Source organism: Eschrichtius robustus, chromosome 2 (genome assembly GCF_028021215.1).
Source record: "Eschrichtius robustus isolate mEscRob2 chromosome 2, mEscRob2.pri, whole genome shotgun sequence".
NCBI classification, from domain to species: Eukaryota; Metazoa; Chordata; class Mammalia; order Artiodactyla; family Eschrichtiidae; genus Eschrichtius; species Eschrichtius robustus.
Genome location: NC_090825.1, coordinates 118,704,481 through 118,941,075, shown reverse-complemented (window position 1 = coordinate 118,941,075; position 236,595 = coordinate 118,704,481). Strand labels below are relative to the sequence as shown.

The window sequence follows — 236,595 nt, the reverse complement described above, 5'->3', positions numbered from 1 at the left end:
TGATTGCTTTTCCAAGTTGGTAGTCCAGAGTTGCCACTAATCTCATTATTGTTTTATCTTCTAATTTTCAAGTTTAGTTAACTACATATTTTAAACCTCAGCTGTACGTTTTGAACCTACCCTGAGGTCTCTGTATGTAGGAGCCAACTGTAATCAACAAAAATTCTATATATTTCTCTTCCTCACTTTGAGTTCTCTACCAGTATCCAAACTCCAACATGTCTGTCCCTATTTCCAAGCACTGGCCTCACATATGTCCACTGTGGGAGAGTGAACAAACCCAGCAACATGCCAATCCGAGAGTTTCCAGGTGGTCTGCTCCTTAGTCTGTCCCACAATTGTTCTTTTTAATCTGGAAAAACAACCTTCAAATGTAATGATGTACAGTGAGTCATTCCAAACATAATCTCCTACCTTGTGGTTTTATATAAGGGAAAAAAAGTCTAATTTGAAATTTTATGAAATCTCATCCTTGGAAAGTAGAAATCCAGACTTCTTTGCTCAGATTTTCTAAATTTACGGGTAAGAAGGAATAAAAAAAGATGTCTGTGCTGAAACATATGGCTATTGGAGCAACTGCTGCCACCTTCATGCGTGTCTGCAGCACTTTTGTGGCTTCTGTGGAAAAGAAGTTGCTGTCCTTCTCATCTACTTCTTTCCTAAATTACTTTCTCCCTCAATAGCTATACACTCCCTGCATGTGGACATACATATTTATCATAATATAAACACTGGGCTTTCTCACAGGAATATTTTCTCTCAAAAGAAAAAAAAAAAGTTGATCTCCAGCTTCCAATCTCCGTTTCCTACTCCTTTTCTGATGTCCTGAACCAGTATGTTTTCTGTTAACGGTGAGGACTTGTTCTTTTTTTTTTTTCTCTGAGTTCCCACAAAGCCTTTTGTAAGTAAATTGGGAGTTCCCTGGTGGTCCAGTGGTTAGGACTCCATGTTCTCACTGCCGAGGACACAGGTTCGATCCCTGGTTGGAGAACTAAAATCCCATAAGCTGCACGGAGTGCCCCCCCCAAAAAAAGCCTTTTGTAAGTAAATTGAGGTGATGTGTGTTGATTCAATGGCTGCGTGAACTGGGGAATTGAGAAATTGAGTCACTGCTGTATAAGGTCTCCAGTTGGCGAGCCAACTGCACAGTGAAGGGGCAAACTCTGAATTTCTGACTCACGGATCCGTGCCTGCTGCAAGCCAAGCAGACAGAGAAGATAATCCAAGGCTGTAAAAATTGCACTCTTTGGCTTCATCTTGAGATGTTGTCAAGAGAGTTTCCACAGAGAAAGTTATTAATTTCAGATTGCTGTACTTAGAAGCTTATTTCCCCACAGAATAGCAGTAATACTTTCCATGTGCAATTCTTTTTATGTGAATTGCTGGCTCTGAATCATCCATCCTGAGAGAGAAGAGAAAAATTACGGACAAGTAAGAACATAGCTCATGTCTGTTTCCCCACTCCTACCCCAATTTAGACAAAAATCTCCTCCAGGACAGATGTGGTCTTCTGTCTTTCACATCACCTGAGGCCTGTCCAAGGCAGTACTGAGCTCAGTAAGTAACCAAGAAAGGTTTGTTAAATTTTAAACCAAGTCTCATTGGTCTAATATCTCATTTCAGGCCTTGAATGTCTCCAGCTAATTTTTACAGGGCTCCAGCTGAACCATGAAGCTCCATTTCTACTGACTTACTACTTCTTTGAATTCTCACTCCATCACTATGAGTTTCATTAAGAGCAAAGGTAATGTCTTGCTATTGCAAATAAAGAAATTATCCACTGATAATTACTACTGTTTGTGGAGCACCTCCTGGGTCTTGGACCCTTTCATAATCATCTCCTTATTCTTCATAACAAAACCCTTCTGCAGATGAAGAGATTCAGGAAAGGTACATCACTTGCTCAGCTAGTGAGTGGTGGAACCAAAATGCGAACCTGTCTGACAACAAAACTTGGGCACTGCCCTGTGTGTGGAGGGAAATATAGGACATAGAAGAACCTTGGAGTCTTCACAATGAAGTAGAGAAGATAGGAAACACATATGCAAGACATATTTTTAAATAGAAAAATTGCAAGTTAATTATATTTGTGTTGGCCTATATTAAGTAGTGCCAAGAGGTGGTGAAGAGAATTATGTGACCAGGTGTGATAATCAGGTAAGGACTGAGGAGAAAGGGTTTGGAATGAGAAAAAAGGTTTGTCATGATGGAAAGAGGGAAAGGCATAGCAAGTCATGAATATGGTTGTACAAGCTTAGAACAGGAGTCCACAAACTTTTATGTAAAGGGACAGATAGTAAATATTTTGGGCTTTGTGGACCACAAAAGCTTTGTGACAAGCTTTCTGTCACAGTTACTGCACTTTGCCATTGTATCATGAACACAGCCATAGAAAATAGTAGACAGATTGGCGTGGCTGTGTTCCAATAAAGCTTTATTTATGGACAATGAAATTTGAATTTCCTATCATTTTCACGTCATGAAATATTATTCTTCTTTTGATTTTTTTTAACTATTGAGAAATGTAAAAACTATTCTTAATGCAGGTCATACGAAAACAGGTGGTGGGCTGGATTCGGCCCCCAGGCAGTAGTTTGCCAATCCCTAGCTTCACAGTAGAACAAAAAAAGTTTATGTGCTAAGAGCTTGAGTACGTAGTTTAAACCACAGACTGATGCAGAGGCCTAATGGAGAAGAAAGGGAAAGAGTGAAGAGGATGGGAATTTATAAAAACTCTTAAAACGTAAATGGCTTGTGCAAAAAAGTAAGAGGAAAAGGGTTAGTCAAGTAGGAATCCAACATGAGACTCCTGATTCCTTAGTTGACCTTCTTGCCACTGGAACGCAACTGATTCATTCATTCAACAAATATTAATTTAGCACCAATATGGGCAAGTACTGAGGCTTTCTGCCTAGAACCTGAAACTATAAAAGAATAGTTTCTCATTTATTCTCTGAAATGAAATTAAGTAATGCTAAGAGTGGTTATTTACTTATTTTAGTTAACAGATAATAAGTTTTGGTATGTTATGGCTTTATTTTCATTCATCTCTAAGGATTTTCTAATTTCCCTTGTGATTTCTTGGACTCATTGATTATGTAGCAGTGTGTGGTTTAATTTCCTTATATTTGTGCATTTCCCAAATTTCTTTCTATTATCGACTGCTAATTTCATTCCATTGTAGTTGAAGAACATACTTTGCATTATTTCAATCCTTTTAAATTTATTGAGGTTTGCTTTTTGCTATAGCATGTGGTCTATCCTGGAGAATGTTCCATGTTTACTTGAAAAGAATGTATATTCTGCTGCTGTTGGGTAGAGTGTTCTACAGGTGTCTATTAGGTCTAGCTGGCTTATAATTAACTCAGGTCCTCTATTTCCTTGTTAATCTTCTGCCTAGTTGTTCTAGCTATTATTCAAAGTGGATTGTTGAAATCTCCAACTATTATTGCTGAATTGTCTATTTCTCTTTTCAGTTGTGTCAGTTTTGCTTCATATATTTTAGAGCTTTATTGTTAGGTACATATGTATTTATAGCATTTACTTATTTTTTACACTTTCTTGATCCAAAAAGCATATAAGTGGTTACAGTATAGCAAGAAATCATAGATTAGAGTAGATGAGAAAGAAAAAGCAAAACAAGAGTAGGAACATGAAATAGACTTTGTCTTCTTGTTCACTGTTGTCTCTATGTGAACAGAGCCTGACACATAGTAGGCCCCTGTAGGATTGAAATAACATCAGGCATGAGGTTAACACAAAAATGAAGTTATACATATTACAGGCACACCATAAATTTGGCAGCCAATCATAGTGAAGACTTCATTGGTTATACAATTGATAGTGAACCTGAGCTAAATAAAACGAGAAGGACTTCCCTGGTGGCACAGTGGTTAAGAATCCGCCTGCTAATGCAGGGGACACGGGTTCGAGCCCTGGTCCGGAAAGATCCTACATGCCACAGAGCAACTAAGCCTGTGTGCCACAACTACTGAGCCTGCGCTCTGGAGCCCGGGAGCCACAACTAATGAGCCTGCGTGCCACAACTACTGAAGCCCACAGGCCTAGAGCCCATGCTCCACAACAAGAGAAGCCACCGCAATGAGAAGCCTGTGCACCGCAACGAAGAGTAGCCCCGCTCGCCGCAACTAGAGGAAGTCTGTGAGCAGCAACAAAGACCCAGCGCAGCCAAAAATAAAAAGATAATTAAATAAATAAATTTACTAAAAAATAATAATAATAAAATAAATAATTAAAACGAGAAGATACCGAAAACAATGGAGAAATTTCTTCCAAGAGTCTTCACTAACATTTAATTATAAAGATGCTAAACTGACCCCTCTGTCCTGAACAGAATATATGCCTTAAGTTTTGGGAATCCTCCCTGCCAGGAATGATGCTACGGCTTGTCCACGTATTTACTGCCATATATGATTGTGCAAATTGTGCACTGCCCCACTGCAGGAATGGCCATCCCACTGTAGTCTATGCAAATGACACCCACCACCCTGAATTTGGGCAATATACAATCTGTGCAACCATAGGAGGTGAACCCACAAAATCTTTGATTGATCCCTCCCCTGACAAATGGCTCCCAGTTTATTTAGGGGCATTGTGGGTGACAAAGGAATGAGGAACAGCAAAGCGTCCACAAGGAAATCAAGTGACTGATCCTCATCTTTGGACACAGCATACAGACCAATTGTATTAAATAGTTCTTTGAAAAATAGAACAAGGTGATTAGGGATATGCTTAAATCTCCAACCCTCAGGCTGACTGGAAGGGTAAGAAAAGGGTTTGTCACATTTCCCAGGCTAGTAGTTTTCTTCCTGTGTTTAGGGAGTGTACTAAGTAACACAATTACACAAGGGAAATACTAAAGCTCATATTTATGCCTGTGGTGTGTCAGGGGAGAAACGATGTGCTCTAATTATGACACAAAAGAGAAGCGACCCGCAGGGGGCCCCCACTGGAAGAAGCTGAGGTTGGCTTAAACTGAGCAGCAGCTTGTGGGCATGTGTGCTGGTTCCTACAGGTCTTCAGGGAACTCTTCCCAGGTGACTTAGAGCAGGCCTCAGGCAAAGTACAAGAGAGAATCTCGAGTTCTAAATGAGATTACATACGGACCTGGAAATTACTTACATACGGACCTGGAAATTACACCTTAGTTTTTAAGCAGTGTTGACATCCCGGCCAAATTATTCAGGAACTCCTCTCTAACATTATTCCTGTGTGGGTCTCGCCATCCTCACCACATCTTCAGTAACTAAAGCCCGTAGATGGAACAAAGAGAAGCCCCCTTGTATGCCAAATTCCTCGCCTTGAGTCAGCAGTGCTCTACTAGGGTAGTGGTACAAGGTGGGATGGCACCCTGGGAATGCAGCCTTTCCAGAGTTGATTGTGACAAAACAGGTCACAAAATCTCACATTTCAATTTTAAGTGGTATAATTGGCTACCCTCTTGGTGGCGGGAATGGAAGCTGTTAGCTCTTGAAACACCCAACATCCTCTTGCCTTGTCTTTCCTTTACCTGTTAAGCCAGTGTCATTCCAGTGGCAAACATGGTCAGTATACTCATCTGTAGGTCATCCAGAATACCAGCTTAATTCCCACTGATGTTTGTCACGCTTTTTATTGTCCACCGCCCTAACAAAGCTGCCTCTGATGTCACTGGCCACATGAACATTGCTTTAATAACTCACATGTATTGAGCACTTACTTTACGCTGGGGACTGTGCCAAGCAGTTTACATTTATTATCTTTTTACCACTCACAGTAAATACATGGGGTAGAGTCTATTTCTATCTCTGTTCTATGGATGAGGAAACAAGTTGCATGAAAGTTAGTTATCTTGCGTGTGTGTGTGTGTTTGTGTGTGTGTGTGTCATCGAAGACTGGGGCTATAAGGACCTTAGAAATCATTTGATTTGATCCTTCACTTTACAGATGAGGAAAGTGAGCTCAGAGAGGTTAAGTCACGTGCCCATGATCACACAGCCAGGAAGTGGCAGAGCTGATCCCCAGCACAAGGTTCCTTCCACCTCGGAACTATACCATCTACCATTTTAGGTTAACACACATCACCCTGGCCTCCTCTCTGTGAGTCTGGGGCCCAGTCTTTTATGATTTGAGAATTTGTGCCATCCCCAAGTGTGCTGTCATCATGCAACCAAATGTGATTCAAAACAAGGCCGGGGCGGGGTGCGTGGGGGGCGTTTTGTGCTCTCTCTGCATCAGACTGATGATGAAGTCAAACTTCATGACTCAGAATACGCAGAAGCTCTCCAGCCCTTAACAACTTTCCCCACAGGAAACCTTGTGCCAGGTGCTTGGTTACCTTTTGAGTTCTTCGTGGGTGGCAGAGAACGCTTCCAAAAATAGATCTGTCCTCAGCGCTGTCAGAAGAGGCTTGCAGCCTAAAAATGTCACTCCCTTCTCCCTTCCAAAACACAGACATCACTGCCCAGGGCGTAGCCCTTCCTTACTAACCCAGCAGGTGCCTAAAGATAAGCTTTCCTCCCACCTGGAGTCTAGACTTCCTTTATTGGGGAAGGTAGAAAAGTGTCTCTTGCCAGTAGGAAAAAAACACCTTTCATATGAATTTTGGCAAAAGTTGCTCTTCTAAAGCAAATAGATTTCAAGGAAAAAGGTGTGGGTCTCTGACTTAGTCTTACCTCCTGAAGATCAACTAAAATGGATAATGTATGTAAAAGTACTTTGTAAACTGCAAATACCAGGAACTATCACGTGCTTCTGCCTGTGGTCCCTGCATCTCCAAAATTGCAGTGAGCGGAAGGGATGACTTCTCTAGCGAGACCTCTGGTGACACAGATTTTCCAGCCACAGAGACCCAGGGAGTTTTCGTGGCCTGGGCTTTCTGTGGGTAACTCCTTATGTGCTGAGATGAGATTAGGACCACTGCAAAAAGCAGTCCTGAGGCTGGACTGATGCCGGCTAAAACGGGGTGCAGGGCGCTAGAATGAGCAGAAATGAATTCAACCAGACAGCAGAATTGAGGAGACTGGGAGAGAGCATTGTTCAGCCGTGGGCGGACCTTCCAGTTGAGTCTCTTCTGCTGTGTTAACCTGGAGTTGGTCTTAATACAAAGACCTGTTTGCTAGCTTCTTGCCAGGGGCATGCGATGCTTGAGCTCCGTGGAACACCTTGTCATGTCAGAGCTGTTTTCAGTTCTTTTATTTTATTCATGTATTCATTCATTCAGTAAATAGATTGTTAATTCTTACTCCATGGGCAGCTTTCTCTGTTTCAACAAACCCTTCCATTTTCTGCCCACATACAAAGCCCACATGCAGTGAGTATAGTTCGAAGGTAAACAGGTTTTGTTTGAATAAAAAAGTAAAGATGTGCCTCTTTCTAGTGTACCCAGCCCCTGCCACCCTCCTGCCTCCACACCATAAACCAGAGGTCACTTAGGGGATATTTTCTGGGTTTGGGAACCATTCGGCTCCTGGAAAGCACTAGTTTCAGAAGGCCAGCGTACTCTTTTCATAGTATTTTTTATAACATTATTACAGTATTTATTGGGCACCCTTATACATAGCTCCACGAGAGATTCTGAGGGAATATAAAAAGCAATAACAACAGTAGCAACACAAAGATATATCATTAAGAACAAGAAGTGTAAGATGTGGTCCCTGGGCTTTAGGTACTTAGAATGGGATGCCCAAAGGCAGAGGAAACGCATGTGACTCATGCAACCTATCCCAGGCCCCAGATAGATACCAATAATTGATCACAACACTCCCACCGAGGTCAAGGCAGCTCAGAATCCTTCTCAACACAGTGCTCTGAATCACCACTGCCAGTTGTCTGGAGTTGGCAGGTAAAATACAATCCGTCCACCTCCTCTTTCCATCCCTGTATTTTTGACCAAGTTCAACAGAAGTTCAGGAAAGGAAGAAATGATCATATGTGCTACAGTGGCTGGGAAAGATGCCACAGGGGAGGGCAATTTTAGATCTACCCTGAAGGACCGATCAAATTTGAGTAGAGTGAGTAACTAGTAAAGAGGAGAGAGGAAGGCTATTTGCGGTACTGAAGTTTTTTGCATTTTTTTAAAAAGGTAGTCAAATCTATGTCTCCTTTTTTTTTAAACTTCTTGCTTTAATTTAGGAAGATCTTTCTCATCCCCAAGATCATGAAAGCATTCACCTATATTTTCTTCCAATACTTTTATGGTTTTCTTTTTTACATGGACATATTTGATCCAGTTCAATTTATTTGGGGACAAGGAATATGATAGGAATCCATTTTTTTTTTAATGGCTAGCTAGATCTCATACCATTTGTTGAACAATCATTTAAAAAGTCTCCTTTATTATATACAAAATCTCCTTATATACATGTGCTTATTTCTGAACCCCTGATTCTTTTTTCAGTCATCTGTTCATAAGTTTATTGTGAGTCCTGAATTTTAGAAAACTCAATTCACAAACTCAGCATACAAATTAGATAAACTAAGGAGATGGGATTCTTCAGGCTGCAGGTAGTAAGCTACCCTAACCACCCCTGAAATGATTCAGTTTTTCAAAAGCTTAAGTGTATACATCTCTTTTATTATGTAACAGCTTTATTGACATACAACTCTCATACCATACACTTCTTCCATTTAATATGTACAATTCAATGGTTTTAAGGATATTTGCAGTGTGGAACAATTTTAGAACATTCCCATTCCCCCCAGATCTCCAGGTCTATGCAACCATTATATATTTTCTGTCTCTATGGATTTGCCTATTCTGGATATTTCATTACCAATGGAATCATATAATATGTGGCCCTTTGTGTCTGGCATCTTTCACTTAGCATGATGTTTTCAAAGTTCATCCATATTTTAGCATGTATCTGTACTTAATTTCTTTTTTTTAAATTGAGATATGATCTATATAACATGAAATTAACTCTTAAAATGTACATCTAGTACCCTCATTATGTTGTGCAACCATCACCTCTATCTAGTTCCAAAACAATTTCGTGACCCCAAAAGGAAACCCTGCACTCATTAAGCTGTCACTCCTCACTTGTCCCCCTCCCCCGACAGCCTCTGGCAACCACTGATCAACTTTCTGTCTCTATGGATTTGCCTAGTCTGGACATTTCATATAAATAGAATCATACAGCATGTGACATTTTGTGACTGGCTTCTTTCACTTAGCATAATGTTTTTGAAGTTCATCCATGTTATAGCATGTGTATCCATACTTCTTTTATTGTTATTGTTGAATATACCACACTTGGTTTATCCATTCATCAGTTGATGGACATCTTTGTCATCTCCACTTTTTGGCTCTTACGAATAATGTTGCTATGAACATTCGTGTACGTGTTTTTGGGTGAACTCTGCACTTCCTTTAAAAGGGGCGTTATCTTTTGCATAAAGTCATATAATTCCTTGTAATACCAATCCTGTGAGTCATCTTTTCAGGATATCAAAAAGTTCATTTCGGGAATTCCTTGGTGGTCCAGTGGGTAAGACTCCGTGCTCCCACTGCAGGGGGCCCGGGTTCGATCCCTGGTCGGGGAACTAGATCCCACATGCATGCCACAACTAAGAGTCCGCGTGCTGCAAGCAACGAAGATCCCGCATGCCACAACTAAGACCCGGCACAACCTAAATAAATAAATAAATATTAAAAAAAAAAAAAAAAGTTTATTTGCTCCTAGCTTTGTTTCTTTTCTTTTTCTTTCTTTCTCTCTCTTTTTTTTTTTTTTGGTTGTGTGGCTTACGGGATCTTAGTTCCCTGACCAAGGATTGAACCCGGCCCCCCTGCAGTGGTAGTGCAGAGTCCTAACCATTAGACCGCCAGGGAATTCCCTAGCCTTATTTCTTTAAAGCCAAATGTAATTTCATTTGCAGAGGCCTTGATCCTGTCACTCTATGCTAATTTGAACCACCACTAAGTAAAGTAAATTAAGAAATTAATTAAGAAAACTGCAGTCTGGTGAAGGACACAGCTAGGTGGGTGTACAAAAAGATCTGGTGATAAAGATGAGGGTGACACTGAAGTACAGTGTCCAGACTCACTAACGCTACCCCTTTTAAGTCCTTTTCTTTGCAGGAACAGGATCCAGGTAACTTCATTCATTTATTTATGTACCAGAGGTTCAAATTTTAAACTAGCTTAAACATTTAACAGGTTTTGCCCGTTAATCCTGCCATGAACAGGATTGCCGCAGAAAGGTTCAGTGAAATAAATTAAAGAAGCAAAACAAAGTCAGACTCAGTTTTTTTACAGACCCAACTCCCCCACCAGACTCTAAGTTCTTGAAAACAAGGCCTGCATCTTTGTGGTGGGAGTACCATAAAAGTACTCTATTTGTTAAATGAGAGAATGAGGGAAGGCGTGTCTAGAATCAGATTTCTAGCCTTTGCCCCACTCACCTACTCCCACCCTGTTGTTTATGTTCCCCTGGAGACCCCGGTTTCACCCAGTTCTAAGGGACAAATCATGGTCTATCTGAGGCAGGGGAGCTGGAAGACTGTCTTTAGCATTTTGGGGAAGGGAGGGGGCATCCACAGTAGAAAACCAAACAAACCTGTTCGGTCATAATCCTTCATCTGCCAATTTTGAGAGGAAAGTGATTTTTTTTTTTTTTTTATCCTTTGCAGTTTGTACTGAGAAACAAAAACGAAAACAAAAGCAAATGAAAAAGTCTTTAAATACTAAATCAAAGCGACTTGACCAAACCCCAAGGGTGCCTGTGGAGGTGAACAGACCTAGCATTGTAAGCCCCCAGCCTTCCTCCCAGGGCTCCCTGACCCCTCAGTTCTGGCTAATTGCAGCTCTGGGAGAAACAGAATAAACAGATGGTTCAATGCTGCTATTTTAAGCAGCACCAAGTCCGGTTAGTCAATGCTGGCAGCAGACAGTGCAAGAAGCACCTTCATGGCCCAGACGGCCATGTACTCTGCCATACATACTGAAGACAAGTTGCAGGGAAGCCCAAAAAGTCCCTTTCAGGAAAACACCTCTTTGCCCTTTGTTAGTGAAACCTTGGCAGACATGCCAGGCCAGAGGTGACATGTCTATCTGGAAGTGCCTAAAAAATCCCACAGTGCCTTGACTTGAAGCAGCAGTCTCGATGTGCCAGTGGCTGGCTCTTTTGTATTACTTGGCGATCAGTTCAGATGTCACCTCCTCGGGCGGGGGGGGGGGGGGCTACCCTGGTGCCTCACACAGCCCTTGAGACCGTAGAGATGAAATCGCTCTTCTCAGCCCGCACAGTGCCCTAGTTCTTTCTCCTTGGCCACAGGAGCTCACTAACGGTGAGGGGTGGCAAGGCCACCATCTGAAAGGGGGGTGGCGGCCCTTTTGATTAGTTGGTACTCAGTTTTTCTCTGGCTTTAGCTTCTATTCAGATGAAATAATGATGAGTTTTTTCCGCCTGTCCCAGAACAAACAGAGCTGTGACTTAACGTTTGTTTCCCAGTGTTCACTGCTAATTTCCTGCACCATCAGGTTTCGTGTTCTCTCGTGTTTCCATTAAACCTAGACCCCCCCGCCCCGGGGATGTTGGCACATTGTGGGGAGCACATTGTGATGGGCTGGCTTGCTGGGGGTTGGGAAGAGGCTGGAAATAACTTGAGGAGAACCTGTCCCTCGGCGACACCCACCCATGGGAAACTTGTTCTTCTGACTCTCACCCTCAACCCCCAACGGCGGCCACGGCTCACCAATCACAGCCAAGCCTGGAAACAGCCTCTGGGTTCCTCCGCATAGCACTCCAGGCAGTCACCACCACTGAACGTAACTGGCGGTATTTGGCTGGATTTATTACAATAATTGGAAAAGAAAAAATACATCTGTCCCCCAAACTGGATTCAGTTACACTGTTGCTCAGATCGTGTTCTCTTGCACTGTTTCATGAATTTTCCCATCACCAAAGTCTGTAAGGTGAGAGGGCCCCTTGTTCTTTTAGGGAGGAAGGAAAATCTCTCTGAAAACTTCTTTTAAAAATAAGTTTGAATATTTTTTAAGCATGGAGAAGTATAGAGGAGAAAACATTGAATGGCCCCTGTTCTCACTGCCCAGATCACTCCTGTTGATATTAGATAATTATTATAATGTTAGAATAGTAATACATGTATAAGTTTTGAAATTTTAAGCATTAAAGTATAAAATAATATAAAAGTATGAAAATATAAAATAAAGTATAGAGTAACAAGTGATAACTTCTGTTCCTGTCCTTCTTATGGTAACAACTATTATTTATTAATAATTTTTTATGAGTCCTTCCAGAAAAAGTGGATGTATATATATACACATTTTTTAAAAAATTTACCAAAAACAGGAGAGAGATAATGCTCTACATTATGTTCTGTACCTTGTTTTTTTTTTCCTTCTTATTAAATAATACATCTTGGCATTCTTTCCTGATTCACCTCATTCATTTTATCAGCATATGGTTTTCTAACATATGGATGTGTCATAATTTAATCAGTACCGTATTAATGGCAAAACATCTTTTAAAGACTTCATTGGGCCCCTTGGCAGTTGATACACTATTCGTCAAAAAGACAGGAGGGACCCCTATTTCATTCATTTACTCAAACTCCTATAGCTCCAAAGATTATTCAGCTTGGTCCAGAACATCTGGCAAATACAACTACAAAGCAAAGCATCAGCAGAACTGGGGTGGGGGAGTTGTATGAAAAAAGCCATTTGTAATGCACCAGAGTGAAGATCACTTGCAAAGATCATAAGCAGTAAACGTCGACAGTCCTAGAAGGCTCAGTCACATGATGGGGTCAGGTGGTATTATTCTGGGTGACATCAGTGCAGCGTTGCTTCACACAGACTTTGGATTAACAATATCTCAGAAGCCTTCCGGCACTGAAAATGCTTTATTTTATTCCTAATGGGTTATTTACTACAGCTGCTGAGTCCACTGAGCCAGCTGTGCTTTCCTATCACCAAGGTACCTTGAGATCGATCGATCGATCAATTGATCGATCTGTTTATCTATCTATCTATCTTTATTATTTAAATTCTCCAGGGAAGAGATCTTTACTTTGTAATTCTAATTCTGCCAAGGATTTGGGGTGATCGGTTCAGGTGAAACTGAAACTAGCCTCACTTTACCACTTGTTAACTGTGTGCCCTGGGGCACGTCACCTAACCATCCTAAGCCTATAAAATGGAGATGATAATACCTACCCCATAGGGTTGTTGGGATGATCAGCTGGGACAATTTATGTCTATTCCTATAGACACATGGTATGCTCCCACTCGTGTATTTAAACACATATCTAATACGTGAATCTGCAAAGAGAGATGTCTAGGAAGATGTTTACCAAAATGCTAACCTTGGTTTTCTCTGGGGGTGGGATTTCTTAAGATATTTTTCCTTCATTTTTTTCCATACTGCTTGGGCTTCTTTGTTTTGGGGATTTAAGTTTTGGGGTTTTTTTGTGTGTGTGTGGTTTTTTTTTACAATGATTAGGAATGATATTTATAAAAACCATAAAGCCATTTTCAAAATGAGATAATGCATTTAAAAGATCACATACAGTAAGTGCTTAATCAATGGTAGATTTTGTTTTGTTTTGTTTATTTATTCATTTTATTTAGGCTGAGCTGGGTCTTAGTTGTGGCAATGCAAACTCTTAGTTGCAGCATACAGGATTTAGTTTCCCAACCAGGGATCAAACCTGCATTGGGCCCCCTGCATTGGGAGCGTGGAGTCTTACCCACTGGACCACCAGGGAAGTCCCAATGGTAGATGTTATTACTGTGAAAAGCTATCTTGAAAAGATGGCTCGTTCAATTCCAGAAAATCACAATTTATATTTAAGTCTCAGAAAGCCCAATTTTTAAGAAATTAGGCTTTGGAATCAGACAGTCCTGGGTTTAAATCTCAGTTCTATATCTCTTTTTTCCCCTCTCAATCTTTTTAGATGCTACGTCTTAAGCAAAACATTTCACCACTTATAGCCTTGGTTTCTCCATCTGTAAAATAAAATGCTTTTCCCCTTATCCAATCACCCAAAATCCTACATAACCTTCAGACCACTTGGTGTTTCCAGTTACCTTGAACACACAGAATACCTAGAATACTTGTGACTTTGTAGTGGGTCCTGGATACAATAATAGAACCTAGTCATGCCAACACAACTAATTTCCTACACAATATCTACTTCCTTTTCTCTTTACCAACAGAACCTGGATTTTATGCAGGGCAGCAATGTGCCCAAATAAAAATGCTTACCTCCCAGACTTCCTTGCAGTTAGGGGTAGCCATGTGACCCAGTTTGACCAATGAGATATAAGCAGTACTCATATGTTTCTTATATATCACAAGGAGCTTACAAGAAAATTGGTGCATACCTGATCGAAAGGGAGATACTCATCTGATATATATTCTCTGCCCTTAAGTCTTCCCCCTGTTCCCGCCTGAAGCAAGAAAATGACATTTAGAGGAGCAGTAGCCATCTTTGCAACTATAGGAGCCACACACTAAGAATGACAGAGAAGGAAAGCAGAAGAAACCAGGTCCTGATGAATTCATGAAAATGCTGTCCAAATCCTGGACCACATACTCTAGATTTCATGTTGCATAAGAAAAACAAACATTTAGTGGGTTAAGCCACTGTTGTCAGGATTCAGTTACATGCAACCAAATGTAGTTCCAAGCGAATACACTACATTACAGGGTTTCTATGAGGAGTCAAATAAGATAATGTTTGTCAAGTACTTAGCCCAGTGCCTGAAACATGGGTATAACTTAATACATATTTGTTGATGAGTTCCAATCTTGTCCTAGTAAGAGGGAATTAGGAATTGGAAATCTTTTACAGAACATGATTTCCTAATAGAAAGTTAGGAACTTTATTTGTTCATTTGTAAAGTTCTTAGAATGATGCCTGGCATACAAGAAGCACTTTATAAATATTCGATAAATAAATACAATCCTAACAAATGCTTATTAAATGCCTACAATGTGCCAGGCACTGTTCTAGATGCTTGCAAATACAGAAATGAAGAAGACAGACAGTGTTCCTGCCCTTATGGTACCTTCATTTTAGAAGGAGCAGCAGGAGAGGAACGGTAAGCAAATAAACAAATAAACAAGAAACTGTCATGAAAATAAAAGGATGGTGTGATAGAGATACGAGATCTCCCCGGGTTGGGTACACAGGGAAGGCCTCTTGCAGGTGGTGACCTTGAAAGTAAAACCTGATCTGTAAGAAGGAGCCAACTCTGTAAAGATCTGGGGTAAAAACATTGTAGGCAGAGAAAGGCTTGTCAAAGGCCGTAAGGTAGTTATGAGTCTGGAGTTACAGAGGAAGAGTCTTCCTGTAATCACCCAAGGTTTGCATTTGCAACCACAGAGAGGAATGCAAATGCAGGGCAAATCCACATTTTATGCAGTCTGAAACTTACAACTTGGGGGGCCCCTCTTTAAGAAAAAGAATACAAAAGTACAGATACAAAATAGGGCTTTGGAAGGGGCCTTTGCAAGTGAGTGGCTCTAAAGCTTAAGCTTTCATGAGCTTCATGGAAAATCTATTTCTGTTTAGACCTGAGGTGATAAAAGTAGATTTTCGTACCAATGTTTTCTTAGGTCAGTCTCCCAAGGCAATAGAAATAAAAGCAAATATAAACAAATGGGACTTAAACAAACTTACAAGCTTTTGCACAGCAAAGGAAACCATAAACAAAATGAAAAGACAACCTACGGGCTGGGAGAAAATATTTGCAAATTATGTGACCGACAAGGGCTTAATTTCCAAAATATACAAATAGCTCAGACAACTCAATAACAAAAAAACAAACAACCCAATTGAAAAATGGGCAGAAGATCTAAATAAACAGACATTTCTCCAAAGAAGACATACAGATGACCAACAGCCACATGAAAAGATGCTCATGATTGCTAATTATTAGACAAATGTAAATCAAAACTACAATGAGGTACCACCTCACACCAGTCAGAATGGCCATCATTAAAACGTCTACAAAGGGAATTCCCTGGCAGTCCAGTGGTTAGGACTTGGCGCTTCCACTGCCATGGCCAGGGTTCGATCCCTAGTTGGGGAACTAAGATCCTGTAAGCAGCACAGTGCAGCCAAAAAACGAAAAAAAAAAAAAGCCTACAAATAATAAAATGCTGGAGAGGGTGTGGAGAAAAGGAAACCCTCCTACACTGTTGGTGTGAATGTAAGTTGGTGCAGCCACTATGGAAAGCAGTATGGAGGTTCCTCAGAAAACTAAAGATAGAGTTGCCAGATGATCCAGCAATCCCACTCCTGGGCAAATACCCAGACAAAACTCTAATTAGAAAAGATACATGCACCCCTATATTCATAGCAGCTATTCACAATATCCAAGACATGGAAACAACCTAAATGTCTATCAACAGATGAACAGATAAAGAAGATGTGGCACATATATACAATGGAATATTACTCAGCCATGAAAAAGAATGAAATAATGCCATTTGCAGCAACATGGATGGAACTAGAGATTATCATACTAAGTGAAGTAAGTCAGACAGAGAAAGACAAATACCATATGATATCACTTATATACGGAATCTAAAATATGACACAAATGAACTTATCTATGAAATAGAGATGGACTCACACAGAGAATAGACCTGTGGTTGCCAAGGAAGGGGGTGGGGGAGGGATGGAGTTGGAGGTTGGTATTAGCAGATACAAACTATTATATATAGAATGGAGAGACAAGAAGGTCCTACTGTATAGCACAGGCAACTATATTCACTATCCTGCAATAAACCATAATGGAAAAGGATATGAAAGAAAAGAATGTGCCTGTATGTATAACTGGATCACTCTGCTGCAGAGCAACAACATGGTAAATCAACTATACTTCAATAAAAAATAATAAAATTACATTAAATTTTAAGAAAAAGTAGATTTGAAGTACAACTTATTCAGACTCTTTTGGTACTCAGAAACCCACTGAGTTAGATGGAGTGAAAAAAGTTGACATTTATGATAAGGATCCAGGATGACAGGACCCAAGAATGAGCATCTAGCTGGGCCAAATTTGTACTGCACCTGGAGACTCAAACACCAAACAGGACTCCTCGTGCTTCATCCACCTCCCTAACCTATACATGTGCTTCATTCTTATCTTCCTCTTGCAAGATCAGCTCTATCTGCCTTCTGACCCATGGGACAGAAAACCACGACCACTCATGTTACATGGTACAGCTCCAACCACTAGCTCCTAGCCCGCCCTCCCAGGGAAGCTCTCTGACTGACAGACTTGAGTCAGGTGTCCATCCTTGGTCAAAAAACGGCACCAGGGCTCCTGGAGGCCACTCAACCCTGAGATCAAGACAAAGGTAGTCACCTGAAAAAGGGGAGTGATTGTGAGCCAGGGGGCAAACCCAAGATGTGTCTGCCTCATCTGTAGAGCAGCATTGTCCAAGAGAAATATAATGCCAGACACAAATGTAAACCACATATGTTATTTAAAATTTTCTAGCAGGGACTTCCCTGGTGGTGCAGTGGTTAAGAATCCACCTGCCAATGCAGGGGACACGGGTTCGAGCCCTGGTCCAGTAAGATCCCACATGCTGTGGAGCAACTAAGCCCATGCACCACAACTACTGAGCCTGTGCTCTAGGGCCCGCGAGCCACAACTACTGAGTCCGCGTGCTACAACCACAGAAGTCCGCGCACCTAGAGCCCATGCCCTGCAATGAGAGGCCTGCGCACTGCAACAAAGAGTAGCCTCCGCTCGACGCAACTAAAGAAAGCCCGCGCGCAGCAACGAACACCCAACGCAGCCAAAAATAAAATTAAAAAAATAATAAATAAAAACTTCTAGTGGACACACTAAAGGAGTACAAAGAAGCAGATGAAATTAATTTTAATAATAAATTTGCTATAACCCAAATATGATTACTTTAACATAGACAACACAAAGATACTTACATTCTTTTTTACGTACTAAGTCTTCGAAATCCGGTGCCTTTTTTACACTTCTGGCACATCTCAATTCAGATCAGCCACAGTTCAAGTGCTCAATAGCCACACCTGGCTGATGGCTACCACGGTGGACATACAGGTCCAGATTTCGTGGCTGAGATCTGGTGGATGCTGCTACTTCTGTCCATCACAGCAGGCCCAAGGCTGTAGTGGTCAAGCCCAACCTTCTCTTGCCTTCTGCAGATGTCATGATTGCGTGTCTGCTCTAGGGCTCAGATAAATGTGCAGGATTAATCATCACTGGCTTTCAGAGTACACACAGCACAAGCACAGTTGCTGCCAAATTGCAATTACAGAGTTCTTTCTTTGCTGGACTCAGAGTTAATGTCTTTGCACTTCCTTTATTCCAGAAATGAAATTAAAGCCACTCAAACACACACACATAAAAGGCCCACAGCAACCCGCAGCTCCATCAGCAAACTGTTCAGCCTTGGTAGGAAGGTCATTAGACTGGTTTTAGATAGAGCCCATAAAGCATCAGGAAAACAGATACATTTCAAAATACTGGTTGCTCAGCTGTACTTCAGCTCAGCCTCCCAAAGGTAATAAATGCATCTCTCCAAAGTGTGTCTGCTTTCTCTTCAATTTGCTACATCCAGGTACTATAAGGTATACTCCTTTTTCATTACATACATATTTGCCCCAAGTTTTAGCAAACACATATGTATATAGGTCAGATCTGCTCCATGTCACTTTGGCAGGTTGGTTTCTCTTCTGTCTATAGATTTTTCAGGTGCATTTTGTTGAAAAGACCAGATGCGGCTGATTTAGAAGTCTTTTAGTTCTCCGTCTGGAAGCAATTTGTAACGGTGGCCTAATAATTTGATAGCTACTATACATCGAGCACTTGTTATACACCAGGCAGTGTGCTAAGTGCTTACAGACACGATGTCATTTAATTTTTGCAATGTCACCATACGTACGCACGTTCTATGATTAACATACCCCCACTTTACAGAGGAGGAAAGTGAGGTTTGCGAAAGGTTAAGCACCTTGTCTGAAGTCATCCACCTACAAAGCAACGAAGCCAAGATTTGAACCCCAGTTGCCTGACTCCAAAGCTTTAGCTGTTGATGTCTGCACAGCAATTCGGCATGATTTTTGAAACAGAAAGCCATCAAGTCTCACTTTCAAGGGCCAGCGCTTTCACCAAAAGGCATCTTTGAGGCAGGGTGTCTGAGAAGAGAGGACAGTCGGAATGAGGTTACCAATTGGCAGGGCTGGAAGGTAGCAAAATGAAGCTCCTCGTCCGTGGGAAAAATAAAGACAGATGTGCAAATGCCTGGGGAGAGGTCAGTTGACCAATCCTGGCAAAGAAGGGCTGGACTCCAGTCCTCCACTGTTGTAAACCAGCTCTAACCTTACTCTGGGCGGCCTAGAGCAAAGCCACCTGGCTCCCAGAGGTGCAAAGATGATGGCTCTGCCAGGCCTCCCTGAGGGCCGATTTGGATTAGCTAGTTAATGGTTATACACTAGTTTGAATAGGCGAAGGGCCCAATAAAATCTCTACTCAGGTCTTTTTAGCACAGTACTGAGCCCCTGTTGATGACAAATATTAAAGGAAGATTAATCTCTCTTTAGTTTTATGGCTTGAATTGAACCATTTGGCAGTACTAGGCCAGACAAGCAAAAAACAGCATGCCGATGTTAATTAGCTAACTCGACTCTAAGAGACGGCACCAGTAATGTTCTCAGAACCTGAACTTAATGTTGGTAACTTCAGGTGGAGGGCAGGCATTGGAGCAACATTTGTCGAAAGACTGAATGCATAGATTTGATGCTTACTCAGGCACCTACTATGTGCTGGACAGTGGATTACAAATATCAGGCTCTAAAAAGCCACCTCTCTGATGTCAAGATTTTGCCTGGCGATTGGGAATGTTACCACATCGGTCTGAACGTGGATTTCTCCATCAGTAAGTGCACAAATAGCAGTAAAGCAAACCAGCAAACTGTTGAACAATCTTGTTTGATAGCAAACTATCAAACGATTTCTCGGAGCAAAGAGAAATTGAAAAATCCAACAGTAGCTCTCTTGGAAGGATGACCCTAGAAGACGGAAATCTTCATTTGCCAAACACAGGGTAAATAACAGGATTTTCAGGAGCTATTTTGATAACAAATATAAACTGAAAAATATGCAGAATATTTTCATCCTTTAAAGGTCCGCATCTACTCAGATTTCCACAAGGCAAGAGTAAGTAAATTCCCAGTTAGAGGTGGAAGTCACATGTCAGTCACATAACACCTCTCCCGCCCACAACTCTTTTTTTTTAAGTGAAAGCAAGTTTATTTAGGGAGAGACACATTCCATAGGCAGATGCAGTCTGTCTCAGAAGATGGGAGCAGCCCCTCAACTCTTAGCTGTTTGAAAAAATGTGAAATGTGCAAGTTTCCATACAAATAACCAGGCAATTGTCCAGCTGGTCTCAAAAGTAGCTAGATCCTGTTAATCATTTAACACCTTACCTAATGTGATATAAACACAGGAGAAGTCATTGCCAGGCTACAGTATTTTCTGGAACCATTATTTATGTATTCATTCATTCATTCCTTTATTCATTCAACTAAAATAAATTGAGGGCCTACTATATGCCAGGTGCTGTTCTAGACATCAGTGAAGCATGAACAAAACAAAGATCACCTGTCTTCCTGGAATTTACATTTTTGCGACTACTTTCAATTCACCAGCAGAGCCCAGGGACGCTTCAGTTTGTAGTTTAACAAAACGAAATAGCCTTTTGGGCTAGCATTCAGATTTTCTTAGGTTGATTCGTTCCTTCAGCAAATATTTACCGAGTAACTACTGGGCTACTCTGGAGCAATACAAACGTGTATGAAGACGGAGCTCACTGTCTAGATGGAAACATAAAGCATTTACAGAAAAAACCAATACAACAAGGAATTAAATGCCATGAATGAAGCAGACAGAATGCTGTGGAATAGTCAGAGAAGAAAATTCAGCTTCATGGAGGAGTAACTAGGTGGCATTTGAATTAGGATTTAAAGGATGAGTATGGGGACTTCCCTGGTGGTCCAGTGGCTAAGACTCCTTGCTCCCAATGCAGTGGGCTCGGGTTCAATCCCTGGTCAGGGAACTAGATCCCACATGCCGCAACTAAGACTTCGCATGCCGCAACTAAATATTCTGCATGCCGCAACGAAGTTCCCACGTGCTGCAACTGAGACCCGTCATAGCCAAATAAATAAATAAATATTACAAAAAAAAAAAAGGATGGGTATGATTTGCATATGTAAAACGAGAGGAGGGTGGGACATACTAGGATGAAGGGCAGTCTGTAGCTGACCAAAAATAACTGATCTTGTTTTCTAATATACATGTTGGTAAAACAAGGTTTGAATGCTGCTACAGACTGAATGTTCGTGTCCCCCCCAAATTCATGTTGAAGCTCTAATCCCCAGTGGGATAGTAGTTGGAGGTGGGAGTTTTGGGAAATAATTAGGTCATGTGGGTGGAGCCCTCATGACGGGATTAGTGCCCCTAGAAGAAGAATCATGAGAGAGAGATCATTCTCTGCCATATGAGAATATAGAAAGACGGCGCCATCTGTAAACCAAGACGAGAGCCCTCACCAGAACCAAGCCATTCTGGCACCCTGGTCTCAGACTTGCAGCCTCCAGAACTGTGAGAAATCTTTGTTGTTTAAGCCACCCAGCCTATGGTCTCTTGGTCAGTTTGACTTAGCAGCTATATAGCAGCCCAAAGTACCTAAGACAAAAGCAAAGATTTCAAATAAGTTTTAAACTTCTTTATCCAAATGAAGTTTTAGAGCAGCTGTTGTCCGCATTTCAACTGAACACTCAAGGTCTACCTAAAATGAAGTCAAAAGAGTGGAAAACTGATTTCATCTCATATGCCCACAGTGGAACTGGCTGCTAGAAGTGTTATGTTACAAATAATTCTGAGGCTTTATTAAGGTTCAGCAGGAAAGGGCCTGTGATTGATTAGCGATGTCTGCCACAGGCACAGGATTCAGATATGGTAGTTGATTCGTTTGCCGTCCCTGGGTTCAGGTCACATACCTGAATTACCCAGTGAGGAAAGCTCTGTAATAGAGGTTTTGAAACTGTTTTAGCAGCAGAACCTTTTGTGCAGATGAAATCTTACTCAACATTCCAATATTTTAAAGAGTGGGGCTGCCCTCCTTGAAACAGGGAAGGGAGAGGTCTAGAGCCCCACCCACTCACCCTCCTCCTCACCCATCAGAGGGGCACCTGGAGCACAGCCTGAACCATCACCACCTTATGAGACTGTGGCTTTCTGTGTCACAAGAACAGCATTTAGTAATTTGTTCATATTAAATTCCACAAGAGGGATGATAATCACCATTTTACAGATGCAGAAACTGAGGTCCAAAGAGGTTAAGTGCTAAACCCCAGGCTCCTCCTTCTTACTCAGGCTGGGGTCTCACACGTCTCTAGCTCTGCAGCTTCATCAGAGCTTGTCTTCCAGAGAAGAGAGCTGAGTTGAATAGAAATAAATGCAAGGAAAAGGGGGATGTTCCTGCCCCTCTGTGTGAAATTCTGTCTCACTCCGCCTTCGCCTGCAGAGCACTTCCACAAGCCCCTTTGTCAGTGACACATTAGAGGTCTGCAATCCTGAGCCACTCAGGGCTCCAGCAGGACTGAAGTTTCCCCCTCACTTCATGAGCTGAGGCAACCTGAGCGTGCCCTTCCTCCTCTCTTCTCGGCTGTTCCTAAGGAGAGCCTGTCATCTCTGCTTGGACTGGAGCGTGGGGTGGAGCTGCAAAGGCCGGACACAGGGTGGTCACGGTGAGTCCCCACATAAGGTGTTTACAAATGACAAAGCGCGTTTGTTATCTCACCACGCTCACCCCGCTCATCATCACCACCATCCCTTCCAGCCTGGACCACAGCGGCAGCCTCCCCTCCCACCTCTTCTCCCCTCACCCACTCTGGTCTCACCGCAACCCCTTCCATTTTCTGCACTGCAGGCAGAGATTTTTTTAATAATGCAAATCTGACTGGGTCACTCCTTTGCTCAAAACACTTTAACAGCTTCCCGCTGTCCTCGGTACCCTGTGGGAAGAGCACTTGCTTGTGAGAGAGTGTGTGTGCACATGTGTGTGTGTGCGTGTATGCACGTACACTCTTGCAAGGGAGGGTGGTTTATGATACTGGGACATTTGATACACAGCAGGGTATGTGTTCTTATTCATGTACATTTATGTAGGTCCTGCCTCAGTCCACAGAGGTACTGGAGTGGCTGCGTATACTATATACTTCCTGGGCAGGCAACAACAGGAAGCATTTCCAGCTATGTTTTGGAAACTTCATTCATGTGGTATAAACCAACTGCAGTGTAAAATAATAATAAATGAGCGTTTTATTATTCTAAAAACTCCGATAGGAAACTAAGAAACAACATAGCTGCGGAGGTGCTCTATCACAGCCCCACGTGATTTCTGGATCAACAAAAGGGCATTCCAAGGTGCATTAGGAGAAACTGAGTCATTACCTAAGACAGTCGGTGCCAGCCCTCCTCTGCATGTCACTCAGGGACACTTGTTTATTTTTAGAGATTTTCCTCATTTTTAATAACACAGGAATTACACTGTTGGGGAGGGGGAAATTCCTCTTCTACTCCTCTTGAGTTCTTGTGGCTGGACTAATAATAAAATTGACACAAGACAGGAGAAAAAGAAACAAATTTCAATTCATGCACATGGAGGTCCCATAGAAATGGGACCTAAGAAGTGGCCAAAGCAGGCACCTTTAACCTTTTTAGACAAGAAGCAATAAATTTGTGAGGAATTGACTGGATAAAGAAACATAGGTTTGGGGTGATGGATTAGTGAAGACGTTAAACAGAGTTTGGGCTTGGGGCAGTACATTAAAGAAGGAACAAGGTTTGTTTATATAGGCTTCTTGGCCTGACTTCCTATCTTTGGTGATAAGGACATCCTTCTACCTCCAGATGCAGGGAGTGCATCTGTCACGTGAGAGATTGATTTCCTGCTTTCAGGGAGACAGAGAGTCAGGGTGTCCCTCTTGCTTTGGCTGCTTCTTTTAATGATTTTATTTATTTATTTATTTATTTATTTATTTATTTATTTTTGGCTGCATTGGGTCTTCGTTGCTGCGTGCGGGCTTTCTCTAGTTGCAGAGAGTGGGGGCTACTCTTGGTTGCAGTGTGCGGGCTTCTCACTGCGGTGGCTTCTCTTGTTGCAGAGCACGGGCTCTAGGCACGTGGGCTTCGGTAGTTGTGGCACGTGGGCTCAGTAGTTGTGGTGCACAGGCTTAGTTGCTCTGCGGCATGTGGGATCTTCCCGGACCAGGGCTCGAACCCGTGTCCCCTGCATTGGCAGGCGGATTCTTAACCACTGCGCCACCAGGGAAGCCCTGGCTGTTTCTTTTTTTTTTTTAAACATCTTTATTGGAGTATAATTGCTTTACAATGGTGTGTTAGTTTCTGCTTTATAACAATGGCTGTTTCTTAAGTCACTTTAATTCAAAAGAATCAATATGCCATTGAGGCACATTTGGGGGTGGCTGACTCTGGGCCCCACAACATGAATATATTTCTGCTGGAAAAATGTCAAACAATATCCACTCTCTACTCAGAAGTATCCACTGTAGCCAATTTGGTATCTTGTGTATTTTGAGCCTTTTGTTTTGTGGGGAAGGTTGTTTTTGTTGTTTTCCTACACAGGATCATATTCTATGTATTACTCTATAACATGCTTTTCTCTTTTAACATTTTGTCTTGGCCTTATTTCTCCTTCTGGGTATGCAGATCTACTTTGTTCTCTGTAACCACCACATTCTAATTCCACTGTATGGGTATATCATAGTTTATGGAAGGATTTTCCTCTGAATAAACATGTAGGTTGTTTCTGACTTTTTGTTATTACACCCAGTGCTGTATATGAAAACTATGCACAGGTTAAAAAATAATTTCTCTAAAATAGAGAAGAGGAATTTTTGAGGTAAAGCATATACACATTTAAAATTTTAAGAGATACTCCCGAATTACCCTCCAAAAAGAAAGTTCAGGGATCTCCAATAAGCAGTGACATGGTTGTACAGGTCTACTGTGTATGTACCTTTGGAGATTGCGGCCTAAAACTGATATAGTGTTCACAAGCAAAAAGAGGCATGCAAATCCATAGGATAATACAAACTCTAAAAAACAAATAAAGCACCATTTGCACTGTCATCGGGGATTGGGGGTAGAGAGAGAATGGTGAGCATAGAGGACTTCTCAGGAGAGCAGCCCCCTCCTCACCCTTCTCTCCTCCAGGCCTCGCCCCTCTTCCTTCCCATCCTCTGGCTGAATAAAGCAACGCTGAAGGGAGAGAGAGAGGACTTCAGATGGAGCAATGGAGAAGAAAAATTGGTATGTGCTCTAACACAGACTTCAGGAGGCTGCCATCACCAGACCCCGTGAACAAAGTGCCGACGGCTAATTGTACTGACCCCAGTGGAAGTTTGCATTCCACCGGGCTTCTCTCTGGAGATGCTCTGCTCCTCAGCTTGTGAGGGAATAAAATCATGAGCAGCCTATTTCCCCAAGTCTTCCAGCCTTCAGACAGTACCTTTCCCTTCAATAACAAAATAAAATGGCTGCTTTTCCTATTTCACAACCTATGGCAAGGCCATCTCCCCCCACAGGATTACTGTGGATTCCAGAGTTGCTTATGTGTCCCTGGTCACTTCCTGTCCCTGTCTTGTTCTTGAATCTGCTACTGGCCTCTCTGTTCTCACACCTCTCTCCACACTCATCATCGCTGCTATTCCTTCTTTAGTTCTCCCAAACATCAGTGTTCTTCTGCGGTTTGTGGGTAAAGGAGAGGGGTCACAACACAGTGCCCAACAGGAAGCATTACAGCGAATAGCAGCCGTCCCTCTTCTCAACAACTCCTTGACTACGTACCCTGCGAGGAGCCACTGGCTGAACTTCTCAGGCCCTGGACTCATGGCAACCTGCCAGGTCACCTCCTCTCTCCCAGGGGCCCTCTGCCATCTCCCCAGATTCCTTCCAATTTCACTGTCCAGGGAACAGCTCCTCGATCCCCATTGCTTTCTTCTTATTCAGCCCAGCAGTTGACCTCTCTTGGTCTTGTGGAGTGGCTGATAGGCCCCATCTGTTCACATCGGGGCTCCGCTACTGCTGCCTGCGTGTCCTTCGGCATGGTACTCATCCTCTCTCAGCTCCAGTTTCTTAATATGTGACAGGGGTTACACCGGAATGTATTTAAAGGGGTTAGCACAGTCCCTCGCACATTTGTGCTAGGCATCCGTGATAATACCACCTCTCACGCCAGGAAATGACCCATCGAGTCCCTTACTGCTCAAAAGGGCTGTTATGGTCCTAAGTTTTGCCACCACCCTAGGACATCTGGCGGTTGGCTTTTTAAATATGACTTTCTTCCCTGTTAGTGTGTTGTAGGAAAGCTTCCTTTCAGCTTAGCTCCTTAGAGATGTTGCTTGTGAAATGTACTAGTTCTCAGGGGTTTCATGGTGAATATGGGAAAAGAGGTGCTTGGGCAACTTAAACTCCCTTCCTCCAGGCCACAAGGTGGAGATTCAGTGCAACTCCTCCCCTTGGCCCTCTGCTACCCCTCCCTTCACGGATGGCACCTGCACCCAGCCGGGGGCTCAAGGCAGATACTTGGAGTCATCGTGAAGCCGCCTTTCCCTTATCTCCGCCTGTCAGTCCCCCAGCAAGCCCTTGCTGGGGTTACCTACAAATTCTCTATACACTGCCCCCCCGAGCCAGGCCCATGCACCTGGGCCACTGCAGCCATCTCCCTGCTGGAACCCCTGCTTCCACTCTTGCCTTCCTACAGTCCATTGTCCAGCAGGAGAGCAGAGCCATTTAAAAACATGTCAGGGACTTCTCTGGTGGTGCAGTGGATAAGAACCTGCTAATGCAGGGGATACAGGTTCGATCCCTGGTCTGGGAAGATCCCACATGCCGCGGAGCAACTAAGCCCGTGCGCCACAACTACGGAGCCTGTGCTCTAGAGCTGGCGAGCCACAACTACTGAAGGCTGTGTGCCACGACTACTGAAGCTCACGCGCCCTAGAGCCCGTGCTCTGCAACAAGAAAAGCCACCGCAATGAGAAGCCCGTGCACCGCAACAAAGAGTAGCCCCTGCTGGCCGCATCTAGAGAAAGCCCGCGCGCAGCAACAAAGACCCAAAACAGCCAAAAATAAATAAGTAAATACATACATACATAAATAAATTTTTTTTTTTAAAGTAAAAAATAATAACATAAGTGAGATCACTTCCCTCTCTTGCTTAAAACCCATCAGCACTTCCTGTTGCCTTCAGAGCAAAATCCAGGCTCCACGGCAAGGCCTGAGGCCGTAATCCCACTGCTGCCTCTCCAGCTCCATCCCCTGCTGCCCTCACAACTTGCTTCCTTCCTCCTCCTCTAAATCCACATCCCTGGAACACTCCTCACACCCGGGCAACTCCATGGCTCCTTCTCAGCTTGCCAATTTCGGCACAGAAAGACCTACACTGACCACCCACTCTAGATCGGCCCACCCACTCCAATTTCTCTGTATCATCTTGCCCCGTGTACCAACTTCCGAGTCTCCCTCTACTCAGTTGTTACTGTCTTCTCCCCACAAAACTGCGAGCTCCCTGAGGGCAGGCGCTCTGTCTGTCTTGTTTGCTGTTTTGCCCCCAGCCCCTGGCACAGCAGGCACACAGTATGCACTGACTGAATGAATGAGCAAACAGATCAACCAGGAAAATGAAGGAGGAAACCTCCAGGAGAATGTGTGGTGTGAGGAGGCACTCCAAGGGAGGGGTCCCCAGGCAGCTCTCTCTCCACACAGGAGCCTGCTTCCCCACTGGGACACAGGTGTAGATTGGAGCCAGGAGCGACAGCCCTGAAGTCTCAGGGGCCTCCTGAGGCTTCCTGAGATGGGAGAGGGAACGGCTCTCCATCACATGGAAACGCCTTGACTGCCGCAGCGAAAGGGCAGAGCTGCTGCCTCCAATGCTGATTTCCACACAGCGGCTGCCTTCCTCCACCCACCAGCGAGCCCACTGAGTTGCCGTAGCAACAGAGGACGGCGCCAGAGTCCAAATAGGGATGTCTGCATCTCCCAGCACATCTTCTGGGGAGGGCGAGAAGTTGGGGGGGGGCGGGTGCCGGCCCACAGTCGTGCCCTGGCTCTGTCTGCCTCTGGTCTGTCCTGGTGTCTAAGCAAAGCACCTCCTCTGCCCCTCACCCCCACATCCCTTGAACATCGGAGGAAGACCTCGCTTCAGAGCCTTCTCCTCTGTGTTCTCTCTCCTGCTGTGGAAGGCAAGGGGAGGGATGGCCTCATCTTTGTATCCTGTTCAGGCCCGTAAACTGGCCAGAAGAACAAAGGACAAGGGCTCTCTGATGGCTCACGGCTCTCAAGACGGCCTTAAGAATGTTTTCTTTTTGGGGCTTCCCTGGTGGCACAGTGGTTGAGAATCAGCCTGCCAGTGCAGGGGACAGGGGTTCGAGCCCTGGTCCGGGAAGATCCCACATGCCACGGAACAACTAAGCCCATGCGCCACAACTACTGAGCCCATGAGCCACAACTACTGAAGCCCACACGCCTAGAGCCCATGCTCTGCAACATGAGAAGACACCGCAATGAGAAGGCTGTGCACTGCAACGAAGAGTAGCCTCCGCTCGCCACAACCAGAGAAAGCCCGCACGCAGCAACGAAGACCCAACATAGACAAAAATTAAATAAATAAAAAAATTAAATTAATAAAAAAAGAATGTTTTCTTTTTAAATACCACTTTTTTAGTCTAACTGGTCACGTCCTGGAGCTTTTGAGGCTCTGTTGGCTGCCTTTTTGGTATCCCTAAAGAAGCAAAACCTGGCTTTTACTCCCCAGAAGCTAAATGCCCTTTGGGGAAGCTGCTGAGAAGCAGTTTGTGTCATTTGTCAAAAGAATGACAATAGTATCTACCACTCACTGAGCGTGTGACATGCATCACTTCTCTCAATCCTCACAACTGCCCTGGAGAAAAGGAATTATAGTCCCTCTTTACATGTAAGGAAACTCAGGCTCCCTCGTTTCTGGGGTCACACAGCTGCTAAGGGGCCAACCTGCGATCCAAACACTGCACTCTCAGATGCTGAAACCCAAGCCATTGGCCACTGCTCTATACTGGGAGGTGCCAGCAGCTATAGAACATGACTACAGTGAGCTTCCCCAGCCCCAGCCAGCCCTCTTGGGTCCTCACGTGGCCGCATCCCGGCCACAGTGGCCAGCACTTGTTGGCTCAGGCCCCAAGCAGCATCACCCCCACAGGGATCTGACAGCAACTCGCTCAGAGTGGGAACAAAGGCAGCTTTTTCAGCCCCTTCTTTAGAAACCTTCACTCCACGCCGCAGAAGCAGCCCCTCGGATTGGCTGTTACCATGGCAACTGGCTGCTGATCTCTGTCCAATTATGTCAGCCCAGAACTGCAGTGCCTCCGTGTCCATTTCCTGCCCAAGCTTCCCAGTCCGCCAGCCCAGCCCCTCTGACCTCCAGGCAGCTTTGAATGCCTAGGCCTTTCTAATTACAGCTGCCTTTCAGTTCGCTAGTCCTGTCAGAAAACCTTTGTAATCTGCATTGAACTTCTCCTCCCAAGAGCCCATTTATCATACCCAGCCTCTGGCTCTTTATCTGGGGTTTATGAAGCACTGATTGTGTTATCCAGCCTTGCCCCCAGCATAGGTACTCAGCCGACTTGCAGAGAGCTTGGACACACAAATTTCAAACATCTGGGACTTAGTGTCTGGCACCAAGATCTTTCCACTGCAACCGTGACTTTGTATGCGGTCTACAGTGGCCTGATTTCAAGCCTGATTTCTTCATTCATTCATTCATTTATTCATTCAATGACTCATGAGCACCTACTATGTTCCAAGCACTAGGGACACCATGTTAAACAAGACAGAACGGAACTTTACATTTCCCCAGGGGAGAGGGGTGATAAAGTAAACAGGTAAACAAACAAATAAATATAATTTGCGGTATCTGTAAGTGTGGTGCAGATGAAGGAGCTGAGGGGCTCCAATCCTAGGCTAGACATTTTCCTCTGTCCTCATCTAAGTTCCCCACTTGCAGAGGGAGGGGCACACCAGATGAGGGGTGAGTAGATGGTGCTTGGTGTCCAGTGGGCACTTTTGGATGCAAGTGGCAAAGACCAAACTTAGGGAGAAGTGTTCTTTAGGCAGTGATGCAGCTGGGGATCTGAGGTCTGAAAGTCATCAGGACTCCATCCCCATCTCTTGTCCCTCTCAGGACATCAGCAACCTTCCTTCCCCTTGCAGTGGCTTTTCCCACAAGACGGGAAGCGTGGCTGCTGACAGATCCTATGAGTTTTACTTTTCACAGCCTCAGTCATGGAAGACAGCCTGACCTCAAGCGCTCTCCCATTCCCAGACCAAAACACCAAGGGGAGAGACTCATTGCCCCAGGTTGGAGGTTCCCAGGCCTGGGCTAACCAGTGAAGGCCAAGGATGGGATCAGAGTACCAATAAGGAGACTCCCAAGTTCCCAGTTAGTGCTCTGTGCTCTGGGGGAAGGCAGACCATCCCAGGGTCTAGACCACCCCTACAAAGTGAGACCCATCGTGGTGTGTGCCCCTTGCCACTCCCCCACCCTCACCTCACCCCGCCCCTACTCCTGCTTTCATACCTTAATGGTCTAACTTCTGTTTCAGAGAGGCAGCTTTGTGGCCTGTGCCCCAGTTCAGTCCCAGTTCTTAAGGTCACCCTCTGCTCTGGGGTCTTCTCTGCCCACCTCAACTGTGTCACCCTCATGGGGAATCCTAACCACTCCATGCATGGGTCCAGGTCACCATCAACACTGGGCAGCTACAGCAGGTTTTACTGAAGGTCTGGAGGTGACAGAGGGCGAACACCCCCTAGCTCAGAACAAGACCAACTTGTGGTCGGATTCTCACCATCTTCTATCCTTAGAGCTGAGACCCGAGGGTCTTATCTGGTTTCCCTCCCTCCTGACCTCACACCCCACCCCCAACTCACAGCAGGCGCCTGGAAATTCCTTATTACATTCTACTGCAGAGGTATTCACCTGTCTGTCTCCACTCAAATCAGGTTCCCGTGCCAACACTGGCATATCCTAAAAACACATTAAGGTGCTTTGCTCAACTAAAGAATCTTCATGCTGAGCCTACAAAGGACAGGAGAAGCTTTGCAACTGTAGTCATTGGTTTAACTTATCCACTCTCAAATGCTTAGGGCTCCCATTCCCAAGGACCAGAGCCAGGACAGGAGGTGGGGGCAGAGGAGTTCATGCACAGACTCTGATTTGGGCCCAGGATAAAGCGGTGTCTTCCTCGATGCGGAACTCTTGTAAGGCTGACCGGGAAAACTTACACACAGTGTATTCCACCACGCCTACTTTGAGGTTAGATGGGGTTGTGTTTTTGGATCCCTGAGACTTCTTCCGAGGGATAGGCTAGCAGGTCACACACTAACCAACACCCAGAAGGTGACACAGAGGAAGAACAAGTGGCTCCCAGACTGCAGAGGTCGGGGATGCTTCAGCAAGGGACACAAGATCCCATTCAGGGAAAAGAAATAGTAATATGGCTCTGTTACCAAGCCTATTGCCCCAGAATCATACCTCTGTCCCTTCCTCGAACAGAAACCAATTACTCTTATCTAAGTTTCAGGAGGAAGCTACAAAGAGAAAAAAACAACTGGTTAGAACCAACTAGGCCCAAGATGGTGGAAGATTTGACTTCCAATAGACCTTGAGCCTCTGTTATAGTCTCATTGTAATACATTAGTATGCTAAATGATACACCCGCCAGCGCCATGACAGTCGACAATTGCCATGACAACAACTGGAAAAGCCCATACAAGGACTGAAAAGGAGAGCTGGATTTCTGGGTCCAAACCACACCCCTGTTCTTGGATAACTCACGAATATTCCTCCCATTCTTTCCAATTTCCTCCCTTTTACCTCGACCCTCCTATATATTTGATGTCTCCACCCGAATTGGGCTGAGAAGTTGATTTGTGAACTAGGTTCCTGCTTCTCCATTCTTTGGCTGTTGAATAAAGCTTGTGCTTTTCCAGTCTCAGCATCAGTTTTGTATTGGCTGTGCGAATCTGATCGGAAAAAGAACCTCCCTGGCAGAGACAGGGGTCTTGGTCTGGGCTAGGACCCCAGCACGAGTGCAGTCAACCAATTCAGTAACAGATCCTCTCTCCCATGGTCAGTTACATTACTTTCCAGCTGAAAAAGTTCAAGTCCATGCCTGCATTTCCAGTGCCTGCTCTTTTCACTCAGTGCCGTGGGGCTCAGCAAATGCTAGACTCCTAATGGGGTGCCTCCTCCACAGCTCCCTACTGGATTTGTGAAGATTCAAAGATGACAGTCATCTGGGAAGCTGTGCCCTGACATGTTTCCAGCTGCCTGAAGCTATCTCTGTGAACAATCAGAGCCCTCCCTGAGACCTCAGAAAAACCTGTGCAGAGGTAGACTGCCCACAAAGGGCACTCATGCCTTCTAGTGCCTTGACTTAGAGGCTATTTTTAATCTTCTGGAAGGATGAGGGACAGGGATGGGGAAACCAGCTGCCCGTTCTACTTCTGTCCTCTTCTCCCCCGGAGAGTTCATATGAGGAGAGTTACCAAGATCTTGGTGCTCCTTCTTTAGAAGGCTGGTTCCTTCTCATTAATTCAGATTTCCTGAAGCCTGGTCCTATTATGGACTCCTCCTGACTTCGTAGTCTGAGCAAACTGCAGGTGGTTTCTGCAAATGCATTTGACTTTGAATCTAGGGGCTACGCTACATGGCCTTGAGATCACTTTCCCTCCTTACAGGAGGGAAGAGCACGTTAGTGACATGGCCAGGAACCAGGTAACTTGGGTGATCTGGTCCTGGCTCTGAGGAAGTCTGACTGTGAGCAGGTCACTTGCATCTTGGCACCTTGGTTTGCTCATGTCAAACGCATAGCTTGATAGTTTTCTGAACCACAGTCACTCATCTCCACCTTCACATCTTTTGTCACACCTGTGTATTACCTGTCTTATTATATACTTAATCTTTTTCTGAAAATTCATTAATCTTTATAACTTGGCTCCATGCTAAGCAATACATCCGTGAAATCACATATTTACGGTGCTAGTTTTATTTTTTCGACTATGTGCTAAAACAAATATTTATTTTTAATCACACTCATCTGTATAATCCCTGAAACCATCCTGAGTACCATACACATGGACCACCCTTTGGAAATGCTGGATTAGAGCATCACTTCAGCTCCCAATGTCTTCACCCCTACTGTGAAATTCTAATAATCCCAAAAAGGAGAAACAATTTCAGAAAAAAAAATACTATTCCCCAGCCAACAGCCAGCATGACCCTTGAAACAAAATTGCTGTGTTTTGACAGCTTTTCCTCTCCCATCACAGTTTACAGCACCCAACACTGACTCCAATTTCCTGAGCTTGAGGAGTCTACTGGGCCCTGGCCACTGCACTTCTCTTGGAGTTCCATGTGGTCACTGAAGGCCTCAGTCCCAAACTGCCCCAGACCTGGCCCTGTGTCAGGTGGTGGGATTGCTGTGGCCCAGAGGGAAATGGCCTTCCCTTCCCACCCCAAGTGACTGCAGGGTTGGCCTTTCATCCTAAGCAAGCGATCCCAAGATTAAAGCAAGTCTTTGTTGGGTTGGCAGCCTCATCTGATGCCCTTCACACCCTCAGTGCTTCCTGGAACTCTTTGAATGACACATCGAGAAACTCACGGGGATCCTTGGCTTGGAACTCTCTTCTCTGGTAAGAAATTGGCAAGCGGGGGAAAGAAGAGCTGGGTAGCCAAGAGAGGGGCAACACAAGATGTTTCCCTGGTGAAAGAAGTCGTTCCTGACACCTGCACAGCGAGACAAAAGCTGAACAAATCATCAGCTGAATCATCAAGGCTGATGTTTCTCTACCTTAGGGGTTCCCAAATCTGGCTGATCATCAGAATCATTTGAAGGGCTTTTAAAAATCAAGTAAAAATAAAGTTAAACGCTCTTACGCAGCAATTATCCTCCTAGGTATTTACCTATGATAAATGAAAGCATATTTATAGCAGCTTTATACATAATAGTCAAAAACAATCCTAAAAGTCCTCTCAGTAGGTGAAGAGAGAAACAAATTGAGGTACAGCCAATATGGTGGATACCACTCAGCAATAAAAAGGAATGAACTGTTGATGTGATCCATGCAACAACATGGATGGATCTGGAAAACACTATGAGAAGCAAAAGAAACCAGATCCAAAAAAGTGAATCCTGTATGACTCTGCTGATATTCAAGAATGGGCAAAACTCACCTATGGTGACAGGAATCAGGACATTGGTGGTCTATGCAGGGTGGGGATTGATTTAACTTTCTGGGGCCATGGAAATGTTCTATATACATTTGTCAAAACTCATCCAATTATACTCTGAAGATCTGTGTAATTCGCTGTAGATAAATTTTACCTTAATTTCAAAACAAAACTAAAAAATATATCCTCTGACCCCATCCCATTCCTACTGAATCAGAATCTCCAGAGGCAGAATCTGGAAATTTATATTTTAAAAAACTCCCCAGGTGATTCTGCTACACAGCCAGATTTGGGAACCTGCGGCTCTAGAAGCTTTGGCTGACTCTCTCATTGTTTACCAGATTTGAGGAAGTTCTAGGGCTGTTACTAGAAAGAAAGACTAGCTATGATAATAGCTATTGCTTACGGAGCACTTATTATGTTCTCAAATTCTTCCAATAACCCAGCAAAGCAGGTATCATTTTACAGATTAAAAAAAACTGAGAGCAAGAAACTTGCTCAAATCACACAGCTGGTAAGTAGCAAAACCACTTAGCCCAAAGTCTTCTTTACTACAAGTACCTCATTCTTTCCACCATTCATTCATTCATTCATTCATTCAAACAATCAAAAACAAATAAGTATTGTGTACCTTCCCAGAGCCAGCCCATCTGCTGGGCACGATGTTGTACCGACCTCCCTGAGAAGACTCTAAGGAGGAGTAATGGGTGAGCGAGATGGAGTCTGTAAGGCAGCACTTCTCTTTGCTTTGAGGAACTTGAGGAGGAAAAGGGATCCCAGGCCTCTTTTGATTTTAATTATTCAGGTGGTTTGGGGAAAGGCAGGAGGTTTATGGTTATATAAGCATTGCTAAAGGAAGCCTCTCTGTTGCTTACTTTGGGAACTTTCCAGAAGCTAACACCAATAGCAGGTCATGATAAAAATGGGTTAAAATCATTATCGGATTATGAATAATTCACAAGGTACCCCCTGTTCCCCATTACATTTTGTTCTACTTAATTGCCTTCTGGAAATCTGCTCCCAGTGAAGGGAATTGGGAGTATGCATGAAATTGAATATTTCTGCCTTTGACAAATAAATTTAAACAAAATTGTGAATTAGTTTCAGTCCACTGCTGCCTATCCCCTTTGAGTTGATAAGACTGGTCTTGTACCCCAGCAAAACAACTGAGCAAGGAGAAAAGGGTCTAGCTTCTTTGAAGGGGAAGTCAGCCCCAGCTCCTATGCATGGCAGGCAGTGTCCCAAGGGTTCTAAATATTGTGGAGGATTCAGGGTGGGATGGGGAGCTCTAGGTCTGGGGAGAATCAGAGCCAAACCACAAAATGAACTCTGGATGGTATGATGCAAAGATGGGAATGACCAGAATAATAAGAGTAATCTTTTTTTAAAAATTGAGATGTAATTCATCCTTTTAAAGTATACAAGTCACTGTACACCAGCCTCTGGCAACCATTAATCTACTTTCTATCTCTATAGATTTGCCTGTTCCAGACATTTCATATAGATGGAATCACGTAACATGTGGCCTTTAGCGATAAGTTCCTTTAACTTAGCATAATATTTTCAAAGTTCATCCATGTTGTAGCATGTATCAGTACTTCATTCCTTTTTATTGCTGAATAATATTCCATTGTACAGATATGCTATATTTTGCTTATCCATTCATCACTTAATGGAAATTGGTTTGTTTCTCCTTTTTGGCTATTATGAATAATGCTACTATGAACATTCACGTACAGGATTTTGTGCGAACGTATGTTTTCAGTTCTCTTCGGTATATACATAGGAGTAGAATTGCTGGGTCATAAGGTAACATATGTTCAATTTTTTGAGGAAGTGTCAAACTGTTTTCCACTGCGGCTGCACCATTTTACGTTATTCCCCCCAGCAGTGTACAAGGGTTCTGCCCTTTTCTAGCACTACCTTTCTTTCTCTAGCAATACCCTTACTTTATCTTCCTGGTCAAAATGTTATCTATTCTATGTACCAGTCACAGCTTATCTGAAAACCTAATCTACATTACTGGCTTCGTGTGTCATCCCTCTGGACAACACATTCACAGTTTAAGAAAAGCTTCCCGGAGATACAATAATACATTATTCAGGACACGTCCAAATTCAAAACCTCTGAAGCAGAAAGAGGATTTATTTGCTTATGTAGCTGGGAAGATAGCAGAGCAGCTTACAGACTCTAAGGGGGAGTTACAGGAACCAAAGCTTCAGCTTCATGGTGAATCAGTAAATCTCTCTCTCTCTGTTTCATCACCCCCACCTTTCTGAACCTCCCTTTTGTTTCTTTGGTTCCCTCCTTCCATGATACTCTCTCCATATCTCATCTCTGTAGCCTCAGCTTGGCCTCATTCTACATCAGGTTCTTTCCATGTACAAGAATGATGACTGCCAGCAGTTCAGACTTACATCCTCCCAGCTTAGTAGCCCCCAGGGATAGTTTTAGATCTGGGGACAGGGACCCTCTCTCTCCCAGCATCGTGTGTCATGCCCATCTGGATCAATCATGTGTCTAGGAAAATGAAGGCTAATGTTTGGCATACACTAGCTACCACACCTACATCTGTGGCCAGATCAGAAGAAGGGGCATAGGTGGACTAGGGTAGGTGGTGAGAGGGACATGCTGAGCAACCAAAAATAATCACTGCCAAAGACCTTAATTCAAAGGGGAGGAGCTAGTGTTAGAAATTTCTGACATCATGGACATTCCAAAATCATAGGCAAATAGAAGGCCATTGTGGGGCAGGACAACAACCTCAGAGCTTATTCTGTCTGTGTCTGGAGCCAGCCCTGGTCTGGACAGTCTCCTGGGGTAACAGAGGACACTGAGTCCCTGGAAAGCCAACAGGCACTTTTCAAATTATAGGGCAACACACATCACCGCAGCACACATGGGGACTGGGGCAGACCCACCACCTAACCTGATTACTGCCTCCTTAGTTATTTAATTCTGTTGCAATTTTACTTTTTCCAAATGAGTGGAATGGAATCTTTTTTAGAAAATGGAGGAACAACTTCAGTAATTGAAAGCATTTTCTATTTTACTCTTGGTGGGTTCCAAAATCTGAAAAGGACTCTCAAGGGACTTCCAAAACTTCTCAAATAAGGTTAAATGGCTATTAGGACCCACACATTCAAGAGACAAAATGAGCTGAATCCTTAGATGTTAGAACTGGAAGACCCTGTGGGGACCACCTAGTCCCCCCACTCGTTTTACACAGGGAGCAATTGAGCCCCAAGGATGGAAGAGGCCTGTCTGGTCACGCAGATAAGAAGTGGCAGAGCTACTAAATCCAGATTTCCCAGTCCATGCCCATTCTTCTTGACCAGGCCTCTTCTTGTCTGTACTCTCCCTTATGAGCACAGACTTAAATTAAAAAAAAAAAAAAAAAGGTAAATACGGCTCCAGATACATAGTAAGGGCATAAGAAAGAGGTGCTGAATGGTTGCAAAGACTTTCCAGTTTAATTCACTCTTTGGGCATTGCAGGAACCCAACCTATGCCTGGGGGAGGATTTCTTGCTGAAATCAGCACTGCGGGTACCATAATCCAGCTGTGAGTCACAAACTGCACAGGAAGCATTTTAATGAGATTTTTCTGAGTGAGAGAGGAGAGTCTTTAAGTGTGAGGAAGGGAAAGAGGTGCAGACATTTTGGAAACTGCAATAAACAGCTGAAATCTACAGAGTCCACCTGAGTACTTACCATGTATAATGTCCCGTGGGCAGAACAAAGACATTTCAGACACAATTCTCTCCTTGCACATTTAGAGTCCAGTCTCCCAGGAGAGAAGACATGCTTCTGGGACATGTTTCGGAGTGTGTGTGTGTGTGTGTGTGTGTGTGCGCGCGCACACGCTCACGCACATGAATTTGTAAGAGCTCTTAGTTCCTGTCTGTCTCAGAAGTTGCAAATATTTCTCTCCTGCTTTCATTTGTCTTTTAACTTGTTTTTCTCTTCTGAAGTATTTCACTTTCATACGTGATCATATCCATCAATCATTTCTTTTGTGTTGCCTAAGCTTTTGTGTCATGACTCAATATCCTTCTCTACTTCAGTGTTCTTCTAATTTTTTTAAATAAATTTATTTATTTATTTATTTATTTATTTATTTATTTATTTTTAAAATTTATTTATTTATGTATTTATTTTTGGCTGTGTTGGGTCTTCGTTTCTGTGCGAGGGCTTTCTCCAGTTGCGGCAAGCGGGGGCCACTCTTCATCGCGGTGCGTGGGCCTTTCACTGTCGCGGCCTCTCTTGTTGCGGAGCACAGGCTCCAGACACGCAGGCTCAGTAGTTGTGGCTCACGGGCGTAGTTGCTCCGCGGCATGTGGGATCTTCCCAGACCAGGGCTCGAACCCATGTCCCCTGCATTGGCAGGCAGATTCTCAACCACTGCGCCACCAGGGAAGCCCTATTTATTTATTTTTAATTTTGGCTGTGTTGGGTCTTCGTGGCTGCACACAGGCTTTCTCTAGTTGCGGCGAGCGGGGGCTACTCTTCTCCCTTCACAGAGCAAACATCCCACATAAATGGATGGAGACCAATGGGGGGCGACTGGGGATGTGGATTATCTGCATTAACAGCAGCTAAGCATGATGCTCTGCTAGCTCCATCCCTTTTTCTAGACCTAACCTGAGAGCATGTCTGGTCTCTCTAACTCACCCAGTTAGCATTTGCCTTCTCACAGATATAGCTTTCCCATCCTTGTTCCAAGTATCTCCTCCTTGGGAACCCAACAGCTCTCCCTCTGCCCCAGAGGAATGAGACCTGCTTGTGCTTTTTTTTTTTTTTTTTTTTTTTTTTAATGAGGCTATTGAATGTTTTCTGAGGGGTGAGGTCTCCTGATTTAAATATTTCTCTCAGGACATTTTTTAAAAAAATATTCATTTATTTATTTATTATTTATTTGGTTGCGCCGGGTCTTAGTTGCGACAGGCAGGCTCCTTAGTTGCGGCTTGCTGGCTTCTTAGTTGTGGTGTGTGGGCTCTTTAGTTGCAGCAGGCAAACTCATAGTTGCAGCACGCATGTGGGATTTAGTTCCCAGACCAGGGATTGAACCCGGGCCCCCTGCATTGGGAGCGCAGAGTCCTAACCACTGCGCCACCAAGGAAGTCCCAACCTGCCTGTGCTTTTGCATTATAGATGACCTAGTATTCTTAGGGAAGCAGTGCCTTCTGCACTTTAGATCTAGGAAGGAGTGAGTCTGTGTTCTAGAGAGGATTCTTTTCCCTCTAACCTTCAAACTGGCATTCACCAGTAAGAGGTTTTTGTTGTCAAAAGGTGGGGAGGGGGACAATCTGGCAGCCTTCAAATCACGCATCTCAGTCTTTTAACAAGCAACTCCATGGTTAGAAAAAATTTAAGGACATAGCAAAGATGTAATGGCAAGGGTGTGCATTATTTTTTTTTAATTGAAATATAGTTGATTTACAATATTGTGTTAGTTTCAGGTCTACAGCATAGTGATTCATTGTTGCTGTTGTTGTTGTTTTGCAGATTATATTGCATTATAGGTTATTACAAGATTTTGGGTATAATTCCCTGTGCTGTACAGCAGGGGTCCCCAAACCCTGGGCCATGGAGTGGTAGCGGTCCGTGGTCTGTTAGGAACCGGGCTGCACAACAGGCGGTGAGTGGCGGGCAAGCGAGTGAAGCTTCATCTGCCGCTCCCCACCGCTCCCCGTCGCTTGCATTACTGCCTGAACCATTGCTTGCATTACTGCCTGAACCATCCCCCCACCCCGTCCATGGAAAAATTGTCTTCCACGAAACCCATCCCTGCTGCCAAAAAGGTTGGGGACTGCTGCTATACAGTAAATCCTTGTTGCTTATTTATTTTATGTATAGTAGTTTTTATCTGTTAATCCCATACTAATAATTTGTCCCACCCCAACCCCCCTCTTCCCTTTGGTAACTATAAGTTTGCTTTCTATGTCTGTGAGTCTATTTCTGTTTTGTATATAGATTCATTTGGACATAGATCTATTTTTTAGATTCCACATATAAGTGATATTATATAGTATTTGTCTTTCTCTGTCTGACTTATTTCACCAAGCATAGTATTCTCTAGGTCAAGGATGCCCATTATAACATAGTTTATAATAGTGAAAAATTGGCAAGAGCCTAAAGGCTCAAGAGTAAGGGGATTCACACACCTATGGTCAATTAATCTTCAACAAAGGAGGCAAGAATATACAATGGGGAAAAGATAGTCTCCTCAGCAAGTGGTGTTGGGAAAGCTGAACAGCTGCATGCAAATCAATGAAGTTAGAACACACCCTCACACCGTACACAAAAATAAACTCAAAATGGCTTAAAGACTTAAATATAAGATATAACAACATAAAACTCCTAGAAGAGAACATAGGCAAAACATTCTCTGACATAAATCGTACCAATGTTTTCTTAGGTCAGTCTCCCAAGGCAATAGAAATAAAAGCAAAAATAAACAAATGGGACCTAATAAAACTTTATAAGCTTTTGCATAGCAAAGGAAACCATAAATAAAGTGAAAAGATAACCCATAGAATGGGAGAAAATACTTGCAAACGATGCGACTGACAAGGGTTTAATTTCCAAAATATACAAACAGCTCATACACTCAATGACAAAAAAACAAACAACCCAATCGAAAAATGGGCAGAAGACCTAAATAGACATTTCTGCAAAGAAGACATACAGATGGCCAACAGACATATGAAAAGATGCTCATCATTGCTAATTATTAGAGAAATGCAAATTAAAACTACAATGAGTTACCACCTCACACCGGTCAGAACGGCCATCATTAAAAACTCTACAAATAATAAATGCTGGAGAGGGTGTGGAGGAAAGGGAACCCTCCTACCCTGTTGGTGGGAATGTAAGTTGGTGCAGCCACTATGGAAAACAGTATGGCGGTTCCTCAAAAAACTAAAAACAGAGCTACCATATGATCCAGCAATCCCATTCCTGGACATACATCCGGAGAAAATATACGTGCACCCCTGTGCTCATAGCAGCACTATTTACAATAGCCAAGACATGGAAGCAACCTAAATGTCCATCGCCAGAGGAATGGATAAAGAAGATGTGGCACATATATACAATGGAATATTACTCAGCCATAAAAAGAACAAAATAATGCCATTTGCAGCAACATAGATGCAACTAGAGATTATCATACTAAGTGAAGTGAGTCAGAAAGAGAAAGACAAATCCATATGATACTACTTATATGTGGAATCTAAAATACAACACAGATGAACATATCTATGAAACAGAAACAGACTCACAGATATAGAGAACAGACTGTTAATTTAACTGTTAATTTAACTACTGTTAACTACTGTTAAGGTGGTGGTGGAGGGAGAGGCGGGGGAGGGATGGATTGGGAGTTTGGGATTAGCAGATGCAAACTATTATATATAGGATGGATAAATGATAAAGTCCTACTGTATAGCACAGGGGACTATATTCAATATCCTGTGATAAACCATAATGGAAAAGAATATGGAAAAGAGTACATATATATGTATAACTGAAGCACTTTGCTGTACAGCAGAAATGAACACAACATTGTAAATCAGCTATACCTCAAATTTTTTTAAAAAAAGAATAAGGGGATTTATTAAATTATGGCACATCCATAAAATAGAACATTATTTACCTTGTAAAACTATGCTGTAGATGAATACTCATAGACATGAACAGATGGGTACGGTACAATAAACTGTTAGAAAAAAATATAATTGTAGTATGATGCCATTTTTGCCAGTATACATACAGATAAATGTACAGATATATGTATTTCAAGTGTTAACAGCAGTTGACTTGAAATGGTGGGTATGTTTATTATCTTCATTTTGCCTAAGTGTAGGTTCTACATATCTTCTAGGGGTTACCTTTAGGGATGGTATTGAAGAAAAAGGAACATGAGGAAGATTTCTGGGGTGCTGGGAATGTTCTAAATCAGTGCTGTCCAAAAGAAATATAATGTAAGCTGCATATGTAAATTAAAATTTACAGGTGAAATTAATTTTAAGGATATATTTTTACTTAATATAATATATCCAAAATATTCTCATTTGGGTATTTAATCACTATAAACAAACTACCAGTGACATATGTTCCCTTTTATTGTACTAAGTTGTTGGAAGTGTATTTTACACTCACAGCACATCTCAATTCCAACTAGCCAGACCTGAACTGCTTAGTAGACACAGTGGCTAGTAGTTACTGTATCGAATAGCCCAAGACTGTATCTTGATTTGAGTGGTGGCTTCATGGATATTTATATAAAAATTCATCATGCTGTACATTTAAGATATAAGCGTTGGGGACTTCCCTGGTGGTGCCGTGGTTAAGAATCCGCCTGCCAATGCAGGAGAGCCGGGTTCCAGCCCTGGTTCGGGAAGATCCCACATGCCGCGGAGCAACTAAGCCCGTGCACCACAACTACAGAGCCTGCGGTCTAGAGTCCGCGAGCCACGACTACTGAAGCCCGCGCGCCTAGAGCCCGTGCTCCGCAACAAAAGAAGCCACTGCAATGAGAAGCCTGCGCACCGAAACGAAGAGTAGCCCCCCTCTCCGCAACTAGAGAAAGCCCGCGCGCAGCAACAAAGAGCCAATGCAGCCAAAAATAAATAAAATAAAGACTTGACCTTTAAAAAAGAAATCTTTAAAAAAAGGTATAAGCGTTGTATCAATACTTCAATAAAATAAAATTTTAAAAATTTAAGTGAACCTTTAAAAAAAGAGGGTTAGGAGACATATCAAGCAAAGAAAAGCAGCCTCTGGAGACTCAGCAGAGCTGAGCAGCCCTCTCTGGGACCGAGGACACCATTCAGAGTTCCAGGGGCAACCCCCTCAAGTCAGCTGATTTGCCTACACAACAGAGGCTCAGCCCAGGGCCAGGCAGAGCAGGGCGAATCAGCTCCACTAAAAGAAGGAAGAACAGAAACTTGGGAAGAATGCCCTAATGCTAGTAGGAGTGTGGAGTGAGTCTAAAGGTTTACACACAGCACCTACTAGCTGTGTTTGCCCCCAGAGATGAAGAGAATGTTCTGGGACTCATGTAGAGAAGAGGCGGGTGAGATCCCAACCCACTGGCCAGGAAGGCTCCCACGGCCACAGCTGACCCCTGCTGCACGCAAGCCTGAGAGAATCTACTTCCATTCTGCTCTGAGCACTGCAGGTCAGGCCAGTGTTCCTGAGGTAGGGTACATGCACCCAATAATTTTAGTGGTATATCAGAAAATTTTTTTAATAGTTATGTATTTATTTAAAATTGTGTGTGTGTGTAAGTACATGTGTATATAATGGAACATAAAATCCATAACTTCATAGATAACAATGGTTAGGGTAATGCTAAAGTTAAAAAAATGACCATAGGGAGTCCCCTGGTGGTCCAGCAGTTAGGACTCTGCGCTTCCACTGCAGGGGGCCCAGGTTCAATCCCTGGTCAGGGAACTGAGATCGCACAAGCTGCACGGAGCAGCCAAGAAATAAAAAAATAAAATAAATAAATAAAATAAAAGATGACTGTAAATAAAAATATTAAGTATGTAACAACACAGATGGTACATGGATATAGCAGCAACAGCAACAAATCGTGAAGCGGTAGGCAAATCTTTGAATTTCTGATAAACCACTGTCCCTCCATGAAATGATCCTGGAGACCCAGGCTTTTTGGGGTGGGGAAGGGGGAGGTACTTAAGGGACTGGTCCATGCAGGTGAATCAGGAGGAAAAGAAGAGCAACAGTTGGTTCAGAATCTCTTCAAGAGGCATCAGAAATTGGCTGGTTGGAAGTCAAGAGACCATTTGCTAGAAAAACCAAGACCTTGAAGGAAACACAGTGCAGGTTTCTCCAAAGGGACTTATATTGTGGTCACAATAGAGATTCTTCTTCTTTGTTCCCCTGGGGCAAAGGGGAAAGGCCCCCACTCCTCACCCAGGTGGCATCCCAGAGCGATGCACTCCTGGGTCAGCAGATCTCCCAAGGGGGCACTTCCTGTCTGTGGGGTTCACAAGCAAGTGGCTGCCTGCAGGGCTGACCAAGGGCCGGGACAGCTGCCAGGATGAAGGACTGACAGAGAGGAAAGCCGTGGGGAAGTGCACATCCGTGAATACTGAATTTGTTGAACAAAAAAAGATAACGGACCAGTTCCCTAACTCTGGGTGGCACTCTCTTTCTTAGGTCTATGAGTAGATCTGTTTTGGGAATTTGTCTTTCCTATTAATATCCCCAAAGTCCTATCTTTCTTTTCTTTTTACCTGTTTCTGACCAGAATGCTTCCCAACTTGGATAGAACTACCTTTGGATGCCAGAGCTAAGGGTCAGGGTCCTGCCAGCAGAGCAGGAAGTAAGGGCTTTGTCTGCCCTTGAGTTCCTGGGGGCTGCAGGGCCCACTGAAAAGAAGCCACACACACACCCAGTCAGCAAGCATGTGGGTTTCCCACTATTTCTTTTGGGTCCTTTGAGCCGAAAGCCTTGTGTGTGACACCTGTGGAGCGGACACAACGATGTCACCACCTTGTTCTTAATGTACTCAGTCCATCTGGGAGTAGAGAGGAGCAAAAGCATTAAAAAGGCAGAAGGAAGCCAAGAAGGCGGGATGCCTAGGAGTGCGCTGAGGAAGGAACAAGCCAGGCTCACAGAACAGGGTGGCAGTGAATTATAACCCTCCTCAGCGCTCCCAGCCATATGGATGGGCCCATGATGGTAATAATTGTTTCTATTTATGGACAGTTGACAACGTGCCAGGACTGTGCTGAGCTCTCTCCATGTGTTACCCCACTGAGCAGAGCGGCTGAGAGCACAGGCTCTGGAGTTATTCAGTCAGCACATTTTATTAAGAGCCTACTACGTGCCAGGTGCTGTTCTAGGTACTGGAGAAACAGCAGTGCCAAGTCCAAGTCCCTACTCTAAGAAGTTACCTAAGCCAGAGGCTTCACTTGGACCAGATTTGGGTTTTAAACCTACCTTTCGCTAGATGATTGACCAATAGCCCCTGTGGGCCTTAGTTTCTCCAGCTACGAAATTTAAAAAGAATTTACCTTAAAGGTTTGTGTGAGGATTAAATGAAACAAAACGTGTCAAGTTCTTAGAGCAGTGCACAGGACCCAGTAAAGGCTCAATAAATACTGGCTGTTATTTGTAATGCTTCAGGTAGGTACCCTTATTGTCCTCATTCTTTTTTTTTGCTGTGGTGGTAAAATATACATAACATAAAATTTATCATTTTTACCATTTTAGAGTATATAGTTCAATGGCATTAAGTACATTCACATTGGTGGGCAACCATCACCACCATCCATATCCAGAATTTTTTCCACCTTCCCAAACTGAAATTTCATACTCATTAAAAATAACTCTCCATTTCTCCCTTCCTCTGGTCCCTGGCAACCACCATACTACTTTCTATGAATTTAACTACTGTTAAGTACCTAACATAAATGGAACCATACAATATTTATCCTTTTGTGACTGGCTTATTTCACTTAGCATAATATCCTCAAGGATCATACATGTTGTAGCATGTGTCAGAATTTCCTTCCCTTTTTTTTTCTATTTCTATTTTTTTTAACATCTTTATTGGAGTATAATTGCTTTACATTGTTGTGTTAGTTTCTGCTGTATAACAAAGTGAATCACCTATACATATACACATATCCCCATATCCCCTCCCTCTTGCCTCTCCCTCCCACCCTCCCTATCCCACCCCTCTAGGTGGTCACAAAGCACCGAGCTGATCTCCCTGTGCTATGCAGCTGCTTCCCAGTAGCTGTCTATTTTACATTTGGTAGTGTATGTATGTCAATGCCACTCTCTCACTTCATCCCAGCTTACCCTTCCCCCTCACCGTGTCCTCAAGTCCTTTCTCTACATCTGCGTCTTTATTCCTGTCCTGCCTCCAGGTTCTTCATGACCTTTTTTTTTTTTCTTCTTAGATTCCATATATATGTGTTAGCATACGGTATTTGTTTTTCTCTTTCTGACTTACTTCACTCTGTATGACAGACTCTAGGTCCATCCACCTCACTACAAATAACTCAATTTCATTTCCTTTTATGGTTGAGTAATATTCCATTGTATATATGTGCCACATCTTCTTTATCCATTCATCTGTCAATGGACACTTAGGTTGCTTCCATGTCCTGGTTATTGTAAATAGTGCTGCAATGAACATTGTGGTACATGACTCTTTTTGAATTATGGTTTTCTCAGGGTATATGCCCAGTAGTGGGATTGCTGGGTCATATGGTAGTTCTATTTTTAGTGTTTTAAGGAACCTCCATACTGTTCTCCATAGTGGCTGTATCAATTTACATTCCCACCAACAGTGCAAGAGGGTTCCCTTTTCTCCACACCCTCTCCAGCATTTACTGTTTGTAGATTTTTTGATGATGGCCATTCTGACTGGTGTGAGGTGATACCTCATTGTAGTTTTGATTTGCATTTCTCTAATGATTAGTGATGTTGAGCATCCTTTTATGTGTTTGTTGGCAACCTGTGTATCTTCTTTGGAGAAATGTCTATTTAGGTCTTCTGCCCATTTTTGGATTGGGTTGTTTGTTTTTTTGATATTGAGCTGCATGAGCTGCTTGTATATTTCAGAGATTAATCCTTTGTCAGTTGCTTCATTTGCAAATATTTTCTCCCATTCTGAGGGTTGTCTTTTCGTCTTGCTTATGGTTTCCTTTGCTGTGCAAAAGCTTTTAAGTTTCATTATGTCCCATTTATTTATTTTTGTTATTTCCATTTCTCTAGGAGGTGGGCCAAACAGGATCTTGCTGTGATTTATGTCATAGAGTGTTCTGCCTATATTTTCCTCTAAGACTTTTATGGTGTCTGGCCTTACATTTAGGTCCTTAATCCATTTGGAGTTTATTTTTGTGTATGGTGTTAGGGAGTGTTCTAACTTCCTTCTTTTACATGTAGCTGTCCAGTTTTCCCAGCACCACTTATTGAAGAGGCTGTCTTCCCTCCATTGTATACTCTTGCCTCCTTTATCAAAGATAAGGTGACCATATGTGCATGGGTTTATCTCTTGGCTTTCTATCCTGTTCCATTGATCTATATTTCTGTTTTTGTGCCAGTACCATACTGTCTTGATTACTGTAACTTTGTAGTCTAAAGTCAGGGAGCCTGATTCCTCCAACTCTGTTTTTCTTTCTCAAGATTGCTTTGGCTATTCGGGGTCTTTTGTGTTTCCATACAAATTGTGAAATTTTTTTGTTCTAGTTCTGTGAAAAATGCCATTGGTAGTTTGATAGGGATTGCACTGACTGCTTTGGGTAGTATAGTCATTTTCACAATGCTGATTCTTCCAATCCAAGAACATGGTATATCTCTCCATCTGTTTGTATCATCTTTAATTTCTTTCATCAGTGTCTTATAGTTTTCTGCATACAGGTCTTTTTCTCCTTAGGTAGGTTTATTCCTAGCTGTTTTATTCTTTTTGTTGCAATGGTAAATGGGAGTGTTTCCTTAATTTCCTTTTCAGATTTTTCATCATTAGTGTATAGAAATGCAAGACATTTCTGTGCATTAATTTTGTATCCTGCTACTTTACCAAATTCATTGATTAGCTCTTGTAGTTTTCTGGTAGCATCTTTAGGATTTTCTATGTATAGCATCATGTCATCTGCAAACACTGACAATTTTACTTCTTCTTTTCCAATTTGGATTCCTTTTATTTCTTTTTTTCCTCTGATTGCTGTGGCTAAAACTTCCACTATGTTGAATAATAGTGGTAAGAGTGGGCAACCTTGTCTTGTTCCTGATCTTAGTGGAAATGGTTTCAGTTTTTCACCGTTGAGAATGATGTTGGCTGTGGGTTTGTCATATATGGCCTTTATTATGTTGAGGTAAGTTCCCTCTATGCACACTTTCTGGAGGGTTTTTATCATAAATGGGTGTTGAATTTTGTCAGAAGCTTTTTCTGCATCTATTGAAATGATCATATGGTTTTTCTCCTTCAGTTTGTTAATATGGTTTATCACATTGATTGATTTGCATATATTGAAGAGTCTTTGCATTCCTGGGATAAACTCCACTTGATCATGGTGTATGATCCTTTTAATGTGCTGTTGGATTCTGTTTGCTAGTATTTTGTTGAGGATTTTTGCATCTATGTTCATCGGTGGTATTGGCCTGTAGTTTTCTTTTTTTGTGACATCTTTGTCTGGTTTTGTTATCCGGGTGATGGTAGCCTCGTAGAATGAGTTTGGGAGTGTTCCTTCCTCTGCTATATTTTGGAAGAGTTTGAGAAGGATAGGTGTTAGCTCTTCTCTAAATGTTTGATAGAATTTGCCTGTGAAGCCATCTGGTCCTGGGCTTTTATTTGTTGGAAGAGTTTTAATCACAGTTTCAATTTCAGTGCTTGTGATTCGTCTGTTTATATTTTCTACTTCTTCCTGGTTCAGTCTTGGAAGGTTGTGCTTTTTAAGAATTTGTCCATTTCTTCCAGGTTGTCCATTTTATCGGCATATAGTTGCTTGTAGTAATCTCTCATGATCCTTTGTATTCCTGCAGGGTCAGTTGTTACTTCTCCTTTTTCATTTCTAATTCTGTTGATTTGAGTCTTCTCCCTTTTCTTCTTGATGAGTCTGGCTAATGGTTTATCAATTTTGTTTATCTTCTCAAAGAACCAGCTTTTAATTTATTGATCTTTGCTATAGTTTCCTTCATTTCTTTTTCATTTATTTCTGATATGATCTTTATGATTTCTTTCCTTCTGCTAACTTTGGGGGTTTTTTTGTTCTTCTTTCTCTAATTGCTTTAGGTGTAAGTTTAGGTTGTTTATTTGAGATTTTTCTTGTTTCTTGAGGTAGGATTGTATTGCTATAAACTTCCCTCTTAGAACTGCTTTTGCTGCATCCCATAGGTTTTGGGTCGTCGTGTTTTCATTGTCATTTGTTTCCAGGTATTTTTTGATTTCCTCTTTGATTTCTTCAGTGATCTCTTGGTTATTTAGTAGTGTATTGTTTAGCCTCCATGTGTTTGTATTTTTTACAGTTTTTTTCCTGTAATTGATATCTAGTCTCATAGTGTTGTCGTAGGAAAAGATACTTGATACGATTTCAATTTTCTTAAATTTACCAAGGCTTGATTTGTGACCCAAGGTATGATCTATCCTGGAGAATGTTCCATGACCACTTGAGAAGAAAGTGTATTCTGTTGTTTTTGGATGGAATGTCCTATAAATATCAATCAAGTCCATCTTGTTTAATGTGTCATTTAAAGCTTGTGTTTCCTTATTTATTTTCATTTTGGTTGATCTGTCCATTGGTGAAAGTGGGGTGTTAAAGTCCCCTACTATTTTTGTGTTACTGTCGATTTTCGATTTCATGGCTGTTAGCATTTGCCTTATGTATTGAGGTGCTCCTATGTTGGGGTCATAAATGTTTACAGTTGTTATATCTTCTTCTTGGATTGATCCCTTGATCATTATGTAGTGTCCTTCTTTGTCTCTTGTAATAGTCTTTATTTTAAAGTCTATTTTGTCTGATATGAGAATTGCTACTCCAGCTTTCTTTTGATTTCCATTTGCATGGAATATCTTTTTCCATCCCCTCACTTCCGGTCTGTATGTGTCCCTAGGTCTGAAATGTGTCTCTTGTAGACAGCATATGTACGGGTCTTGTTTTTGTATCCATTCAGCCAGTCTATGTCTTTTGGTTGGAGCACTTAATCCCTTTACATTTAAGGTAATTATCGATATGTATGTTCCTGTTATCATTTTCTTAATTGTTTTGGGTTTGCTATTGTAGGTCTTTTCCTTCTCTTGTGTTTCCTGCCTAGAGAAGTTCCTTTAGCATTTGTTGTAAAGCTGGTTTGGTGGTGATGAATTCTCTTAGCTTTTGCTTGTCTGTAAAGGTTTTAATTTCTCTGTCAAATCTGAATGAGATCCTTGCTGGGTAGAGTAATCTTGGTTGTAGGTTTTTGCCTTTCATCACTTTAAATATGTCCTGCCACTCCCTTCTGGCTTGCAGAGTTTCTGTTGAAAGATCAGCTGTTAACCTTATGGGGATTCCCTTGTTTTTTTGTTTTTTTTTTTTACCTTGTATGTTATTTGTTGCTTTTCCCTTGCTGCTTTTAATATTTTTTCTTTATATTTAATTTTTGATTGTTTGATTAACATGTTTTGGCGTGTTTCTCCTTGGATTTATCCTGTATGGGACTCTCTGAGCTTCCTGGACTTGATTGACTATTTCCTTTCCCATAGTAGGGAAGTTTTCAACTATAATCTCTTCAAATATTTTCTCAGTCCCTTTTTTTTTTCCCCTTCTTCTTCTGGGACCCCTATCATTTGAATGTTGTTGTGCTTAATGTTGTCCCAGAGGTCTCTGAGACTGTCCTCAATTCTTTTCATTCTTTTTTCTTTATTCTGCTCTACGGTAGTTATTTCCACTATTTTATCTTCCAGGTCACTTATCCGTTCTTCTGCCTCAGTTATTCTGCTATTGATTCCTTCTAGAGAATTTAAAATTTCATTTATTGTGTTGTTCATCATTGTTTGTTTGCTCTTTAGTCTTCTAGGTCCTTGTTAAATGTTTCTTGTATTTTCTCCCTTCTATTTCCAAGATTTTGGATCATCCTTTACTATCATTACTCTGAATTCTTTTTCAGGTAGACTGCCTATTTCCTCTTCATTTGTTTGGTCTGGTGGGTTTTTACCTTGCTCCTTCATCTGCTGCGTATTTCTCTGTCTTCTCATTTTGCTTAACTTACTGTGTTTGGGGTCTCCTTTTTGCATGCTGCAGGTTCGTAGTTCCCATTGTTTTTGGTGTCTGCCCCCAGTGGGTAAGGTTGGTTCAGTGGGTTGTATAGGCTTCCTGGTAGAGGGGACTGGTGCCTGTGTTCTGGTGGATGAAGCTGGATCTTGTCTTTCTGGTGGGCAGGACTGTGTCCGGTGGTGTGTTTTGGGATGTCTGTGAACTTATTATGATTTTAGGCAGCCTCTCTGCTAATGAGTGGGGTTGTGTTCCTGTCTTGCTAGTTGTTTGGCATGGGGTGTCCAGCACTGGAGCTTGCTGGTCGTTGAGTGCAGCTGGGTCTTAGCGTTGAGACGGAGATCTCTGGGAGAGCTCTCACCGATTGACATTACGTTGGGCCGGGAGGCCTCTGGTGGTCCAATGTCCTGAACTCGGCTCTCCCACCTCAGAGGCTCAGTCCTGACACCTGGCCGGAGCACCAAGACCCCGTCAGCCACACAGCCAGGTACGTGGGGAGTTTCTTGCCTATTGGGAAGTCTGAGGTCTTCTGCCAATGTTCAGTAGGTGTTCTGTAGGAGTTGTTCCACATGTAGATGTATTTTTGATGTATTTGTGGGGAGGAAGGTGATCTCCACATCTTACTCCTCCGCCATCTTGAATGTCCTCTTCCTCCTTCCTTTTTAAGGTTGAATAATATGCCATTATATGTATATACCATATTTTGTTTATCCATGGACACTTGGGTAGTTTCTACCTTTTGACCACTGTGAATAATGCTGCTATGAACATGGGTGAACAAGTACCATTTCAAGTCCTTGCGTTTGGATATACACCCAGAAGTGGAATTGCTAGTTCATACAGTAATTCCATTTTTAATTTTTTGAGGAACTGCCATACTGCATTTCCACAGCAATGCGCCATTTTACATTCCCACCACAAGAGTTCTAATTTCTCCACATCCTCACCAACACTTATTATCAGTTTTCTTTTTTTTATAATAGCCATCCTAATGGGTGTGAGGTGGTATCTCATTGTAGTATTTATTTATTTATTTATTTACTTATTTATTTAGCTGCACTGGGTCTTAGTTGCAGCACGCAGGATCTTCATTGTGGCATGTGGGCTCTTTAGTTGCGGCATGTGGGCTCTTTAGTTGCGGCATGCGGGCTCTTTAGTTGCGGCATGCGGGCTCTTAGTTGTGGCACGCAGGATATAGTTTCCTGACCAGGGATTGAAGCTGGGGCCCCTGCATTGGGAGCACAGAGTCTTAACCACTGGACCACCAGGGAAGTCCCCTCATTGTGGTTTTGATTTGCATTTTCCTACTGGTCAGTGATGTTGAACATCTTTTCAGGTACTTCTTGGCTATTTGCCTACCTTCCTTGGAGAAATGTGTATCTAAGTCATTTTTGAATTTGAGCTGTTTGTGTTGTTGTTGAGTACAGCAAGGTGTTTTACACGAGTTTAGTCCTTTCTTCCCAAAATGCTCCCAGAGTCTCCTCTTAATGCCCCTGCCAGGCACAGACTCAGGCCCCGCCTCCTCTGCTGGCATCCCAAGGCACCTCAGACTGATAAATGAAACCTGCAACAGTAGCTAGACAAGAAATAACCAAATGCAGAAAGGAGGGAGGGGAAGGCCAACTACGAGGATAAACAAACAGGCTCCAATTCTCTCAATCCAGTCCTTACTAAATTGGGCACAAAATATCAGTGCCTCAAATCCAAATGTGAAGTGATTCATATGAATTTCACCTTTGAACTTCACAAAGGGAATGTGTCTTTGCACATTCTAGGAGCATCCTCCCTGCATCCCCTCACAATGGAACAGCAGCAGCAAGGACCAGAAGACATAAGAAAAAGAGGGGCCTGGAAGGATGGTAGGTCCTGTGCAAGCAGCCTTTGGGGAGCAGAAACGTGTCTGGGGGAAGAAGCAGGAAGAGTGATTGCTCCCCCAGCACATTCTCCAGAGGTGGAATTTTAGAACAATAGTGTAATAAGTAAGTTGATGTTAACAAGGCAATTGCAGCCATGATGAAAAGTTGTGTAGGGAAGAAACGTGAGAGCAAAATCAGGAGACCTCCTAAAATGGCAGCCATCCATGAGCCACTTTTTAAGCATACTTGCTCCTCTGACAGTGACCCCAGCCCCATCCCAGGTTCCTTCCCCTAGACATTAGAATAAGACTATAGCTCTTCACCAGGAAACACTACATGCAGGTTCCCAGGCACCATCTCTGGAGATGTACCCTCAGTGGGTCTGGGGCAGGGCCTGGGAACCTGAATTTTGGCCCCGCTGCCCAAGATGATGGCAACGCTAATGGCTAGAGCCCATACCTTGAACCCCGCTGGCTACTCTCAGTGGCAAGAGACTCCCCTGGGCTGTCCCCAGTCTGCGAGACAGCCACCATAGTCTCTATTCCCCCTTTCCCTTCCCCAATACTGGGAATGATTCCTGAGATGATGAACAGAAAAATTAGGGGTCAATGACTTATTACCCCAAGACAACAGGATTCTTCCCTCCCCAAAAGAATTTGCTAAGGGATGCTTTCACTTTTCAGGTGCTTGCTCTTAGGTGTTTGCCAGATTAAGAGTGTGAGAAGTTTGGCAGATGGCATTCAGGGGAGAGGCGGAGAGCATTTAAGATCCATGGCAAACTGGACATCACTGAGCAACGAAGATAAAATGAGAATCACAAGCTAAAGTTACAGAGAGATAGGATTTGGTTTATACACTTGTCAAGAACACATCCATTTGTAACCATAATAATAATGGCTCATGAGCCAGGCCCTGTGCTAAGTGTTTTATTCATTAATTCATTTAAAAATATATTTACATAAGTAAACGTGTACAAAAATATAAACAGAGGCTGTATTTACAGATGGTTCCAAGTCAGTCAAGCAGTGTAGCCTTCTGTTTTGGCACTTGAGTTCTAGACAGCCTCAGGTTCAAGTCCTGGCTCGGACATTCATTAACTGTGTGACCTTAGCAGGAAGGATATCCAGACCTCAGTGTGCTCATCTGAGAAATAAGGCAGCACGTACCTCACAGGACTGTTCATCTGATTAAAGGAGATGGTACATGCAAAGCTCTTAGCACAGTCCCCAGCATGTGGTAAAACAGCTTATGAGTGTATCCAATGGTTGTTATTATCGTTGTTGCTGCCAGAGTAGAGTTTGAGTCCCCCATCCTAAAGCAGGGCAAGAGTTGGGTCTACAGCCACTTCTGACTTCACACATTCCCACCAAGATACAGAGGAAATCCAGGGGATGCTTTCAGGCTAGTGTAGTTGCCGAGGTGGTACCAGAGCTGGAAACAACCTGCCACCAGCATTCATACTGGATAACTCCTCCTGCACAGACAGTATGTCCTAGAAACTGCAGAGATCTGTAAGATAGATGTGAGGTCACTCTAAGAATTAAATGAGGTAGTAGAGAGCCTAGCACACAGCAAATATTCCATCATTATTAGGCATTGTTATTATCTATCATTTTGTAAGATATTTGCTATAGTGTCTCTAAAAACATGACTTCATTAATAATAATTCACATTAATTGAGCAGTACTCCAAGAGCCATCTCTTGGGGCTGCATGCCCAATACCTTCACCTTTTCCTGATGACAGCATCTCATTTACCTCTGGGGAACTTCCTCCCTCCATCACAGTCCTCTATTCCAGCTCCTGACAGTCAGTAATCAATCGTTCCAGCCTAATCAGCCAGAGGTGACCAAGAACAAGCCTGTGGTCTGATGGAATCAGATCTCTTGGCTCCAAGCAGTGAGGTGGGGCACTCCAGAGGACCCACAGAAGGATGGCAGCTCTTTTGTAAGTTTTGGGCTCCAGCTGAAGGATTCCAAGGAGGGTCAAAGAGAAGTGGGAATCAGTTCTGGACTGGTTGCTGTCTTGGACTCAGGACTGAGAAAAGCAGAGATTAACTAGGGATGGAGTGCTGTCATGAGGTGAGGCCACAGAGCAGTTGGTTATCCGTGCAGTAAGAGATGAGAATAGCAAACCAGGCTTTTGCTTTTGTCTTTTGTCAAAAGTCAGAAAGCAGCAGTCACCCAAAGAGAGGTCCTTGTGGCATTTCACAGCTGCTGCCTGACTGTGGGAGAAACACAAAGCTGTGGCTTTGCAGCTGGCTTTATCTCCTCTGTCCTCCCAGCCGGCTTTTTTTCTTTTTCAGTCCAAGCTGATTTTCACTTTCAGCCCCAACTGTGACTTTGTACAGAGACACCCTTCCTCAAGACACTTGACTGTCATTTGCTAGAAAATTGTCCTAATGAGAATTCAATCCTCTGACGACTGTGACGTGAAGGAACCCCCTGGAGCGTGCAAAGCCCAACCTGCAGTGATAGGCAGAACCCTGCCACACCAACAGAGGTTGGAGCTGGGTCATCCAAGACAGAGCCCCAGGGGAGGCCGAGCTACAAGCCTCTGGTGCTGAGATGCCCATCACTTCCTGGCCTCTTTCCAGCCTCCCAGAGGACTGATTGTTTAGCTATTCTTTGCATTCTGGGAGCTATCCCAATATTTATCCAGTAATCCTTGTTAAACCAAGCCACTGAGTTTCTGTTGCTTGCTACTCCAGAATGCTAAATGACCCATCTCTGTAAGCCCTGTGTTGGCTGCTGGGGATAGAGGAATAAGATGCAGGCCCACCTGGATGTGCTCACTGACTACTTGTGACTAAAGGGAGTGATTATTCTCATGACAAAAAAATTCTTCCTTTTGTAAAATAATTCACTCCTGGGTCCTCCCTTCCTCCCCCCATCCCTCATTTTGTAAACTTCACGATGGCTTACTCTATCCCCAGTGCCAGACCTGCAACAAGCCCTCAGTGGATTCATTGAATGAATTAATGAATGGACGGTGTGATCATCTCCATTTCTACAGATAAGGAAAAAGACAATGGATGGTGTGATCATCTCCATTTCTGCTGATAACGTATTAGCAGATGCTTTCAATAAGTGGTAGAGCAGAGATTCAAAACCAGGTCAGCTTGTGTCTTCCCTGCACTACACCACACTGTGTTTCTCTTATTCACCTGAAAAATGAGCTCTCCTTTTCTTGGATAGGAGAAAGCCAAGGTGCCAAGGAGAGATTCTAATATCAAAACGTCACATTCTGATTTGGCAGGTCCTCTAAAAGTTAAACAGAATTCCCATATGACCCAGCAATCCATTCCTAGGTATACACCCAAAAAACTGAAAACAGGTACTCAGACAAGCACACATACACTTATGTTCACAGCTGTACTACAGCCACAAGGTGGAAACAGCCCAAAAGTCCATCAATGAATGGATGGATAAACAAATTGTGGCAGATGCATACAATGGAATGTTATTCAGCCATAACAAGAAATGAAGCACTGATGCATATTATAACGTAGATAAACCTCAAACACATATGCTATGGGAAAGAAGCCACACACAAAAGGTCACATATAGTATGATTCGATTTATATGAAACACCCAGAATACATAAATCCACAGAGACAGAACACATATTTGGTGGTTATCAGAGGTTGGGGGGAGGGGGAAATGGAGAGAAACTGCTTAACGGGTAGAGGGTTTCCTTTTGGGGTGATGAAAATGTTTTGGAACTAAATAGAGGTGATGATTATAAAACACTGTGAGTGCACTAAATGCCACTGAATTGTTCACTTTAACATGGTTAATTTTATGTTAGGTGAATTTCACCTCAAATTTTTTTTTTTTTTTTTTTTTTTTTTTTTTTTTGCCGCACCATATGGCATGCGGGATCTCAGTTCCCCCACCAGGGATTGAACCCATGCCCCCTACAGTGGAAGCGTGGAGTCTTAACCACTGGACGGCCAGGGAAGTCCCTCACCTCAATTTTTAAAAAATCACATTCCAGGGGCTGTGCTGGCACTCAGAACACCAAATGTTTCCCATGGCACCTATGCTTAATGCTGTTAATTGGTTTTTAGGTTGTGCCAGAGAAGCCCTCTTTTGGAGGCAGTATGGTCAAATGGCTGGAGTACAGACAGCCTTGGTTCAAACCCCAGATCAACTACTTATGTGACCTTGGGTGAATTTCTAAACCTCTGGTTACCAGGTTTCTCATCAGTGAAACTGGAATAAGGGTATCTACCTCATAGGGTTGTTTTAAGGACTAAGTGAGATTATAATGCATGCAAAGTACTTGGAACAGTCCCTAGGACACGATAAATGCTCAGTGAATATTAGCTGCTATAATTATGATGATGATCCCCTATAGCGGGTTCACTGTTTCCAACTCCTCCATTTTCAAAAGTTTTTGTCATACTCTCTCTGTTATACATTTTATCCCGCAGAGATCTGTTTCTGCCAGGAAAGGAGCTGTTCTCCTCAAAGCAGACTGACTCCCCAATGAGGAGACCTCCAGCAATGAAATTCCAAGGATGTTCCAGAGGGACCCTTTCTGGTTTTTATCTCCATCAGCAGTAGAGAGCTCCCAGGAAGTGAACTCGAGACAGGATCATTAGAGCGATCCCTGTTCCCTGTGGCTGCCTGTGCAATTTAGTGCACTTATTGTGAGCTCTGTTTCTTGGTCATTTGCTACGTGGGATGACATTGTTCCCCTCCCAGCCCCAGGCTAGTTCCTGTGCTCTCTGGTGTGGAGACTTGGAGATGTGGGAAACATCCCACACAGCTGGTTGGCCAGCCTCAGAGGTCCACCCTTGTGCAGACGGGTCACTAGGCTCAAAAAACATCCTGTCCACACCCTTAGCCTATCAAACCTGTGCCTCTCACCCATGCCCAGGTCACACATTTGATTTTTTAAAAATCATTGTTTTAAAAATAATTAAAAGCGTTCCGTTTGCAAAAGGATATGCCCTGAAAAGGAAGCCTCTTCTGCTCCCTGCCCTTCAGCCTCCCAGCCTTTCAGTTCCCCTCCCCCAAGATCATCATGACTGTTTCTTGAATATCCTTCCAGAGACAGTCGACACATACAGGAACATATATTTATTCCTCTCTCCATGACCCCCACGCATATTCTAGCACAAATGATACCATACATGGAATTTGCATCTTGTTTTTTTTTTAATTAACTATCTATCATGGTAGTATTCATATTAGTTCACAGAACTCCATCTCATATTTAATGGTTGCATTGTATTCCATTTTACAGGTACCCAAAGCTTTATCCAACCAGTTCCCGACTGATGGACATTTAGGTTGTTTCCAGTATTTGCCTTTAACAAGCAGGCTACAATGAATGCCCTTCTAGAAGGAAATGAGAATTCAATTTCCTTCTGTTGAGGTGAGGCTTCCTTCTCTTCCCTTAGCACTTTGCTCATAGAGTTGCCTGTACATACAGGACATGTCCTGTATTTTGTCCTGCGTCCTGTATTGACTGTCAGGACACCCTGAATGTCCTGTATTCATCTTTTTTCAATAAATTACTAAAATGCGTCTGAGCTATTTTTCCTCCACAGTAACTGGTGCTTAAATCACTTAAATGGCAACACCAGCTGAAAAGCATATCTCCACAAATAAAAATTCAACCTCTTATGATCTCCTGCAGGTTTAGCTGAGGGAAATAAAAGGGGAGACTGAGAATTAAAGGTACTTATTTTCATATGCAGGAAAGGAGAACACCGTTCTTTGGCCAAAGTCCCAAGCTGTGACCAGTAACCGCGTTGATGAGAAATCACTTACGATTTTTGTTCTGAAAATCAGCCAATCAGCGATACTCTCACTTCAGTAACTATGCTTCTGGATGTGAACAAATCCACGACCAACCCTCTGAAAGCCAGCCAGTCAGTGACAGGCCCCACGCTCCTAGACGACGGCCAATCAGCAAGCGTCTCACTCCCAGGGCCATGCTCGAAAGCCAGCCAGTCAAAGGCAGCCTTGCTCCAGGGATACAGTAACGCAGCTGAAAGTCCTTACATCCTTAAATCCTTTCTCTTTTTAAAGTCCACCAGCCCCTTCGCCCAGGCTCCCCAAAGCCTTCCATAAAATCAGCTCTGGCTTTGCTGGGGAGACTTTGCCTTAAAAGTGCAGTCTCACTTTCAGGCAAACAGGAAGTTCACCTTTTTTTTTTTTTTTTTTTTTTTTAAATCAGATGTTAAATTCAATTTGTTAGCTTGCAGTTTCGCAGCCCTTTCAACAGTTGGACCCAGTCTATAGTAAGTCAAGAGTTTGAACCTGTAAATGACAAATGCACTCTCACAGCTGTGAGATTATCAAATTTAATCTCTTTGATTCTTGAAGTGGTTTCTATTACTTTTTTTTAAACCTTCCTGCAATTTTTTTTTTTATTGAAGTGTAACAGACATAATGCTGTGTTAGTTTCAGGTGAACAAAATATTTGATATTTGTAAATACTGCAAAATGATCAACACAATAAGCCTAGTTAACATGTCACCATACAGTTACAAAAATATTTTTTTTGTGATGAGGACTTTTCAGATCTATTCTCTTAGCAGCTTTAAAATCTGCAGTAAAGTTGAACTGTAGTCACCATTACATTATACCATTACATTACAGTCACATTCCATCCCCATGATTTATTTACTTTATTGCTGGAAGCTTGTACCTTTTGGTCCTCTTCACCAATTTCTCCCACTCCTTACCCCCTCACCTGTGGCAACCACCAATCTGTTCTCTGTATCTGTGAGCTTGGTTTTTTGATGTTGTTTTAAATTTCACATATAAGTGTAATCATAGGCTATTCTGTCTTTGTCTTACTTTGCTTAGCATAATGCCCTCGAGGCCCATCCATTTTGTTGCCAATGGCAAGATTTCATTCTTTTTGATGGCTGAATAGTATTCCATTGTGTAATATATACTGCATCTTCTTTTTTTAAAAATATTTATTTATTTACTTACTTGGCTGCGCCTCATCTTAGTTGTGGCAGGCGGACTCCTTAGTTGTGGCATGCAAACTCTTAGTTGTGGCATGCATGTGGGATCTAGTTCCCTGATCAGGGATCGAACCCGGGCCCCCTGCATTGGGAACATGGGGTCCTATCCACTGCGCCACCAGGGAAGTCCCTATACTGCATCTTCTTTATCTATTCATCCATTGATGGACACGTGGGTTGTTTCCATATCTTGGCTATTGTAAGTAATGCTGCAGTGAACACAGGGTTGCATATATCTTTTTAAAAAAACATTTCTTTATTTATTTGGCTGCACCGGGTCTTAGTTGCAGCATGTGGGATCTTCGTTGCAGCATGCGGGAATCTTTTAGTTGCAGCATGTGAACTCTTAGTTGCAGCATGCATGTGGGATCTAGTTCCCTGACCAGGGATCGAACCCAGGGCCCCTGCTTTGGGAGCTCAGAGTCTTAGCCACTGGACCACCAGGGAAGTCCTAACATATATCTTTTCGAATTAGTGTTTTCGTTTTCTTCAGATAAATACCTAGGAGTGGAATTGCTGGATCGTATGGTAGTTCTATTTTTAATTTTTTAGGAACTTCCATACTGTTTTCCATAGTGGCTGCACCAATTTGCATTCCCACCAACAGTGCACGAGGGTTCCCTTTTCTCCACATTCTCGCCAACACTTGTTATTTGTTGTCTTTTTGGTAACAGCCATCCTGACAAGTGTGAGATGATACCTCATTGTGGTTTTGATTTGCATTTCCTCATGATTAGTGATGTTGAGTATCCTTTCATGTACCTATTGGCCATCTGTATATCTTCCTTGGAAAATGTCTATTCAGATCCTCTACCTATTTTTAATTGGGATTGTTTGTTTGTTTTTTGCTACTCAGTTGTATGAGTTCCTCATATATTTTGGATATTAACACTTTATCAGAAATCTATTTTTCTGTACATATGAACCCCCAAATATAAAAGGGCAAGCATAAATTTTGTGCTGAACTTTCTGAGCAGTGAACATTTATTAAACAAGACAGAAATCCTTTTTGAAAGTTTCTGCAGTATGCAGTTGTTCATTTAATATAAAAAAGATGAAAAATCAGACATAAGCCAGCATATATTAACAACTAACCATAAGAGATGTATGATTTCCTTAACTAACACTAAGGAAAGTGATAAACAATTTTTTATTAGGAAAAATTCAGATTAAGAAGATAATATAATCACAGCAGAAATGTGATGGACTTCCACACCTGTATATCATCATCAGTCTTTCAACTCAAGTAAGTGTTTGGATGTGTTTTCAGGTTCCAAAATTGTAAACAAATTTTCAAATGCTAGGATGAAATCTACTGCCATAATAATAATATAATAGCTCCATTTATTACTACAGAGATTATCAAAGATCTAAATGTCTCACCCTTTTATGGCATAGCCAAAATGCAAATAATCACAGTGCAGAAACAAATTTTCCTTTGTGCAATATTTTTCTTGTGAAAAAGCCTTGCATATAAGGCTATTGCAAGTAGAATGCCTTTCAGATGAGACTTCAGAAACCGTAAAAATTTTTGCAGACACTCTCTTATTGAGTTAAGAGTTAATCACACACACATACACACACACACACACCCGAAAACCAAAAACAAAGGGACACGGGAAACTTTTGGAGGTGATGGATAAATCTATTACCTTGATTATGGTGATTGTTCCCCAGGGAATGCATATGCCCATACTCATCAACTTATACACATTAAATATATGTAGTATTTTGTATATATTTTTAAAAGTTAGTAGTGAAAATCAAAACCACAATGAGGGACTTCCCTGGTGGTCCAGTGGTTAAGACTCCACCTTCCAATGCAGGGGACACAGGTTCGATCCCTGATCAGGGAACTAAGATCCCACAAGCCATGGGGCGACTAAGCCCATGCGCCACAACTACTGAGCCCGCACACTCTGGAGCCTGCGCCGCAACTGGAGAGAAGACCACACGCCACAACAAAGAGCCCGAGTGCCGCTATGAAAGATCCCGTGTGCCGCAACTAAGACCAACGCAGCCAAATACATTAATTAATTTTAAAAAACCCACCACAATGAGATATCACCTCACACCTGTCAGAATGGCTATTACCAAAAAGACAACAAATAACAAGTGTTGGCGACAATGTGGAGAAAAGGGAACCCTTGTGCACTGTTGGTGGGAATGTAAATTGTAGCAGCCACTATGGAAAATAGTGGCTCAAAAAATTAAAAACCGAACTACCATACGATCCAGCAATCCCACTCCTAGGTATTTATCTGAAGAAAAGAAAAACACTAATTCAAAAAGATGCACCCCGGGCTTCCCTGGTGGTGCAGTGGTTAAGAATCCTCCTGCCAATGCAGGGGACACAGGTTCGAGGCCTGGTCCGGGAAGATCCCACATGCCGTGGAGCAACTAAGCCCATGTGCCACAACTACTGAGCCTGCGCTCTAGAGCCCACGAGCCACAACTACTGAGCCTGTGCGCCTAGAGCCCGTGCTCCACAACAAGAGACACCACCGCAGTGAGAAGCCCAAGCACTGCAACGAAGAGTAGCCCCCGCTCGCCGCAGCTGGAGAAAGCCCACATGCAGCAACGAAGACCCAACACAGCCAAAAATAAATAAATAAATAAATAATTTAAAAAAAGATGCACCCCTATGTTCATTGCAGCATTATTTCCAAGATATGAAGCAACCTAACTGCCCACTGATAGATGAATGGATAAAGAAGATGTGGTACATATAATGGAATATTATTCAGCCATAAAAAATGAATGAAATCTTGCCATTGGTGACAACATGGATGGACCTGGAGGGCATTATGCTAAGTCAGATGGACAAAGACAAATACTGTATGATTTCACTTATATGTGGAATCTAAAAGCAAAACAAATGAACAAACATAACAAAACAAACACAGAGAACAACAGGTGGTTGCCAGAGGGGAGAGGGGTGGGGGAATGAGAGAAATAGGTGAGGGAGATTAAGAGGTATAAACTTCCAGTTACAAAATAAGAGTCATGGGTATGAAATGTATAGCGTGAGGAATATAGTCAATAATAATGTAATATTTTTATATGGTGACAGACGGTAACTAGATTTATTCTGGTGATCATTTTGTAACATATAGAAATATCAAATCACTATGTTGTATACCAGGAGCTAACACAGTGTTGTAGGTCAATTATACTTCAAAACCAAACAAACTCAACATATACACACTACTATGTATAAAATAGATAATCAACAAGGACCTACTGTATAGCACAGGGAACTCTACTCAATATTCTCTAATAACCTATATGGGAAAAGAATCTGAAAAAGAATAAATATATGTAGGGACTTCCCTGGCAGTCCAGTGGTTAAGACCCGCACTTCTACTGCAGGGGTGTGGGTTCGGTCCCTGGTCGGGGAACTAAGATCTCACATGCAGCACAGCCAAAAAATAAATAAATAGAATAAAAATTAAATTAAAAAAAATTTTAAAAACCCAAACTATCTTCCCTCCTAAAAAAAAAAAAAAAATTACATGTGCATCACAACCAATTCTAAGGTCATTGCTAATATCCTAATATGGTAAAAACATTTTTATCATGAAGCTGTGATTCACCAAAATATATATTTGTATTGAGACCACAGAAACAATTTTATCTTGAATGCTGGATATTTTAACTCAATTTATAATTGTGTTTACATTAATTTTGGATGTTTTACCTTTGGCAGAATGAACTTCTTAAAGCTTTATTTTGATTCCATGAATTGGTTGAAAAAAAATCAAATTCCCATTGGAGTTAACTGATATACTTAAAACACTGGATGACACTGATATCAAACTGGCATCATTTAGCTGTTTGTAAGGTTGTTCTTTTGCCCATGGAGCCCACACATTAACAGTTATCACTTCTCTTTGGATATGTACAAGGAAACTTGGAATAAAAAATGAACAAGATTAAAACAAACTCACAGAAAAAGAGATGAGATTTGCAGTTACCAGAGGCAGGGGGTGGAGGGAGAGGGAGTTGGATGAAGGTGGTCAAAAGGTACAAACTTCCTTTTAAAAGATAAATAAGTACTAGGTATGTAGTGTACAACATGATTAATATAATTAACACTGCTGTACATTATGAATGAAAGATGTTGAGTAAATCCTAGGAGTTCTTATCATAGGTAAAAACATTTTTTTCTTTTATTTTGTATCTATGAGATGAAGGATGCTCACTAAACTTATTGTGATAATCATTTCATGATGAATGTAAGTCAGATCATTATGCTGTACACCTTAAACTGGTACAGTGCTGTATGCCAATTATATCTTAATAAAACTGGAAGGAAAAAAATTTCCCAAATAAGTGCCCCAAATACACATTTTGGCTGAATAACTGAATGTTTATATCAGTATTTGGCCAAAGTCAAGGTCAAAACGCAATACTACAATCACAGAATGAACTTCTTGGATATCAGAATAAAGTCGAAATTTTATTTTAAAAATAAAGAGTTAATGAGAAATTTTTACTACTTTTGTTGGAGATAATACAAATACAACTTTTGGTGGATGTTTCCATAAAGGCACAAACAACGTTTATTCAAAGTTGAAGCAAAGCATGAATAATTCTATGGAAGGTGTTGGTGGTCCTGCCTGTGCTCTGCATAATGTGCTCAAGAGTACCTGATGTTGGGACTTCCCTGGTGGCCCGGTGGTTAAGACTCTGTGCTCCTAATGCAGGGAGCCTGGGTTTGATCCCTGGTCAGGGAACTAGATCCCGCATGCCGCAACAAAGATCCTGCAGTCCGCAACGAAGATCCCGCGTGCTGCAACTAAGACCCGGTGCAGTCAAATAAATAAATAATTTATTTTTTTTTAAAAAAAGAGTACCTGATGTCTTTTCTTTTGAGATTGAAGTAACTGTCATGCAATGTTGTCCTACTTCAGCATTTACACTATTCTAACTAAGCGATTTAAAGCTTTTTGTGATTTTTTTGGCATTCAGTATTCTTTACTTCTCTCACATTCAAAAACCACTGGCTCTCTAACAACTGCAGTTGAGAGAATCCTCCATTTATTTGAAGCACTGACATTATGCTTCAGTTCTGAAGAAAAGGACCCCAAAATTCTTGTTGGCTTTTTAAATAATACACTGAATGAAGTTTGTTCCTAGTTTTCAGTATCAATTTAGCAATAGGATTATGCCAACAGTGTTACTGCAGTACTCCATTGCTTAAAGGAACTTGTTGAATTGTTAATGTGTAAAAGAAGAATTGATGGAAAATGTATACCTTTTATTACCAAAGCTGTTCTTAAAAGGGACATTATGTGAGCAGGAAAATAAATTTCAGCCCAAAGTGGAAAATTACTGCAGCACTTGCTATGATTATCTTTTGAAATGGATTTCATCCATTGACAAATTCAATTCTTTTACATGGATGTTACTAAATACGCTTTTAGCGTGGAAACAGGTGGAATCATCAGGTGCAGTGTTGAAGAAAAAAAGAATAAACACTGACGACAATGCTCCTTTTTGTTTGTGCACATTTTAAAAAGTTGTTGATCAAAAGGTACAATGTAATCCTGAAGAGTGGAAAAGCAAGTTATGCTGTGGAAGACTGTATTATGGGCTTCAACCAATGAAATTTGAAGAGTAATTCTCAGAGTTGTTAACTTTATGACAGTACGTGTTCTATATACTGGCTCATAATGCTAACGCTGAGCATGATTTCTCATTAGTGAATGTTCAATGGCCAAGAACATAATAAGTTAGATGTGACCACTAAAGAAATCATACCAAAATGTAAATGAAACACAGACTGTAACTTTGAGGAATTTTATAAGCAAATCCTGCAAAACAAAGATTAAGAGCTTCAGTAGTTGTGGCGCGTGGGCTCATTAGTGGCTCGCGGGCTCTAGAGCGCAGGCTCAGTAGTTGTGGCGCATGGGCTTAGTTGCTCCGCGGCATGTGGGATCTTCTTGGACCAGGGATCGAACCCATGTCCCCTACACTGGCAGGCAGATTCTTTTTTTTTTTTTTTTTCCCTACATTTCTTCCAACTCAACTTCAGCAGATTCCAACACTCTCGGAGGCCTGTAAGGACCTACATCTTTGCATGGGCATCTCAAGGCACTAGAGTTCCTACACATTTTAATGATCAGGTCCTCAGTACCTTTCTTTCTTTCCTTTTTTTTTTTTTTGCCTGGCAGGCAGATTCTTAACCACTGCGCCACCAGGTAATTCCCCAAAATATGCTTCTAGAATAAGTATGTATCATGTGATATTTTTCTTTTATCTCAAAGTACATATGCACAGGCAAGTAGCCATAATTCAAATTTAGCTCGATATCCTGTGTTTTTGTTTCTTAACTCTGGAAACACTACTCCCCCAGCCTCAGTGCCTTCCTGCCTCTGATCATCCCTGTCTGTAATGCCACCCTCCTCCTCTTCAGCGACCAAACCCTGATTCCCTATCAAGGCCCATCTCAAAACCCTAGTAATAATAATGATCCCTCAGTGACAGCTAACTCAGTGCCAGGCACTGTTCTAAGTGCCTTACATGTATTAAATCATTTATTCCTCCCCTAAGGTAACTACTCTTGGCAATAATAGTCCACACAATAAGGTAGGTGTTATTTTTCCTATTTCATGGATGAAGCAATTAGTCAGAAAGAAATTGACTTCCCAGAAGTTAACCAATCGGTAAGTGGTAGAGCTGGAATTCAAAGCCAAACAGTGTGGCTCTGGCATCCATTCCTGGATACGCCACCCAAGTCTGTCCGGCTCTGACCGATGTGGCTCTCTTGGGGCCCTGACCTGCTTCCCCATTTAATATTTGAACAACACAATCATGCAGTTTACTACATTGTCTTCCCCTTGTGAAGGAGCCTGAGATTACTAAATTTGTTCATATTTCCCCATTTAAAAGGAATTCTGCAATAGCCAAGAGGTAGAAGCAACCTTAGTATCCATGGACAGATGAATGGATAAAATAATATAGTATGTACGTATGTATGTGTGTGTGTATGTATGTATGTATGTGAGGACACTGTGCTAACTGAAGTCAGTTGCAAAAGTCAAATACCACATGATTCCATGTATATGAGGGAACTAGAGTAATTGAATTCATAGAGACAGAAAGTAGAACAGTGGCTGCAGGGACTCAGGGCAGGAGGAAATGGGGAAGTTGTTGTCTAATGGGTATAGAGTTTCAGTTTGCCAAGAGGAAAGAGTCGTGGAGATTGGTTGTACAACATGAATGTACTTAACACTATTGAGCTGGATGCTTAAAAATGGTTAGGATGGTAAACTTTGTATGTTTTTACCATAATTAAAATTTTTTTAGAAGAAAGAAGGAATTTCACCTTTGCCTTCTCAGCCTCTCCCCTCTCTTCTGCTCTCTAGGAAGCCAGTTTTGGGCAGTACCATGTCTAGGTTTTTGCAATGAGAGAGAGGAAAAGAGAGACACCTGGGAAGCCAAACCCACGTGTCTGCATCAAAAAAGACAGAGAAATTTACTGCGAGGAAGAGAATGGACGTAAGTTGAAGGATGGGCAAGGTAGTCACCTACTTTGGCTGGTTATGTGGGATGGGGTGTTGGGGCAGAGATTTTTTTAGTTAGGAGTTTAGAATGAGCAGTGGAAAAGGTTTCCTGGTAACAGTAAAAAGAATGAGGCAAGGAGAATTTTAAGAGGTGCTCTGAGTTCTGATTTGGATTGTCTTTAACATTCTTCTAGAGACATTACCAACAATTGTAATTGTTTTGGGTTGCCGGACTGTTTCTTTGAATATAACTCTGGTGAAAGGATAAAAATAATAATATGAGATTAAACTATGTGAAATTGCCAATATTTAGATTTTTGACCCAGAAAAATGACAATTTTTGCATGATTCAATCTAATAAGTGATATTTATGGAGCGGCTGCCATGTGTCAGGCGTAGTTCCAAATGCTTTCCACGTGACAATGTATTTTAATGCTCAAAACAACCCTATGAAGTAGGTACCATTACTCTCCCTATTTTACAGTTGAGGAAACTGAGGCACAGAGATTAAGAAAGTGCCCCAGCTAATAAGTGGTTGATCTAGCATCTGAACCCAATGGGCTCCAGAGCCAATGCTCTGAAACATGTGGGGCTTTGGCTTTTATGTGCAAGGTAGTGAGCTAGGTGGTATGGGAAATGCAAAGATCAGTGAGAAACAGCTACAGGGAATGAAGGTAAGACATGGCCTCAGATAATTAGAAAACAGCAAGTAACAGGAAGAAAGGCTGAGCAGAAGCCTTGGCAGGGGATTCCACAAACATGGCGGAGGGCAGCACAACGTGGGAATGTGTGGTCTGAGGAATGGAGTCTCTGGTGGGTCAGATGACGCACCTCCAGGCACAGGGGAGAGAAACAGGGGTTGAATCCCCTGCTTAACACCTACCCCACCTATGGAATTTTCCTGAGTGTGTTAAATATCTATTGCAGCATAACGAATGACTTTATAATTTAGCAGCTTAAAACAACAAATGTTTATTATCTCACAGCTTCTGTGGGTCAGGAATTCAGGACTGACTTAGCTGAGTGATTCTGGGTCAGGGTCTCTCATGAGATTTCACTCAATATACTGATCAGAGTGGCACACTTGTTACAAGTGACAAACCTACACATTATAATCACCCAAAGTCCATAGTTTACATCAGAGTTTACTCTTGTACATTCCAGGGTTTAGACAAAAGTATAACCACATGTATCCACCACTACAGAGTGAGAAGGCCTACCTGATAACCTATAAGTCACTACCCTATAACCTCCGTGCTCTACCTATTCATCCCACCCTCCCTGCTAACTCCTGGCAACCATCTTTTTATTGTCTCCATAGTTTTGCCTTTTCCAGAACGTCATAGGGTTGGAATATTACAATATATAGCCTTTTCAGTAACACACATTTATGTTTCCTCCAGGTCTTTTCATGGCTTGACAGCACATTTCTTTTTAGCCCTTATTGTAATTATTGCTTTCAGCCATTAAGTTTTGGGGTAATCTGTTATGCAGCAATAGATAACTCAATATTCTTCCAGAGTTTCCCCTAACTAGCCTCAGGGAAAAAAAGATATTTATTTTTGTACTCCCTCATTCATTCACCCAACTTAAACCCAATAGAGTATATTTGGCTTTGGACATAGCTAGATCTAGGCAGCTCAAATGATGTCACAGGGCTTTGTATCTCTTTTCTATTGTTTCTACTTTTCTCACTGGCAGCTCTAAGCTTTCCTGGATTTCACAGCTCAAAATTCCTGTAGAAGAAAGGTATCTCCCCACAATACCAACATAAACCCCAAGGAAGACCTGAGTCATCTGCTGTAACAGTGAGTCATGTTTTTAATCTCAAGACACAGAAAACTCTACCAGCAGTGGCTTAAATAAATACCCCACAGATATTCGTTATTTCCTTAGAGGAAGTCCAGAAGTAGAGGCCTAGCACTTGTCAAACATCAAAGACTTAAGTTCCTTCTATCCTCCACTCTACCTTCATGCTTATTGCCTCATAGTTATAATATGGCTTCCACAGCTCCAGGCATCACATCTGCCTTCACCACAGGAAGGAAGGAAAAGGAACACAGACTGCATAGACGAACTCACAAGCAAAAAATCTGGGGTGGGAAGGGACTCACAATTCTTTTAGTTAGCCAACTTTAGTTCCAAAACAAGAGGATGGAAGGATGGGTATGGGTAACAGTTTAAACCCAGGCATGGAGTGGGAGGAGCCTGAGGAGGGCAGAAGGTTAGGGTAGAGAGTATTTCAGGGTTAGAGAGAGAGAGCTGTAAGGAGGGTAGGAGGAAATAAGGGGTATCGGTAACATGGCTAGCCATGCTATGCTATGCTAACACAGTCAGCCATCAGTTTCCCCAGGAAATTGGTTCCAGGACCCCCACAAATACCAAAATCCATGCATGCTCAAATCTCTTACATAAAATGACACAGTATTTGCATATAACCTACATACATCTTCCCATACACTTTAAATCACCTCTAGACTACTTATAACACCTAATATAACGTAAATGCTATGTAAACAGTTGCCAGGCACAGAGCAAATTCAAGTTTTGCTTTTTGAGAACTTTCAGGAATTATTTTTTGAATATTTTCCAGCTGAGGTTGGTTGAATCTGTGCATTTGGAACCACAGATATGCAGGGCCCACTGGTTTTCATTTAATGCTTACAACAGCTACATGAGGCCACTATTGCATAATTTCCACTCAATTCCCAAGTTCCAGATAAGAAAATGAAGAGTTGGAGAAGCTGAGTCACTGGCTTGAGTCACTCACTCAAGAAGTGGATATTGGCAAGACCAGAATTTAAACCCAGGCCTTCCTGATTAGTCCGTATGCACAATCAAGAGCCTCCAGACTTAACAGACACCTGCACTGGTTCCCTACAGAAAGGGTAACTCTGGGGAAACAGGCCCAGTTAAAGTCACATGAAGTCACTTCCTGTACCATCTGAGGGCAACTGCTGCAGACCTGGAGGTATCATCTGAAGTGTTTGGAGACTGGGGTGGGAACCTCACTGTGAAACATCTGCAATCCTCAGGCTGAGATGAGATTTCTAACTGAATTTAAAAAAAACAAAAAAACAAAAGACACCCACACCAACACTGAGGCCAAAGAACAAGTCCCTCAAACTGTGTTAGCTCCACCGCCCGGGCTCATCAGGGCCTCACCATTAGAAGCCCACTCTCTCAAGCTGCTCCGCAGCCGCAGCGAAGCCCAAGGAAGAGGCGAGCCGAGTCACGGGAACTGCAGGATGTGGTCGCCCAGCTGACTGTGGACCACACGTGTGGTGTGTTCTCATTTCTGTAAAATACAATGTAAGGATATTCACGAAAAATCACTGAGGATGTAGTCTAACCTGTTAGCAATGATTACCTTAGGGTGGGGAGCAGAGGAGACCAGGGACCTACATTTTTCTCTAGTTCATACTGCTGCAAAGATAGATTTTTTTTTTTTAAGGTAGAAAAATCCAATTATATTTAAAACAAAAAAGCAGTAATATCTAGGTAAATAAATGATATCTAAAAAAATAAACTGAAGGCAGAGCCAAGCCCAGCCCTAGAGGAAGCGATTCTGCTCTTCCTCCCGCGCCCCACCCCTAGCACTGAAAACCCTGCCCCAGCCCCCGGCCTTGGGGACTGCATCCCTGGGAGCGACCTGGGACCCCCCAAGTCTCCCTCCTCCACCAAACCAGTCTCCAAGCCCCGCCCCCCACGGCTTTTCCGGGGCCTGCACAGCCTCTGGCCCGCCGGGCAGAGTCCTCCTTGGAGCCGCGGCCCCAGAAGTCAGCCCCGCGGGCGGAGCGCGGCACCGCGTGACCTGCAGCCACATGACCCACGCGGGGCGGGGCCGCCAGCGCAGTCGCTGCATCAGCCGCGGGAGGCGTCCGCGTAAGTGGGGAGTGGGGTCCGCGGGGACTCTCCTCGCGGGCGGGCGTCCGGGCGCTGCCCAGCCTCCGGCAACCTGGGGCCGGGACCCCCAGCGATCCGCTCGGGTCCCCTCCCCGGGAGGGGCGATGGGATCGCCACTGGGGTGGGGGAAAAACTCCTGTACCCCACGGACCGCGGATCCGGCCGCCTCAGCCTTGGCCTTCCCACTCTGATTTGACCGCAGTGCGGCGGGGAGGACTAAACGCCCTCCTTCCAGAGCGATTACCTTTGCCGCGTGTTCTTTGGGGGAAACAGGATCTGCAAAGCAAGGCAGGCCGGTGGGAGCGCCCCTCTCTGGTACTGAAAGAGAACACACCTTTCCAGGCCTCCACCTGCTCTAGTGATCCAAGATGATCCCATGACCTTCCCAACCCCCATCCAAGATGATCCCATGACTCTTCCTATTGAGGAAGAGTTCAACAGTAGAGTAACTAGCCAGGTGGGGGTTGTCGAGGGGTGGCGAAGAGGGGCCTGGGTCGAGCTGCAAGATAATAGCCAACATGTTATATTGAATACTATGTGGTTTACATGCATCTTCTTTCATATTCACCATCATGAAATTTGTCAGGTAGGTGCTGTTGTCCCCATTTTCCCGTAAGAGAAAACAGGCTCAAAGAACTTGGGTCCTTCACCAAGGTCCTGCAGTTGATCAATGGAGGAACCGAGATTAGAACCCAGGTCTGTCCCACAGCAGCGCCTCCCGGTGGGTAGTGGAGGCACTTGGCCCAGCTTGTCAATGCTCTGTGAACTTCCCCTTCCAGGCTCAGACAGCATGGAGAGAAGGGCTTCTCCCCTCCACCCCTTTCTCCTTACCCCTTACCACTGATTCCTTTTGTCACCTACCCCTGCAGGACAAGATGAAGCTCATCATCCTGGACCACTATTCTCAGGCCAGTGAGTGGGCAGCCAAATACATCAGGAACCGCATCATCCAGTTTAACCCAGGGCCAGACAAGTACTTCACTCTGGGGCTCCCTACTGGTGCGTTGTGGGATGGGGAGGGTGGGCGAGGGCATTATGGGCTTTGAAGGGGCCAGGTAGGTAGGCTCATTCAGCCAAGGGACTGCAAGGAGGGCTCTGAGGTACTGGCCCTATGAGTGAACAACTCCCCTGCCCCCGGACATACGAAACAGAGGACCCAGCTTCCTCTGGGTTGGTTTGTTGCTGCCTGCTCCTGAAGAGTCCTGGAGTAGAAGGGATCTTGGTTAGGCAGGAAAAACTTTGATTTTTAGGCTATATCCTAAGCCAGCCCTGTCAGTCAAGTTTCCTTAACAGAATTAAGTCCTAATACCCTAAGGCATACGTTTTATGTGATGAATTAATTTCTCTTCTCTGCGTCTAGAGCGCTACTAACTAAGCGCCATCCTTGGGAGAGTTGAGAAGATAGTCACTCAACGCATTTTCTGTAAGGCTTAATTAAACACAGGACCTAAGTGAAAAACAGTCCTAGTTTCTTTAGGGAAAAAATCAGAATGTTGCCTTTATGGGAGGATATTTTGAACCCAGTTTTTCAAGGCAAATGTTCTGATTATTTCTTTCAGAAGTGGGGTGGATTTGCCTCAGTGACCAATCCACTATTGCAGGAGTCTTCAAGCCTTTTCTGTATACGGCCAAATAATAAATATTTTACACTTCACTGGCCATACAGTTTCTGTTGCAGCTACTTAACTCTGCCCTTGTAGCTCAAAAGGAGCCATAGACAATCCAGAGATGAGCATGGATGTCTGCCAGCACTGACATTTGAGTTTATATAATTTTCATATATCATAATATTCTTTTGGTTTTTAAAAACTTTTAAAATGTAAAAACTACTCTTAATTTATGAGCTCTACAAAAACAGGCAGCAGGCCAGATCTGGCCTGTGGGCTGAAGTTTTCTGACCTCTGCTCTGGAGGTTTGTGGGAACACTATACTCAGGTAGGTATCTGTGAAACCACCAGCGTCTCAGGCTGTGTCGGGGCTGTGCTAACATCCTGTTTTCTAACTGTGGAGCCACCCTGGGTCAGAGTCTGGGCTTCTGCTGAAACCCCTCCCCATTTCCCCATCGTCTGCAAAATTAGATCCAAGCCCCTCAGAGTGTTGTTCAGGGCCCTCCAAGACCTGGCCCCTTCCTGACTGTCACACTTGAACCAGCACAGCATTTCCATACGGGTTCCTTGGAACATTCCTACTGTTAGTTGAAGCACCCTCAGGGTTCTGGGTGGAAGCCACAGAAACCGACTCTGGCTAACTTAAGCAGAAAAGGAATTTATTGGCTAGATATTGGAAGCTCACAGAATTGATGGGAAGGCTAGAAGTTTGGAAAATGGACATGATGAAGCTCAGGGGGAGGACAGGGAAGCTGTGTGGCTCAGCCATGGCTAAGACCATGTCACAGGGATAGGCTGATGATTATGTGTGGATGGGGCTGCCACTGTCATTCATTCAGTAGATATTTATTGAATACCTGCTGTATGCCAAGTTGTTCTAGGTGCCAGGGATGCAGCAGTGAATAAAAAGAACACAAATTCCTGCCCTCCTAAAGCCTGAATTATGGTGGGAGAGACAGATAATAAACGAGTGAATTAGCAAAATATAGAATATGTTAGATGGTGATAAGAGGGAAGGAGAAAAATGAAGCAGGGAAAGGAGCTAGAGAGTGTTTAGGCAGAGGTGGGAGTTACAGTGTTGGATATGGGGGCAGGGGAGGTCTCTCTGAGAAAGTGACACTTGAGTAAAGGCCTAAAGAGGTGAGTTAGCTGTGCAGATACCTGAAGGAGAGCATTGCTGGCAAAGGAAACAAACACCATGTGCAAAGGCCCTGAGGTGGAATTGCTTGAAGCAGGATTCCTAGCTGGGGAGAGAGTTAGCCAGGGGCCAAATTATATAGAGCCTTTGTTAGGACTGATTATAACTCAGAGTGAAATGAAAAGCCATTAGTGGGTTATGAAAAGAATGATCTGATTTGGGTGGGGCTTTTTTCTTTCCATCTTTTTATTTTTAAAAGTTTCATGCATTCAGAAAAGCTGAAAGAATAGTACAGTACCATCTACTTAGATTCAGCAACTGTTAACCTTTTGCCACATTTGCTTTCATCTCTTGTGGCTCACACATACACACACACATTTCTTATGAGCCACTGGAAAGTAAGGTCCAGAGATCCTGACACTTCACCTCTAAATCCTTTAGTACATATCTCCTCAGAATAAGGACATTCTCTTACATAACCACAATACTATTATAATACCTAAGAAAATTAAAAATCATTTCATAATATCATCTAATATACAGACCATATTAAATTTTTCCCCCTAATTGTCCACATTTATTTTTTATAGTTTTTTTAAAAAAATTAATCCCAGTGTCCAGTCAGGCTTCGTGCATATTTAGTTTCTTAATCGACAGCAGTCCTCTTGCCTTTTTATGGGTTTTATGACTGACTTTCTAATGAGACTCAACTCGGGTTTGCTGCTCCGAGGGGAAGTCTTCCCCAAACCCACAGGCTAGCCTGTACCACAGCCGACATTACTGCTTCGGGTCCCCACACCTAGACAGTGAGCTCTTCCAGGGTGTCTGCTCACTTCTCTGTGTCCCCATCACGTACCTCTCATGTACTGGTTGCTCAGGGAATGTCATGTCAGTAATTAAGCCTGACATTCACTCAGGTGCTAATCACAGTCATTTCAATCATCAGTGTGCTGAGTGCTAGGGATTCAGCCGTGAACAAGACAGACACAGCCCTTCCCTCCTGGAGCTTACGGTCTAGGGGGGAAATAGGCATTAAACCAGCACTTAACGGGTGGCAGTTGGGATTGAGCATTGGGTAGGACTTCAGATCTGATTTGTTTCTGTCAGATCTGACAGGTTCTCCTGGTGGAGTATCCCTGATTCATTCCCGGGCGCCCTCTGGGCTTCCAGGAGCTGGGGGCTGAAGGGGGTTCATGGCTGTGGCCTCTCTTGCAGGGAGCACCCCACTTGGCTGCTACAAGAAGCTGATTGAATACTACAAGAACGGAGACCTGTCCTTCAAATATGTGAAGACTTTCAACATGGACGAGTATGTGGGTGAGTCTTGGGAGAATCGTACTCCTCCCCTCACAGGATCGGCCCAGGAGAGGACTGGGGAGGTCTCAGGGAACCAGTGGCATTTGGGGGTAGGCTCAGTTGGTGATACTATATCTTCCAGGCCTTGGTTCACTCAGCTATGACATGAGGCTAATAAAGCTGACCTCATGGGCCGTAAGCATTAAGTGATATACCACGTGTGGAAGCTTCTTGATCAGAGCAAGCACTTAATGAATTCCAGCATATCGCCTCCTCTGCCTCCTCCCCAACTCCATGCCATTTCTTTCTGGAACAAATGGCTGCAAATGGGATCTGGGGTCCCATGGCTGGGGTGTGTGACCCCCACCCCCCACACCAGTGTCTGTGTCTGGACTTTCTCTCTACTGTTCATCTTCCCGTCCCCTTCCTGCCAAGTATACTGGGAAGGGAGCTGAGACTGGTGTCCTTTCCACTGATGAAAAGTGGCACCTTGGGCTTCTGTCACCCTCTCCACCCCCACCATCATTTTGTAATGGTTTCGCCTTAAAGATTCTTTTTTTTTTTTTAATTGTGGTAAACTACACGTAACATAAAATTTACCATTTTAACCATTTTTATGTGTACAGTTCTGTGTTATGTACATTCACACTGTTGTGCAACCAATCTCCAGAACTCTTTTCATCTTGCAAAACTGAAACTATCCATTAAAAATCAACTGCCCATTTCCCCACTCCTCAGCCCCCTGAAACATGCACTTTAAACATTGTTTTTCTTCTTGACTGAAAAAAATCTTTTTTGGGAAGCTCTGAGATAATTCTCTCCAACCACTTGGGTGTTCCAGTTGGGGTTCAGGCTGAGCAGGGTGTAACGGGGGGATGAACGGTGAGGTGGGAGGCACAGGGTAAGGGGTGTTCTTGCTTCCTTTCCTGATGGGCCCAGCCCTACCCCCCAGAGGCTAGCCCACCTCCAGAGGTCCAGACTGATCCTCGCCTCCAGCCATTCTCTTGTGAAAAGATCAGAATGAGGGCCCAGGCCCACGGTCATGGGCACAAGGACACCAGCTCAGCTTACTCCGAGTGGCTGGGGGTGAGAGGGCTAGTGCCCAAGGCTCCCTGATGGGCTCTTCCCTGAAAGTGTCTCTGGGGGTCTGGGGGTATCCTGGCATCCTTGGGAGGGCGCTCTTGCTCAGCCTGGCATGACTGAGTGCAGCCATGGCCCCACAGGCCTTCCTCGAGACCACCCGGAGAGCTACCACTCCTTCATGTGGAACAACTTCTTCAAGCACATTGACATCCACCCAGAAAACACCCACATTCTGGATGGGAATGCAGCTGACCTGCAGGCTGAGTGTGATGCCTTTGAAGAGAAGATCAAGGCTGCGGGTGGGATTGAGCTGTTTGTCGGAGGTGAGCGCGACACCGCAGCAGGTGTCCAGGGCAAACCCAGGGTGGCTGGAACATATGAGGAGGACAAGACCCATGCCTGTCTGCAAACAGCTCCCTCGCTCTGCACCAGTGACAGTGGGGTCGCTTATTAGCCTGAGGCAGCAGGGAAGGCACAGAGTGGGAGCCCTGGTGCCCTGCCCTGCCTCTGCCGCTCAGAAACTTTGTGACCTGGGGCATCTCCTCTTTCTGCAATTCGATGCCTTGTCTGTAAATTGAGGTATTTGGATTTGGACTCTGAGATTCTCTCTATTCCTTAGACAAGGTTTTATGGATCAGTCATGCGACTTAGTTAAACATAATCACAGACTCATGTAGTTCCGGAAGATTCTACCATCAGCCCCTGCATGCTAAAAATAGCAATTGAACCCCAGAGAAGTTTTGTGACTTGCCCGGGGTCAGCCAGCCAGAGCAGTGGAGAGAGGGTGGGGACCTAGGGTATCCCGCTCTCAGGCTTATGCGTGTTCCTGCCCTGAGTTGCCCTCTTACACTTCCGTCTGTCACGGCCTCTGGAGTCCCCCATGGGGGGTGGGGGTGGGAGGCTGAAGTTGAACAGTCTTTGACTGCTCCAGATTTAACCCTTCTTTACTTCAAGGTGGGGAGGAAATGGCTAGGAGTGCTCATGTTCTGAGATTTTATAAACTTGGCAGCCCCTTTCCAGGCCCTGTGTATGTTTTCTTCGGTGTGACTCCAGCCCAGCAGGGATAGAGAAGTGGCAGGAGAGAGAGAAGTTACACTTGGATGATCTGGGGGGGCAGAAGCTTTTGGGATTGCTCCCTACTTAGCTTTCTGAGGGTGGTAGCAAGTTAACAATGTCTGTGTGTGCCTCAGCTAGAAATGAGAGGGGAAGATCATATGCTTAAAGTGTACCTTTAAATGAATGAGGTGAGAGACACGGTTTTCAAGGATTTTTTTCAGACCCCAGGTGGGGAAGGAGAGATTGTCCATTCTTGATATCTTGGATCCCTGGGACTGACAGGGCTGCCCTGTCTCTTCTGGGCAGGCATCGGCCCTGACGGACACATTGCCTTCAACGAGCCGGGGTCCAGTCTGGTGTCCAGGACCCGTGTGAAGACGCTGGCCATGGACACCATCCTGGCCAATGCTAGGTTCTTCGATGGAGATCTCGCCAAGGTGCCCACCATGGCCCTGACGGTGGGTGTGGGCACTGTCATGGATGCTAGAGAGGTAAGGGTGCAAGGGATCCACAGGCCTTCATTGGGGGCCTGGACTTGGCTTTTTGCTGTTAATTTCAACTATACAGGTACCACCTGAATCCATTTTATTAAAAATGAAGACATTGTAAATAAGGCTAAAATCCCAACTGACCCTATCACTGCTCTCCTTCCTCTCTGGAAGTAACCATTCTTCCCAGTGTGAGGTGAAACCTTTTCAGCACTGACTGCCCAGGAGGCCACAGGCTCCTGGTCTCTGCTTACCCAGCACCACTAATATCAGAATATGAGTTTGTACCTGTCCAGGTACTGAGAGGGGCCCTCTGGTTCCCTGCAGTTGGTGGAGGCCACTGCTTGAAGGGAGCTCCCCCTGCAACCGCAGGATGCTTGTGGTTATAGCCCTGTGCTCAGGGATTCATAAATGTGGAGAAGTGTGATTGAAATAGTGTCTTGAACTGAATTGAGTCTTTCTATAGAAATTTGGGTATCATTTGAATTTTTTGTAGTTCCAATTTCCTTACTTTCATTAGAAGCATTTTCTCTTCCTGATATATTCAGTGGGAAGCAGCTACAGACATTTTAGCTTTAAGTTTCTTTGCCCAAGTCTGTAAACAAACATGTAAATCATTGAAAAAGTTTCCCTGTCTAAAGTGAATTTTTGTGAAATGAGCGATGGCAGCAGATTTCTGTTGGGTAACCTTGAATCCGTACCTAGGCAGGTCATTCTGCTGTTTTTGGCCTTGCAGCTTATAAACACTACAGTTTGAGGGCTCTTCCTGTGGTGTGCGGAAAGGACCTGGGGCTGGAAATCTGGAAATTCTCTTTTTTAAAATGAGTTCTGGGGTCCTGAACAAAGAGTCACATTCTCTCTATGCCTCTGTCTTCTCATTTCAAGAAAGGAACAGTAAATCCTGCTCACAACTCCATGGCACAAGTGAATTACAATGAAAGGATATCTGGAATGCTGAGTTCTTTATAATCACTTTCTGGCACTTAACATTCTTTTTTTTTTTTTTTTTTAATTAAAAAAATTATTTTATTTTATTTGTTTATTTTTTGGCCGTGCCTCACGGCTTGCAGGATCTTAGTACCCTGACCAGGGATTGAACCCAGGCCCTCGGCAGTGAAAGCAAGGAGTCCTAACCACCAGACTGCCAGGGAATTCCCACACTGAACATTCTCGATATTTTAAGTGTTGAGGGGAGTATGTGCCTGTTTTACTTAAACAAAAGGCATTACTCCAAGTCACATGAGCAGGTCTCATACTCTGAACTGGAAGTGACCAGATTAAGGGGCAGCTTTATTGGGATTCAACCTTAGCAGCCACACAGATAACTCTCACCATTGCTTCCAAGGCCTCCCTGGAGGCGCAAATCAGGACCCCTCTTTTTCCGGTTTGTCACCGTGAAAACTCACCCAACCTAGGGGCCCGGGGACCCAGCGTCAGAACTGTTGGGATCAGGCGTGGGCCTCTGTATGTATGGCACATCCGTTCACAGGGCACTTTCACGGTCATCATCAAAGGTGCCAGGAGGCACTATCATGTGGTGGTCAAGAGCATGGCCTCTGGGTTAGAAATGACCTGGGGCAAGTTACTTAAACCCCCATCACAGAGTCCACTTCCTCATCCGAGCATGTAGGGATGACAGTGCTCCCCATCTCAGGCTCCTGGTGTGATAAAAGCACGCAGAGCGTGGAGCAGTGTGCCACGCGCTGACGACTTACAACGACAGATAAACACAACAGTCCTTACAGTCGTTTTGGGCGGCCGCTGGAATTCAGGCGTCTAGACTCCCAGCTCCGCTGCTCCTTCTCCTCCATCACAGGCCTGTTTTCTGATCCCCAGGTGATGATCCTCATCACGGGCGCTCACAAGGCGTTTGCTCTGTACAAGGCCATCGAGGAGGGAGTGAACCACATGTGGACCGTGTCTGCCTTCCAGCAGCATCCCCGCACGGTGTTTGTGTGCGACGAGGATGCCACCCTGGAGTTGAAAGTGAAGACCGTCAAGTATTTCAAAGGTGAGGGTGGGGTGGGTCAGGGAGTAGGTGGCCAAGTTCAGGTGCGCCAGGAGTGAGGAATGGATCTAGCTTGCAGGCTCTGGCCACTTTGACAACTATGATTTTAATCAAATCAAACCCTCCTCTCAGAATACAGTTTTCTCTTCCATCCGTGACTCTTTAAGGGTCCATTTCTAGAGACCTGTTTGCTCTGAGGAGGAGGAAAGAAAATGAAATGAAAGTTGTAGTTCAAGGGCAGTTTGGTAATCACCTTGCAGTGATATTGAGCCTCAGGTTTTTTTTATCTTTCCAGATCTTATACAGGCCTTTTCCTTCTAGTCAAGGCACTGAACTGTCATGCACATCTTTCTTTCTTCTACTTAAAGCGGACACTCACTGCTTTAAATAAACTTATGTGAAAATCCTCATTTACTGAGCAGGCAAATTAGGAATTTGTTTTTTTTTTTTTTTAAAGATTTATTGATTGATTGATCGGTTAATTGATTGATTGATTGCTATGTTGGGTCTTCGTTTCTGTGCTAGGGCTTTCTCTAGTTGCGGCAAGCGGGGGCCACTCTCCATCGTGGTGCGCGGGCCTCTCACTATCGTGGCCTCTCGTTGTGGAGCACAGGCTCAAGACGCACAGGCTCAGTAGTTGTGGCTCACGGGCCTAGTTGCTCCACGGCATGTGGGATCTTCCCAGACCAGGGCTTGAACCCGTGTGCCCTGCATCAGCAGGCAGATTCTCAACCACTGCGCCACCAGGGAAGCCCTAGGAATTTGTTCTTTGATGAAAAGATTAACCTTTTAATGGCCAACTCTCCTAGAGATTGAATTTATAACAGTCCCATGGATTGTAGCATTCATTAGGAATAACAAATTCTTTTCCTATTCTTAGGGTGTTTATCATTTGGGCCCACAGAGAAAAGATGATGAGTATCAGTTCTAGGACAAAATTTGAGAGCCCCTGGATGTTACTGTTGATAATCATGGAACTCTGCCTCTACCTGCATTAATGACTTTTGTTTTTCATTTTTTGTAGGTTTAATGCTTGTTCATAACAAGTTGGTGGACCCCTTGTACAGTATCAAAGAGAAAGAAACAGGGAAAAGCCAGTCTTCTAAGAAACCATACAGTGATTAGCCTGTGCTAATCCTAGTGTCAAGTACCTCATTGGGACAGGCAGGTCTTTCTGGAAACTGTCTTTAGGAGGACAGAATTGTATTTCTTTAATCTAGTACGGTTACTCCAGATAAGTGGGTGAACTTATTATTCTTGGCTATGCAGTGTGGAGTCTAGTCATGGAGTTTAGCTACTTGTTTGTAACTTACTGTTAATCAGAAAAAAAAAAAAATCTCTCCATAATTTTGATGTCGGCCCAACTAGGGGTTTTTAGCTTTTTGTTCTGTCTCTGACACTGTTCACATGTACAATACACTCCTGCCAGTAAGTTCTATCATTATGTGCACTGATTCGCAATTGGGAGGGAGTTAGGGGCTTATGTATATGGGACAGAACCTCTTTGGAGAGTCCTGAGAGCCCCTCTTGAGCAGGCCTGCCCCTTATTTGGGAATCACTGTTTTAGATTAAGGAACAAACACTCTCAATGTCTAAAATCAGTATAAGGAAGTGGTCCCTCTGGTCAGTAACAAGTGCCATGGGAAGGAAACTATCCCTTATTTTCTTTCCCCAGTTTTTACTGCTCTTTCAGTTGGCCTTTCCGAGAACTCAGAGGACTCCTTGAGGGAGGATTTGGGTGGGTAGGACTAAGAAGAAGGCTTTTGCTGATAAACTCAGAGCCTCAAGGGGCCCAGCCACGTTAAACTCCCCTCCATCAGAGACCTTCCAGCACCAGGAGGAAGGCGGAAACCCTTTTCCCACCAGAGCCCTGTGTTTTGTTCCAAGGTCTCACTGTGGCACCTCTCATACATGCTCTTTCATAAGTCCACAAGGCCAGCAGATACTGTCAAGTTCAGCGTTGTGTTCAGTCAAGGTGATGGAGCCAGGGCAAGCAGCTTAGTTGAGTTAGAAACAACACACGAGTGACATGTTCTACATCCCTAAGAGCTGAGTGCCAAGAAACATCATACCAACTGTTTCTAAAGTTGCCTAATGTCCTTTCCCCACTGAAAATACCCTGCCCTTCTAACCCTGCCAGGTTCATGTGGCATGGTCTGATGTGCCCAGAACATCAGGAAATACAATGCTTTTGCTCCTTTATCCTTCACCCCTTGTTCACAAGCTGTCCACTGCTCTGCCTTCCTTTTACTCCTATGCCTTGATGGTTTGGATGCTGCCTCCTCCTCCCTATTTTTGTGCCCATTTGAAGCTGCTGCCGCCTCTATTTCTGGGAAAGATCTTTCAGAGCCTGGCTCAGGCCTCTCTTTAAGTGCTGTGTTTGGTACCAGCATTTCATCTTTAGCTTTTATACGTGATTGTGCTGTCATTCTGTTTTAAGCTAATGGATCAATGGACTTGTTTACAATATTTTCTATTAAATCCAGTATTTTCAAGTAAAATGTGTTGTTTGTGGACTTCCACCCCCAAAGGTCAGAAGCTGGTTTGGGTTGATATTTATATATTTTGAGAATAGCTAGCAAGCAAAGCTTCATACTCACTCCTCACAGCAGCTCGGCAGGAAGTCACAATCATAGCAACTGTTGATCTTCTTCAATCACCAGAGGGGAAAATAATCAAAATATCTCATAAAAATGAAGTGCCTGTGTGAAAAAATGGTAGGAATGAACAGATGAGCAATAAATTGTCCGATTCTGTCTCTACTTGGCATCCAAATGAAGATATGACTGTTAAATAGAATAAGGCAGATTTGTGACCAGGAGGGATATATCAACTGCAAGGTATGGAAAACAGGTTTAATTTTTTTTTTTTTAGTTAAAAAAGTCAATATAATGGAACATCTTGGGTCAACATAACCAACTGAGGTACAAGTAGAAGTTGAAAGAAGGGTTTACTTTTTTAAGAACTGTATTAAGATAATTTACATTCCCATAGAATTCACCTGTTTTAAATATAAATTCAATGATTTTTATTAAATTTATGGAGTTGTACAATTCCTCACCACAATCCCTCTCTGTTATCCCCCAAAGCTCCCTACTTCTACCCCAGCCCAGGTGACCACTCATCTACTTTGTCTCTATAGATTTACCTTTGCTGGACATTTCATATATAAATGGAATCATACAGCAGACATCTTTTGGATCTGGCTTCTTTCACTAAGCATAATGTTTTTGAGGTTTACCCATATGACATGTAGCAAGCAGTCCATTCCGTCTTATTGCTGAAGAATATTCCATTGTATGGATATACCACATTTTGTTTATCCAGTAAAGAAGGGATTACATTTTAAGTACATATGTTAATAGGAAAAAAATCATATTAGAATGAAATGAGAAAGGATTTACTGATGACAGCTAAACTGGAGATGTCGTATGAACTCAGGACCTTAAAAAGATCTGTCATGGGAAAAGAATCTTAAAAAGAGTGGCTATATGTATATAACTGATTCACTTCACTGTACAGCAGAAAGTAACAACATTAAATCACCTATACGCCAATAAAAATTAAAATAATAATAATGATTTAAAAAAAAAAAAAAAAGATCTGTCTTTCCCAGGCCAGTTTCCCTGGTGGCCCAACAGCCGTGTCGTCCTGCTACAACCAGCTCTTATGCAGATCAAGTGGGATGTATACTCCTGGGCCAGACTGGGCCTCTGATACCACTCAGGTCTTGGAGAGGAGAAATTATATGTTTTGGGGCAGGGATCACAGTGGGCCTGGAATATCTTGTTCCCAGAAAACAAGGATGCTTTAAAAAATGTCCGAGGTAGTACTGAGAGGACAAAGCAGCCCGTTTAATGAGACTCCTATTGGCCAGGTTGTGACAGTTTGATCAATAAAGAAATATTAAATACAGCTAAGTGGAAGAAGACATGCAGATGGCCAAAAAAGCACATGTGAAGATGCTCACCACCACTAATTATCAGAGAAATGCAAATCAAAACTACAATATCACCTCACACCAGTCAGAATGGTCATCATCAAAAAGTCTACAAGCAGGACTTCCCTGGTGGCGCAGTGGTTAAGAATCTGCCTGCCAATGCAGGGGACACGGGTTCAAGCTCTGGTCCGGGAAGATCCCACATGCCGCAGAGCAACTAAGCCCGTGCGCCACAACTACTGAGCCTGAGCTCTAGAGCCTGTGAGCCACAACTACTGAGCCCACGAGCCACAACTACTGAAGCCCGCGCCCCTAGAGCCCGTGCTCCGCAACAAGAGAAGCCACCGCAATGAGAAGCCCGCGCACCACACGAAGAGTAGCCCCCGCTCGCCGCGACTAGAGAAAGCCCGCGCGCAGCAACGAAGACCCAACGCAGCCAAAAATAAAATTAATTAAAAAAAAAAAAAGTACAAACAATAAATGCTGGAGATGGTGTGGAGAAAAGAGAACCCTCCTACACTGTTGGTGGGAATGTCAATTGGTACAACCACTATAAAGAACAGTATGGAGTTTCCTTAAACTAAAAATAGAACTACCATATGATCCAGCAGTCCCACTCCTGGGCATAATATCTGGAGAAAACCATAATTTGAAAAGATACATGCTCCCCAGTGTTCATTGCAGCACTGTTTACAATGGCCAAGACATGGAAGCAACCTAAATGTCCATCGATAGGAATGGATAAAGAAGATGTGTTACATATATACAATGGAATATTACTCAGCCATAAAAAAAAGAACAAAATAATGCCATTTTGCAGCAACATGGATGGACCTAGAGATTATCATACTAAGTGAAGTAAGTCAGATAGAGAAAGACAAATATCAGGATATCACTCATATGTGGAATCTAATTTTAAAAAATGATATAAATGAACTTATTTACAAAACAGAAACAGACTCACAGATTTCAAAACCAAACATGATTATCAAAGAAGAAATGTTGGGGGGAGGGATAAATTAGGAGCTTGGGATTAACATACACACACTACTATATATAAAATAGATAACTAACAAGGACCTACTACATAGCACAGGGAACTCTACTCAATATTCTGTAATAACCTATATGGGAAAAGAATCTGAAGAAGAACGAATATATGTATATGTATTGATATAACTGAGTCACTTCGCTACACACCTGAAACTAACACAACATTGTAAATAAATCAACTATACTCCAACAAAATTTTTAAAAAATAAATAAATACAGCTAAGTGGAACAAGTTGAATCTATCTGTAAAACCCCAAGTGTGACACTCAAAAAGGAAATGGTAATATTAAGTATACATGGAGTTGTATTTCAGGAAGGGTGGATGGAATGTGCTTAAATTTTCATTACATTTAGTAAAAACAAGCAGCATGTTGACATAAGTGGGTGTCACCTCTCCTATTAAATACGTCTATTTATAAAGAACAGATGGATACAAGAGTCTAGCCCACTATCTACCCGCCCCTATCTATGGCTTACTCCCTTACTTCCTCAGGTCTTTGCTCAAATGTCATCTATCAGAGAGATCTTCCCTGACCCCCTGATATAAAATAGCAATCCTGATTCTCTGTCCCTCTCTGGGATAGTTTCTGATGCCTCCTTCCTGGGAACTAAAATCCTTACTGTGATGAGATGCTAGTGAAGCATGCATAAGTTTCCAGTAAGACATGTTGTGATAGAATCCTGGGTTATGAAATAATGGGTAAATAAAACAACATAGTAATTTGGATCTCAAGGGTGCCCTTAACACCAACTATTTTTCCCTAGTCCATTCGGTCTACTTAGAGAGCCCTAATTCATAATGTCTCAAGACTCTAATCCCTTTTCCTCCAGTTCTTCTCTGAGCTGATGACCTTGAAAATAGAAGCAATCAGGAAAGAACTTCCACAAGTTCCCACCATCACACACACCCGCCTGCCAGCCCTGCCCTCACTGTTTGCCCTCTTCCTGTCACTTGTTCCTTGGCCAGTCCCTCTGTGCACCAGATCCCATCTTCTCTTCCCTTCTTGAGGGCATTGCTCCAGCAAGACTCTCCTCTCGCACCTACAGCATCAAACTCCTTCTTTCCTGGATCACCCCTATCAGAATACAAAACAAGCTTTAAAAACAAAACTCTTTACCCTGTTTGTCCCCTCCTATCATAGCTTCATTCTCTGATACCCTTTTCAATAAGCAAAATTTCTGGAATTACCTATACTCTGGCTCCAATCTCTCTCCCCCAGTTCTCTCTCTTTATTCTGGTATTCCCATTATGCACGTTACACACCTTCTGCAATTCTCACAGTTCTTAGATATTCTGTACCTTTTCTGTACCTATTTTTCTTTCATTCCTTTTTCTCTTTAAATTTCAGTTTGGGACATTTCAAGATATTGACATATCTTCAAGTGCAAGATTCTTTTCTCAGCTGCGTTCAGTCTACTGATGAGCCCATCAAAAGCATTCATTTCTGTTAAAATGTTTTTATTTCTAGCATTTCTTTCCATTCTTAGAGTTTCTTTTGCTTACTCATCTGTTCTTGCATGTTGTCCACTTTTTCTGAGACCTTAGCGTATTAATCTGGGTTATTTTAAATTCCCATTCTGATAACTCGAAAATCTCTGCCATGTCTGAGTTCGGTTCTGATGCTTGCTTTATCTCCTCAGATTATTTTTTTCCGCCTCTTAGCATCCTTGTAATTTTTTATTGAAAGTTGGACACGAGGTACTGGGTAATAGGAACTGAGATAACTAGGCCATTAATGTGAGGTTTTATGTTTATCTGGCTAGCAGCTAGGCTGTGTTTTAATGTCTCCTGTAGGTGTCAGAGGCTTCAATTTTCTTCAGTGTCTTTTGTTTTTGTCTACCCTGTTGTCTTCGGGTTTCCCTAGAAACTCCTTCTTAAAATAGAGGCTGTGTCTTGCAACTCTTTCAAGAGCTGTAATCCACTGTTATAATACTGGAGCCCTATAGATGGTATAGTATTAGGGAGAAGCATTCTATAATCTTATGGTTGAATCTGCTTTATTTTACTGGGCTAGAATCTCTGGGCTGAGACCTACAGAAGTTCCTTAGCCTTTTTTTTCTCCCCACTTATGTGAGCAAGGAAGGCTAGAGAGGGCTCAAACCATCCAAATGCCCTTCCCCTAGATCACAGAAGACTCCAGCAAAGTAATTTTCCTTGAGGGCAGGCTTCTGCCCTGGAAGCAAAGCTCTGGATATATTTCCAAATGGTTACTCCTCTCACCCCCCACCCCCCCACCGCCCCCACACCCCCAAACCCACCCCCCTACCCCCCCCACCCCCCGGCCGCCCGGTTCCCCCAACAAGAGGGGATTCCTCTGCCATCTTCACAGTGGGAACATGATCGAGCTCCTGGAGGTAAAACCCACAGAAGCATGGGGGCCCCCTCAGGAAAGCTCCCAGGAGTTGTTGTTGTTCTTAAATTGTAATAACTTATTTGATACTTGTTACAAATTGCTCCCCAGAGTTTTAAACTCTCAAATGAATCCACACTCAGCCCCCTCCCCCTAGCAATTCATTTAAATCCTAATTATTGCCTCAAGCAACTTCGACTTTGGGTGAGCTAATCTGTATTTTCTGCATTTTTCTGTCTTTATAGTTTTTCTGGAACTTTGCCCTGTGACCTCAGTTCTCTGATGGATTGAAGAAAAGTTGATTCTCAGTTTGTTCAGCTTTTTTTTATTGTGAAGATACCCCATTATTTCTCAAACACACCCCAGATTTTCACCTCCCCTCCAGGGAAACAGCACTCATCAAGGCCACCGATGACCTCTACATTGATTGCCAAGTCAGTTCTTAGAGCGCATATTACTTGATCCATTTGCAGTACCTGAGAAAGCCGACCCCTCCTTCCTTCAAATTTGGCATGGCTTTCCAGGACATCACACTGTGCTGGTTTTCTTACCTTACTGGCCACTCTCAGTCTCCTTTGCTGGTTCCTCCTCATCACCCTGAATTCTTAGCATTTGCAGTGTCCCAAGACTCAGTCTTTGGACCTCTTCTCTTAAAACTCACTCTCTTGGTAATTTCATCCAGTCTCATGGCTTTAAGTACAATCTATACATTGACTCCCATATTTATATCTCCAGCCCGAATCTCTCCCTTGAACCCTGGACTAGAATATCCAACTGCCTACCGAACATCTCCACTGAAATAACTATCAGACATCTCAAACTCATCTGTCCACAACTCAAGTCCTGATCTTCACTGGCAAACCTCTGCTACCTATAGGTTTCTCCATCTCAGCTCTTCAAAAAGACCTAGAAATCGACTCTGATGCCTCACCTTCTCACATTGTATATCCAATCTATCAGCAAATCCTATTAGTTTTACCTTCAAGGAAGTACAGAATCTGAACATTTGTCAAGATTCCAAGTGCTGGTACACTTGTCCAAGCCATCTGTACTTCTCACCTGAGTCACTGCAGTAGTCTCCTAATTGGTCTGTTTCTGTCCTTGCTCACCCTGCTCCCCTAAAACGTAAGTCAGACCCTATCACACTTTGCTCAAAGTCCTCCAAAGGCTCCCATCGCAGAGTAGAAGCCAAAGTTCACCCAAGGCCCTATGCAGTCTGTAGCACCACCCACTCCCATCCCACCTCTTAAAATTCTCCCTTCCTCAGTCTGCTTAAGTTCTTACTGGCTACCACACTGTTCCTGGAGCCCTCTATCATGCTCCTATCCCCTCTTTGCCCCTGTTCCCTCTGCCTCGACTCTCTTCTCACAGGTGCCCACAAGGTTCACTCCCACACTGCCAAGCCTTTGTTCAAGTGCTATGTTGATGAACTCCTCTCCACTCTTTAAGATTCCAACATCACTCGGCTTCCCTTAACACCCTATTCCTTCTCCCAACTTCTCTCTGTGGTGCTTATTTTCTGATAAACCATATGATTTGCTTAGCGTCTGTCTCCTTCCGCCAGAATTTAAGTTCTACAAGGGCAGGGAGATTTATACCTGCTTTAATCACTGTTACATTCTCAGCACCTAGAAAAATAGTAAGGCCCATTGTGAGGTGTTCAATAAATATTCGTTAAATGAGTGAATGAATACTAGAAAACACAATAGGTTACAAGAAGTGGAACGGGATTAAAAATAAGATACACAATCACCTTTTAAATTTATATGCATTAAGGTTATATTAATATTAGTTTAGTTTGTTGATTCAATGAAAAAAATAAAAAAGAGCCAAGGAAAAGAAATAACCGTGCTGACTTTATACTTACCAACTTTGGCATCAGAATCTCACTAAATTTTCAATGTGTACAATATTCTCCAAAGCAACCCCTGGCTCTGAGAAATATGGGACTACTTGGAGTGGTAAATCTTTGGACTACCTGAATAATTGTGCAAAGACTAGACTATGGGTGCTGAAAGTTGATATTACCATAAACAGCTTTCTGACCACAAACTCTCAACCTGTTCTGCAGGCCGATGTTTTTTTTAGTGAGCCAAAGTTCAGGGAACAGACTATTTGGCTACTCTTACCAGTATGAGAGGGCACCACAGTTGTTACAATTCCTTGGTCTTACTTAGCAGCTTCAGCTATAACTTAATTTCTTTACTTCAGTGGTGGCAGGCAAGTGCTACTATCAGGAGTGACACTTTAATGTCACATCACAGTTGGATGTCAACTATGGTTCAAATAGTTTTAAGTGGCCTTACAGTTTTTGGTAATACTGCTATTCCTGCCTTGCTTGTCTCATTAGGTGTGTAACAGACTATAATGAAACACAGTGAGGAAAATTAAAATCCCAGAAATACACCTGCTTCTATAACAAAGTACTACTCCTGTCATAAGCAGTTACTGCGTTTATAACATGGGAACTGTTGCCACCTGCTGGTGCTGCTTATGATAAAATTAATACTTGGTGGGCTCTCCAAAATTCCAGTCAAAATTTTAAAATTCCCTTCTAAAGCAGGCAACCACATGAATGGCTTTATGATTATCATATTTGATTAACTCTAATTTTTTTCTCTGAACTAAAAAGTAGTAAGTATATTAATGAAATTCTAATGTAAACGAGAACCCTCTACTACCAAAAAATGACTTCGCTGACAATGCTATAGGTCTGGGAATACGGCTGCCAAGTATTTTCTGCCTTACCCATCTCCTCAACAGGAAGGGATGTAGCCACTAGATGCTCACTCGTTGGATTCGGTATTTAGCTGAGGTGGCAGGCTAATCCTCTCAAACTAGTGCAGAGCCTCCATGAGTCCAGATGACCCACAAGTCTGATCAACTTGTCCAGTGTTTAATGATTTCCTCATGAAGCTGAGCAGAAAAATGACCATAACAGGCACACAGCCTAAAACTCCAGAGACAGCCAGTGTTCTCAAAAAAAAACTGATTCAAAGCTACAAAAAGACCTCAATCAAAAAAGAATTTCAGGGACTTCCCTGGTGGTACAGTGGTTAAGAATCCAACTGCCAATGCAGGGGAAACGGGTTCGAGCCCTGGTGCAGGAAGATCTCACATGCCACGTAGCAGCTAAGCCCGTGCACCACAACTACTGAGCCTGCACTCTAGAGCCCGCAAGTCACAACTACTGAGCCCACGTGCCACAACTACTGAAGCCTGCGCGCCTAGAGCCTGTGCTCCACAACAAGAGAAGCCACCGCAATGAGAAGCCCACGCACCGCAACGAAGAGTAGCCCCCGCTCGCCACAACTAGAGAAAGCCCACGCGCAGCAACGAAGACCCAACGCAGCCAAAAATAAATAAATAAATAAATTACTTAAAAAAAAATTCAAAGGAAATTAACAGCAATTCATAGAATGAAATTTCAAATTTCCAAAAATTATACTCATTAGTAATTAATGAGTGTGCAAAAAATTTTTTAATTGTGTGCCATTTTGCCCTATCAGATTGGCAAAAATAAGTTAATTTTAAAATAAAACAATAATCTTAAATGCTGGGGAAAAAAAAAGGCCTTCATGAAATGAAGCTAGATACACAAAACTCTTTGTTCTCTCATAAACTTTCTTGATATACCAACATTCCACAAACCTATTTATTTCACAGGTCATATGAGGGGTTACCTCAATCTTCCATTTTACTCAGAGACAGAAGTACTCTACCCAAAACTATACCATCTTAAAATTAGCTCGTGACTCATGCCTCAAAACTAAGCCCTACTGTCTTTGTGAAAATTAAGGGGTGAAGATTTTGTACCTAAGGAAGAAACACTCAGTTAAACAAACAAATCTTTGAGACTAACGACCTGTTGTGTTATTTATTTATTTAATTTATTTATTTTTGGCTACGTTGGGTCTTCGTTGCTGCACGCAGGCTTTCTCTAGTTGCGGCGAGCGGGGGCTACTCCTCGTTGCGGTGCGCGGGCTTCTCATTGCGGTGGCTTCTCTTGTTGCAGAGCATGGGCTCTAGGCGCACGGGCTTCAGTAGTTGTGGTGCGTGGGCTCAGCAGTTGTGGCTCGCGGGCTCTAGACTGCAGGCTCAGTAGTTGTGGCTCATGGGCTTAGTTGCTCCATGGCATGTGGGATCTTCCCGGACCAAGGCTCAAACCCATGTCCCGTGCATTGGCAGGCAGATTCTTAACCACTGCGCCACCAGGGAAGCCCACGTTGTTTTTTAAAATCATGGAGAAAAACCCTGCCATTTGTTTCACGAAACTAAGGCTTCTTTCCTACTTCCAATACATCATCAACATAATGTACAACAGCCTAAAATAAAATAATCTCTAGCAACATCAACTAGCCCATGAACTAAAGAGCTTCTGAGTGGCTAGTAGTGAAAGATGAATTGAACTCCTATCCAGTCACTGAGAAGAAGCACTCTTCTCAAGTATGTACTGTATAATTAGTTGTTTTAATTTCCATTTCTTATCTTCAACTTATTCTTTAAGTTAACTTTCGTTCTTATATTAAATGTGCTGAATCGAAGTCCATGTAGTTCAAACAAAATATGGGTCCTAAAATCTAAGTTCAGTCACAAGCGGAGGTGCTGTACTATGACTTTCTTCTGCTCATTTTAAGAATATGTGTTATATACCATATAGTTTTTAAATGTGATCAGTTGCCTTGGTGACAGAACACAGAGCAGCAACTCTGCTTTAATTATAAGACAATTTTTAAATAATTTTTATTTTTAAGATTAAGCATCCTCATTGACAATCCAGAAACAGTCCGTGCTCTTTGGATACACACACTTAAAATGGTTAAAAGTGATTCCCCAATTTTCAATGACAAGGCATGAAAAAAGAACATGTTCACAGCTGCAGCTGAATTCCTCTGTCCTTTTTTTCCAAAAATCTTATTTTGCTACCAAGCCACTCACCAAACCACAAGAAAAGACAATTTTTCAAAAAGCCAGCAAAACCCAGAAACAAGGATCTAGGTATCAAGCCAAAATTATCCCCTGAAACAGTGCTGTTGCAAAAAAAAAAAAAAAAGGATAGGAAGACAAATTTCCATAGCTCATTAGAGAAGCCCTTTAAAAAGAATTCAGAAAGTTAGGACTGGAACTATGGTGGTGCAGTGTTCAAAACGCAGATAATTAAAGTTCAGCTTGTTCGGCTTGGGAACGTATTAGGCTTTCTCCTATCCCAGCAGAGGAAATAGAAATATGAGCTGCTGGAGCTAATATTAAAATTGTCCTTACCAATGAAAAGCAGGGCAAGAGTCAACAGAAAGAATGGAGAACAGAAGACAAGTCATTCTGAATCTAGGCTCTACTGCCTAGAAGGAACAGGAAAGTTGAATAGGGCTGAAATTCTTCTGAGCCAGTATCAATAAATTCTAGACTGGGCTCAAAACCAGTGGACTATAGACCACTAATAAATATATCAGGTGACCCACAGTGTTTGTGGTATCAAAAAATATTTTTAAAATTATCTATAAATTTCTATTCTGAAAATCAGATCAAAATGACACTGGGCCATCCAATCAGCTAGAGTAAAGGGCTTCCTCCAAAGAAAATTAATTTAGCAGAAATTCTAGACTTGGCTCAAAAACAGTGGACTATAGACCACTAATAAATATAGCAGGTGACCCACAGTGTTTGTGGTATCAAAAAATATTTTTAAAATTATCTATAAATTTCTAACCTGAAAATCAGATCAAAATGACACTGGGCCATCCAATCAGTTATAGAGTAAAGGGCTTCCTCCAAAGAAAATTAATTTAGCAGAAATTCAGGTTGGAAAGAATGTAACATGGAGTAAATAACATCAGGCTCTCGGTACAATTTTAATAAGGCTTCTACCCACCTCAGCTGTAAGCAGTACTACTGAGGGAGCTCCCACAGAATGTCTTAGAGGGATGCTTCTCAAGAGATAAAAAGGACTATAAGTTTAACTCTTGACCCCTCTCTCTCCTTACCTAAAGCTTGGAGAAGAAAATAAATATTTAATTTTTAACTACTCAAAGCTTTGGGCACATTGTAATACTAATATTTTCTAGTTTTCATTTTCGGAACCTTTGGCTTAATATTTCCTCAATCATGTTGCAATGAAAAATGTCTGAATGTGCCTTAATCAGTAGTACCACATGAAAATATCAACCTTGTTCTCCCATATCTTCTACATAGGAAGAGGGAATCAATGGTACCCTAAATATCCTGCAAAGTTACTCTGTATACTTGACAAAAGATTAGGGCAAGCCACTCCACTTCCATATCTTGAGCAGCAGAAGTTAACTAGTCTTCAACCTCATCTTCCCAAATATCTCCATTAACATCCACAGCATGGAACAACCTGGAAGCATAAAATAAGGTACATTTTAATACACCTGATAGAAACTGAATATAATTTCTTTCCTTTTCTCAAATATACTTTCTGCACTCTTCTGATAACATCTTTGTATATCTTTTCCTCTCCTTTAATCATTCCACTGGGGAGGGCTGAAATATGGGTCCCTTAAAGTTTATAGAAACAGCCCTTTTAAGGATCCAGACAACTCTCTAGGACCAAGCATAAACAATAATGGGAGATGGGTATCACAAAACTGATACTAAATGTGTACAATACGTGGAATAAGCCAAGACTGGAAAATTCAGGCAGTCTAGAAGCTGAACTCCTTCAAAACACTGTAACTTTATTACACGCTAATCACTCCATCCTCTCCATCTTCACTGTCCTTGCACTCTCCATCTATAGAATATTTTTCAGTTGCCAATTTGTTTTCCTCCCCTTATGTTACTTAAAATTTATGCAATTTTCTACACTATATTTCCAATGGTTCATGGGAAGAGCCTGTATCTTCAACTTATCTTACAGTTTCATAACACCAATGATTGATTGTAGGTACTCCACAGATGTCTATTAACAAAGATTATCAGCTGATGCTGAAATTGGAGCTGGTGGAGAACAAGATATTCACATTGTGCCAAGGAATCACCCCACAGATCACTTACTAATAACAAAAAGAGAAACCTTTCCTTTACAATGGAACAAATGATAGAACTGAGCATCATACTAACAGTGAGACAGCCTGACATTATGGATCTGATGTGGTACAACATGAAGTACGTCACCCCTTATTAAGTATTCTTGCCAAAAATGTTACTCTAAATCTAGTCAAACTCCAGTCTAGAGCTAACTTCCACTTTACAGGAAATAGAGAGGATAGAGAAACAAACTCAGAGGTACCATGGAGAAACAAAACTCCAAAAGGTAAGAGGTTATACAGGACAACAGCCGGGACTCTTCAAAAAGTCAATGTTCCCCTCAACACAAACAAACAAACAAAAAAAAGGTGGGCAAAACATTTCTCCATTAAGAAACTAAAGAGACAGAACCAAATAAAGTGATTGAACTTGATTAGATCCTGGTATAATAAAACAGCTTCAAGAGGTATTTTTAGGGATAGTTGATAAGTCTTAAATATTTTACTAGATGATAGTAAGCCATTGTTGTTAAATTTTTTGCGTTATTGTTGTTATGTAGAAGACTTTTCTTATCTTAGGAAAGACGTGTGAAAGCATATAGAGGGACTTCCCTGGTGGCGCAGCGGTTAAGAATCCACCTGCTGATGCAGGGGACACGGGTTCGAGCCTTGATCCGGGAAGATCCCACATGCCACGGAGCAACTAAGCCTGTGTGCCACATCTACTGGGCCTGAGCTCTAGAGCCCGCGAGCCACAACAACTGAAGCATATGCGCCTAGAGCCCGTGCTCCGCAACAAGAGAAGCCACCGCAATGAGGAGCCCACGCACCGCAACCAAGAGTAGCCCCCGCTCGCCGCAACTAGAGAAAGCCCGCGCGCAGCAACGAAGACCCAACGCAGCCAAAAATAAATAAATTAATTAATTAAAGAAAAAAAAGCATATAGAGATGAAGCATCATATTTCCAACTTAGGGTCAAGTAGTTCAGCAATAAATTTAGAAAACAAATATGGCAAAATATTACCAATTGTTCATTTTCGTGGAAGGTATCCTATTAATCATAGTCCTATCCTTTCTGTATGTTTGAAAATTTTCATGAAAAAAATTGAGGAGGATAATAAATAAAAGAAAATCCCCAGATAGTATATTTTCATCATAAAACTCATTTTCAAGAAAATTCATACATGGGGGAAAATATATGAGAATTCTCTAAATAAGCAAAGTACTGAAGTAAAACTTTCTGGGCTTATGGTCCACAAACCAAGTACCCAAAACTGCTGAGACTAGGAGTTCTGTGTGTACGTACCGGTTAAAACATGGGGAAGCAGTATCAGTGAAATGTTTATAAGGGTTTGCTCTGGATAGAGAACCCATGCAAATCCAGCAGAAATATTGCATACAGCCGGTACATGTCATCTTGTTACATCCATCTAATTTCTGGTGGGAAAGACAGAGAAAAATATCAAGGCTACAAAAGCAAAAGAGAAATGCACATGCCAAAATGATTTGGTACAACATTCTCCTTGTCTTCCCCTTTCCAATGATAACTATGAATGCCTAACTCTTTTGCATTACAAGTAAAATACAGAAAATACTTAGCAGGTGTTCCTACAATTAGATACTTAGCAAAACCTCTTCTGATAAACAGTAAATACAAACCAAACATGTATAAGTGAAACATATAGTTAGATTAATATTAAGATGTTTGGATTTAATATGTGGGATTTAAACTTTTTACATAAATCTAAGTAAACATTTGGTACCAAGTCCCCCATTCTATAAGAGCTGAGGCATGTTAGAAGTGGTTAAATAGAAGGGCAGTTTTCCTTAATGGAGTAACTGGGGCATCACTACCAGGGTCAGCTCAGATATGATGGATTGGAACAACAGAGTCAAATGCAAAGACATATTTCAATTTTGAAACATATTAAGATTTTGTCAAGAAGCAGTAGATGTATCTATCTATCTTGACTCAGATGTCTCCATTTCATAAGCAGGCACTTGTAAAACAGCTATTAAATTCCAGGGTAAATAGTTCGGAGGAGAAGTCAGGCTTGATTCTTTTTTAGTCACGTAGATGAGTTAAGAGTTGACTGTAGCTCGAGTATGGCCTCTTTATAACCCACTCAATTTTGAGGTGGATATAATGTGAGAACAACTGTCACCGTATGAAAGCACTTTGAAATGGGAAGTCTACATACATTTTAGGTCAATAACAATATTTAGTAGTAAATTTACATCTTCCAAGTTAAGAAAGTTTAATAAATACCAAAATGTGTTTTCTTAATTAGTCACAAAATTAAAAGGCTTCTTGAGGAAATCGTAACATGCTTGCAATTAGGTTTGCCTCCATGTCTGTCCCCAAACCTTTACCTCGATGGGAGTCCCACAACATGGGCAGCTCTTTGAGTTCTTTTCTAGCCACTCCTTACTTTCCATCTCTTCCAGTGCCTTCTGAATCACCCTCTTACCATACCTCTGTTCCAAAAATCTTTTATTGGCCTCATCTGCTTGCAGGTACTCATTTCTTAAGTCCATTAATTTCTCTAGAAAGTGAAATGGAAAATTAACTTTTATACAACTTGTAATGCTGATTAAAAACCATTGAAATTGGCCATAACCTTTGACTACTCAATAATGCTATTCCTGGGATTTTATCATAAGGAATTAATCCAAAGTAAAGTTACATATAAAAATGGCAAACAAATTAAATGTCCAAGGGAATAATTACGTGTGGAACCACTTAAGATATAATATTTAGTTATTAAAACTTATAATTAGGATGGCTACAACTCAGTTAAAATACTCATTATGGAATTCAGAAAAAAGCATATTTAGGTTGTAACTAGGTAAAAATTACACATGCATGAAAGACAAAGAACAGACAGGAATCCTCCAAGTAAAAAAGCTGGACTTGTTAATGGTGACAGAATAACAGCTTATCTTTTTCCTTTGATTTTAACTTATTAATGTTGATATTTTTGTGCAACTAGCACAACTAGTAGTACAGTTTAAGACTGACTTATCTAAATGACACAAAGGTTGTAACAGACGCTGATTTTCTACTAAATCAGCATCATTCACCATTTGATAACAACAGGCCTACCAAATTAAACAAAAGCACCTAAGGGCAAAGACCAGCTGTTCAATTCTGTATATAAAAAGAAGCCAGTGAATAAAGTTTACCACCCACAGGAAATGAAAAGTCCCTCCTGTCAACTTTTCCCCTTAATACTCTTCAATCTGGTTTCTACTGCTTTATCACTTAATTCAAATGGAATGGGCAGCCATTCCCAAAGGCTTTAGTTGTAGACAAAGCTTTTTGCTCACAATTCTATTACCTTAATTTTTCAACACAATTAATTAAAAACCTCTCTCAACAATGTTCTAGCTATTTTATTAATTTACTTTCCTCACATTATTTAGAGGTGGACATCTTCCCTCTAAATGCAGTGTACATCTTCAGGGGCGGAATTCTATCTGCACTTTTGCTTCACCTGTGAATCCTTTCTCTGCGTTGTTCATTCCCATGACTCCATCACTTCTACTTAGATGTAGCAGACATGTAGTTTTTTATCCTGTCACTTTTATCTCCTCTACTAATTCAAAGCGTTTTTATGTTCCTAGACATCTTAAGGACAAAAGTTACTGCTCTAATGTTCTCAAAATAATAAAATTATTAGTATTTCATATATTTTGTATGGTAATATGGAATATATAGATACAGAGACTGAGAAAGAGATTCCTAATTTTGCTGAAGCCCCTAAGCCTATCTTTGATTTCTTCCCCAAACACTGTGAAACACCTGAAATGTACTTCAGCCTCTCAGTGATAAGGATACAGAAGTCTAAAGTAAAGGCTAACATTATATTCTGGTGAGTTCTCCATCCCATCTGCCTATAACCACTACAAGACTCTGCAATAGGCAACTGGAAGTACTGTATTTACTCATTCTCCTCTCAGGGTCCTTTCTTAGAGATAATGACACTCTGCTAACAATTAATAACTATAGTAATACTGGCATTACTAGTTACCATTTTGTGGTTTAAGACTTAAATATAAGACATAACACCATAAAACCTCTAGAAGAGAACATAGGCAAAACACTTCCTGACCAAGGCAATAGAAGTAAAAGCAAAAATAAACAAATGTGACCTAACCTAACTTACAAGCTTCTGTACAGCAAAGGAAACCGTAAACAAAATGAAAAGACAACCTACAGGCTGGGAGAAAACATTTGCAAATGATGTAACCGACAAGGTCTTAATTTCCAAAATATACAAACAGCTCATACAACTCAACAAAAAACAAACAAACAACTCAATGGAAAAACGGGCAAAACAACTAAATAGACATTTCTCCAAAGAAGACATCCAGATAACCGAAAGACATATAAAAAGAGGCTCATCACTGCTAACTATTAAAGAAATGCAAATCAAAACTATGATGAGGTACCACTTCACACCAGTCAGAATGGCCATCATTAAAAAGTCTACAGGGGAGGACTTCCCTGGTGGCGCAGTGGTTAAGAATCAGCCTGGGGGCTTCCCTGGTGGCGCAGTGGTTGGGAGTCTGCCTGCCAGTGCAGGGGACATGGGTTCGAGCCCTGGTCTGGGAGGATCCCACATGCCGCGGAGCGGCTGGGCCCGTGAGCCACAACTACTGAGCCTGCGTGTCTGGCCTGTGCTCTGCAACAAGAGAGGCCGTGACAGTGAGAGGCCCGCGCACCGCGATGAAGAGTGGCCCCCGCTTGCCACAAGTAGAGAAAGCCCTCGTGCAGCAGCGAAGACCCAACACAGCCAAAAAAAAAAAAAAAGAATCAGCCTGCCAATGCAGGGGACACAGGTTCAAGCCCTGGTCTGGGAAGATCCCACATGACACAGAGCAACTAAGCCCATGTGCCACAACTACTGAGCCTTCACTCTAGCGCCCGCGAGCCACAACTACTGAAGCCCACGCGCCCTAGAGCCCGTGCTCTGCAACAGGAGAAGCCACCGCAATGAGAAGCCCGTGCACCGCGACGAAGAGTAGCCCCCGCTCACCACAACTAGAGAAAGCCCGTGCGCAGCAACAAAGACCCAACACAGCCAAAAATAAATAAATTTATAAATATAAAAATAAAAACTAAACTTTAAAAGAAAAAAAGAGTCTACAGGGGACTTCCCTGGCAGTCCAGTGGTTAGTTAAGGCTCCACGCTCCCAATGCAGGGGGCACGGGATCAATCCCTGGCCAGGGAACCAAGATCCCACATGTCACACATCAAGGCCAAAAAAAAAAAAACCAAAAAAACAAACAAGTCTACAAATAACCAGTGCTGGAGCGGGTGTGGAGAAAAGGGAACCCTACTACATTGTTGGTGGGAATGTAAATTGGTGCAGCCACTATGGAAATCTGTATGGAGATTCCTCAAAAAACTAAAAATAAGAGTTGCCATATGATCTAGCAATCCCACTCCTGGGCATGTATCCAGACAAAACTATAATTCAAAAAGATACCTATGTTCATAGCAGCACTATTTACAATAGCCAAGACATGGAAACAACCTAAATGTCCATCGCCAGAGGAATGGATAAAGAAGATGTGGTATGTATATAGATACAACAGAATATTAGTCAGCCATAAAAAAGAATGAAATAAGGCCATTTGCGGCAACATGGATGGACTTAGAGATTATCATACTAAGTGAACTAAGTCATAAAGACAAATACCATATAATATCACTTATATGTGGAATCTAAAATATGACACAAATGAACCTATCTACAAAACAAAAACAGACTCACAGACATACAAAACAGACTTGTGGTTGCCAAGGGGGAGGGGGGCTGGGGGAGGGATGGATTGGGAGGTTGGGGTTAGCAGATGCAAACTATTATATTTATATAGAATGGATAAACGACAAGGTCCTACTGTATAGCACAGGGAACTATATTCAATATCCTGTGATAAACCATAATGGAAAAGAATATAAAAAAGAATGTATATATATGTATAACTTAATCACTTTGCTGTACAGCAGAAATTAACACATTTTAAATCAACTATATTTCAATAATTTAAATAAATAAATAAATACACAAACGAAAAAAAAAAAATAGTTACCATTTTGCATTTTACATACATTAGCCCATTCTCAAACTATGGTTAAGTACCAGTTTTTTCCCCTCACTCTGTCAAGGACCAGTACTTTTGCAAAATATAATCAAATGAATTATTAGAAAAATGAGGGTAAAAAGACAAAAAATATAAGCCTAAATTTTTACTAGATTTGACTGCCATAAAATTTAGTCAGTGAATAGCGATAGCAAAAATGTTATTAAACTTTCAAACACTGACTCTCAATTTCTGTATTTACCTTGTCACAGACCAGTATAACAACTATAACAACTTTAAGTAGCACTACAATAGGTCATTTCAAACTTACAATAACCTTATGAAGTAGCTATTATCATCAGCCCTTTTAGTTTGAGAAACACTAAGCCACCAAAGTCTAGTCAAATTGATGTCCAGGGCCTGATTCCTCAAACCTTAATCTAGATCAGAAATGGCTAACAGGTTTTACCTCCTGTGACTACCTCAATAGAGGGTGGCCTTCTGAAGCACTGTGTTGAGGAAGATTCTGAGGCCTCCCTGGGCTCATTGAGAAAGCACTTGATGACTGATCAAACATGTGTACCGTGGAAACAAGAGTGATAGCTTAGATGCTCTGCATGTGCCGACCAGGATCTACATTATTGCATATTCATAGACAGAAATTACTCTGTCATTCCTTCCCTGGAATGCTCCCCCCGATATCTGCGTGGCTTGTTTCCTTACTTCCTTCAAGTCTTCACTCAAACCACTTTGCCAGCGAGGCCTCCCCTGGTTTTTCTAAATAAAATCCGAAGCCCCTTCCCCTTCAGAACACTTCATAGCCTGTCCCTGCTTTATTTTTTTTTCCCTCTTCAGCATTTACCACCATCGAATATTCTTATTTATTTTGTTTGCCTATCTCCCCCATTAGAATGTAAGTTCCATGAGGGCATTTGGTCAGTGCTATATCCCCAGAACCTAGGACAGTAACTGACTCAAAAATATCTGTTGAACAAACACAGAAGAACACAATTCTTCCAAACTGAAGAATTGAAGTGATGTCTCTTTTTATTTGTGGGGGGGTGCGGGTAGAGCACTGGGATACTGAGTTCACACAGTTACAACCTACCTGCAGTCACCTTACATGGAGAAACCCCATGGTAGGTCAATCTGCATAAAGTACAGAAGGCAAAATTGCAGCTGGAACAGATGCCCATTGTGCAGCCAGGCTCCTGCATCACAGGCAGCTGGCAGGATGGGCGGGGGCAGTACACCACATCTGCCATCAGGTCCAAGGTAGACTGGAGGAGAAGGCGGTCATAACGGGCAAATAACTCTGCTTCCACTAGCTCTTTGACCTGGAGGGAAACATAAAACATCATAGGTTTGATGATTTCCCAACCAGTTCTGATCCTGAGTAGATCCTTAGGAAGCTAGTGTAAACCAGAGGCACATAAACTAAAACTCTATCTCCCTTCAAAATCAAACCAAGTATGGGAGGTCTACATCTTAAGTGAGATGGTGGTTACATGGGTCTACACATTTGTCAAAACTAAGCAGACGGTACACTTTAAATGAGTACATTTATGCCTTAATGGAGTTGACTGAAAAAAAAGGAAACCAAGCAGGCTGTCTTTAAAGTCTGTAAAACATTTGGTTAACTATTCTAAGAGATAACCCCTCCGGATCCCAACCTCACATAGAGACAGGGTAGTAGTTCCCCCACCTATCAGATATACAGAGTAAATCACCAGAATTACTTTACTTTTTTAACGCTCATCCCTGCGGAGGACCACTCATTCCAAAGCCAGCAAAGGAAGCATTTACATTTGCTTAAACTAAGATCATGGCATTCTTGATGGATACAATGAAACAACTTGTGGGCTGGCTCCCAGGCCTCAGACTGCCCTGATGAGCCCTATCAAGAAGTCCCAGGGTCGCAGCTGTGGGCACCTGTGGTTCACCCCCTGGCACAGGAGGTGGGAGGCTGAGCACCACCGGGATGTGTGTCATCCTTTCTCACTGTCAAGATACACGTGGGGCATTTTGCTCAAGTCACAAGTTATTTCAGCAGGTGACCCTTAGAGAAAGCAGTTGGTACCATCACAGAAATCTTTTCTGGGACAACAATTAAATCATGTTGTTTTTTTTTTTAAGTTTATGAATGGATTGCACAACAATGTAAAAATAAAGTTCATCCTAATAAAAAAAAAAAAAAAAGAAGTTCCTGAGAAAATGTCTCCCTTTGTGAGAGAGAATTAGGGGGCAGCTGTCAGCAGAGTAAAAGAGTTACCTGACCAGGAGTGGCCACTGAAGGGCACTTGGGTTCTGGGCAGTTGAGGCACTGAACTTGGCCATCTCTGATCTGGATTTCAAAGTAGTCCTTGAGACAGGCTTTGCAGTACACATGCCTGCACTCCAAGAAGTACATGCAATCACTACCCAGCTTCTCACAGAAGCAGATATTGCACAGGAACAATTTACTATTAAAGCATTTTATCTGTTGAGCCTGATCGAAGTCCAAGATTTCCTGGATCAGACTGGACAACGATTCCACATCCTGCACGGCTCTCTCGTCCACAACTTCCTCTTGGTCTACATCAGATCCAGCAGCTCCTCCAAAATCTAGCTCTGTGTTGGAAGACGCTTGAGCCATCCTCCTCTGAACTTTTTTCTGAGAACCCATCTTGAGTTCAAAAGGAGAGACAATATTCAGGTACGCTAAGGTCTCTTCTTTAAGAAACTGCATCCAGGCAAACAGGACCACGCTGCCGCGGTGTTCTTCCCACAGGTTGTCTAAGTGCTTGCACAGAGCAGACAGCTAGGGGAAAACACATGAGGATGCTGGTGAGTTTGGAAAGATGACGATGCTGTCAACTCCTGATTTCCCTTGAAATCTTTTTAAGTCAGGCCTTTCTACTTCCTAACATGATTTTTCACTTCTGTGATAAACTGTGCTGCACAACAGCATCAGTGTTCTTATCAAAGCACTTCTTAAACTATTCAGCAACACGAGCCACAGTGGAACACAAGGTCAGAAGCTAAAAGAAGTATCATTAAGACAAGAGAAACAGCAAGACTCTACCAGATGTAGAACTAGGTTTACATATGAGCCACTGCAATGGAGGACTTTTTCTGTTCTTTATTTTTTTTCACGTTAGTATTGCTACCTCATGCAGAAGAGATCTAGTTCTAAAATGAACTATTTCTATTCCTTGGAGTCCTAGCCCTGTAGGTACCCTACAATAATGATTAGGAAAAGAACAGTTTAAAAATACCATCCGAACCTTAAAATTAATTCTTTCAGTCGTATCAAGAAGCCACCTCGTGCGAAAGAATCACTAACAGAATCTAACCTCAGAGTCCTTGGTATTCAGATTTACAAGCTGATTTTAACTAAGCAATCTGGGCTTACACCAGATCCTGGCTAATAGAGGGAGGCAGGCTGATATTGAACCCAGACATGATTATAAGCCCTTAACATGGTTTGGCTGCCATAGGCAAAGCTCACATTTCCTAACCTAAGCAACCAAAGTTTAAACTACTTTGACTTTTCCTCCTTAAAACTGGTCTGTTCAATTTGAAAGGCAAATGTAAGAAGATTTTCCATTAGAAATGTAAAATATTTTTAAGTAGAGCTCAGGAATCATAAGCAGCTTTTCTTTTTAAGGTAAACATCAAAAAATAAGCCTTCCAGATGTAAATAAATTTTGTAAATTTGAATACCAACCGAAAAAGGACCACATTCTCTCTTCCTTACGCTGCGTAGTGCTATTCACTAAACCCTATACAGGCACAAAATTAAACACTTACTGACTACTTCAAGATTGGACAACTAATGCTTTTATACATTTGCATGAATATGCTTATATGATCAACCAGAAACCTGATGAAATCTTTAAAATGTAATAAATACTAAAAGGGAAGCCTTGTTCGTGAGTATTGTTTGAGCTACCAAGTCCAGTGAAGAAGCCATTCTCCTCCATCCTCTTTTCTTCTCTAGTCCCTTCTCAAGAGGCATCTGGGATGTACATAAATGTGAGGAATAAGGGAGGTAGAAAGAGAAAAGCATGCGAGAGACTGTGTATATATATTGGAAGAGGAATAATGGAAAATACTAGAAAACTAAACCCACTTCTATCTACCAACCAAATTCAGTGAGGGACAGGTCCATGAATCAACTTCACTATCAACAGGTGAAATTCATAATGCCAAGGAATCAGGGCCCAGTAACAAACAAGAATTGAAGGAAGAAGGAACATAGAACAATTAAAATGTCAATTATATGGACAAAAATTTATTTGATAGAAGAACCCTACTGTAATTTTAGCTGTGTAACATAAAATAATGAATAACCCTCTTCTCCCCACACCCTAAAAGCCAGCATTAAGTAGATGCTATTTGGCTGGAATCTGAAACTGTATATGTGCAAACATGCATGGACATAAAGTATCAAGAGCTCTCTGGAGAAATGGGACTATAAATATCTAGATAATTCAGTCAACTCTCAGTGATCTAAATGTCAAACATCTTTGATATTCTTGGGCAAATCATCCACTGCCTTGCATGTGTTGCCTCTGACACAGATATTAAAATGTAAGGTAAAATTCCTTTTTATTCTATATGTATTATTCTTTTTTAAAGTTTAATTTTGTTTTTAAACTGTAAGTTCAATTTTACAAAAGCACTCTCATCTAAAGATTAGACTGGTGATGAGCACGGGTGGGAATGAAAATTACACGATCAAAAAGGAAAAACTGACAGCTGTTCCTTGAGGTCAAGTAACTCTGACAGCTTTTGTCTTAATACATCAGCCTATCAATCTTCATCATGACTTCTAGAAAAATAACTGCTACTGATCCATTATCTATCCCAGAATACATTATATTAGCTTCAAGCCATATTTATGTCTCAATCAAGAGTTGAGGTTGTTACTAGAAAAAGATATATAACCCAGAGGAAATGAAGATCATAATATAAGATCTCAAGCCTTAATGAGATATCTACAGGAATCATACACATTTCTATTTGTGTGCATTCACACCTATGTGAGAGTAGTCAACAACTCTGTTATTAACATACAGACTTTTAAAAATAAAAGCACTCTTATGTTTTCTTAGGAAATATTTATTATAACTACATTAGCTCAATTTTAGTCCTCCTAATTACAATTAAATCTTTCATTTAAGGAATGGATAAGAAACTAAAAAAAATAAAAAGCAATACCAACATCTAAGGAAAATGGGAGGACCTTAGAGTATCCATTACAATACAGGTTAAATAGGAAAATAGCAAGACAAAGAGAGAAACAATATACTTGATTAAAAATTACTCCTACTGCAATTCAAAATGATTAATTGTTCTAATTACGCCATTCTTTTCTAAAACACCAAACATTTTCAATTTATTAACATTACAATTCATGAAGGCAAGGGAAAAAAAAATTACAAAATCAAACCCATTTGTTCTTCATGCACTGAATTCAAGATCATCAAGGTAGTGTTCAATTAAAGATGATTTTTAAGTTTCTAAAAATGGATAGGAGAAATTAAGTTTCGGGTCTAACCTGAGTTGGTGACAGCCATTTGCCACTAAGTGTGAATGAAGGTGGGGCGGAGGATGGATAATCTGGTGGCAGTTCAAAGTTCAGCACAAGTGGAGGCAGAAAGCAAATGGTGTATTCAAAGCCACTATTCTGGAGACACTCATTTGAATTGCCTGAACCAAAAACAAAGATTAGAAAGGATCAGTTGGTCAACACTTGAGTGTCCGTTACTGTTGAGCAGTGCTCAAGAAAAACGTAATGCTTTAGCTGAGGGGATAAAAACCCTCCCCCAAAGCAACTTCTATTCCCTAATGTACTTCGTAGCTGCCACCTTAAAAAAAAAAAATCTTGTAAGCCCTTAAAAAAATCTACTAAGCATCATGAAATTTAAAATGAAGATACACAACTTATTCTTGTATACACTTTTGAGTATAATTCCTAACACTAATGACAAGTAATACACAATGTTTTCTTTTGTTGTTGTTTTATAGTAGATGATTAAAGACACAATCTAGAGAAAAGGACGTTTATTTCTATCAAAGAGCCATGACCTACTTAGACCAGCATGTGCCAACTACCCATGAATCATAGTTGGGAGAATTTGTGCCAATACAACGATCTCTTGAGGGCAAGATACAACACACAACACTCTCACAATCAAAGTTTCATTTTCAGTTATCACACTTACTTTGTTTACTCAAAGCCTTTATAGTAGAAACATTTTGAGAAAGTGTTCACAGATGACATCTGGTACATTAGTATCAAAAGTACCAGTTTTCAACTTTTTTCTAAAGCAGAAGGTCACAGAGTAGCAGCAAGTGTCATGTGTTTATGGTGGTTGAAAAGATTCTGGAAACCAAATAGTATTAACAACCGCCATGGTACTTTAAATCTTTCCAAGTGTTTTCACATATATTATTTCATTTTCTCTTTTATTATCCCTATTTAACAGCCAATGACTCATGGCTAATGAACTGCTAGTTAGACGACTAGGATGCATGAAATATGCAGGATAATATCCTAATTCAGTGATCAAAAACGCAGAATCAAATTGAAAATTGTTCACCCCCAGCTCAATTTTCAATTAAAAGAGAAACAGGCATTAAATCTGTAATACTACCATATATCACTAATGCCTATAAACACAAGATGATAAATAATTTAGGGTACACTGAGAAACTGAGAATAACCTTTATTTAGAAAAATCTGTTTAAGAGAATATTAACTAACCGCTCACAAATATCTTGAAATTTTGTGGTAAGTCCAAATAGATCCTGGTTTCTCCACCTTGGACAGACTCTGCTTTTCTAAATTCATCTCCATCATAAATACTCGCCAGGGCCAGCAATTCATCCTCCTGAGCTTCTCGGTCTTCTGACGACATCTAATTTTCTGAGGAGCTGAAGACAATCATTCAAGTCAGTTAAGAACAGAAAAGGCACAGAGTTTGGAAAAGTCTAGTGGCACTGTCCACGCCCCCCCCACACACCCCCCAAAAAGAAAGTTCCTCAAAAACAACTGCAAAGAATTAATCAATATTCTCACTTTTCTGTCAAACTAAAAATGACAGGCATATCTAATATTCCAGTAGCTCTGCAACAGTAACAGCCTTTTCCAAAAAGGACAGTTGTGGTTCTTTTAATTGCTGACTTTATCAGTTAGGTATGATTTAAGAAAAAAAGCACAATCAAAAAAATCACAAGTTAGTTTGACTTGCCCACTGAACTTAGGAAAATGCCTTGCTCATAAAAGTAGTCAAAGTATACTTGATATGCTTCTTAAAAATAAATGAATTTTTTAAATCCACAGCAATCTCTAGGACAGGTTTTCTCAATCTCAGCGCTACTGACATTTTGGAACAAACAATTGTTGTGGGAGGTTATCCTGTGCATTAGAGGATGTGTATCAGCATCCCTGGCTTCAACCTACTAGATACCAATAGCATCTCTTTTCCTCAAGAGCTGTGACAGTCACAAAATATCGCCAGACACAGCCAAATATCCCCCCCTTGCATGGGGGAGGCGGAAGAAAATTGCTCCCAGTTGAGACCACCCTACTCTAGAGAATGCTACAGGGACAGGTACTATGTAAGACAGATAACTGAGGAAGTAGCAAAATAACATTAAATTTTTGAAACAATGATGAATTTTGTCAAATCAATTTTAACATTTATCATTTTTTAAGGTAACACCAACAGTGAAAATATGCTACAATTAAACTGTACAATGCTTTTTTTTTTCTTTCATTTTCTTCAAGCCTGTTGGGAACCCGCAACAGTTTGTGTGTAACAGACGTTACAGTGGGGAGAAGCCAGGGCCCAGACAATGCTTTTTTAATCGCAGCAACTGAAAGATACACCACACCATCAGATAATTTAAATGTGCAAAAAATATGTAGTGAGACTCTATGAAAATTACTTTAATAAAACAACCACCAAAAATTACCATTCTATCAATTAAAATATTGGACTATAACTGCATTTGCAAATATGCTCCCTCTTGGCTGAAATATTTTTCTAAATTGAAATGCACAGAATTGAAAAGTTAGGACATGGTTTTTCACATTATACAAGGTGACACTACAAAACTTAGACAAGTTCATTTAAAATGATTCCATTTTCAAAAAGTACGTTTTTCCAGCAGATGATAACGGTTCTGCTTAAACTGTGTCCCTAAGACACAGTGACATATTCTATTCGAGGTCAGTTAGTACCTGTTAATAACAACCAGAAGAAAAGGATATTAGCACTGCAGTCCGTATTTCAGCTCAGTTTGGAACTCATGCAAATCTCATTTATTCTCCAGATGATGGAGATGAGACTGCTGAAGCTGGATAAGAGGCCAAGATGTGGAACTCATACTAGGTATACTACAGAAATCCTGCCAACTGCAGAAAAAAAATACAAAAGATGGTGTTAGGACCCTCTTCAAATTTAAATTCTGAATTTCCGTTACCATCACTTAAATCAAACACATCCTAACACACAGTCAATCCTAATCTACAGCTGCATATTACTCTCCTAGGTCAGCCTAACTGAGGCACGTGGTTGAACGGACATTTGCATGTCCCCAGTAATAAGAGTGCCCTTCTTATCTGACTGCCTTCAGCCCCAGGAGGAGCTGAGGAGAAACACCGAGGTCATACGAGAGGACAGTACAGCATGCTCCCATAACAAACGACTTCCTGCGGTTTTCTTGATTTTGTCTTTCCTTTCCTCTTCTGCTTCCTCTATTCCTTCACTTCCTGTCCCCCTCCAGTTTGTCCTCTTGCCTGCTAATGAATTAATCCTGCCAGGGACACTCAACATTAGGTTAATTTAAGCAAGACAGCAGGATATTTAAAAACAAAACAATAAAAGCGCACACGCACACACACACACACACATACACACTTTTAACTCCTATTCTAAAGGCTTTACCAGGCTTCTTAACTGGGAATGAAGGAGAAGGGGAGAGTGGTCCATAGATAGGTTTTAGAGAATCCTATGAACATCCTAATATAATATGCAAAAAATATGATATAAAACCATAATTTTAAAACCAGATTCTCAGATGTGTGACTCCCAAATAAGCTAAGAATGAAATTCAGGATTAATTTACATTTACTGAGTAGTATTACTATGTACTATACTGTCTTTTCACATTACTTAATTGTAAACAATTTTACCAGGTGTAGTACATGGTGATAATGTAATTAAGCTTTTTGTTTCTTCCTGTTCAAACATTATAAATGGGGTGAGATGAATTTATAGTTTCTGGTTTTAGATTAGTGTTCTCTACCTTGTCTGCATGGTAGAATCACCTGAGAAGCTACTTTTAAAATCCCAATACCCAGGCTATACCCCAGAGCAATTCAATCAGGCATCAGTAGCTATCCAAGCTCTCCACGTGATTCTAATGAGCAACCAGGATTAAGCTCTACTCCAAGCTGTTTCCCATCGGCAGCTCCTCATGACCTACCCCACCAGACCCCAGCTTCTGAAGCTGCCACTGGGTCCCAGTCCCTTAATTCAGATCGCTGACCTAGATTTTCTTCTGATTCTATCCATTCAGCTTTCAAGACCCATGTCCAAAGCCCCTAATCCACGTAAAAATTTCCAATTAGATATCATGTCTTTCTTTAAAAATCCAGCAAACTTTTCTACTGTAACTTTCCTATGACATTGTCACAATCCACCTTGCGTTACAGTTCTTCCTCTTAATTTGCACTTCCTCTCCTACCAGACCGCATTAGCTCCTTAAGGGTGAGGATCAAGTCTTTTGCATCTGTGTATATTGTTCTCAGCATCTAGCAGTGCCTTACATTAGACACTGGAAAAAGTGAGAACTGAATTGGGGTGAGATGCAGTGTGCTCTAATGGGGGACTAGAATCAAGGTTCAGTGACAGCGTTGCCACATCCCACTAGGAGCAGGTTGGGTCGGTCGTCACAATAACAGTAAGAACAGTCACTTAGGGAGCTCTTACCGTGTGTCAGGCATTGTGCTAAGTCCTTTAAATGCATTAGCTCGTTACATTCCCACAGCCCCATGGAGCAAGTCCTGGCCCTACCTCCATTATACAGAGAAAAATGACATTTTAAGTCCTTGCTGGCCCAAAGTCACACAGCTAATACATAACTAAACCTGGATTCAGACCACCCTGTTTCTTCAGCTGTAACACGGGAACGCGAATAAACCCCGGTGCCAGGACACAAGAGAGAATTCAAATTTAATATTACTTTTGGCAAACCGGAAACCTCTACACCAGTGAGGGAAGGCCCCTCCTCCGCCGGGTTTCCCTTGGGCCTGGGAAAATCCTACTCATACTCCCAGGCCACATCGTGCGGGCTCCAGCCCTGGGGTCTGCCCTGGCTCCGGGGTCAGCACGCCGCTGCCGGTGTCTCCACCGCTCACCGCGGGGTGTGGAGTCCTTGTTTGTGAGACTCACCTACAACTTGGGGGCAGGCCCGAGCCCTGCTACCTGCCCCGGCGCTTGGACACGGCGGGCGCTGCACGGGTGTGGGCCGGCCCGGGGCGTCCCAAAGGAGCAGGGCCTGGACCTTCCCCTTCCTCCTCTAAGCGCCCCGGGGGTCTCAGCCGGGCCGGGCTGTGGGCGCCCCGTCCCGGGTCTGGGGAGCTGAAGCCCGCTGAGCAGTCCCGGCCCGGCAGCCCTTCTCTGCCTCGCGCGCCCGGAGCGCAGTCCCCACCGTACCTTCCGGCTGCCCCGCCGTGCCGGGCCCGACAGTCCCGCCCTCCACCCTAACTCCGGGTCCCCTCACCTCCACTCGCCGGCTCCGCCTGGAGACGCCCGGCTCAACCAGCGTACCGCCTCTTCAGTCTTCGGAGCTGTCAGCTGAGCGGCGCGGATCTGCCTGAGAGGCCCCAGCGTGAGAAGGGCTCTGCGCAGCCGCCTTGACCGCCCCGGCCCCTCGGCCGCCCCCCGCAGGTCAAAGGCGGCGCTGCAGGAGCGACCACCGTCACCCGTACCGCAGCCTGCACACTTAAGTATGCCTCTGGAGAAGTTGACACAAATGCAGATTCTGGGGCCCCCTACCCAGGGGGGTCCTTTCAGTACTTCTGTGACAGTGTCCGGGAATTAGAATTTTTACCAATCCCTACAGGTGATCATGAGGCAGCGATCTACCGGGGGCAGACATTCCTGTAACAATCCCAGACCTGCTCCCCCAGATAGACTAAGCAAGCCTCTTCCCCCTCCTCGGATCCCGGTCTCAGAAATGCTGCCCATCTTTCTGGCACCTCCACTATGAAGGCATTCACTCATTGTTCATAACAGTAATAACTACCACGTTTATTAAGCATAGGATGCTTCAGGCCCTGTGCTACGTGCTTTATGTAAATTTTCTCTTTATCGTCACTATAACCTTATGATTTCGGTACCATCTGTTATTCCCACTTTACGAGTGAGAAAACTGAAACTTAGAGAGGTTCAAGAATTTACCAAAGGGTACACGATTATTAACAGGCTGAGTGGGAGTTAAAATTACATGTCCCCTACCTCAAGCCATAAGCAAAAATTAATTCAAAATGGATCAAAGACCTAAATGTAAAAGGTAAAACTAAAAAACTCTTAAAAGAAAATGTTGGAGTAAATCATGAACTTGGATTATGCAATAGGTTCTTAGATATGAAAAAAAGCACAAGAAACGAAAGAAAAAGTAGATAAATTGGGTTCATCAAAATTAAAAACGTATGTGCTTCAAAGGACATTATCAAGAAAGTGAAAAGACAACCCACAGAATAGGAGAACATATCTGAAAATCATATATCTGATAAAGGTTTAATAACCAGAACATATAAAGAACTCCTACAACTCAACAATAGAAAGACGAGTAACTCAATTTAAAAATGGGCAAAGGATCTGAATAGACATTTCTTGAAAGAAGATATACAAGTGGTCAGCAAGCATGTGAAAAATGCTCAATATCATTAGTCATCAGGGAAATCAAAACCCCAATGAGAAGCTACTTCATACTCACTAGGACTGCTATAATAAAAAGAAAAATTAAAAAAAAAAAAAAAACAAGCTCATAGATACAGAGAACCATTTGGTGGTTGCCAGAGGTAGGGGGTGGGCAAATTGGGTGAAGATACAGCTTCCAATTATAAAATAAATAGGTCATTGGGATGTTATGTACACCGTGGTGACTATAGTACATAATACTGTATTGTACACGGTATTTGAAAGTTGCTGAGAGAATAAATCTTAAAAGTTTTCCTCACAAGAAAAAAAATCTGTATGTATGGTGACGGATGTTAACTAGACTTATTGTGGAAATCATTTCTCAATACATACACATATTGAATCATTGTTATATACCTGAAACTAACATAACATTTTATGTAAATTACACCTCAATAACAATTTTAAAAAAGAAGACAGATAATAACAAGTGTTGGTGGGAATGTGCAGAAATTGGAACCCTCATATATTGCTTTTGGGAATGTAAAATGGTGTAGCCACTCTGGAAAACAGAGGGTCTGCATTTTCATTTTGTGCTGGGCTTCACAAATTACGATGCTGGTCCTGCACCCAGGAGAGAAGAAAAGCCAAGTGGGAAAAAAAATCGGGCACTGGAGGGGCTTACCTGACTGCCACAGAAGGGAAATTTTTGAAATGCAAATAATCAGCCCTAATTTTCTGTACTGTAAATCTTGACCGTTACAGAACAGAAACCTAACTACCCCTGTAATGGACACCCAAACCAGAAATATACTCCTTAAAAACGTAAAGGAAGGAAGAAGACTCTCTGAAGCCATTCACTAATACCATTGTTCATGTTTAGCCAAAGGAAATAAAATCAAGAGAGAAATGCATGGCAACCCTACCTCAGAGTGCTTGGAGGTGAGACCACGAACACAGACAGAGACCTCCCAGATGCAAAAAGTGAGGGAGCCGAAGAACCAGGTCGGGAAATTCTCACAAAGTCGGAGTAGGAGGTGAATTGTGACACCACATCATGACTTCATGCCAGAGGTCACAGGATGGAGGGAATAGAAGGGAGAATTTCAAAGCAGTGTTAATAAATTGGATGAATGTTTAAAGTGGACTAAGCATTCAGAGTCCAGTTTGGAGGTCAGGATTGGATAAAGAGAGTTTTCTACTTAATTTTCTTTTTAGACTCCATAAAAATAACATTTTTGTATCTTTGATTTTATGTGACTGGCTTTATGTCGTTTGGTTTTAAATTGAGCTATACCCACGTGCCCAGCCCTTCACTGTGCTAAGCATTTTACACGCATTGTCCCATTTAAACACCCAGGACCCCATGACCAAGGTAATTTTATCTCCCCATTTCACAAATCAGGAACTTGAGGTGCTAAAGGGTGAAGTGATTTTACCGGTGTCATTCAGTGGTGACATATAGTATTAGGACCAATTCTGCATCAGTTTGACCCTCTCTTAGAGCCTGTGAAAGAATTAGGGTTTGTTGAAACAGAAATACAGAATAAAATCATTCTGGCTTTAAGAATTAAGAGGGAAGGCCCTAGGAAAGTCAGGATTACAGTTTATGACTTCATGATAGGTAAGAATGAAGATACAAAGAGAGAGAGAAAGAGACCCAACTCCATCCCCCGTCCCCAGGGACACTAGATGATGATGGAGTCTAGGGCTAGGAGAGGATGGGGTGTGTGACCTAGGCCAGAGGTCAAGACCCAGGCCATTGGGTAGAGATGCAGGAGTAAGTCACAAAATATGTCTGGTCTTGTAGGGACCAGCAGGGCTTCCATCAGGACCTGCACTGGTTCCCGTCCATCACTGGCATCCAAATGGTGTCCAGAGACTTTGCTGAGCTCATCCCACCTGCCCAGAGGGGACAGCCTCCTTTTCAATGGCCACCACTCACAAGCACCCCTGAAACAAGCCTTGACGTATAGAGGGGCAGCAGTGTGGAAGCCCTGCCCCAACTCTGGGACAGGACTGGACAGTGGTGAGCCCCACCCCAGTACAGAAGTATCACTGCTGGTCTCCTGTCATTATGTATTTGCTCACTCTGTAGATCTCAAAAAATTTACCATTATCACCTGGGAATCTGAAAAATTGGTGTTTCTTTAAAATGGCGGCTTCACCCTCAAAAAAAAATTGAGAGCTACCACACTAAAAGCAATTATAAATAATTAACAACTAGAGCGCTACTCAAGTCCCATGCCCCACTCTAAATGTTCTGTATTGACTAACCTAAACCTGACAGTAACCCTGTAACATATTACCATCATCGTCATCCCTATTTTAAGGCTAAAGAGACTGATCACAGAGAAGTTAAGTGGCTTGCCACTGTCACACAGATAGGAAATTACAAAGCCAGGCTTTGAGCCCAGGCAATTGGAGTCCTGAGCCCACATTATTAACCCTAATGCTATGCTTAGATCAAGTTTACACTTTGCTCAAGCAAAGTGCTCAGGTCTGTAAGGAGAAATAGCCAGACTACCTGTGTGGCCAGCTTCCCTGGTCAGCGTAGCTCAAACAATACCTCAGGTCATCCCAGGGTTATATAAAAACAGACTCCTAGAAAGGCTTGCAGTGGCTAACAGTATAAAAATGTTTTCTGTGCTTCTGATGCAAAAGGTAAAATTTGATTTACACTAATAGGCACGGAATGAGCATGTTTATACTTGCAACCCGGGACTTTATTAATATTCCCCTGAATAACAGTGGAAAGAGTTTTGTAACCCCAAGGTGACATGGCACTGTAAGAAGGAAAGAGGGGTGAGATTTAGCAGCAGCTGCCATCATAAATCAGTGCATGGCTGTTTCTCTCGGAGCTCCAGGCTCAACTCCTGGCTGTCATAAACTTATAAAGGGCAGCCCCATGAGAATTTATGTAATGATGGCAGGACTCATTTTCCTTCCTGCAAGAATCTTTCTGAAGCAAGGTGAGAATTAGGCTGATTAGATTCTATGTGAAGAAAGAAAACCAAACCAATGGGAAGGGAAAATGTGGGTCAGCTTTAGCTATTTACCACTTCCCTTGCCAAAAAAAACTGACCTTGTAAATGGAGAAGAACATGCTGAATTCCACCAAATAAATGAGTGACTGGATGACCGAATAAATTAATGAATGAGTGTGATCCAGGCTTTCTCTGGGGTGGTTCTTTCAGTGTGAGAACAGTTCCATCCTAGAGTCACCGAGAAACGCTGAGTACATAACAAGGCCAATCAACAGAGTCAGCCTCTGAATATTCATGCACAGATGATGCTCCCAGTCAATATGTTTGATTTCTGTGTTTACTGATAGATTTTTAAATTCACTGTGTAAACCAAAATTCTAAAAATAAAAAGAAGAAGAGGAAAAATGAAAACAGAAAAGAACTTGTGGTAAGATCATACATTACTTCTGGATAGGATTGCCAGATAAAAATACTTATACTAAAAATTTTTCATTGTTTATCTGAAATTCAAATTTAACGGGGCACAGTATATTTTTATTTGTTAAATCTGGCAAACGATTTCTGGGCTAATAACCCTATGTAGAAGAGAGGGCTGGAGAGAGTTAGCTGGTGGACATGCCCACACCTGGGAGTCAGAAGGAAGGCAAACCGAAGGAGGAATCGGAGAAGCAGACAGAAGAGCCTGCAGAAATACGGAAGAAGAACCAGCTGTGCACAGAGCTTCTGCTGAGCGTTGACACAAGCACAGGGGAGAGGTGGGGACCAGGAGGACGCTCAGTGAGAAAGGCCTGATGGCTGTAGAGTTCGGCCCTTACAAGGTTGTTGGTGCTTCTAAGAAGTTCTATGTCAGTGGTTCTCAGTGAGGTTGGGGTGGAGAACGGGTGCATGGCAGAATGACCTACAGCATATCAGAACGGAAATCTACGTGCTGGAAGTAGCCCTCTCCCCCTCTGAGGACTGGGGAGAGAGACATAAGTGTAACCCTTATCAACTCAGAATTTATGTGGTCCGTCTGGGGGGCCGTGTTGTGGTTACTAAAGCACAAAATAAATTATAAATCTTTTCTTGCATTTATCTTGAAAACCACGAAGGTGATCCATAGTTTACAACTATCTGTTGGAAAGTCCTTATCTTCAATCTACTTTCTTCACAGCCTCTGCTGTTCTGTAGGGTACCTCCCTCCACAATATCCTCAAGCTTCAGCAATCCCCCACCCCCTCATCTATTTTTCCTTTTATTATGTAGCTCAATTAGGCCTCTCTTGCCAGCAAAAAAAGTCCAATCAACTGTCTCAATCCAGTCCCAGATGATCTGAAAGATGAAGCATTTTCAGAGAGGGGGTAATAGAGCTGGCAATTACAAAATTCTCTTTGGCAGGCTGGGAAAGAGAAAAGGATGAATTTTCTTGCCCTGTTCCTGGTATTTTGAAAAGCTTTTCAAGTGATCGTGATATGTGGACGCTTTTGAGAGATACCACTCTTAATCAAGACACAAAGCCTTTTCATTTCTTGAAAAGTCTTATTTCTTGGCAAATTTCTCCCTGCAAAGTGCATTCTTCTCTCTGCTCTTTGCCCAGAAAGAGGTGCCATTGCGTGGGAATGGACATCTGTGGTCTGTCCCGATAGAGATCACAAAGTGCAGGCCAGAACCAGGTGACCCAGAACAGCTACTTGAGTCTCCCAGTCAATGGCCCTGGCTAGACTGCCTTCAATTTCAACAAGGTCTTGCTGAAAAAAAGAGGCAGACCTTAGGTGGTCCAGTCACCTCCCCAACCAGAATGATCCTGAGGATGAAGCTTCCCAGCTTCGTCAACACTGCCTTGGTGGGTGGTGATGACTATGGCCAGCGACTGGGCAGATTCACAGGGAGCCCTGGGGGTGAGCAGCCAACCCCGCAGAACATTCATAGGTGGGGCATGACCTTAGCCTTCCTCCAACTGGTCTTCAAGTCCCCCAAGGGTCAGAGTCCCACCCTGCTGGTCTGACCCCTCAAGGTTCCTCAAGAGACCAGGGATCCTCTGACCCCCACCCCTCTCACTTCACTCCCCAACCCCTCCCAAACAATGGACCCAAGTGTGAACAACCCCAAGGCTGGTGGTGAACAAGGCCTCCAAGCACCAAGCCCAAGCCTGCCCTCTTTTCAAAAATATTTCAGACTTAGGGAGGCTGTCCTCAGCTATTTCAGACCTATTTAAGAGGACTTCTGCTCCTTCAAACCTATTTTCAAAACTCAGGATGATAAAGGCCCTCCAGATAAACTCCAATTTCACCCCCTGATATGTGGCGGCTAGAGATCAACTGACCCTGTAGCCAGAAAGGAGGAGGAAATATTACTAAAAGGGGACCTCGTTCCCAGAGGTAATAGCCTTTAAAAGGTCTGGTTTGCCGACTTTGGATTCTTAAAGGGTTGTCTTAGCTTCCTGCCCCCAACGTGAGTAAAACAGAGAACAATAATAAAACCACCTACGAAATCCGAATTCAAAGTTTTTCTTGACCTGTGAGTCCATTTTTTACGTCCACGAATCCCAGTCAAGGCAACACACACACATACACACACCACACACACACACACACGCACACACACACACACACACACACACACACATCAATGCCCTTTCCTAAATATAAATGTTAACACATGTAAAATCATGAATTCCATAATTCCTCCCGTGGGCATTGGGTCACATTAGGTTTCCCACTAAGTGAAATGATTGTCACCTGGGTATAGCTCCTTCCATTGTGTTGTACGCAGCACAGGAACACGGGTCTGGAGCTGTGGACATTTGTGAACTCCAGCCACCCACCTCCCTGCCTCTGTGGTTTTCCTGCCTTTGGCCACCAGATGGCATTCTGGAAACGTTCTCAGCACCAGAGCTTCCAGCACTAAAGCTCCCCTGCATTACTCCCAGCTGGCCTTCTTCCTTCCCTCTTCTCTGTTCCCTTTCAATCCATGTCCCAGAGTACAGTTGAAGGGGCTTTGTGGAGGGCAAATGTGCGTGATCTTGGGCAAGTTACCCAACCCTCCATGCTCAGCTTCTTTACCCCGATGGCCTGGTTGTGAGGGTGACATGGGACGATGCAGGTAAAACACTCAGGACAAGGCTTGGCAGGTAGCTGCTGTTCTCATCAGTCTGCTCAGACCCCTTCCAAAGCTCTCCATGGCCTTCAGGACAAGGTCCAAGTCCTTAGCATGGGGTCCCAGGCCCTCCATCATCTGGCGGCCCCTGCTGACATCCCCAGCCCACCTTCCTCCTCCCCACTCGCACAGGCCCTCGTGTGGGGCTTCAAGGAGCCAGCTCGCCCACCTCCAGCCTCTTCCATTCTGCTCCCTCCACCTGTTCGCACCTGCCCCCCTCTGGCTCACTCCTCCCTGTCCTTCAGGGTGTGTCGGAGGGTCCTCCAGGAGGAGCCTCCCCTGATCCCTAAGCCTGAATCTAGAGCCATCCACTGGACCCACTTCTTTCATTTTCCCCACCCTGACTTGAGACTGCAAGCCCCTTGGGGGTCACTTTGTCTTGCTCACTGCCTTGCACATAGTAGGATGAGTGAGGGCCAGACAGTGAGGCCGCCATGCAGGCTGACTGTCACCAGAGGGCCTGGGGCCCACGCTGGTTCCCCTTGCAGGGCAGGTAGCACTGGGCCCTCGCCTGAGCTGAGGAAGCCCTGGGAAATGAGCCTTCCTGGCCAAGAAGGCAGAGGAAAAAAAGTGAAGGGACAAATGCAAGACCATTTTTACCATTTGCATTCGAGGTATAAAGCCTGGCAAATAGTACAAGGTAAACTAGTCCCATGTAATGAGTGCTTTCTCTGTACCAGGCATTGCACCAAGCCCTCACTTGTATTATCTCATCAAATCCTTACCACAAACTCGGGAGATGGGTGACAGCCACACTCTACAGAGAAGGAAACTGAGGCCCAAAGAGGTTACGTGACTTGTGCCATGTCTCCGAGCTAGTGAGCGTTCTGTCTGTCTTCAGAGCCAGACTGTAGGAAACACCCCATTGGATTCAGGCCCCTTGCTATTGGGAAACCTCCAGGAGTAGAATATGAAAGGATAGGGTGTGGAAAAGAGAATACAGAGGGGAAGGGGGGTGCAAGGTGAGGCTTAGGCCAGAGAGGTCCTTAGTCGCCCCATCCTAATGGCCACAAGCCCCTTGGCCAATGGGCCTGATTGGAGTCACTTGTATCCCAACAGGCACCTCCAGCCCCAAGGACTGAGCTGCCAACACCCATCGAGGGGAAGCTGGCCCTTAACTCCCATCACTTCAAAATCTTTACAAACCTCTGGACTCAACCTCAAGGTAAAGTGCAAGACTGGACAATGGTGGGGGCAGTGGATGCAGGAGGAAATGAGAAGCAGCAAGCCACCTCAAGGCTACCCAAGCCAACTGCCCACTCGGCCCCCTCCTGGGCCTCACCTCTGTGACGGGACTCTTGGACATGAACAGCAGTGGGAAGAGAAGAATTGGAGGAAGGGAGGGAAAGGGAGAGGAAGGTGTGGGAGAGGGAAAGGTATAAAAACCTCCAAGACCAAGGAGCAGGAGGCTGGGGGATTCCCCCGCACAGGGCCTCAGGCTGGACCAGATGTGGAGAACAATGGGCCCGGAGGCTGGGGAGCCGGAAGGGAAGGGGGAGGGAGGCCACACCGTCGGGTCAGAGAGGTCATTGTGCTTCAGGAGCCAAGGACACGGGCACCTTTACGGGTCCATGTGGGCAGGGACCGACCCAGGGCCAGTTCAAGAGCCAGAGGCAGCCACAAGGTAGGCCAAGCTGGCAGATCACGCCACCCACCACTAATAACAACGTCATTGCCTATGACTCCGTGCTCTCCATGCACGTTTCATTTCATCCCCACGATTTCCTGCTGAGAGGGCTACTGTTGTTATTCCCATCTGCACTCTTAAGATGAGGCCCAGAGAGGTTGAGTGACTTGTCCCACATGACCCAGCTGGGAAGTTGCAGAGTCAGGATTTGAACCCAGGCAGTTTGGCTCTGATGGCCACTCTCTTAATCAGCTCTGCTTCCCATGAGACAAAAACAGGTGATGAGGGCAGAATCAAGACTGAGAGGTAGACAAGTGTGGGAAAAAGGGGGATGGGAGAAGAATAACGGGAGATGACGGAAACAAAGAGAGACAAGGAAGGGAAGAGAGGCCAGGGTGTGACTTGCCCAGGAGGGGCTCAGGCTCTCTGCTCACTTGGCCACAGCAGGGGCTCCCCTCCCCTCAGTGGCCGCCTTGCCGCATGGACAGCACCTTCCCATCCGGCCTGTCCCCAGCCGCATCCTCCTCAGCGGCGGGCCACTCAGCTTCACGGAAACTCTCTTTCTCTAATTGGCATAGAAACTCATAGCCCTCCCTTTTCCTGTAGGTGGGGTTTCCATAGGAAAAAGCTGCTTCTCTGTTTCCCCAGCCTAGCAACTGTTTGGAAGTCAGATCCCCACATCCTGCTCTACTGGGTCAAGTCCCTCCTGGACCAGCTCTTGTCCATCATTTGCTAACGGGGACCAACAGTGCCCCTGGACAATTTTACTTCATTGGTCCTTGGACCCCTCAAATCTCTTCTGATGAAGATGGCCTTGCCTGGGAATTCTGCTGGCTCCATCAACTAATTATGGGACAAGGCTGTGCCAGCAGGTCTGGGGGCAGGAGAACAGGGCTAATCAAGCGCCCCAGGAAACACTGGAGGACTTGCCCAGCCTTTGAAGAAGTCTAGCGGTTTTTGGATCTAGCCCACTCTGGCGGTAAGCATGATGCGACTTCTGCCACTTCTGCTGGGACTTTTGGGGCCAGGTGGCTACTTGTTCCTTTCAGGGGATTGTCAGGAGGTCACCACTCTCACTGTGAAATATCAAGTGTCAGAGGAAGTACCGTCCGGCACAGTGATAGGGAAGCTGTCTCAGGAACTGGGCCGGGAGGAGAGGTCTGGGCGAGCAGGGGCTGCCTTCCAGGTCTTGCAGTTGCCTCAGGCGCTCCCCATCCAGGTAGACTCCAAGGACGGCCTGCTCAGCACAGGGAGGCGGCTGGACCGGGAGCAGCTTTGCCGGCAGCAGGATCCCTGCCTGGTTTCCTTTGACGTGCTTGCCACAGGGGATTTGGCTCTCATCCACGTGGAGATCCAGGTGCTGGACATCAATGACCACCAGCCACGGTTTCCCAAAGGTGAGCAGGAGCTGGAAATCTCTGAGAGCGCCTCCCTGCGCACCCGGATCCCCCTGGACAGAGCTCTGGACCCAGACACTGGCCCCAACACCCTGCACTCCTACACCCTGTCTCCCAGTGAGCATTTTGCCCTGGATGTCATTGTGGGGCCCGATGAGACCAAACACGCAGAACTCGTGGTGGTGAAGGAGCTGGACCGGGAAATCCACTCATTTTTTGATCTGGTGTTAACTGCCTATGACAGTGGGAACCCCCCCAAGTCAGGCACCAGCTTGGTCAAGGTCAATGTCCTGGATTCCAATGACAATAGCCCTGTGTTTGCTGAGAGCTCGCTGGCACTAGAAATCCAAGAAGACGCTTCCCCTGGTACTCTCCTCATAAACTTGACTGCCACAGACCCTGATCAAGGCCCCAACGGGGAGGTGGAATACTTCCTCAGTAAGCATGTGCCTCCAGAGGTGCTGGACACCTTCAGTATTGATGCCAAGACAGGCCAGGTGATTCTGCGTCAACCCCTAGACTATGAGAAAAATCCTGCCTACGAGGTGGACGTCCAGGCAAGGGACCTGGGTCCCAATCCCATCCCAGCCCACTGCAAAATTCTCATTAAGGTTCTGGATGTCAATGACAACACCCCAAGCATCCACGTCACATGGGCCTCCCAACCATCACTGGTGTCCGAAGCTCTTCCCAAGGACAGTTTCATTGCTCTCATCATGGCAAAAGACCTAGACTCAGGAAACAATGGTCTGGTCCACTGTTGGCTGAGCCAAGAGCTGGGTCACTTTAGGCTGAAAAGGACCAATGGCAACACATACATGCTGCTAACCAATGCCACGCTGGACAGAGAGCAGTGGCCGCAATATACCCTCACTCTTTTGGCCCAAGACCAAGGACCCCAGCCCTTATCAGTCAAGAAACAGCTCAGCATTCAGATCAGTGATGCCAACGACAACGCACCTGTGTTTGAGAAAAGCAGGTACCAGGTCTCCACTCGGGAAAACAACCTACCCTCTCTTCACCTCATTACCATCAAGGCCCATGATGCAGATCTGGGCGTTAATGGGAAAATCTCATACCACATCCAGGACTCCCCAGTTTCTCACTTGGTAGCTATTGACTCAGACACAGGCGAGGTCATCGCTCAGAGGTCACTGGACTATGAACAGATGGCCGGCTTTGAGTTCCTGGTGATCGCAGAGGACAGGGGCCAGCCCCAGCTTGCATCCAGTGTCTCTGTGTGGGTCAGCCTCCTGGATGCCAATGATAATGCCCCAGAGGTGATTCACCCCATACTCAGCGATGGGAAAGCCAGCCTCTCGGTGCTTGTAAATGCCTCCACAGGTCACCTGCTGGTGCCCATTGAAACTCCCAATGGCGTGGGTCCAGCAGGCACTGACATGCCACCACAGGCCACCCCCAGCTCCCGGCCATTCCTTTTGGTGACCATTGTAGCAAGAGATGCAGACTCGGGGGCAAATGGAGAGCTCCTCTACAGCATTCAGAGTGGGAACGAAGCCGGTCTCTTCGTCCTCAGCCCCCACCTGGGGCAGCTGTTCATCAACATCACCAATGCCAGTAGCCTCACTGGGAGTGAGTGGGAGCTGGAGATCGTGGTGGAAGACCGAGGCAGCCCCTCCTTACAGACCCGAGCCCTGTTGAGGGTCTTCTTCGTCACCAGTGTGGACCACTTGAGGGACTCAGCCCGTGAGCCTGGGGCTCTGAGCACATCGGTGCTCACAGTGATTTGCCTGGTCGTACTGCTGGCCATCTCCGGGTTGATCTTGGCTCTGATTATGTCCATTTGCCGGACGGAGAAGAAGGACAACAGGGCCTACAACTGTCGGGAGGCCGAGTCCACCTACCGTCACCAGCCCAAGAGGCCCCAGAAACACATCCAGAAGGCGGACATCCACCTCGTGCCTGTGCTCAGGGGCCAGGTGGATGAGCCTGGCGAAGCTGGGCAGCCCCCCAAGCACGTGGGCAAGGAAGCGATGATGGAAGCAGGCTGGGACCCCTGCCTGCAGGCCCCCTTTCATCTCACACCCACCCTGTACAGGACTCTGCGTAACCAAGGTAACCAGGGAACGCTGGCCGAGAGCCGAGAGGTGCTGCAGGACACTGTCAACCTCCTTTTCAACCATCCCAGGCAGAGGAATGCCTCCCGGGAGAACCTGAACCTTCCCGAGCCCCAACCTGCGACGGGCCAGCCCCGCTCAAGGCCCCTGAAGGTTGCGGGCAGCCCCACAGGGAGGGTGCCTGGGGACCAGGGCAGTAAGGAGGCCCCGCTGAGCCCCCCAGCCTCCTCTGCAACCCTGAGGCGGCAGCGGAATCTCCATGGCAAAGTAGCCCCTGAGAAAGAGTCAGGCCCCCGTCAGATCCTGCGGAGCCTGGTCCGGCTGTCTGTGGCTGCCTTTGCGGAGCGGAACCCCGTAGAGGAGCTCACTGTGGATTCGCCTCCTGTTCAGGTACCTCGGTGTGGGCAGCTCCCTCTCTTGTCACCACCCCCTCACCCGCCCGCAACAGCATCAGACCCCATTACCCTCACATTCTTCACATTCATTCCTCAGGCTCACCACGCACTTTAGGACGCATTGGGTGCAGTGGTTCAGGGCACAGCTCTGGGGTCAACAGAATTTAGCTGTGTGATCCCGGACAAATGACTTACTGTCTCTGAGCCTTAGTTTCCTTATCTATAAAATAGGGATGACAGTAAGAGCATCTGCCTTGCAGAATTGTCCTAAGGATTTGGTCAGTTAATTCCTATATGAGCACTTACTTAGAGTGCCTTGTGCAAGTAGACACATAGCAAAGGTAGTGATTAAGAGTACAAGCTTTGGAGCAAGGCTGCCCAGGTTCAAATTCTGGCTCCACCTCTTCCAAGCTGTGAACCACAGGGAAGTCACTCAGCTCTTCTGTTGAAGTTGCCCAAGTTAACAGCACCCATCTCCCAAGTTTGCTTGAAGATAATAAAGTGAATGTACTTAAAGCCTCTAGAATAGCGTCTGGCGTGTAGTCAGCACTCAGAAAATGATTATGATGATTTCTGCAAAGCTCTTCTCCATTTCACCTGCCCTCATCTCATCTGGGCAACCTCCGGGTGAAGCAAGCCGGCATACGCATCGCTGCCCCCAGGCTCAGGGGCGCATTTGACCTGCCTGAGACCCCAGAGCTTGCCAGCTAGGCCTATGGGATAGGACAGTGGAAACAACCTTGGAACTTGGGAGTTAGGCAGATCTAGGTTCCAGTTTCAGCACAGCCACTTTAGGAGCTGGGCAACATTAACATCTGAGCCTTATTTTCTTCATCTATAAAATGGGGATTGTGATGCCAAATTTAGCTGTATCTACCTCCCAGGGGGTTGAGAATTAAATGGGATGATGAATGGCTGTGTCCAATGACCTAGGATTTACTGGACACACCTGGGAAAGCTTTTTCCGGGATGGTGCCTGATCTCACACCTGTATCAACTCCTCTGAACCCCAGATCATTTTCCCTGTGCCAGGCTGCCCGCCCAAGGCACACTTCTGTCATGAGCCAGGCTATCAGCTCACGTTTCCTGCGGAGCAAGGACACAGCTTCCTTCCCCCACCCCTTCCCCAGGAAGCCACCTCGAGAGGGCCCAGCTGCTCTCTCAGGAGTCCTGCCCTGGGCTCTGTGCAGCCCCAGAAGTCGCCCAGAGCCAGTCATTCATTCATTTGTTCATTCATTCATTCATTCACCCATGCATTCATCAAATGCTTATTGAATGAGCTCTTTGTGCCAAACACTGTGCTGGTGGTTGGCAAACAGAGACAGCAGATAGCAAGCCCTGTGGGTGACCCCATTGGGGTGAAAGAGAGAAGGGTACCAAGTTGGGACCAAGTTGAGGGTAAGAGGCAGCTTGCCTAATGCTTGTCTTTCCAGTAGCACAGTGCCACAGTGGAGTCAGATCCCGTTTCAAAGTCCAACCCTGCCTCTAATCGCTGTGTAGACCCTGTGAGCCTCAGGTGCCACATCTGTAAAGTGGGTATAATGGTATCTCTTTCCTTGGGTTACTGAAGAATGACATGAGATTATATACCACTGGACAGTTATTAAGTGCTTATCATAAGATCTATTACTAAGTAATTTATAGACTTTCACTCATTTAATCCTCATAGCCACAACCAACACATGACCTGGGTCTCATTATTATTCCCTTTTTTTTTTTTATTGCTGAGGAAACTGAGGCTCAGAATGCTTAAGTAATTCCTCAAGGCCACACAGATGGGAAGTGGAACAGGGGCAGATTTAGGACTTGAACCCAAGTCTGACTCCAGAGTCTGGACTCTTAACTGTGGAATGACAGCATACAACTTAGGGTTTGGCACTCAGGGAGTTTCCCTGAAGTATCACCTGTCACCCGAAAAAAGGATGGCAGGTGCTTGTAGGAGGGTTTCTGGGCCTGAGCCAGGAGGTGGGAACTTCCCTGAGGCAGGCAATGGAACCCTGACCCTCCCACATCACAGTGAAACCCCAGTCCTGGCCACCTCCCCTTCCAACTCTCCTCTGAGGTTGGCACTTTCTGTCTTGAGCTGCCCAGAGGGCAGAGGGGCCCGCTCAGGGAAGAGAGGGGCTGGGCCCAGGAGGGAGGCAGAGGCAGCATTTCTAGCAGGAACAACCCAAACCCCTCGACTCTGCAGAGCATTTCAAACTTTCAAACCACCTAATTAATCCTGACAACCCTGTAAAGAAGTCTGGGTGGTATTTTTAGATCCACCTTAGAGATGAGGAAACTGAGGTCTGAGTTTGTCTAAAAACCTGCCTAACATCACACAACAAGCTAGAAACGACCTTGACTTGGTCTGTTGCTTCTCCCTCACAAGGGCCTGTGGGGCCTGGCCCTGACATCTCACCCACCCCTGCCCCATTCACCAGCCTTTCTGAAACGCCACCGTTTCCTCTGGCCTTTCAGCTTGAGCGCCTTCTGACCGAAACTCCCTTCCTCCCTCACCCTGGCCCTCACTCTCTCTCCACTTGCCAAGCCCCTGTGGAACCTCCAGGTCTCAGCAGAGGCGCCTGGCATGTAGTATGAACTCAGAAAACATTTGTTGAAATAAGTGAATTACTTCCCCCTGTATCCACAGCCCCACCCCGTAACTCCCTCCTTGCTGCAAGCTGGGTGAGGGGCCTTCCTCTGCTCCACTTGACCTCCACCCTTTCTCATCCCTGGTGCAACCCCCCGTAGCAGCTGCTGTGTCCCGTCTCCCCTGACTGTCCTCCCTGGCAGACTGGGAACTCCCTGAGGGCAGAGACTGGGCCTTGTTCTCATTCTTAGCCCCCCAGCAAGCACTCGGCCTGGCACAAACAAGCTCTCATTAAATACTTGTCGAGCGAATGAAAGGATGAATAAACGAATGATTCAAAGACACCCTTCTGCCTTCTGTACAACATAGTCTTACATCTGGCCCGCCAACAATGGCTTAGTCTTTGAACATCACTGAAGCGGGGGAAATAACACTTTACAATAATCCTTATCGAGGTTATAATACATTTATAGTCAGGACATGCCCTTTTCACCCCCGTCCCACAGCTTCCACCGGGAGCAGGTCTCCTGGGGGAATGAGAGTTGGGGGACAGGCCCAGAGGGTCCTCATTCTCTCTCTCAGACTCCCAGGTCCCGGGAATTTGTAGTTGACACATGGCCAGGCAGGGAACCTGTCTGCATATATCCCTGCCTCCCTCACCATCACCGTTCACCATCCCCCATCCGATCCACAAACATCTGAAGCTGGAGGAAAGACTATAAAAAGAAAGCGCCGGCATTGAGGGAAACATCCGGTGAGGAAGTGTGCTGGGTCGGAATTGTGTGGAGTCAACAGATTTTTCCTGTCTTGTAGCAAATCTCCCAGCTGCTGTCCTTGCTGCATCAGGGCCAATTCCAGCCCAAACCAAACCACCGGGGAAATAAGTACTTGGCCAAGCCCGGCGGCAGCAGGTAAGCTGCACGTAGCCCCCACTGGCTTCTCAAGCCCCCCACCAGCCTGCCCTCACCCTTGCAGCCTCTGTGCCTTGAGGAAGGGTGAGCACATCCCAGACGCTGCTCCCCTGGGAGACTGCAGCAAACAGCATCCATCCCCCAACCCAGGCATCCTGGTCCTGGAGCAACTGTATTAATAGTATTTACAGGACCCGAGTCACTAAGGAAGTGACTTCATCCCTGAGGCTCTGATTATCTGTTCCCTGATTGCAGAGGTGCTGGGCTATGAACTTTAAATCTGTAACGTTTAGCTCTTTCTCTTGACCCTTAAACATAATATGAAGGCTCCTGGCTAAGGATGTGGGTGTGTGGGTGTGTTCCTTTGGGCGGTCCTAGAATTAAAGAGACCTCAAGAGTACATCTAATTTAACTCCCTCTTGCTACAGATGGAGAAACTGAGGCTCTAAGTAGTTTGATCCAACCCAGCTACGTAAACTTGAGCAAGTCAGATCGAGCCTCAGGGCCGCAGTTTCTCATCCATGAAACAGAGGTCACCACACTTCCTTGTAGTGATGGGGTAAGGATTTAATGATCAATGCGTTCTAAGCCCATGGCCCAGTGCCTGGCACATAGGAGGTACACAAACAATGCTAAATCCTTTCCCCTTAAAGTGACTTTGCTCAAGGTCAAACAGCCAGTGAGTGGCAAAGCTGGGACCAGCTCTCAGGACACTGACTTCTGGTTCAGTGCTCTTGCTGTGACAACTTACAGTCTTTTTGTTGTCGTTTTTTTTGCAAACATAGCTAGCAATAGTGTAGAATAGGGGTGAGCACACACATTCCAGAGTCATATCAGCCTGGATTTGAATTCTTACTTAATTTGTGGGGACCTTGGGCAAGCTACCTAATCTTTACAAATCTTGGTTTTCTCATTTGTAAAATGAGGACAACAAGAGAACCCCTTACAGAAGTGAAAGGTTTGATGAGAAGGTAAATATACCTTGCAAAGTTTATGTCTGACTCAGAGTAATTGCTCAATAAACATTAGTTGTTGCCATTACTTGCAAACTTGCTACCCCTGCATAGGAGCAGAAATGGCCACAGAAAAAAAGCAGCAAGGACCCCCAGGCCTTAAAGGGAGCCTTTCCAGATGCTGGGATGAGGGGCCAGGCCTGTCCCCACCATGCTGAGGTAGTCCCAGGAACTGGCCTCCCCCAGGTGATAGGGAGGGTCTTTGGGAGGGAGGGGTCAGGGAGACAGCAAGAGACACCATAGTAGATTCTGAGTAGCTTTTGGATGCCTCACCTCAGCTGCATCCTCTATTGACCTGCTCTTCCGGTCTGGGATTTAGCCTCAAATAGGGAGGAAGGAACATTCAGTCACTCAGTCCACAAAGTATTTATTAAGCACCTACTCTGTGCCAAGTCCTATTCTGAGCACTGGTGAGAGAGCAGGGGATAAGACAGACAAATATCCCTGCCCTCACTGGAGCTCATACTCAGATAGAGGGATGGAGGGGTGGAAGGATGACTGCATTAGATCACCCAAAGTTTACTAAACTCCTATTCCATGCCAGGTAATGAGAAGCAATGGAGGGACAATGGTGAGTAATACCAGGGCATTCATAGTCACTTCTGTTTGCTGACTGCTTACAACACTGTGCTAAGCTCTTTACATGCAACACCTCATTTTACCCCCATAATGCCCCATGAGGTGGGTGTTATTTATTACTCCCATTTTACAGATGAAGAAGCAGACTCAGAGTAAGCAGGAGGGCTGGGATCAAGTAACCCAGGTTGGTCTGACTCTGAAGGCTGGGCTGTGGACCCACTTCCCTCTGTGGATGAATGAATGCTGGCATGAATAGAAGACTATTCATGAGCAGGAATGAATGAATCTATGTGTGAATTTCCTCACTCGTGGACTGGGTCGGCTTCCTTTGCAGGAGTGCAATCCCAGACACAGATGGCCCAGGTGCCAGGGCTGGTGGCCAGGCAGAACTGGATCAGGAGGAAGGGCCCTTGGACCCTGAGGAGGACCTCTCTGTGAAGCAGCTGCTAGAAGAAGAGCTGTCGAACCTGCTGGACCCTTACACAGGTAGGGACTCCCCAGGGTCACCATGACCCCGCTTCTGCCCCCACGGTACCCTCCTGTGCCCAGGCTTCAGAGTTCTGCTCCAATCCACTGCAGGAAAACAGCCATTCTATTTCTGGAGAAGACTATCAGCAACATTTTTTTACTTCCCCTGGAGCTTCAGATCTTCATTTGTTTAAAGATCAGATTCTACTTTGATTATTCATTTTAAAAAAATCATCATAAGAATAGTGAACAGTTACTGAGTTCTTGGTGTGTGCCAGGTACCAAGGAAGCATCTTATACACATCATCTCAGTTAAGCTTCCAAACAGTATTTTCAGGTAGATATTATGAGCTCCAATTTAGAGATCAGCAAACTCAGGCTCAGAGAAGTAATACAGCCTGCCCTGAGTCACCTTCAATGATTGAAGGGAAGCCATCCTGAGCCCACCTACCATCAGGGGACCTCTCTTTACCTCCTAAACCACTCATCTGCATTTCTTTGAAGTCTTTAAATACCCTTTTACCCTGAGAATTCAAGAATCTGCCAGCTCCCTCCACCCCTGCACCAGTCAGCCTCCTCCAGGTAACACACAGTAAGTCCAACCTACGCTGTGATTTTCTGTTTCTGTAGTTAATAATCTGCTCCTCATCTGGACATATTCTGTGCACTGAAGGCATGACAGCCTTGGTTAAAAAAATATATAGCTAACTTTTATTGAGTGCTTTCTGTGTGCTAGTCCCTGTTCTAATTGCCTCATGAGAAAATCTTCTGAGATAGGGACTATTCGTTATCCCCATTTCATAAAGGAAAAAAACTGAGGGGCCAGGGTGTTTAATAATTTTCCCAAGGTTGTGCAGCCAATGGTTATTAACCCAGGCAGTGTGGCTCTAAATTAAAATTAAGTAAAATGAAATCTTATTAAAATCAAGTAAAATGAAAAATTCAGTTCCTCAGTCATATCAGCCACATTTCCGGAGCTCAGTAGCTACGTGTGGCTAATGGATATTGCTTGGGACAGCACAAATCTACAGAGTTTTATAGGACAGCATTGTCTAGAATGCAGAGCTGTGAGGTCCAATAGAGTAGCCACTGGCCACATGTGAAAATGGCTAGCACGAATTGAGATGTGATAGAAGTATAAAACACGCTCCAGATTTTGAAGCCTTAGTATGAAAAAAGAATGTAAAACATCTCATTAATAATTTTAATATTGATTATGTGATAAAATGATGATATTAAATATAAAAATACTTCTACAAATTAATTTCACCTTTTCTTTTCTTTTCTACTTTTTAAATGTGGCTACTAGAAAATTTCAGATGACCTCACTGCCTTGCATTATATCTCTGTGCACCAGCTCTGCGCTGGAACCTGTGGGCTCTGTTCCCATGTGGTCCTGCTTCCCCATAGCACAGAGGGCAAAGAACACAGGGGGATGGTAACAAGTGGTGTGACAAAGAGCGCAGCAGGGGTAGAAGTGCCTGCACTGCTCACAGGTCTGGACTGTGATGGGGCTACTGGTGAATGTGCCTGACACTGGGGTCTTGGCTGCATCAGCTAACAGCCCCACCTGAGGATGTGATGATGACCATATTTGACCGTTGCATGAGCTCATTGAATGCTTACAGCCACCTGACAAGATAAGTGCTACTATTTCACCACTTTATCAGCGAAAAAGGAGGCTCAGAGAGGTTGAGCAAGTTTTTCAAGGTCACACTGCTCATAAGCTGCAAAGTTAGGAAATCAAACCCAGGTCTGCCCAGTGCCCGCCTGCCGCGGAGTGAATTCATCATCACATTTCAGCCATTCTCCTACACTCCACTGATTTTCTCATTCCAAGCTTCATTCCTTCCAAAGCTCTCTGACCCTTGTGCAAGGAAAAGGCTGATTCTGTAACAGCAAAAGAGTTCTAACCTTATTACCCCAGAGTCTCAGGGAACTTAGGTTTACATTTCCCAAATGTCCAGGGTTAATATTTATGTCCATTCAATCATTCAATAAACGTTCACTAAGCCCCAGGGATGGGCTGGACCAGTCAGGAAGGGGCCTGACCCTGCCTCACAGCCTGCCCAGCCCCACCCTGTGAAGGCAAGACCGAGACTCATTTATCAATAGAAACAGCATTTACTGTATTTTGGAATAACTTTTCAAAATCACAAAAGTAATATTTGGTTAATATAGACAAATCTAGATAAACAAAAAGAGAATAAATCATTTCTGCACAGGGGTAATTTCAGTTAACACTATGATGCGTCCCCTTCCAGTCTTTCATTCTACACACAGATTTTAAAGCAGGTTACCTTAAGCAAATATTAAATACATGTTAAAGCAGATGTTGTATCTTTTTTTTTTTTAAGGACACACATTCTTAACCACAAGGCCTATACTTTCTTCCCTCTGGCTTGGCCTCTATCATTGGGCCTGGGACTAGTTTTCTGAGACAGGATTTTCTGTTGAAGAGATGGGAAAAGGAGAAGTGTGATGGTGGGATTTGGGGCCTGGGGGACACTTTTTCACTGCCCCGGCCCTTTCCTGGGACAGCTCTTAGGCAGCCAGCCCCTTCACACGGTTTCCTGCAGCTTGAGAGGGGAAGGTTAAGGAGTTGAGAGCATGGGGCCGGGAGGCAACAGTACAGACCTTAGTAGGCCTGGGAAACCAGAACCACCTAGCATCCAGGGGGAGGAAGGGCCAGCTCTTCAGAGAGTGGGTGGGGTGGTGCAGTGACAGGGGGCTTCCAAGTCATCAGACCTGGGGGTCAAATCTGGGCTTGGTTGCCTAGTAGCTGTGTGACAACTTCTTGGAACCTCAGTTTCCTCATCCATAAAATACTCTTGACTTCAAAGGTTTGTGTGGAGGTTAAATGAGATAATTATGTAAATTGCTCAGCACAGAAGTACTTAATGAGTGGTCACTATTATTATGAATAGGAACCGAAGGCAGCACCAAGCCAGGAACTCCAGCATTGGCTAAAAACGGGGATTCCCCCCCCACCTATCCTCAGCTAGTGGTGTCCTGAGGGAGTGAAAATCCTGGCTGTACAGGGATGGATGAAGGTCACCTAAACCTGAAACACCCCTACGGACCGGGAGATGCTTTAGAACCGGGCCATTTCTCATTCTAGGCCTTCCTCCTCCCCCTGCCGCGTCCTCACTTAGCTCACGCGCGGACCTCAGTCGCTGCCTTCCTGCCCGGCGCGCTTCCCTGTCAGGGCCTCTTCCTTCCCGCCCACCTCCGGCCGTCCCATCGGTCCCCTCCATTTCCCTTTCCTCCTTTGTCCGGCGCCCCGCCCTGCCCACGACCCCACCCCCACCCGCCATGGGCTCCGCCCTCACCGCGTCCCTTCCGCCCCCTGCAGGCCTGGCCCTGGACCGGCTGAGCGTCCCCGACCCGGCCTGGATGGCAAGACTCTCTTTGCCCCTCGCCACCAACTACCGTGACAACGTGTTCTCCCCGGACGCTGCGACCTCGGAGGAGCCCAGGACCTTCCAGACGTTCGGCAAGGCGCCGGGGCCCGAGCTGAGCCCGACGGGCACGCGGCTGGCCAGCACCTTCCTGTCGGAGATGAGCTCACTGCTGGAGATGCTGCTGGAGCAGCGCCCCGCCGTGCCGGTGGAGGCCGCCTCCGAGGTGCTGCGGCGGCTCTCAGTCTGCGGAAGGACCCTGAGTCTAGACCTAGCCACCAGCGGGGCCTCGGGCTCCGAAGGCCCTGGGGTCCGAGCTGGAAAGCAGGGGGCCGAGGGCAGGACCAGCAGCGGCAGCAGCAGCAGGGGCCTGTGGATCCAGGAACCAGGGGCCCCGGGAGATGTTAGGAAGCCCAGGCCCTGAGGATTCTGGGACAGGAGGTGGTTTCTCTAATCTTTGAACTCACTGACCAGAGGCGGCCTGAGAACTTAAGGTGACCAGTGCTGCCCCACAGAGGAGTCAGGAGCCCCAGGACAAACAGCGGGCTGACCAAAGCAACCCCTTGTTAGGGGCTGGCTCTGCCTGTGGATTTTTTGGAGGAGGAAGACAGTTGGCCGCTGAGATAAGTGTTTGCTGGCAAAACACATGTAAGAGCACAGAGGGTTCATCCTCCTGCAGAACGGATGCCAAGGAGTGTCACAAGCAGGAAAGGATGGCCTGGGTGCACACTGGAGGGTGTGGGGGGCTGGATCCTGGGGCACCAGGCAAAGCTCTCTGACCTATTAATAAAGGAAAAGCAGTGGCTTGTTATCCTGTTTGCACCTGTCGAGAGGGAGGACGGAAGAATAAGAGTGAAGGTTCTTTGTCATCCAGTCCCTGGCCAGAGGGTCATGCGGGGCCTGGGCGGGAGGGTGCACAGTGTTAGGTTGGCAATGATGGACATGGGTACTCTTGACCCCTGCTCCTCTGCTGCTGCTACATTATCAAATAATCCGATTCTCAGCTGGAAAATTAAGGCTAAGAAAAGCATGACTATAGAGCATTAACACGAGCCAGGCAAAAGTCTTTACAATAGGATTTAATTTCATTTCTCCACAACCCTAGGAGGAGAGGTGTTATTATCCCCTTTTCACAGACAAGGCCATGAGACTTGGAGAGGCTGAGGGTCTTGCCCAAGATCAAGCAGAGAGAGGAGGCAGAGCCAGGAATTGGAACTAGGCTTGTCCAACACCAAAACCCATGCCCTCGACCTTGACACTAGACTGCCAGCCAAGGAAAGGAAAAGCCCCCATAGGTGAGCTTTTGCCAGTAGCAGACTTGCCTGAGATCCCCGCAAGAAACACTGTTGAAAAGAACATTTCCAGAGCCACTCAGGCCTTCACATCTCTGCTCTTCCAAGCACATAGTGAGAGGGACTTGGAACTGACCTGATGCAGGGTAGGCGTCTGCAGACTCCTGTCCTTTCCCAGCAAGCAGCCCTTCAGGTACAGAAGTCATCTTTCCAGACCCACCAATCGTGAGTAAATCTTCCTCTGTCACAGCAGTGAATTCAGGCCCTAGAGGACAGTGTGTGAACCGGGTCTATGAAATTGACACTGACAGCAGCAAACCTTCCAGGAGAGGAAGGAGTGAAAAAAATAGCAAATATTTTCCCAAGGCTCAGCCTTATGATTTCCCTGGAAATTTCCAAGCAGTCTATTCAGCTTCTCAGTAACGTGGGGCTTTCTTGGATACTAAAGGGAAAAATTCCTTTCTGTGCCTGTCCTTTTGCCCTTTTTCTGGAGCTCAGTACACATGTTCACTGTCCACAGAAATGGGCCAATCATACTCCCAACTAGGGATAATGAAAACCATCCACACTTGGAATGCAATGAGGCATCATTATTCCATTACCCCGTTTTACAGATGAGGAAAATGAGGCCCTCATAGTGCTTCAGGAGCTCCAGGAATGCTTCTGGAGCAGGGTCTCTAGGTCTCTGATCATCTCACTCCGAGGCAGAGTAAACTCTTTACAAGGTCTGTGATTTGCAAGCTGTTGGGTTCCCCAAGTCAATGAAAGAGGCTGGGGGACACCAAGCAGGTAGGGTCTCCAACCTGACCAGCCGGGTACCTGGCACAAGGCAACACTTGATGAATACTTGTTGAATGGAAGAATAAATGAATAAATGGGTAAATAAATGCTACAGGAGTCCCTTTTCTCTATATTGGAGCTCCAGGTAAGACTTCCTTAGAAAAGAGAAAAAAAATGTTCCATTATGTGAAGACAAAGTCTGAAAACCACAGCACTGGAGTAGACAGTGCTGACCCCCAGTTACTAGTGGATTTTCAGTGCAGAGCTGATGTTGGGAGGTGGAGAGAAGAGATGGGGAGAGGAGGTGACCTAGGGAAACTGGAACCAGGGCTCGCAACTGGATCACTGCCTCACTCTAGTTCAAAAGTCCTAAATCTTGGGCCCCCTGAATGCCAGGCAAGACTGTGTACAGGCATTTTTCTAGGCAGAAGATACGGAGTTATCAGATTTGCAAAGGAACATGTGACCTATAAAAAGATAAGCAGCACCGCTCTCAGTCACTATCTAAACCTCCACAGACATGGGCAACTTTAGTCACAAGGAGTCTGAACACTTTATAGCCAAGGAAATGGCAAGACAGAAAGGGCTGACTGGCCCAGAGCCACACGGCAGGCTTGTGACAGGGCTAGCAGCTGCATCTGAGATCCAGGATGATGTTCTTTCTAATATATCAAGGGCTCTTAACCTGGGGTTCTTGGTTGGGCTTTAGGATCTAAGAACCTGCTGAACTGCATGCAAAATTGGGAAGATGTGCATTTTTCTATGGGAAGGAGTCAGTGCTTTCATCTGATTCTCAAAGGGGTCTGTGACCTAAATAAGATTAAGGCCCACTGTGATCCTCTATTCCCCGCAGAACCTGGAGAACTCATGGTAGAGCCGTTCCTGTTCTGAGGCAACCGACCTTTGATCAGGGCGGGGGTGTATGTACGTGAGGGTTAGTGCTGTCACCCGAACGTTGCAACCCCTCCAAGTAGGCTGATACCAGCCCTTTCCCCGATAACCGGCTGAGAGTGAGACGGTGTGTATGCTGACAGAACCAAGTGTGCTGAACAGAAAGGTTACAGAAACTTCTTGACATCAGCCGAGATGTCAGAGCTGAGACCTTGGACGTGCTCAAAACTGTTTCCACCAAGATGGGCTCTGTCCCCCGGGAGACTGAAGGAGCTGGCGAGCCAGCGAGCACTCAGTTAAATGTCGTCTTAATTTGGAAAGCGCAGAGGGACATTTTTTATCAATAGTCAGCCGTTCTCCAGCACCAGGAGTGCAATGCAGTGCTCACTCAGAGCCTGGGGGCAGTTCTGAGATTGACAGGAAGCCTCCTTGTCTGTCACCCAACTTCAGCTTGGCAGCTCACTGACCCTACCTCTCCTCTGACTGAAATGAGTGAGATGGCAACTACCACTCTTGGGACTCTGGAGAGAACCAAATCTCCAACACGAGAAGAGAGGACAGGGGAGGGGAGGGAGGAGTTTTAGCACAGGCTCAGCCTGGCACATAGTGTGTACCTAGAAAATAGGTCAGTGTTTTCCAGTCCCTACTGAGTACTGGGCACAATATAATGGGTCCGGGGTCGAGGGCACGATCAGAAACGCTCATTCAACAAACATTTTATGTTTGCTGAGCAATTACTACAGGTCAGAAGTAGCACTAGGAATGGCAGTCAGGGGAGGGGTATACAGAATCATACATTCAACAGATATTTTAAAGCACCTCCTATGTTGCTGGGTAGGCTTGGTGGTGGTGTCCGCTGGAGAAAAGACAATGCATGCAATCACTCATTCACTGAATGAATATTTACTGAACATTTACTAAGTGCCCTGCCCTGTATTAGCACTGAAGATATAATGAACCAAACAGCCTCATTCCCTCCACAGTGTCAGGGCTCCCTGAAAACAGCATCTCCAGATGAGGAAACTGAGGCAGCAGAGCCTTGCGCAAAGGGCTCATTGCTGAGGGCATCAGGGCTCGAACCTGGGGTCATCCTGACCCAGGCTGGCCCTGCTAACAAAGGCCACCTCCCTAGCCTCCCCTCACATTTCCTTTCAGGGCACTGACAATGAGTCATTAATAACGGAATTTTAATGGCAAAAGCACAGCAGTTCCAGGGTCTGCGAGGAAGCCCATCCCCTGGGGCTGTACAGAGACCGTAGGGACTGAACAGCAAGGATTCTTGGCCCCTTGACAGCATTTCTCTCACGACTCTTCCATCCTTCCTGCTCCACAAGGAGAGCTTAAAAATATCCTCCCTCCACATTTGGTACCCTGAATTGGATCAGCACTTAACTTATAACGACAGAGAGGGAGGGAGAGCCCTATCTGGCCATCAACACAGAAGGCCCTGGGTCCCCGGACTGTGTGAACTGCCCCTCTGCCCCAGGCATGGCCAGAGGAGCCCATAATCAGAGAACCCCAAGTGACAACAGGAGGGAAAGAGGCTGGCAAGTGGAGCTCCACGGGAAGGCAGGAAGTGACACTTTACACAGAGGGTGCCCCAGGAAGGTTCATCGGCGATCTGCAGGGAGCCGGGCTCTGCGCCCGACTCTGTGAGGGAAGCATTGGGTTAACCAAGTTCTTTACTGCAGGACTTCTTGGAACCTTGAATATGCTGATGTGCATCGTGCATCTATAAAAAGGGGATGTCTAGTGCAGTGTTTCCCAAACTTATTTGACCACAGAAATCTTTTATTTATTTATTTTTTTTTGCAGAGAGATTAGTGCACTGCACAGCTTAAAAACCGGAGCTTTAACCAATGTGTGTATTGAGCCCTTACCTGCACGACGGGACCTTGTGCTAAGTGCTGAGGATACTGGAATCCAAAGACAAAGTCCCTGCTTCCAAGGAGCCATCTGTGGGAGAAAGCCACATGAGGGGACCAGTGGGGGTGAGGCCAGTGTGCAGGGCAGCCCCGGAAAGGGAGCAGAGGGCCGGAGAGGCGCTCAAGCTGGAGGAAGCTTAGGGCTCCAGCAGTGAGAGGAAGTTGCTGGGAAAAGTGTGACGAGACCACTAGAGGCTGGGGAGGGGGGTGGGCAGCAGAGAGGGAAATGTGGACAACTCCCCTCCTCAAATCCTCCCCGCTTTGAGCTGGCCATGCTGGGTGGTCTTTCACATTTGGACGGTTCCTAGGGGGTTTGGGCCTCAGTCCCTCCCATGCCCCGTCCTCAACCACATCTCTGCTATTGGACTTGGGCTAACATCCAGAAGCCGGGGAACAGCTACCCACAAATTCAGTAATTGGAGTCATTAGCGTTGACTCAGAAATCATTTTTTGCTATGTCTCTCTCTTGGAGAAGCTTTTAAGACCCTTTAAATTGGTTAATGGAGAGTTTAGAGATGAGGATGGAGCCTCGGCTTTCTGCTTCCCCTGCCCGTCTCCCTGGCTTTCCCCAACATACTCAAGGGCGAGAGTGATGAGATAATCCAGTATCTGTTTTATTAAACTCCCGTCCATTTCTGGCACAAACCTTTCACAAAAGAGGATCTCAAAATCTACACTCTCCTGCTCCAAGACTCCAAGGGCCCAACTGCCATTTACCACCCCCATATCGGCAGGACGATAATAACGCTTTCACCTAAAATTACCGTGAGAACTGTGCAAAAGAGCCCTGGGCCAGGAGTCAGGAGGCTGGGGTCCTTGTCCTGGCCTGGTGACTCATAAAGCCATGTAACCATGGGCATCACTCTGCCTCCTCAGGCCTAAGTGAGCACCAACGTCCTTTCCATAGTGAAATGCCCTATGTCAGCCCTGGAGGGTAGGAGGGCAGACACCGCTGCCCTTGGTCTACAATTGAGGAAACAACACAGCAAGTCAGGCCACTGCTTCAAGGTGATGTGGCCAGAACCTGGGTCTTTACACACTTTCTTCTTCTTTACTGTGCTGGGCAGGTACTTAAGGTTCTTTGGGAAGGCGGGTGAATATCTGGCCTCTTCTCTGGGATTCAAGTTGTGGTATCTCTCTGAGAACTCGCAGGCTTCATCTTTAGGGCTGAGTGAAGTGTGAAGGTCTGAAAAAGTCAAGCAGTTACATCAGGCATTTAGACACTATGCTCCTTCCTTCCAAATCAAAGGTGAAATGGAGACAGTCAGGAATCCATTGGGGATGAACAAAAGCGGACGTCATTCAGTGTTTCCTGAGTTTTAGGCATTCATGAAACCACCCCATGACTTTTGCCACCTCTCGATCTGTGCTCCCCTTTACGCAATGTCACAAGGTTTTTTCTCTACTTGATTCATTATTTTTAATATCTGTGACATTATGATATGCTAATCGCATTTTTATAATATATATTAATATACAAACACTAAAAGTAAACAATATTACTTTGAATACTACCTAAAATCCCCTTGTGAAGCACTGGAGGCACACACACATCAGACGCTGGCAAAAAATGATGTGGTCCAAGCCTGAGGAAATTGAAGACTGGCAAAGGGGAAGGGAAGGGATTTGCTCAAAGGCAAAGGCTAAGGCGAGGACCAGGGTCTCTGGACCCTTCAGTAAAGTTTTTCACAGGTCACTGAACGAATCTTTTTTATGCACAGAACAGAAATGACTGTGAATGGGGAATTCCCTGGCAGTCCAGTGGTTAGGACTCGGCGCTTTCACTACTGAGGCCGCGGGTTCAATCCCTGGTTGGGGAACTAAGATCCTCACAAGCCGTGTGGCATGGCCGAAAAATGAATGTGTCCACTGCCCAGTTGTGAGGCTACCAACTAGGGGAAATGGTCAAAGTCATTTATTAGCCATGCACTTGAAATTGCTTGGGAACCTGAGCCCCCATGGAATTTCTACCCTGTAAAGGGATACTGACACCCTGCTTTTGTTGCCATTCCATCTCCTCCCTGCCCGCCCCTCCCCCCAGCACCAGTGAGAGGTACCAGTGACTGCATTTTATCTCACCTTAGCCAAAACCCAGTCTGACGAGACTCCTTTCCAAGGGGTAGGGGTGTGGGAGAACAGCCCTGCTGGGGGCTCCGGGGCTGGCTCTGAGACGAGCGCTTCTATAGAGCAGGCCAAGGTTCCCTGTGCTCGAGGCATGTGGCAGGCGTGAGGCTCCTGCTAGCAAGGTGTTCAGGCTGCAGAGGGAGGGGCTGGAAAACGACTTCAGTCCTCTCACTGCCAGGTCGCCGGGCCCCGGGGCTGCGAGGAGAGGCGAGAGCAACTCTTACTCAGGCTGTGTTCTTAGACTCCTACTTTGGAGCAAGGGCTTCTTAAAGGACTTGGTTCCCCTGGCACTACTAACCCAGGTCAGCCTGAGTGAGTCAGGAGTGAGCAGGGCTCCCAGAGCCCTAGACGGTAAGTCAGGGCACGGAGGCAGCCTTGGGATAGTGTCTCTCCTGACAAGTCATTGGAGTGACTACCATTTATTCAACACCTACCGTGCGCCAGGCTGTGCTAAGCCCTTTGCTGTCATCTCATTTAATCTTTTTTTTAAAAATTTGTTTACTTATTTATTTTTGGCTGCGTTGGGTCTTCATTGCTGCACGCGGGCTTGCTCTAATTGTGGCGAGTGGGGGCTACTCTTTGTTGTGGTGTGCAGGCTTCTCATTGTGGTGGCTTCTCTTGTTGTGGAGCACAGGCTCTAGGCACGTGGGCTCAGTAGTTGTGGCTCGTGGGCTCTAGAGCGCAGGCTCAGTAGTTGTGGCACACGGGCTTAGCTGCTCTGCGGCATGTGGGATCTTCCCGGACCAGGGCTCAAACCCGTGTCCCCTGCACTGGCAGGCAGATTCTTAACCACTGCGCCACCAGGGAAGTCCCATCTCATTTAATCTTTACAACCTAATGAGTTTTCAGAGGTGAAGAAACAGAGGTGCAAAGACATACAGGCCAAGTTCAGGAATAGAGCAGGGGTTAAAACTCAGGTTTGATTTGTCTGACTCAGAAAGCTGTGCTCGTTCCCACCAATGGAGCAGAAGTAACAAAGAGACCAAAGGCTACTGCCACCCCCTTCTCTGTCACAGGGTACTGAGCTCGGGGAGGCACCTGCTGGCTTTGACTCTCATCTGTACCTGCTGCCTCCATGGAAAAGAGGGTCCGCAGCCTCTCCTGGGCGGGCGCATTCCCCAGAGCTGCTGACTGCTGGTAGCATCTCACAGCCTCTCCCAGATTCCTCTGCACACCAAGGCCCTTCTCATAGCAAATTCCCAAGTGGTACCTGCTCTGTGAGTCCTAAAGGAGAAGACGGACAGACACACAGATGCCCACGCATGCAGGACTGAAGAACTGAAACGCTGGGGCAGGAGGAAGGTGCAGCAGTCAGCAGGCTGGTGCTTCACCCCTGCAGGGTCAGGCCCAGCCGCAACCCTCCCTGGACCAAGGGATCTCAACTGTGAAGAGCCAGAGGCCCAGAACAGAGGACACGGGGATCCCTCCACCCAGGGAGCTTCCGGCCAGAGCAGCGTGGAGGCTTCTCGTGCTGAGGATGGTGCAGAAAGTGTGCAGAAGTGAAGGCTGTGGGAAGCACTTGGCCCTGCTCTGGGAGCCCAGGTAGTCAGGCTCCTACGTTATCCTGAAAGAGCCAGGAGCAAGGGTGGAGACTGGGCTTCCAAGGCCCTGAATGCCTTCCTGATCTCTACCCAGAGGGCTACAAAGCATACATTACAGAGAACATGTTTCTCCTCCTTTGAAAGGTTAAAAGGCTAATCCCTTTGTCCCTGGCTCCGGATCCTCTCTCCCCTCTCACTGAGAATTAGGCTCCTGAGAGAGGCAGTATCAGGTAGGGAGTAGGAGCCCAATCTCTACAGCCAGACGCCTGGGTTCCAATCTTGGCTCCACCACTTACCAGCTGTGTAACCTCAGGCATCATATTCTGTGTCTCTGTGCCTCAGTTTCCTCATCTGTAAAGTAGGCATAATAATAGCACCTACCATATTACCCTGTCGTGAGGATTAAATGTGTCAATATGTGGAAAGTGCTTAGATTAGTGTTATTATTTCCACACCTTTAGTTGCCCACATCATTCATCTCTCTCTCTCTGTAATGAATATTTTCATTATATTCAATCTCCCAACCATGGTTCTATTTCTCTTCTACCCTCTAAAGAGTTTCTGTAACATGTAGGTCAAAGTCTATGTAATAAATATGGTGGACTCATGGCTACAGGCCAGCTTAGGACACAGTCAGGCCAAAACACACATGCTGTTACGTATGTGTTACACAACATCCCTTTGTGCACTTCCCCTGGTGCGCTGAGTGACTAATGCCAGCCAGGGTGCCCCCAGGCTTGTCCCACACATGGTCACACAACCCACTGAGCCCAAGGAAGACTCTGGGGCTCTTTCATAGAAAGTCAGGCACAGAGGCAGGTACTGTTTGATGACATTGGTCCCCTTTTGACGGCTACTGCAGATACTTTGGACAACACAGAGTGAAAAAGGAGAAGTATTCTGATGCCCAAGAGTTCAATGACGCTATCACTGTGTTGGCCAGGAAGTAAAGAGAAGCAGCAGCCCCTAAGCAGGGAAATTCTAGTACGTGGCCACTGTTGGCTTTAACCCAGGGCTCCTGGTCCTTCAAGATACAACTCAAAAAATATACTGGTCAAAGACACTTGAGGATACAGCAAACCCACAGATGCCTTTTCAGTAATTCACAGTGACATAAAGCTCTGAGATTTCCTGCATTAAAGATACCTGTTTAACGAAGTATTTCCCAAACCCATCTGACCATTTTTCCCTCGTATTATTTATAAACGTTCCATGGAACTAATGCTCTGTGGAACAAACTCCATGCTGCCTGGATGCCAACCCCTAGTTGACAGACAACCAGACATCCTCTACCGCCCAAACTGCTCAATGTCTTCACCTCACGTGCCTTCTGACTTCCCTGGACTAAGCCACTTGTGATGATGCACCTTCCACGTGTACACTTTACAAAGCACTTTCACACTTACTATCTCAGTTAGATTTTGATCCTCACGACAACCCTGTGAAGTGGCAGACAGGTCAGGCAGGCATTATTATCCCAATCTTAGAGACGAGGAAAACAAGAAGTGACCAGCCCGGTAGTATGCTAGTAAATGTTTAACAACCAGCTCTCCAGGGGAAAAAGCCCTGTTTTGTAGCATTTGGCAATTCTGTGCTACTAATGCTCTCCCCGTAGCTGATTTCAAGCTAACAACAATTCTCGCAGGCTGGTACAAGCCAGTGCCAGCACACCGCTGGACGTGTCCAAGGGGCACACAGTAAGTCAGCAAGAGTTAAGGCTTGAAGCCAGCCCGATGCTCTTATCAACCGTCTCCTAGGCACGGTACCAGTTCCAAAATCCCTTCCTTTATCAGACTTGATCCCCATCATGCCTGGATATGGACACCTCATACCCCATTGTTGGCTGCAAGCCAAAGATATTTCACGGCTCTCTGCTCGTCCAGGTATGCCTCCTTGGTGAAGAGCACCCCGAGGAAAGCCTGGGCCTGTGGTCAAGGAGGAAGGAAAAAGGTATCTTGGTCACTGCCAGGCCCCACATGCCCCAAGTGCCCAGGAGTGACCCCACCAATGGCACTCACCTCTCTCAAGCCTGAGTCTGCAGCCTGCTTCAGCATGGACACTGCCCTCTGCTGCTCAGGGTCCCACGAGGAGGCTGGATCTTGCAGCAGGCACCTGGCATAGCGGTACTGAGCCAGGTTGTGGCCCTGGCTGGCAGCCAGCTGGTAATAAGAGGCTGCCTGGGGCAAAGGGAAAAACATCCAGTCAACTGATAACTCTGTAAGCTGCCTTTTTTTGGAGTGAAGTTTTTAAAAATTATTTTAATTAAATAACACATAATCATTACAGATTAGTCAGAAAATACAGATAAGCCAAAAATAGAAACAAAATTCCAAGAAATCCTGCCTCCTAAAGATCATTCTCTGTTAACATTTTAGTGTAAAATCTTGCAAATTTCTTCCCCCCTGTACTGTATGTATTAACATATATACACAAATATGTTCATATACAGTCACACACATATATAAATGTGTGTGCGTGTGTGTATATGTGTGTGTAGGAAGAAAGGGAGAGAGAGAGAACTACACTCACTATTTTTTGTAACCTATTTTTTTTCATTTAACAATACACCATGAATATCTTCCCCTGCAAATAAATATAGATCTAGCATATCATTTTTAAGGCCCACATAGATGTTATTAACCAATTCTCTGTTGAAGGAACTTCAAGTTTCTTCCCTTTTTTTGGCCATTGTATCTAATTCTAAGAAACTGTTATATATAAATTCTTATATATAACATCTATGCATACTTATCCTACTTTTTAGAATTAATTGATCCATTCATCAAGGTAATGTTCTAGGTCGTGAGGATACAGCTGCAAAGAAGAAAGACAAGGTCCCTGGCCTTCCTGTGTTTTGAGTCTAAATTCCTAGAAGCTGGAGACTTCTTTCTTAGTTTTCCCTCCGGGCTGGAAGAGAGAAGCTGGACTTTCCCAAGCCCTGCCCACTGCTCATTTCTGGAGGTCACTCTGGGCGGTGCGGCCCAGGCCACAGGCCTGGGGGCAGGGAGGAGGTGTAGTACCTTGCCGAGGTCCCTGGGGGTGCCTCTGCCGTGCTCGTGACACAAGCCCACATTGTACTGCGCTTTGCTGTAGCCACGGTCTGCTGCTTTCTGGAAGCAAGAGAAGGCTGCCATGTAGTCTCCATCCCTCATGTTCTCTGTCCCTGTAAGAAAGCACTAGGCGTAAACATAGCTTCCTCTGTGAACTTCCCCACATTCTTAGTCAGATACCCACATGCTCCTTCCTTTCTTTTTTGTGCTAGACACTTCGCATGCACTTCCATCCTCTGAATATTTCACTGGTTTGCCATAGGTATCAGCGGGTTCTGCCCTCCTGTACACCATCCTCCTCTTGGTAATAACATCCTAATTTCCATTTGGGAACAGCCCTCCCCCCAGTGCTGTCAATCAATGTGCCTGCCCTCTTCCCAACGAATGAGACCCTCTCTCAGGAATCTGAATCTTGGTCTGGCTGCAACAGGAGAGAAAACAGCTTCTGCAGGTTTATTCTGATGGCAGCACTCTGAAGACACTGTTTCTCAGTTACTGCCGCATGCATCCCTGGAGCCTCTCTAATTCCTGTCCTTTCTGAGGCTTGGCAGGTCAACAGATCCCAATAGATTCCTTTTGTGCTTAGGTTAGCCAAAGTGGTTTTAGGCTGCTTGTAACCAACATAACGTAACTGATACAGCTGACACTGTCGATCTTGCTTTATGAGGAAACTGTGAGAGAATATAAGAAAGAGAGCCCAGCTCCAAAGCCCATGTTCTCTTTATCATCCAAACGAACAGGAAAACAGGGAAGGGGCTGAGCACAGCCTACTCTCAACTCTAAGCTTTTGCTCAAGCTGTTTCTCCTGCCTGGGATACCTTTTTCTAACTCTTATCATCAGGCCTTCCCAACCTGTTTCTGCTCTAGAATCTTCAGACCACACTCAGGCTTTAAACACTCTTTCGGCACTTACTTCATACACAAGCCTTTTTCTAGGAACTAAACTGTTTCAAGAGTACAAGCCCTGTCTCCTCAATTAGACTGTAAAATCCTGGAGGCAGAAGCAGAAAAAGAACGTAGAAGAAATAACTTTGCATAGGGTGAAAGCTCTATACAAATGCAAAATATGATTATGGCTTATGCTCCCTTTGTGTTCTGCCACAGTGCTTAGCACTTGCTGAATAAATGAATATGCATATGAAGGAAGGAATGGGCAAGAAAATTCTCAGAAGACTGTCTGCCCATGAAAAATCACAAAAAGCTAATGAGGCAGAAACCGGGTTCCATTCGGCCAGCAGTGAATGAGTCACCTCCTGGCTGCCTGAAAACTCACTGTCGAGGGTTCACAGAGCCCTCTGTCCTTGAGGAGAAGGCTCAAGAGGGCACAGGATCCCACCCTGTCCCCATCCCCCACACTGGATCTTCTGCCTCTAATCTAGACCAAGTCACCATCATGTTTCGCTTAGCCATCAGTAACAGCTCCAATCTAGTCTCCTGTTTCCCCTCTGGCATTCCTACGACCCGCGTCTGTCTACAGAGCAGGCAGGCAGAGAGATCTTTGGAAAAGTAAATCAGATCACATGACTACCCCCACTTCCTGCTCCAGCGTAAAACACTCCAATGGCTTCCTGTCTCACTTAGAAGAACCATACGCCACCATGGCTCAGCAGGCCTGATCTGATCTGGCCCCTGCCTGCTTCTCTGACTTCATCTCTTTCTACTCTCCTGGTGATCGCTAAACTACAACCACGCTCACCCTTTTCTTTGTTCCTTTAACAAACAAAACTCAATCCTGCCTCAGGACCTTTGCACTTGCTGTTCCCTTTACTTGGAAAGCTTTCTCCACGAGACTGTTCCCTTTACTTGGAAAGCTTTCTTCACAAGACTGGCTTGTTTTTGTCAGTCAGGTCAAGGATCTTTCCATCCGCGAGGCCTTCCAAATCAAAGCTGCTCCTTGCCCAAGTCACTAATGCATCCCCCTGTTTAATTTTCTCCATAACATTTATCACTATCTGAAATTCTCTTTTGTATTTGTTTACCAATTTGTTGTTTTTCTCTCCCTCAACTCACATGGCAGCTCCATGAGAGTAAGGACTTTGTCTTGTGAATCACTGTATCCCCAACACCTAAACTAAGGCCTAACAAAAGGTGAATGCTTAATACATTTGTACTGAATGAATTCTAGCCTCTCACTCACTTGCCCACTAGAGTCCAGGAGATGCTGCTGGCAGTCTGGGTCTCCACATGAGAAGGCCTGAAAGAAGCCAAGTCACTGCGGAGAATAGGACAAATGGTGGAGCGGAATCTGGAGTCTCCAGATGTGGGTAAGAAAGGGCACTTGAGGGCCTGCTCCAAACCTCAGGAGCCTGTTCTTGCCTAAGTGCGGCAGAAAATTCAAGGTGTCATTCAAGATTTATTTTCTCCTTCTTACACAGTAACCGAATTTTCAGGTAAGCACATGGTCATTCAGCTAAGGACTATATTTCCCAGGCTCCTCTGTGACTAGGTAAGGCCGCGAGCCTTCATTCTGGACAATGATTTGTGCAACTTCTAGGTTGGGGAGGAGTGGTCCTTCAGTTTTCCCACCTTTCCCTTCTAGCTAGCTAGAATTTGGATATGAGGCAAACTGAACCTTGAGATGGGAGCCCATTTTAAGAATGGCAGAACCATTTGACTGAGAATAGGTCCCTGATACCACTGTGCCACCATGCCAGATTTGGTCGACCTACCTGGGAGAAAATAAACTCTGTCTTGTGCACTCCCTGCCCTGACTCTACTTGACCTACCGCATACCCTTTCCATTTTCCCATCTGCCCTCCTTGAGACAGGGTCCACCCAGTTACCCAGGAAGTTGAAAGCGATGGAAACACTGAGCTGGAAGAGCTGCTGAATGGAAGTCATGGCCTCCTCGAGGGAAAGACTTTTTGATTTATCTTGTTCCTGGGGAAGAAATATAAAGACTCATCATGGGGCAGTTCACTGGGATTGCCACCTGTCTAGGGGAATGTTACGGGGATCCAGGTGGCCAAATCTGGACAATACCTGCTTTTCGCCAGCGGGCTGAGGTTGGGCTGGCTTCGTCTTGGACTTGAAGCTACTGCTGGCATGCAGGAAGCCGGCGTCACTGGGATCTGCAAGGGAAAAGGCAAAGGAGGAAGGTGCTAGTTCTCCTTTTCTCTCACTCTCCCAGTCCACAGAGCCCTCCATCCAGCACCACTGCCAGGAACCAGAATCATTCCAAATTGCCCCAGAAAGCAAGGGGGCTCACAGGAATGACAATTCCCCAATGTGGCATATGCAGCAACAAACGTCCATCTGCCCAACTCCCCACCCCGCCACCGCCTTCTGCTGATTTTAGGAGGTGGGACCATACCTTCCTCAGAGGCACCCTGAAGACCAGCTGCTCTCAAGGAACTGGGTGAAGAGAGGCTCTCGGGCCGAGTGGAGGGTTCTTCCTGGCCCAGCCTGAGTTCCCTGAGGCCAGTGTGCCTGGGAGCCGGGCTATCAGGGCTGGGCAGAATGTGTCTCCGCAGTGCTGGAAAGAGCCAGTGAGAGCGGTCACATCAGAAGGGGATAGGTTCAGCCTGCCGGGGCTGACTGAGCCCTCCCTGAGGCTTCGCGGACCAAAGGAAGAATCTGGAAACTCCTGAGACACGTCCTTCACATGCCTCCTCCTCCATTTCCTTGGCTGGCTTCCCTCCGCAGGGGTGGAGAGGGGCCCACATTTATGCTGATCCCCACATCCCAAGCATAAATCGCTCCTTGGCTTGAATTCTTCCAGTAGCAGGGAGGGATCTACTTTATTCACTGTTCTAGCCCCAGCACTTAGCACTTTGTTTGATGGTTAATACTGATTATGATTATAATCATAATACTAAGGGCAAGAACTTAAACCGCTACTTACTGAGCACATACTACATGCCAGGCACTGTTCTAAGTCCTCGACATGTATTAGCTCATCTGGTCCTTCCAAGAAACCTGTGGGGGTGGGTTTTATTATTTCCCCATTCTATAGGTGAAGAAACTGAGGCACAGGGAAGTTAAAAGTGACTCATCCAGGGACACCAAACTAGTATCAGCAGTTCTGGGCTTGAACCCTGAAAATGTGACTCCAGAGCCTTAATCACTATGCTGCATTGCCTCTGTACCATGGCACATGATAGCCATTCAATAAAGATTCACTTATTGATGAATGACTGACCAGAGAATGACCTAACTGGCTGAGGAGTGGGCAGGAAGCCACTCCTAGGATCTAAAATAACCTGGACCCCTGCGGGGCTCCGTCAATGGAAGGGGAGGGGAGGACATGGGAGGACCCTGGAGGGCAGGCGTGGCCCACACGCCGGGTGGACAGACCTTCCTCCCATTCCTCTTCCTCTGACTGCAGATAGGAGAGGCAAGGAGCTGCTGACGGCTCTTTTCCTGAGGTGTGTCCAGAGATGCTTCCTGGCCCAGAGAAACTCCCAGCCCAGCTCTCCTGTCCCCGGGAGTGAGAACTCACAGGAGCGCGGGTGCCTCAAGGGAGATGAGAGGAAACGGTCCAGAGGACTGCGCCAAAAGCAGCGCTCCGCTCGCCAAGGTCCTGCTGGCAGGGATGCCTGGAAGTGGATCTGCCTTGCCAGCTGCAGGGCCAGCACGGCCAGGGTGCCCTGAGGAAGACAGCACATCAGGGGACACAGCTCTCCACCAGTCAACTCCTTCAGTCTCCGCCTACATCTCCAACATCACTTCCTCGAGAAGTCCTTCCTGACTCCTGGCTGTAGCCGCTCCCCCACTGCACACTCTCGTAAGCACCCGAACTTCCCCCATGGAGCCCTGATCACACTGGTACTTAAACAGCCATCTCTACAATTATTCATCAAGGTCTGTCTCTCCTGTTAGTCTCTAAGCACCACGAGGGAGGAACCATGTCTGTTTTGCTCACCTATGTATCCCCGGCGCCTAGCAGAGCACTAAGATACAGCACTAATAAATACACGCTGAATAAACGCCTGAGCGAGTGACTGAATAAACAAAGTCTAAGCAGGCAAAAAGATAACGTGGAAAGTTTGGGCTTGGCCACACATGCAGCCAAATGCAGGCAGGTCAGAGTTCTCCATCAGGCTCCCTCTTTCTCTAGCCTGGCACAACTCCTCCCCCACCCCCAAGGCACCCCACCACACACATTCACAGCTACAGGCTTGTTGTGGGTGTCTCTTCTCCAACAGGTCTGCAGAACACCTAAGCTAGCTCCTAGCCCGGTGACTGCTTGGTTTTCCCTGTCCCTTCCTGTGTTATGCACGAGAAAGGACACCCAAATACTTATTTGTTGCAACAGGCACTGTATACAATGGCAAACAAGACAGACCCAGTCTCTGCCCTCATGGAATTCATATCTTCATTGAGGGAGAAAGACAAAATCCAAGTACACAGAGAAATAATATAATAACTACAAATTATGCTAAAGGCCGCTAAGGAAACAAATCAAGAGTTTACACAGGGCATAAGAGGGACCCCAGACAAGACAGGGAGTAGAGGAAAGCCTCTCTGTAGAAGTGATGTGTGTGCTGAGACCAGAAGGAAGAGAAGGTCCCAGCAATGTCAGTAACAGGGACACGTATCCATATCACTGGAGATAAGCTTGTGCTCAGGCCCTTTCACATAGGCAGTAGTGACAGAGCTGAGGGATGGCATCAGGACCCTTGAGATGCAGACCCAGTTTCTAGAAGAACTCACTATAGGATTGCCCTAGGGTTCTTATCTTTGACAAAATGGGAAAACATATCCCTCTCCAGGGTGTGTTATGCCCCTAGGCCACAGCTCCCCAGACAGAAGTGTCCCTGGCATGGAGACATTCCAGTCTCAGCTCTGCTGATGACACCAAGTTACAGATGAGACAACTGAGGCTCAGAAAGGTCAAACCACTTGCCCAAAGTACGCAGCATGAAAGTGAGACGGATGAGAAGTGATGGAGACAAGTGTGACGTGAGTGCCAACTTCCTTTAGAATATCTTATAAGCAGAACCTAAGAGGCAAAGAGTCTGCCTTGTTAGACCTCGTGTTAGCTCGTATTACCGAGCCTCTGCCTTTATAGATCAGATTTAACAAATATTTATTGAGCGACGATCATGGGTCAGGATATGTACTATGTGCTTTTACAAGCCATACTAGGTATAACAACCAAGCTGTAGAGCATAGTAGCTAAGAGCACGAGCTCCAGAGTAAAATCTGGTTCCTCTCCTGAATAGCTGTGTGACCTTAAGAGTGTTACCTAAAGTTTCAGAGCCTGAGTTTTCTCATCTATAAAATAGAGATTATATTTCCTCTGCAAGATTTTGTAAGGATTAAATAAGATGATATACATAGATACAATAATAAATTAAAAGTTAGCTATTTAGTATTATTTAATTGTAAGATTCAGGAAGGCAAGAATCATATCTACCTTGTTCTCTGCTATGTCCCTAGTACTTAGCAAAAAATGCCTGGCTCAAAGAAAGTGTTAAATGTTTACTGAATGAAAGGAGGAATATATACATGGAGAGCAGGGGGAAAGGGAGCAGCAATATCTCCCCAAATATGCTCCAATGCCATGAGTTACTCAAATTTTGAGTGTGGCCACAATGATGCCCTAGCTCTTGTTTCTAGGCTATACTTCCATACAGGATCATTCTCATCCACACTGAAGGTCAAGGACAGGACTGGGGAAGCCTTACCCATGATATGGCATCCCACAATGTGTTCCGGGAGTCACGGGCAGACATCCACTGGAAGGCATCCTTCCATCCATGGGACCTTGGGCCCCTGCTTGTGCCTGGGCCATGGTGGCCAGACCTAGAAGATGTAACAGAGGCTATCAAGTTCTGTCCTAAGTGGGAGTAGAGGGAGGTTAGGGGAGCACATGGGGGATGGAATGGCAGTATTTCACCTGTTGAAACTGGGCACAGGGACCAGCAGGTTGGAGGAGGTAGCCTGAGGTCCATCTGGACTGGTGGACTTGGAGGTCACCCCACGGAGGCCAGGTCCCAGCAGACGGGGAAGAGCTGTGCAGAGCAAGGATCAGTCACTTTGACATGAGTGGGATTGAGGCAACAGTGGCCCCACCAATCTTCCCTCTGACCCTTGACAGAGCCCCACCCCAGGAACCCAGGAAACACTGGCACCTGCTTCTGCAGGTTCTTAAACAAGGATACATACACGTGGGGATCTTTTGCTTAGTACAGATTCCAGCGTGCCACCCCAGAACCAAATAAACTAGGATCATTCAGGGTTGAGCATCAATATTTTGAAAAAGCTCCCCGGGTGATCTGACGCCCTCCTAGGGCTGACAACCACTGTTCTAAAATGACCAGACATTCATACACAAACTCTCGCTCAATGTTTGTAGCTCTTTGTCTCTAAATCGCGCCTCTTTTCATTGGCCCCGCCTACTGCACTGGCCTCTACTCATCTTTCATGAACTCCGCCCACCATCTCCGGCTACTTGGCTCCTCCCCCTTCCAATAGCTCCTCCCATCTCCTTGGCTCTAAGTTCCACCCTCTTCCTACTAGCCACGCCCACACCTAAAATTCGAACGGCCCCTTGACTCAGGGTGCAGCGCGGCTCCTAACGACCCCGCCTCTCTTCCGCTCTAACACCGCCTACTATTGCTTTGGCTCAGTCCTCCGGCCCGCCCCCTCCTCAGTTCCAAGTCTCAGCTGCCGCAAGACCCGCGGCCGAAGGTCCTTACCTCGGCCCAGGAGTCCCGGGAGCCGCCACATGTCGTCGCCAACACCATAGAGCTCGCAGCCGAAAGAGCGCGGCCAAACCCCGGGACGGCGGCTAGAGTGGCCGGTGTGGCGCCCTCGAAGTGGCCGAGTCCCCAAGGAAGCTCACCGCCAGCCAATTAGAAGGGGGCCCAGCCGGAAGGACGGCGCTCAGCGAAAGGAAGTGGGGGGTGTAGGCGTATTGGGGCTAGCGGGGAGGTGAGCTGCGACAAGGGCACGGGGACATGGGCCCGGCCTCCGGTGGAAGAGATGTCATTTGCTGCCCGCATAAGAAGGTGGGGGGGGGGTCGCGCAGAGGAGTGGGGTCGCAGGTGGCGAAGCTGAACCGCCTCAGAAGAAGGACCATTGAGACGCGGAGCGAGAGCGGCCTCGGTGGTGCCAGACGACCTTGCAGACACCGTGGAGACTCGAGGGGGAACAATCTTCCCCAGGCCCCGAGGCTAGAGGAGGTGGGAGACACCAGGCCCAGTGGGTGGAGGAGAGGAACCTTAGGGTCCGACGGAGGAAACCAGTATTCCGAGCTTTCCGCCCAAGGCCATCTGCTTGGAGTTGCCCGACTGGGTAGGCTTTGAAAACTGCGAGTGGGGTTCCGATTCCGGGGGGATCCAGCTCTGGCTCCAGCTTTGGCTCACCGTGTAGCCTCGCGCCGAGCCCTTCCCTTGTCTGGGCCTCAGTCTGCCCAGTGATAGGGTCAGATGGAGTGAGCTCGACTGGTCCTTCCTGATTTGACAAGAACAACTTGAATTGCTGCTTTCAAAATACCTAAGAGGAGACTGGCCCCCTCCCCGCCCCCACGCATGTTAATCAGAGCTCTCATCTTCAGACACAGCCAGAGTTATCTGTGTATTCTTTTGTTGGGCAAAGCCTCGGTCCTCTTTCCCCACACCTGAATCCGTGAAATAAAGGAGCTCAAAATCAAATGTAAGTTGCTTACACTTTCTGCCTCCTCCTTTCTCCCAGGTAGTGACTTCTGGTTTGATGGAAGTCTCTATCTGGGGTAAAAGAGTACTGGAGGTACCTACTTTTAGACCCAGGCATGTGTATGACAGTGGTATTAATTTGTTCAGCAATTTTTGAGCCATATGTCAGCCACCATCCTAGAATCTGAGAAGACCGAGGAGTAAAGAGCATTTGTAGCCTCCAGGAAGACATGGTCCAGTGTTTTAAGAGTGGCCTCTGGAGTCCCACAAATGGTTTGAATGGTTTCTTACTTCCTGTTATGTATTCTTGGTCAGTTTACTTAACCACTTTTTTTTTTTTTTAAATTTATTTATTTATTTATTTATGGCTGTGCTGTGTCTTCGTTTCTGTGCGAGGGCTTTCTTTTAGTTGTGGCAAGCGGGGGCCATTCTTCATCGCGGTGCGCGGGCCTCTCACTATCGCGGCCTCTCTTGTTGCGGAGCACAGGCTCCAGACGCGCAGGCTCAGTAATTGTGGCTCACGGGCCCAGCCGTTCCTAGGCATGTGGGATCCTCCCAGACCAGGGCCCGAACCCGTGTCCCCTGCATTGGCAGGCAGATTCTCAACCACTGCGCCACCAGGGAAGCCCCTACTTAACCACTTTAAGCCTCAAGTTCTTGATCTGTAAAATAGGAAAAAGGATACCTCATGCAATTGTTGTGAAGCTTAAACAACACATTTAAACCGTTTAGCATAGTTCCCGGCACATAGTAAGAGCCTAATGAATGTAAGTTGCTATTAATGGCAGTGGTAGAGGAGGTGAGTAGGCAAAAGGCGTAGATGTGTTCCAATAGAAGCAAGAGCACTGGGTTATGGGATACCATGGAATGATTCAGAAAAGTAGTTGCATTTGAGTTGGACCTTTAAATATGAGTAAGAATTTACCAGGTGGAGAAGGGAGAAAGGTATTGCAAGCAGAAGAGGCAATAAACAAAGGCCCAGAAATGTGAATATTGGGAAACTTCAGAAATACCCTTGGCTTTGGGATTTGGGGCAGCCACCTTTCACATTCGTTGTGTTATTGTGTCAAAATAAAATAACAAGCATCCTGGTTCAGCTCTCTTCCTCCTCCCAGCACTTCTGCATCCTTCTTCCTTTCAGCCTGTCTGCAGTTGGTTTCATTCCTCAAGGCTCAGCCAGCTCATCCAGCTCTTCAGTGACAACTTCCCAACTGTTTGAGCCCTCACTGCTCTCCACTTTTCCCAATTCCTGTAGCACTTAATTTCTTACCACACAATTTAGCAGTAATTATATGTTGTCCTGTTATTTAATTATCTCATTTGTGTAAGTCTAGTCTCCCCAGTTCTCTCCCTCAGGGCAGGGATGGCATTTTCCCATTTTGCATCCCACGTAAGGCTTGATACAGAAGATATTCAAACAATACACGTTGACTTGACACTTTGTACTGATGATTATTACAGACAAGACCACCAGACCTCAATCCTGGGATTTACCGATTTGAGCAGAAATGTATTCATTCCGCATACATTGAAGGCCCTCCGTGTTTAAAGCGAGTTAAAAATTTTTGACAATGATGTCTGTTCCTGTGTGTAAAATGGCATTTCGATGTCTCTTATCCCTAGAAGCCTGTGAATGCTAAAGACCATTTGAGTGAGGGGTACTTGGCTAGGGCAGCTGGAGTCCTCACTGACTGACACACCAGATCACCTGTTCAGTGCTGCCCAGAGAGCACCATCGGGGATAACAACTTTGTTCCCTTGCCTTTAGCTTCTGAACTTGCAGGCCCGAACCATTAGCCATTCTCTTCTGCTCCCAACGTTGCTCTGTGTTGTTGGCTTGCGGCCCAAAGTCAGTCTGACTCAGTCCCTCTACAAAGGTAAGCTGTCTTACATTGGGAACTTACTGCCCAGATGTCCAGTTAATCACCTTTTGTTGATGCCATTGTATACTCAACACAGTGAGTGGTCTAGACATTTGTTGTTGGCTTCGCTTTGTAGACATTCTTAATTTGCATTCATCAAATGTATGAGAGCTTATTCTGTGCTGGAGAATGTCCTGAGTATACAACAATTTTTAAGAATGGAATGGTCCCTGCCTTCATGGAGAAAATAGTCTAGCAGGACAAACAAATTTAGTAGACGATTGAAATCCAGAATGGTCCTTTAGTTATGTATTGCAGCATAGCAAACTCTCCAAAATTTAGTGGCTTAAAACAATCATTTTATTATCTCTTGCAGTTCTGTGAACTGACTGGGCTCAGCTGGGCAATTCTGCTGGTCTCACTTGGGGTCTGTCATGAGGTGGCAGTCAGATGGCAGCTGGGGCTGGAGTCATATGAAGGCTCAACTAGGCCTCTTTCTTTCTCCATGTAGTCCCAGGGCCTCTCCATCTGGGTAGCTGAACTTCTTAAATAGTGGCTCAGAGCTTCTAAAAGTACAAAAGCGGAAACTACCAGGCTTCTTCAGCCTTAGGCCTGGAACCTGCACAGGGTCACTTCTCCCACACTCTGTTGGTTAAAGCAATTCACAGGGTCATCCCAGCATCAGTGTGGGAGGGGAAGACACACAGGCACGAATACAGGGGAATGTGGGTTTTTTTGTGGGGAAAGAACAGGGTGCTGTTGGAACACCCAGGGGAGGCTCATAACCTAGGTATGGAAGTCAGGAAGACTTCCTGGAGGCAGTGACTTCTAAACCAATGAACCTGAATGAGGAGGCCTGGGAACTAGCCAGATGAAGAAGGGAAGGGAAAAACAATTCAGGCAGGGGAAACAGCTGGTACAAAGTCCCAGGGAGGCAAAGAGAGCACAATTTAAGATCAGTGCAACTGTAGCTAGGGTAGGGGATGGTGGAGGGGGTGGTATAGGATAGCCATAGCCCTTTAGTCTGGAGAGGTAAATGGGGCCAGATCATAAAGTCTTTTTTTTTTTAACTTTTTATTTTATATTGGAGTATAGTTGATTAATAATGTCGTGATAGTTTCAGGTGTGCAGCAAAGTGATTCAGTTATATATATATATACATGTATCTATTCTTTTTCCAACTGTTCCCATTTAGGTTGTTACGTATTATTGAGTAGAGTTCCCTGTGCTCTACAGTAGGTCCTTGTTGGTTCATAGTCTTATATAGCGCCCACCCCCCACCCCCACCCCATGTCTGGACTCTGTCCTGAGGGCATGAAACATCAAAGAAGGAAGGAGGGGCGTGATCAGGCCCAAGGGATGCTAAAAGGCTCTTGGCTGCTGTGTGAGGGATGGTTTGGAGAGGGTCAAGCCCTCATTTTCACCCTGTCCCTTCTAGCCAGTGGCCTCACCTTCATCACTGAGAAGGCTGAGTCATTATCGCAGCACTGATACCAGTTCCTTTTGCTTTTTGTTAGTGGGAATTTGTATCATTAAAAAATGCAGACTCCTTTGTGCAAGTTTTTTATTTTTTTTTGTTTTGTATTAGGGAAAAAAACCAAAAACATGTCATAGAAAGCCTGCTATTTCTGGTAGCATCTGGACATGAGGTTGGCCAGGTGGTCAAACAGTTTATACTTAAGTGTGAACTGTGTTAAGGAAGAGCCTGCCTGCAAAAAGCAGGGACCGTGCCAGGCTCAGTGGATTCTACCCCTCACTTAAAAAATGGTCTGCCTGCCGGGACTTCCCTGGTGGCGCAGTGGTTAAGAATCCGCCCGCCAATGCAGGGGACACGGGTTCGAGCCCTGGTCCGGGAAGATCCCACATGCCGTGGAGCAACTAAGCCCGTGAGCCACAACTACTGAGCCCACGAGCCACAACTACTGAGGCCCGCGTGCCCAGAGCCTGTGCTCTGCAACAAGAGAAGCCACCGCAATGAGAAGCCCACGCACAGCAACAAAGACCCAACACAGCCAAAAATAAATAAGTAAATTAAAAAAAAAAAAAGGTCTGTTAAAGGAGAGCCTACTCTAGTAAAAACGGTACTAAACGGCTTATAACAAAACCCAGCAGACCCCTGCCACACACAGCTCTCTACCCTCTAGTCCTACTCCCTAGAGGCAACAATTTTCAACTCTTTAAAATTTTGAGAAGCAGCACAGAAGAGCACTGGAATGGGACTATCTGGCATCCAACCCAGCTCTCCCGCTTACCGGCTGGGTGACCTTGGTCAAGTGAATTATATTATCTTTTACCTTGGTTTCCACATCTGTAAGATGGGAATGATAATTGTACACATCTCATGAGATAACACATAATTGCCTGGCACGTGGTCAACAAACAGTGATGTGAAGAAGGATCTAACTTGAAAGCAGCTGTGAGCACAGCTGTGGATGTTTAGCTGCACACTGTACAAATAAATGTAAGCCATGAATGTGAGTTGGAGGAAATGACAAGAACACAGAAGAGGTCTGTCTCTTTCCTTTGTTCTAAGGCCAAACTCTGTATTTGCTCCTTGTCCCATTCCCTTCCTGTCTCTTCTAGAACCTTGTCTCTATAATTATCCTGACCCTCAAGACAAGCATACATCTATTAGTTTTTTTCTTTCTATGAAATATACACAGGCCTTTCCCATCTTGGGGGGAAAATCCTTTGTTTCATCCTCCTGCCCTTTACAGCTACCATTCTGTTTCGTTCTCTCTACTGCTGGATTTCTTAATTAAATAACACACACACTGCCTCCCATTCCTTCACGACTCCCTCACTTTTCCGCTGTCTCCCAGCTTCCATCACTATTCTTCTGACACAGCTGTCACCAGGGTCATCAAAGACCACCTCATTAACCACCAGTGGGCCTTCGCTCAATCATTCTTGACCCAGAGCACTTGACTCAGTTGACCGTCCACTCCTTAACTCTCACATACCAAACCACTTCGTCATCCAACCCTTCCTTACGGCCGTCAATTGTATCATTTCCGCAAACCATTCAGGAATAAACCTTAAACTCAGGGTTGACTCAACTCCTTTCTCTGCCCACCCCCATGTTACTTTTGACTCTTACTGCAAATGTGAGAAACTCATTGAAGATAGCTTTTTAGAAAAGTTTTTATCAGGATATGGAGGAGTGGGGGACAGCTAATGGACCCCAAAGGTAGAATGCATCTGGAACCCAGGAAAGCCCAGGACTGCAGACTCGGAGCCAATGATGTGAGTCCTCTCTCTCTAGCTTGCCTCCTGGATTTCTCGTGATCGGCACCCCAAAGGTGTCAGACACTCCCACACCCAGCTAGTCACCAGGTCCTGTAAAAGTCGCCGTCTTTTGTGTCAGCCCCTTGAATCTGTCTCCTCTCCAGCTTCCCTTGTACTGCCTCTCCCATGCTTGTTTACCTCCTGATCACTGTTTCTGCCATTGCCTCTTCCTCCTGATGCTGAGTACAGCATTGCCCACATTTCAGTTGTCTGCCCGCCACTCTTTTCTTGACCTTCCTTCTGGGCGGCTGACTCCTAAACAGGAGTAGAGTGGTTAAGAGCTTGAATTCTGGAGTCCTAATGGCCTGGGTTTGAATCCCCCACCACTTTGTTTTTGTTTTTGTTTTTGTTTTTGGCTGCGCCGTGCAGCATGTGGGATCTTAGTTCCCTGACCAGGGATCGAACCCGTGCCCCCTGCAGTGGGAGCATGGAGTCTTAACCACTGGACTGCCAGGGAAGTCCCCACCACCACTTTCTAGCTGAGTGAACTTGGGAAAGTTACTTGAATTTTTTGAGCCTCAATTCCTCATCTGTGAAATGGGGATAATACTGGTCCCTTCCTGACAGGGTTGATGTGAGCATTCACTGGGCAACCACACATGAGGTGCTTAGCACAGCTCCCTGCACACAGAAAGGACTCGATAAATGGCAGCGCTTATCAGCCTTACCCTTGTTCTCTTTCCTGAGTTCTAACATCACCTGCTAGTCTCTTCCATTAGATGTCCTGCTGTGACCTCAGATCCACCTGTCAGAATACTCCAGCCACTGCTGGAAGATGCAGCTTTCTGAGAACTGGAGTGGGGGCGTGGTGCTGAAAAAGAGGGGTGGTCTCATCAAATCCTCGAAGGAACCCCAACCTAACCTCAGCCACGCCCCAGCAGAGAAGACTCTGAAGAGCAGTTCCCCTGTAAGCCTCCAAAAGCTTTGCTGGCTGAGTCTTGGAATCCAGGAGAGCAGGCAGGGCCGCTGTTAAGAGCAAATGAAGGATGTGAATCCAACCTTTAAAAAAAAGCCCCGGGGGTGTGGTGAAAGGAGATGTAGCAGGATCAGTGGAGCTTCGAGGTGGGTGTGAAAGGTGAGAGCAACACCCTCAGGGTGCTGAGCCGGCTTAGGCTGGGGCCTCCCTCCAGTGCTGGGGTTTGGCAGCACAGAAGCCAGAGGTGCTCCTGTTTTCAGCTGAGCTGTTGCAGGTCCCCTTTGCCGCCCTGTGAACATTCCTCATTAAGCTCCTGTGCGGAGCAGGGCGTAGGGCTTTCACCTGCCCCTCAGCCCTGTGCGCCCACCTCCCTCTCTGCCGCTGGGTGGCGGGATTTCTACTGGCAAGAACGTGGTGAGGGGCAGTGCCCCACTCTCAGTGCAGAACCAGAACTGGGGTCGTGGGCAGGGAGGGTAACCTCACTGAGAGCCCTCTGCTCTGAGGCAGAGTGGCCAAGTAGTTGAGAGCTCTGGCTTTGAAGCAGAATGTGCCCTCTTTGAATGCCACTTCTGCCATGGCTATCTTTGTGATCCTAAGCAATTTGTTTAACCTCTATGCTTCATCTATGCAATGGGGATAGTAATAGGCCTATCTAATAGTTGTGAGTTTTAGTAAGATAATGCAGGAAAAGCACGAAGCTTAGTCCACCTAGACCACCCCCCACACACCCTGTCTGCTGTCTCCACCCCATCTGTGTGTTGTGTTGTCCTCTATTTACATGTCTGTCTCTGCCATTGGACTATGAGCTCCAGTAGGTCAGCAATGGAATTATACGGATCTGTGTCCTTGGTGCCCAGCTTAGTAAATACATTTATTATTGGAAGGAACTGGTAAAACAATAGAGAAGATTCAAGATTCCCTCTGGCCTCAGAGTCCCACCATTTCACCACAAATAGTGGGCCTAGGTCAGTCACTGTCCTGGGGGCTGGGGATACCACAGTGAATGCAATAGGATGGGCTCCTGGCCTCAAGAAGTGAACTGTCTAGGGAGTGATGGACATCAAACATATAACAAAACTGATGATACATTACAACTGAGAGCGTTGCTAGTAAGAAGCCAAGGCTGCTATGAGAGTATAGAGCGGAGACTACGTTTGGGGGAGGGGAGAATCAGGAAATTTCCTGGAGGCAAGTAAACTGAGGCCCCAAGAACGGGCAGCCTGGGTCGAAGTGGAAGGTGTAAAATAGCCTTCCAAGCAGAGGAAACAGCATGTGCAAAGGTCCTGAGGTAGAAGGGAGCTAGGCTGCTGGGTGGAAGACAAGGTTAATGACTGGAGCCTAGTGATGGAGAGGGTCAGTGGCTTCTCCAAGGCCACAGAGCTGGAAGCATAGGTTATACAGAGCCTTGTAGGTTATGATGAGAATCTGAGCCTTTATCCTGATGACAATAGCTAACATTTATTCAATTTCATGTATATTTGTACTGAGCTGAGTACTTTATGTGGGTTTTCTCATTCTCTTTGCACAATCCCCCAGGAGGCTGGTGGTATTATTCCCATTTTACAGATGATGAAACCCTGGCTCAGGGAGGTTAACGTGTTCAAGGTCACCCAGTTGGCTGTGGCAGATCTGGGATTTGAACCCAGACATCAGGATCCCAACGCCTGCCCTCTTAACCCCTGCGTGGCCCAGCCTACGAGCTAAGTGCGATCTTTGATCCGTGCTGCATCATCCTCGAAGCCTGCGTTCTAATTTCGCCATACGTCCCCGATCCTTCCCCTCGGAACTGGGGGAACCCACGCAGAGGCCCGCTCTGGTGAGATGAGCTCCCTGGCGGCCGGCCGGACTACCGAACCGCCTCAACGCAGGCCTCCAGCCACGTGACGGGTCTGGGCGCCGGCGCCGGGAGCGCGGAACGCGGCCGCAGTGCGGTGGGTGCTGGCGTACGAGCTCGCGCTGCCGCGGCAGCTGTGAAATCTGGAGTACCGGACCCCAGAGAGCCTTGCGGGTGTGGGGAACGAGGGGCGCCGCTCCGCGTCCGGCAGGGGGCTCTCTCTCCCGGAGATCTCGGCGCCCAGGCAGCCCGGATCAAGTTCTCTCCAGCCTTGAGGGGGAAAACAGCGTTCGTTTCTGATTTAAAAAATGACTGTTTTTTAAATAGGCTTCATTCCTTCTCTCTGGCCTCTCCCAGGGCCAGAAAGAGGCAGAAAGCGACACGGAGAATCCATTCCAAACGAGCAGCCAAGAGGAGACACGGCAGCTCCCAGATGTTGATGTTTCGTTTTTTGACATAAATCTTTGCACTCATATGGGAGTCTTCATTGATTCATGTTTCCATCTGCTGAATTTCCTTTTATTTACTTAATACGGCTTTTGGGGGAAATCCTGCTCCGAAGCTCTGGAGAAGCATAAACGGTGGCAACCGCTGTACCCCTCCGCGCTCCTCCAAACCTTGACTGTTGGGGGAAGGGAGTGAGTGGCACCCTGCGGATAAGGCTGCTGCATGTCCTCCGCTTGGGGAGCAGGCGCCCTAGGCCCCCGTTAACGTGGCTGTTCCCCTGCTAGGTGCCTGCCAGAGGCTGTAAACCCGACAAAGAAATGGCAGGAGTCACACGGAGTCTCTGTTCCTTCTCCTTCCAGCCCACCCACAGTACCTCACTGCCTTCACGCTAGAACACTCTACGTCTGACAGTGGATGTCTGCATCAAATGTATTAAAGAGTATCTCTTCCTTCCCCGGCTCCTCTGCACACCCCACCCCAGGAGTGATTCTTAGTAATTAATAAGAGCTTCACCTCTAGAGTCAGACAGCCTGAGTCTGAATACCTGACTCCACTCTGTATAGTGAATTCTTGAACACCTTAACTTCTCTGAACCTCAGATTCCTCATCTGTAAAATGGGGATGATTATTCTTTCTTTCTCATTTTACAAATGAGACACTGAGTTACATTTTACAATGTAAACACTGTTTACAATGTAAACAATGTAGACACTGAGGCTGAAGGTAGTTTAGAGATTTTCCCAACTAGGACAGAGCCCGGACATACTCCTATGTCTTTCTGATCCTCACCCTATTTATTCACCCCCAATCTTGCCCAGCTGCTCCTCCAGGTTTCCCAGAATAGTCCATCTGTGGCAGAAAGGGGGTGCCCTCTTTTCCATGAGGCAGAAGAGAAAACTAGAAGTTATGGTTCAGGAAGTCTGACACCTTAGAACAATATCCATCTAACCTTAGAACATAGGCCCAGATTTGGGAAGGACCTACAGGTCATCTCATCGGGTCTCCTACCTAATCCATGCAGACTTCCCCGACAGGTACAGAAAACTCACCTCCTTACAGCCCCTCCTATCTGAGGGTGCCTCTAGGTATCAGGAGACTCACAGACCCTTGAATGGGACCATTTGAATGTAAGAAACATGATTTCCACAGACCAAGCCCCTTAAGACCCCTTGTTGCTAAGGCCCAAGGCTGTATCTCCAGTCCTGAGTAGAGGGGAGGGATTGCTCAAAGTGTGAGATTATTCCATAGTACATCCTTTGTGAAGCACATTCCTTCCTTATGTATATCCCATCCAGTCCAAGCTCCTCTGCATGTGCTACGTGGGGCTCTCCCTGCAGGGCAGGACATGGCTACATATCTGGGACTCTATGATTTGGTTCTAAGCTCACTCTGTAGGAGTACATGTCCTTAACTCTTCATTCACACATGCTGTTTTCTGGAGCTCCCATGTATGGTAAACCGACATTTATGATGTCTCTGTATGTGCTCAGTGCCTTAAAGGAAGTAAGCCTCAAAATATGATTATTAAAGAGAATCAGGGGCTTCCCTGGTGGCGCAGTGGTTAAGAATCTGCCTGCCAATGCATGGGACACGGGTTCGAGCCCTGGTCTGGGAAGATCTCACATGCTGCAGAGCAACTAAGCCCGTGCACCACAACTACTGAGCCTGCGCTCTAGAGCCCATGAGCCACAACTACCGAGCCCGCGTGCCACAACTACTGAAGCCTGAGCGCCTAGAGCCCGTGCTCTGCAACAAGAGAAGCCACCGCAATGAGAAGTCCACGCACTGCAACAAAGAGTAGCCCCTGCTCACAGCAACTAGAGAAAGCCCGCACACAGCAACGAAGACCCAATGCAGCCAAAAATAAAATAAATTAAATAAAAAAAAAAAAAAGTTTGTGAGGTCCAAAAAGGAGAAACAACCCCAATACCCAACTATAATGAATGGAAATATAAATTGTTGTATTTCATACAGTGGAATATACAGCAATGAATATTAGTTAACTTCAGATACATGAAACAACATAAATGAATTCCACATAGATTCATGATAAGAAAAAACCTCAAAAGAATATATGTTGTATTATTCCATTCATATATAGTTTAAAAATAAAACTATATGATTTAGGAATGCATACATGGGTAATAAAACTATAAAGAAAAACAAGGGAATGTTTATCACAGATATATGTAATAACACATAATCTATTGATATTATAATATTAATTATAAGTATGTTAATATATTATAGGGGACCAGTATGGGTTAAATGGTTCATATACATGTTTTAGACATCTTCTGTATATGTTGTATTCACAATTAAATTTCTAAAGCATCACATACCTGGTAGGGTCCTGTGAGAACTGAATGAGGTAATACAAGAAAGCGTTAAGTTCCATTGCCTGGTGCATAGTATGTGCTCAACGGAAGTGACTTTTTTCATGTTGAGGGAAATATTGGGGGCCTTGGAGAAATGCCACATAATTAGCCAATAATAAAAATTTTAAAAGGCCCTGGTTCTTCCTTTGAGACACACTGTCTTCCTATTTTGGTGGTATCTGGTATGTAAGCATAAGTCTGTCGTGGGGCGGGGGCGGTGGTTGGTGATTTAGGGTTAATTGACTGTCCTAAGCTTAGTGCAGAGCTGGAAAACCTCACTCTCCTCCTCAGAGAAGACACAGAGGTGAGGGTGACTCTAGGGAGCCTGGACGGGAGGGGTAACAGCAGTGAGGAGAAAACTGCATTTTGCAAGCCTCATATGAGAGGTCCAGCCTGTCCCCGGGATGTCTCACCTACACCCTCTCGGCTGCATTGTGCTTCCTGCACAATGAGGTTGAGGCCTTCCTGTGAGGTTGAGGCCTCAGAAATCAGCACAGGCGACAGTAGGATGGCTCAGGCCCAGCTCAGTGACAGTGAGGGAAGCCATTCTGCCGACTGTGTGCTCTAAGGCAATGTGCAAGCAGCCAAGAGCAAGAGCAGTCGCCCAGCCTAAAGGTGCTGGGATCAGCCAGGAGGCTGGGAAAACCTGGCAGAGTCTTCCAGCCAGGAGATGCCAACAGAGGTGTACACCTCTAGATGCCAAGTCTGAGGGTCCCAGAACGGAAACTGCTGTGCCCAGTCTCGGCCAGGAGCTCCCTAGCTGTGCCTCCCCATGGGGAGCCCAGTCTGGGGTCCTAGGGAAGGCCTTTCCCAACCAGAGTGTGCTGGTTTCCACACCAGGGATGGATACACTGCATCATGTGGTGGAACTCATGGAGAGAGGTGAGTTTAAACCTTGGACGCATTACATAGACTGTGGGTTCTTGAGCTAGAGACTCCTTAGGATTTCCCCCTTTTATTCTGACCCCTTCTAGTTAATCCAGTTCAGTAATTCCACTCACCTGATATCAGTTAAGCACATGTACTGTCCAGGTGATTTTTCTAAATGCTGGGAGTATTATGATAAATAAAGAAGACAGGGGTTCTGCCGTCAGGGAGTTTGCAGACTCGCGGGGGTGGTGGGGTGCAGAAGAGCTGCGGGAAAAGTAATTCCAGTTATGAGGTGTATTACAAAAGGAGAAGCTCGGGTCCTATGGGAGAGGATCAACAGGAGGTTTAAGACAGTTTAGTGATATTTCTCAAAATCGGTACCTGTACCTGCATCAGGTATCTGATGCAGAAAATTCAGATTCCTGGGCCTCACGGCAGATGCACTGAGTCTAAGGCTCTGAAGGTGGGGCCAGGGATCTGCTTTTTTTCTTTTTTTAATCGAAGTAAAATTTACATAACATACAAATAGCCTTAAAAGTATACATTTCAGTGGCATTTAGTACATTCACAATGTTGTGCAATCATAACCTCTATCTAGTTCTAAAACATTTTCATCACCCATCAAGCAGTCACTCCCCATGCTCCCCTCCCCCATCTCTTTGCAACCACTAACCTACTTTCAACGGATTTACCTATCTTGCATATTTTAAATGAATGAAATTATACTCTATATGACATTTTGTGTCTGCTTTCTTTCACTTGTCATAATGTTTCTGAGGTTCATCCATGTTATATCATATGTCAGTACTTCATTTCCTCTTATTGCTGAATAACATTCCATTATATGAATATACCATATTTTGTTTATCCATTCATCCATCGATGGACATTTTGGTTGTTTCCACCTTTTGGCTATTGTGAATGTTGCTGCTATGAACATTCACGTATAAGTATTTGTCTGAGTACCTGTTTTCAGTTTTCTTGGGTATATACCTAGGAGTGGCATTGCTGGGTTACATGCTAATTCTATGTTTAGCTTTTTAAGGAACCACCAAACCATTTTCCACAGTGGCTGCACCATTTTACATGCCCACCAGAAATGTACAAGGGCTCCGAAGTCCTCACATCCTTGCCAACACCCGTTTTTGTTTAGGTGTTTTATTTTTTGTTTTGTTTTGTTTTACTATAGCCATCCTAGTGGACGTGAAGGGGTATCTCATTGTGGTTTTGATTTCCATTTCCCCAATGACTAATGGTGTTGAGCATCTTTTCGTGTACTTATTGGCCACTTGTATAATCTTCTTTGGAGAAATGTCTATTCAAGCCCTTTACTCATTTTTACATTGGGTTATTTGTCTTTTTGTCATTGAGTTGTAATGAGTTTCTTCTATATTCTGGATACTAGAACCTTACTGGATATATAACTTGCAAAATGTGTTTTCACTTTCTTGATGGTGTCCTTTGATGCACAAACGTTTTAAATTTAATGATGTGCAATATATCCATTTGTTCTTTTGTTACTTGTGTTTTTGGTGTCATGTTTAAGACCATTGCCAAATCCAGGTCATGAAGATTTACCGTTATATTTTCTTCTAAGAGTGTAATAGTTTTAGCTCTTATATTTAGCCTTTTGAACCATATTGAGTTAAATTTTGTGTATAGTGTAAGGTAGGGATCCAACTTCTCTTCCTCCTCCTCCTCCTTGTCCTCCTCCTTCTTTTTGCATGCGGATATCCAGTTGTCCCTGCACCAACTGTTGAAGAGACTATTCTTTCACCATTGAATAGTCTTGGCACCCTTGCTGAAAATCAACTGACCATAGATATATGAGTTTATTTCTGAACTCCCAGTTCTATTCCATCAATCTATATGTCTATCCTTATGCCAGTACCACACTATTTTAATTACTGTAGCTTTGTAGTAAGTTTTGAAATCAGGAAATGTGAATCCTCCAACTTTGTTCTTCTTTTTCAAGATTGTTTTGGCTATTCGAGGTCCCTTATAATTCCATATGAATTTTAGAATCAGTTTTTCCATTTCTTCACTGAGTCAAAAGCTCTGAAGGCGGGGCCCAGGAATCTGCTATTTGAATTTTTGGAAATTGTGGTAAAATAACATAAAATTTATCATCTTAACCATTTTAAGTGTACAGTTCGATAGTGTTGAGTATACTCACATTGTTGTGCGACCAATTTCCAAAATTTTTTCATCTTGCAAAACAAACTCTATATACATTAAAAAAACAAACAAACAAAAAACTCCACTGTTTCCTCTCCTCCCAGCCCCTAGAAACCCTATTATATTTTCCACCTGTATAAATTTGACTGCTCTAAATACCTCATATAAGTGGAATCATACAGTATTCATTGTTTTGTCACTGACTTATTTCACTTAACATAATGTCCCCGAGTTTCATCCATGTTGTAGCATGTGTCAAAATTTCCTTCCTTTTTAAGGTTGGATAATATTCCATAGTATGTATATACCACATTTTGTTTAGTCATTCATCCATCAATGAACATTTGGATTGCTTCCACCTTTTGGCTATTGTGAATAGTGCTGCTGTGAACATGGGTGTATAAATACCTCTTTGAGACCCTGTTTTGAATTCTTTTGGGATTATACCCAGAAGTACAATTGGTGGAACATGGTAATTCTATTTTTAAGTTTTTGAGGAACTGTCATACTATTTTCCAAAGTGGCTGTACCAGTTTACATTCCTACCAACAGTGCACAAGTGTTCCAATTTCTCCACAACCTAGCCAACACTTGTTATTCTCTCTCTCTCTCTCTTTTTTTTTTTTTAATAGTATGAGGTGATATCTCATTGTGGTTGATGACTTGCATAGGAATCTGCTTTTTAAAAAAATAAACTTTCTATTTTGGAATAATCTTAGATTTATAGAAAAGTTGCAGATAGTAGAGCTCCTGTATATCTCCCATTCAGTTTCAGTTTCCCATGATGTTTCATCTTATGTTACCATGATACTTTGTCAAAACTGGGAATCTGCTTTGTAATAAGCACACACTGACACACACACACAGTGACTCTTACATGCACTAAAGTTTGAGAGCCATCGATCTAGGGGTCAGGAAAGTCCTTCCAGGGAAATACATTTCAGCTGTTACTTGACAGATGAGTATAAGTGAGTAAAGAGAATGGGGTGTGATCCAGGCAGAGGGAAAAAATTGTGCCAAAGCCTGGGGGTAATAAATAACTTGGAGCATTTGAGGATAATCATAATAGCAATAGTAGTAATTTATTGACACTTACCATATGCCAAGCACTGGTAAGCACTTTAGAACATTATTTTACTTAATTTTTCACCACAATCCTATAAAGTGGGAAATGTTATCATCTCCATTTTATAGATGAGGTGCGAAAGAGATAAGTAGCTTGAGACGTGAAAGAGATAAGTAGCTTGCCCAAGACCACCCAACTATAAAGTGGCAAAGGCAGAATTTGAACTCAGGTCTTTCTCTTCCAGTTCCTTCTCTCCCACCAGGCCCCAGGAAAGCTTAATCATCTGCTTGCGGCAAGAAGCAAGGCATTGAACACGTGCTTTTCCCTCCCCTGGTTTACTCTTCCCACTCTCTTCCCTAGGCTACTCATCCTTCAGGGCTCAGAGAGACCTTTCTGTTCCAAAGCTGTTCCTTACTATTATTCTCCCTCATTGTATTGGTGTTTGAATGAGTGAATGAATAGAAATAAGTAGCATTAGCAACAATTTGCACTTACATACTTATTCATGTGTTTAAGGCTTCTCTCTCCTGCTATCCTATTGACCCATGAAGGCGAGGATCCAGACTCTTTGGTTCACCTAGTACCTGTAGGTGCTTATTAAGCATTGATTGACTAAATGAAGAAAGATAGGAACTCAACAGACATTTTTTGGAGGTTGAATGAGTGACTTTTATTTTTGAGAAAGAAGAAAATCAGATGGGTTGTCGGATGTCATTTAAGACATTAACCATGTGAAGGATTCCCTCTCTCTCCAGCAGAAACCTCAACCTCACTCCTTCAAAACCCGTCACACCCTACAGAAAGTGCCAGTGGTTTTGATTCCTCAGAAAGAGATACAGAAGAGACCTTGGTCTGACCTAAGAAACATCTCCATCACTGTTGGGAAGTTCAAGTCCTGAGATGGGGGTGGGAAGTCTCTATTCAAGAATATTATCAAGAAGAAAATAGAACATCATCTTAACAGCCTCAGAAAGTCGACTGCCTGCAAGGAGGGAAAGGGACAAGCGACTTCCCCAACCTTTTTCCCACCGTGGGATTCTGCTTTCCAACGTAGCATCAGAGAGCTAGCAGAGTGACCATGCTGCAGGTGAGGGCATGATTGCTCCTTACCTCCCCTGGCTCCCACAGTGTTAAATTAGCTTTGTGTCAATACCACACCCGCAGCTGGGATGAATTATTGAAGCTCATTCACTGCAACGGGCCCAGGCTCCACTTGCTTTATGGGATGGAGGTGAATGTGAGCATATTATTTCTGTTTGCCTTGTGGTCGGTACATTTTTGGTCCATTGTTAATATGAAGGGACTCAGCCCTGACCAGCAGATAATCCCAGCCTCTGCGTCTCATGAGATCAGTGGAGACAGGCATAGTAGGAGGGGAGGAGCACACAAACAGGTCTGCTGGCCCCAAACTCACAGGGGCTCTTAGTTATCACAGTTGACACTGTAGTCCCCAAACACCTATTCATATACACATAAGCACGTACAGTCAGCATTCACACACCTATAGATGCATACATACATTCAAACTCTCACTAAAGGTACACTCATTCACCAGGGGCCTAGGAACAAAAATATGCAGGATGCCAACGTTTTAAATAATGATTTTTCTAAAAGATTGTGCAAATTTTAAAGCCTCTCCTCCCCCACCTTCAACACCAATGCTTCGCTAGCAGGGCTGCCTAGTTTGCCCCTGATACTTGGCAGAGATGGATGATCTGGGATGTCCAAGGTCAAGGGTGGGGGATCTAACTGCTGGGGGCTCCTATGTGCATGCGGGCAAACAGTTTTCCTTCTCTGTTCTCCTGCAACTCCCCCATGAGTTGGTGTATACCTGGATTTAAAGATATGTTTCTGTTGCTTGGCCCAGATGTCAAAGTTATTAGCTATAGCTCTGCATTTATTCATAGACACCTGCACCTACATTCACAGTCACAAACATGCATTTACATTCCTACACACACACACACACACACACACACACACACACACTGCATACCCAGAGATAGGTCTCCTGGTCACATGGTTTGGTTAGAATGCTGCTGATGAGAAGGCCTCCTGACCCTATCAGCTGGTCACATGTCTCTCAAAAATCCCACCATTAAATATTTATCCCTTTGGGAGTCCCTAGTTAAGAATCAAATACCTCTGGTCAAGGCAACACATCATAAAGTTATCATCTAACATTTTGGCAGGAATTCACTTTGCCCAGGGCACTTCCCCCTCCTTGGGTGGCTGACTCTTATTCATTCTGCAGGTCTGATCTGGCCTTGCCTGCCCACTCCCTTTTCCCCCAGACTAACAAGGGAGGTTAAGTTCCTCCATTATCCACTCTCATTACTCTCTGTCATTTTCCTTAGATGCATCCACTATAACTGTAATTAAATGATTATTTGTGTCATTATAGTTGTACAGTTTGTGGCCACAGTGAACTAAGAGCTCCAGTTGGTTAGCGGCTGCCTTTCTCCCTGTTCTTCACTGCACCCCCAGTACCTAATATGGTGCCTGCCTGTGCTTGGTACACAGTAGATGTTCAATAAAATTTAAATGAATTTGGAGGGTTTGAGGAAAGGAGAGGAAAGGAGAAAAGGGGCCACAAAAGGTTAGAGCAGATGGTTCCAAACTTTTTTGATCTTGGGCCTGTGAATATCACTAGCCTTGTCTTTCCTCACCTGCCAGAGTGACATCACGGCCCCTTCCTTGGGTGATGTTAAGAAGCCCTAATGGATCCACACAGGGACAGCACTAGGATTCAAGGGGACAGAGACTTCTCAGGTGGAAGAAACAGGCTTGAGGGGCATCCTGACCTGGTCTGGCTCCCCACTTTTCCAAATTGTGACTAAGAGCTCATACTTCCAGAGCAAGCCTTGTGTGAGGAACCCCCTCTTCTAGATGTTTCCAGGTAATTAAGATGGAAGATGTTTGTTGCTGAGAAAGTACGGTATCAATAATAATAACAAAAATACTAACAGCTGCCATTTACTGAAAGCTTACTATGTGCCAAGAACTGAACCAAGCACTTTGTACATGGTTATCCATAATTATTTCAGTTAGTTCTCCAACCTTCTTGGGAGGCAAGTATGTATTATTCCCCTTTTACGGATTGGGAACAAGCTCAGAGAGATTATGTCATTGGCCCAAGGTCACACTAGGGCCAAACTAGGAAGCAGTTGAGTCAGGACGGGACTCTGGAAACCAAGATTTTACCCACCGGGATATACTACCTTCCATTTTAAGCCTGTGAGGAGATGCCAGCCCACCCCTTATCCCTACACTTTCATACTCGCTCAGCAGATATAAACTGATACCATTTATAAACTTGGGATTTATTTGGGATCTTGGAAGCTGCCATTATTTCCTTGTTCTAGAAGCACCTAGACTCAGCTCCTGATTCCTAGAGTCAGAGAAGAGAAGAGATGCCAAAACACCTGGAATTGCAGGAGGAAGCAGAGATAGACAGCTGGAAGGTGCCAGTTTCTGGATATTCCCCAGCAAAACACCCCTGGATTCAGACTCCTGCTTGAGAGATGGGCCCACTTAGCCTTCCCTCTGCACTTCTCTTCTCCCAGTGGTGATCCTGAGGGCTCATTTTAGAATGATGGTCTGAGGCAGGTGACAGGTGAGCCCCATAGGGCCACATAAACCAAAACCAGTCAGTGTGAGGGAGGATCTGCTACCGAGCGTGGGCCCTGTTTTCTTGGGACCTCACTCGGGGTCCTGGATTATTGTGTATAGCCCCTTCCAGGAAGTGAGAACTATTGTGGACATTGGGTCATGGTCTCTTCTTTCCCCACCTCTCCCTAGTGCACTGACTTCAGCTTTATTCCTCCAGTGATTCGCAGGGCCTGAGCTCCATAGCTACAAATTAGGTCTCGACTCCCTTTAAGACCACTAAGGTCCCAGGCCTCATGGGGCTGAAATTTGGTCTGTCACAGATACTTTCTGGCTCATCCTTTTAACCTGCATTGATCCTGGTGTTTTGTCCTCTAGTCTGTGAACTCCTAAAGGGCAAGGTCCAAATTAGTGTTGAATGTGGTCAGTTGGCATGCATCCTCTATTGCTACTTTCTTCTACTGTGTTACAGAGACTAGAAAGCTACAATACAGTTCCTCTGACCCCCTTACAATTAAGTGCACTTGTGTGACTGGCAAGCAGAAAAGTGGAAGAGGCCTTCTTTCTGCTATTTTGGGCTTTCTGCTGGCAAGCAGGATCCTGGAGATGTGGGGTTCTCCTGTAACAGTTATTCCAGCTTCCTGGTCTCTTCTTCCTAATTCCTAGATGACAAAGCTTTGGCAGTGTGTTCTTTAATTCAATAGTTCCAGTGGTGGCCTTTTGAGTCCCCATCTTTCTGATTATGGCATATGTATTAGCTCTCTTGGTACAGCTTCTAGGAGTCCTTTCCACAAGTCTTTTTAATGTCTTTATAAGCACTCAATTCCCATATAAGCACTCAATTCCCATATTAAATTCCCTTCAGTTTAAAATACCTAGAGTAGTTTCTGTTTCCTGCACTGAATCAAGCCCTCAAAGAGTTGTGAAATGACTTCTTGGAAAAATTGGTCAGTATGGTGAAGGGTAGGAAGCCAGCTGAGAAGAAACAATAATACACTATCATAAATCAGCTTCTGTTATTGACAACCACTAGGCTTTCCCATTTAGAGTAGAGTATAACAAAGATGGAGGTAGGGGCAGAGTAGGTAGGTAGGTAGGCAAAGAAATAGACTTATATTTCAAGGGTTGTAAGGCTTATTATACATAGGGGATAGAAGGCAAACAAGTATACAGTTCAAATGTGTGAGTTCAGAAGTCTGTTACAGATCCACCATTGAATTCAGATTAATGTGTGTGACCCTTAGATACACACACACACACACACACACACACACACACACACACACGGCATGACTCAGGATTCTCTCTCCTAGTCTGAAAACTCAACCCCTTTATTCACTATGTTGGCCCCAAATGGGATGGAGAATGATGTAGAAGGTAAAAGACGTGTGTGTGTTAGGAGGATAAGAATCAAGGTGAAGTGATAAGACTGCAGAGAAAGAAGGAAGAATGAAGTAGGAATAATGAAGGAAGAGCTGGAAGTAGGTGGGAGGGTAAAATGGGAGTGAACTTAAATTGAAAGGAGGAAAGGAGGCAAATAAAGAGGTGTTTAAGGGCAGATAAGCAAGAAAACCAACTTCCTCACTCCTGAATAACTTAATTTCTACTGCATAGTGCCTGGAAAAATAGCAGGCATTAGATGTATATTTACTGAACCGAAGAACAAAGTTAGGAAGTATGGGGGAGGCAGGATCACACAGGATGGGGTACGTGTGTACTAATAACCACTAACATTGACCAGGTTTTACCGTGAGCCAGGCACTCCGCTAGGCACTTTACATGCATTATCATTTTAAATCCACAAAGCTCTCTATGAGGCCATTGTTAAATTATCCCCATTTTACAGATGAAGAAACTGAGGCTCAGACAGTTTAAGTAACTCATCCAAGGTCACACAGATAGTAAGTGGCAGAGTTAGGATTTGAATTCTGACTTGCCTGACTTCAAAACCAGTGTTTCTCACCACACGTTATGTGTAGTCCCGCCTGAGTCAAAGGTGGGTCCGCCCACCCCCCCCCACACTCCCCGCATAAGTTCAGAGGGGACACCAAGGGACATGTTCCCAGACCTGGCCTATCAGAGGGGAGAGGTCCAGCAGAGGAGGGATGCGGCAAGCAGCTGGGGCCAGGCCAGGCTCCCTATCTGGGGAGGGACCATATTAAAACCTCATCTTCAACAACACACAGAAAAACAATCTGAAACTTAATCATCTCCCAGAATTATGATCCCTCCCTGCAGCAGGGAGCACATTAGCAGAGCTGGGAAGTGATAATTCAGCAGCCCCCAACCCAGCAGGGAGGGAAAGAGAAGAGGAGGGTGGAGAGAGCTAGGAAGACAGAAACAGAGGCACGGCAGAGATGGCGGGGGAGGGGGAGGCAGGGCCTGACCTCTCCTGGTTTTTTCTGTAACTCTGTCAGAGACTGAATTTCAGGGGAGTGGCCTGGTGGCACTTGACCCTTCAATTCTCCTCAGATAGGGCAGGGGTCAAGTTGTTCCTCGGGTCAGTTCTCAGCACCCATGGATCCCCATGTCCAGAGCTGCACCCATGCCCACCCAGGTCAGGTGTGGTTTGCAGTGTTAGCCTGGGTAGAGGAGAGCTCCCGAGCCCCCAGCCAGCTTAGGCTGGCCCTGACCCCCTCTTGTCTGATGGCGCCTAGGCGTATCTTTGGTCCGTCAGAACCCGAGGCGCTGGACAGCTCCCAGCCCCAGAAAGGGTTCTGCCGAGAGAGCCAGAGGGTTGGGGCGAGGCTTCTCCCCCAAACCACGGCAGTCCCCACCCTCAAGAGAAGCATGAAGGCTGCTGGGAGCTAGTGGGGGAAAGGGCTTGGGGTCATGTAGGGGTCCCGATGGAGAGCTGGTGGGGACCTGGAGACTGAAGCCCTGCGGGCAACTTCTCCAGACACATTCCTTCCTTCTGAGTCGAGACCCCCCACTGCCCCCACCACCCCCCGCCAGGGACAATGGTCCCTTCAGCCCCCGGAGATGAATGGGGCCTTTGAGAGCCGCACGCCACGGGGTCAGCAGTGGTCACCGGGTCCCAGGGCGGCCCAGCCTCCAGAGCACAGAGCCACTGGTCTGGGGTGAGTGCATAGCTCTTGGGGGAGGGAAGGTATCCTATGGTCCCTGTCTTAGACTAAGGCTGATGGCTCCTGGGAAAGAGATTCACCCCAGGTCAGGCAGTTCCTGGTAAAGAAGGATCTTAGGGGCATGGGGAGAGAGGAATCCCCTTCTCCGCGCCAGGGGAAGAGACAGTCGTGGGTCTCCTCAGGAGGCAGCAGGATAAGCTGTGGCACAGGGACGGGGTGGGGGGGGGGCGGTGAATAGAACCTACCAAGCTTTAGCTACCTCCTCTCTCCCCTCCCCAGATCAAGGTCCCACCCTCCCTTTGGATGCGGCAGCTTCCTCCTTCTCTCATTGCCCATGTCCCTTCTTCTGGGGCTGCCCCTGAGGTCTGGTCCCTCCTCCCTGCTCCTGTCTCCCCTCCCCTTCTCACACTGCACAGACTATCTGGTTTCCATGGAAACAGGCCCAGGAAGGCTCTGCCAGGAGGCCAAGGCCACTGCTGCTCTTGGTGGGGAGGGGGTTATAGGAGCTGAATGTAAGGAGCAGGAGGTGAGTCCTAGCTCCCAGAAAGGGACGAAGACCTGTTGGGAGTGAGATTTTCACTGCTGGAGGGGCACCGAGAAGAGGAGCCAGAGATATAATTTTGTGATGTGACTGAGGCAGAGTTGAAGAGCTCCTTCTTGTTCCTCCGGTTCTTAGCGCTCCAGAAGTCTAGACAAGCCCCCTCGGAGGGGAAATTAGTAGGTAAAGAAGGGAGACAAGGTAGTACCAAGAGCTTTGCCCCTTCCTATTTCACATGAGGCTCTACTGTTTTACCCCTCCTGGGGACATGCCCACTTGAGAGAAGGAGGTCCCCAGGAAACTAGAATGCTATTGGGGGGAAAGTGGAGCGGGTGTGAGTGTTCAGGCTGTTCAGGAATCTTCCGTAGGCAGCTGGAGCTAGAGGTGGCCAGAGGCCCAGGAGTGTCAGGTGCTTTTGTGGCATCTCTCCTAGCACCTCCACTGGAGTTGTGGGAGAGACTGCAGCTTCCTCCCCTCCATCCATCCTGTCAGGATGCTGGGGTATGAAAAGAAGAGAGTGGAGGTGGCCAAGTAGGGGTTGGCAGCAGAGAAAGTGGAAGAAGCCTGAGGAAGGAGGGGTCAGGAGAGGGGTGGGTGGGGTGATGCAGATGTGTATGGTGAGGGCAGGTAGGGAGCTTCTTAGAGGCTTGACTGTCAGCTCCTGGGAAGTGAACCCCAGCCTTCACACCCTCCCAGTGCTCCCACCTCAGGCAAAACTGCCTCTCGGGCAGGGACCGTTGGAAATCTCAGAGTCCTGGGAGATCTGTGTGTGTGTGTGTGGTGGTGGGGGGGGTTCCCTTGGGAAGGGGCCTCCCAGGTTATCAGAAGGTTCAGCAAAGCTTCCCTGGGGAAGAAAAAGGGGTCCCTTGGGAACCTAGAGTTTCCTGGACTTGAGCCATCGGCTCTCCCTCGGCCAGAGCCGCCAGCACAGTCGTTTCGGTGTTTGCTTATTTTGGTTATTTTTTGATCAGATATTTTGGCGCTGTGCACACTGTCTCCTGTTGCCATGGCAGCCGTGACAGGGGCTGAGGCACCGTGAGAAAAATACCAAAATTAATGAGTGAGCGAAAGTGCAGCCGAGAGAAAAACAAGGTTAAAAAAAGAGTTAAAACAGTAATGAAAACAGGCTTCCCAGCTCCACAGCAGAGCAACTGCTGAAGCCTCCCCAGAGCAGCAGCCCCCGCCCAGCCTTGGGCTCCTGGCATCTCCCAGACCTCAAGGCAGAACTCACTCGCCTTCCCCCACCCAGCCAGCCACAGACGCAGCAATGGCCACTCGGGAACCGTCCCAAGTACAACAGTAGATCAGCTCCAACAGCAGATCAGCTCCCATCTTAGGTAGCATCCTGCCTTCCAGAACAGCTTCCCAGGGAACAGCTTCTCATCTCCTAGGAAACAGAGTGTGGCCTCCGTCCCCCACACAACAGTGGTCCCGCTATATTATCAGGAAATGGCCTCTCAGCTACACTTGAGCTTCAGAGCTATGGCTGCAGGCATAACAGCATCCCAGCTAGAGTCCTGCACACAGTAACAGCCCAGCCACAAGCCTGGGCAACAGCATCTTAGCTGTAGCCAATCCCTAGTACGCTGTCATCACAGCTATAGCTTCAGGACCAATAGCATCCCAGCTACAGTCCTATACACAACAGTAGCTCTGCTCTTATCCCAGGTAACAGCCTTCCTCTCAGGTACAGGCTCCTAGCAACGGCCTCTCATCTCCTAGTACCTAAGCCATGGATCCAGCTACAGTTCTACCTACATCATATTAACAGAGAACAGCTTCTCAGCTATAGCCAGTCTCAGGTATGCCAGCCTCACACTTTTAGCTTCAAGCCTTACAGCATTTCAGTTACAGCCCTCCTCTCAACATGCACACATGAAAACACACACACACACATACACACACAGCTTGGCAACAGCCTCTCTGATAATCTGATTGTTCTGGCTATACCCTAGGCACACCAGCATAATAGCATCACAACAGTGTCCCAGCTGCAATCAGAAACAACAATTTTTTCTGTTACAGTGCAAGGCTCTACAGCATCCTAACTCTCTCTTAGCCAGGGCCCATCCCAGGCACATACATATCACAGCAAGAGCCTTAGGCCACAAGCAACCCAACCACTCCCACACCTAGCATCCCCCAATCCCTGGCCACAGTCTCAGCTGGAATCTCAGGCATCATCAGTTTAGAAGGCCCCGATATTCCCTACTTGCCAACCAGGTCCTCCTCCCAGTTTGGTATGGGGCCAGGAGCCTGGCTTCTCTCCTCTTCAGATGCAACCTCCCAGTCTCAGCCCTTTGCCTGCCCTTCTGCTTGGGGAAGACAGCCCCATCCTCATTTCTACCTTGTCCCAGGCTCAGGTCCCCCACAGAGCCCAGCCTGGCAGCTGGGGTAGGAGGGGATGGGGAGCAGGGAGAAGAGTAGACACACCCTGGTGTTGCACTGGCCCAGTTCTGCTCCTACCACTTGGTGCAGGATTTGGGTTTGACGGTGGTGGAGCAGGGAGGACAGAGAACATCTGGGAGATTAGCATTTCCTGCCCAGCTCTGCGGCTGCCTATCTTGCTCAGCCCTGAGCAAGGGAGGAGAACAGAGGAGCCTTTGAATGGCTCCCAGCAAGCAGACTGGGGAGGGTTTGCTGCAGTGGGCAGCGGGCACACGCTGGGGGCAGGGAAGCTGGGCAGCTCCTCTGTGGAAGATTTTTTGTCTCTGGGCCACTGATTCCTCCCTTGGAGCTGTGCTCAGTGATGCGGAGCATATGAGTTTTGCAGGGGACAGGGAGAAACCACCTATCGGACAGATCCTCCTCTCACTAGCTCACCCCATCTCCCATCCAGAGAACCCCATCTGGGATTCCGGGGCTGAGGTCTGGGAGTGCAGACTAGAGCAGGGCCCAGGCCAGAAAGGGAGTTCAAGGGGGGCTGCTCTCGGAGAGATCTTGGGCAGCCCTCAGCTGGCCCGAGAGCCCACCCTTACCCTGCAGAGTGTTCCACAGAGAATACAGGTATCAGAAGGGGAGGAAGCAGAGGAAAGAGACAAGGGATAGAGGAGTGGTAGGGATGGGAAAATGCCGGTGGATAGGGGAGGAGTAGTCAGAGGCTATGGCAAATAGAGGCCCAGCAATCAGTCATCCCATATTAGGCCTTTGCACACCCAGTGCCAGGCCTTACCAGGGACAGTCTCTCTCATTCTTCTGGCCTGGAACCCACTGCGTTGGCTTATAAGTGGCAAAAGCTGGAGGTCGTATTAGACTGGGGCACTTGAGAGCCTGGGGTACCAAACCCTGAGCGAAGGAAAAGGAGTTCCCAGGCTGCTCAGACACCTCTAGATGGCGCCAGAGAGCCAAAACTGAGTGGGAGAAACTGAGTATCGAGTGTGTGAGACACTGCGTGTGACACAGTGTGTGACTCGGTGAGTGTGATTGTGACAGGGAGCGTGTGGCACTGCGAGGGCGTGTGACACAGGCCGTGACACTGCTCGGCTTCGCGGGGTAGGGACCCATGTGACTGTGTGAATGTGTGTATGTCACTGGTAAATGTGTCGGGGTCACAGCTCCATGCCGCCCAGAGGGCAGGTGATTGAGGGACCCTCTAATAGCCCGAGCTTAGGCGCATCACCTCACCCTCACACTTGTATATCTCCCCAATCCTCATTCTAGAGGAGCCCCCTTGGTCCCGTTACCCTCCCCCTCCCACGGTCCCCTCCATAGCCCCATCCCCAAGACTTGCTGCGGCCACCGACGCTGACCGCTCTGCGGCTTCGGCCAGAGGGGGAGGGGTGGACTTCCCCTGAGCGCAGTGAGAAGGGAGGGCCATTCGGGGTGATCTGGGGGTCTGGGCGGGAAGAAGGTGGATCTGGAGGAGCAGATGCCCAGAAAAGAAGGCACCGGGGGAGACATTTCCCGTGCCTCCACTTCCCAGGGGGGCAGGGTAGGGGACAGGTGTTTGAGTGAGGTTAGGAAAGGAATTCGGGAGGGGTCCCAGATGGGGGCACGGGTGGGATAAGTGTAAACTGAAGAGCCAGGGAAGGGGACGATCTGTGTATACGGGCCTCGGGTAGGGGAGAGATAGCCAAACGGGTCCTGGCTTTGGGGAGCGGTGCTGGGGTCCCCTCCCAGCAGGACCAGAGCGGTCCCGAGCTCCACCTCCCGGCCGTGTTGGGCGGGGGAGGGGGCAGGGAGGCGGGAGGGAGGCAGGCGGGCGGGCCAGGAGGGGGGGGGCAGGGAGGGGGCGGGCCCGGCTGTGCTCTCCGTTCGCCGTTGGCTCCGCCACCGCTGCCGCCACCACCGCCGCCTCACACACTCGGGGAGCGGGAGCGCGGCGCGGACGCGAAGCCGCCGGGGCTGCTGTGCCCAAAGCCAGCCGGAGCCGAGCCTGAACCGCAGCGCCAGCCAGAGCCGTGCCGTGCCGAGCCGCAGCCCGGGCCGGGGCCGGTGGCGGCTCATGGACTGCAGGGCCCGCGGCCTGCGCTGCCCAGAGGCAGGTAAGGATCGGTGGCGGTGGAGGCGGTGGTGGCTCCCGGCCGGGAGCGGCCATGGCCGGCGGGAGCCGAGGGAGGGGCGCTCGGCCGAGCGAGGCCAGGGGGCCCGGTCGGTGCTCAGCGCGCCGGGGCTGAGGTGGGGGCGGTTGGGGTTGCGGCTGGGGCACCCTGGCCTCCAAGGTCCGCCGCAAAAAGCCGAGAGAGGAGAGCGGGTGCTGGACTGGGCTCCAGCCTGGGCGCCCTGCACCCTGGCGCGCTTGGAGCTGCGGGGATAAGGGGGCTCCAGCCGCGCGAGGGATGGAGATGGCCTGGGGCAAGCCCGCAGCCCCCAGTTGGAGGGGGGGGGCCGTCTCCGAGGATGTAGCAAGCAAGGACCCTCATTCACAACGCGCACACACACACACACACACACACTTGTTGGGCGACCAGCTCGGATTACTCAGGCGCTTCCAGCTCCCCGCGGGCACCCGGAGGGCCAGACCACGGACATATGTGCACACATACATACATATGTGCACACAGGCATACCTCCCGCACACCAGCGCCCACTGGGGCACCGTCAGTAGCTCAGAATCTGCTTCCGCTTCTGCATGCTCAGCAGCACGGACACAGAACCCGTGGCCATACAGAACAACAAAACACAACCGGGTGTGACATTCGGCGACATGGACACACAAACGCAATCTCATGCCCTCACATACGAGTGTCACGGCCACAGTTCGCTAGATGAACACTCAAAACCCAGCCCCGCACACACATATTCCTTTAAGGCACACACCCTAACATAAATTATGTTACACTCCTTGGCCAGAACACAGGTACACAACACATGTCTCGCTTGCACCCCTCGACTGCACCCATAAACACAGAACCCAGTGTTTCAGCACACTCCTTGACGGCACACGCCCTAACACAGCAAGTGGCACCCACAGCAGCGCCTCACGGGCACAAACACAGAATCTACTGCTTCACACATCTTAACACTGGGTGTCACACACACCTTCCACCAACAGTGTCACATTACACCTTGCAGCGTATACACACAAACATACACGCTCTGTCCCTCTCCCTCGGAGGCCAGATTCCGTCAGGGGAAGCCGCCGGGCCACCCGGAGAGCCCCTAGCGCCCCTTTCCCCTTAGCGCCGGACAGTGAGTGTAAGTTTCGGCCCAGCGGGAACCCTAGGGGCTGGCCGGACCTGCTTCCCTGCCGGCGCCTCCCCACCCCCACTCCGGGGCCAGCCGGCCGGCCGGGTATTCCCGGAACGAGCTGGACCTGGCAGGCCGCGCCAACCCGCCTCCCCGGAGCTCCAGGGCCCTAGGTCCCTTTGCAGAGGGTGCAAGCCTTGGGCGGTGTTTGCGACCCTCTTCGGACCATTTAGCTGCGTTCTCCGAACCACCTGGATCCCCAGCACACCTGGGGCCCACACACCTGTGTCCCTCTCACACCCGGGCGTCCTCTCCGCCGGGTCCCAGCTGCAGGCCAGAGTCGTGTGTGCGGGCAAGGCCCTGGGACCAGGAGGGCACGCGCGCGGCACGCGCAGGATCACAACTGGCAGGCGAGAAGGACTCGCACCCCTTCCCCCCTCTACCCTCGGGAGCCCAGACTTCTGGCCTCAGTTTTTCAGCAGTGGTCGGAGACCATTCCTCTAGCAGGAAATATTCGGGGCTGCTTTGAGGTCTTTGACGATTGAGAGTGGGGCAAAGCCCCCTTTTCCGCCGTCCGCTAGAGGGTCCGTTTTACGAGTATTTCTCCTCCGGGCCGGGCTCTCTGCTTTGTGATTCCGGCGCTGGCTCCCTCCCCGCCCCCTCCCTGCGCCCGCTGAGCGGCTCCAGCCGACGCCGGCTTGCGGGGGTCCCTAGGCTGAGGCCCGAGAGGCGGAGGAGGAGGGAGTCCCCGCGGCGGCCCCTGGGGCGGGGGGCACCAGGGGCCCGCCGGTGAGGCGCGTTCTCACCGCGCCGCGCTCGCGCCTCGCCCTGAGCTCGGGAAGGCCCGGCGTCGCCCTGCTGAGGGTGGGGGTGGGGTGGGGCCGGCCGAGCCGGAGGCTGGCGGAGAACAGCCGCCGTCCCACCTCCCCCGACACACTGTCCCGCGTCCTTTGGGAGGAGATGCCCCGCGCGCAGGAGGTGTACGGGGAGCGCCCGCTGACCGCGGCGGTGTAGGCTGGGGTCTGCCCCGGCCGGCAGAGTCCAGGATGTCGTGCCGGAAAACGCCGAGAGCCTTCCATTACCTGCTCTGGGCCAACCCTTGGTAGCTGCCAGTAAGGAGAGCGCGCAGAAGGTGTTTGTGACAGCCCAGAGGTGTAGGTGTGTGTGGGGTGGGGGTGTGTTACTTTCTTGACGTGGCGGTCTGGGAGGATTGAAATATGTAATTACGACCAGACCAGGGGATGGAGTGGAATCGAGGAGAGAGCGATGAGAGGGGCCTCCAGAGACTGCCAGGGGCGGGGTGGTAGGGGAGCAGGTCTGGTTTCAGTTCTGGCTGCATTTAGTTTCTTCCGTTCCCTCCCACCCAATCCCCAATTCCAAAAGGGATTTCAGCTGGAAAGGGGGGTCTTGCTGGTAAGGCGTTCTCCTGGCAGACGGGCTGCTGCTGTGGCTACTTGGTCAGGGGAGCTGGGCTAGGTAGAGATAGTGAGCTAACTGCTGCGGAGAGTGGGTGGAAGGGTCAGGAGAAGGTCTGCAAGGGTGGGGGGAGGAGCTGAGCAGGAGTCAAGGCTGGGGGCAGAGGAGATGGGAAAGGAGGAGGCCCTTCTAATACGGGTGAGGTCTGCCCCTACCATGAGAGAGGATAGTTGGTGCTGCAGAGAGAGATTCTTTCAACCATGTATTGAGCACCTACTGTCTGCTAGGGCCCATGGTGGGTGATGAGGATGCAGTACTGTAGTAAGATAGACACCATCCTTGCCGTCATAGGTCTTCCCAACTGGCAGGGGATTGGCTCACTTATTTATTGAACCAATAAGCACCTACTGTTTGCCTGATGTTGGAAATAAAGTGCTCTATTCGGTGATGGAAAGCTATCTGTCTTTTACAATGTAATAGACCTTAATGCATCAGCTCTCATTTAATCCTCCCAAATAACTTCAAGAGGCAGGATTATTTCCATTTCACAATATGGAAATATGTTCAGAGAGGTGAAGTCACTTGGCCAAGGTCACACAGCTAGGAAGTGGTGGAACCAGGGTTTGAACCCCGACAATCTGACTCAGAATGCAGGTGCCTGGAAACCCTGCAGAGGCTAACAGAGGGTTGTGAAAAAGAAGGGAGAGGAGCTGAGGGCTGTGCACTTATTCACTGTGGGAAGCCTCTGAACAGCTCCACCCCACACAGCCCAGCTTGCTTACCCTCCTCTCCCAGATGTTTGCTATGTCCCTTGGTGTTTTGTGCCCACAGTGGTGGTGACTGTTGTGTAACAGTGCGGGAGTGAGAGTCAGGGCTGACCTGGCCTCTGGGACAGTGATGTCTGCCCCCGTGTGTTTCCTCTCTGGCCACAGCATTCAGCAGGAAATGGCCCCTGATCCCCGAAGTGGGCTGTCAATGAAGGTTCCAGGTGAAGCCTCACCACTGTTCTCCTTCCTCCCCAGATGTTGACACAGATGGCGTTTTCCTTGGCCTTCCCTGGACTCTGCCCCCTCACACCTCACTGTGCTCCTCTGGCCTGAGAAGAATGAGTCACTGTCCCTACTGAGGCTCTGGCTTCTCAGGGTCCTGGGTGCCCAATGTCGCTAGGTGGAGGTGGGGACACCCCTGCCGGGAAGGCAGCCAATGCCTAGGGAAGGGCAGATAAGGCACTAATCGCTTCAAAGGCTGCCGTCTGGGACTAATGACTCCCAACAACCAACCACCAGGACAAAGTTCAGAGATGGTGGGAGCAGGGGGTAGGAAAGGCCACCTCACTGCTACTCCTGGCTGTTCTGTCTCTCTCTCTGCATCCTGGGAGGCCTGGGTTCCTTCGGACCTTGAACCCTAGGCTCTCTTATTTCTCTTTCACTCCTTGCCCTGCAGGTGTGGCAGCCCAGGGATTGCGTGTGTGTGTGTGTGTGTGTGTGTGTGTGTGTGTGTGTTGGGGGTCGGGGGGGGGGGCGGCAGGGGTGGTACATAGCAACCACTGATTTCCATTGATTTCCCTTCCCTCATCCAGCCTTTTCCCAACTCACGTGAGGAGGCATTCTTATTTCTCAAATCCCAACTCTTCTGCTTACTACTTCTGTGACCTAAGGCAATTATTATTTCTGAGCCTCAGTTTTATCATCTGTACTATGGGGAGCCATAAATTAATAATAAATAGTACCCATTTCAGTGGGCTGGGAGGATTAGATGGGAAATGGATGTAAATGTAGTAAAATCTCTGGGGGAGTGTTAGTTGGGTTGATGATGATAGTGAGGAGAGTGATGATGATAATAAAGGTGATGATAATAGAATTTATACTTCTTTCTTAACTCCAAAGACCTAGAGTACCTCAAAGTTGTTCCCAGAAGGTTCCTGACCCTTGCTGCCTCCACCTTGCTGCCTGGGGGTTTCTCCAGGTCCCTCTTCCAGAATCAGAATTCCTAAGGGTGGAGCCAGATAATACTCATTTTAAAGGAACTCTCCAGGTGCTTAAAGAGCCTAAACCCTCTTCAGCTCTTATTGGGCAACCTACTCTGGGCAACCCTCCCCCAAACCCATTTCCCCCCCAAATTCCTCCTTCCTCCCAGGAAACCGCCCCCCCCCCACCGCCCCCAACCTTCCTTGCCTTGGATATTCCCTTTTGGTTTTCTTCCCAACTCAGAAGTTAGATGCCACAATCCTTTCCTGACCCCTAAGGGTGACAGGGTGAGTGAGAGAATGTGTATGAGAGTTAGGGGGCAGGCGTGGGGAGGGGGGATGTGGGGGGAATGTGTCACAAGCATGCTATGTTTGTGCTGCCTGGAAGGCCTGAGGGGTTAGAGCCCCTGGTTGTGACCCAAGATGGGGAAGGAAGCCCCCAAGTTCAGTGCTTAATCTGTGGCTCTTAGAGCGGCTACAAATCAAAGAATTTGTAGCCAAAATTTGTGAGTGTTCATTTTTCTTGGAAGAATCTGCTGTGTGGTTTCATAAAATTCATAAAGGGGAATGTGACCCAAAAAGGTTACCAACCGTTGATCTGGAGGGAGTGAGTGGAGGCAGGCCGGCACTGCTTTATTTCTCCTCTTTGTCATGTTTAGGGTAACTCCCAAGTAACCCCCACCCTGCCAAGACTTCTGCACGGAATTGGTGCTCACAATGATCCCATGCTGTGTGTGTGCTGTGCACGGGAGGGCAGGATAAGGCGCCCAGAAGGGAATGAGGTTCTTTGGAGACACGTGTGTTTGGGTTGAGGCTTGATGGTAAGATGAGCCCAGTGCCAGGTCCATGCAGAGAGAGGGGAAATGGCTGGAGGGTGGATCCAAATAGAGCATCAGATAAATTCCTCCCTCCTTTAAAGAGATTAAGATTGCTGCTGGGAACAAACACACACACTAATCTGATAACAGCCTCACAGGCGTTGAGCCTGTTAGTGCGAGGAGTGACCAGGGAGGGGGCTGTGTTTGTGTAAGGAATCTGCATTCAATGAACATTTGCTGAGAGTCTGCTAGGGACCTACACAGAGAAGGATTAAATCAGACCCCAGGGAGTTCTCAGTGGAGTAGGGAAATTGGGCAAGAAAACAAGCAGTGACCATACAGAAAGTTCCAGGATAGGCTAAGCCTGAGAGGTAAAATAATCACAGTCATTCCTGAGCTGTTACTGAGTACCTACAGTGTGCAGGGTCCAGGGCAAGGCCCTGAGGATGTAGGAGTAAACAAAGCAGAGGCTCTCCCAGTCTCCGCTCACAGTCTTATAGGAAAGAGAAACAATTCACAAGTTATTTCCCAAACAGCTACTTAACTACAATTGTGAGTGCTTTGAGGGAGCATTTGTTGAATACTCACTGTGCTAGGCATTTAGCCCACATGATCTCAAACTCCCTAGGAAAGAGGTAGTATTATCCCCATTTTACAGATAAGGAAACTGAGGCTGTAAGTCAATTGCTCCAGCTCACGCAGTCAGAAAGTGGGCAGCTGGGGTTTGCCTCAGACTGTCTGATGTCACAGTCCCTGCTCTTCTCCACCCTGCTGCCTTACATCTGTCAAATGGGTACAGCCCAACAAAAATGACAAATAGTCCTTGAGTTAGAACCATTGTCAGCTCCACAATGACAGATTGCATCTGTCTTGTTCGCTGCTGTGTCCCACTGCCCAGGATAGAGCCTGGAATGTTGTAAGTGCCCAATAAACGTTCACTGAATGCATGAATGAGCACCTATAGTACGCCCAGCTCTGTGAAGGTGAATGGGTGGGGGCTGGGGGATGACTGTAGGGAGCCCCGTCCCTTCCTTCGGGATGCTTGGAGAGGAATAAGTGCAGAAAACACAGGAATAAGTGCACAATAACTGGGATTGAACAACACGGGCGGGCGGTGTCCCAGGCTGCACAGTGATTCATTGCCACGGGATTGGGACACACAATAAGTGGCTGTGAGTTGGAGGAAGGAGAGGTCACCGAGGGCTGAAGAGGCCTGGGAAGGCTTCCTGGGTGACCAGAACCTGCCTTCAGTGGGGTGGGTGTGGCCTGTGACAGGGCCTGGGGTGGGATTTCCAGGAGTGTGTGTGAGGCACATACTCCAGGAGCTAGGGAAGGGAGATTGAGCCTGAGCCTCTGCTGAAAGTACTGGGCTGAAGACTTTGGATTTGAATAGAAGGGCTGCCCGTGGTCGTGGTAGTGCTGGAGAGGAGGAGGGAGTCAAGACTGGGACTTAGCTGGAGGGTCTGGCTGGGGTCTGCTGATGCACAGCTCAAAGCTGGGGGAGATGGGCAGAAGAAGCAGGCTCTTGTGGTGATGGCGGTGCAGCTTGTGGTTGGCTGGGGCATACAGGCCTCTAACTGGAAGGATGTGGGGGTGGGCGGGGAGAGGCAGGTGTGAGATGGGACTGGACCGATTAAGCAGGGGAGGGGCCAGATGTTCACTGAGAGACTGAGCAGGGGTATGGGGAGTGGTCAGGGCAAGGCTGCTGGTGTTATTGGCAGCTCTGTCCCAGTTAGACCTGCTGCGCTCCTAGTTGCTAAGGATAGGCTGGGGCAGCTCCCAATGCCAATTCCAGGGCTAGTCAGCTCTGACCACAGTCCTGACTCCAGTCTTGACGTCTACTCTCTCCTTCCACATACCTGCCCGTGTCTCTCCTCCCCCCCACCCCCAACCCCGGTGGAGAGGGAGGGTAGAGGAGCCCCGGGAACTGTGTGTGTACACACAGGTGTGAGTGCCCAGGGGCATGTGTGTTCGGAAGGGAGTCGGGAAGGGCTAACACCTACTCCACAACCCTAACCGTTTCCAAGCCTTGATCGGTGCCCAGTCCAAGCTGGCCCTTCATGAGGGTGGGGACATTGGGCACTAGGGTGATTACTGTCAGGAGAAGGGGATTTGAGATGTCCTACCTCCTGTGCGTACACTGACTTGGCATCTCAGAAGGGAGAGGAACGTGACGTCATCCCTTCTCCCTGCAGCCAACGTGAGTGGCCCTCAGGGTGGGCGGCAATGATCCGGGGTCTGGGGAATGTGAGGGTATGTGACGCGTCTCTCTCCTACCTTGTAATGTGGCGGTGGGGTGGGTTGGGGGTTGCTCCTGGTCTCACCCTTCCGCTTGCTGTCTCTCCCTATCTCAGTATCAGGGTAATTAGCATGGGTGACTATGGCAGGCAGGATGCTGGTGAGAAGGAGGTGTTGGGCAAAGCACAGAGTAGAGAGCAGGGAGGGAGGGAGGGAGGGAGTGTCAGGTGGGTCAGGGCGTTCCATGGGCAGGAACTGCTCTAGACCTGCTCCTCCAGCTGGGGCAGACACCACTGCTACACCAGCTGTGGGTGAGACTCAGGATTCTGGGTCCTGGAATCAGCGTTCTGTACTGGGGCAGAGCTCTCTCCTGGGAGATCAGTGTGTAGGTGGCAGAGGGGGAGTCGGGGGCTGGCTCTGGGCAGCCCTCAGGGCCTGGGCTCTCCTCCCAGCTGACCCCCTGTTTTGTCTCCCTCGCTTACAGCCCTCCTGATTCTGGAGCCTGCCCGGATGGGGTCCCTGAGGCACAGCCCAGGCCCTGGGGGGCAACGGTTGCTGCTGCCCGCCTTGCTGCTGGCACTTCTGCTGCTGCTGGCTCCATCCCCAGGCCATGCCACTCGGGTGGTGTACAAGGTGCCAGAGGAACAACCGCCCAACACCCTCATTGGGAGCCTCGCAGCCGATTATGGTTTTCCAGACGTGGGCCACCTATACAAACTAGAAGTAGGCGCCCCGTACCTGCGGGTGGATGGCAAGACGGGCGACATCTTTACCACGGAGACCTCTATCGACCGCGAGGGGCTCCGTGAATGCCAGAACCAGCTCCCTGGTGAGCCCTGCATCCTGGAGTTTGAGGTGTCTATCACGGACCTTGTGCAGAATGGCAGCCCCCGGCTGCTAGAGGGCCAGATAGAGGTCCAGGACATCAATGACAACACGCCCAACTTCGCCTCACCAGTCATCACGCTGCCCATCCCCGAGAACACCAACATTGGCTCACTCTTCCCCATCCCGGTGGCTTCGGACCGCGATGCTGGCCCCAACGGTGTGGCATCCTATGAGCTGCAGTTGGGGCCCGAGGCCCAGGAGCTATTTGGGCTGCAGGTGGCAGAGGACCAGGACGGAAAGCAGCCGCAGCTCATCGTGATGGGCAACCTGGACCGGGAGCGCTTGGACTCGTATGACCTCACTATCAAGGTGCAGGATGGTGGCAACCCCCCACGCGCCAGCAGCGCCCTGCTGCGAGTCACCGTGCTCGACACCAATGACAATGCCCCCAAGTTCGAGCGGCCATCCTACGAGGCTGAGCTGTCTGAGAACAGCCCCATAGGACACTCGGTCATCCAGGTGAGAGGCCCCTCCATCTAACTGTCAGGGTGACCCACATTTAGAAATGGGAGCCCACCCCAACCTCGTGAGAGTTTCCTTCACTTAAGGGCAAGATGGCCAAGATATTGTGGTGAGATCTCTTTTCCCCAGCGCCCGCCTGGTGAGACCTTCCCACAAGTCCACCACACCCCAGCAGGGGATTTACTTTCCTCTGTCAAGCTATTCAGGTGACAGTGACATAGCATATGAACAGTGATCCCCCCATCCCCGAGGCAGACTCAAGCTGGAGAAACCTCTGCAAAGTGAAACCCCCTCCCACGTCAAATGATATCCTCCTCCCCAGCCAAGTGAGCTGAGCTGGAACAAGTGAACCGCCTTTTGTCCAAGTAGAATCTCTCCAGAGATGAGAATGTCTTCCCAACCAGGGGCCCTTTAGCCACATACGAGTTTCCTGAGGCTGGAGGACAGAGCCTTGCTTTGCCCATCCCTGACAGTCAAATGAGATCATTTTAGCCAGGTGAGTCCTCAGAATTCTAGAAAACTGTACACAGATGTCTATACACCCACCTCCTCCCCTAGGCACTGTGTGCCCATGGGTGTGGGGTGCTGGGCACAGTAGGGGGGGTCGGTGGCCTCTGCTGAAGCTCTCAACACCCCTCTCGATGGGAACTGCCCCAGGGGCTGGGCAGCTTGGTGGGGTCAGGGCCTGGGAGAGAGCAAAGAAAGCGTCCCTGCAGACAGGTGGGCGTATCTCCCACTGTCATCTCAGCCCTGGCCTCCTGCCAGCCCCAGCTCCTTTCTCCTTCCCCATGGGCTGAAGCTGTCTGTCTTTGATATGAGGGAGCTGAGGAGGGCTCAGCCTGCCCTGCACACCGTTACCCATCCTGGGAAACCCTTCGTCCCAAGTCCTCAAGCTGAAGCAGGGCACGGGGAGGAGTTTTGGCCTTTTTTTAGAGGCTGATGGACTGGAACCTGTAGAAGAGAGACTGAGAAAGAAAAGGGAGACACTCGGGGATGGCGAATAATAATAGCCTAGGTGCCAGGCACTGTTCTGAATACATTATGTGTATTATATCATTTAATCTCCACAGTACAATGTAAGCATTATCCCCATTTTGCAGATGGGGAACTGAGCCCACAGAGATTAGGAAACTTGCCTGGTAACACCCACCTGATGTGTTCAGATTCCGCCTTGGCCACATCCAACATTTTGGCTTCAGAGCCCATGTGTGTAAGAGCTGGGAAGTGGGATGAAGCAGGAGAATGGGGCAGAGATGAGGCTACGGGTAGACAGAGCAGAAAAGGGAGGATGGGAGAGAGCCAGCAGTGGGAAAGAGGCAGAAGGAGAACTGAGCAAGATGGGAGGGAAAGAGAGACAGAAGTCAAGAGTCAGAGACAGAGACAAAGAGAGGTAAGATGGCAAGAGAGGCAGATAGGGAGGTGGGTGACCAATCTAGAGACAGGGAGACAGTGGGAATCATAATGAAAAAGTTGGTGACAGACTGGGGGAACAGGGGGATGGAGGGGCGAGGAGAAACCATTAGAGGGGTGAGCAGGGACCAGGTAGCTCACCAGTGTTTTCACTGTCAAAAAAATCCTGATGGGAAGGAAAGGAGACTAGCAGTGGCCTGAGGGCCTGCTAGGTGCAATGCCCAATACTGTGTCAGCACCGATTTTCAGAGATGGATGGACAAAAAGAGGGATAAAGGCTATTTAGGGAGCACTTGCCATGTGCCAGGCAGTGTTACGCATTTTTACACTTATCATCCCATTTAATCCTCACCACAACCCCATTAAATAGGTTCTATTATTATCCCCATTTTACACATTTGTAGACTGAGGCTTGAGGATGTTAAATAATTGGCCCAAGGCCTCATAGTTGGGAAGTGGCGGAGCTGGGATTTGAACCTAGGACTCTTGCTCCGCTCCCCAGAGACTCTGCCAAGTTGCGCCTATCCTGTCTACCCCCTCCCCCCTCCTCCCCCGCCCCCGCCCATACTGCCATCACATTCTGTTGGGCTGTGACCTAACTCCAACCCTCTTGTTTCTCCCTGACCAGTGCTACCTCATGACCATTCCCACCTGGCTCCTGTTGCCCCATTACCACCCATGTTTGTATAGACTTGGGCCGAGTGTGTGTCGGCCTTGGCGTGGGAGGACGTGCCCACTGCAAAGGGACAGACAGTTCATTGTGTGATGCTGGGAGCCCAGCCCGCTGCCAGCAGGCTCTGTGGCCTGCACCAGCCCCTCCCTCCTGGCCGCAGGCTCGGCTGGATTCCTCAAGTTGATGCCTAGCCAGCACCAGCCCTGGGAGGGGAAGAGAGATGAAACAGGTTTCCCCGGTTTTGACAGAGTAGTGACCTGGTCTGGCCCTGGCGGGCTCCCTCTGACCCACATCCCTACCTGGCTCCTTTCAAAAAAGAAAGCCCCTCACCTGTGGCCTCCAGAGGGGCACGTGGGTCTCCATTCGTGTGCCAATAGACACGTGCATAAACACATACCTTCTCACATAATCACAACACGTGTGTGTGCATGCATGCATGTTGCACACTTATGTCATGCATACACACCATCTCTACTACTCACACCTTTCCAGCTCTTCAGAAGGGTTTGAAGGCCAGTTGAATTGGGTGGAAGGGCTGCCCTAGTTGCTAATTGGATCCTCATCCCCATGTTTGGGCGGACTAGTATAGGAGTGATAAGTAGAGTTCACTTCTGCCCTGTCCCATCTCTAGTAGTAGCTTGTAGCACCACTGAGGATTTGTGGGCTGTATCTGTGCTCTTCAGGGAAAAAGATCAGTAATATATGCCAAAGTGTCAGGATTGGGAAAAGGGCAGGGCATGCGTGTGCTGCTTTTGGAAAGGGTGCCTTGTTAGATTAGTTGCGTCTGCCATGTTCGTTGGAAAGGCAGCAATGTGTCCCTTAATTTGTTATCCCCAAACTAACCCAGCCCTGTTTTCCTTGTTTATTCCCCGTGCCCTGTAGGTGAAGGCCAATGACTCCGACCAAGGTGCCAACGCAGAGATCGACTACACGTTCCACCAGGTGCCCGAAGTTGTGAGGCGTCTTCTGAGACTGGACAGGAACACGGGACTTATCACTGTGCAGGGCCCCGTGGACCGCGAGGACCTAAGCACCCTGCGCTTCTCGGTGCTTGCCAAGGACCGAGGCACCAACCCCAAGAGTGCCCGAGCCCAAGTGGTGGTGACCGTGAAGGACATGAACGACAATGCCCCCACCATTGAAATCCGGGGCATAGGGCTGGTGACTCACCAAGACGGGATGGCTAACATCTCAGAGGACGTGGCAGAAGAAACAGCTGTGGCCCTGGTGCAGGTATCTGACCGAGATGAGGGAGAAAATGCAGCTGTCACCTGTGTGGTGGCAGGTGACGTGCCCTTCCAGCTCCGCCAGGCCAGTGACACGGGAAGTGACAGCAAGAAGAAGTACTTCCTGCAGACGACCACCCCGCTCGACTATGAGAAGGTCAAAGACTACACCATTGAGATTGTGGCCGTGGACTCTGGCAACCCCCCACTCTCGAGCACCAATTCCCTCAAGGTGCAGGTGGTGGATGTCAATGACAATGCACCTGTCTTCACCCAGAGCGTCACTGAGGTTGCCTTCCCAGAAAACAACAAGCCAGGTGAAGTGGTCGCTGAGGTCACTGCCAGTGATGCCGACTCGGGCTCCAATGCTGAGCTGGTTTACTCTCTGGAGCCTGAGCCAGCTGCCAAGGGCCTCTTCACCATCTCACCTGAAACTGGAGAGATCCGGGTGAAGACATCCCTTGATAGGGAACAGAGGGAAAGCTATGAGTTGAAGGTGGTGGCAGCCGACCGGGGCAGCCCCAGCCTCCAAGGCACAGCCACCGTCCTTGTCAACGTGCTGGACTGCAATGACAATGACCCCAAGTTTATGCTGAGTGGCTACAACTTCTCAGTGATGGAGAACATGCCGGCGCTGAGTCCAGTGGGCATGGTGACGGTCATTGATGGGGACAAGGGGGAGAACGCCCGGGTGCAGCTCACGGTGGAGCAGGACAATGGTGATTTTGTTATCCAGAACGGCACGGGCACCATCCTCTCCAGCCTGAGCTTCGATCGGGAGCAGCAAAGCACCTATACCTTCCAGCTGAAGGCGGTGGACGGCGGCGTCCCACCTCGCTCGGCTTACGTTGGCGTCACCATCAACGTGCTGGATGAGAATGACAATGCACCCTTTATCACCGCCCCTTCCAACACCTCCCACCGGCTGCTGACCCCGCAGACCCGTCTGGGTGAGACGGTCAGCCAGGTGACAGCTGAGGACATTGACTCTGGTGTCAACGCCGAGCTGACCTACAGCATCGCCGGTGGCAACCCTTACGGACTCTTCCAGATTGGGTCACATTCCGGTGCCATCACCCTGGAAAAGGAGATTGAGCGGCGCCACCACGGGCTGCACCGCTTAGTGGTGAAGGTCAGTGACCGTGGCAAGCCCCCTCGCTATGGCACAGCCTTGGTCCACTTGTATGTCAATGACACCCTGGCCAACCGCACCCTGCTGGAGACCCTGCTGGGCCACAGCCTGGACACGCCGCTGGACATCGACATTGCTGGGGATCCGGAATACGAGCGCTCCAAGCAGCGCAGCAACATCCTATTTGGCGTGGTGGCGGGTGTCGTGGCCGTGGCCTTGCTCATCGCCCTGGCCGTGCTCGTGCGCTACTGCCGGCAACGGGAGGCCAAGAGTGGCTACCAGGCTGGCAAGAAGGAGACCAAGGACCTGTATGCTCCCAAGCCCAGCAGCAAAGTTTCCAAGGGAAACAAAAGCAAGGGCAAGAAGAGCAAGTCTCCTAAGCCCGTGAAGCCGGTGGAGGACGAGGATGAGGCCGGGCTGCAGAAATCCCTCAAGTTCAACCTGATGAGCGATGCCCCTGGGGACAGCCCCCGCATCCACCTGCCCCTCAACTACCCACCAGGCAGCCCTGACCTCGGCCGCCACTATCGCTCTAATTCCCCGCTGCCTTCCATCCAGCTGCAGCCCCAGTCACCCTCCGCCTCCAAGAAGCACCAGGTGGTGCAGGACCTGCCGCCAGCCAACACTTTCGTAGGCACTGGGGACACGACGTCCACGGGCTCTGAGCAGTACTCCGACTACAGCTACCGCACCAACCCCCCCAAATACCCCAGCAAGCAGGTAGGCCAGCCCTTGCGGCTCAGCATGCCCCGGCCCCCACCCCACCCCTACCACGGGGCCATCTGGACCGAGGTGTGGGAGTGACAGAGCTGGTGTCTCGGGCCTGCCGTGCTCACCAGCCGAAGTCAGTGGTGGGAGGTGGAACCAAAGATCGGGGGACGCTGGGACCGCTGATGGCCCTGCTGCCTCACCCAGGCTTGGAGGGTCGGGCCGAATGAAAACTGAGGGTGTGCTCCGTGTCCCCCCCGCCCCCTCCGCACTGAGAGAGGCCTGTGACTTGTCACATCCTGGGACACTGGACCAGCTGCTGGGTCCTGCAGGTGGGGACTGATGGGTAGGTGAGCAGAAGGGTTTGGAGGCAGAAGCGGGGAGGGAAATGGAGAAGAAGTCTTCTCCAAACGTGGGTCTCTGTCTGAGACCAGCCATGGGTGCTTCTCTAGAGGGGAAAGGGGGAGACCTGGGGTCCTGGTGGGTAACCAGGTGGACGCTCTTGTCAGGGAGGGGGGCCTCCCCATTTGTGCCTTCTCTGTGTACTGTGTGTCACCCTCTTCCCCACCCCAGACTCCTGGGGCTGGGCCCCAGTTCCCCTCCCCCAGCCCCAAACACTTTGCCCTGATAATAAAGTTCTCTATTTTTGGAGTTTTGGCTTCTTATTTTCCTGGAACTGAGAGAAGGAGCGAGAGAGACTGGAAACAGCCCTTTGTCTGATGTCCTGCCTCAGTTTCCCCATCCCTGCTCTTTGTCCCTTCCCACGTCCCAGACCTGCCCCTCTGCCCCAACCCTATCTTAATTGACCAGGCCCCTCCCCACCATGACCATGTCCATGTTTGGGGGAAGTGCCTTTCTGAGCAGGCTTCAAATGGAGCTGTCCAGCAGTGTGTCCCCTTCCCTCATGTTTGTGAGGCCTCCCTGGGAATGGCACCCTTTACCGAGAAAGCGGATGGAGATGCACCCAAGTCCTGCCCTTTCTCCGCTGGCTGAGACTTGACCTTTCCCATTTGTGCACATCGAGCATCTCCCAACAGAGCTCAGACCAGAGCAGCTGGTGGGGGTGGAGTGCAGCCTGGCTGCCTCAGGTGAAGGCAGAGAACCTCTTAATTATACCAGGCACCTTCCCTCCAGGCAAGATCTTCCCAAGTCCTTTTCCCAGCCTCTTCATCCCAGTACCGCTCAACACCCAGCAATTAGCCTGCTCTGCCCTGTGTCTCCCCACCATGGTCACCAGTCTGGGCTGCCGGGAGGGAGGGCCCAGGGAGAGGGGAGGATATCCCCCAGTGCTATGGACTGACCTGCTCTGTATCCCCACTGCTGACCAGGGCTGAGGTGCCCTATCCGGCCCCCTCCCTTCCCTTCCTTCAGCTCCTTGCTCTGGCCACCCTGAGCTGCTAGCTCTCACTCACTCTCTCTCTCTCCGTCTCTCACTTCTTGCTCTCCTGGGTCTGCCCTGTCTCTGGCTGTGCCTGAGGAGGAGGCTAAAGTCTGGGTGAGGGGCCTCAGGTCCTGGGGGAGTCTCTGAGGCCAGAGGCAACCTGTCTCCATGGCGACTGAAGAGGCTTGAGACACTCCCAGAAGATCCAGGGCGCCAGCTCTCTGCTCTGATTCCGTCCACAAACTCCCCAATGCCCCGGAGTACCCCCAAAGTAAAAACTCCTAGGGGCTTTGGAGGAGTGGGGCATGGGGAAGTGAAATCTGGTTTCATCTCATTTCCCTTGGACACATAAGCATCTCTAGGGTGACCTCCAGCAGCTCCTGACCAATCATTCTTTCTCTTTTGTTCCTCTCCTTGCTGCCACTGCCTCTCTCTTTCTTCTGTTCCTTTAGCTCCTTAATCTTTTTCTTTCCCAAGGTCTGAGGGATTATCCCTTACTCGGCTCCAGTCCAACCCATCCATGGAGCCACACTGAACATTCAAACACAACCAAACCACACCACCACTGTCATCATTAAAACACATAGGCTGAATCCCTACTGTGTGCTCAGCATAGTACTAGACCTTGAGGAAAAAATGGTCATATTTCTACAAGACATACAAGTAACAAGATGAGGCAGTTGAGAATCGTGGTGTCGATTCTCACCAGCGAGCAGTGCCATATATTAAAGCTTTTCCCAACTTGTTCTACCACTTCTGCCACTACTTGCTTCCATTTTTTTGAGTCCTTACAAGGTGCAACGTACCATGCTGAGCATTTTATGTGAATTAGCTCATCCACTGCTCATAACTCTTTGTGATGCAGGTCATTTTACAGAAGTGAAAGCTAGTTAGCGATGGAGTCAAATTCAAACACAAATCATCAGGAAATCTGATTGCCAGAGTCTGCTGTTTTCCGTTATGCTATATAAAAAAGGGGTTCCAAGATTAAGTTCACATTAACCTATTAAAGGCTCTGCAAAGCCTGCAAGAAGGGAAAAACCTGTTAAACTTTGTATAACTCTGGGTTTTCCAAATTTATTTGACCATGGTGCCCCCTCCCTTTCTTTGAGGCACATAGTATGAGAAAACGTGCATAGGACATGGTGCATAGGACATGGGGGTGGGCTTCCGGGGGGGGTGGAATGAGAACCTTGAGCCGGCTCTTCGTAAAGTGAGGAACAGGAGTTGAATGGGAGGCTGAGCCAACTCCCAAGGTGGGAGTGAGCGTGACCAAGCTGGAGGCAGGGAGAGGGCAGAAAGGGGATTCTGGCTGGAGTGGGGGGTATAGGAGGGAGCTGAGACAGGAGACCTGAAGACTGTAGGTTGTAGAGGACATAGATGCTTTGCCAAAAGTTCCTTAAGAAGAAGTGGGAGGCCCTGAAAGCTCATGAGTTTTGGATGAACTGAGTTTTAGAGAGTTTACTGGAGTGTATGGTGGATTTAAAGTGGGTAGAGGTGAAGGTTCAGGACTGCACCTCTAAGGTCTGAGCAAGGGTGGTGGAAAAGGGCATGATGGATGGATGGATCAGGCTGACCTTCTGGAGGAATGACCCACAGGACTCAAGGGATAATTGGATATGGGATAGGGATGGGGAGTGAGTGGAGAGCTACCAGGATCCCCAGATAGATATCATCCTTCTGAGTCTGGGTGGTAGGATGATGAGATCATTGCCCATGCAGAAGCTGATTAAAGAAAAAGAATTTGGTTTCAGGCATGTTGAATCTGAAGGGTCCATAGGGACGGCCGACTGGAAATAACCAGCAAGGGTCTAGAACTTCTGGACTAGGGTCTGAGAGAGATTTTGGATCTAGGCTTTTTAAGATTTGATAGTCATAGAATTATAGGGAATATTTAGTGTTGAGTATGACCCAACCCTCCATTTTACAGAAAAGAATCATAGGAAAAAGACCAAGTGATGTGCCTAGGAGGCAGGACTGAAGCCTTGGATTACCAGGGACAGGTTCTGCAGGGAGGGAGGGCTGCTGGCTAATGTCTTAAAGAAAACTGGAAAGAAAAACACCCAACAGCCAGACTGCCCTGTGCCTCCCAGACCCTCCTGGAACCTATTCACTCCATCACCAGGTGGACGTGCTCCTTTACATCCTCCCAGCCCCAAATATCAGGTCAGTTTTGGGGATCTTGTCTATCATCACCCAGACCTTTCAGTGTTTTGGATCCCAACGTGGATCTCGAGAAGTGTTGCCTATGCCTGAAGGTGGGGTGGGAGCCAAGGTGGGAAGGCAGCTCCAAAGCTCCCTGTGCTGACAACCTCCCCTACCCCAGCTGCCTTGGATGGCACAGAAATTGTGTAGGGTATCAGGAGGGTGGGTCTGCAAACCTGGTACACCCTCCTCTGGCCATCTTGAGAACCTCCTATTGAGAGTTTTAAAGACAAAGCACCACAAAGTCTTAGAGGATTAGAAGGAGCCTGGAGACTCATCAGCAGGGCCCTGGGCCTGGGCCGCTCCCACCCCTAGCCTCCAGGGGCCCTGGGTCTGCGCCCTCCACAACTTCTAATTTCCGGTTGGCAGGAGAACCAGTGGTGGTCCCAGGTGGGTGTTTGGGGGATGGGCTGGTTGTACCGAGTGCCAAGCTGAGGTTGCCAGGTTCCTGGGATGATCGTTAACCCGTGGCAGGCAGGCAGGGCTGCTGTCTGGGAGCAGCCTGTCACTGTTGCCCTCCCCCCACCCCAGTCCCCGCTCCAAGCTCCTAAATCCTGGCTCTACCAAGCCAGCGGCCCCTCCTGGAAGCTCCTTCCTATTTCCTAGAAGGAGCGTCCATTCGAAGAAGCCAGCCTTCCGAATCCCTGATGGATGCTGGGCCCCTCCCCCTATGCCCAGGTCCTCCTGGGCCCTGCCCTCTCCAGTTAATACTGTTTCCTGATCTGGAGGACTGGGGAGTTTCCACTGTTCTGCTACCCGACCCCCAGGGTGCCCTGGTTTGTTATCAGGCTCCCTTTCCCTCTTCCCTCCCGCCTTTTTCCACTCCCAGGCCTCTCTGAAGGGGAACGCAGTGGGCACCTGGGTGGGTGGGGACTCAGCAGGGAGTCCTGCCTATGGCATTACAGACCAGGGGTGAGGAACAGAAGATCAGAAAGAGGTTAGCACCCCGCTGGATGGAGGCAATGAGAAGTTAACAGAGCAATGAGACAGGTGAGGAGCTGGAGTCTGGAGGGTGCTATTTGGAAATCAGGGAACTGTTCTGGTACTGGTGAGCTGTTTTGGAATTAGGAGTCTGTCCTGCTTTCAGAGAGCTGTTCTAAAAACTGGAGGCTTGCTGGTGTTTAGAGGCTATGCTGGAATTAGGGGAGTTGGCTGGTATTGTGCTGTTTTGGTGTTGGCTGTCTGGAATTAAACAGAGGCTGTGCCAGTACTGGGAAGCTGTGCTCTAACAAGCGGTTGTACTGGATTAAGCTTATTGTGCTGGCCTGGGGGCTGTCATAACACTGGGGCCTGTGCTGTGTTGGGACTTCCAGTGCGTGGTCCTGGCTGTCCTGGGAGCTGACCTAGAATCAAGGGGCAGTCCTCTGTTAAAGTCTCTGCTTTCTGGGGGGTTCTGCTGCGCTAGGGGCCTGGGCCTCTTCCTGGTTGCTGTTGAGGCCTAGAGGGCTAGGAGCTCTGGGGGTGGGCTTGGCTGGGGCTGTAGCCTGGTGCGGTGGTGGGCCCCGTGGCACAGGCTGGCCGGCCGGCAGTGACACTCCCTCTCCCTGCAGTTACCTCACCGGCGCGTCACCTTCTCCGCCACCAGCCAGGCGCAGGAGCTGCAGGACCCGTCCCAGCACAGTTACTACGACAGTGGCCTGGAGGAGTCTGAGACGCCGTCCAGCAAGTCATCCTCGGGGCCCCGACTCGGTCCCCTGGCTCTGCCTGAGGATCACTATGAGCGCACCACCCCCGATGGCAGCATAGGAGAGATGGAGCACCCCGAGAACGGTGAGGGGACCCCAGGAATGAGTAGAAGCCTGAGAGTGATGACAAGACCTTAGGAATAGCCTCCATCTCTCGAGCTGTCGTGTATTCAGCAGTGAACACTGTGCTGAGTGCTTTCTGGTATATATTCATTTAACCTTCACAACCGCTCTCTGATCTGAGAACTTTACTGTGCCCCCTTTACAGTGGGGGAAACGGAGGCTCAGAGAGGTTGAGTCACTTACCCAAAGTCATATACAGGAAGTGACAGAGCTGGGAGGGATTCAAACCCAGGCATCTCTGACTCCAAAGACTGAATTCAGCACTACTTTATTCTGCTTCCTGGGAACAGAGACCCTGAGAATGGGGGCCAGAGGGCTCAGGTAGTGGTGAGGGAACTTTGAGGGAATCTTGAGATAATGAGAGCTCAGAGGGCCTTGAGAAAAGGAAAGGGACCCTGGATGCTATGAGGAGCCCAGAGAAGGGTGTGATGATCCCCTGGCGGGAGAAGCAGGAGAGGGTTTGGCTGAGGAGAGGGAGTGGGGAGGCCTGGGGAGGGGAAAGGCTTGTGTGGGAGGGGCTTGGAGGGTGATGGCAGACGTGGGATCTGGGCTGGAGCAGAGGTCAGCATGGGAATGGATGGGGGGCGTGTTGTCAGAATGTATGTGTGCAGTGCGTGTGTGTGCGTGAAGGCACCTCTGGTGGCCCGTGGTGGGGAGACTAAATCAGCTTCCCCTTGGGATAGAAAGACTCTTGAGCTTAGAGCTATCCTCAGGTCTCGCCCCTCCCTCAGTCCGAACTCCCCCAGCCCGCCAAAAGATGAAAAGTTCCACACCTCACCCCTCGGGCCCAGGGCTCTTGTCTAACCTCCCAGGCCCCAGGTCTCAGAGCGCCCTCCATCTCCACCCTGCCCATCCATGCGCGATCTCACGCCCGTCTCGTCCTTTTTGTGCCCGCGCAGAGCCGGCTGGCCGGAGCAGGCCCTGAGGTGGACTGCCAGGTATGTGGGAGCTGCTCTGGGGTCTGGGGTCTGTGGGACTCGGCCCAGCACCCAGCCCCGCCCACCCAGTGCCCGTGCTCTGCTCCGTGCCACGTTGGGTCCCCCCACTCTGCCCTGAGCTGAAGAGCCCCGGAGGGTTAACAACAGAGCTGTCCCCTCCTCACCTTGCACTGGCAGGAGGCCAAGCCAGGGTGAGTGGTGCCAGGGGAGTCCCCACCCTAGGTGGTGCCGCTCAGTCACATCCCTGGAGGGGGGCACCGCCTGGTACTGTCCCCAAGCGAGGGCGGGACAGGGGCAACTGTGACAGGAAGTACTCAAGGCCCAGACGTTCCCATGGAGACCCCCGCTGCCCAGCAACCACACTGGCTACTGCCGATGTCAGGCGGCCAACTTCTGTTCCCATGGGTGTTCTGGGCAGGGAGCCGGGGCAAGGCCAGGGGTGGTGGGCGGTGTAGGGGCCGGAGTGAGGCGGGGAGGGGCTGCATGAGCGTGCTTGTGGATATGTGAGTGTGTGCTTCTACGCAAACCCCTGGCTTTGTAGCAGGGCCTTGCTGTGCTGGGGTGGGGTGGGGCCCCAGTGCAACTGGGAGCATGGTGAGGCTGGAGGGGGCTCAGAAGGGAGGCATGTGCCCACCTTTGTCTGAGGATAGAGATGCCTGGTGTAGATTTGTGTGTCCACACCTCTCTGAGGGTAGGTGTGTGTGTGTGTGTGTGTGAGAGAGAGAGAGAGAGAGAGAGCAGTAGAGAGAGAAAGAGATTGTGTCTTTAATGAGGATGGGGGTTTCCTCACCCCTACCTGAGGGTAGATGTGCATGTTTCAGCCTGTCTGGAGATAGGTGACGGAGTGTGTAGATGGGGTGTGTGTTTGTGCACCTGTCTGAGGGCAGATATGGTGGATGTGTGAGAGGAGAGCTGGAGGGTGGGTGAGGATGGAAAGAATGTGTCTATTTAAGGATAGATTGTGTGTGTGTGTGTGTGTGTGTGTGTGAGAGAGAGAGAGAGCAAGCATGCGGTGGATGGTGGGAGGGTGTGTGTCTATTTGAGGGTGTGTGTGCCTGTGAGCTCAGTGGGCAGGAAGGGGCGTGCACCCCTGTTCCAAGGCGGCATGGAGGCGCTGGTGGGAGGCTGTGGGGCAGAGCTGTGCGAGGCTGCCCTGCCTGAGGACCAACCTCCCCGCTCTCCCCTGCAGACCTGCGCCCTTTGCCTGACGTCGCCATGACGGGCACATGTACCCGGGAGTGCAGTGAGTTTGGCCACTCCGACACGTGCTGGATGCCTGGCCAGTCGTCTCCCAGCCGCCGGACCAAGAGCAGCGCCCTCAAACTCTCCACCTTCGTGCCTTACCAGGACCGAGGAGGGCAGGAGCCTGCGGGCGCCGGCAGCCCCAGCCCCCCAGAAGACCGGAACACCAAAACGGCCCCTGTGCGCCTCCTGCCCTCCTACAGTGCCTTCTCCCACAGTAGCCATGATTCCTGCAAGGACTCGGCCACCTTGGAGGAAATCCCCCTGACCCAGACCTCGGACTTCCCACCTGCAGCCACACCGGCATCTGCCCAGACGGCCAAGCGCGAGATCTACCTGTGAGCCCCCTTCTGGCCAGCCGGCCATCCCTTCCCCAGCCACCGGCCAGCTCCCAGGCGGGCCCATGCCGGGGCCCCCGCTCCTGACCCCTCCAGCGTGGATTTCCTGGCCAGGGCCCTGAGTGGGGGGGGTTACTGGCCTCATGACCACGCTGGCCCTTCCCCCATGCAGGGTCCAGGTCTTCTTCCCTCACTTCAGCCCCCAAACCCTAGGGAGCCCCCTCTTCCCCTTTATGGGGCTCCCCCCAGCTGATGCCCAAGAGGGCTCCTCTACAATGACTAGGCTCCAGTCCCTCGACTTCCAGGGGTCACCCCCTCACTTTGGGCAGATGGTGGAGTCAAGGGTGGGCAGCACACTTTTAACTCATTGTGTCCCACATGGCCAACCAGGGCGGGCATAGGATGCCCCCATTCCAGCCCTGCAGCAGGGCTGAACTGGGGAGCCCCTCTCCCTGGGAACTCCCAGAGGAAACTCTTGACTGCCAGGGGCTCCCTGAAGGGCTGTTGTTACCAAAGGTGGGGTGGGATGGCAGTGGGAGTGGGGCGGAGGCCTTGTCTTCCTGTACTGCTCCTGGGCTGGCCCACCTGCCTGCCGCATGCCCATGCCTGGTCCCATCTGGGCCCCCCCCCCTTCCCACTGGTCATGCAGTGTCTGTATATAAGGACCTTGGAATGACGTCCCCATTTCTGCCTGATTTGCAACTTCTCTTGTTGATGTTGTGTTGTCTCGGGGGACCCCTCTGGGGGAGGGACCTGCCCTGCGCCCCCTCCTCCCTGCCGCAGTGCCCCCCACCCCAGGCCTCTATTGTTCCATGTTGTAAATACCCCTGGGGCTGTGGCAGGATGGGGGTGCCGGCCAGGGAAACAAGGGGGATGGGGGTGGGGATGGGGGAACACTCGCCTATCAGCAGAGCTGGGCTTTTATTTAATTTTTTTTAAGAATACAAATCTCTATTTTTTTGGAACTGTTGCGCTGTGCCCTGGGGTGGGGGGGATCCCCGCTCAGGCTGGCCCCCCACATCCAGATGAGCATCACGGAGGGGCCCTGAGGCTGTGGGGGGCAGCTGGCCGGGGGTGGGGAGACTGTGCCTCTGGCCTGGTTGGGTGAGTTGGGAGCAGGAAGGTTTGCTCAGGGGGCAGCTGGTTGCTGCCCCCAGTAGGGGGTACCTGCCCCCTGCCCCCTCTCTGCACCCCGCCCACCCCAGCCCCTGCCATGACTGACCCGTCAGCCTGTAAAACCACCATTGCCTTGATCTCAGGGGGTGGGAAGGGCTGCCTCAGGGCACCCTGGGCTCCAGGCCCCCTTCTTCCAGTTGGGCTTCCCTTTGCCAGGGTCAGGGGTCCCGTGGCGTGGGGGGATCGGGGGGCAGAGAAGCCCAGTCAGCCATGATGAGGTGGGATTCTTTTCTTCACCTCAGGGGGCCAGGGTGTGAGGGGCATCCTGCAGAGGCCCCATCTCCCACTGTGGCCATCTCAAAGCCTCAGCCCCTCTTCCTTCCACAAACCCCCACTGCCTTGGCCCATACCTCTCCGGCTCCCCAGGGGCCCAGGCTGGGAGGCTGGAGACTCAGGGTATGGCCCTTGCTTGACCTAGTCTAAGCTTGGGGGGCGGCCCGAGGGTGGGAGGGGTGGGTACAGGCTGCTGGGTCGTCTGGTGCCTTTGGGAGCTGTGCTGCTGGAGTCTTGACTCCTGTAACCCCAGAGACCCCACCTCCACCCCTGAAAGCCAGGGGGCTGAAGAATCACCTTGTTCTCTGCTCCTTGCCCCTAACTTGGCTTGGGGTAACAGTGCTGGGAAGGAGAGCATTGTTAGGCTCATGGCCCCAGCATACACAGCCCTTCAGTGGAGGGCGGGGGTGTGTAGAGTGGCCTGGGGTGGCAGCAACCAGGTCTAGGGATTGGCCAAAGGCTCCTTTCCCTGGGGGAGGCCCAGGAAGTGGGCTGGGGCTTGTTAAAGAGACAGCCCCTTCCCCCTGCACAAACGGGGCAGGTGCAATAGTGGTGGAGTTGGTAACGTGAGGTGCCCAGCTGGTGGGTCAGTGGCCTCGAGGGCTATCCTGGGTCCTGGGGGTCAAGATTCTGGCAAGAAGATTGTATGAGGCCCATTTGCTTGGTGGAGAGGGTGGTCCAGACAGGAGGCATTCCTGGGGTCAGTGGACTTCCCCTGGAAGCCCCTGGTGGCCTGGGCACCCTGCCCTGGTCTCGGAGACCCCTGAGCACTAGGTGGAAGGGCAGAGGAGCATTTTGCACAATGGAGAAGCCAGAAGGAAGGGGGTGGCCCAGGTGGCTGGGAGGGCTGAGAAGCACAGAGGAGCCCTTCCCATAGGCAAAGGCAGAGCCCCTAGCCCCCTGGTTGGGGTTGGGGCACTGAGTCTGTCACCACCTGGGCACTTGAGAGGTGAAACCAAAGGTGGGCAGGGGATGGGTGACAGCACTGGGGACCACCCCTGTTGGTCCTAGGTCTGTGAAGCCCTTCCCCAATGCCTTGTGTCGCGTACAGTTTTATGTACAAATAGGCGACATTTGGCCAGAGGAGACCCCGCTCAAACCCAGCCTGACCCAGTCAGTGTCTTCCTAGAGGGGACCTAATCTGTCCCTACCCCCTACTTCAGAGCATGTCTCTTGGTAGGGGGAGGGTATATGGGGACATACTTCTCTCCTAGGGTCCCTGAAGCGTGTCTCACATCCCCGGGGGAGGGTCTCTGGGGCATCCCTCACCTCTGGGGGCTCCCTAGGCCCTATCTCTCCCCTTGGGAGTCTCTGGGGGGGGGGAACATGTATTCCTGCTGGGGACCATGGGAGCATGTCTCCCCCGCTACCCAGGCTCTCTGGGGAGCCTGTTGTCCTCCCAGGGTTTCTGGGAGTACTTAAGGCATGTCAGTCTTGGGCCGTCTCTCTTCCCAGGGAAGGGGGCTATCTCTGAAGCATGTCTGGGAAGAGATGTTTCTGGCCCTCCCTGCACCTCTCCCCCAGGGGTGTCTCTGACCTGCAGCACTTCGGATGAGACTGGGCAGCTCTGAGCTGTCTTTTCTCCCAGGGGCTCTGGGATACCTCTCTCTCCCGAGGGCCCGGCCTCTGGAGCCATTTCTTCCCTGTGTGGGGGCCGTCTCCTGGTGTTTGGTTGGCTTGTGTTGGCCAAGAGAAAGCCTCTTAGGGGGCGTCTCCACGCGGGACTTCTCTGGGAGGGGGGACTGTGTCTCGCCCATGGGGTTCCCGGGCGGTGTGTCTGCCCGTGGGGAGGGGGAGACCGTGTCTCCTCGGGTTATCTGAGTGGGGAGGGGGGCCGTGTCTCTCTCGTGTGTTGGGGGGGCGGGGGTCGGGGAGGGGGGTTTTGGGCGCATCGGATGCCCACACTGGGGTCGTGTTTCTCTTGGTTCGTGCCACTTCCCACCGCCTCGCTCCTCCCGGGAAGGGCTCCCGTCCCGCCCCCACTCCACCCCAGTCCCTGGCGCTGCGAGCACAATCCCGTCGATTTGTAATGATTTCCGTCTCTCTGTCTTTCTCTTTCTCTGACCACCCCCGCCCCCCACCCCGCCGCGAGCATGCGCAGGCACCTCCCCTACCACTCCGGTTCGGTTCGTTTCCGGTTTGTTTGCTGAGCTGTCAATGAAAGACCCGTGTAATTATTCCCGAGCTTTACAATAAAAGTGTGAAAACCGGACCCCACTTGGCTTCTTCTGGGCCCTCGGGCCGGCGTCCCGGGGAGAGTGGAGGCTAAGTCTGGGGTAGAGACCTTGGAGGGGGGTCGGGGGACGCGGACGGGAGAAGAGGGATCGAGACCCGCACTGGGATTAATCGGTGCCACGCAGGGATGGGGGCAAGAGGACGGAGACTGAGGACAGACATCTACTTCATACGCCTCAAAGTGGCCCCCGTGCCATCCGCTGGGCCCGATCCGCTCCCGGCAACCCCATTCCCACCGGAGCTGACGTGCAGGCTAGGGGTTAGGCTTGGGGGGCGCGCCGCGCTGCGGAGGGTTAAGCTGTGCTGCCTTCTTCCAGGGGGCATGTATCCATTCCCGCACCCCTCATTTAGCAACGAGTTTGAATCGTGGAACTGGATAGGAGAAGGGGCGGGAGACATCTGTCTGTCTGTCGCTCCCTCTCACGCTCAGGAACGAGGGTTGGAAGTCGATGTATGGGGACCCGAAAAGGTCTCAGCCCCCGTCCCCGACTGCGCTCCCCTCCCCCTGCTTCCGGGCCCGAGCGGCCCCGGCCTCCTCAGTCCGGCTCCCGGGTAAACACCGGCTCCGTAGAGGTCGTAGAACAGAGACCGGATCAGCCGGTTTCCCGGCCCCGCCTCCCGAGGCGCCCCTCCCCCCGCGTGCGCTTCCGCTCAGCCCGCGTGCCGTCTACCCCCGCTCGCGCAGCGTGGGCCTGGCTCTCGGACCCCGGGGTTGGTTCAGCTGCTGGGATTAGTCGAGAGCAGGGACTAATCCTGGATGAGCCTCCTTGTAAACCCGGATCGACCGCCGGTACGGCGGGGGTCGTGGGGGCCCCTTTATCCATTCCCATACTCCGGGCTTCGCAGGGCCTGGACCCGCCCCACGCCCCCTCGCTACAGTCGGAGACAAGTTGGTTGGATCTGCTGTGCGGACGAGGTAGGGGCCGGCGGGGGGCAGCGTGAAGACACTGCCAAGATCAGGCCTGGATCAGTCGCGCCCCAGAGAGCCTGGCAGTGGGTTGGGGGGTGGGCATCCTGAAAGGAAGGGCAGAGGCCCCTCTGGCAGCCTCTGAATCCACAAGGGGTGAGGTCAGCTCCCTGGCTCAGTGTGCAACTCCGTGCTCCCCACCGATCCTCCAGTTACAGAATCTCCAGCCCTCCCTGTACCTGTGGCAAGGGTGACCTGCCCCTAACCTTGAGGCCTCACCTCCTGATCACAGGAGGCACTGAGTCAGCAGGAGGGCCCCATGTCATCTCCACCCCTGACTTGGCCAGACAGTGGCCAACAGCTCCTCCTGTTGAGGCCAAGCCCTGGCAATGATATCAGGGGTCAAGGGACTAGGGTACTAGAATCCTGTCCCTGGCTGGTGCATTCATACCACAAACATTTCACGGTCTCTATGGGAGAGGCAGACAGGTAAACAATGACCACATCATGTGTTCAGCCCTGCCCTGAGCCGCAACTTCAGGCTAGAGAGCCAAAGGTGGTGTCTCCTCCAGCACCGTCCAGCAGGCTTCCTGGAAGAGGTGGTACCAGAGCTGAGTTCTAAAGGGCAGATGGGGAAGAGCCCAGTGAGGAAGGGGTCTGCATCCCAGGCCGATGGAGCAGTGTGTGCAAGGGCCTGGAGGTACAGAAGGAGAAGGTGAGGTAGTTCAGGAGGGCAGGAGAAGTTGAAGAGGAAGGCAGGGGCCAGAGCTAGCAGGGCCTGCTGGTCAACCTAAGAAAGGAAAGGGAGCCACTGAGGGATTCTAAGCCTCTAAAAGAAAAGGTCAGATTTATGTTCTTTACAGATTCTAACTGTCCTCTTGCCTTCTCTGCTGAGGTTTCTCTGGAGAGCCTGGGTTGGAGGTGGAGGCATATACCGACAGACAGCAAGGAAGAGGAACCAGGGTACAGTGTATATTAGGAAATTCGGTCCCCACATCCTTCCATCACACCTGGAGTTAGAGAGACCTACATTAGAAATCTGTAGCACTTCCTAGTGGTATGAGCTTGGGCAGGTGACTGTGCCTTGGTTTCTTCATCTGTAAAATGGAGCTAATAATGCTTACCATCACAGAGGATCATTGTGGGGCTTCAGTGAAATCATGTGTCCACTCTTTTATTTAACTCATATTTAACACCTACTATGGGGCAGGCTCTGTGCCAGCTGCTGGCGTTACAGCACTGAATTAGACAGGCATGGTCCCTACTGTCTCTTAGAACTTCCATTCCAGTGGAGAAGACAGACAATAAACAAACAAATGAGGTAATTATAGATTGTGTTAAAGCGCTGCGAAGGAAACAAACAGTGGGACACAAAGGAGGATAACTGGAGGTGGGGGAGAGAAGGGGGCTGCCCTACTCAGTGTGGCCCAGGCAGCTTCTCTAAGGGAACCTGAAGATTTAGAGCTCAGAACAGAGTATTCCAGGTACGGAAAACTGCAGCTGCCAATGCCCCAAGATGGGAGACAATAAGGAATTTAGCCTGATTCCTCTAAGATGCTAGGCTTCCTGAGGGAAGGAACCTAGGTCTCTCACTTCTCGCCACCTCCTGGATAAATACTGGGGGAAGTAAATAGAAATGGAGAGGAATTTCCAGCTTGCTGGGTCACCTCCCCGCCCCCATCCCCTGGAGTGTGTTGTGAGGGGGGTGCTTTTGGCCTCTTCTCAGCCTGCCCATCTGCACAGCTTAATCTTCCCTCCAGCTGTTCTATACAGGAAAGGTCTCTGCCCACTCCTGTTCCTTTCCTGGGGTTCCCAATCCTCTCCTTGGACAGGAGGGGCAGCTTGGGCCCCCGCCCAGAATCTGCTGATCGAGAGCCTGGACTGAACATGATTTAGTATCTGACCTGCAGGGGTTGAGTGTTACTGGGGCCCTCTGGAGTCTCCCCCTCAGCTGGGATCTCACTTCAGGGAGACCTTGAGGAAAGCTTCCTTACGCGTGGATACGTTTCACACAGCCACCCGTGCTGCACAGCGCACACAGCTCCTCTCACCCGCTCACATCCAGCTGCACATTATGTCTCCATGGCAACCAGAAGGCCTGGTCCATGGATGTTAGAAATAAGTGCCAGAGGAAGAGGAAAGAGAGAGAGAGGAGAAGCATCAGAAATAAAGAGACGCAGAAAGATAGCCTCCCAAGGAGGCCCCCTCTCTTTCCTTGCACCCTCTGCCAGGAAGACTAGAATGGACTCAGGGCCTCAAGAATGGAGGACCTCAAGGTGGGCACTAAGCAGCGGGCTGAGGGCTGTCTGGACACAGGTAATAGGGGCCCAGTGGGCAGTGAGGGAGGAGCAGGACCAGGGGAACTTGAGTGAGTCTGGAGTTTTGGACTAAGAATACTTGGTCTGGGTAAAAGGCAGAGGAGGTGTGTGGGTGGGGATGCGAGACTTAGGGGAGCTACTTTCCCTTCTTCCTGGCCTAACTGGCTGTTCAGGCCGAAACCACCTCTTAGTCGCTTAGTCTAATTAGAATTGTTCTGGAGAAGACAGTGGGGGAGGGGAAGGAGAAGCTGGGGTGTGAAGGGGGAAGGGTGGGAGGAAACGGAGCTGAGTGGGGGTGGGGAGTGGGAGTTCCTTCTATCACCTTCCATCCTTTCTGTCACCATCCAGTGGACGGGCTGGGCTATAACTGTCCAGGCTGTGGGTCACTGTAATACCCCCGCCCAGCTGTCACTCGTGTTCCCTCACACACACCTGCTTTCTGCTCAGTGTCTGTCTCTTCCTCTAGCTCTCTCTTACTCTCTCTCCTGCTCTGCTTCTCTGTCTCCTCATCTTTCTTTTCCCCCTTCTTCAGGGTCTCCCAATCTCTGGCCAACAATGTTTGCCTCATAAACAGGTGAAGATTTTGGAGTGCTGGCTGGGGCTGATCCACTTTGGAGTGGAGGAGAGGCAGGGGGGCGGGATTATACTGAGAGCAGCCTCAGCTTTTGGGAGTAAGAGGGAAGGGGGCAGACACTGCCCAGGCATGACTTCCCCCCAACAGACACACACACACCTCTGTTCCCACCTCCCTCCCCTAACCAAGTGTCATCACCTCTCTGGAGTATGTGGAGCTTGGCCTCTGGAACTGGACTGTCTGGATTGCCTTGGACAAGTAACTTAACCTCCCTGAGCAGCAGTTTCTCTAGCTATGAGATGGGGATAATAGATCCTAACTTTGTAGTGTGGATTTAAAAGGATGATGCATGTGAACTGCTTAGCACGGTAAGTTATAAGTGCTCAATGAACTCAGCTTTTATCCTCAGTCCCCAGCTCCTTTCCTTTCCCAGGCCCTTGGGGAACCAGGACGTGTGCATCTTTCCCTTCTCCTTCTTCTGCTTCCCCATTATTGCGGCCCCTAAATTACCTCTCAGTTCCTAGACTCAACCCCATGGCCTTTCTCTCAAGGCTCCCCTCTATGGGTGGGTGTCCCCGTTGCGGGGGATGAGTATGGAATAGCAGGTTAGGCTTGGATCCTGCCCCTGCCCACGGGGGTAGGGGTTCGGGACATACCCTTCTCCAGTCTGGGGACTGGGTTTTCCCTCCTCTGCAGGCCTGGAAGAAGACGAAAGGGGACAGCCATAAATGATGTAGGGAAAGTGCACTTGCTGAGGGGGACAAGATGGGATGAGCAGAGTCCAGAAGCCTAAATATTTCATGGGGCTGCAGCACCGGGAAGGGCAAAGTCCCTGAGCTGTGTCTGTGAACGTGCTCTGGACTCCACGTGGCTTGGAGCCGTTCCACATGCTCATTCCCCCTGCACCCCCGGAAAACTGCCCGCAGTGACCGCTTTCCTGGCCAGGAGCCTTCCCAAGTTCTCTCAGCACTTGCATATTTAATTTCTTACAGCTTATTTAATTTTCTTACATGTTTTTCTTGCCCGTGTACTCAGTTTCCCGCTTTAGATGCCCCGGGACTGGTACTCTTGCCCCTCGTCTCAGTGTTATCAGGAGAGCCATGTAGTTGGCAAGAGGTGATGGGGTGGGGGCAGAGGCGGGGCTGGCGGGAAGGAGGTCTCTCCGATTTTCTGTCTCTGTCCGTCATGGTTGACTGAAGAGCAAGGCATCTATCTGAGCAGGGGGTGAATGGGCGGAGAGCAGCAGGGTCTAGTAGCTTCCATGTCCACTGCTTACAGATGACCTGGGGGACGGCCTCTGCCAAATCTCTGCCTCCAGGTGGCCCCTGTCGGCTGCTCTCCATGGTCCTTTTCCTGACTCCACATCTAAGTGGGGGATTAGAAAGTGCCCTTGTGATCTCTGTCACAGATTCCCCTTTATCCTTTTCCTTGACCTTGGTCAATCTATCATTATTTCATTTATTTGTTTACTTGTTCAATTTCTGTCTCTTCCCACTAGAATAAAAGCTTGCAGGAAGCAAGAATCTTGTTTAACTTATTTACCAGCCCTGAATGAATGAATGAATGAATGGGAGGAAATCTGCTTGGGGAGTCTGCAGCCAGAGCAAGAAAAGGGAGGCAGAGGGAGGGCAGCCACAGGTGAACAGGGATACAGGTGGGAAGGGTTGTGGTGGAGAGGGGGAAGGAGGTGTGGAAAGTGAGGGGCGTGGGTGGGATGGGGATGAGAGAGAGACTGGGGAAGAGGGGGATGTGAGGAGGGAGCTGAGATGGAGGTAGATGAAGCTGGAGCCATGAGGCATGGGCTTTGGGTGAAAGGATCCAGGCCCCCAGAGGGGCTAGAGGCAGGTGCCTTTGAGCAGAAGGAGATCAAGCCTGGAATAGAAAGCCAAGGACAGGCTCTACCCTCAGCAAGTCTACGCTTGGAATTTGGGTTTGGGGCCAGAGTGGGTGGAATGCAGAAACCCACCAGGAATAGCTGAGCCATGGGAGTTTCCCAGGGCCTGCTGGTACCATCAGTGTCCCTCCAGCTCACCCTCACCCCCAAATCTGGGCCAGATGCCCAGACAGAGGTCCCCTTCACTTGCCCTTCTAAGCCCATAAACAGGAAATGCCCCAGGCTGCGCTAACCAGTGCGGCCCTCAGAGAAAGAGCCAGGGATCTTCCCAGGGCAGGAGGGAGGTACACAAAGCCAGTAGGGGGTCCTGACTCTTTGATTACCCAAGCTTCAGAAGCCTCCATCTGCCCAAATCAAAGGTGATGGCAATATCAACTCATTAGCACTAAGCCCCTAGAGGAACCTGGGCTTGAAAGAGGAATCCTTTCCCAGGGCTCTTCCTTGTCCCTGGCCCCCTCCTGAGCCCTGGGGCTTCCTGAGAAGGCAGGCAAGGGACAGGGGTGGTAGCCTGGGGTGCGGCTGGGGAGACTCCCATCAGAGAGATGGTGTCTCCCCCAGAATTGGCCAGAGTGGCTGTGGAGGGGGAAGCAGAAAAGATTGGAGGTGCTGTGCACCTGCAGTGGTTGTCATGGCAACCTGACTTGCATCCCAAGAGGGTGGCCTCTCCCTCAAAGCCCTATGAAGCCTGGAACACAAGCGTGGACACACACACACACACACGCAGCTTCGCAGAACTCTACCCCTGAGAGAGCCCTATCAGCTTCCTCCCTCTTCTGCTCTCTACTTCCCCAGGTGAGGCTGAGACCAGGGACAGGGCCATGAGAAGAGGCTGTAGCGGGGGGGCTAAGGATGGGGAGGCCCTCCACAAGGCAGGGTGTTGGTGTGTCGGGGTGTGCAGTGTGCCTGGGGTGGTGTCCCCAGTATGCATAGAGAACAAGTGCCTACTCAGCTCACCCACTGCCAGTCCGGCAGTCAGACCACACAGGAGAGGGATTTGGGAGGGAGATGATTATTAACAAAGACAACAACAATCACAGTGAACCTTAATTGAGAGCTTATTAAATCCCAGCTATGTGATTGTGGCGACCATTTTAGAGGCAGTGTCTCATTTGATCCTCACAACAACTGTACAAGGTAGGAATTATTAGCCCCATTTACAGATATGAAAACTGAGATGCTAAGAGGTAAAGTAACTTGCTCCAGGTCCAGGAACTGGAAAGAGACAGGGCAAGACTCTGCAGGAGGAGGCAAAGGACAGGGGTGCCAACGTCTAAGGCCACTTGTCCTGTCCCCAGGCCCACAGGATACTCCCTCCTGCCCGTGTGCCCCATGCACCTCAACAGGGCTGGTCTGGTACTGCACCAAGAGGCAGGGCCCGGTAAGTCTCAGTGCCTGCCTGGGCTGAACTGGGGCAGCTGAGGGCACCTGTGAGGGTGTAGGGACACAGCAGCGGGCATCGTGATTGGCACGAGCCAGGGGAGCGGCTGGCAGCCTTGCTCCTGGTAAACATGAGGAGAGGTTACTTCACAAGGAAACAGTAATTAACTTTAATTAGCACCTTGCATCTCGGAATATTATTAACATCTCAATTTCTCTAATCAAGGCAGCAAGAGAGGGGCGGCATCTGCCTTGCTGACTCCTTCCTGGCCGTGCTCCCTGGCTTGGCATGGTTCCTGCCCGGCCCCCACTGCCTGGATGGCACCCAGGAGCACTTCCTCAGAGCCGGGTTGCCAAGGGGAGCCGGGGAGTGAGGGGAGCCTGGACTGCCAGGGCAGAGAGAGCAGGTCCAGGTCACGGATGCAGGAGCCGGCAACAGGGCAAAAGGACAGGGGCAGGGCTCTTTGTGTGGCCACCTTATGTTTCCAAGTAGACTATACGCACCAAAGGAGGACTAGGCCGTGTTCCCCATCAGAGAACAACATGGCTGCCTCACTGTCCCCTCTTCCTTCTTCCCTGTCTTCCTTCCTTCTCCCCTCTCCTCTCGCTCTCCCTTCTTCTCCTTCTCTGAGGTCTTTCTCTCCCTTCTCTCCAACTCCCCTTCTCCTCCTCACCCTAATTTTCCATTTCAACATGAATTTATTAAGCATCCTTTACAGGCCAGGGGCTGGCTTCCACCACTGGGGATGCAGCAATGGACACCACCGGATAAATCCTGCCCTGGGGAGTTTAGAATCCCACGGAGGCAATAAGGCTTGGGCATAAAGAACTGTAATTGGGCTCCATCCTAATAGGCATCATAATGGAGGTGCAGATAGAAGGCTGGGGGTGGGGTGGGTTCTAGGAGGGAGGAGGAATGGGAGAAGCAGGGCCCCTAATGGTGGGGCACCCAGACGGAGACCATCTTGGGCACCACAACGAAGGCAGAGGGATCCTGAGGCAGCGAGGGCACTTGGTGCTGTTCAGCCCTCTTCAGAAGGCCATCAGGGAGGGGAGGCCCTGAGGGCACAGAAGTTGCCTCTCTCATCGTTACAGCCACCCTCAATGGCTGCTAACCCCACCAGGCATCTGATACTCATAACTGACTGTTCTCCTTGGTCTAATTACAGCGGCCTGATGCTTGCACAATTGGTTATCTATTTGGCAGTGTCCTCGTGGCTGTCTCCCCATTCCATCCCATTTGTATTTATTGAGCACCTACTACCTCCCTGGAGTAGGCTCCAAGGGCTGGGGCTCCTCTCACAGGGTGTGGAGGGGTCACAGTCAGTTGAGCTGCCTAGAGGCCTGACATCTCAGCAAAACAAAGGCGGTATGTTCAGGGGGTTCCCCCAGGGAACAGGCTGGTTCCGCATTGGCCTCGTCAGCACTCCTCGCCTCGGCTATACTTGTGCCTACACAAGTACACTTCCCCTCCCACCTCTGTTCTAACAGAGGACAGTGCCAGAAGGCTAAGGTTCAACTGCAAATCTTGTCCAACATTAACCCAGAGGGCAGGTTAGATGTTCAGTGGAGACCCCGTGTCATGTTGCCAGGTGCAAAATGGCACCAGTTTTGTCTGACCGCCCTACTGTGGGCCACGGAGCAGGAATGGGCATTTGTTTTTCTTTTGCTCTCACTCTGCTTGCCAGTTATGATCATCTTTGGGTGAGGCCTACAGCATCTCACTGAATTCTCACAGGAACATAAAGAAGCAGGGATTCTCATGCCCATTTAACAGCTGACAAAACATGACAGAGGTGACGGGTCACACAGGTGGTCAGAAAGTGAAAGCAGAGCAGGACGAGCCCCACTGTGGCCGACTCAGGATCACTTTCCTAATCTCGGTCTCCCCGCTTGATTGTGAGCCCGGCCTCGGCCAGGAGCTGGGATGCTGGGAGGGGCCTGAGCAAGGCCCCTGCCCTCAAGGACAATGAGAGAGCGGCCCCTTGCCTGCTAGCAAACCTTAGCGCTCTCCCCTCCTTCCCCTCCCTTCCCCCGGCTCCTCCCCACCCCCACGCCAGCTCCCCAGGGCCCGGGGCTGCGCCTCTGTAATTGTAGAGTAGCCTGCACAGGGCGGGGAAGAATCTGACGTTTCCAAAGGCCTTTTTGATGTCGGTGATTATGGCAATGACGAGGCTGTCCATCTCCTACCAAGACTGGGGCCTTTCTTTGTTTCTCTCTCAACCGGGGTCTCTCTCGCTCTCTCTGCCCTGAGGACTGGTGTTGTCAGGGGACCAGCACTTGCTTCTCTTTGTGGGAGGAAGGGGATGGACCGGGCCGATGTGAAACCTGGGGAATCAGCCCACCCTTCACCTTCCCGGAGCTCTGGAGTGTGCTGACGTGAGCATTAGCATAACATTTGCATAAGGAACAATTGAAGAGATTGGAGTCTTGCCCCAGAGGAAACACCTGCAAGGAACTGTGAATGAAAGCCTCTCCCGCTCCCCACTCTGAGATCCCTCCCACCCCCAACCACAGGATGGGGGGAAGTGGCAGGAACCCAGCATGCCTAATGATGATGACAACGACGATGACGAAGTGATCACAGATCACAGTTATCACTCCCGGAGTGCCTACTAAGTGCCCGGCACTGGAGAGCATCTTCCGTCTACACAGCCACCCGAGGTGGCAGTCTTATTATTCCATAATACAATTTACAAAGGAGGAAGCTGAGGCTCAGCCGCCCCGAAGCCAACTAGATGATGTTAGTGGCAGAGCTGAGTTTTGGAATGGGGGTGTGCCCTCATGCCCTCAACCACTCACGGCGGACTGGGGTGCTCTGGGCTCACCTCGGGCGCCAAGATCCAGTCTCCGCGGGCCCAGGGGATCCCGGGAGGACTGGAACAAGGGCTCGAGACAGGTTCCTCCACACGGACACACATGGTCACACGCATGCACATCCGCTCTGCCCTGCCCCCACCCGTGCTTCTGGAGGCAGAGGAGCTAGGCTGACTTGGCCCATAACCAGGTTAGCCAAGATCCAATTAGCTAGTTAGCACAGGCAGAGCTGGGGGAAGGCAGAGCACGCAGGAGAGCGGGGACGGATGGGTCGAGTAATGTGCAGAGACAGCGGCTCCACGCTAACCTGATAAGCAGCTCCCAGCATCGATGAGGCCCAGCCTGGCAGGCGGAGTGGCCTCAATCCTGGGCGGCTGGTTGGCGTGCGGGGACAGCCTCTGATCCCCATCCCCCGGCTGCCACACAGCCCTTCACAGTGCCCTCCTCCTCCGGCCTCCCCTCAGCGGCACTCACTCCCGCCCTGCCTCCTCTGAGGGCTGCGGGGAAGGCAGCTTCCTCGGGATACATTTTCATCCAGATGAGGCTGGGATGTCTGCCTCAGGGAAGGAAGGTACGGGTGAGGTGAGACCACCACCTCCTCCAGGTAGGAGGGCGGGGGTGAAGCAGCTGGAGGAATTATTGGGGAGGGGTGTTAAAATAATAACCGCCGCTATTTGTGGAATTTGCTATGCGCCAGGCACTGTGCAGACCATTTATGTGTACTCTCTCTTTTACGCCCACAGCAACCCTTTGCTGTAGGTACTATTAGAATCCCCATTTTGCAGATGAGAAAACTAAGGCTCAGAGAGGTTAAGAAACTTGCCCAAAGTCAGGCGACTATCAAGACTCCTCAGGCTAAAACCACCACACAATACTACCCCTGAACCCGGTGTAGGATTAATAATAATGTAACTGATAGTCATACTTCCTGGCTTTTCTGTATATAATACTTTTGCTTTAGAATTTACAAAGGCTCTTTGGATTTATCCTGACAAGTCCATAAGGTAGATGTTTAATTTCTAATCCCTACTTTGCAGAGAAAAGAAATTGAGGTTTGGAGGGGCAATGTGACTTGCCTGAAGCCTCAGCTGGTGAGTAACAGTCAGAACTTGAACCCAGGCCAGGACCTTCTGCCCCTAGTCTTGTGCTCTTGAGGAGACAATGGAAAGAGAAAAAGACATCCCATCCTTAAGTGAAGGGTGGGTGGTTCATCTATTTACTTATCGGTCACAAGCTTGCTGGAAGGATTGCGAAAGGCACCGTGCTGGGCACGCTTACTGGGGGGTGGGGGGAGAAAGCGAATGTTTTCCTGCCTCCATGGAGCAGGTGGAGAGGAAAGCCCTGAAGTTCAGTGTCTGGGGACATGGGGCTGCGTTGGCCAGGGGACTCCAAGGAATGAAGGGCCAAGAGAAGGGTCTGCCCCTTACGGCACCAGATCATCTCTGGTCTGATATCCTCATGTTTTTCAGAGGCTGCATCTGAAGCCCAGGGAGTTAAGTAACTCCCCAAGGTCACACAGATATGGGCATGCAAACCAGGGCTCCGGACTCTAAGGTGAGTTTCCCCTCAGCCCGGGGCCTCCCATTCATAGCAGGATGGGGACTTCCTAATCTTCTGAGCTCTAAGTCCTGTCTGACATCCCCTCACACCCACCAGGGAAGGAACAGATGCTGTGCCAACCATCCTTGGGGGGGAAGTGCCCCCATTTCCCTCTCTCTGTGCTCTGGGGGGAGGGAATCAGCTGAATTCTTGCCGCTTCAGGCCATCTGGGGCTTTGGGGGTGGGACCCGGGGATGTGTTAAGAAGGACAGCATGAGGAAGGCACACACCAGTGTGGGGCACAGCGTTTGAGCCACGCCCAGGAGGACATGGGTGCACGTCTGTGTTGCTCTCTGCCTTCCCCGATACCGGCACCAGAAGGGTTAAGACGTCCCCAGCCCCAGGGGACTGAGGAGCTGCCGGTGCAGGAAGCTGCTCTCCCAGTCCCCAAGGCCTCGGGGAGTGGGGAGGGGAGCAGCTTGCTCAGCCTCTTTCCCAGGCTCCTCAGCCTCCCTGGGGATCCAGCTACATGCCGGAGAGGTGACCCTTGACCCTTCCCCCTCCCCCCTCCCGCCCTCCCCAGCCTAACTGGGTAAAGACTCTGATCCCTGCTCAGGGTGCTGGGAGAGTGGGATCCCCCCTACTTCCTCACCTCGCTTTTCCCACCATCTCACTTATTCCCCTTCATGCCTCCCTCCACTCCCGTTCCAGAGTCACCATATTCAGACCCCTGAGTTTCTCCCCCACCCCGGCTCTGGGCCCCCAGGCCTTTCTTCCCAGCCCCCTGCATTTGTAATCTTCTAAAAATAAAAGCCTGCGTTTCTAGTAGGCAACTCCGGAAATACACAATCCAGCCCAGGCATCCGCCGGGTGGGGACAAGAAAGGATCGTGTCCAGAGAAATACCTAGACACAGCAGCTTCCACCCTCCCAGGTAAACACAGGAACGCAGCCTGTTCCTGATGAGAAAGAAGGCAGGAGTGGAGGATGGGCACAGGAAGAGGGAGAACACTCTCCTGGGCGGGGCTCTTGAGCTAAGGTCCCTAACAGAGAGGGTCTGGGTCTCCCTGTGGCCTCCCCTGTCTGTCATCATGAACAATTGCTCCTCTCCTACTTCCTCAGCAATTGCTGGGCGAGGTGGGGGGCTCCTTTCCCCCATGGCCAGCCCCGTACAGCCAGAGTCAGAACTGAAATCCAGGGAAATCCCAGCAGGTTCGGGCCCTATCCCCTGCTCTGCTTCCCAGGAATGGGCAGGATGGCCACTTTGGGCAGCGCTGTTCAGAGACATCTGTTCCCCATCCCTCTGCCTCCTCCTGGACCCTGGCCATGACAGAGGCCAAAGAGGTTCAGGAGTGGCACCATCTAAGATCCCCTTGTCTTTCCCAGCTGTGTGATCAGATGGCCATGGGAAAGGGGGCTTCTCACTGGCCGGAAGGGAGACTCCAGACCCTCTGTGGCTGACCCAGGCTGCGTCCACAGGGTGGCAGAAGGACTGGGACCAAATCGTGCTGGACTTTGATAAGATTCAGTCCCACACTGGGCCTGATGGACTTTCTGGCTGGAATTTGTGTAACTGCCCAATCCTGGTACATTTGGGGACCTCACGAACGATAGTAATAATTGGAAGAGTAATAGCTAACATTTTTTTAAACACTTACTGTGTATCGGACCTGGGCTAAATACTACATGTGCTTCATTCTCAGTCCCCTCAGGAGCCTATTTTTATCATCCCTAATTTACTTATTTTTTATTTTTTTGTAACTTTAACTTTTTACAATTTTAAAAAATTTTCGGCCTCACCACGTGGCATGTGGGATCTTAGACCAAGGATCGAACCCATGTCCCCTGCAGTGGAAGTGCGGATTCTTAACCACTGGACCACAAGGGAAGTCCCCACCCCTAACTTATTGGCGAGTAAACTGAGGCACGGACTGCTCACAGAGCTGACCCTAGCCCTAGGTCACACTAGTAAATGGCATCCCGACAGCCGACTGACCCTTGCTAACCCCAGCCTGGCAGGCTCCTGCAGCAGCCTCACAAGCCCCGCTGGCCTTACATCTCCTTCAGCCAGCGGGAGGCTGGGCGGGGCTGGCAGCCTCAGCAGGGCCCGCCCACAGCATAACAGTGAAAGAGACAAAGACTGACTAGAGAAGCTGCCCCTCTCTCTGGTCGGCATCTTGGGACCCTTTCCCAGCCTGTTGCCTGGCCTTGGTGCTCTTCCCCACATCTGGCTTTTGCATCCTAAAAAGAATTAGCCCCTCCTCTCAGGCCCAAAGGGAGCTGTCCAGCTCTTCCTATACAGCACACGATCCCCACCCGAGAGCAGGCATTCTGAATTGCAGCCTTTTGGGTTTAGACAAAATGTATCTGTCACATGGAAATTCGATGGTGTGCCTATGCCTGGGAGAATCCCACCATTAAAGTTAGTAACACAGGTAAACACTTAGGCCAGCACCCGGCATATGTACAGTGAGTAGATTGGGGGGTCACTCATGGGACCCCTGAGATGCATCACCAATGGTAATAATAATGCTCGCATTACCAGCTACCAGTTATTATCAATCACAAGCCTGACCCTGTGCTGAGCACTTCTCAGACATTTAATATTTGCAACGACCTATAAGTTACATGCTACTCCTCCTCATCTTACAGATGAGAAAACTGAGGCAAAAGTCTCATAGTTAGTAAGTGCTTGAGGTGGGATTTGAACCCAGGCCTACAGATAAGTGGCTTTCTTGTAGTCACTCTGCTCCTGGCTGATTGGCCCTTATGCATGTCCCACAAGTACACAGGCCCCTTGGGTAAAGTTGGCAGCATTTCCTGAAATTCCAAAAATGCTCCAAGCAGTTCTTTTTTTTTTTAAAGAGTTTTTTGATGTGGACCAGTTTTAAAGTCTTTATTGAATTTGTTACAACATTGCTTCTGTCTTATGTTTTGGATTTTTTATTTTTTTGGCCACAAGGCATGTGGGATCTTAGATCCCTGACCAGAGATTGAACCTGCACCCTCTGCATTGGAAGTCGAAGTCTTAACCACTGGACTGCCAGGGAAGTCCCTCCAAGCAGTTCTAATGGGAATGTCCTGCAACTTGGGTCAGGCTTTGCTTTAACCCTCTAGTTGGCTGCTGGCCAGCACTCACCTTCCTGTGTCAAACTCTTCTGATCAATAATTAAGGGATGCTTTTATGCTCATAAAGCACCCACTAAAATACCACGTCATAATTGTAATTCTTGATAGCTCCTCCCCACCAAAGAATCCCCTTTCCCTTCTCCTGTTTGTCAGCTGAGCTACTAATTTATATGTTCTGTTTGTCCTTAGCTTTTAGGTCCTACCTGATCCTCCCTCCTACTGTGACCTTGGGGATCCAGGATACATTCCATGCAAACTCCCCCTCACCACTCCTACCGGTATGGCCTTGAGACATGCATTTAACTCTAGCCCCTCTGTTTGCCCACCCTGTTATCTCTTTCTTAATACTTCTCTGGTCACATCACTCCTGCTCCTCCTCTGATTGTCTGTGGTGTCCCTATCATTGCTTCCCTCCCCCAAGCCAATGGCACTGAACCGCCCAACATGTGTAAGTGTGACTGCCTGGAAAATGTAACTTTCAAAGAGCCTGAAGTTGAATGACAGTAAACAGAACCTTGGAGACCCAGACATCATCTAGGGTATACATGGACTCAGCAGCAGGAAGTTAGGCATAAGGCAAGATGGGAGAGAGAGGAATGGGATGATCAAAAGAATGAGCTGGAGGGAGAAATGGGAAATGAGGGAAGTGATATTGATTCAACCAGGCCAAAAGAATCCTTGACTGTCAGTGTTGGAAAGGCCCTTAGGGATCAACAAGTCCAGGAGTGGCAAAGGAGTTTCAAGTCATGAGCTAATGCTGAATGATGAATAGCAGCTGCCTGGAGTGTGTCCTGAGAAGAAATTGTCGTTATTGATTAGCAATGTCTGCCATGGGCACTGGATTAGAAATGGTAGCATGCGTGCCAGAATTTACATCCCTGATCTAGTTTCGACCTCTTCATTCTGGAGCAGCTGAGAAGCCCAGAGGGGAAGAGACTTGTCCAAGGATTATACATTGGAGCAAATCTCAGGGCCCTTGCTGTCTCCTAAAACCCAAGTGAAGGTTGCACACACATCCTAGACAAAGACAAGGGACCCAGGGAAAGAGCGTTCTCAGTATGCAATAACCAGTAAAGGAGCAGCCAACTTGAAGCTGTGAAGAAGACTGTGGATGCATCGTAGACCAGACACTGGGTGAGTGCTCAGTTCTCACTAGGTGATCAGTTGACCGGATATGTCCAGCACCCTGGTTGTACCTCCTCTGACCTCTGGCCTCCCACCTAGGGAGGACAAGGAGGCTCCCTGGAGCAGAGGCCTTGGCTCTCTCTAGACAAAGAGTAGAGAACACAGTCAGAGTGAGGCAAAAGGAGGGGGGAATGGTCTTGAGGCAGGGATGGTTCCCATAGGAGCAAAGGCACTGACTATGCCACAATGGAGAGGGCCTTGGAGAAGATGGCAATTAGGAGGCAAGCACACAGGGACCTGTGCAGGTTTGGTATGTGAGCCAGAGGAGAAGAAAGAACCTCCAGGTGACAAGAGCTGCAGAATGGGGATAATGATACCCTGACAAAGCAGTGGGGGCTTGGAGCCTAGCCCGGCCAAGGTGCTGGCACAGCTAAGCCATGACGTACCACTTCCAGGCTGGGGGATGTGGGCCGTGGAGGGGCAGGGAGGTGGGCTGAGGTGCCCAGCATCAGCACAGCCTCAGAGGTTTGCTATTGAACTTCTGCCTCCCTCCCTGTCTCTGTTGCTTTTCCCTTCTCTTCCTTTCCCAGCCTATCTTTTCCTTTCTCTTTTTTTCTTCCCTGTACTGCTCTGTACAACAGAGTCTCCACCAGGAGAAGAAATGGGGAAGGGAGTGGTGAGAATGGTGGTAACACTGAAAGATCTGGGAGGTGCTTTCATGCAGATCACCTCCCAAGGCTCTGAAAACAACCCAGGCTATGAAGCGGTCCAAGAGCAGAGAATCAGATCCAACATCATACCCAGTTTTTCACAAAAGGAAACTAACACCCAGAGAAGTGAAGACCTCCCCCAAGTCAGTGTCACGCTGATTTGCATCCCACTTTCCATCTCCCTTCTGCTGCTAGCACTCCCATATTTTCCCTAGGGAACCACCCCTTCCCTACCTCTGTCCATGTGGTTTAGAAAGTGCTGAATAAACCTGACCGTACCCAAGATCTCAGGGTGCCATATGACTGGAGCTGGCCCATCTGTGCCTTCCAACCCTGGATCACAAGTCTCGATAACAGTTGATCCCATAAGGTCAGCACTGGATGTTTTGTGGAACAACTGGAAAAGGAGTACTTTTTTTCCATTGGGTTTGTCACGTTGGTAGGTTTAAGCCTGGCGCTGCTTAAAACACTTATGGAGTGGCTACCAGAGAGTAAAGCCAACACAAAGGAAAGGAGAGACAGATGCCAGATGACATCGTCTGAGTGCCTGGATCCAGCTATACCTGAAGACTAACCTTAGACTTTTCAGTTATGTGAGCAAAAAAAACTTAAGCCAGTTTGCGTTGGATTTGCATCCAAGAGACTCTAAAGCAGCTTAGAGAAACAGAAGGAGAGAAAGACCACCCAGAGACAGAGACAATTGCAGGGGTGAGGACCAGGTCTGATAGGAAAGTGTGGGAGTGGGAGGGCTGGTCCATTAGGATCACTGAACTGACATTCAACAGTGAAACAGGAATACCAGAATTTATTGGAGGGAACACACAGCCAAAGATGATTCTGCAGGTGGATTAATCTGAGGTGGGGTGAAAGTTTTTTTCCTGCTACATAAGCTATCTGTGTACTGACCAAAGTCCACCCGAGCCCCCAGCCTGCACAGGGTGTGGGTCGACAGAGGGTGGGGAGGAAGGCACGGTCAGTTGGAGTTTATCTTGACAGTCAACAGCCAGTTGCAACGGACGTCCCTATAGCTCTTATGACGCAAGCCTCATTCCAAGACAGATCTTTAAAGACAAATGAAAACATTCAACCAATCCCCGCTTATCACGTGAGCTCAGCATTACCCCCCTCCCCAATCCATTCCTTATCAGAAGTCCCCAGATTTTATCTGATTTACAGGATGCTAAACTTAGTGATAAACAAGAGAGACTGAAGGAGGAACTAAGTCACAAGCTTGACTCATCCACAGTCCAGGTTGCTCAGCTCCGACACGTCACACATGCAGCAACCCAGGGAAGGTGACCACAACTTTCCTTGCTGTAGCGGCACGATGTGCTGGAACCCCATTGATTATAACCTAATGAGATGACCTCCTGGGGACCACCAACCTCAGGCCTCCTCTGTGCTGCTTGCAGGAGGTGCCAGGTGGGGATGGGCATGGTGGGAGGAAGTCATGCCCTGCGCTGATAAGAAACTCCCTTCCCTTGTCCCAGACACACCGATGTCTGCCTCTCAGGGGTGAGAGGGAGGACACGGCCCTAAAGAAAGACAGAGAGGGTGGAGGGTCTGGTGCCTGGTGCCTGGGAGTTATTTCTCTCTTTACTCTTCCCCACCTCTCCCACTTCCCCTCACTGGGAAACAATCAATGCTTTAAAAAAAAAAGACATAAACAAAATACATATATGTAGATGTGTACCTATAAAATTCAATATATAAAAATACATACAATGTTCAAGAAGTTGTCATTCCCCCTGTTAACTCTATGTTTTAGAGAACTTTCCATGCTTTGCAGTTAAGGTCCGCCCCATCATTTCTTACAGCAGCATGGTAATTCTGTTTATTTATCCACCCCCTTATTGATGGACATTGAGGTTGTATCTGACTTTTATTTTTTACTGTTGCAAACAAGAACATCTAATACATTTTGTGCAGTGAACACCTAATAAACTTTGTGCACACGTATGAGTGTTTCTTGAGGATTCATTCCTAGAAGAGAGATTGCTGGCTCAAAGTGTGTGTGAATTTTTCGTTCTGAAAGATACTGCCAAGTTGGAGCGGAGACCTTTTTCCTGTGAAGGAGCCATCCCTGGGGCTGAACCAGAGATGAAAGGCACCTGGGGTGGAAAGAGCATGAGCTTTCAAGTCAGATGTGTTCAGGTTCAAACCCTGGCTCTCCCATCTTCTTCCTGTGTGACCCTGGATAAGTCACTTAACCTATCTGAGCTTCTGCTTCCTTAACTGCAAAGTGGGGGACCATAAGCGTTGCCTCACAGGCTGTTGCAAGGATCAACTGGCTTCCTATAGGCCAAGCCTCTAGCATGAGGCTGGCACAGAGTAGGCTCTTGGCTGAGGTTAGTACCTTTTTCCTGCCTGGACCCCCTTCTGCATTCATCGTGGGAGGCCACCTCTGGGGAGAGGCTGGGGAAGGTGATTTATTAGGAGTGTCAGGACAGAGTGAGGACTCCACAGTGGCTCCTTCTAAAGATCACCCAGGCAATTCTGGGAGCTAGGGACGATTTCAAGTAAAGTGTAAGGATTTGCTTTGGAGAACACAGCCTGGGGGCCATCTCCTGGAGAACCTTTCGCTAAATGATCCCTTCACCCCACCCATTGCCCTCCATGTTCTCATGGAAGAAAAAGAGTGGGACGGCTGGATTTTATCATAGGGAGTGGCTGGATTGCTCTCGGTACAGAGAATGAAACAAGAACACGCGCAGCAGACAAGACTAAGGTTGAGTAGCAGGGTAAGATCTCTGTCTTGAAGAGCCGACGTGTGGTGGGTGAGGAAAGCGGCAGGGCTGCCCTGCTGGAGATCCTGGCCCAGGAACTGGCCCGTCTGCCACGGTTCAGGGGCAGGGTGGTCCTGTGAAGGGGTCCGGAAAGCTGGCGGGTGTGGCCATTCTTTGAGGGTAATGGCCAGATTGTGTCCGCAGGCCCAGTCGGATCCCTGGCAATGCTCAGGGCCCCTCAGCTACAGGTTGCTGTGCACCCTCCCCTGACCTTCAGGGCTATGGTTTCTTCCTCCTGGAGACCACATGGGATGTGAGAATCCAAGACTGGGCTGCCCTTCCTGGACGAGGATGAGTGTGTGAGCCCAGAGGCTGCTGCGGTGGGGACCACGGTGGCGACTGAGCTAAAAGAGGCAGAGCGCACAGTGTGGTGGCAGCCATGGTGATGACGGCTCTATAGCTGTAGCCAGAATGAGTGATGGCTTGGTCCGGGAGGCTGTGGGGACCTGGTAAGGAAGTGCTCTGTAACTGGAGTCTGAGCACTTGGTTTCCAGTCCCAGATCCATCTATTGCAAGCTGTGTGGTCTGGGGGAAATAGCTTACCCTTTCTGACCTCAATTTTTTTTTTTTAAAGGAATTCCTTTATTTTTATTTATTATTATTATTTTTTATTTATTTATTTTTGGCTGTGTTGGGTCTTTGTTTCTGTTCGAGGGCTTTCTCTAGTTGCAGCAAGCGGGGGCCACTCTTCATCGCAGTGCGCGGGCCTCTTACTATAGCGGTCTCTCTTGTTGCGGAGCACAAGCTCCAGACGCGCAGGCTCAGTAGTTGTGGCTCACAGGCCTAGTTGCTCCGCGGCATGTGGGATCTTCCCAGACCAGGGCTCGAACCCGTGTCCCCTGCATTGGCAGGCAGATTCTCGACCACTGCGCCACCAGGGAAGCCCTGACCTCAGTTTCTTCATCAGTAAAGTGGAGACGCTAATACCATCAGTCCTATCTCCCTCGGTGTCTCCGACCAGCAGGTGTCTTTATGCCAGAGGGTGAGAGCCAATTCAAGTGGAGCTACTTTGCTAAAAAAGCCTGGAAGGGGAGGAGACGACTGAGCAGAACTGGTCACATTATCCCCAGAATGATTTCTTGTGTCTCCTGGAGACTCCTGTGACCGTGACTCTATTTCCTGGTTCCCAATTCCTGGATTCCCCGGTAGCTGAGGTCCCTGGCTCTCACCTCACTTAGCATCTCCCAGTGATGATCTGGCTTTCTGCCCAGGCCCCACTCACCGGTGCTGGTGCTGACCCTGCAGGTCCCTGACTCCCTCCGCCTGGCCCAGAGACAGGGCCCAAGCTTGTTGGAAGGAGCTAACAGGAGGCTTGCATGAGAGCCAAATGCTGTGCATAACAGGAACTGATTATGGTCGCTGAGGGCTGCGCCTGAGCAGTCTCACCCAAGGGGCACTTCTCAGGGGTTGGGAGGGTTTTGGCTCTAAGCATGATTCTGGGCTGAATTGGGCAGGTGGAAACGCAGGGTCAGGGGTGAGGGTAGGCAGGGAAATGTGTCCTCCAGATGATCCCTTAGTGCATTGCGGAAGTGGATCCTAGAGTGAGTAGCTTTCCTCAGTGCCCATACCCTATTTGTGCTCTAGAGAGATGGGCAAAGGACAAAGTATGAGACTCCACCCAGGAAAACCAACTCTCCTCATTGAGATGGGAGATGAAGCCCACTCAGTCCCCACCGCTGCAAGAAGAGTGAAAGAGAGGACTAGGGTTGACCACACTGCTTGTCAAATAAATGGGAGGGACCAGTGCTTGTCAAATAAATGGAAGGGGCCAGAGCTGGGGTGAGGACCCCCAGTGCAGGAGGGATGGGAAGGGAACTATCCTTCATTGGGCACCTAGGAGACGCTGGATACTGCACCTGCAAACTTTTATTCATCCTCATGACCACCTTGAGAGGTAGGTGCTACCTCTGCGGGCACATTTAGCAGAGGAGGAAACTGAGGGTCTGAAGGTTAAGTCACGCTGCAAGGAAGAGGCTGACAAGGGATCTAAACCCAGGACTGCCTTTCTGACTGCTAAATTGGTGCTCTGTGCTCCTCGCCTACTTCCCAGGGCTCAGGGCCCTCCCTCTTGCATACCCACCTGTCCCAGGCCTGGCCTCCCTGCCCCCAACCTCCTCCAACTACTGCATCTCCTGAGAGCTCCTTGAATCTCTTCATTCACTCCTCACTCTGCTTCCTCTTTGGAAACCAGCCATAGGCTTTTCTTCTTCCATCTGAGGGAGAGAAAATCGTCTCATTCCCCACCCCCAGGTCTTTCCATCCTCTCATCCATCCAAACCTAAGCATCTTTCTCTCCTCCCCATCCCCCCTCCCTTTTTTTTTTCTTTCTGTTTATCCATCACTAGACTCCAACCCCCCTTCCCTCTCGCCTGTAGCTTCTGTGGCTATAATCAAATCATAACTTTTATTAAATTTAAGATTACTTTTTAATGGAATCAATTTCTTGTGTGGTGCTTCTCTGCCTGCCCGCGGGCTCCGCCGGTCTGCGCTCAGCATTCCCACCCGCACAATTGTCTCTGCCGTGGGCATTTCTGGCTAAGCTGCCTGAGAAGGAGGGGCAGGTCTGCCATCCCTAAACACACACACAGAAACACACATGCAGGAACACACACACCCACACCAAGATGTACCTTCCTGCAAGGCCCCAGATGCATAACCCCCAAACCCCAGGCACCCATGCTGAGTGGTGGAAGTGGGGGAGCCAGATCGAGGTGGCAGGGGCAGGAGGAGGGAGCTGCAGAAAGACTGAGGGTGCAAAACAAACGCGAGCCCAGCAGACATTTCTCAGCCTGTTAATTTCCTACAGTTCTGTTTTCCAGCCTCAGAAACAAGCTGGTTTCTGCCAGTGCACCCCCTTCCCCTGCCTGCATTGTGTAGCTGGTGAGTGGGGAGAAGTTGCAGGGAGGAGCCGGGGGGGAGCAATCCTCGTGTGATTTATAGAAGGACAGGCAAGATGCAGAGATGCCTCAGAAGCTGTGACCCCCGAAGAGAAGCCCAACTGGCAGATTTGCAGGCTGGACTGGTCTAACCAGACACGGGGCCATGGCTACAGGAGGAGGGGAGCCTGGGGGTGCTGCAGGGAACATTCTGGAGATAGGAGGAGGAACAGGGACAAGACAGGTCAGAGGGCCACCTTGATGGGCAGGGGTTGGGGAGAGGTATTGGGGGAGTTCTCATGGTGAGGGTCTATTGAGGAGGGTTTGCTGATTCAGCAGAGACCTGGTGGCCTCCTTGAGCTGTCTGGGCAGCCCTGGGCTCTGCTCCAGCTTTCCTGGGAGGCTCCCTGGACAGTCTCAGGTGCACATGATCATGGGTGGACAGGTGGATCTGAGGCCAAACAGTGGCCACCCCTCAGCTCTTCACGCTGTCCTCAGTGCACCCTGCTTACTCAGTGTCAGGAGGGGGACCTCATGTCTGTGCAGGCGGGTGGCGCATAGCTTAGTGGTAGGAGCACACTTTGGCATCAGGAGGTCTGTGATGCTTTCTGTGTGACCTTGAGCAAGTGACCTAACCTCTCTGAGTCTGCATTCTCATCTGTAAATGAGGAGTCGGCGAGATGATGCATGAGGAACATCTAGTGTAAAGCCCGACACATAGTCGGAGCTCAATAGGTGGATTAGTATCAGTATTTGTACTTTGTCTTCTAAGCACCAACCAAATGCAGATATACACACATCCTGAAGGCCACTGAGCCAAGGGGTAGGCTGGAGGGCAGTCCCCACCATGCAGGCCTGGCTCCTGGATGCAACTCATGCCAGGACCGTAGACCATGATATGAGTGACGGTGCCAGGACTGGAACTCAGGACATGGCAGGGCTCTTCTCCCTCCTGCAGGAGGGTGAGTGGCTGATGGTGGGGAGAGGGAGGGACTGGCGAAGGCTCCTGGACATGGAAGGTCAAGCCCACTCCCCTAGACCTGACTGTCAGGGACCCATGAGCTGGAAGTAGGGGCTCCCTCTGGGGCAGGGATGAGGGAGAACTTCCTGCGGCTGATTCTCCCCTGCAGTCTCTGAGCCACCTGTTGGTTCTGGAGACGTTAGAGGGCTCTGACCTTCTGAGGGCGGGCCCAACAAGAGGAGTCTGTAAAGATTTCATCAGGCGCTGTGCATGAGTGACCTCTGCTTCCCATTTCTGTCCTCCGACCCTAGGGGGAGGGAGAGACTGGTGGAGAATATGAACACGGGGCAGAACTGGGAAGGGCTGCTTCCGTTAGGGAAACCTCACGTCCATCACAGGATAACTGAAATCTGCAGCACAGCCCGATCAGAGCTGTACTTTGGAGCCTCGAAGCTGCCTTGGAGCGAGGGGCAGCTGGAGCCCCCGCCTCCACAAGGCAGGAGCTGACCTCTCACCTTTCACTCCCCCCTGAAAGGAGGCTGGTCCAACCTGCCCCAGCATCTGCCTCTGTTTGACCTCAGGGATAGGCATGCCTGCTGAGTCTACACCTGGACCTGCAAACCTGTAGGGTCTTGTCTGGGCCTGGATGTTCCCATGTGTGGGTCACACACGGAAAGCTTTACTGCCCCCGGGGACTTTTGAGGTCTGAATATTATTCACTCCAATTCTCCTTTCACTCACAAGGCAACCAAGGCCTAGACAAGGGTAGAGCCTGACCAAGGTCTTTGGAACCTTCCCAGGCTGCCTGATGTGCTCTGCGCCGCTGACTGTGGGTGTAGCTGTAACCCCTATCTACCCTTACATCGCACACCCTTACACAGTGTTTACGGCGAGCTGACACTTTACATGTAGTCCCAGCAACCCTCCAAGACAGGTACTATTAACGATTCCCGTTTGACAGGTGAGGAAGCTGAGACTCAATGAGGCTGAATAACTAACCTAAGCTATAAGTGTTAGTTATAGTGTTATAAGTGTTAGCTGGAATTTAAAACCAGAATGTCTGGCCCTGGGATCTGGGCTCCTCACCCCTTCTCTATGCTGCCATTCCTCACCTGGAGCTTCATATCAATACATTTGCCCTCACTTTCCCTTTTTCCTGTTCCCTACTTTCACCATCACTGTTGCCATTACTGCCACCTTCCCAGTTCTCATTTTCTCATTTCTCATTTCAGTCTAAGCCAGATAATCGCCCTAGACACAGGGCAGGTTCCACATCGCTATCGCACTCTCCTTTCTCTCGATCTTCCCTGTCGTCTTTGCCAACGTCATCTTCAACATTATCACATTAGCATCAGCTCAGCATCACTTTTGCCATGTAAAAATCCATAACTGCAAAGGACTGTGTCCTTATAGACCGATGTGAATCTAACTCCTGCCTTGAGATGAGATGGGACAAGGGGAGAGAGCTTACAGTCTCCTCCAGCCATGTATACTCCTTCAACTAAAGATACAAAGCCAGAATGTGGAAAGGCAGTCTCCCTCTTAGAGACTTTTCTGGAAATAAGCGGTGGGGGAGAGAAGTTGCAAACAGCCAGAGTTTCTGTTGAGGGAAATTAATCAATGGCCAAGGAGATTGCTTGTCATCTTTCAATATCTATAGAAATAACAAGCCTCCAGGGAGCGGGGTGTCAGAGCTCCAAGGGAACAGAAGATCAGAAAATATTCTGCCCAACCCGTGCCTCTAATGAGCTACAAAGGAAAGATGGAAGCATAGGCAGCAGTTTCCACCCACTTTTGGCGTTGGCCAATATCCCGTCTTCCCAGCCACAGTAGCTCTTACAGCCCCTGGATGCCAGCAGCAAGCAACACTGCCCAGGAGTTTTAAAAATTGATTATTCCTTTGGGTCCAAATTCCACCCACCTCCCAGCCCAAAGAGCCTGCTGGTTGGCTCTCCATGAGTGTTAGCTGCCAGGGATGCCATAGTCCTACCCAGCATCAAGGGAAGGGAGGGCAATGACTTCCCGGACCAGAGTCTCCATCCAGAATTCCAGCCAAAGCCCCAGAGCTCCCAGGACCTAGAGGAGTTTTTCCCCCTGGTTGTGTTTGGAATTGGCTGGTTTTCTGGGCACCAGGCCCAGCTCAGTTTAATTTTTGTTTATTTTTATGTACAGATTCTCTTCTGTTTGGGGAAGAGCTTTGTGTAAATTATTATTATTTATATGATAAAGAATAAATCACACAAAATAAAAAACCCCACAATCTCTTTTTCTCAATAGAATTACTAAATTAGGGGCTGAAAGGAACAGCCGATATGCTGGGGTTTGGTTTCAGGAAGCCTTTGGACATGGATTCTCACAAAATCTCTTAGTAAATGGGCTCTGTTATCCTGGATTCGATGCTACTCACAGCCAGCAGAGGCATATGGGGCCTCCCAGGAGGACCACGGTGGTTTGGGCCTAAGGGTGCTGGCTTCCTGGTCCTCCACACATCCCATCCCTTGGGAGATGAGTCGGGCATTTTAAAGTGACTTGCTAACTCAGAGTGGGAAAAGGGGAAATAGAGGAGTTGGGGATTCTTGCCAGAAACATGATCAAATGCCCTGAATTGAGGTGGGGGTAGGGTACATAGTAGTTACTTGAATAGTGGCATTATTGCATCAGGGGAAAATGAGCCAATCATTTCTTTGCCTATTCATTAAATTTGCATGCTACGAATCTATTGGTTGGAATGAAATGAGGCAGGAGGCAGGGATGCATATGGGCAGAGGACCAGCCTGGCCCAGAGAGTGTCCCCAAGTGGCCCCCATCCCCAGTCAGGGTAGGAGAACATCAATTCATCAGTAGCACCATCCCCCCCAACCTCTGTGTCCACTCTTGCACAAAATTGTTTGGGGACTAGAAAAGCACACCTTATGATCGGAATCCATTCCGGGGCGAATATGCTAAAGGCCAGGAAGAGGAACAAGTCAGAATAGCTAATTTTTTTTTCAATCTCCTGGAATCTCAGGGTACCAGAGATTTTAAAAAACAGACATACCTGGCAGCATTGCCTACCAGCTTTTGCTCAAGCATCCCTTTCCTAGAATGGACTTCTCCTATCTGCCCACCCATGTTCTCCCTTTGCTTCAGGCATAGCTAAGACCACCATTATGGCTCAGAGCAGGAGCTCTAGACCCTCCTCTTGGGCTTGAAAATCCACTCTGCCACTTAATAGCTGTTAAATAGCTGTCTGACTGTTAAAAAGTCAGACAAGTTGCTTAAACCCCTGAGCCTTAGTCTCTCCATCTGTAATTGGGATAATAATAGCAATTGCGTACACGTGCGCACGCACACACCCAGAGACACGGGCTTATAGTGAGGATTAAGTGAGAAAATCCATGTAAAGAGAGCCTAATATGTGGTAAGTGCTCAGTCAACGTGGTCATTATTTTAAATAATACTCCAATAAGCTATCCCAGAGCTCCCCAACCAGGAATTAACTGTGCCTGCCCTTCTAACCCCACCCCCAGCCCATGTGTACTCTGGGAGCCCAAAGCTTCAAATTCTAAGATTGCCACCTAAATAATTTTTCACAATCTGCCCTGTATCAGCATTACATATGCTTGTGGCAGTCCCTAGCCATGCTTGGCCCTTAGTGGGTACTCAGTAAGTCAATAAATGCTTGTTTAAGAAGTTGCCCAATGAGTCCTAAATCCTATAAACCCCACTAAATTCTAAGTCCTCTGTTCTAGCACGTATGCAATGCTTGGCTCAGTCCCTCCCAGTAGAATAGGGCGTGGGGAGCAATGGGAAGTGGGGGTGGGAAGAGATGGAGCCTGTGAGGAGCTTTACTGCAACCAGGCCGCATGGATCCATCTCTTTCCAGCCCCTTCCATAGGGCACTTAAAATTCTACCCTCATCTTTGATTACCTAACAGCTGACCTGAGGCACATGTGCTTGTACAGCTCCTTGTCCAGCCAGAGGGGATGGGCATTGATCAGCTGAACCAGGGCAATGAACTGTTCAGGCCGTGACTCTGGACTGTCTAAGAGGCCCCTTGAGAGGCGGTCAGGCAGGCCCATATGCATTTGCCTATAAATACCTATGCATTTATATATGTGTATCTGTGGGTAAACACTGGTCCTTTTACCTTGGAATACATTCAGTAATTCATTTATTTGTTCACTTATTATCTCTTGAGGGCCTACTATGTGCTAGCACTGTCAGATGCTACAATGTGGTAGTGACAAGACAGACAAAACTCCTGACCCTCCAGTGCTTACTTTCTAGTGAGAGGAGAGAGCAAGAGTAAACATGAAAGGAAATAATTCAATTTCAGATTGTGAAAGTGCTATAAAAAAATAAGACAAGCTAAAGGGATAGAGCGTGACCGGGCATATGGAGGGAGCTCCTTTAGGCTGGGTGGGCTGGGCAAGTTCTGAAACCTCAGAAAAATCTGGGAACAGAGCATCCCAAGCAGAGGGAGCAGTAAGTGCAAAAGCTCAGAAACACTGCTTTGGGACCAGCCCCTCTAAGTATTTGTGTCTTTCTGAGGCAAATTTCAGTCAGCCCTCGTTGCACATACACATTTGTGTCTCTCCACTGCTCTTAGAATCAAGTCCAACTCCTCACTGAGGCCTACAACCACACACACCCCCGCCCCCGCCCCCGCCCCCAGCCTCCAATCCCACTAGCTTCTTCAGTTCCTTGAATAAGAGACGCTCCCTCTTGCCACAGGACCTTTGCACAATCTGTCCCCACCACTTTGAACACTCTTCCCTACCTCTTTCTCTAGTTAAAGCCTATTTCCTTTGGATGTCAGGAAGCCTAGGGTGGTCCACCCTTTTCCCTTCCACAATTAATCAAGTTCCTTTGTTAGATGCTTTCATATTATCAAGTTACTTTAGTCAGATCCCTTATCTCACTTAGTAATTATGCATTAATTCTTGTGCTTATCTGATATTAGTATCTGAGTTCCCCACCAGAATTACAAACCGCAGGAGAGCTGGGATCTTGTCTGTCTCCCCAGCTGTTAGCACAGTGCCTGGTACCTGGAGGGCACTTAATAAATACTTGTTGAATAAATACTTATGGATGCTGGGGTCAGCTCTGGGCCCCACCACCAGGAGTCCTCAATGACACACTGGGCAGCACAGATGGGAATAGGTTGGGGGAGAGACTCAAAACCATGTACTAACGAGGCCTGGAGGGAAAGTGGAGTTGTTCAGCCCAGGAGAAGGAAAACCTTAGGGGGCTGCAATGGCAGCCTTCAGATTCCAGGAGTCCTGTCACACACCAGAGGAAGACCACATTAATATGGGAGCCAGAAAGTAGAGGACTGGGCTGCAACCAGGAGGTAAGTGACGCTCCTTCTAAGGAAGGTCTCATAATAATGAGAAATGTCAGGACTGGAGCAGGTGCCTTATAAGCTAGTGAGTTCCCTGTCCTTGGAGGTTTATTGTAAGCAGATAGGAGAAGAGAGAGAGGGGGTTCTGAAGTCTCCCTTGAAGCCAAGGTACTGTGATTGGGGTCTACCAGCGGGTTAGGTCCCTCAACCCTGCTGCTAATCAGTCCTTTCAGCTGTAAAATGGGGGCCCCAGGGGCCCAGGGGTACTGTGGGGAAGCAGGGTCATTTCCAGCTTCCTTCTCGGTGGCTGCTCTTCCCCTCCTCCCTGCCTTGCTCTGAAAGGGCCAGGGAAGGAGGGGGAGGGGAAGGGGGTGGGGCTGGGGCTGGGGGAGGCTCTTCCGAACGTCTTAAGTGGCTCCCCAGCTGGAGCAACGGTGCATATTTTAAGTGGAGTTTACAGACAATGGATCTCTCTGGGGCTTGGAGGGGAAGGAAGCTGAAATTCAGGACCATTCTGTGAATTCCCAAGTTCTTTGTATCCATTGTATGGGGAACAATGCTGTTTGTTCAGCACATTCACTCAAGGTGGGGCGCTGGGGGGGATGGTTAAGCCCTGGCCTTCGGAGTTTCTTAGCCGGGCGGCTGCTCAGGAATGGGAGACCCTTTCAGGGGAGGATGGAAGCTGGAGGAGCTAGGGGTGGGCGGGATGTGGGGAAGCTGCAAGTCTGGCTGGGTGGGTTTGAGTTACAGGGCAGTTCCCCAAGGAGAACAAGTTGCTCCCTTCCAACTCCTCCCCACCCTTCCCAAGGGATTCTAAGCCTCCAAGGCTTCTAACATTGACCTTAATATGTTGACCAAAGGCTACAAAGGATCGAGGTCAGGTGGTAGAGCGGTTCATTTACTACGTGACCTTGGACAAGTCACTTCCTCCTTAAGACTTCACATGTTTGCTCTGTTTCCACAGTTGAGGGGTTGGCCTAGAGATGGTCTCACAACTCTGCCAGTTCAGATGTTCCTTGGACCAAAGCTAGTCTCCCCTCCTATACCCATCACATCCCCAGCCTCATCAAGCTTAGGCCCCTCCCTGATCCCCAGAGTCTCGCCCAGCAGTGCACAGTCTTGTTTGCTGTGAATCCTCAGAGTGAAGGAAGGAAGAGACGCAGCCCCAGTTTCAGTCACAGACCCTCACTAATCAGACTATCCCTTTTATTGCATACATTATCTCACGTTGCCTGGATGAAAAGCTCTGCTCTCTCGCTAGCTGATTCACCTTCACCTCTCTGAGCCTCGGTTTCCCCTCTGTAGAAGACACATGACAATAACGATATCTACATCACTGGGCTCTTATGAGAATTAAATGAGACAACGCACCTAAAGCATCCCTGTCTGAAAGGGAGGTAGGGCTCATAGATGTTAGCCATGTACAGACAGCCCTCCCTACCATGGGTTTCACATCCGTGGATAGTAAAACCCATGGAGAGCCAAATGTATTCATTGTCCTGTGCCATTTTATATAAGGAACTTGAGCATCCTCAGATCTTGGTATCCACAGGGGCTCCCGGAACCAATCCCCTATGGATGACTATACCTGTATATAATTACTATCTCTTTTTTAGATAAGGAAATCAAGGCTCAGAGAGGCAAGTATCACACAGTGAATAAATGAGGGCATTATAATTCAAACCCAGGCTGCTTGATTCTGAAGCTGAGTTGCTGACCATGCTCAGGGCCTCCTGCAGTGGTGGGACTGCTGCCTGCTTTGAGCAGGCCTTGCCTGACTTTCCAGTAGCACCTGCCAAAGCTCAAAAGCCAAAGAGTCGTGTTGTTTAACCAGGGCTGGGGTCTGAGGCTCCCCTCTAGCCCTTCCTATAATCCCACTGTAAACTGGAACCTCTCCATCCCCCAACAGCCTCTGCAAGGCAATGTCTTACACAGGAGGAGGCGCCAGGGCCAAGGTCAGGAGCAGCCTTGGTGCTCCCGGGCTGAGTTCCAGGGCTGAGCCATTGCATCTGGCCTCTGAGCGACAGTTTGGCTGGTCCTGGAGAGAAAACCTGAACTTGGAGGCTGAGAACTGGCCCTGTGTTGCTCTGGGGACATCAGGGAGCCTGTCTGGGCCCTGGATCTTCACAGAACCAGAGCTGAGACAGACACAGGTCCACGAACTGAGACAGAGCTGGGAACAGGAGGAGCAGAGGCCCAAGCCTCGGGGGTCCACAGGTTGCGGGGTGCTGAGCCATGGCTCCTCCCCATTCCTATCCTACCCCTCCACCCACACGAGTCCAGCCTCACTTCCACCCTCACCTCATTCAACCGTTTAGCTCCCTGGTTCGTGGATCTCGGTTGAATGAGAGGAGAAAGAGAGGAGTGGGGGAGACAGAACAGGGTCCACTCTGCCGATGTGAAGCAATTCTCGTTCTATGAATGAAGGTGATGTGGGTTCAGGGTGGAGGGAGGCGGGTGGAGGGAAGCACTGGGTAGGGCAGCCTGAGATGGGGTTGCCATGGGAACAGCAGCCTGTCAGGAGCCCTGGCTTCAAAGCCGAGGTGTGAGTGTTGCAGGTTCCTGGGGGAGGCGGATGGCAGATGCAAGTCTGGGGTTGGGGGAGGGGGGCAGTTCTGATGTGAGTCCCCTGGGATTCCAGCTCCTGGATCCCAGATCAAAACCCTAACCTGGGAGGCATCACGCGATGCTTCCCGGCAGACACCTCTCAGCCTCAAACCCTCCCTTGCTGAGTGTAAGGCAGGCACGGGGGTAGAATCTGCACTGTGGGGGAGGCTCTGATGGAAGTGCTCTGCCAACACTACCTTCTTGGCTTCAAACGGGCCAGGAGGGAGAGGGGCTCTTCCTCCGCGGGGGAGGGGGAGGGGAATGGGGCTTTGCTTTGTCCTCCAGGCTGGAGTCAGG

The 236,595-nt window shown here is 47.3% G+C and overlaps 5 protein-coding genes and 1 long non-coding RNA gene across 10 annotated transcripts; 4 read left to right on the top strand and 2 right to left on the bottom strand.

Annotated features, from left to right (window-relative positions):
• Window positions 1-71,208: 71,208 nt before the first annotated feature.
• GNPDA1 (glucosamine-6-phosphate deaminase 1) lies at window positions 71,209-82,501 on the top strand. Its single transcript, XM_068536082.1, has 7 exons — window positions 71,209-71,302; window positions 72,193-72,322; window positions 75,284-75,385; window positions 76,588-76,770; window positions 77,810-77,994; window positions 79,828-80,002; window positions 81,024-82,501. Exons 2-7 carry the CDS (start codon window positions 72,199-72,201, stop codon window positions 81,122-81,124), a joined length of 870 nt encoding a protein of 289 aa, XP_068392183.1. The 5' UTR covers window positions 71,209-71,302; window positions 72,193-72,198; the 3' UTR covers window positions 81,125-82,501.
• A 9,555-nt stretch (window positions 82,502-92,056) lies between these two features.
• RNF14 (ring finger protein 14) lies at window positions 92,057-133,089 on the bottom strand. 4 transcript variants are annotated; one of them, XM_068536080.1, is made up of 9 exons: window positions 132,945-133,089; window positions 108,660-108,833; window positions 107,178-107,347; window positions 105,969-106,120; window positions 102,696-103,223; window positions 101,532-101,760; window positions 96,703-96,875; window positions 95,636-95,766; window positions 92,057-93,698 (listed from the first exon to the last, which is right to left on the bottom strand). In XM_068536080.1, the coding sequence occupies exons 3-9, from the start codon at window positions 107,329-107,331 to the stop codon at window positions 93,641-93,643; spliced, it is 1,425 nt and encodes a 474-aa protein (XP_068392181.1). In that variant the 5' UTR covers window positions 107,332-107,347; window positions 108,660-108,833; window positions 132,945-133,089; the 3' UTR covers window positions 92,057-93,640. The 4 variants fall into 4 exon arrangements, with proteins under 4 accessions (XP_068392181.1, XP_068392179.1, XP_068392180.1 ...); XM_068536078.1 differs by lacking the exons at window positions 108,660-108,833; window positions 132,945-133,089 and adding exons at window positions 111,206-111,298; window positions 113,274-113,293; XM_068536079.1 differs by lacking the exon at window positions 132,945-133,089 and adding an exon at window positions 111,206-111,330.
• On the top strand, window positions 120,890-133,745 carry PCDH12 (protocadherin 12). The gene is made up of 4 exons (XM_068536077.1): window positions 120,890-123,961; window positions 127,355-127,452; window positions 129,379-129,530; window positions 132,868-133,745. Exons 1-4 carry the CDS (start codon window positions 121,082-121,084, stop codon window positions 133,335-133,337), a joined length of 3,600 nt encoding a protein of 1,199 aa, XP_068392178.1. The 5' UTR covers window positions 120,890-121,081; the 3' UTR covers window positions 133,338-133,745.
• A 4,649-nt stretch (window positions 133,746-138,394) lies between these two features.
• On the bottom strand, window positions 138,395-152,283 carry DELE1 (DAP3 binding cell death enhancer 1). 2 transcript variants are annotated; one of them, XM_068536076.1, is made up of 13 exons: window positions 152,163-152,283; window positions 151,361-151,475; window positions 151,149-151,266; window positions 148,958-149,105; window positions 147,830-147,991; window positions 147,499-147,587; window positions 147,300-147,396; window positions 144,487-144,629; window positions 143,485-143,643; window positions 143,299-143,391; window positions 140,990-141,149; window positions 139,881-140,120; window positions 138,785-138,987 (listed from the first exon to the last, which is right to left on the bottom strand). In XM_068536076.1, the coding sequence occupies exons 1-12, from the start codon at window positions 152,191-152,193 to the stop codon at window positions 139,882-139,884; spliced, it is 1,554 nt and encodes a 517-aa protein (XP_068392177.1). In that variant the 5' UTR covers window positions 152,194-152,283; the 3' UTR covers window positions 138,785-138,987; window position 139,881. The 2 variants fall into 2 exon arrangements, with proteins under 2 accessions (XP_068392176.1, XP_068392177.1); XM_068536075.1 differs by lacking the exon at window positions 139,881-140,120 and having other exon boundaries at window positions 138,395-138,987.
• A 27,352-nt stretch (window positions 152,284-179,635) lies between these two features.
• On the top strand, window positions 179,636-201,672 carry PCDH1 (protocadherin 1). The gene is made up of 5 exons (XM_068534524.1): window positions 179,636-179,675; window positions 187,742-188,604; window positions 191,573-193,768; window positions 198,893-199,112; window positions 201,278-201,672. The coding sequence occupies exons 1-5, from the start codon at window positions 179,636-179,638 to the stop codon at window positions 201,670-201,672; spliced, it is 3,714 nt and encodes a 1,237-aa protein (XP_068390625.1).
• A 15,088-nt stretch (window positions 201,673-216,760) lies between these two features.
• Window positions 216,761-218,323, top strand: LOC137758505 (uncharacterized). The gene is made up of 3 exons (XR_011073016.1): window positions 216,761-216,793; window positions 217,605-217,711; window positions 218,164-218,323. It is a non-coding gene; the product is annotated as an uncharacterized lncRNA (long non-coding RNA).
• The last annotated feature ends 18,272 nt before the right edge of the window (window positions 218,324-236,595 follow it).

What these genes read in the sequence shown, in the direction of transcription:
- GNPDA1 (XM_068536082.1), top strand. Translation starts at nt 72,199, where the DNA reads ATGAAGCTCATCATCCTGGACCACTATTCTCAGGCCAGTGAGTGGGCA. An exon ending in CACTCTGGGGCTCCCTACTG is followed by an intron (nt 72,323 to 75,283) that starts GTGCGTTGTGGG and finishes CCTCTCTTGCAG; the next exon opens with GGAGCACCCCACTTGGCTGC. An exon ending in GACCGTCAAGTATTTCAAAG is followed by an intron (nt 80,003 to 81,023) that starts GTGAGGGTGGGG and finishes CATTTTTTGTAG; the next exon opens with GTTTAATGCTTGTTCATAAC.
- RNF14 (XM_068536080.1), bottom strand. Translation starts at nt 107,331, where the DNA reads ATGTCGTCAGAAGACCGAGAAGCTCAGGAGGATGAATTGCTGGCCCTG. An exon ending in AATGGCTGTCACCAACTCAG is followed by an intron (nt 103,224 to 105,968) that starts GTTAGACCCGAA and finishes GTTTTCCCCTAG; the next exon opens with CTGTCTGCTCTGTGCAAGCA. An exon ending in CAGTGGCCACTCCTGGTCAG is followed by an intron (nt 101,761 to 102,695) that starts GTAACTCTTTTA and finishes GTTTCCCTCCAG; the next exon opens with GTCAAAGAGCTAGTGGAAGC.
- PCDH12 (XM_068536077.1), top strand. Translation starts at nt 121,082, where the DNA reads ATGATGCGACTTCTGCCACTTCTGCTGGGACTTTTGGGGCCAGGTGGC. An exon ending in GCCAAGCCCGGCGGCAGCAG is followed by an intron (nt 127,453 to 129,378) that starts GTAAGCTGCACG and finishes CTTCCTTTGCAG; the next exon opens with GAGTGCAATCCCAGACACAG. An exon ending in CCTGCTGGACCCTTACACAG is followed by an intron (nt 129,531 to 132,867) that starts GTAGGGACTCCC and finishes CGCCCCCTGCAG; the next exon opens with GCCTGGCCCTGGACCGGCTG.
- DELE1 (XM_068536075.1), bottom strand. Translation starts at nt 152,193, where the DNA reads ATGTGGCGGCTCCCGGGACTCCTGGGCCGAG. An exon ending in TCAGGGTGCCTCTGAGGAAG is followed by an intron (nt 147,588 to 147,829) that starts GTATGGTCCCAC and finishes TTTCCCTTGCAG; the next exon opens with ATCCCAGTGACGCCGGCTTC. An exon ending in CTTTTCCATGGAGGCAGCAG is followed by an intron (nt 138,988 to 140,989) that starts GTACAGATGAGA and finishes TGACTTTTTCAG; the next exon opens with ACCTTCACACTTCACTCAGC.
- PCDH1 (XM_068534524.1), top strand. Translation starts at nt 179,636, where the DNA reads ATGGACTGCAGGGCCCGCGGCCTGCGCTGCCCAGAGGCAG. An exon ending in CCTGCGCTGCCCAGAGGCAG is followed by an intron (nt 179,676 to 187,741) that starts GTAAGGATCGGT and finishes CCTCGCTTACAG; the next exon opens with CCCTCCTGATTCTGGAGCCT. An exon ending in TAGGACACTCGGTCATCCAG is followed by an intron (nt 188,605 to 191,572) that starts GTGAGAGGCCCC and finishes CGTGCCCTGTAG; the next exon opens with GTGAAGGCCAATGACTCCGA.